Here is a 241,472-nt window from a genome sequence, read left to right on the forward strand (position 1 = left end):
TGCAAATATACTATATTAACAATATAGTTCACTCTAAGATTTTCCATACATCACGCAGGGGACAGAAGCTTCCTGTTTGACACACCATCTATTGTCAGTAAAAGCAATCAACATGCATTTGATTAGAGTCGAAGGATGAGTGAGTTACAATTATTACGCATGAAAAATATACATAATTTAATTACATTAATTAGAATCAGGAAAAAAAAAGCTGTGCACATTGACCCTTATTACCGATGTCACTTCACGGTGAAAAGGCAACTTCAAGACCAACGATTAAAAAGGCCTCAACTCCATTTTGTAAACAAACAAATGGCCTTACAACATTTACTCGCGAACCGAAGTCCGCCAAGGCAACCAACAGAATGAACAGGTAGGGGAAATTTTCCTCTACCCGATTGGCGAGAAAATGGCCTTACAAGGTTTGTTTACAAAATCGAGTTGATGCCATTTCAATTGTTGGTCTTGACTTATCACTCACGATCAAGTGATTCTCATTTGATTTATACGGCAATAACTTCACCGTGAGTGACAACTGGTCACTTCACTTCGTTTTCACCGTGAAGTAACACTCGTAATAAGGGCCATTGATAAGGCTTGTAGATACCTATTGTAATGCGAGAATAATTGTTTAAACAAGTTATGATTAAAATCTCTGTTGTAGATTTGAAGCATCCCTATAATACACTGACTCAAAGGCGCGCTTGCCAAAAATCGTGTCTCTTGAAAAACAAAAGAGTGAACTATATTGTTAATACAGTATATTTGATGATTGACTTATGACTTGTTAGCCCTAGCAGAGCTGCATTGAAGCTTATTTAATGCTTTTTACTAATGCTCATGGTTGGGTGGGAATAATTCACTCAGCACTCCAACTTTGCACTGAGCAGTTTCTTAGCACTCATTTTATATAGTTTGTACAAATATATCTACTTTGAAAATATCGAACCTTTGCCATTTTTGTAACTTCAATCAGGATTTATTGCGAGTGTTGGTTAAATATAGCCACATCAGTATTTCAGTTGAATGTTATGCTAGCAGAGACTTCCGAATAAATCAAGCGTCCAATGAACAAACGCCCTGCTGAAAATGCGATCCAATCAGACCCAAGACACGAATAACCCCTTTCCCATCAAGTCTCACTACAGTGTCACAAAGAGCGCCAACTGGCTGGGTCTGGGCGAGGAAAACGTGCTGAAAGTCAAGACGGATGACACGTCCCGAATTGAGCCCGCCCAGCTAGAAGCGGCCATCGTGGATGCCATTGCCGGGGGATCGAAGCCACTAGTCGTATCGGTGACGGCCGGGACGACGGTGTTCGGTGCGTTCGATGATTTGAACCGGATCGCTGATATTTGTCAGCGGTACCGAATCTGGCTGCACGTTGATGTAGGTTTACGCGTGACATCACGAACGGGCCATTAGTTTATTAGCTAATACTTTTGCTTTGGATAATTCATCCAAAATCCGAAAACAGGCAGCATGGGGTGGAGCAGCTATCTTCTCCGAGCTTCATAAACCGTTACTGGCCGGGCTGGAGCGTGCGGATTCACTGTCGATGTGTCCCCAGAAGATGCTAGGAACTCCGTTACAGTGTGCATTATTTCTGGTCAAACATGCAGGTCTGCTCACGGGTTGCAACGCGGCTTGTGCGGAATATTTGTTCTCAATCGATAAGTACTACGACGTCTCGTATGACACTGGCGACATGAGTGTTCAATGTGGCAGAAAGGTGATAATGCTTGTTTTTGGTAACTTAATAAGGGGAAACATTATGCGCTTACTATCGGTGTTGTGTTTTCAGATTGACTCATTCAAGCTGTGGTTCATGCTACGGGCACGTGGCTCGGCCTGGTTCGAATCCTCCGTGAATAACGCAATGAGTTGTGCAGCATATTTCCACGCTACAATTGCTGGGAATGTTTATTTCAAACCAGTTCGGTCATCGTATCAATTTACGAACGTTTGTTTTTGGTTCATTCCGAAGCGACTTCAGCTGAACTCCCCGGAAGGCGAAACCGACGAATGGTGGGCTGAGGTGTACAAGGTAAATTGATCAATAAACCCGCCGCCAGGTTGATAGCTGAATGGTTGCTTTGTTTTAGGTTACACTTACACTGAAGGAGAGGATGGTCAAGAAGGGCAGCTTGATGGTTAGCTATTCGTCATACCCCCAAAAAAAGATGGGCTACTTCTTCCGGTTAGTAGTGAAATGCGTGCCGGAGCCAACGGTTGCGCGGATGGACTTCATTGTAGCGGAAATGATCGCCCTAGGTGGAACTCTGTGAACATCAATGATTTCAAGAGTCACATGTGAAAATGGCGTACGAGCTTTTTTTTTAAAAACAGCAATCGTGGAATAAAAAGGACATAGGATCACATCAATCTGACTTAATATGGACCAACAGGTCTGTGCCATAAAAAAGGGTGGAATCAATCTGACTGGTAGTGATTCCGGAATCAATGTTGACATCAATGGCGTTGTTAATTGTTTATATTTGTGAAAGTAGGAAAATAGGGTCCACGGCGTGCTTTAAGCGATGGATATTCTTGTTTGTTTATGGTTGTACAAGGTGCTGAATGGCGGTAGAAACTTTGAATCGAATTCAAATTCAAATAGAAAAATCATTCTGCAATCCTGGCATATTTAGTCAACTCCGTCAAACACCATCCACTAATTTTTGACGGGCATTCATCAAAAACATTAAGAAGAGTGAGAAGCTGGATTGTCAAGTCCCGGAATTTGGTGTGTGTATCTTGGAAGGATTTTTCAAGTAGTTATAGTTGCTTTCTTCTGAGTGAAATCTCAACGCATCTCTAAGTGCACAGTAAAAAATTAATATTGATATCACATCAAAGTGGATGCTGAAATATGGTGTAATATTACTTGCCAAAAAGGACAAAATTATCAATACAATGCAAGAACTGACATCAAACTGCTTTTACTGCATTTGTTTATTTTTGTGGCCATAAAAATAACATGAGATTTTCGGCATGATTGAAGCATAGAGGTAACTCTAAGACCACTGGGTCCCGAAGAAAATCATTATTATTTTTGGCTCACTCAGTACCAGAACAACGGTCCCAAGCAGTCCCAAGCTATTTCACTCACCCCTGCATGTTCTGCATGAATCCACACACCCCTGATGTTATCTGTCAAACTTTCATAGCGAATCAAAACAAACATAGTGTAGTAATAGAATTTCAACTAGGATAGGGTACGTTAATCGTTTGCTTGGGACCAATAGGCTACTAAAGTGGTGAGCCAATTTAAAATCGTTAGTTTCGTTTTGTTTCTGATTGAAGTGCATCATCTTGGATGTAATATTAATTTTTTTTTTGCTGTGTGTACGAGGCCAAGTGGGTCTCGCAGGCCTGCTACAAAAACTTTAAGCCAAGGATCCTGGTAATATTTCTGTTTAGCTGTTTTTACATTAGGATCTTTTTCATTAAGATTGAGTTGATGCATTGGTAAACTGATTATGTAAAGGGTGATACGGTAAAAATTTGGTCAATATCAACTTGACGTATTTCTTTCAATTTTGCATTTAAAAAACCTGAACACCCCTCATTTTGAAGGTGTGTGTGTGTAGAATGTTGCTCCTATTTTGATTTTGGAATTCACTCTTCAGTTGTCAAAATGCCGTCCAAGCAAGAAGAGCAGCGTATCAAAATTTTGCTCGCGCATCGCGAAAATCCGAGCTACTCGCACGCAAAGTTGGCAAAATCGCTAAAAGTTGCCAAATCAACCGTTACAAATGTAATTAAAGTGTTTGGGGAACGTTTGTCGACAGCCAGGAAGTCTGGATCGGGGGGAAATCGAAAACCGGAAGCCGCTGAGACGACAAAGAGAGTTGCCGGTAGTTTCAAGCGAAACCCTAACCTCTCTCTCCGAGATGCCGCAAATAAGCTGGGTGTATCGTCTACAACCGTGCATCGAGCCAAAAAACGAGCCGGACTATCGACTTACAAGAAGGTAGTGACTCCAAATCGCGATGATAAACAAAATACGACGGCCAAAGCGCGATCCCGGAGGCTGTACACGACGATGCTGACGAAGTTTGACTGCGTGGTAATGGACGACGAAACCTACGTCAAAGCCGACTACAAGCAGCTTCCGGGACAGGAGTTTTATACGGCAAAAGGAAGGGGAAAGGTAGCAGATGTTTTCAAGCACATGAAACTGTCAAAGTTCGCAAAGAAATATCTGGTTTGGCAAGCCATCTGTACCTGTGGCTTGAAAAGCAGCATTTTCATAGCACAGTCCCTGTCAACCAAGAAATTTACGTGAAAGAGTGTTTGAATAAACGTCTGCTGCCTTTCCTGAAGAAACACGGTTGTTCCGTACTGTTTTGGCCGGATTTGGCATCTTGCCATTACGGTAAAAAGGCCATGGAGTGGTACGCCGCCAACAACGTGCAGGTGGTTCCCAAGGACAAGAACCCTCCCAACAACCAGAGCTCCGCCCAATTGAGAAATACTGAGCTATTGTCAAGCGGAACCTAAAGAAGACCAAAAAAACTGCTAAGGGCGAGCAGCAGTTCAAGGTAAACTGGCTTTCTGCGGCGAAGAAGGTGGACAAGGTGGCTGTACAAAATCTGATGGCAGGGGTCAAGCGTAAGGCCCGGCAATTCGGATTTGGAAAAGCGGAAGGCTAACTGAATATTTTTCCTGAATTTTATACTTATTGAACTTGAAAAAGAAATTTAATTTGATTTTTTAAATAAACGATTTCACAGATTTACACGTGTTTTCCCTTGACCAAATTTTGACCGTATCACCCTTTAGAAGATGTTTTCATAAAACTCTTCAACTGAACCCTTGTGTTAGCTGGAAAAGGTCTCTAGTGAGAGATACCTCATCTCACCTATCACTGTAATGGGTGATCAAGTTGTTTTTAATCTCGTCCCAGCTCAAGAACTCACGTCTCCAACAATTTTTGATCGGATGGTTTACATCTACACGTCAAACATTGCTATTTTTTGCCTTTAGCAGGATAGACATTAAAGGGTGCTACGATCAAAATTTCGTCAAATATTAGTTTTCGCGTGTGGATAAGTGTAAATTAAGATCTATCACGTTTTAAGAAGTTTTTTTTAGTGATATTGTAATTAACGTGAAAAATCTGGGACAAGAATTTGTTTCGAGTAGCTGTGTGGCTGTGGTGTCGCGTCGGTTGGTTTTTCATTTCGTTTGTTTTTGGTGCTTTGCCTCCCTCCCAAGAAGAGTTTTACCGGGTATTTTTTTTCTTGGTGCTGGCGTTCTGCCCTCCGGAGGATGCACGCGAATGAGATGTCAAGCAAAAATTCGGTGCAAATGAAAAATTTCGAATGTGATTCAAAATGTCGTGTTGGGTTGTAAAAACAACGCGGAAGATTTTTTAGATTACCGCGAGTAAACAAACCGGTCCTTTTTTGGAGGCAGAATTTGGTGAGATCCATCTGATTTATAATCAATCATAAATGCAGGTTTCCATATATTACTAAATACGCGCCAGATTTCGAAACATCACATTTTGAAATCTGGAAGTGTGTTTACAGTACCATTATTCATATGATAACGGTAGTGTTTACATGCGAGGCTTATTGTATGTGAAAGTAACCTCGGAATGGACGTGAATTACCAGGCATTCTGAAATGGGTTGCTGAATCTGCAGTAGAGCTATCGCTTTCTAACTCCCGGATTAAACTTGCTTCAAATTATAACATCAAGGATTGTTGTAAGCAAATTTCTTCCATAATACCACTGCCGGCCAGTGGGGGTTAGATTGAATACACACACACACACACACACGATCAAAATTTCGTCATAAAAGAATGCGTGTGAATTGATTACATTTTTTGTACTATAAAAAATCAAATTACTTTTCTAAAGTTTAATTAGTATAAAGTACAGAAAAAATATTCAGCTAAGCTTCCAGTTGATCGAATCCAAATTTCCGGCCTTTTCGTCGTAGAACGCCAGTGTGCATTAAACTGCTTCTCGCTTCGAACAGTTTTTCGAGTCTTCTTCAGGTTCCGCTTGACAATGGTATTTTTCGATTGGGTGGAGCTCTGGTGTGTTGGGAGGGATCTTGTCCTTGTGCACCACGTGTACGTTGTTGGCGGCATGCAAAATCCGGTCAAAACAGCACGGAACAATCGTGTTGCTTCAGGAAAGGCAGCCACAGGTACAGATAGCCTGTCAAACCAGATATTTGGTAGCGAACTTCGACAGTTTCATATGCTTGAAAATGTCTGCCAGCTTTCCCCTTCCGGTTGCCGTATAAAACTGCTGCCCAGGAAGCTGTTTGAAGTCGATCATCATTCTCTGCTTGACCGTCAAGCAGTTTAGTTCGGTTTTTGCTCGCTCTGTCGAGTTGTTCGATTAGTTTCTAGTTTGTTCCAAACGTTCGCAGATTTACTGCGCGTTGTCAGTAGTGCTGAAGTCGGTGTCAACGTGGCTTCTGCTCCAAGCCTGCGCAAAGGCTACCACCACGGCAACTGAGCGCAGTTTGGACGTGTGGTTGACAGAGCCATTGACGAAGATCCACCGCTTGACACCGTAGATGACATCGTTGGAAGGGCTCTAACAGGCCATATCCGTGGCTGACGAGGAATGTGTTCGACAAGTTCCTTTGAGGGGTTGGTTTGTTGCTATTGGATTCTCACACCAAATTACTGATTCGCTTGAGAAATTTTCGTAGCGCCAGTTTCAAAGGACTGGAGATCTGGACAAAAACATGTAATGGCCGATCTGAACAGGCAGATTGCTTCCAAGATGGACTCACTCCGAAATGAAAGTTCCGGGCGTGTTGTCCAGAATGTGGATGTCCGCTCCAGACAATTCTGGAATGTAGCCAAGGTCCTGAAAACTCATCCCAAACTCGTTCCACCTTCAGAGACGAAAATGATGACGATCAGCTCTTAATCACCCCACAGGAGAAGCCAAGCATGTCGCTTCATCGCATTTACTTGGCTAGATTATCCAAAGTCCGCTCGAAGATTAGGTCGCGCAATGCGTTCAACACCTAGATGTCTCCCCTTGTGTCGTGCTTCCGGAGGATTAGATTTTCTTTTCTTTTATTTAACGTTGGTCTCTGTTCCGCAATCTAGTGCCAATCACCGACGGACATCGATTGCCATCCATTGATGGCAATCGAATGTGCAGGAGGCAGCTTCCACACCTGCGTAGGATATCGCATCCATTCAAATACCCATAGGCCTGGACAAACGGCTTCACTTCCCTTCCGAATGAAGACGTTACCAGAGATGTTTATGCCTCAGAAAAATCCCACCGACCTCGACTGGGATTGAACCCAGACCCATTGGGGTGAGGGGGCAGTCACGCTTACCAGTACACCACCGGCGAAAGCGAGGATAGATTGAAGAACAACAGATTTGCTCTGCGTTGAAATGCACTAAGAACATCAATTCTCCCGGGTTTGACGCCATATTCAACTTGATCTTGAAGAGACTGAGCATGAAAGTGCAGTATCTTTTAACCGCTATCTTAAACATATGCTTGGAACTGCACTACTTTCCAAGTGTCTGGAAGGTAGCAAAAATCATAGCAATCCGCAAAACCTGGTAAGGACCAAACATTGTCTTCAAGCTACATACCAATCAGCCTCCTTTCAGCGCTGAGCAAATTGTTTGAGAAACTCATTCTTAATCATTTGCTCGAGTTTGTCGAGCGAAATAATATTCTCCTTCCGGAACAGTTTGGGTTCAGGAAGGGGCACTCCACCAATCACTAGCTGATGCGGTGATGAATAACATTCGAAGTAACAAAACCGTATACAAGTTCACAGCCATGTCCTTGCTAGACGTTGAAAAGGCGTTTGACAATGGCTGGCATACTCACATACTTATGTACAAGCTTTGTAACTTCAAATTCCCATTACATCTGGTTAAAATCACCCGTAACTACCTCCAGCAAAGGTCGTTCAAGGTATCGTTGAATGGTTGTCTCTCTGATAAATTTTCCATCCCGGCAGGCAGTCCGCAAGGCAGTTTGTTGGGCCCCCGAGTGTGGCGAAAATCAAGCTTCCTCCACTGGTGGTGAAGGTAGTGCCACTCAAGACGCTCATTGGCGATTTCGCATCGCTGGGCATCGCAGCTGAGTACAAGATCAGCAGGATCGGCACTAAGGTGATGCTCCGGACGAAAGCGGAATACGAAATCGCAGTCAAATTCCTGAAGGATTCCAATGCGGAATACTTCACGCACGACATCCCCGGTGAAAAGCCCTTCAAGGTAGTCATCAGGGGTCTACCGGATGTTGATCCCAAGGCGATCGAAGAAGAACTCAAGGACCGGTACAAGCTGGCCCCAATCGCTGTATTTCGGATGACGAGGCGAGACGAAAACGTGAAGACGTACCCGGATTGTCTTTTCCTGGTGCACTTCCAGAAGGGAACGGTGACGCTGAATGCGCTGCAGGCTATCCGCTCAATCTACTCCATAATCGTACGATGGGAGCCATACCGTGGAGGCCATCGCGATGTGACCCAGTGCCAACGATGTCTAAACTTTGGACACGGCACTCGCAACTGCAACATCAAGCCACGCTGTAGCAACTGCGCTCAAGAACACGCCACTTCCAACTGCCCTGCGGATGGAGCCGTGGCGTTAAAATGCGCCAACTGTGGTGGTGCTCATCAAGGTTCCGACAGACAGTGCTCCAAACGCGAGGACTTCAAACGCATCCGAAAACAGGCGGCAACTAACAACCAACCAGGACGCAAGAAGGACAAAGTCCCGGCATTTCGGACGGAGGATTTCCCGCCCCTTCGTGCTCCTCAGCAAAGGCAAGTGAATTCGCGGGTGCATTCCGCTCAAGCAACTTCCGGTGATTTTGCTGGCCAAAGCTCTCCATCCCCCCCTGGATTCTGGAGACAACCAACAGCGCAAAACAACAACCCCGATCTGTTCTCAGCGGATGAACTGATGGAAATCTTCGTCAACATGTCCGGTGCTCTTCGTAAGTGCCGCAATAAGCCCGAACAGATCCAAGTGCTCGGTAAGTTCATCATCCAGTATGGCGTCTAAACCGCTAACTATCGTCACCTGGAATGCTTGCTCTGTAAGAGCAAAAAAGATTGAGCTTGCCGACTTCCTCCGCAAGCACAGCATCGACGTGGGCCTTCTAACCGAGACCCATCTAAAGTCCGGCGACAGCTTCTGGTTGCCTGACCACAACATTATCCGGCTTGATCGCACCAGCTCCAGGGGGGGTGGTGTTGCGGTCGTCGTCAAGAAAGGAATAAAATACCACACTCTGTCCCATATCCGCACCTCTATCATCGAGGCCCTTGGTGTGGAGGTAGAGTCGTCGACTGGATACGTCCAGTTCATTGCCGTCTACTGCCCTCGACAGTGTGCCGCCAGCAGTGGACTAGCGGCTAAATTCAAGAAGGACCTGTCCACCATCACCCGTACCGGTTCCCGCTTCGTAGTTGGAGGAGATCTGAATGCTCGCCATGAGGCCTGGCGGAACTACCAGCAGAACCAGAACGGTCGTCTCCTGTTCGACCACTCACAGCATGGGCTGTACTCCGTTTGGTTTTCGGATGAACCAACATTCATCTCACCAGCGGGCAACCCATCGACGCTAGACCTGTTCCTGACAAATATCGGCTTGTCCAAGCCGGTAGCCTTGAACGAACTCAGCTCCGACCACCAACCGGTGGTGGCTGAACTGGGCTGCAACGTGGCTCCTGCTTCAAGCCTGCGCAAGGACTATCATCGCGTAAACTGGGCCCAGTTTTGACGCGTGGTAGACAGGCACATCATCGACAACCCGCCGCTTGACACCGTGGAGGACATCGACCGAGCGTTGGAGGGACTCCACCAAGCCATAACCGTGGCTGACGAGGCGTGCGTCCGACGAGTTCCTGTGAGGGGTAAGTTTATTGCTATTGATTCCCACACCCAACTCTTAATTCGCCTGAGAAGTGTTCGTAGACGCCAGTTTCAGAGGACTGGAGATCAAGCGATGAAACGTGAAATGGCCGATCTGAACAAGGAGATTGCTTCCAGAATGGTCTCACTCCGGAACGAAAGCTTCGGGCGGCTTGTCCAGAATCTGGACGACCGCTCCAGACCATTCTGGAAAGTTGCCAAGGTCTTAAAGACGCACCCTAAACCCATTTCGCCACTAAAAGATGAAAATGATGACGATCGGCTCATAATCACCCCTCAGGAGAAAGCAAATGCGATTGGTGAGCATATTGCCAAATCGCACTTGCTTGGCTCCAACATCCAAAGTCCGCTCGAAGTTCAGGTTGAGCAATGCGTACTCAACTTTGATTCCTCCCCTTGTGCCATCCCTCCGGACGATAGAATCACAATGGAACAGATTTGCTCAGCGCTGAAATGCACCAAAAACATGAAGGCCCCCGGGTTTGACGGAATATTCAACCTAGTGTTGAAAAATCTCAGCATGAAGGTTCACTCTCTGCTGGCTGCTGTCTTCAACAGATGCTTGGAACTGCACTACTTTCCAAGCATCTGGAAGACAGCGAAAATCATACCTATCCGCAAACCCGGGAAGGACCCAACGCTAGCTTCAAGCTACAGACCCATCAGCCTCCTTTCAGCGCTGAGCAAATTGTTCGAGAAACTCATTCTCAATCGTTTGCTCAAGTTTGTCGAGGAAAATAACATTCTCCTTCCGGAACAGTTTGGGTTCAGAAAGGGGCACTCCACCAATCACCAGCTAGTGCGGGTGATGAATAACATCCGAAGTAACAAAGCTGTATCCAAGTCCACAGCCATGGCCTTGTTAGACGTTGAGAAAGCGTTTGATAATGTTTGGCACAATGGGCTTGTATACAAGCTCTGTAACTTCAACTTTCCATTACATCTGGTTAAAATCACCCGTAGCTACCTCCAGCAAAGGTCGTTTAAGGTATCGTTGAATGGTTGTCTTTCAGACACGTTTTCCATCCCTGCAGGAGTCCCGCAAGGCAGTCTGCTGGGCCCCTTGCTTTACAGCATTTACACTTCCGACATTCCTCCCCTTGGAGACGGTTGCGTGTTTTTCCTGTTCGCAGATGATACCGCAATAGCCGTCAAAGGAAGGATGCCTCGCGAAATAACGAACAAACTTCAACGATGCCTTAACGCCTTTGCTGATTATGCCACCACGTGGAAAATCAAAATCAATGCTTCCAAAACACAAACAATCATGTTCCTCCATCGGCAATCGCCCAAACTAAAACCAGCTCCATCTTGTACTGTAATCATGGATGGCACAAGGGTTGAGTGGTCCGCCGAAGTAACCTATCTCGGGATGTTGTTCGATGAAAAGCTCCTCTTCCGTTCGCATTTAGAGAAAACAGTAGTCAAGTGTTCTGTCTTGGTTAGGTGTCTGTATCCGCTGATTTGCCGCAGATCCCGTCTCTCAAGGGTGAACAAACTGGCCGTCTACAAACAAATCGTAGCACCTGCGATCCTCTACGCAGCTCCGGTGTGGGAATCATGTGCACAGACTCACAGGAACAAAATTCAGGTAGCTCAGAATAGAGTGCTGAGGATGGTTCTTGATCGTCCTTTCGACACTAGAATAACAAATTTACATGAAGAGGCAGGCATTGCCAAAATAGATTCCAAAATTAACGAAATTAAAACTAAATTTGCACAAAAATGTAATTTATCAGAACATGATTTGATAAGCAATTTGTATATAGTAGGTTAGGTGTACATAGTAGTTGTAGGTTAGTTGTAGTTGTAAATAGTAGTTATAAGTAGTCTCCTTTTTCCAATTCAAATCAAACCAATCCCACCAAGGTGGTCATACTTTAAAATAGGCCTGATAGGACTAGGAACTGTAAATAATAATTAAAATCTCAAATGTACTAAAGTTGAAAAGACGCATCTGTGTCACTTAAAAAATTCATACATGTAAACCACACAATCACAAGAAATAAAGATCATTTAAATGGCGCCCCTATAGGTAGTTGTAAATAGTAGTTATAGGCATGCTTGGCATACACAGTTTTGCTCACGAACTGCTCCTTTGCTAATAACTTTGCACAGAGTTGACGAAATATAGTTCTGTTTAAAGCAGTCGATAGAATAGAGTTTAAGCTTTTTATACACTGCCGCTATTTGCATAACAGTCCCATGTCGATTTTTATCGATTTTGTTTTTTTCGCGTGAATAAGCTTAACTTTACCTGCAGTTGAAGAAGAACTGATAAAATAGTAGACTTTGTTCCTGAAATATACAAAAACAAACCCCACTTGTTTTGTCCCATGTTGAAAATATTCGCATAACAGTCACACTTATGTCCGCTCGATATGCTGTGAAAAAATAAGTTGGAATAAAGGCTTTTTTCATCAAATTATCCTATCTTATCACAGTTAGAGACCTCGAACTCGTGTCGTTACGTATTTTGATTTGTTTCATTGAGTGTACAAACGAAATGGATAGTGTGGGAGGAGACATAGTAGGTGACAATTGTCACCTCACCGGTGACTGAGAGACACGACTCGAAAAATAAGTCTGAGTGTGATGCTATTTTTGGAAAGTGAAAATTAATACAAATAGCATTTAAAACAAAGCATGTTAAACTTAAATTTGATTTTATTTCGAAAAATTTCAGCGTTCAGTTATGTTCCCTTCCGTTCAGGGAGATTAATCCAAAATTGCTTTTGTTCATCTTTGATGACGGGCAAAATTGCATTCAGCAGCGCCTGCTTACGATCAGTACATATGCCAACCGGATCAGTTCGACGTGTAAGGATGCTTTCAATAACATTACAACTATCAGTGACCGTCTTCAGCTGTTTCTTGGAAAGGATGCAGCAAGTTCTCATTTCATCGCTGTCATCCACTGAGCTGCTGTAGTTCATCTCGTAACTGCTTTTATTTAGAATGATTTTCCTTATGCTCTCTATATACGGGCGTGGCTTACAGTGATTCAATGTGTACTGAGAAACTGTTAACTTCATCTCGAAGAAATCGTTAGCTGCCATATCCATCGCAAGAACCTTCTTCTTCGCTTTCTGGACCACATCGCTAAACTCTGGGAACGTTGATGTAGGTGGACCGTGACGCATGGCTTTCTCGACAGCCGCGTGAAAACTGTCGGCTGCCATAAACGTATGGCCAGACTCGAAAAAATTGAGCTGAACTTCCTTCACTTTAGTTACTTTCGTATTGAGCAAGAGAATTAAATAAAGGAATAAATTCCAATTCTTGTTCTGGCTGGAGCAGTTGTCCAACCAGAACGTAACCTTTTCCATTCCGTTACACCACATCATAAACAGCTCGTTATGTCACCCGCTGACCTCCCAGAGGTAGACTTGTCCCAGATACACGGAATAACCGGAAATTCCTTGGCATAGCTACCGACTGGTGCGAATGTTTCATTAAAAGCCAGTACACGCTGAGTGAATACAATCGACTTCAAACCTTCCAGACGAGGAAGTTGGATGACCTGTGATAAGAAAACAAATGTTAAAAGATTAAAAATTTGTTTAATTTTCTTTATAAAAAATCACTTTTTGGAGGTCCACAGCAAATACGATCTCTTTAGGCCGGATTTCGTCTCCATCACTTCGATAAACTGAGTGTGTGTCCGTGTTGCAAACCGTAAATGTTCAACATGCGACTTACAAGCAGGACATACAGTGAGGAAACGATCTTCTTCCGCGTGTCCATGTGAACTCTGATGTAATGTCGCATAAACACAAACCTCACATTGCTCCTGACCGAGTTTTACGAGTGAAATGTTCATTCGCGACACTGCTTTAGAATAAAACGAGTACACTGAAGTCGCTTTTTATGCGGGTGATACGTCCCGCGTAAAAAAAAAACGCGTAAAAAAAACCGCGTAAATTCCGGAATCCGCGTGAAAAAAAACCGCGTAAATTCCGAAATCCGCGTAAAAAAAGACCGTGTAAAAAAAACGCGTAAATAGCGACTCTAGTGTATAACGATATACCGCGTTAATTCTGAAATCCACGTAAAAAAAAACCAAAATCCGCGTAAAAAAAACCGCGTAAATTCCGGAATCTAAGTGAAAAAAACCGCGTGAATTCCGAAATCCGCGTAAAAAAAACCGCGTAAAAAAAGACCGTGTAAAAAAAAAACCGCGTAAAAAGCGACTCCAGTGTAGTTAACTTTAAAGGCAGGGTTAACTGAATCTTGGATGCATCGAAACCTGTGTTAGGTCAGATGGAAGGTAGTAACGATTCGGTGCGTGTGCTCGTCGGTAGTTAGACACAGTCAGGTTGTAAGAAAGGATGTGCGATTTCACAGCTTCCCGTTTGGCTTGACATCTTTCATATTTCCCACGCTTAGTAGGTTTCGGATTCCCCTCGTAATCGCTGTCGACACATCGATGCATAATGTTTCTGAAATTAAACAATTTTATTAATATGTATCATTTAAACAGGCCAAAACAATACTATTTTCCCGCAGTTGTCTCCATAGCCAATGGTATTCAAAAATAATTTTCGACAAACACGTACATCAGCTCCATTCATCAAACGGAGGGAGAAAATATAGCCATCTTGTTTTGGATCGTTCGCTGTGGTTCGGTTCTTGTGTCGGAGTGGCACTGGGCTTCGGTGTACATTTTCTCTAATGTAAAGGGTTTGCTTGGTTTTATCCAGCCTCCAGAACTGGTCATGAACATTGAGCCGCTCGTCTTTCGATACAATCTGGTCGCAATTTCTCCGGCATCCACATTTTGCGATAAGCAATTTGTGAGCCAGGCGGCGATTTTTCACATAACTTGCATTCCGTATTTCTTTTTTGGTTCGTTTCAGCTTTCTGTTCTCGATTTCAAAAAAACTTTCGTCGGAATCCTCCAACTCTTCCTCTTCGCTGTTTGAAGTATGCTCTGTGTTCTCCATAGTGTCTTTTCGAGTTTTTGAATTCCGTCTGCGCCATATTTGTCCAAAAGAAACATTTTAAATGATGAACGATCACCAGCTGGTTCAACATCAAATCCGATGAATTCATCGTCAGAAGTTTCCGTCTCACTACCGTATGCTTGCAATAATTGCAATGCAGACATTTTAAAAGTGTTACACTGCTGTAAACGCACGCAAGTATTGCTTTTCAGCATAACATAACAAGTAAGATGATCAACTACAACAACTCACTTGTCAAACTGAAGGCACTAGTGCAATAGACTGGCGGATGCGAATTCTATGCATCCAAATCAACTGTCAAACCGTAAATAAGCGTTGCTGATGTTTATTATACGTACATTGCGTGATGTGTCCATGTGAAGTCCATACATTATGTCACGCAAAATGGTCGTCTCTGATCCTCGGGCGCGTGCGAATAGGGAGGATGGAATTGCGTAACATTTTGCACACTCATCGCCATACTCAGAACCACACGCTCACAACGACCACACCACTGTGTGGTGGTGGTCGGTCGTCGAAATTAGTAGCAGCAGTAGCAGTGCTTTCGGCGTGTGGCGTTGAAAATTGTTCTCCAGTAACAACGAAAGGCTGCCTGCAAGCAGCGAACTGCAGAGCCCACATAAGCAACCATCAAAGGAGGAAGAAGCTGCACCGCTATGCTATGGATCGGAATCAGTAGCTCTTCGTGTCACTGCGGGTCGATCATCTATGCCAAGCGTGTCACCCTTGCTCCAAACGACAAACAGCTCGACAGCCTCATCCGTGTTGAACACTCAGCTCAGAATTACTCAACCATTACTACAAAACGGTCCTTTTCAAGCTAGCCATCAAGGCTCAACCTGGTCTCTATAAAAGATGTGGAATTGTAGGCCCGAATGTATTGGTGAGATTAATCATCGTCCGACCATTTTCCAGAACACGCTGGTAGGAAGTGTTAAAAATCCATATATAATTTGAGAGAAGTGGGAATGATTCGCTTTGGGTGTATATTCAGTCCTCAGAAAGCCAATAAAATCAAATTTGTGAGAAAATTAGCTTTCACGAGTTCAATCTCTCGAAGTCCCTTCTTTTTTACATATTCTGCACAAACGATACTTTTCGCCTCGCCCCATTCATATATTTTGGCAGGAAATCCTGTGATGGGTGAATTGAATACACTTTAATACCAAAATGCACAAAACATAAAAATTCATAAATGTCAAAAAATTCAAAATACACCTTTTAAAGTCGGGGTAGATGAATCAGTCCCTTGGATTCTTTTCATCAACTTTCTCTTTGAGCTTGAGCTTGAGCTTGAGCTTGATTGACCGCCCACGGTTGCTACTCTGTTACTGCCAGATCAGCTGTAATTACACAGAGAACCAATAGACGATGCTTGGGACTAGCAATCATCCTCAATGTGTAAAAACTGGTGATCTTAAATTAGGCAATACCAGCGCTGGCCGCGCCCGAACACAGGTCAAGAAAGGAATGGGAAGGATTGTGTTGACATGACACTCGCTTTGATGGAAGCCGAGAACACCTCTGCACTTCCACGAGGAATCACTGGGATGTTGGATAAGAGGGTTGGGTTTGCAGCAGGGTTCGTTTTGGTAAACGATAAGCTGAATTGATGTCCTAACGATCATATAACGCGAAGGAGCTTGGGACTAAACCCACGGTCTTCTGCTCAGTAAGCAAAAACGTTTGCCACTAGGCAGACGAGCACCTTTTTAATCACCGAGTTGCTGTTATTACCATGTAGTCATATTAACAAATAAAACGATTGACGAATCTTGAATGTGGATGGGCCTGAGATTAGACTCATGATGTTCTGCTCAGTAAGCAAAAACGGTTGCTCTAAGGCCACCGAGCCCCTCATATCACATAATACCGTTGCTCAAATTTTTGTATCCATTCAAACCCGGAACCAACGACAACAACGAGTTTCGCAAAATACACGATACACAAGCGATTTTACCATTAATCTCTTTGATATGTAAGGACCTGGGACCGCGTTTTTCTGCTCAGTAAGCAGGCCACTGTAACCGACGATCTTTCAAATCCGAAAACTAAAAACTACGAAAAAGTACTTAGGCCTTCATTAAGTTCCACTTTCACGCGACGTTCAATGACAGGGTCCTATCCAGGATAACATCTGAAAAATCCAAATCTGGCCAACCCCCACCCTAAACCTAAACCTGTTCTAATCCACCTGAAATGACTAACGAATGGAAGACTTTGACTACCCAGCCATGCAATAGTCTCGTTCCGTGCCTTATGGCAACTTGATGATTCTATTGCGCTCATCTTTTGGCACCACCCAGGGAAGACTTGGTCCTGTACCCAATGCTTAACTTATCTCCATTCCACTCAGCTACTCGCAATTTCTTGTGATATAGTGGGCGGAATATTATTATATGAGACAATTCAATGCAGACGTCTTTCCAAATTTGGCAGATCGACAGGTAATCAGTGAGTTACCACGATAGTTGCTATTCAACAACTCGACAACGTCCCATCGTCAACGCCTGCTATGAGAATTTCCCATTGCAGACGTCAACGAAATGACGTCATCGAGCTATCGATCAACTACCCTGGTTATCGCCTGGTACCTTATAGCACGATGCTAGGAGGCGAACCGGAAGAATCGATGAGCTACCTCTCCCCCCGAGTTTAAGCTTGTAATAGATACATAAAACAAAGTAGATTTTAATTCTAGTAATAAACTGTATTTGTTTTTGCGTTGTAAAAATGAAATGAGAAATGCTTGCTGCAAATCTCGGACTTTAAGAGTAAAAATTCATTAGTGTTGATTCAAATGCTAAGATTTATCTACTTTTTGCATATCTATAGTAAGCTATGATCCTAATCTTCCAATTACTTGAAATAAAAACAAATTTCAACAATTGAATAAAAATTTATTAACAAATGAGCAGTTGGTGTGTACAACTGTGTATGCCAAGTATGCAGCCAGTGTCACTCGGCAGCCAAACGATGACTGCAGTCTAACTTTCTACGTTTCGATTACTTAAGCATTTGGATTATCATTCTATGCACCTCCTTTCTTCTGTATATAGCTGATGTAGGCGAATGAATAGAAAAAATGTTACGATGTCCACGCTGCAGCGAACAAGTTCGAGGTCGACCCGTGCAACGCTGAATGATTATGCGGTTTCGGCTTGTGTTGTTAGGGACCAACTTTCTGATGGCTGTGTTAGAGGTGAGCACCTATTTGTGTGTTTCCATATTTCTTAATTTAAAGCTATTTAAATATTTAACATTTATAATGTGTGACATACCATCACACATCTTATAAAACTGTCAAATCCATCGACATACAAATCATCAAAATTCATTGATTATTGGTCAAGTTATAAGCATTTAAAGTCTGACAAATTTTCGTTGCATTTTCCTGGATTGGCACCCTTTCCGAAAGACGTAGTCCAACGTTAAAACAGCCGTCAAAGTGAAAACGCATTTCCGTTCTTAACTGCCTGGATAACGATAATGTGATAAATAATGCGCGAAATTACACTTCTTGTTACCAGGTGAATCTTTGTCATTGACGAAGAGTTATGTGAGAGTCTATTCGTCTGTTCATGGCCCATAAAGTAACGGGCAATGGCGCAGGGTTTATTTTATTGTATTAATATAGCCCCTTTTAAGTAATTCTTGACTTGTCGGGGATGAGATTTGAACTCGTAACATTTAGCGTGAGATGCATGGTTGCTTACCACTACGCAGGGCCCACCCCTATAATCTTTATACATACTTAATAACTAAATTAACGATTTATTTTTAATCGCGTGCATTGAAAATTCATTAACCAAATGTTATGTTCCGCAAATAGTGGAACACAAATTAAAGTAGAGCTTGAAAGTTTAATGTGTATACTCTTTAATTGTAGAACGAGGTATGAATCATTTACATTTATTAACTCCTATCAAGCTGGTTACTGGGTTGCTGTGTTGCTGAGATCCAACATCTCCCCTTTTAAGTCATCCAATAGGATTTGAACCATGCAGGAAGTTGAATCAGTCGTCTCTCTCTCTCTCTCAGGAACGGGATCCACAACAAGAGGTGTAACCTCGGAATAGAAGTATTCCTCGGAATAGAAGGATTCATCAGATTCAGCAGGATTTTCGATCACATTGAGCATCTTTGGTTGGTCAGCATTCATACTGTGTCTTGGAAGTTCAATACTTGAGAATCCAAATCCATCGATGAACACAGAAAAAGGTGATGGATCTTGAGAGTCTTCAGAAATACTTAGCTTCAACTGGTTTGAATGTGAACGGATAAACTTTTCATCAACTTTCTCTTTGAAATAAATACTACAAATTTGATATGCTAACAAATAAAAAAACAGAAAAAGTTCAGATAATTGATGATTGATCAATTGAAAAACTAAATGTTCACATTTGCTCCGTCCACTAGCGGTCCTACGTCAAGCTTCCGTTCGTGCTCCTAGGCACAGACCCTTCTACTTTTTTTTTATTAGAAGTCGATAGAACTTGTTAATTTTAACAGATATATAGTGAACATACGATTAAAAGTAACATACGGAAGCGAAATAAAGGAAAACTGATTAAATATTTCAATTGTCTTTTTCTCAACTTGCTGTTTTTCGCCATGGGACTGTTATGCGAATAGCGGATGATATGTAAAAAAATGCTGATTTTAATTCTAGTAATAAACTGTATTTGATTTTGTGTTGCAAAAATGAAGTGAGAAATGCCAGCTACACATCTCGGACTTTAATGTAAAAATTCATAGGTGTTGATATAAATGATAAGATTTACCTACTTTTTGCATGTTTACAGTAAACTATGATCCTAATCTATCAATTACTTTAAAGAAAACTAACTTTCAACAACTGAGTGAAAAGTTATTAACAAATGAGCAGTTGATGTGTACAACTGTGCATGCCAAGCATGGTTTCCAAACAAATCAATCCCACCAAGCTGGGCATTCTCTAAAACAGGCTTGATAGGACTAGGAACTTTAAATAATAATCATAAAATTTCAAATTAACTAAAGTAAAGTAAACAAATTCAAGAAATAAAGATCATTTAAAGAAAAAAACTGTTCAAAGTCTGCCTTGACGTACTCGGCGTGCGAGTAGTTCGGATTTTCGCGATGCACGTGCAAAAGTTTGATGCGTTGCTCCTCTTGCTTGAACACCATTTTAATAACTGAAGAGCAAATGTCAAAATCAATTTTTTAAATGCTTTATTAAAAGAAATGCGTTAAGTTTAAGTCGACCAAATTTTGATCGTAACACCTTTACACTGTCCACTGCTTTGAATAATTGGTGTACACTCACGTTTATTTTTACACGGACGATATGTACTGTTTGTACATTTAAAAAAAATGGATTTCGATGCCTTGCAAGCCTTCTATATTTGTTCCTTATCGATAAATTTAGAAACGTATTTTTTACCCCTAAGGTGAACCTTCCTGAGTTGGGGTGGTCCAAAAAATAGATATTTTTGCCTATATACCCGACTTTAAAAATTCATAACCACCGTAGCAGCAATCATATTTTAAAAAAAGTGCTCCATTTGCAAAATAAATGCATTTTAAGATTGCTCTCGTACACCACGCCATGCATAATTTGGAAATCAACGTCACTTTCACAGTTCTTCTATTCTTTACGAGGTCCAACTTTGAATTACCAATTGTATTTTGTATTTCTAACTGAAATCCTCAAATTTCTAATAAAACTGCACTTATTTTACGTTGCATCGTCTTAATGTATGAAAATAACTTATTAATACCAAATTCAGGTGAATTGTTGTACATTCTATTGTGCTGAGAAATGCCAAAGATATAAAAAACCTGTGATGCACAGAAAATGAGACATCCGTCTACTTGTTGTTTATTTCCTTTGCATTCAGCAAATCCTGCATCGGTTCACCTGTGCACGACCAAATGACCTTGAAAGCTCAAAAGAGGATAATAAAGTCTAAAACGGAGTAAACAAAACCACACAGCGAGTTTTTTCGCTTTCAAATTTTAGCAAAAATATTTATTACACACCAAAACGGAAAACCTGATATAAATGTTGTTTTTGCGAACTCTGCCTTTCGTTCGTGTTTGTGCAGTTCAGTTCTAAATGGGTTTACTACTTGTTGCACCTATCTGGGTTTATTTGTTTGTTTTGATTATGCCTCCCACCATGCTACTACAGCTGCCCGTTAATGCACTTACGAGTTACGACTTTCAGTATTCCGCTGTCCCTCTCTACTAGGAGTAAAAGTGCACACGGCCTAGCGGCAGTTTAAGAAAGCGCCGTGTCGCACTAGGGAACACTACTTTCATCATCTACTATGTAACACTCTTGTCTTGTCTATAGATGTGGTTACGTTACCACTATTTGGAGACCCAATGTGGATGAGTTATATTTTACACAGCTATAAAGGCAGAGTTCATACTTCCATCGTTTTTCCATACTTACATCGTGTCTACACGCATGAGTGCCCTTAGCTGGTTAGAGAAGATTATTAGATCAGTATTAAACGGTAACATTTCGAGGTGTGGTTCCCTGAGAGTAGAGTTGAACTGCTCTTTTACGCTTCTTCGAATCCGCTCTCTTGTCGTGTGGACCAAGGTCCTTTTTTGGCGGGTTCGAGTTTATATCGTTCTCTGTTTGTTGATTCATCGTAGACCTACCAACATCGTGAGCGGCAGCTTTCCATCGTTTACCTGAAAAAAAATCTTTCGTTTTTCAATGCGTTATGATACCTCCGTTTATATTCGGAATAGGTATTGTTATCATCATCAGAAAAAAGTTACATTCAAAGTGTTTTTTATGTTACTTCATACGCGAAGTTAACGATTTTCAGAGTTGGTTGGAAATGCTAACATGAAGCTTTAGTGTGATGATTTATTAGCTAGAGAATGATCTTTAGAAGAATGTAGGTGGATAGTTCCGTTAGAGTACGGCAGTATGAAAATTGAATAGAAGTTGAAAATGAGCGAAGGGCCATTAAAGCGACAGTTTTCAAGATGACGCACATTTTTGCCTGTGGACTTGGAGACATACTTCAAGTCCCCGCGTACATCGTACGGGCTAGGCAAAAATGTGCGTCATCTTGAAAACTGTCGCTTTAATGGCCCTTCGCTCATTTTCAACTTCTATTCAATTTTCATACTGCCGTACTCTAACGGAACTATCCACCTACATTCTTCTAAAGATCATTCTCTAGCTAATAAATCATCACACTAAAGCTTCATGTTAGCATTTCCAACCAACTCAGAAAAAAGTTAGTTGCTGTGAATAGACCTAAAAAATTTAGAATAAGATGCCCAAAACTTATCTGAAAAAAAATTATAATAAAAGAAATTGTTTTTCCTAACCCCTCTAACCTTTCTAACTGTGTGGTTACAAGAGACCGAATATACCTCTGCATCTTCCACAATTGCCACGGGAAGGATAGTTGCGTTAGTGTGTTGTGTTATTTTTAGATTAGGATTCACTACCCAAGTAACATTACAAGTTTTATCGAGGTTTTAAAGCATTCTACAAGTCTACAGCATGGTCTACAGAACCCGCATAAAACCAAAATTGTTACTTGGGTATGGCAAGTGATGCGATCAGTAAAAGCAGTAGACTGTTTTTATTTAAATCTAGTGTGAATAGAATAAGGCATAGTGTAAAATTTGCAAGGTAGTGGGATTGAACTCCCTTCCACCTGCTCAGTAAATAGAAACGGTAACCAAATAGTACGTTCATGTTATGACATGTTATAACGGTTCACAGCTAAAAAAGGAGTGTACATTTTCGTTACTATGATGCACATAAATGGAGCGTCATATATCATACATGTTTAGATTATAGATCGTGTAAATTTATGAGACATGTCATGCAATATTCCATATATTGTACGCAACTGTCCACTTTTGTTTACAACATTTCTTGCAAGCTGCTAGTTTACGTGAAAAGGAAGTTTACATGCATGAATGTTTGCATGCATGAATGTTTACATCGCCAGTAAAATTCAGAATTTTTTGGTGTGTTGTCGAATAATTGTAACACAGAAACCACCATCTAGATAGCGCTATAACATGTTATAACTCTGTAGTCTGAACAAGACATAAGCTATCGAGGCTCATAAATCCTAGGATTTCATCAAAATTCTTTCAAAATTTCCTAGATTAATTTTGGGATTGTTTCTGGAGTTGTCCTGACATTTTCTGCAGAAAGATTCTCTCCAAAGATATCTTAATTTTACAATTTTCTTCAATCTTTTCAATATTCGTGCATAAATTTTCTTAAATTGAATTCCATAACTTTCTTTAACGTCTCTATGAATTATTCAACCCAATTTTCTTCAAAATTTTCTTCTGAATTCGCTTCGTTCGTAAATATGGATTAAAAAATAAAAATAAATGAATTGGCATTGATAAGTACTTTGGAGCCGGCGCCGGTGGTGTAGTGGTAAGCGTGACTGCTTTCTAACACCCCAATGGGTCTGGGTTCAATTCCAGCCGAGGTCGGTGGGATTTTTCTGAGGCATCAAAATCTCTGGTCACGTCTTCCTTCGGAAGGGAAGGAAAGCCGTTGGTCCCAGCCCATGGGTGTTGTGAATGGGTGCGATATCCTACGCAGGTGTGAAAGCTGCCTTCCTGCACATTCGGTTGCCATCAATGGATGGCAATCGATGTCCGTCGGTGATTGGCACTAGATTGCGGAACAGAGACCGACGTTAAATAAAGGAAAAAAAGAAGATGATAAGTACTATTTTTTCCTTGATTTGTTTTCCGTGAATCTTGTTTTCCATGCTGAGCACCAATGCTACCGACGCCAAGAAGGCAGCTCCCACATCTGGACCCTACCTATCGACCCATCAGCTCATGAACCGGGGACCAACGGCTTTACTTCCCTAGGCGTGATCAGAGATGTTATGCTTCAAAACAACCCGGCGGCGCAGACTGGGATTGAACCCAGGCCTGCTTGATAAGTACTATGTAAAATGAAAAAAAAAATCATTCAGCAATTTTTAAAAATTAAAATTAGGAGACTTTCATGTAAATTCCTATTAAGAAAATTTTTGGAGTCCTAAATGAAGCACATATCCCCATAATCTTGATATCTTAAAAAGGGCCTATTAGATTTTATGAGCTTCTTCCCTGCCAACACCATCGGGCAGGTGAAATTCTCCCGCCGTAAATTGTCTTTAAATTTTGTTCAAATTTATCTTGGAGCTCTTCTCTAAATTCTTCTGGAAATTACATGAAATCCTCATTAAAAAACTCTATAAATTCCATTCGAAATGTGCTTGAAATTATCCTCGGAATTTCCTTCTAGATCTTCATAGAATTATGTTGGGATTGCACCCTCAAAATTCGCTTCCCTTGGTATTTTTCACGAATCCTGGAATCCTCTTCACTCTTGGGAGTTCTAGATAAAACTCTCTTAGAGATTTTACTAAAGCTGCCTAGAAAATATTCTCTGAAATACCTTGGTATCTAATCTAACACCAACACTGCCAGTTCTTGAAAGCATCCTGGAAAATGATATATATACCAAGGGCCACCTCCCCGGCTGTCAAATACGAACAATCGTCGCCTACCTCGCATAACTCGGATTACCCGGTTCCAAACGTAAACAAGCCATAAGAAACCTACAGCGTTTGTTTACGTTTGAAACCAGTTTCATACAAGAATGATCAGTAGGCTGATTTGACAGCACGTCCCCCCAGATATATACCTACATCATTTCTCTTGCCTATTTGATACATGCTTCACATCGAAGATGCGTCACACATATCAAAACGTCCAGGCCTACTGCGCAGCATTTAAGGGGCAAGATGATTCAGAAAACATCGGACCTGTTTAAATCGAAGATTTAAACACGATGCTTCAGAATCCAATAAATGGATGAAACGTGGACATCTCGTACCGTGCGTTCCGATTTTGGTAATTATATGATTGGTTGGTCGTTGAAGGCATCAAAGCTAGAAAGGTTAAGTGATGCTCCATTTTCTTCCGACGGTTGGGGCATGAGCACTAACTCTTGTCCTAGCCTTTTATGACTTATGGCTATAGCGCCATTACTCGCTTTCTGAAAAGAGAAGAGGGAAAGGAAAAGGCAGGGGGAAAATCACTCTGCCACATTGTGTCTGTGCTCATTGTGGTTTATGTGTATGTTTTGGGTGTCGGAAGGTGTTTTTGGGTGTTTCTTTGTATCGACCGTGCTGACAAAACATCAACCGAAAAAATATGCTTACTAGCAACCATATCCTCAACCATACACGCTAATTTCAGTTTACTCACCGGGTGAGTCGACCGTACTCACTTTCGTCCGATGTATCGAGTTATCAAAAACTGAGTAAACGAGAAATGTCAAACTGAGTAAAAGCCACTCAGTCAGCAAAATCCTGGACTTAGAAAAAAATGTCAACCATGTTGGAGGAAACGTCCTAGAAAACGGGTGAATGTTTCACTCAAAACTGGCAGAAATTCCTTCAGGTAACTAGAAATTGCTTAGGGCAATGGTGTTGAACCATTTTCTGCTCCAGTAGAATGAATCCGGAGCAGACAATTTTCATTTCCATAAATAACATCAAAACAACTCCCCCCCCCCCCCCCTCCCCACGCAACTGAAAATATCGCTGAGTGGATTTGAATCAGTCCACGTGAGAACGTCGTTTACTCAAAAGTGAGTCAACATAAGGCTACTCAATTTTGAGTAGCCCAACTTGCCGCTGAGATGAGTACATTCGACTCAATTTTGAGTTGACCAGAATAAGCGTGTAACAAAACGCTGAAAATGACGGATCCACCAGCGACTTCTTCGCTGTTGTTTGATTAATGCAACAATGTACGTCTGATTCACCGCAGATATTCGAGATAAATGTGGAAGGCAAATTAAAATAGGTAGTTCAATTCATCAAGATGTGCAAAAATCAGCTCTAAAAGGCGACATAGCATAAACGGACTGAACCTGATCTAGACTTCTAAGCACTTTACTGTTACTGTGACACTCCTAACCTACCAAAATAAATTCATCGGAGCATTCTGACGGATCTAGACAGACTTTTCCACTTTTTGAAATTGTAATTTATCTAGTCAAACGTAATCCTGGTGGAGACGTTCACATTTTCACTACGGACAAACAACATACAGTGGTCACATTACGGCCACTCATTCCCATGGATCATCCATCCATTCCTCATCCACAAGTGAGGTTGATTACATTGCGCTAAAGGAAAGAACTCGTATTCACACACACGAAAGTGCCCAGGCCCATCGGATTTCAACGAATCCCGAAACGCTGCATTTCCAACTGCCTACATACCAGCACATACCAGTACCTAGCTATCGTTAACAACCTTAATCCTCACCATCATCCATGCGCTCTCGTAGGCCCGCTCGTATCCAGTCATGGATATTTCAGGTCGCGAAATACGGTGTAGGTGTCACATGTGTTGATATAGAAGTCCAAATTGTGGACGAAGCTTAACGGACATCAACATGAACTAGTCCGGTTTATGGTAGTTGCGCGGAATGTCTTCCTTCACATCCCGTAACCCTATTAGTTTTTTATATCCAGAAATTTGAATCGTTCTAAAAGCTAAACACAACTATCATTTATCTACTTCAACGTTCTTATTCAAATTTCTTAAGGAAAACTATTTGGGAGTGAATAGCTTTCCATTTAGAATTTAGGAAAAGCATGACTTCAAGCCAATTGAATTCAACTGAGTTGATCAATGACTTCCCAGACAACCAGAAGTCGTATAACAATGTACAGACAGTATCGTAAATAACTACAGTTTAAGTCAATATCGCATATAAGTATGACATACATCGCATTATGTTTAAGTTAAATCGTATAGAATGCAAATTTCCGACTTATATGCGATGAATCATTTTTCCATCGTACTGTATCACAAATTAAATCGGATTACATCGTAAGGCTTTTCAAATTGAAATTGTTATTACAGATTTAATCGTATATAATGTCAAATCAACTCGTTTAAAAAGAAATTAAAATTTGCACGTATATGGCCTCCACTTTTGTAGGTATAGGCCTTTTTTTTTGCATTCTATACGGTTTGTTTGTTTGTATATATGTTTGTGTATCACAGAAACAACTTTGAATATACGTGCATTCTGGTTGTCTGGGTTGCCTTTTCCAAACCCTTAAGCTGGGTTTAGACTAGCCAAGTCAAATGATCAACTCAGTTGAATTCAATTGGCTTGAAAAGTTGAGCCTGGTTAAACTTTTTTCAATTCAAGTGAATTGAACGAGTCAGTTGAATGACATGGTTTACACGTTCAATTCGTGTTGAATTCAACTGACTTGATCAATTGACTTGCCCTGTCTAAACTCAGCTTTAAGCTGGGTTTAGACAGGGCTAGTCAATTGATGAAGTCAGTTGAATTCAATTGACTTGATCAACTCACTTGAATTGAAAAAAGTTGAAGCAGGCTCAACTTTTCAAGTCAATTGAATTCAACTGAGTTTACACAGCTTTACACAAACTGTACACCCAGATGCTGACGAAGCCTCATTGTCTCATCATGGATGACTTCCGTCAAGGCGGACTTCCGGCAGCTTTCGGGACTACTGTTCTTCACCGCCCAGCACACGTTTGATGTTCCGGAGGAAGTAAGGAAGCAGAAACTTTCAAAGTTTACCAAGAAATACATGATTTGGCAAGCGATCTGCTCATGTGGCAGACGGAGAGCGCCGTTCGTGACTACCGGGACTGTAAACGGGGAGATCTACCTCAAGGAGTGTCTACAGAAGCGTCTGCTTCCTCTGTTGAAGCAACACGAGGGCTCTACGATCTTCTGGCCGGATCTAGCTTCGTGCGTGCCACTATTCAAATGTTGCCCTGGAGCGGGTCACTTTCGTACCCAAGGACATGAACTGTATCTCGGAACCTGGCCGTATATAAAGTTGCTGTCTTGAGCAAAGTTGTTCAGGTGACCAAGACCTTTCGGATAATGGTCATATTACTTCAGAACTCTCTCACTACACGGTGCTGATGTGCACATGAACTTCCTGAATATGTTATGTCTCGAAAGCGTGTCCATATAAGATGTGCAATGTGAGAACAGAAACCGGAAGAGGGCTGATGTGTAGAAGCCGCAAATCGATTTCGGCATTTTAAAATCCAAGATGGCGGTCGTAGGTTAAAAAAAAACTGTCAAATACCCTACAATATGGGTATTTCTGGTAAGGGGACGACGTATAGAGGGCGGAAATCGATTTATGAGCAAACTACAGTCAGGAATCCTTATTGTCAGATTCCTTAGCCTCCGGCCTCTACACGTCGTCATCCTTCTGGAAATACCTATATTGTAGGATATTTGCCAGTTTTTCTTCAACCAATGGCCACCATCTTATATTCCAAAATGTCGTCTAGCATCGATTTCCGACCTCTACACGTCGTCCCCTTTCCAAAAATACTCATATTTTAGGGTATTTGACAGTTTTTTTTATCCGATTGCCGCCATATTGGATTTTAACATGGCAGCTGGCATCGATTTCCGGCCTCTACACGTCGTCCCCTTTCGAGAAATATCCATATTGTAGGGTATTTGACAGTTTTTTTTAACCGATTTACGCCATATTGGATTTAAAAATGGCTTCTGGCATCGATTTCCGGCCCGGCCTCTACACGTCGTCCCCTTTGCAAAAATACTCATATTTTAGGGTATTTGACAGTTTTTTTTGAACCGATGGCCACCATGTTGGATTTTAAAATGGCGTCCGAAATCGATTTACGGCCTCTACACATCATCCCTCTTCCGATTTCGGTTATCACATTCAGAGTTGCGACCGATCACAATCACGCTCATCAAACAGCTGATGGTAGTAACGCTTTGTACATTCCTATCAATGTGCTCGTTGAAGCTCTCTCCATGACCATCCATCAAGTTGACGAAAGAAGTATAAAGCAACTGGTGAATGTCGTCTTCTGTTGTGATCCATCATCAATCTGGTCATTCCTGACAATCACGACACTCATCTGTGCTCGTTTTGAAGCAGTTGCTGCTTTGCTTGCTTATGTGAGTGAGCCTAACAGCTTCCGTTTAATGTTGCCTGCTTCGTTTGTAACTCACACACTCGCGCCTGCCGAGACGAACTTGGAATGCGTAGGCATTGTTTTCATTTTCTTCTGTCGTTTCGTTTTTTCTCATGATCGTACTGCAGAAGTCTTCACTGTTTTCGTTGTGCTTTTCACTATCAGCAGCGAGTGTAACGTTTTGCTTGTGAGCAGCGACCATTACTGGTGATTGTTGTTTGCCATGGCTCTAACTCTCACTGCGTGACAAAACGATCTGTCACCGATAGTCGGTTGATGCGAAGACGAGTGTCATGTGAGTGTCATGATATTTTGCATCACTGTTCACATTGCACATCTTATATGGACAAGCTTTCGAGACATAACATATGAAGAAAGTTCATGTGCACACTAGCACCGCGTAGTGAGAGAGTTCTGAAATAATATGACCGCCATCCGAAAGGACTTGGTCACTTGAACAATTTTACTCAAGACAGGTTCTCGAGATACAGTTTATATAAGAAGTTCACATGCACACTAGTGCTACGTAGTGAGACAGTTCTGAAATTATATGACCACCATACAAAAGAACATGATCACCTGAACAAGTTTGCTCAAGACAGTAACCTTCTATATGGCACAGGACGTTGAGATACAGCTTATACAGGCAACTTATGTGCACACTAGCGCTGTGTAGTGAGAGATTTATGAACTAATATGGCCACCATCCGAAAAGACTTGGTTCCTTGAACAACTTTGCTCAAGACAGCAACTTTCTGTATGGCCAGGATCACGAAATATTCTATGTTGGACCTAAGATCCATGTATTATAGCGCCAGTCATAAGTAACATAAAAGTGAAGCGCTTCTAGCGGCGTAGTTCCCAAATAAACCTGAATCCAATGACACAGGCTTGTTGGTCTATTCTAGTAGGGTAGGATGGTGCAAAACGCACCGTTTAAGCAAAATCGTCAATTGCTGGCGTATGGAAGCTAAAATCAAGAAGAAAGTAATGGTGTTTGGTTCATTACCATGTTTTCTACGAAGATCAAGTGATTTCGAACTATAGAACGATGCATTTTCATGATTTTCAAGGTATTTTATAAATTGGTTCCAATATGATAGCGGGGCAAAACGCCTGATTCATGGTGATCTGACGCCTGATGATTATTCCTTTATGTTACATCAGAAATAAGGTCGCAATAGAGTGTTAAGCTGTGATTCATTAAGTAAAACATCTAAAAAAATACGAAAAGTGAATTAGTTCAATTTTTTGCGATATATGCTGTTAAAAGCTTAATTTGAAGTCGACGATTTTAACAACTGTATCATATTTTGCACAAAATGCTATTTTCTAAGGGAATCAGTAGGTCAAAATATGATTTTATGATCAAGAATCAATTGTGAAACCTCTAGTTGAAAACAAACACAATCCGTTACCCGGAAAATGCATCTGAGGAAAAGTTATCGCTGTTTTTCTATAAGTGGGCATTTTACCCCAGGGGTGCATTATGGGCTGTTCTCCCTTACACCATATTGTCGAAGACAGTATAGCTTAATATATTGAAACAAATGAGATACCTAATCCACCACAGCCCCCATTAGTGAAAATCCCATAAGCTTTGGGTATCCTTATTCGCGGTTCCTTATTCACGCTCCCGTTACCCCGGCAATAAGGTGTCCTGACTGCAATCTCAAATTTGGGTCGTTCTTATGGGCCTTATGTGTACCTTGATTCCGTCTATTTTGGAGCACAATGAACGAATTCACATTTAAAATTCATCCATTTTGAGCACCAACATTCGTAACAAAATCCTCCCAACCTAGTAATTGGATTAATCATGTGATACTGTGGGGTGATGCATTAATTATGTCACGATATAAAGAGGGAAGGGGGAAGAGGGATGTTGAAATCAACGACAAACAATGCACAGCATAGCAAAATCTGGACGAAGGGGGGGGGGGGTATTTTTACCTCAACTTTGCGTGGCATAATTCAAGTATGGCCCCTCCGTTGCAGTAAGTTCGGTAGTAGTCCTCGTTTTTGGTCCCAAACAAACCATTGGGGGTGATTCACAAGTTTATCGATTGCCCTGTGTTACGCTTTTCCTCATACCTGTCGAAAATACTACGACCCCCCCCCCCCCCCTCCAAAGTGGATGTCATATTTGAATCACCTCTTGCAACGAATCTAAACTCTCAAAACAACAACACGGTCTCTGGATGGATGAGGTGGTGTGCCGGTGAGCGGTGGGGGTTGGTGGAGTTCAACGCTGCTGTCTGCATGCCTGCTATCCACCCTCTTCGTAATACTCTCAGATTTCCTGAGTGCGTTCGTGATTATGCTCTCCCTCGGCTCTTGCTTGCTCCCCATTTTGATCTTCCGTTCGTTGGTTCACTCATTCATGCTTTCGGTTCGGTTGGAGCTGAGTGCTATTGTACCTACCCGCTGCTACCCAGCGCAGGAGAACCGCGGTGTAGTTTCGCAGTTTCGGGGTTTTGTTTAGTTAGCATTGAGAGCTCGTACCGATTGGTCGTCTTCATATCGCCTGTATTGCTGTGGAACCGCAAAATCGCGCGTGCCTTGTCCAGAACGGGGATTGATTCTTACTTTGCACTCAGGACCTACACCTTTTATTCTTTGGGTTCCCAGTGCTCAAGGGTTGTGGCAGCACCGCTACCACACCATCCACGCCGCCCCTTGTCAACGCCGCGTTTGGACGGCAGGGTACGAGGAATTCACAAGTGTATGGAAATTAAATTAAGCCCCAACATTATACATTATGCGGCTTGATGTCGTCGTCGTCGTTTCTGCTACCGCTGGTGTGCTCCGTCGGGGTTCTACTGTTGCGAAAGTGATGATACCGAATGAAAACAAAATTGATCAGCTCCGACTTGTCGGTGTGGAGTAATACTGGAGTGCTGTTACATCAAGGATTCGTAAATACCTAGTCAAATTATTAAAAAAAAAGACTAGTTGAGGAAAATTCTGGGGGCTTAAGTTTGATGAATCATTTGATTTTCCCTTCAAAGCAGACGATCGTGGCCGTCTTTATCGTCGTCGTCGTGGTGATTGGCTTCGTGGCGAATTTACACTCGACATTGCGATGTTGATATAAAAATATATTAAAATTGTCTGTGACCAAAAGTTATCTCAGGAGTGGAGTACGAGAAGAAAAGAAAAGAAAAAAAGTTCGACGGAGAAGTATACACTGGTTGAAAAGAAATTCAACGAAAAAAAGTGTTCTGTGTAGAAAAATGCCACGCGGGTGATGATCATATGCACAGCAAAAAAAAATGTAATATCGATCAACGTAATTCAAGCTGATGTATGAAATAATGATGTAATAGCAAAAAGCAGATGCAATATTACATCAATGGATGTAATTTTGTTCGCAAAATCGATGTACATCGTACAATGTGATATTACACAACCGATGGATTGACCTGGTTGCAGCAGTTTCGATGTAATATTCAACAACTTTTTTTGCTGTGTGCGCGTTGGTGCTGAAGAATCCTGTGTCTAGAATTAATAAAATTGTTTGTTTCGGAGATGCTGCTGTAGGGTGAAAAGAAGAAATCTTGTTGCTCGGATACGTGTGGGATAAGAGCGAGGGCGAAATTGATTGCTGCCTAGTGAAGAAAGTGTACACAGTTTGTGCGAGTCTTGAATTGAGCAGAGTAACGTGGTTAAGTAAAGTTTTGAGTAGATAACTCTGCAAAAGGTATCTTCAGTGTCATGGAAATTGAATTGGAATAATTGGAATTCTGCGATTGAATAGGAATCGGTGAGTAGTTCGAGTGTATTATGTATTCGTGTTTTCAAAATTATCAATCAGCTTTACGGGTGAAGGTCGATGAGTGACAACTTATTTGTCCGCGTTCGTAAACACAATGGCAAAAAGATTGCTTGATTTAAGTATGAAAACGTAAACAAAAATATCACGTGAAGAATTTAATTCCGAAGCAGAATGTCTGCTTAAGCGTTTAAATGACTATAATAATAATGAGAATAATAAATAAACAACAGTATGGCTGTTACGACTTCTTCAATTTAAGTACCTGTGTGTGTCTTTTCCATAAATATACACTGAAGAATTTTTTATACGTTCTTTTTACGCGGTTTGCTCCTCTCGGTTGCAATTCACACGGTACTTTTCAACGATTTCTCGAAATCGGCACAACTTAACGGCAAAAAGTTTTTACCCATCCTAAAAAAAAGGAAATTCTAATTAAAAACAAAAACGCACCCATAAAAGATGTGCCTAATAAGAAATAACACTTTTACCCCTAGAAAATAGAAAATGTACCCATAACAATTGGAAACTTCACTGCAAACGAACAACAATTTTCTTAAAAAATGATAACTGTACCATAAATAAAGGAATTTGAACTCATAAACTCAATTTAACATAAGTTAACGCACTAATTCCAACCATATTATCCATTTTGAGTAGTAGGTAATCAAATGCCTTACTTAAAAACACACAATTTTTTGTGTAATTTCTGAAATTTCAATGTGATTTTTTCAGCCCCGTGGTGCCTGGTTGTACATATATGGTTTATTCATTGAAGTGACGACGCACAATAGGGCATTTATTAATTCTAGCTGGTCAAAAATATTTAACCAGTCTAACTTGTCACATATACCAACCGGTGAACACTCGTGTTTATTTCAGTTACCGTGGGGACGTAATTTGTGATCAGCCCCGGTCCCTTTCAAATTGTATAATTATTCATGTACGGTCCTTATATTTGAAATGACGTTTCACATTCATCTAGGAATGTCCGATTTTCATTCGAATAATTGATTAATCGATTAACGAACCGAAAAGTAAAATATATGTAATCGGTTATATCGTGCCGATATAAGCATTAACATCTCCATAGGATCATCACCACCGATCGTTTCAAAAATGTGCTGCCATGTCATTGGTTGAAAATGGCAGCACAGCGAACAATAATCGATTAGTTGTTAATCGAGTAATTAAAAAATGGGACACCTCTGATTTTGGTGTGTTTGTTTTGATTAAAATGAGCGCAAAATTTCATCTATACCAAGGGGGCAGCAAAACCACAAAATTACCTTGAATACGGGGGGTATTCATTCTTCATTCCTTTATTTAACGTCGGTCTCTGTTGCGCAATCTAGTGCCAATCACCGACGGACATCGATTGCCATCCATTGACGGCAATCGAATGTGCAGGAAGGCAGCTTCCACACCTGCGTAGGATACCGCACCCATTCAACACACATGGGCCGGGACCAACGGCTTTACTTCCCTTCCGAAGGAAGACGTGACCAGAGATTTTTATGCCTCAGAAAAATCCCACTGACCTCGGCTGGGATTGAACCCAGACCCATTGGGGTGTGAGAAAGCAGTCACGCTTACCACTACACCACCTGCGCCGGCTGGAGGGGGGGGGGGGGTTATAATGTTGTTTTTTTGTTTTTTTTTTTTAAATTTGTAAGTCGTTAAGTATTCTTCGGATTGAGTTACCGTCAAAGGATGAAGTGTTGGGAACTAATAATACGTTAATTAAAAAAAAACACTTACACCTGGGGCCAATAAAAAAGCACCAAAGGCCGAATTTAGGCAGCGCATTTGCTGGATGTCCTTGACTGCCCCACCGCTTCGGCGAAGTCGCTGCTTTCAATTCGGAGGATTCATTAGCTTTGGGACAAAATCGACCTTGTTGGCAGCATAAAGGGTGATACGGTCAAAATTTGGTCAAGGGAAAACGCGTGTAAATCGGTGAAATCGTTTATTTAAAAAATCAAATTAAATTTCTTTTTCAAGTTCAATTAGTATAAAATTCAGGAAAAATATTCAGTTAGGCTTCCGCTTTTCCAAATCCGAATTGCCGGGCCTTACGCTTGACCCCTGCCATCAGATTTTGTACAGCCACCTTGTCCACCTTCTTCGCCGCAGAAAGCCAGTTTGCCTTGAACTGCTGCTCGCCCTTAGCAGTTTTTTTGGTCTTCTTTAGGTTCCGCTTGACAATAGCCCAGTATTTCTCAATTGGGCGGAGCTCTGGCGTGTTGGGAGGGTTCTTGTCCTTGGGAACCACCTGCACGTTGTTGGCGGCGTACCACTCCATGGCCTTTTTACCGTAATGGCTAGATGCCAAATCCGGCCAAAACAGTACGGAACAACCGTGTTTCTTCAGGAAAGGCAGCAGACGTTTATTCAAACACTCTTTCACGTAAATTTCTTGGTTGACAGTCCCGGAAGCTATGAAAATGCTGCTTTTCAAGCCACAGGTACAGATGGCTTGCCAAACCAGATATTTCTTTGCGAACTTTGACAGTTTCATGTGCTTGAAAACATCTGCTACCTTTCCCCTTCCTTTTGCCGTATAAAACTCCTGTCCCGGAAGCTGCTTGTAGTCGGCTTTGACGTAGGTTTCGTCGTCCATTACCACGCAGTCAAACTTCGTCAGCATCGTCGTGTACAGCCTCCGGGATCGCGCTTTGGCCGTCGTATTTTGTTTATCATCGCGATTTGGAGTCACTACCTTCTTGTAAGTCGATAGTCCGGCTCGTTTTTTGGCTCGATGCACGGTTGTAGACGATACACCCAGCTTATTTGCGGCATCTCGGAGAGAGAGGTTAGGGTTTCGCTTGAAACTACCGGCAACTCTCTTTGTCGTCTCAGCGGCTTCCGGTTTTCGATTTCCCCCCGATCCAGACTTCCTGGCTGTCGACAAACGTTCCCCAAACACTTTAATTACATTTGTAACGGTTGATTTGGCAACTTTTAGCGATTTTGCCAACTTTGCGTGCGAGTAGCTCGGATTTTCGCGATGCGCGAGCAAAATTTTGATACGCTGCTCTTCTTGCTTGGACGGCATTTTGACAACTGAAGAGTGAATCCCAAAATCAAAATAGGAGCAACATTCTACACACACACACCTTCAAAATGAGGGGTGTTCAGGTTTTTTAAATGCAAAATTGAAAGAAATACGTCAAGTTGATATTGACCAAATTTTGACCGTATAACCCTTTACCACTCCAGAACCACCTTGGAGTAGTGCCTACTAGCACAGGCAGCTGGCCAAACCGCGCCAAAAAATGACTTTGTCCCTATGCTTGCGGATGAACGGCAATACACGCTTTTTCAGGCATTCTTCGATGTAAACTTAGGATGTGAACCATTTGCCGAGTTAAATTTAACTCGTGGTTAAAAGTGACATTTCGAAAGTTATTTTCTATGTTCGAAAATCCCTGTGCTGTCGATCGACCGGTTTTCGAGAAGAACTTAGCCAAGGTTGTCAAAATTTAACTTCTTGTCTGTCAGAAGTAACCACGCTCGGATAGCAGGGTTAATCGATAACTTTCCATCTATCAAATTTTAACCAAAAGTTAAAATAATCCACCAAATGGTGCAGAGCCTTAGGATGTCATCATCGAGGATGTGACGAATGGTTCCGTTTTCGGGCCAAAACTTCAAATCGCTTGCCAAATCATGGCCGTCTTCGCGAACTTGTCGGTAAACACGAACTTGAATCTTCCCGGCACATCCCTACGTCCAGTCGCGATGTAAAACTTTTGACCGGGAAGCTGCTTAAAATCGAGTTTGAAGTATGTTTCATCATCGATCAAAGTTCAGGCCTTGTGTTTCGTCAAAACACGGTCGTACAAGAGCTTTCCATGCTTTTTGGCCACGGAATTCTGCTTCATGTGCCGATTCGGAAGTTTAATGGGCTTTGTACGACTTGTATCCTTCCCTGGCAAGGATGTTCCGCACCGTTTGAAAGTTGGCGTTGTACTTTCTGGCCACATCTCGGATCGAAAGACAGGGGTTGGCTCTAACGCACCTCAACACCTTGCTGCGCAGCAGACGATCTCTGGTTCCAGTTTTTTCGTAGGGCCGCTGATTCCTTTCTACACTCAGTGTTTCCTTGTTAGTTTTGAGCACATGACAAACTGTTGTTTTCGGCATCTTCAGCACTTTAGCCAGCTTGGAACCGGACCACTCCGGATTTTCCAGGTGTTTGTGCACAATATTTTTGCGTTATTTCTGAACGCGATCGACTACTTTGATCAAACTTGCACCAGTTCAGTGCCAACATTTCAAAGAGACGTAATTGCATTGGTAAACAATGCTTTTAGCTTTCGATTTAGCTCACTCATGAAAATTAATTGCACCAGCGAATAAAGGAATGTTTTCTCTACCAGATATCATTGTTAATTAGGAGGAGTCAGCTTTTATTTGCGAGAAATCGATGGCTAAAGCCATTTTTTACAAAAGGAATTACGCCCCTTTGATATGATGGCATTGAGCTGTTCTATATAGACATGTAAACAAACCACTGTCAAATATTTTCGATTCCCAACACTAGAGGCGTGCTAGCGGCGCGCGAGGGGCGTACCAATTTACTTTTAGTCAGTTTTTACTGTTCGAAACGCTTGTCAGTACCTCAAGAACTACGCAAAGTTACCTTTAGGGTAGCCTCTTAGGTTTCATTTTATTAAATGCTGAATGGTGATGGCACTATATAATCGTACTATGAGGCAAAATGTCCTAGGTTTTGGGGATTTAAAGTCTGACTTAACGCTTTGCTTCACTATTAAGCTCTCGTACAATTTAATTTGAGAGGGTCTACACACTTGGTACTTTAAACTTGTAGTATACCCGGAAAAAATAACCATACAATTACCATAAAATAAAATACAATTACATCCAAATCTATTCCCAACAATCGATCTTATTGTGCGTATATTGTACAAGAAATTTTAACATACTGTTATAACAATAAATGTACAATACGTTCCACATAGTAAGAGTTTTCAACAATAGAACAGCAATACAATTAATGGTAATTGGCTCAAGTTTGTTCGGGAAATAGTGATTTTTTTTGTATAGTTAAGATACATAACAACCCCCTTGTTCTATTGTATATTTTCCCATTTACTATAGATTCTATTGTGGAAACAATACATTCTATTGTTATTTTATCGTTGTAGGGAATACGATTTATTGTAAATACAATAAACTCTATTGTATGGTTACAATACATTTCATTGTACCTCAATGGTTCTTTTTTTTTTACGGGTACCGTGTTCACTATTTGCCACAAACTTACTGTTTGATTTGATCCTAACGCTTGAACAGGTCAGTAAAGATCCAACTGGAACCAACCTTTTCCACTTCGTGGATACGAAGCCCGAAGGCAAATCCAAGTGTGTCCTGCTCTAATTGGGAAAACTATCATCATACGATGTTGCGCTTCACAAATTTAAATTGTGAAGCAGTTAATTATTGAAGACAACAACCTTAAAAAAAATAGCACGATCCGAGTTCTCATTTCAGCTATATTTTTGTTTTCATGTTTTCAGTATCAATACCCACCATGTCCTTGGGTACGAAAGTCACCCCGTTGGCTTCGTACCACTCCAGGACAACATTTGAATAATGGCACGAAACTAGATCTGGCCAAAAGATCGTAGGGCCCTCGTGTTGCTTCAACAGAGGAAGCAGACGCTTCTGTAGACACTCCTTGAGGTAGATCTCCCCGTTTACAGTTCCTGCAGTCACGAACGGCGCACTCCGTCTGCCACATGAGCAGATCGCTTGCCAAATCATGTATTTCTTGGCAAACTTTGAAAGTTTCTGCTTCCTGACGTCCTCCGGAACATCAAACTTGTGCTGGGCGGTTGAAAACAGTAGTCCCGGAAGCTGCCGGAAGTCCGCCTTGACGTAAGTCTCATCATCCATGATGAGACAATGAGGCTTCGTCAGCATCTGGGTGTACAGTTTCCGGGCCCGTGACTTTCCCATCGTATTTTGCCGTTCGTCACGATATGGAGCCTTCTGTAGTTTGTACGTATGGAGTCTTCACCGGTCCTTGGCTCTCTGAACGAAAGACTTGGACAGATTCAACTTTTTGGCCACATCCCTGACGGAAGCATTGGGATTCCGCTTGAACGCTTTCACGACACGCTTGTGATCCTGATCACTAATAGAACATCCATTCTAACTGCATTTCTCCTTCCGTTCGATGCTCAGAGTTTCGTAGTAACGTATACGTAACACGACTCACCGTTGACTGCACGATTCCGAGTTATTTTCCGATGTCCCGTGTAACCGTTGGTTTCTTAAATCGATTTGCATTAGCTTCGCCAAGTGCACCACCTCCTTTAAAAACACCTTGCCTTATGCAAAGTAGTGCTGCCACCTATGTGTCAGTAGACGGTGTTCATTCAGTAGTCGACCTAATTAGACTTTCATTATTCTTACACTGTAAATGCAGCATATAAAAGGAATATGATTCACGAATGAATAATATTGGTTTTGTCAAAAAAAAAAGGGAAGCCTCAAGAACCTTCTAGATACCGCCGTCCAACCAATTCTTTCTTTCTGGCTCAAGACTTCGAGATAGTTAGTAGTGCGCGGCGTGTTTTTAAAAATCGAGTTAGTTGTCCGAAGTGAAAAGTGTGATTTTTGAGTAATATTTAATTCTTTTATTTTAGGAAAGCTAGTAGTGTGTAGTAAGGGAGTTAGTGTTTCGTGTAGAAGTAGTGTTAGTAGTGTGTAATAAGGTAAAGAGTTAGTTATTTGTTAGTAGTGTATAAACTAATTGTTAGTGTTACCTTATTTAGGGTTCTGTGTAAAACAAAGCCAACGTGGTCCCTTTCCGTTAAGCGGGTCTTACACGTTGAAGATCGGAAAAAGGTAAAGTTTTATATGGTTAAGATTTCTAATTCGACGCGGAAATTATGGTGTATGTGTGTGGTTGGGACTAATGCCTGTTTTAATAGGCCTGACTAGGCCTTTTTCCGTCCGTTGTGCACAAATCGGACATTTATTTCCAGTTATACTCCCAACTTGGACACACGTGAACGCTATACGATTCCCGGAGCCAGAAATCAACCCTGCGTGTACTCCCTTGGAGACAACGGCAGAAGCGGGAAATTCTCGACGTCCAAGTTGTGGATCCACGTTCGGTATCAAAATGGCGATGCAATAGACAATAAGTCCATTGTAGTCAGATCGACGCATGGTCAGGGAAACCATTGCTGTGGTCATTGTTAGTCGCCATTCAAGGATGCCATCATAACGCCTAAAACCACCGTAAGCCACCATCACCGTAAGCCATCATCACCGTAAGCCACCATCACCGAAAGCCACCATCACCACCGAAACCGTAAGCCACCGTCACCGATAGTCGGTACCACCACCGTAAGTCACCATCATCACTACCACCACAGTCCCACCACCAAAACCGTAAGTCGCGCTGGTCCAATTATTAAAACACAAATGAGCATGCAAGAACAGAATAGTACGAAGACAAAACACATAAGTTAGTTGACATGTATAGTAAAAAGGAAACAGATAAAACACGTGATCACGTAGGATTTTGTATGTTGTAAACCATCAAAATAAATGTTCAAGTATCGAGGCATGATTTCTAAATTACACATTACAGCTTTGTTGATTTATTAAGAAGTAGATATTTCTAGAATTTCACACATTTCTGAGTTATTCGTGTTTCGACGATGAAAATTCACCCAATGCTGGAATTTCCCACCCCTCGCTTTCTGAAATCTTTCCGAGGTTAGATTTGGTGAAACTAATGTATCTAGTTGGATTCAACCCTGATGAACCTTTTAGCGTTCATGTTGTTCATGTTTCTTCTTTATGCTAGAAGGTGCAGTGTCAAAGAGAGTAAACATAAAACGACCCTGTGAGCTTTCCTTTATTCGTTTGAATTGAAGGAGGGTATAGATAGGAGTAACACCCGATGAGAGAGTTGAGGATTTTCCAGGCGTTGCTTTTCGGGTGACGCCATTTTTTCTTCTTCTTCTTTCCTTTATTTAACGTCGGTCTCTGTTCCGCAATCTAGTGCCAATCACCGACGGACATCGATTGCCATCCATTGACGGCAATCGAATGTGCAGGAAGGCAGCTTCCACACCTGCGTAGGATATCGCACCCATTCAACACACACATGGGCCGGGACCAACGGCTTTACTTCCCTTCCGAAGGAAGACGTGACCAGAGATTTTTATGCCTCAGAAAAATCCCACCGACCTCGGCTAGGATTGAACCCAGACCCATTGGGGTGTTAGAAAGCAGTCACGCTGCCGGGAAAGATGAAATATTCCGAGCATTACTTCAACACTCCCCTTTTAACTGAACTATTTACATTACACGCTAACTTGAAAGTACTCATTAATGAGTAAAAAAAGACCCATTTTGAAGAAAAGTGGCTTAACTCATTAATGATTAAACAATTTTACCCATTAATGAGTATCTGTTACCCATTAATGATTAACAATTAATGGGTAACAGATACTCATTTATGGGTAAAAAATTTACTCATTTAATGAGTTAAGCCACTTTTCTTCAAAATGGGTCTTTTTCAACCATTAATGGGTACTTTCAAGTTAGCGTGTACTATTTAGTGTTGCTTTGAGCCACATACCAAAAACATGGAGAAAGGTTCGAGTTGTCTGCATTCCAAAAGCTGGAAAAAGGGATAAAACGACTCCGAAAGCCTTCAGACCCATAAGCCTTTCCTCTGTTCTGTTGAAGACAATGGAAAAAGAAAATTGTGGATGACTTCACTAAATCAACAAATTTAGCAAGGTTACCTCTTATCAAATTTAAATTCGTTTATCAATCAGGTAAATCTACGATAACGGCATTACAATAGCTGGTTATTAAAATCGAGAAATCGCTTGAAGCCAAGGAAATAGCCGTGGTTGCTTTTCTTAATATTGAAGGAGCATTCGATAATGCATCCTACAGCTCAATGCGTTCACCTATGGAAGCAAGGGGCTTGGATAACTGCATTATCGAATGGATAATGGCGATGCTCACAGATCGAGAAATTTCTGCTGATCTTGGAGGTTCGCAACTAACTATAAGATCGATGAAGGGTTGTCTTCAAGGAGGGGTACTATCACCCTTATTGTGGTCTTTAGTAGTGGATGAACTCCTTAAAAGTTTAGCGGAGCAGGGTTTCGAGGTGATTGGTTACGCAGACGATGTGGCCATTATAGTGCGGGGAAAGTTTGAGAACACGATTTCAAATCGGTTACAAACTGCCCTAAACATGACCTTCCATTGGTGAAGGAGAGAGGGCTCAAATGTAAACCCTTCAAAAACTGTCGTAGTTCCTTTCACCAAAAGGAAAAAAATATGTTGACACAGCCTACTCTAGATGGAGTTCGAATTCAGTTCGCGGATGAAGTTAAATACCTAGGTGTAACTTTGGATAGGAAACTGAACTGGAACTCTCATCTTGACAAGGTTATCACTAAGGCTACAAATGCGCTATGGGTATGTAGTAAAGCTGTGGGGAAAACGTGGGGACTACGACCGAATATGGTACACTGGATATATTCGGCAATAGTTTGACCAAAAACTGCCTATGATTCACTGATATGGTGTCCCAAAACAAATGAAATAACCGCTCAAAAGATGAAAAATACAAAGACTTGCTCGTATATCAATGACAGGAGCAATGAGAAGCACATCACAGTTTAACCGTCAACATAAACTTTTAGACGGTGACTTGGTAGGACATCTAAAGATCCTTAAGGATTTCAAGTTAAATTCAGCTGTAAAAACAGTAGAAGATTGGATGGTAACAAAGACAAACTACGATGTTTCCCTTCAAAGTGGTTAAACCAAGCCGCCAAACATACGTCCAGGATCTATTGTATTTTACAACGACGGCTCGAAGATGGGTGAAGATACTGGAGCTGGGGTCTTTGGCCCTGGAGTCAGTAAAATTATACCAATGGGACATAGTCCCACAGTATTTCAAGCAGAAATTCAAGCAATCATAGAATGTGCAAACATCTGTCTAACAAAAAAATACAGGTTTGCCAAGATCTGTATATTCTCGGATAGCCAAGCTGCTCTTAACACTCCGAATACGGTGGGTAAAAAACTTTACGCCGACTACGAAGCCTCCGAAAAACGTGTAACGGCAAGTTTGCAATGGCATAACTTAGCCATTTCTTAATGAATTTCAAAATTTGTGGTACCTTTAGAATTCCTAGGGTTTGTAGATGATTATTGTAAAAAGATTGAAAATAGAGTCGTCTACTTTTTTAAAAAACGAAAAGAGTTGTTACACGTTTTTTTGAAAGGTGTGTTTGTAGGGTTTGGCAAGTGGTGCAAGATCTGTAATTTAGATTAATGGGCACAAATGTTCACAATTAGCCAGAATACAGTCATGGTTCCTATATATGGATCCTTGATACAACGGAGTGGTCCTCGAAAAATCCGGAACATCCGTAAAAGTGGTCAATCCATGAACCTGATCCCAGAGCGCTGCGGTTTTTTTTTTTGAAAACATTAGGACCTGTGATATAAAAAAAACTTTGGGGTCGTGACATAACATGTACCTGGTTGGCCATGGGACCGTCCTCCGGAAGATCCGGATCATCCGTAGAAGTGGACAATCCATGAAACTGATCCTAGAGCTCCGCTTTTTTTAACATAAGGATCTGTGATATAAAAATGAATTTGGGTCATGGACTTCCGTCCAGCGGAAGATCCGGAACATCCGTAAAAGTGGTAAATCCACGATCATGATCCTAAAGCTCCGCGTTTTTTTTATAAACATTAAGAACTGTGATGATAGACAGAATTTGGTGTTGTGACATAAACATGAACCTGGATGTGCATAGGATCGTCCTCCGGAAGATCCGGAACATCCGTAAAAGTGGTCAATCCATGAAATTGATCCTAGAGCTCCGTAGTTTTTTTTTGAAAAAAAGAACACTAAGCACTGAGATGATAGAATGAATTTGGGGTCGTGGCATAAACATGGACCTTGATGACCATGAGACAGTCCTCCGGAAGAACCGGAACATCCGTGAAAGTGGAAAATTCACGAAACTGATCCTAGAGCTCCGTGGTTTTCTTGAAAACGTAAGGAACTGTGATATTACAATGAATTTGGGATCGTGACATAAACATGGACCCAGATGGCCATCGGACCGTCCTCCGGAAGATCCGAAAAATCCGTTAAAGGGTTCAATGTATGGAACTGATCCTGGAGCTCCACTGTTTTTTCGAAAACACTTGGAACTGTCATATATAAACATGTACCTAGAAGGCCATGGGACCATCATCGGCAAGATCTAGAACATCGAAACTGACCCTAGAGTTCTACGGTTTTTTCTAAAGCGATTGGAACTGCGATATAAGAATAATTTGGAGTCATGAAGTAAACGTGGGCCATGGCCATGTAAACGATGGGCCATGGGGCCATCCTCTGGTAAGTCCAGAACATCAGTTAAAGAGGTCAATCAATGAAACTGATCCTAGAGCTCCACAGTTTTTTTCGAAAAACATTAGGAACTGTGATATAAGACAGAATTTGTGGTCGTGACATAAACATGTACCTAGATAGTCATGAGACCGTTGTCCGGAAGATCGACAACATCCGTAAAATGGTCACTCCATAAAATTGAGAGGTGGAAGCATTACTATGACGAGCACCTCAACGGAGATGCAGCAGAAAACGAAGGTGGCACGGCAACAGACCTTGGAGCACGTACAGACGACGACAGGCTACAGGCTTTTGATCTTCAAGAAGTTGAGGAGGAGATCGGTCGGCTGAAGAACATTAAAGCAACTGGTGTAAATCAACAACCAAGTGAGCTATTAAAATACGGTGGTGAAGCACTGGCTAGAGCGCTGCACTGGGTAATTTCCAAGATTTGAGAGGAAGAGATATTACCGGAGGAGTGGATGGAAGGTGTCGTATGCCCAATCTACAAAAAGGGTGACAATTTGGATAGCTGCAGCTACCACGCGATCACAATGCTGAACGCCGCCTACAGAGGTTCGAGGTGGTCGATGAGCTCGTGTATTTAGGCTCCCTGGTGACCGCCGAAAATGATACCAGCAGAGAAATTCAAAGACGCATTATGGCAGGGAATCGTGGTTACTTTGGACTCCGGTGGACCCTCCGGTCGAATAAAATTCGCCACGAAATTGAGTATATAAAAGACGCTGATTAGACCGGTGGTCCTCAACAGCCACGAGACCGTGACTATGCTCGTGGAGGACCAACGCGCCCTTGGTGTTTTTGAACGGAAGGTGTTGCGTACTATCTACGGTGGAGTGCAGATAGATGACGGAACATGAAGGAGGCGAATGAACCACGAATTGCACCAGCTGTTGGAAGAACCATCCATCGTCCACAATGCAAAAATTGGGCGACTACGGTGACCTGGGCATGTCGTAAGAATGCCGCACGACGACCCAGTGAAAATGGTTCTCGAAAGCGCCCCAACAGGAACAAGAAGAAGAGGCGCGCAGCGGGCAAGGTGGATCAACCAAGTAGAAGGCGACCTGCGGACGCTTCGCAGACTACGAGGCTGGCGAAGTCTGGCCATGGATCGAGTAGAGTGGAGACGACTTCTTCGGACAGCAGAGGACAACAAGGCCTTAGCCCAATTAATCATTTTGTTCAACCATTTTCCACAGAGATGGCGCTGTTCCGCTGGTAGGAAGTGATAAAAATCCGCATATAAAAATTGAGAGAAGTGGGAATAATTCGCTTTCGGTACATGTTCAGGTAAAAAAAAAGTGAACGACAACCTAAAGAAATAAATCAGGGACTTTGTCGTCCAGTTTTTTCCCGGAAATTATTGTTAAACAAGCTACAATTAATAAAAAATGATTTTTCCCCACACAATTTTACCTGCTTTACTACCAGTCCCCAGAGAGCCAAAAAATTCAAATTTTAGAGAGAAATTCTCTCTCACGAGCTCAATCTCTCAACATGTCATGTATTTTGTTGACACTCGATTTGTGATTTCCCTTTCACAGATTACAAAATAGAGTACCTGACACTACAAAACATGTCTGGTACCTCTATATATGCATTTGCTTTAACACTTGAAGTCCCTCCTTTTTTACATATTCTGCGCAAAAGATACTTTATGCCCCGCCCCATACATAAAATTCGGCGGGAAATTCTGTGAGGGGTGAGCTATTTTGTTTGCAGAATGTGTAAAAAAGGAGGGACTTCGAATAATAATCTAAATGCATATATAGAGGTACCAGACATGTTTTGCACTGCAGTGTCCTCTGTGAACAGTTATAGGAAAACAGATTGTGTCTAGTTTCCGATAGATGTAACCGCAAACAACAGCTGTGACATCTGATGGAACATGAATGCAGAAGCTTGACAAAATGATCAATTGCAAGCAAGCAAAGCAAGCCAATTTTATATCCAAGAACGAAAAAACCGTGGAACTGTGATATTAGAATTAATTTGGGGTTTTAATGCGCTTAAGGTGTTCACATGTCGATCGAAGCTAGTGTGGGAATGTATTCTTTCCTTAAAACAATTCTACTGGGTGCCCGGCCATTGAAGGAAATGAAAATGCCGACAGTCTAGCAAGACGAGCTTCTGCATCGAACTTCATCGGTCCGGAACCATTTTGTGGAGTCCCTGAGTGTACTATAAGGATGGAACTAAAAAGTTGGGAAACGTCCATAGTAGAATCCAACTGGAACGCGGAACGCCACAGATGTATCCAGACAGGCGAAAAGATTAAAAGCCCGGATTTTGCTTAATCTTAGTAAAAGAGAGCTTCGGGTAATAACTGGTCTGATGACTGGTCACTGCCCTAGCAGATATCACTTATATGAAATAGCTGTGGAGCACTGTTCAATCAACGAATGTCAATATTTGGAAAAGGGATATTAGAACCCTTTGAAGTTTGGCAAAGCAATCCCAAAATGGTATTAGACTTTATAAGACGAGTTGTGCCTGATTGGGACAGCGGGCAATGTCAATAAATGTCTATCACACTCTGTGGCTAGTACCAAAATAAAATGGGTCAGACAACAATATTCTTAAGTAATGGACGCATTTGTAAAAAGGCTCTATACATAAGAAAAAATATATGTATTAGACCCAAGATCCAAACCCTTTTGGAAGCTCACAAAATGTTTGGAAAAAACCTCAAAAGCCTATTTCAGCGCTTAAGATGGTGGTAAAATTTTGATAAAAAATTCAGAAAAAGTTCAGAAACTTGCTAAGCTATTCGAGGATTCCCATCATTTCAGTTTGGGTCTTATTAGTGCTATTGAGAATCCAGTTGCTCTGCATTATCGGAATATTTTCTGTCGGGAAAATATGTTGCGTTGTTTTTCATTTTTATTATAATACTATTGTATCACTTTCACTAATTCACTTTCACTGCCGATGTGTAGCTTTTGTATGGTTGATTAGTTGTTTTATTTGATGTTTCTGCTCGATAATGCGGAAATGAGCGCTTATGCCGAAGTAGTTCTCTACCCTACTAGATGTGTTCGGAAAAGAAAATGGTTTCAACATACAGTTTATGATAAATGACCAGATGAGGAAGTATAGGCATTTGAGCTTTACAACCGAAACATCACTATAACTTTATATGTTTGTAATACATTTGCATTCTTATCCGGCATTCTTCAAGAAAGTTGTAGAAAATGTAATCTTAGGCAGCTTTGCTGGAGACACAATTTTTCTAGATCTCTTAGTATTGATTAAAGTGCAAAATTAATCAGAACTTCAATTTGAGCGAGCATCAGACCGTATTTCTTGTTCCTAGAAGTGTCATTAACTTCAGTCCGTCTGCAAATATTTGCTCTTGGCAATGCTCGTGCAAATTCACTCGATTCTTTCTTTTTATCCTGAGATACAATTGCCGGAAAATGGGATTCTTCGCAATAGCTGGAAAACCGATTAGAAGCACTCGAAGAAGCACATAAAATTGAAGTAGCTACCCGAGCAAAGTCTGAGATCAAATTGAAATCTAAATTTGATGTAGTGATTTCACTGATAATGATTACTCAGGTTGCTGTCGTTTTGGTCGTTTTAACGGTTAAAATATCAAAATTGAGAGCAAAAAATCTTCCTGTGACATCACATTGAAAACTATTTCTGCTATCAGTGAGAGCAAACTGAAAACTCAATTTGATATAAATTTTTCCTGTTGATAACAAAACAAGTATTCAATTTGATGTTATGCTAAGGTAATGAAAACAAACCCGCAACAACATATTTTTGAAAAGCAAATGTACAGCAAAATGAAATCAAAATTTGGTATCAAATTTGTCAATTGCGTAACCTGAAATCAAACTATGTTTTCAGTTTGATGTTGATATCAAAACTTGATTTGAATTTGCTGTCATTTTGATGCTGGACTTTGCTCGGGTACCCAGCACAAGCTCTCAGCATCGTCCTATTTCCATTTACATCCAGCGCTGCTTCCGGTTTCGGCCAAAACAAATTCTCCAATCAGTACAGTACCCTCTAGCTGGCCTTTTCAGTGTATCGGAAACGTAAATAAATACATATCGGGACTAACGACTAGTTTGGCATTCGTTCGCATTTTGCTTATTATACCTACCATGCTTCTCTATTGGTGACGCAGTTGAATGCCCCTCAAAGAAGCAGCCAAAGGACGTAGCCTTCCTACCCATAGCTGCAGCCTGCAGGAAGAAAGTATGGTGGAAATGGAGGAAAATGCCCTCAGCCATCTACTTGGAGAACCATCAACAGCGGAGAAAGTACCTACCCTCCTACCTACTGTGGAAAGCTGGCGTGTATGAAATAAGCAGATAGAAAAGAGAGCAATGGCAGACAGGCAGTAGAAATCGATTTCCCGCGTAACTTTTCCAAAGGTCCTAAGTAATAAATGTAAACAAATCGAGTTAATCGATACAAACTATTGCTCTTCTAGCATTGTATGTGATACGAAAATACCCATCCAAATTTACTTTAATTTATTTAAAATATTCATAGGTCAAAAACTGTAAAATGTACAGTTTGGAATGATGGGTACTTGATTGTTACTTCGGACATTTGGTCTGCCTAACATGATTGGTGCTCATTTTCCCAACACGGAAAACCAATCTAAGATTATAAGTAAGGGTACCAGTAATTTTTCCGAAGTTAGATACTCTATTCTGAAATCTGTGAAAGGGAATCTAGTATCGTGTAGAACAAAACGTCCAATGTAACACTCATTGAGTCTGTCATTGAGATAAATCCTCTAATTTAACATGTCCGAAGTACAACTTGATTAGTCAAAACGTCCTATGCGATGTTTTCTATATTTTAGCATACAATGCATTATGATTCACTGACAATGGTAAAAATAGTATTGCAAAATGTATTGTTTCAAAACAGTTAAAATAATAATCTATCGAACTTCAACTTCAATTTTCTCGAAATGGCGGATATGCTCCTTTTGAAAACTTACACGAGATTTCTCAGCCAAGGTCGTCGTGGCTGCTTCGCTTCCGACAGTAACCAGCTTTTCAACAAATTTCAACTTTATGGAAGGGGTGTGATGTGCCCGTTCAGGCCAATCGTCCAAAAAGCACCCCTATCCGCCTTTACACGATCCAAATAGTAGGTCTGTGTCTAAAACCACCCAGCATGGGTTGTGAGCATTCTCAGAAATGATCTCGACCACCACCACCACCACCATCAGCATCAGCAACACAGTCAGTGGGTCGAAATTGGATACAGCTATCCCTGTTTGCCTTTGCCCACGTCCGGCGTATTTCATTCGGAAGGGTATCCTTTCTGCGACGAAAGCCTGCCTAATTTGCATCTGACTATTTGTAAATTTTCAAAACATCGCTCATACATATTAAATAGCTCAATGACATCGTTCCTGAGCTGCCGCTTGACTTCGAATAAAGCGAAGACGACGACGACGATGACGGCGGCAACCAGCGCATGGCGGATGCCTCTTTCAGCTGATGTCGTTCGGCGGACAATGCTGGTGCTCACGCGACCTTGCTTCTTCGTTTAAGCAGACTGACGAATATCTACTGATACACCAAACGTGAACAACGCAAAGTGACAAGTGTATTCTACGCGCCAAACTGCTTTCTGTCACACTCAGAGCTTTTACTCGCCGTGCCGCAGAAGGTTCCGCACCAATCTGTCCCACCGCAATATGGAAATGCCAGACCTGCATCATATCGCTCCGGGTACCAGTTTGTTAAAGGGCATATTCAAGCGCGCTGAGGTTGGGCAATGTCTCGTGCGAATGAACTGATTAAGGTGGATTTTGTTTACCGAAATTTAAATTAGGCCTAATCGAGTTTGCCACGATCAATGGTGGCCTGCATTGTCTCAAAATGCATCATTCACTGTAGTTTTTGCCACTAACTGGAGGTTTGGATTTTCACTCAGGAATAGAGGAAAATTAAAAGACATGCGACCTCCAGTTAATTGTTATAAAGTTCAGTGAAGTGTGCATTTTAAGCACCACCCAAGTAACCAACAAGCCCGATATTTGCCCATTTTGCAATAACCCAAGTAACAATTTAACAGCCTTTTGGCTTTCACTCTGATTTATTGTGGTTTTATAATGGCAATAAGCAATCTCATAATTTTAAATACAGCATTTAATGGTGCAATACATTCTTGATTATGCTGTTTTAAAACCCCTTTAAAGTCAGAGCATGAGCATTAGACTGATGCAAAATTTGAAATTTTCGCTCCACAGTTTTCAAACGGTTTCGAATCGGGTCTTGATTAGCCTCCGAAAGTTTAAACTCATTTGATAAGAAACTGACTTGGCAAAAACCATTTGAAGTTTATATGGAAATTACTATGGGAAAACAAAACTTTTTGTTCATTGTCTTCTAGCCTTTTTACATATTGTACTGTTAACAAATTCTATTGCTATTCTTATGGGAATTTTTATCAGCTACAACTTTGCAGAAAATCATTTTTCAGCCAAACGTCAAATTAAATAGTTATTAATTGTTTAAGAGATTGATAATCTTATGTCAAGATTAAGCAACTGTATTGTGGGCAACACTGTATTCTGCAGTGTGACATAGTAGCCATGATTTTTGTCCTCTATTCTACGCGCCATAAACACCAATGTTGCCTGCTGAACATAATTATAAGACAGTAACTTGAATCAATAATAATTATAAAAAATTTCTAAAGTAGAGTGAACTGGTGAATTTTGAGATAGATATGAACCGAAATTATGGTTTCTCCATTGTAATTCCCATATAAACTTCAAACGGTTTGTGCCAAGTCAGTTTCAAACTAAATGAGTTCAAATTTTGGGAGGCTAAACAGGGCCCAATTTGAAACAGTTTGAGCACTGTGGAGCGAAAATTTCAAATTTTGCATCAGTCTAATGAGCATGAGCATCATTCATCACGCACACACCTACAAAATGAGGGGTGTTCAGGTTTTTTAAATGCTCGATTAAAATAAATACTTCTAGTTTAAGACGACCAAATTTTGATGAGTCACGCCAAGAGTGAAGCCAAGTCTACCTATTGAACTGTCAAACTGGCTACCTATCGTGCTAAAAAAAAAAACAAACAGCTGGGGCCTTAAAGGACACGTCGTCCACTTTGTCCGGAATTTTCTCACGGACCGTACCTTCCGTGTTGCAATCGGAAACGAAAAATCCAGCTGCTATCGGGAAGAAATAGGGGTCCCCAGGGATCAGTGATCGCTGTCACGCCCTTCCTGATAGCCATGAATGTAATTTACAGCCAGCTGCCCAAGAACAGACACATCTTTGTATATGACGACGATGTTCTCATCGTGGTCACAGGGGCCCACCACAGTGTGGACGAAGAATTTAGCGCAAGCCGCGGTTTCAGCCGTTTCAAAATGGGCAGGATTCCAGTTATCTGCTAATAAGAGCGTGAGATGCCATGTCTGTCCGTCGCAGCACAGAATCAGCGGAACAGCTATCAACATTGGCGTTCAAGCCATCCCCGTCAAGAACTCCGTTCGGGTTCTGGGAGTGCTCATCGACCGCACACTATCATTCGAGCCGTACTTCTACCAGGTTAAGAAGGACTGCAGAAGCCGGATCAATATTATCAAAACCTTTTCGAGACCCCACCGATCAAAATCACAATCGCTGATCGTGTCTCGCAGGCGATTATCGATAGCCGGCTGCTATATGGGACCGACCTAACATGCGTTGCCTCGGACAAGCACGTCGTGATCCTCGCCCCGACCTTCAATAACTGTATCCGTAGCATTTCAGGCCTCCTGCCTTCCACCCCAACTGACTCAGCCTGCGTGGAAGCAGGAATTCTCCCTTTCCGATTCCGCCGTAAGATTTCCACCGTCATTAAAGCCGCATCCTTCACCGCTAAGACCGCAGGTAATATGAGGATATTTCTCCTCGATGAAGGGAATAGAATCCTGCGTACGGTCGCCAACGTTGACCTCCACCGGTACGGAGAGAAGAGTTGGCTCTCTTCCGACTACTCACAACACACATACACACACCGGTACACGGATGGTTCCCGGTCCAGTTCGTTGGAGTTTCAGGAGGTGGCATATTAGCAAGCAACAGCCTATCGCTACAATGATCCGACTTTTCGGTCGAAGCGGCCACAATCTTCCGTGCGGCCACGTCTCCAGCCAACCAACCAGTTCTAATCCTGACCGATTCTTTCAGCGTCATTCAAGAGCTTCGCTCCACAGCTCCAATACACCCGTGGATTCAGGCTACCGTGAAGTATGCCCCGAGTAGCACCGCCTTCCCTTGGGTCCCGGTACACTGTGGAATACCCGACAACGAGACAGCGGATCATCGCGCTGGATCTAGACCATCCGGCCCCAGGTTCACGGATCAACTTCAGGAGCAAGACATCAGACCATGGGTCAAATCAACTGTTCGAAAAGCGTGGCTCAAAACCGGCGGACCTTTCATCCGTAAGGTTAAAGGGAGCACGGAAGCATGGACCGACCTCCGGAATCTGTCGGATCAAAAAGTCCTATCGAGGCTTAGGACTGGACATAGCCGATTGTACTGCAACTTCCGTGGATGATCGTTTCGTAAGAGCTGCATGATCTGCAGAGTTCCGGCGACACGTTCTCTGCGTCTGTCCCGAATTCGAGAACCTCAGGGTAACCTACGGGATTAGACAACTCGTCTGCTGCGGACGCCCTTCTAGTGTTCCTCATAGAAGCCAAGTTATATCACGAAATCTAGTTAGATCCTGTTTGTTTTTGGGTTTGTTTTTGAATTTTTCTTTTTTTTTTTGGCTGTGACGGTGTTGTTTTGTTCAGAGCTATTTTACGCGTTATTAATTTGTAATCTTTATGTTTGATATCACGAGCCAGGAATAGCTGCACTCTACAGCTCTAACAGCCGGAAGGGATGTGTCTTTCGGCCCTCATGATAGTGTCCATCCTTGTTTAATATAGTCGGTGTAAAATCCAATTGAACAATGTAAAGACTGGAACGCGCAAAAATTGGTTTAATATTAATATGAATGGGGCGGGGCAGAACGTATCTTTTGTGCAGAATATGGAAAAATTGATGGACTTTGGATGTTAATCTAATTGCATATATAGAGGTACCAGATATGTTTTACAGTCAGTTGTTAGTAATTTACCAACATAATATCATCGGATGTATGTCTCCTCTTAGGCAATTGTTTTGAAAATTTTGGCTTTTGTTTTTACTTATAATTGTAGTTTGCTTAAAATTTATTTCCCAGAAAAAAAAGTGATCGTCAAATCCATGTCTTTTTTGAGTTGACGTTATAGACGGGGGAGGGGGAGAGCGATATTTTGCATATCCAAGTCGCATTCCTCATTATGTGACAGGTGATCACGCCGTGATCCACCTTTATCCGCTGACTTGGTCCTGCTTGCTGCAGGACCAAGCGCCACGCCGTCCGAAGCGGCAATGAGCAGAGGCAGGAAAGCAGCGCTGTTTTATATCTTATCAGGTTCAAGCAGAATGATGTGCAACCAAGTGGTATTCGTTTATGATGACTGGGTTTGGGGAAATCGTTTAGTTCATGAAAACAGTGAAAAAATTATCATTCGCGCATTTTTCTAAAGTTTTTTCTCCATGCGAGTATCTGATACCTCTGATATTTTCTGTTCTACTATATAAGCGTCCAACAAGGTCGCCCGTTCCATCATTGTCTATCCGATCGTCGACCCAGCAGCAGAGCAGCAGAGCAGCAGTACCAGAGCAGCGGAAGCAGAGCAACGGCAGCAGAGCAGCGGCAGTAGAGCCTGGGGGCGACAGGGCAACTACGCCGAGTGCGTTGGTGCCAGTGCTCAGGTATACTGGGCCGCCGTCATGGAATGCCCAGCTGCTGCAGTTCTCAGTCGGTCGTATTCACAGTCTGCTCCGCAAGAGCAACTACGCCGAGCGCGTTGGAAAAATGGCCACATTATCAAGAAAGAGTTTAACGATTAATTTTCTAATGCCTTTCCGACACTTGAATATCGAAAGTTGAATCTTCGCAGAGCCATAGATTCCATTTTTATTGCATTTCTACAAAACTTATTTCAGAATCGAACTCGTCTTCACAGACTGTGTGAAGAAGAACGATGCATCATCGAGCACAACCCGTTCCGTTCCAAAATCGTCCTCATCACAACCTCCAAAACAACCATCTACCCTCTCGACATCTCGAGTGGATTTCCCGGTTCATCATACCACCTAGCGCTGTTCTACTGATTGGAAATAATATTTACCCGGAAATCACCGCACTCGTGGTTGAAGCAAAGCGCCCGGCATGCAAACCGCTCATCAAAATCGCCATCGCCATGCGGTACCCATGCTCGGCATAACCATCATTCCAAAACCACAACCAAAACAACCACCAATAATTCGACAAAAAGTTAGTTTTGAAGACAATTTCTTTCCAGAATATCACAGTTACACTTAAATTTTGGGACTATACTGGGGTGTGGGAACGCTGGAAGGGGAGATGCTGTCTGTCTTCGAACTACCAACATCATTCCAAAGCTCCTCCAGGGCGACAGAGTAGAACAAACCCAACAACATCAGCCCAAAAAAACGGCCACCAAACTTTCGCAAAAGAGTTATTAAGGAATATTCCTAAAATATAATATACACAATTAAGTACAACACATAACAGACGTTATCCAACGCCAACCCTGCAGTCATATCTAGTATACAACCCTTCCAACTTTTTAAGTAATTTCGAAAAAAAAATCCATAAAATTGATAGAAAAACAACAACAAAAAATGTCCTTGTTTTTGTTACAAAATTTTGAAATATTGAAAACCGTTGACATTTTTATTTTTGTTGTAGTTTGAAGAAAAAAAATGCAAGATTCAAATAGGCGAAATTTTAGCACAAATGTGAATGATTGCCTATAAGAAATGTTTCATGCAAATTGGCGAGGGGGGCGACACATCTAAATCTTAATTATAGATACTCAAAAAATCTCACATTAACGAATCAATCTTCGAAAAATCGTCTTTCATTTCGCGCAACTGTGACGATTGTATGTGGCAAGTTTTGCTATAATCAATCCTCCTCGTGTTTATTCGCGAATTTCACATCAAAGATTGATCACTTGCATAGGAAATCAATCTGACTTCCAGTCGTATAAACAGATCCAAATCCACCCTTATTTTTGTTTTGTTTTGGCACTGTTTATGGTAAAATAATGAAATTTTTATGAGTATTAACGGTAAATAACTCACTCATACTAGCGGACCGTGAGTATTTGACCACCTCGACATCCATCCATCTAGACCGCACTCATTGCCCTCTCTTTTTCGAAAGGAACTCAAATTCATGCATTGGTTGCCATAGAAAGCTTTTGATCAATACATGTGAAGAAGAAGAAGAAGAAGATGGTATAGTTCAATCTAGATTTCACAACACGTCTATCGTCGAGAACATTAACACTAAAACTGTCACAACACGACAGAGTTATGAAACTACACACCCGGATACAGGGCTCTCGTGGCGCTCCCGCTACGTGCTTCGATTAATAAAGCGTTTTATAATGATTTAGGCTAAAAAGGTTGTTTACCTGTTTCCTCCCTCTAATTATTGTTTACGTTGAGTAGATTGTACTAGCTTGAGTAATAGTACGTTCAGACTGGAGAGTTATAACATGTTATAACGGTTGTCAACTAATTGCAACACAGAAACCACCATCAAGATAGCGCTATAACATGTTATAACTCTGTAGTCTGAACAAGGCATAATAGTACGTTCAGACTACAGAGTTATAACAACAATCAATACGAAACTAACGATTTTAAATTGGCTCACCACTTTAGTAGCCTATTGGTCCCAAGCAAACGATTAACGTACCCTATTCTAGTTGAAATTCTATTACTACACTATGTTTGTTTTGATTCGCTATGAAAGTTTGACAGATAACATCAGGGGTGTGTGGATTCATGCAGAACATGCAGGGGTGAGTGAAATAGCTTGGGACTGCTTGGGACCGTTGTTCTGGTACTGAGTGAGCCAAAAATAATAATGATTTTCTTCGGGACCCAGTAGTCTTAGAGTTACCTCTATGGTTATAACATGTTATAGCGCTATCTTGATGGTGGTTTCTGTGTTGCAATTAGTTGACAACCGTTATAACATGTTATAACTCTCCAGTCTGGACAAGGCATAAGCAACGGCTCAGTATCTGAAAACTGTAAATTAATAGTCATGGGCGTAGCCAAATGGGGGCAGAGGGATTCAAATTCAAATTCATTACGTTGTTCAAATTGTACGAGTCCCAGACAAGCGTTTAAGAATAATATCTTCAAGTTAATTTGCTTTTGCTTGCTAAACTATTGAACTGGCATGGACTTGTTAAAATGAAGTAAGTTCACCAACATAGGAAATCAATAATGCTGAAATTAAAGTCGTTTTTAAATCAGTGTTTGGCTGACATTTGTGCTAGGGTGATCCTTCTGGCCTTAGAGTTACCTCTATGGTTGTACCATAGAAGTAACTCTAAGACTGGAAGATCCCGAAGAAACGTGCTCAACTTTTTGGCTCAGCTCTGGTACTATCTTCGGTCCCAAGCTAATCGATGCACCCCTCAAAACATAGGAAAATCCACGAACCTCTAATTTTATCTGTCAAAATTTAATAGCGTATAAAAAAAACATAGTGTAGTACTAGAATTTTAACCGTTAATCGATTTGCTTGGGACCAATAGGCTAGTCAAGTAGTGAGCCAATTTAAAAACGTAAGTTTCCACCGGTTGTTAAGTTTAAGTTTCTTGTCGGTTTGTCGGTGGTATGGCCTTACTCTCCCCATTAAGAAACCTCCAAACTCCTGTGACACTTATGAGAGGTCGTAGAGTTCTCTGCATCTCTCTTAAGCAAGTATCCAAATAAACCCACATAAAATGGTCTAGGGCTTGTACCACCTACGAATTTGAGCAACTTGCTTAGTGCTAATGTTTTTACAGCGTTCAACAGACTACTTACAAAACGGTTATCTTTCGTATGATAATTTAACTTTCTTTCTATTGCAGGAATTGTGGGTTAGCTTATCCTAGTAAATAAGAGTAATTAGGGTTTGCAAAAACATATGAAATAGTTTTTCTTACTTGAACGAACTCTTGATCTTTCATTTAGCTATTCGAGTTTAGAATTAGCCTTCTGATTTTGGATATAATCGCCCAAAATGAATTTCTAACTTGTGAACACGTTTGTTTTCTGTTCTTCGTTTCACCTTACTCTCTTGACGAATGTCAAATCTAAGATTCAAAGATTTATTCGGTATCAATAGATTTAAAATGTTTTTTCAAACATTGCCGATTAGCCGCTACACATTTTACCGGAGGCATCGTGTTCGAAGTGTTAAAGGAGTACAACATTAATGCAGCCATGTCTGTCATAAGTATACGTTTTAGCATATAATGCAACATTTCGATTTATATATGATGAACCACATTGGTGAATATTAGATCGGATGTAATTGGATGGCTTTTCCAACTGCAACAAACGATGTAAAATCAAATAACATAAATAAGTATTTAAAAAAAAAGCTAAGATGTTGTATCCAAGACACAACCGTAGATTTGACGTAGGATTGCGTGCTCGGTATCAAAATTTGGCGACTGTGTTAGGGAAATCACTTTTTTGCAGGCAATCGATGATAATTTTGAACAACATTGCAACAGCTGGACATTTGTGTAATTTTCAATAGTGACCTATTTGAAATTGATAAAGTGTTCATTTTAGCAGATTCGTAGGAAAATGTCCAATCGATTGGTTTGTTTAAAATTGAAACCCATCCTCTATTGACAGAGTTATTAGTGGTCAAAATCTGACCACTTTTCGTGACGCGGTCGATTTTTGTTTTTTTTTTAAATTGGTCCCAAGCTAATCGATGCACCCCTTGAAACATAGGAAAATCCACAAACCCCTCATTTTATCTGTCAAACTCTCATAGCGAATCAAAACAATCGTAGTGTAGTACTAGACTTTCGACTAGAACGGGATACGTTAATCGATTTGCTTGGGACCAATAGGCTAGTCAAGTAGTGAGCCAATTTAAAATCGTTAGTTTCCATCGGTTGCTACAACTGAACAGTGTCGTAATAATTGAGGTTTATTTGAGTTATCTCTGTCATTGTTGCGACAAAACAATTAAGTGTCATTTGGAGCGAAATGCTTGAGAATTCATGCTTAAAAACCAAAAGGTTCAGCAAAATCTTCAGGCTGACAAAATCGGGAAATAATCTGACAAAATCGGGGGTAGACAAAATCGGGAAAGCACTGTATATCGAAATCCTCCTAAGCAACTGTTATCAGCTTCACCTACGGATACTTCAGCAGAAAAGTTTCTAACCATGACTCCACCAGAGCACCACCAGCCGGGAATGTTTGTCACACTACATTAATCTTATCCCACTTGAAAATTCTCCCCATTCCAGCTCTGTATGGATGATTCAACACGGCGTTCAACTTACGACCAGAAAGTCGGCCGACGTCCCGCTTTTTCTCTGCACCCAGATCGGGGGTGAACTTAATCAACTCACTTGAACCGTGTACTTAGGAGTGTTAGGAGTGTACACAAGTATGTTGCGGGAATAGGGCTTGATAAAGAACGAATTCAATTTCCGACCCCACTTCTGGTGCGCATTTTTCCACCTAATTTGAACGGGCAAAAGTCTTCACAAGATTCCGTGTTCCATTCCGAATGGCGGGCGGAGGGCATGAAAATTAATTCCAGTAAATTGGGTATAATGTTAATTAATTCCGAAAGATGTTTTTTTGGGTAACACTGCCACTGCCACATTTACATTTGGCTGGCGGTTAGCTGGAAAAGTTCGAAAGAAGATAGGTAGGTAGTTGCTGCTGTAAATGCCAGCACCGATGGTCACAAATCGAAAAGGGACCGAAGCTGGGTGACGATTTGATGCCTTAGCTGTAGTTTCTCGAGGAATTTTATAGCCTATTTGAATTGGTGAATTGGCTTCTATTTTTGTGCTCCGTACAGCTGCACGGTTGTCTCAATTTTGTCCAGTCGAAGGTCGTACATCAAACTACAATGCTGCGTAATGATGGTAACTGCATAAATATTAGTATTGAAATGCCATGTTTGGGAAAACTCGCTGCTTCCGAGATGTTCGTGGGAAACGGAAAGCATTGGTTATTTACTGCGCATTGCACAGTGGGGCGAAGCCGGTCGTAATTGAAATTAGTTTCATGCATCGTGTTTTTTATAATATTTTTTACAGTTTTGCTGATAGATTTTAGCCTCAAATGCAAAATTTCAGCATACTCCGACAAGAACTGAACTTTGTGCATAGCGGTGATTATAAACATTCGTTGAAAAACTGTAATTTTTTGACCAAGGGCACATTGATCTTCCTAGAAATTCAATAAATATAAATAGTAAACTTCAATGGCTTTGAACAATAAAATGACTTTAAATCCATTATGAGCTTAGTTATTATATTATTATTATTAATTTATTTTATAAGGCTCAACCGCATTAACTTTTACAGAGCCGAGAATTCTTGCTCACTATATGTACAATACATCTTAAAACTATAGTCAAAAGGTACAACACAATAAACATTTTATATTCCGCTATCCAATCTCTACCAGAACGGGAGCCGCTTCCAGTGGTTTACTTGTATGGCAGATTCGCCAACGAGGGTCAGAGCGTTTCCATTGTAGCAATGGACGCAAAACGTGGTTAGCACTCACACATTCATCACGAAACGGTTGCTTTGCTAAGTCGACGACGCATCGACCGTAAGAACTGCTGATGAAGAACAATGAGGAGGACCACACAATGGTTGCTGCTGAGTAAACAGACGATCGCGTGACACACATTGAGAGTGGTCTGCTTCTGTCGACAGCCGAGTTATTATATTACTACATCATTATTTTAAATTGAAAATAATGTTGAGACATTGATAACTAAAATGCAGCAAATTGCGTCAATATAAGGTTTGTACTGTCTGAAAGGGTTATTCATGACTTTTCTAAATATACATTCCACATTTTGCTCAAGTTTGTGCTTCTGTGTTAAAATCATGAAGGTCGGTTTGTACGGTTATACAGTCAACGCTCCACAACTCGACATTTTCTATAACTCGATGGATTCTGCGGTCCCTTAATTTTCCCATGTACCGTACTCTCCATAAGTCGATATTTCTTCAAGTCGAGGCCTCCTTTGGTGTTATATTGATTCTATAACTCGATATGTCAAAGGTAGAGCTTCTGAAATCTGTAATGCTTATTAAAAAACCGAAGGAACTTTAAAAACATGATAACTGGTTATCATATTGAGTACCCAGGACCCATCGACAACATCAGAACATGTTCCCAATGTTTGGGGGAAATAGACCGTGCCTTTAATTTATACCAGGACCCTCGCCAGAACGTATCATGAGATATATCAAACAGGTTATATTGAATCCTCAGAGCGGATGCTGGGTGATTAGGCTGAAGGTCAGTAGGCTGGATGGTCACTAGGGCGAATGTTCATTAAGCGGAAGGGTCATTAGGCCAAATTCTGGAAAATAATTTCTTAACACTTGCGAAGAAAATTTGCTGGTTTGAATATGAGAATAACCAGTAAATGATAGAAGGATAAATGATGCTAATCCATATTGAGCTCAAATCGTCATCAATTATTCCGTCTCATATCAGGAAGAAGAACAAAAAGTAAGAGGTTGTTTACAAGACACGACCGTAGATTTGACGTGCTCGGTATCAATGTTCGGCCACTGTGTTAGGAAACCACTTTTTCCAAGGGGTATTCAACTCTGCACACCTCAATCTGTGCCGAATGTTTTAGCTGTGCCGAAAGCTGTTCCAAACGCTGTGCCGAAGCTTAACAATCAAGTATCCCATAAGTTTGGCAACCCTGAAGTTTTAGTGACTTTTGTGATTGTTTGTTTGTGATTTCGCAAAAAAAAAGAAGCATGCTGAATTGATGTATTTAACATAAAATAAATACAGCAGCACCGGTATTCCACCCAAATAAACAAACTAGGCCTGGTAAACCAAATCTGATCTGAGATTCGGGCCGTTTAACATCAACAAAACCAGGTTCCAAAACTCAACTCCGTCGGATCCACATAAATCCGGTAAAGCGCGTTAAATACGAGTGGTTCTATGGCCATGGCGTTAATAATGAAACGGTACCACAGCGATAACAACTGCGAGGCAGTGGTGAAACTGTTCAATCGGCTGCAAGCGAAGGACGGCTACCTCAAGATTAGTGGAGATTTTGAAAAAAAAAGTTGATCGATTTGCCCGAGATGAACAACTACGAGGTTCCGAATGCTGTTCTGTTGCATGCCAAGAAGAAGGTTTTAAGGGTTTAATTATCGGGCTAAGGTTGTAGAAATATATACTTTTAGGTGTATAAAACTAAACTTAGTTTCTTTTTTTAAGAAAGCCTATTATACCCTACGGAAACGCCTCATTTTTTGATGGCAAAATTACAGATTTTCGTGCACAAAACGCAAAGAATTGTGGGTTTATTCAATAGATAATAAAAAAGCAAAAATTGATTGGAGAAATTTCTTGCTAAAATTTTCAAATCGCGAGATCTTCGCGATGCATTATATAAATTCGAGATTTTTTTTGCTTTTTTCTAGCGTCCTGGAGAAAACCTTACCTTAATTTGAAATGTTTCTGGTTAATTGACAAGGTCATGTGGTATTCGGTCATTGCGAGAATTTGTATGTAGAACTTCAATACTGTTACGTATTTGACAACATACCTTTGGTTGCTGGGTACATTATCAAAGAGCTTTGAGGGGGCAGCAACGCGAGCGAACGTTCAATTAAAATTAACTCTTAAACAACAATAATGTATGGTGGTCCTGAAATGAACCGTTTTGTCGTGATGGTTGAGTAATGCTGAGCTATTGGGTGTTCAACACGGATGAGGCTGGCGAGCTGCATATTGTTTGGAACGAGGGTGACGCACTTGGCATAGATGGCCCACAGCGGCTTACGACGAGCAACTGAATCCGATCAGTAGCGGGCGGCTTCTTCCTCTTTCTTCGGTGAATCGAGGGCTATTGAGGGCAGATTTGATAGCTAGCTGCTTGCGGGGTGGCTTTCGTTGTGTACTAGAGAAAAATGTACAACGCCACGCGCCGAAAGCCCTGCTGCTGCTGTTGCTGATGATGACGACCGGACACCACAACCCACTACACGCGGTGATTGAATGAACACCGTTCGGCGAGACCGGTTGAAATTCAATTTTGAAATCTGTGTTAGTTTTTTCGCAGGGAATCGGTGATACTTTTAACCATCATAGCAACAGTTAAACATTCGAGCAATTGTCAAAAGTGACCTTTTGAGAATTGATAAAGTCTTTATTTTAACAGATCCATAGAAAAATTTCCTATGGATTGGCGTATTAAGAATTAAAATCCATCATCTCTGGATCAAAATCGGACCACTTTCATGCCGCGACCGACTTTGGTTTTTGAAATTGCTTGATGGTGCCTTAAAAATACATGGTATGTTAGATTTAAACTTATGGGAACTGACATCAAGCTGAACATTGCATTAGGTCCAAAGTAACATTGACAGACTCTCTTCATCGACTTTCTCTTTGTATTCCTACGGCCATGTAAAGACATTCGCAGGTATTTTCAGCACACAGATCGCTACAAGAAGCTTTTATCTAGCATCTAATACGACAAACACAACAAGAAACGGTTATGTGGTCAAGTTATTAACGAAAGAGAAAGTCGACGAAGAGAATCAATCAATGTTACTTAGGACCTAATGCAATGTTCAGCTTGAGATCCGATTGATGACCTTGACAAATGTTCAGAAATGACTCTTTAACAAATTTATGGTTTTGTTGTGATGGTTGAATAATGCTGAGCTATTAGGATGTTCAACACAGATGAGGCTGGTGAGCTGTATGTTGTTTGGAACGAGGGTGACGCGCTTGGCATAGATGGCCAACAGCGACTCAAGAAGAGCAACTGAATCCGATATTCGGCTTCTTCCTCCTTCTTCGTTGAATGGAAGCTCATGTGGGATGCAGCTCGCTACTTGCGGGCAACCTTTCGTTGTGTACTGGAGTACATTCTGTGTCACGTTAGGGCGTGTTGCTCAACTCATCTAATTTCGTTACAAATTACGTGAATACACACATGTCGTTAAAGTTATTATACACATGGAGTCGCATTGTTTGCCTTGACGATGACTGTCAGCTGAAATGAGTGACCAAAGTGAAATTTTCAATATCACCTTGTATTGTTAAGGTTTTGAAGCACTGGATTGAATATGCACTAGACCGGTTGGAATTCGATTTTGAAATCTGTGTTAGGGAAAGCGCTTTTTGCAGGAAATTGGTGATAATTTGGACAACAGTTGGACATTTGTGTAATTTTCAATAGTGACCTATTGAAAATTGATAAAGTGTTCATTTGAGCAGATTCGAAGAAAATTTTCCATTCGATTGGCTTGTTAAGAATTAAAATCCAACCGCTATTGCAGAGTTATAACTTTTTGTAACGCGGTCGATTTTGGTTTTTTTTAAACTGCTCCCCAAATATGTTCCCGAAAACTATTATAAAAATTCAGGGTGTCTACTACCTGGAAAACCATGGAAAATCCGAAATCCGCAGAGAATTTTATTTTTCCTGGAAGAACCTGGGATTCTTAGGTAATTTCTTCATTACTTAGGGAATTTTCAAATTCTCTTACAAAGGATTTTTGAAAGAATATAATGCTTTTTATTATGCAAAAATTTAATTTATCTTTTTCGCTCATTGAACTTAATACATCCTAAGCGAATTTATCTACAGTAACCACATAAATCAGAGGCTTGAATTGTTTTGCATGTTTTTCCCAAATTTTAAATTTTATTTTTTTTTTAATTTTGGACCTAAACATAATTGAACTTGGGTAAATTTTCAGTAACCTATTTCCTTTGTATTTTCCATGATCACAAATTTGAAAAACACCAACTTTAAGGACCTTGCATAATGTTCAAATTCCAATTATAATGTTCCAAATGTTGTATGAATTTGGATGATAATTTCAATGGAACTCATTTTAATTGAGTTCGGGGAAGAACTGGGACGAAAGCATCAAGTGTCATTTGCTTTCAAGGTAGTCCTCAGGATCTCCAGATTCTAAGTGAAACCTGAATACCGAAGTAGTTTTGAGTAAAATTTAAGGTAAACCCTGAATAGGATTCAAAAGAAATTTTTATGAAAATTCATACGAATTCCTGAAGTTAATTCATAAGGAATTCTGAAGAGGATTTCAAGGAAATTTAAAGAAAAATTAAAATGGCATTCTAAGATTAATTCAAGGAAGTTTCAGGGAGAAAAAAGGTCCGGGGCTTAATTCTATGGGAATTTTTGCACGTATGCTAAAAGGTGGATTACAATTAAATCTGAAAACAATACCAGGAAAACTTCAAAGGAACTCGGAAAAGAATTCCGGAAGACTGCTGACTTGAATGCCAAATAATTTGTATGAAAATCTATGGAATTTGTTTCTTCACTGCAAGTGAATCCTTTAGAAACTTTCAAAATGAGTGGAATTCCAAGGAATGAACTAAAATTCAAAGGACGTTCGGAAATGAATTTATTGAAAATTCTGAGAATATTCCCGAAGATTTCTTCCTGAGATTCATTCGAATTTCAAGGGAATTACAATCATGTTCCGATGATAATTTTCAGAGAATTCAAAGGGGAGTTCAAAAGGAATTGTGAGGAGTATTTCAAAGAATTTTTGGAAGTTCTGAGCAAAACTAAAAAGGAATTCCTAGAGAACACAAAGCTAAAGAGAACTTCAATTGAATTTTCCGGACAAATTTCCTAGGTAATTCTGCATAAACTATTAACAATTTAAAGAGCATTGCAGATTTGATTCAAAGAGTTTTCTGCAGAACATTTTCAAGAGTATAATGGATCAAATTATAAGAAAATGCCAGCAAGATGTGTATGATGAACTCTGAGAGTATTCTGGGATGATTCAAATAAATTATTGAGAAAACACTGAAAAAATCCTGTAAAATTTTCCAGAAGTCTTAGGATGATTACAACAGAGAATGTTTGTCGACATTTTGGACAAAAAGTAATAATTAAGATTCTGGGCTTAGAAAAATCCACTAAATTAATAAATTTTTAGATTTATTGTTTTGCAAATCTTTTGATCCTGGATTAAAAAAACCCTTTAAGGCTCCGGTGGTTTTATTTTAAAATATTCCGGACATGGAGAAATTTTCAACATTCTGAAACGTCCACATAGTCAGAACAAGTATCTAAGGGTTTAAAATCTTAAAAACAGAACTGTGTAAGGAAGCTCATCAAAATTCATTTAAGTCTAAGCTAATGAACATTCGGTCTAATGGTCGGACACCCTCAGGGCGATAGTAACGCATTCAGAAATGAATTGAACTTTTGATATCTAGACAAATTAAATTTCAAGCGCTGATAGCCCTATTGCGTGTTTTGTGTATATTGGCTTAATGTTATAAATTAACTACTCAGAACTTCCATAAATGGATCCGTGAAATATTTTTTGAAGTCATATGAGTAAAAAAGGCCACATATTCCAGTACACGGCCAAATTTGAGTTTAGTTTACTAATAAATCACATAAAGTGCAGGAACTCAGCAATGAGTAAATTTGAATCATGTTTGGGAAGAAAATCGCGAAGTAATTTATAGTAATAGTATAGATTTGATTCACTCAGTCTATTGGTACTACTCCTAGACTGAGTAAAATTTTCCGGCAGATTTTTTAGGTTTTCCTCAGGAAAACATGAGGCAAATTCGAATTCCCGCACTTTTGGCATTGATGAGTAAACTAATCTCAAATTTGGGTCGTTCTCATTGGCCGTATAAATGGCATATTTAGGAACTGTTCTAGGCGATAAACAATTGTTTGTTTGTTTATTCTACAAGTCGATAATTCTACAACTCGATGGTTCCTTCGATAACGAGTTAGGGAGAGTTGACTGTATTTAGGAGCCACCTGAGCACAAACGAAGTGACAGACGACTAACTGGTGAAGAAATCAATTGAAATAATGTGGTTCACTCATCCACCAGATGGGCTAGTATTTTTTGTTTTGATTTGAACAAACTTGATTTTTTGTGCAATGATCTTTGACAGTGTGCAAAGAGTGTATCATTTTGTCATTTTTTTATGCATGAGTTAAGAGATAGAACCAAAACATTCTAGTGCATTTAGTGTTGCCATGTGGTACAATCCAGTAGTAGTGTTGCCATGTGGTACACTGAAAAAATGCAATAGCAGGTTCGTCACCAAAGTTTTTGAGCCGCTCCGCCTGTCACTTCGTTTGTGACCTGAGGGTGTCGATTTTGTCTATGTCTAGACAAAAATACGCAATAAATATTGCAGCATTTTACGAGCGCTTATGGCCGCCACAATCTGGCTGAGTTTTTGGTAGGGAACATATGATTTGACGTTTGGGTTGTGTAGTTTGACGTATAAACTTTCAAATTTGATCGTTTACACGTCAAACGACACAACGCAAACTTCAAATCTTATGTTCCCTACCAGAAACTCAGCCAGATTGCGGCCATAAACGATCTTAAAATACTGGATTGATACCGATTTAAAAAAAATACAATATTACGACCGGTGTTGGTATGGAGTCGCCCACTGTGCATTGGTCTGTACCCGGCCCTTATCAGCGCAAAATACAAATTTTACGAGCCAAAGGAAAATAAACATGCTGGAGAAAGGACGCACCGAATGAGGTCGGCCTTGGTTATTGAATAATCGATTATGGGGACTTTTTCGGCACGCTTCAAAAGAATTCGCATGCTATTTTCTGGATTTTAGGTAGGGGAAACGCTCCTATAGTTGCGGTACGTTAGAAACCTAGAGTTGTTCATGGAGACTCAATACACACTATGAAATAATAATCCGAAAATTATGATTTTGATTGTTGAAAAGAGGTCACTCAATAAATAAATATCTCACATTTCAACTAAAGCCCCCGGAGCGGAACTTTTCTTGTGTCGCCATTTGCAATGTTAAGATGGTAAGGTGAATGTTTCATATCAACTGCTAACGGCGACTGTTTATGAGCTTTAAATGCTTGCTTTATATCCAACCCACATCAGCTTTAATGTGGATTTATGACGACTGATAAAAGGTAGATGAAATATTAAACGAAACGAAACCAGTAGGAAAATACGTTCTCCTTTGCTGTAAATGTGAACATCAGGTTTAATGGCTTCGATGGCAGTCTTTCCCCGTCAGACGAAAATAGCAACCGATTTTTGTTGTTTAACATTTTGTTGCACGGGCTAGATTAGTTCCATTCCAGTGATGTTTTATTGTTAAACAGCTTCGAATTATATCCGTGATACTTGATTACTATAAATTCGTTGACTCCAATTGGGTGATCAACGTGCAATGGATACGACATAGTTGTTTCCTGGTACGATGGGTAGGGAAAACTGACACGTCACAAGAGAGGAAGAAGCCTAAGTTGGCACTGGACACTGAATTTATAACACCTGGATTGATTTCCAAATTGCTAGAATTGTTGTAATCTTTTTTTAATTTAAAATTGATTTTTTTTTATAAATTTGTCTATAATTTCCAAGTGGTCACCTATTTCCCTGCTGAAATCCGGCTAGAGGCTAGAGCATCAATTCCCACGCTTAACCCCAACCATGAGACTGATCTAGCTTTATCTAGTTTCTTTTGGCGGGCTTTCTATTCAGCTAAGGTTGGAAAATGATGCATTAAAGCAGCGTTTATAAATCATAAATTGTCATTCGCGCACATTTAAACAAACTACTTACTACTAAGTTGTTTTCACCCAACGTCAACTTTAAACTACTCAATAGACTCAAAACCCCCTCCCATTGGGTGGTTTTGTTTTTCCTTTTTTGACAACAAACGTGAGAGCGAATGAAAGGCACAACTCAATAAAAAAGTATGAAGAACTCAACCGTTGGGTGGATTTGTTTTTTCGTGTGCACTCAAAAAACATTCAAATCTAAATAGTATAAAAGTTACGCTAAATCGCAACTCTGCCGACCGACCGTCAGTGCGATTTTCTGCTTGACCATCAAGCTGTACAGTCCGATTTTATTTTCGCTCGCTCTCTCATGTTAATGTAAACTGATTTGCTGTTGAATTTGCACTACTTGCCAAACATTGCAAATCGATGTACAAATCCCTTGGAAGATATAATATCGAAGCACGATGAAATCAACAGCAAATCACTTCATTTTGGATTGTATTTCACATCGTTGTTGATGTGCTGTGCTTTGAACTCGAAATGTCGAGCATACTGATATTAAAAATCTATCATTTTAAATTTAACTAATTTATCCTTGGATTTCATGTTTGCTGAATATGGAATTAAATATTATATTGCATTGTTCATACGGCAAGCCTTGTTATATGTTATTCAGAATATGACCATAGAACATATATCATATATTACTACCCAGATCACATCCCAACAAACAATTGCCTATTGAAGAAACGACTTCTTGACGATTTTATTCCACTTCATGCTTAATAATACTTGTACTATTTTCAATAATAACTTCTGTTCAGGCTTTGTTCACACAAATCTGGAGAATTTATTCAACCACAACATCGAAATATTTGGTATTGAATAAGGTATGTCGAGAAGCTTTTATTCGACTTTGAAAAGTTGTAACTTATTCGATTAAATTTTTGATTATTCAGCGTTTATTAGACATCATTACTTCCTTAAACAGCGATGGTATAAAGGTGTTTATAGACGCTTGATACTTATGTGAAATAATGTTTAATTACACACTATTATACATTTATTAAACGATTATTCAACTACGGGATAATTAATCCGAAAATAAAAACGGGACAGAGCAGGGTTATATAAGGACTCCACCAATGTGGCTGCTCTGCGACAGATTCGCGCGCTGTTCAACATCGTGATTCAGTGGGAGCAGTATCGCCCTCGGCACCGTGACGTGACACAGTGCACTAATTGTCTGGTATTTGGGCACGGTACGAAGAATTGTCACATGAAGGCTCGTTGTGGCAAATGTGCTGGGGCTTACAATACTACCATAGAGGTAACTCTAAGACTAGAAGGTCCCGAAGAAACGTGCTCAACTTTTTTTCTCAGCTCTGGTACTCTCTTCGGTCCCAAGCTAATCGATTCACCCCTCGAAACATAGGAAAATCCACTAACCCCTTATTTTATTTGTCAAATTTTCATAGCAAATCAAAACAAATATTGTGTAGTACTAGAATGATGACTAGAATGGGGTACGTTAATCGTTTGCTTGGGACCAATAGGCTAGTCAAGTAGTGAGCCAATTTAAAATCGTTAGTTTCCACCGGTTGATACTACCGCCTGCAAGAAGGAAGAAGAAGCTGAATCTAAGTGCGTGAACTGTTATTCCAACCATCTGGGCAGCGATATGAGATGTCCCAAACGAGCGGCCTTCATTCAGATCCGACAACAGGCTTCCACGAGGAACCAACCTGGTCGACACTGCAATAATCGTGCTCCTGTTGTCAACATGGACACGTTTCCAGTACTTCAGGCTCGTCGTATGGTACTAAACCTAGCACCGCTTCCATTGAACCAACGCCCCCCGTTGCAAATCCATCAAGCGGGTCCCAGCCACCGTTCAGTTCAGCATCGTTTCACTGCCGCTGCGGCCCAGCCGAGCCATGGCTCTACTGCCCCGGGATTATCGTACGCCCGTGCTGTGTCATGTGAGTCAGAAGAAAATTCTCCACTCACAAGCGTCGAACTAGTGATCCTCGTGACTGAGGTTATCGTAATCTTGCGCACCACCAAGACACTACCTGAACAGCGTCGTGCAGTTATGACCCTCGTGTAACGTGAAGCTATCAAAATAGTCAACTGGAACGCTTGTTCGCTCAAGAGCAAAATCATTGAGGTGGTTGATTTCTTCAATGAACATAGTATAGACATCTCCGTCATCACCGAAACACACCTGAAGCCGGAGATAAATATTCACCTCCCCGATTTTCGGCTCGTAAGGCTAGACCGGACCAGCTCCTGCAGAGGAGGAGTGGCTATTGCATTAAGGAGAAATATTGGTTGTCAACTGCTACCGTGTTTCGAGCTGAAGATGATCGTAGCGGTGAGTGTGGAAGTCTCCACTCCTGTCGTCCCTATTACCATCAAAGCGGCCTACTGTCCCAAACAAGTCACCATCAGGGACGGGTCGGCAGCAGACCTGCGGAGAGACATCATCATACTAACTCGAGGCCGCGAGAAGTACATCATCGCTGGCGACCTGAACGCCAAACACTAGGCTTGGGGCACCAGTCGACGCAACCAAAACGACACAATCCTGAACGACGACCTGCAAGAGGCTCACAACTCACTTGAGCCGGTCTGGCGTACTTTCCACCATCGACATCTTCGTCGGCAACATGGGAGACAACATCTCGCGACCTGTGACCCACCAGGAGCTGAGTTCGGACCACTATCCGGTGTTGGCCGATGTGGGCTCATCCGACAACCGATCCCAAGCTTCCCGACGCAACTACCATCCCGTCAGCAGGGATCAGTTCCAACACTGTGTCGACTCCACTGTCGACTACGGTGTCCTTCCGGAGACGCCCGAAGACGTTGACCGCTGTCTGCATTCCATCGAGGAGGCGATATCCCGGGCCAGGGAACAACACGTGCCAGTATCCAGACAGGTGAGCAATGCTCTGAACCATGACAGATCTACCAAAGACCTTATAAGACTCCGTAACTACATTCGAAGGCAATACCAGCGTTCTGGCTTGCCTGCTTTAAAGACCCACTGTAATCGCCTAACAAAAACCATCCAAGCTAGGATGGTGGACCTAAGAAATCAAAACTTTGCTAACAGGATCCGCTCTCAAGTCGCTCACCAGCTGGCAAAATAAATGGAGTGAAGAAAGTTTGGGACGATGGCTATTCTCGATCATCCCTAAGGTGTCGAAGAGTCCTTGGTTCAAGGGGTTGGATGTGGGTCGAGACTTCATTCGTCTGATGTCTCGCCTCATGTCCAATCACTATTCGTTAAACGCTCACTTGTTTCGTGTTGGGCTGAGAGACAGCAATCTCTGTGAATGTGGACAAGGTTACCAAGACGCCGATCACATTCTTTGGTCTTGTGCTGAGCATCGTGGAGTCAGATCTGAGCTGTGCGATTCCCTTCGGGCTCGAGGTAGACAACCTAATGTTCCAGTTCGGGATATTTTGGCTAGACGTGATCTGGAGTTTATGAAACTCATATATGTTTACTTTAAGAATACTAACCTTAGATTGTAAGTTTGATTAACCTTGTGTTTAGTTTGTGTATTGTGCGTGTAGGTTTTTTTTTAATGTTTGTCTTCAAGATGAATAGAAATAAGTTCATGTTTTAGGATTAATTAAATATTTGTATAATAAATCATATTTCAAACCTCCTTCTCCCTTTCCCCATCCATAAAATTGTAAATCTCCACTAACCTCGAGACGACCGCGAGTAATCGGTTCAATTCCTTTAACTCTAGATTTAAGACATTAATTATGTATAATGAAAATGATAACTCGGCTCTGTAAAGTTTATTCAATTGAGCCTGTACAAATAAATTAATATAAAAAAAAAGGATCCGCTCTCACCCAGATTGTGCAAATCCCTTTTGGAAACTAAAACTAACCAACATTCTTAAAAATAAGCCAAGACCCATTCCACCACGGACCCCACTGGATAGTCCCGGCGACCCAGTGGTTCATCTGATAACTCCTGAAGAGAAGGCTGCCGCGATAGGTCAACACTTCGTCAGCTCTCATAATCTCGGACAAAACATCATCAGCTCTCACGAAGCTGAGGTTGCTGAAAACGCAACCAACCTTCATCAGATTCCCAATATTTTCCGAGGAATCCGAGATTACGACTGACGAACTGTTGGTCTATATCAAATCATCTAAAAACATGAAGGCCCCAGGTTTCGACAACATCCTGAATCTGGAACTCAAACACTGGTGGATTATACAACCATCTGGCACTGATTTTTAATCTGTGCCTCCAACTTGGCTACTTCCTGTCGTGCTGAAAGTCAGTTAAAGTCATATCCATCCGGAAACCTGGGAAGGACCCATCCTCTCCTTCAAGTTATCGTCCTATCAGCCTTCTCTTAGGGTTATCAAAACTGTTCGAAAGCGTAGTCTACCACCGGCTCCTAACATCTGCCGAAGAAAACAACTTGTTACTCGGGGAACAGTTTGGTTTTCGGAAAGGTCGTTCGACCGTCCACCAGCTGCCTCTAGTAACAAACATTCTCAGACGGAACAAGCATGTTTCAAAAACGTCTACCATGGCGTTGTTGGACGTTGAAAAAGCGTTCGACAATGTCTGGCATGATAGCCTGGTGTTCAAATTGCAGCACTACGGTCTTCCAATCTTCCTAGTGAAGATAATTAACAACTATCTATCGGACAGGTCGTTCCGAGTCTCTCTGAATGGCATCTCATCGGATGCTTTCAACATCGGTGCCGGGGTTCCACAAGGAAGCATCCTTGGCCCCATTCTATTCAACCTGTTCACCTCCGATATGCCGGCTCTCCCTGATGGTGGATCGTTGTCTCTGTTCGCAGATGACACATCCATCGTCTACAAGGGTAGGATCATCGGCTTAACACCAACAGTCCATACGAAACTAACGATTTTAAATTGGTTCACTACTTCACTAGCCTATTGATCCCAAGCAAACGATTAACGTACCCCATTCTAGTCGAAATTATAGTACTACGCAATGTTTGTTTTGATTCGCTATGAAAGTTTGACAGATAAAATGAGGGGTTATTGGTTTTTCCTATGTTTCGAGGGGTGAATCGATTAGCTTGGGACCGAAGAGAGTACCAGAGCTGAGCCAAAAAGTTGAGCACGTTATTTCGGGACCTTCTAGTCTTAGAGTCACCTCTATGTTAACACTAGACAGCAAGCTGAATTTCAGGGAGCACGTTGACAAAACCAAAACTAAGTGCAACATTTTGATAAGATCGTTGTATCCACTCATCAACAGGAGGTCTATCCTGTCCCTGAAAATTAGCTTGCTGTCTACAAACAAATCATCCTTCCCGTAATAGAATACGGGATGCCAATCTGGGAGAGTCGCGCCAAATGCCATCACCTCAAACTCCAAAGGATCCGAAACAAGATCCTTAGGATGATCCTTAACAGTCCCCCGCGGACTAGAAATTCTGGGGTCTGTCGCACGGCTGGTCTTCAGACACTGGAGTTACTGCTGTAGGCGATCCGATCAACAGATCGTCAGGGATCTGGCACGTTAGGTTAAGTTAGGTTAGGTAGAATAACAAATTAAAACATTCAAACATCATACTTCACAAGAAGAAAATTGACAAACATTACACAGTAAAACACAACATGTACAACACAAAATCAAAAAGTTCACCAAAGATGAAGAGCCCTTCTGGCTAACCTCTTGCCCTGCATTAGCAATTGTAAACCACATAACAAATCAAAATAAAGAAGAATTTTACTACTACTGACTCTGCTCATTACCGCTTTGGACGGTGTGGTACTAGGTCCTGCAGCAAGCAGGACCAAGTCAGCGGCTAAAGGTGGATCACGGCATGACCATGACCACCACAATGAGGAATGAGACTTGGAAAATTATGTATGTAACCCCTCCACTTAACAACAACCCGAAAAAGACATAGACTTGACATAGAGAGACCCATGATCTCTTTTTTCCGGAAAATAAACTTTAAGCAAACCACAATTAGAGGCTGTTCATTAACTAAGTAGACAGTTTTTTTTTGGATTCTTGACCCCCTCTCCCTCCCCCTGCGTAGACAATTGTCCATACATTTTTTTAATTTGTATAGGTTGTGGCAAATTGCCAACAAGCAAGCAGGACCAAGTCAGCGGTTAAAGGTGGATCACGGCGTGATCACGTGTCACATAATGAGGAATGAGACTTGGATATGCAAAATACCCCTCTCCCCGTCTATAACGTCAACTCAAAAAAGACATGGATTTGACGATCACTATTTTTCCGAGAAATAAATTTTAAGCCAACTACAATTATAAGTAAAAACAAAAGCCAAAATTTTCAAAACAATTGCTTAAGAGGAGACATACATCCGATGATATTATGTTGGTAAATTACCAACAACTGACTGTAAAACATTGACTTTGACGCCTATATTTCTTGTATTTGTTTGGTTTACATGCATGAATTTTCAAGTGACACAGATGCGTCTTTTCAACTTTAGTTATTTTGAAATTTTTAATTATTATTTACTGTTCGTAGTCCTATCTGGCCTGTTAAAGTATGACCACCTTAGTGGGATTGGTTTGTTTTGAATTGGAAAAAAGAGACTACTTAAAACTACTATTTACAGCTACAACTAATCTACAACTGCTATATACACCTAACCTACTATATACAAATTGCTTATCAAAGCATGTTCTGATGTATTGCATTTCTGCACAAATGTGTTCCTAGTTTCGTTAATTTGAAGATCTACTTCCGGAATGTTAGCCTCTTGATGGAGGTCGGAAATGCGGGTATCGAAAGGACGATCTAGGATCATCCTTAATACCCTGTTCTGCGCTACCTGAATTTTGTTCCTGTGAGTTTGTGCACATGATTCCCACACCGGACCTGCGTAGAAGATCGCAGGCGCAATGTTTTGTTTGTAGACAGCCAGTTTGTTCACCCTAGAGAGACGAGATCTGCGGCAAATAAGCGGATACAAGCGAAGCACCTAACTAGATTGGAACACTTAACTACTGCCCTATCTATGTGCGAGCGGAAAAGGAGCTTTTCGTCAAATAACATACCAAGATATGTTACTTCGGTGGACCACTCAACCCTTGTGCCATCCATTATTACAGTACAAGAGGGAGCCGGTTTTAGTTTGAGAGATTGTCGATGGAGGAACATTATTGATTGGGTTTTGGAGGCATTGATTTTGATTTTCCACGTGTTGGCATAAAAAGCAAAGGCGTCAAGGCATCGTTGAAGTTTGTTTGTTATTTCACGAGGCCTCCTTCCCTTGACGGTTATAGCGGTATCATCTGCGAACAGGAAGAACACGCAACCATCTCCAAAGGGAGGAATGTCGGAAGTGTAGATGCTGTATAGCAAAGGGCCCAACAGGCTACCTTGCGGAACACCTGCTGGGATGGAAAAGGTGTTTGATAGTGACTGTAAAACATTTCTGGTAGCTCTATATATGCAATTATATTAACATCCAAAGTCCATCCTTTTTTCCATATTCTGCACAAAAGAAACGTTCTGCCCCACCCCAATCATAATAATAAGTATAATATTAAAAAATGCATGACAAACATCAGTTTTGCGTGGTTCTACGTAATACTGCGGTCGTGTCTAGGACACAACCCTTTAATTTGTTGTTGTTGTAATTTTAATTTTGTAGCTGAATTTACTCCAGGTTGGACTGCCTTGGAAAACGGTCTCTGCACTCACGGGTCAGGATTGGTAGAGGAAATTTGAATGGGAAGTTCCTCCAGTGATGATAAATGTGAGTGGGGTTGTTGTGTTTCGGCAGAACGACGGTAAGCACAAACTTTCGCTTAGGACCGTTTGAAGCGGCCTCCATCTGTGAGGATCCAATCCCTCCTGGGATTTCAGTCTACTGGATTGCCCTAACCTAAATTTCGGTCTCTTTTATGCATAAACCCACCCTGAGGTTGGGTTTCTTGCCGGGCAAACTAAACCTAGACGAGTGGTCCTCTTCGGAGGTTGCGCTTAAGACACTCATTATCGAAACAGGAAGCGCATTCAGTGGTCAAAATCTCACAGGTAGCGAGCGTGCGTTACATTTGACGCCCAACGTGGGACTCAACATTAACCAAAATGAAGTAAAAAGTACTTAAATCTAGGGTGATTTTTTTTCTGTGTAGCAACAACAATCAAATAACATACTATGCCAAAAATAGCCCATTGAATAGAATGATGTCTTGCTATAATACATACAGTGAATCTATTGACATAACAATGAATAAAAGTACGCTTAAAAAAAACTTTCTTCACGAGGTTAGCTAGGCATCAATAATAAAATATAAATGTTATGCAAGTACTTGAAGTAAAATTGATGTTTAATACCATTGACAGACATACAAAGCAGTACCGTTGTACTCCTTTAATCGAGTACATCAAAAGGTACAATTTGAGGTACTAGCTTAAAGAACAACGGTAGAACAACAGTTTACTTTGTATGTCTGTACAAGGTAGGGTAGAGAACTACTTCGGCCAAATCGCCCATTTTGGGCCTATCGAGCAGAAATCTTCAAATAAATCCATGATTTCAGAGTTAACAAGCCAATTTGTGCGTTTGGTACGATACTTTTGTTAATAAGCTACGGAACGAAGTCAATGAGAACGCGTGATATGAAGGTTTGCACCCATTATTCCCAAAAACAAAAGAAGCACTCCGACCGAATCATGTTTTATCTTCATCCGATAGGCCGAAGTGAATTCATTGGCCTTTGAATGGCGTTTCAATGCGTTAGGCCGAGTTTAGAATCCGTAGGCCGATTTTGGCGTCAAGAAGCAGTGTTAGACTTTTGACAAAATCTCAACGATTGGTTTCTCTTTATCAAATCTTACGGTACGTACGGAAAGGTAAATAAATTTGGAAGCCATCAGTAATAATAACATTCTGTTCGGTGCTATGCTGTGCTAGATTAAGAAAGACTAAGTACGGGTTGTGCTTAATAGGCCGGAAATGGGGTAATAAACCCTATAAGTAAAATTATAAAACGGTCTACCAATCAATTGAGGGATAGAAAACTTTCATCTCCGGCAAAGTTTCTTAACCCTCCGTTACTCGCGCCAACTTTTGTAACACGTGTACTCGCGCGTTGTACTTTGTACAACAGTGTGAGTTTTCCATTGTCATTTTGCAGCCAAGCTACCAATCGATATGAAACCAACGGATTAATTGAAAAACTTGTTTTTAGCTAAACAAGCTCAACTTTTATCACAGTTAACCCCCAAAAAATGCGGAAAATAGAGAAAATTTGAATGGAAACCGCGTAAACGGTGTCCGTACTACGTGGGATTTGACTTAATTGATTACAAGATGGAAAATCTCGAAATCCTGACCAGATAGAAAGTTACTGTCTTGGGCAAAGTTGTTCTAGAGATCATAATCTTTTTGCTGGTGGAGAGTAGTTCAGAATTTTCTCACTACGTAGCGCTAGAATACATGTGAAATTCTCGCATGTGATATATCTCGAGATCATGACCAGATAGAGAGTTACTGTCGTGGACAAGGTTGTTCAGAAGGTCAAGGCCTTTTCGTTGGTGGACAGTAGTTCCGAGTTTTCTCCCTTCGCGGCGCTAGTATACATGTAAAATTCTCGTTTATATAAAATATATCTTGATCCTTGAAATATAAAAATTTACATCGGCAAAGTTTTTCAGGAAATCAAGATCTTTTCGTTGGTGGAGTAGTTCAGAAAATTCTCACTACGTGGCGCTAGTATAAACGTGCAATTTTCGCATATACAATAGCTCGAGATCCTGAGTAGATAGAAAGTTACTGTCTTCCGCAAACTTGTTCAGAGGGTCAGGTATTTTTGGCTGGTAGACAGTAGTTCAGAATTTTCTCACTACACGGTGCTAGTATACACGTGAAATTATCATATAAAAAATCGCGAGATCCTGAACAGCTGTTCGGGAGATCATAGCCTTTTTGCTGATTAACACTAGTTCAGAATCTTCTAACTAGACAGTGCTCGTATACATGTTAAGTTCTCGCATGTGATACATCACTAGATCCTGACCAGATAGAGAGTAAATGTCTTTGGCAAAGTTTTTCAGGAAGTCAAGATCTTTTCGTTGGTGGACAGTTGATCAGAATTTTCTCACTACTCGGTGCTAGTATACAGATGCAATTCTCGCATATACAATAGCTCGAGATCCTGCGCAGGTAGAATGTAACTGTTTTTGGCAAACTTGTTCACGGGGTCAAGACTTTTTGGCTAGTGGACAGAAGCCTAGAATTTTCTCACCACATGGCGCTAGTAAACGTGTAAAATTCTCGCGTATGCTAAGCTCGAGTTTCTGAACAGGTAGAAAATTACTGTCTTCGAAAAAGTTGTTCATGATGTCAATGCCTATTGATTGGTGCACAATAGTTCAGCATTTTCACAATACGTGGCGTTAGTATACACGTGAAATTCTCGCATGTAAATATCTCTTGATTCAGATCAGATTAATTTCGCTAGTGGACAGTAGTTCAAAATTTTCTCACTACGTAGCGCTAGAATACACGTGAAATTCTCGCATGTGGTTTGTTTCTAGATCCTGACCAGATAGAAAGCTACTGTCTTCGACAAAGTCGTTCAGGAGGTCAAAGCCTTTTTGGCTGGTAAACATTAGTTAAGAATTTTCTCACCACGTGGTGTTAGTATAGATGTACACTTCTCGCATATGCTATATCTCGAGATCCTAATCAGATAGAAAGTTACTGTCTATAACAAAGTTGTTTAGGAGGTCAAAGTCTTTTGGCTGGTGAACAGTAGTTCAGAATTTTCTCACAAGCTTTAGGCTTTAACCTCCTGAACAACTTTGTTCAATACAGTAACTTTCTATCTGGTCAGGATCTCGAGATATATCACAGGCGAGAATTTCACATTTCACTAAACACTACGTAGTGAGAAAAATTTTGAACAACTGTCCACTAACAAAAATTTTGTAATAACTTTGCCAACGACAGTAATTTTCCATCTGGTCAAGAACGTGAGATATTTTATATGCAAGAATTTCACATGCATACTAGCACCATGAAGTGAGAAAATTCGAAACTACTGTCCACCATCCAAAAAACCTTCACCTCCTGAGCAACTTTGTCGTAGACAGTAACTTTTTATCTGGTCAGGATCTCGAGATATATTTAGCATATGTGAGAAGTGTACATGTATACTAACTCTCGAACAACTATGCCGAAGACAGTACCTTTCTATCTGGTTGGGAACTCGAGATATTTTATATAATAATTTCACGTGTATGGCTTGTAGGCTTTGATCTCCTGAAAAACTTTGTGAAAGACAGTAACTTTCTATCTGGTCAGGATATCTCAAGATATATCACATACGAGAATTACACATGTACACTAGCGCTACGTAGTGAGAAAATTCTGAACTACTGTCCGCCAGCGACAAGGTTATGATCTCCTGAACAACTTTGTCAGAGACAGTAACTTTCTATCTGGTCAGGATCTCGATATATTCCATGTTGTAAACAATTAAATCAAATATCGCGAACTTTTCCAACACTGCCACGTAGTATGGTCACAGTTTTCGCGGTTTCAATTTACTTTTTCCCTATTATCCGCATTTTTTAGGTGTTTACTGTAATCAAAGTTTAGCTTGTTTAGATCAAAACAAGTTTTTTGAGGAATACTCGTTGGTTTTAGATCGATTGGTAACTAAGCAACAAAATGACAATGGAAAACTCATGTGTGTTGTACAAAGTACAACAGCGCGAGTAACGGAGGGTTAAAATGACTTCATATAGGGTAAACGCTCCTATAGTTGCGGTACGTTAGAAGCGTTAGGTTCCTATAGTTGTGTACACAACTATAGGAGCCTAACGCTACTAACGTACCGCAACTATAGACGAGTGCACGGATGGATTTGAGTTCACTCACTCGACAAAAAGTGACACAACAGCGGTGCCCTGTTTACTAAAAATGAACACATGAATAATACTCACGTAACATTTGAAAAGGGTCTATCAACTTATGTACACAAAACTTGTTAAGCCTTTTTCGCGCGGACAGAATACGTTCACGCAAACTAACAACACCATCGGGCAGATGAGATTCTCCCCTTCCCGATAGTGCTCTTGGTTTACGTAAGCATACTTCGGTTCTCGTGAAAAGGACCTTGCAACTTGTTTTGAAAAATTGATAATCCATTTTCAAATGTTATGCGAGCATTATTCATGTGTTCATTTTTAGTAAACAGGGCCCCGCTGTTGAGTCACTTTTTGTCGAGTGAGTGAACTCAAATCCATCCGTGCACTCGTCTATAGGAGCGTCTCCCCTACAATGTTACTTTCCCTGTTTTCCGGCGCTTGCACTGGAAAAAAACCCGATTCGATTTTCATCATAAAAAATCATGAAATCAATAATCTTGCCTTCCCATGAAATCATAACAATGATTCATGATTTCGATATGGAAATTCATGATTTCATAAAGCAGGGGAATCATGACCGCTTCAAGCGTTACCTGGAAAACCGTGTTCACCGCACTACATATGTATCTCTTATACGCCTTTTGCCTTCCATCTTATACAAGTACTGATAATCTTGTGTTCAAAGTATGGGTTTAATGATCGTAAGGTTCTTTGTTCGAATCTGTTGCTTTGTTTTATTTTTTTTTAAATATGTTTTGGTTTAAAAACTAAAAGTTAAACTCATGAATTTAGTTCATGATTTTAACTCGAATGATTCATGATTTCTGGAATCTTGGGTGCGTTACGCAAACATAGCTCATGATATCATTGATATTATTCATGGTGTATTTTCATAACATGAAAGTACGCTATGTTCATGAAATCATGAGTCATTTATCTCATTTCAGATTTTTATTTGTTCCCATGTGCCCTTCACAATCGACCAGAATGTTTCTACTGGGCAACGTTCTGGCGAGTTGGGCGGATTTGCCTCCTTCGGCACGAAAACAACACCGTTGGCTTCGTACCACTCCATCACCGGTTTCGCGTAATGATACGATGTCAGATCCGGCCAAAACAGAGTGTCACCTTCGTGGGACCGGAGGAAAGACAGTAGGACATGTCCGCCCGTTTCATTGCCTGCTGGACGAACCAAACGGAAGAATTGACCTTTTTGGCCACGTCCCGAATCGAAAGGTTCGGATTGCGCTTGAAGTAATCCCTCACCTTCCTTGCGTTCACGGGGTCGGTCGTCTTCACTTTTCTTCCGCTGCCAGCTCGTCACTGGGTCGTCTGGGTCTCCTTGAACGATTTTACCATACGGGACACGGTCGGATTGTCGATTCCAAACTGTTCTGCGATCCACCTGTGGGACTGGCCTGGATTTTCCATGACCGCTCCCATAATTTTTTATGGAAGCACTTCTTGCTTAGAAGCCATCTCGATAACCACTTGACAGATTGTAACGAGATTTTGCCCATGTAAACATTACACTCTCAACTAGTTTTAATCAAAATTTTATCAATTTTTACCCTTGCATAAAAAGTTATACACAAAAGAAAGTGTTGCATTTTTTCGAGTACAATCTTTAGTCCGCTATTTTTGATTTCGTCGTCGTGAAAATATCAAAATTCACTCCTATTAATCATATATCATCTAGGGGAAAAGTTGGCTTCGGCAATACCTTAACCTATTGTCGTCAGGGGGTAAACAGCTTCCTCGAGAGCTGCTCAATTTTCGCATGTGGATACATTGTCTTTCAGAGCAACTATTGGCCAAATTTGAGTGCTCTAGGACTGTGTTTACCCCCTGACGATAATAGGTTAAGGTATTGCCGAAGCCAACATTTCCCCTATCTGAAATGATGCGCTGCACCATACAACAAATTCGTGTGAAAATATGTAGAATTTGGTCCAACTGGTTCAAAAAGTACAAAACACACGGCTATGTTTGCTTCCTACAAGAAAGGGGAGGTGTCTAATGGGGCGGAACCTGCGTTAAAAATTAGTTCAACTATTCCGCCTGTAATAAAAGCTCATGATTATAAAAACCAGTTCTGGCATTGCTGAGAGCGATCAATCTGAAAAAAAAAAAAAATCATTCGTGATGGACCCTTACGGGTTCGGTGGGTTGGTAGTCCAGTGAGTCTAATGAAGATGATGTTTAGTCAAATTGCCAAAACAGACTCTAAACGAGTTGTATCGCAAAGGATAACAAGTGCCTCATTTGAGTGAAATAAAACAGATATGTTCAGCAATTAACGACATATGAAATATGCAAAAACCATGTACTGTGACTGTGAGCTTTATAACGTATGAAGTAAATAAATGTGATGATGACCGAACATAGGTATATTTCAAATAAGAGACAGTTTGTACTGTTTTCAGTATTGACAACTGCTTGGTGGCGTAAGTCGTAAAACCTAAGAACACCGCCATTAGATGTTTAAATAACTACCCGTTCAACCTAGTGAAGGTGCTTCTGCTTGAAGCGCAGCACCCCGGTGACAGCTGACATACTTTTACAGATGTTAACACAGCACGCAAGTTTACACGAACTAAGCGAACGATGGCTACCCGTAAAAAAAAAGAACCATGGAGGTACAATGAAATGTATTGTAACCATACAATAGAGTTTATTATATTTACAATAAATCGTATTCTCCACAACGATAAAATAACAATAGAATGTATTGTTTCCACAATAGAATCCATAGTAAATGGGAAAATATACAATAGCACAAGGGGGTTGCTATGTATCTTGACTATACAAACAAAACCCCATATTTCCCGAACAAACTTGAGCCAATTACCATTAATTGTATTGCTGTTCTATTGGTGAAAACTCTTACTATGTGGAACGTATTGTACATTTATTGTAATAACAATATGTTAAAATTTCTTGTACTATATACGCACAATAAGATCGATTGTTGGGAATAGATTAGGATGTAATTGTATTTTATTTTATGGTAAAGGTATGGTTATTTTTTCCGGGTATCGTGAGCTTTAAAAACACGTACAAACTATGGGTGTCATGGTAGCGATAGTAGAAAGAACTTAGCATACATTTGCCATTTAACACTGGAGCAGTTCCACGCCAACTGATTGTTCGCTAGGAGATATGAGCCAATTTTGTGCCGCAATTCGGCCAATTTGACTCTAGCCTATTTTTTCCATTGTGCTCATTTCAGAATTTTTTATAAGCTTTCAAATAAACATCAGTTTAAAATCTTAAAAATGAGCAGTTCCACGCCAAATGGCGAATCAGCAAAAATTCGACCAACTCTGTTTTGCATGAAACTTTCCTTAATTGATTGTTATGGGCAATGATCAACATTTTTGCTGAAATTCGGTTATTTTGGATCTTGTATAGTTATCAAAATGACGACCTTAAAAATTTTCAAAAAATATGGTACGGAAATGAAAGGAGAGGAGTCAAAATGACAGAATTCCAACACAAACTTGGTTCATTGTTACTAACGAACAATTATGCGAAGTTTTATGGAAATTTTTTTCGCTATTTCGTCTGGAATTGCGTTGTGAAAACACGTGGCTCAACATAAAGGGTGATACGGTCAAAATTTGGTCAAGGGAAAACGCGTGTAAATCGGTGAAATCGTTTATTTAAAAAATCAAATTAAATTTCTTTTTCAAGTTCAATTAGTATAAAATTCAGGAAAAATATTCAGTTAGGTTTCCGCTTTTCCAAATCCGAATTGCCGGGCCTTACGCTTGACCCCTGCCATCAGATTTTGTACAGCCACCTTGTCCACCTTCTTCGCCGCAGAAAGCCAGTTTGCCTTGAACTGCTGCTCGCCCTTAGCAGTTTTTTGGTCTTCTTTAGGTTCCGCTTGACAATAGCCCAGTATTTCTCAATTGGGCGGAGCTCTGGCGTGTTGGGAGGGTTCTTGTCCTTGGGAACCACCTGCACGTTGTTGGCGGCGTACCACTCCATGGCCTTTTTACCGTAATGGCAAGATGCCAAATCCGGCCAAAACAGTACGGAACAACCGTGTTTCTTCAGGAAAGGCAGCAGACGTTTATTCAAACACTCTTTCACGTAAATTTCTTGGTTGACAGTCCCGGAAGCTATGAAAATGCTGCTTTTCAAGCCACAGGTACAGATGGCTTGCCAAACCAGATATTTCTTTGCGAACTTTGACAGTTTCATGTGCTTGAAAACATCTGCTACCTTTCCCCTTCCTTTTGCCGTATAAAACTCCTGTCCCGGAAGCTGCTTGTAGTCGGCTTTGACGTAGGTTTCGTCGTCCATTACCACGCAGTCAAACTTCGTCAGCATCGTCGTGTACAGCCTCCGGGATCGCGCTTTGGCCGTCGTATTTTGTTTATCATCGCGATTTGGAGTCACTACCTTCTTGTAAGTCGATAGTCCGGCTCGTTTTTTGGCTCGATGCACGGTTGTAGACGATACACCCAGCTTATTTGCGGCATCTCGGAGAGAGAGGTTAGGGTTTCGCTTGAAACTACCGGCAACTCTCTTTGTCGTCTCAGCGGCTTCCGGTTTTCGATTTTCCCCCGATCCAGACTTCCTGGCTGTCGACAAACGTTCCCCAAACACTTTAATTACATTTGTAACGGTTGATTTGGCAACTTTTAGCGATTTTGCCAACCTTGCGTGCGAGTAGCTCGGATTTTCGCGATGCGCGAGCAAAATTTTGATACGCTGCTCTTCTTGCTTGGACGGCATTTTGACAACTGAAGAGTGAATTCCAAAATCAAAATAGGAGCAACATTCTACACACACACACCTTCAAAATGAGGGGTGTTCAGGTTTTTTAAATGCAAAATTGAAAGAAAAACGTCAAGTTGATATTGACCAAATTTTGACCGTATCACCCTTTATGGTCAGGTTGAAGAGATCCTTAGTCAAGGATGCTTGCTTTACTGTTTTAAAATGACTCAAAAATCATATTTTATACCCATTGAATTACTATACAAATGCATGAAATTAGCTCAAATCACAATTATAACATCAAACATAACAACAGTCATCCGACGACAACATTACAAAATCTGTACATGCGGTGATTTATTGAAGATTTCGGATAGCTCTCATTCACAACTGTAACCGAATCTTGTGCTATAAATACGCAAACTGAATTTTCTGAAACTTGGAAGTTTTCCACTGTTTTTGGACACTGCGGAATGTGCGTGTGCATCAAAGTGGAACTCATTAAAAATTCATCAACCACCAATTAGGAATTTAGTTTCGCGCTTTCGAAGCTTGTTGAGCAACACCACAGTCCATAAACAACGTAGATAGTTAAGGGGGGAGCGGTTGTCTACGGTCCAAATATTTCTTTCAAAAATTGAGGGAAGGGAGATCTAAAATCCCACAAAAACAGTGTGCGAGTATATGGACAGCCCCAATCTTATTCAACACGAGGCTATCGCTGAGCCAAGTATGTACGCCTTTCAGCAATAGGCTTATGACGGTAAGCTCCAACCCGGATTAACTTTTAAGACTGGCCCTGATTGGGGGGGATCTGCCAAATGTTTATTTAGGATCGTATTCATTAAAACCAAGGTGGACATCAAGGTAGCCCGACATTCGTGGTCGGAATTTCATCCGATTAATAATTCCGGTTGAAGCTTACCACCACAGACAAACAGACGTAACTCTTTGAAAAACTTGTTCTTGAAAACATAGTATCTCAAAACATATAACCTCAGTAACGACATCTATCTGGCTTCTCGCGGAAAACAAGCTTGCTCGCTAACTCGTAAACAATATTGCATAAAATTTCTATAGAATATATAGAAACGTCAAAGTGATCCGATGCCAGCGCTGCGGCGAGTAGTTCGCGGAACTGATAATATTCAAATCAACCGTTGAACGCATGAACAAAGATACACAATGAAGAGTTACGTCTGTTTGTCTGTGTTACCACCATCTAATGGGCTCTTAATTTATATCTGTCGTAATGCCTTGAAAATTGACGTAAGCCAACGTGATAATCCATGTTTGCTTTCTTTTCGATTGACTCTGGGAGGTATCCAAGTAACCATAAGCATTAATAATAAACTGTATATCAAGAGCAAATTTTCATTACGTCGAATGTAACAAAGGTAAACAAAGTCGAGCTATCAGTGTCAATCGATGCTCCTGCTATTACACTATATACTGTCCGAATTTAGGATCACATCTCATTTTTAAATTTATTTACCAGTCGAATTGCTTTTTGACGTAATCACCTTCCGATCAAAATAGTTTTCGATGTTACTTAAGTCACCCGATTTCTATGGAGATGCCGTTTGCCTTAAGTAACAGCACTGAGAAACCCGTGAAAAGTGTACTTTCGTCGTTTCGCTTTCTCATTATTAAAATGAATAAATCGAACTGTTTGTTGCTAAGATGATTTCGGTGGTCCTAAAATGATGAATGGGCTGCACGTAAGGAGACGTAATTGATAATTCTCCCGAATATCCTGGTAAATACACTTTGACTTAAGTAACAATAGGGGCCACCAAACGACGTATAATAACTTTTGACTCAAAAACCAGTATTTCTTAGCATGAAAGCTAGCCATTTGCTTTTGTATGATTAAAACCCTGCTAAATATGTTAAACATTGCTATCACTATGAGATTATATGTGTTTAATTGGAAATAGGAATAACTTTTCGGTCATCAAAACAAAACTTTATTTTTCTCGGATCGGTGCGAATGTTACTTATGACATAATAAAAATTTGCTCTTGATATCTACCTCAATCTAGCATTCATTATTCCAGAAAACCACCGAACAGCAATTATCTGATGTACAAACAATTTGAAGCATGACAAATGTCTCTAATAAAGTACCATCAAGCAGATTTTCTGGCCCCATAATCACATATAATGCAAGTACTTCAAGAGCAAATTTTCATTATGTCGTAAGTAACATTCGCACCGATCCGAGAAAAATAAAGTTTTGTTTTGATGACCGAAAAGTTATTCCTATTTCCAATTAAACACATATAATCTCATAGTGATAGCAATGGAGATCGAAGTGTGCCTTGGCCGCGATTAAACGTGTTTGTTTTCTATTGTCGGGATTTTTTTGCGATAATCTTCTGTCAGCGTTTTGGCTGGTGGCGCTACGCCATCCGGAAGAATTTTCGTTTGAATTATTTCCAAATGTATAGTCCAGTTCAGTTTTTACGTATTCAGTAACCGTGTTGTGCCAGTGTTAGTGATTTAGACCGTGAAATCAGCATGGAAAGAAAAGATTCCCATTGGTTAAACCCTGTTAAGCCGTGCCGTTCTTTTCTGGATACTAATTTGGTGAGCTCGTTCCTTAATTTTTGTGATAATTCTATCGTAAATATTTTTTTTAAATCATTAAATACGCGTCAATCAAATTTTGCGCTACCGTTTTATAGAAAGTTTCAGTACATTATCAGCATCGATACTGTACCGGAGCGGGGCTTATTGTAAGCAAAATCTTCGGAAGCATGCGATCTTGAAATGGGCTATCACCTTCGAACTCCAGAGTTCAAACTTTTTGCAGTCATAAAAAAATGGTTAAAGGTAGATTTTATACATAATACCACTGCCAGATCACTGCCAAACAGGAGTGTGATTGTAGATACATACAGTACATACAATAAATGAACGAATGAAAAATTGCATCAGTCAAATGTGTCAAAATTAGTCTGTTTTTTTTTTATAAAATCTTTATTCTGTCTTCCTAACATATAAACATGTCTTACAAGCTAAGCTATTCTAAACTAATTACAGGCATTTATTTCTAAGAAGCATTTGATGCTAGGCAAGGAGATCATATGTCGTTCTGTTTCCAAAATATATTGACTAAACTGAACAAATTTTCTTAGAATCATAATTTTGTCATCCCTGCTAAACTCTTCTAAGGTTGATCCGGTTTAAGATACATTGTTGACTGCTTTCGGGAACGTGATTTCATTTTAATAACTTGTTTACTTGTTTAACCATTGAAAGTCGCGTGAAAGTGGAACTTAATGAAGGCATCAGTGCTTTTTCGTAACTTTTAGTTTTCGGATTAGAAAAATCATCGGTTGCAGGACAGTGTTACCGATTTATATTGGATAATCCAAAGCTATGTTGATCATTATAACATTAAATTTTGAATAACAAAGGATAAGACAATCTTATTCAAATGTCGTAATAATACCTCTGACCAAGGAAAAATGATTTATATAGTTTTCATAAAAGTAGACGATACAAATACTAATGAGGAAAGGAATTCCGCATTTCATTTTCCCAAGTCCTTTTCCTCTCCTTCCCTTCCCTTCTTCTCTTTTCAGAAAGCGAGTAATGGCGCTATAACCATATGCCATATAGGGCCACGATGGTAAATGACAGGTGAGCAGGAACTCACAGTCTCCCAGTGTTGGTGAGTTCTGTGCCGTTAATGTTCACGAAAAGTTCACTATTTTGCTATACAGAAATTCAAAACAAAAATTTTATCTGCGGATTTGAACAGTTTTTGACCTGTTTCATACTACCGGAAGGTGTATGCTGGTCACAAATGCCGTGCCAAACTGATTTCCTACTCAATTAATCAATCTTTGATGTGAAATTCGCCAATAAAAACGAGGCGCATTTCGTATAGCAAACATGCCATAATAAAATGGGCATGGTTCATTTAAGTAAACAAACTAACACTTCTTCCGACTGTTACACCTATGTATTAGCCGTCTCGATATAGGGCTAGGACAAGAGTTAGTGCTCAGGTCCCAACCGCTAGAAGAAAATGGTAGCGAGCAAGGGCGCTATAACCTAGGCGAATACAGCATTCCCTCCGTATAGGTTACGTCCGCACACCGCTCTCTGTTGTCCTTCGACTGAGGTCGGCTGGATCGATTGAGGGATGGCAGTGGGTTGGCGGTGCCGTCCACGCTTGTACGGAGGGAGGACTGTACGCTCGAACACAAGGGGTAAATACCTGTGTTCCATCCCAGGAGATCGTACAACCAAGGAGTGTACATTAACTTTCTTAGCTCTGTCACTCCCAACGATTTATATAGCCTATTTTCAAATCCTGCATACGGAGCGGTTGGTACGGTATGTCCCCGCTCTTTGATTACCTGTGGATTAAATGTTAACCACTGTCTATACTTATTAAGTAGACATGGTAAACATTCACTTCCACAAAAATTAACTAAACGCTACACAGTAGGCCTGGCCGCTTTATTGTTTGTTTCACATCCTTGATGTGCAGCAGGCATTAATAATGACAAGAAAAATGATAGATGTATCATTTTCCAGGATTCTTTCAAGTACTGGCTGTGTATGTGTAGACTAGACTAGACTAGACTATAATCTCATAGTGATAGCAATGTTTAACATATTTAGCCGGGTTTTAATCATACAAATGCAAATCGCTAGCTTTCATGCTAAGAAATACTGGTTTTTGAGTCAAAAGTTATTATACGTCGTTTGGTGGCCCGTATTGTTACTTAAGTCAAAGTGTATTTACCAGGATATTCGGGAGAATTATCAATTACGTCTCCTTACGTGCAGCCCATTTATCATTTTAGGACCACCGAAATCATCTTAGAAACAAACAGTTCGATTTATTCATTTTAATAATGAGAAAGCGAAACGACGAAAGTACACTTTTCACGGGTTTCTCAGTGCTGTTACTTAAGGCAAACGGCATCTCCATAGAAATCGGGTGACTTAAGTAACATCGAAAACTATTTTGATCGGAAGGTGATTACGTCAAAAAGCAATTCGACTGGTAAATAAATTTAAAAATGAGATGTGATCCTAAATTCGGACAGTATATAGTGTAATAGCAGGAGCATCGATTGACACTGATAGCTCGACTTTGTTTACCTTTGTTACATTCGACGTAATGAAAATTTGCTCTTGACTTGATGCTTAGAAGTCAGAGAACTTTTGTTGCTTGTAAGTTTCTATGGAATGGACGGATAAAAATTTAGCGGTAACGGAACGGGAGGATCTGAATGATATCGATGATTTCTCTTTGGTGTTCAGCATCGTTTGTAAGCAAAGGTTGAATGCGAAAAAATCCGGGCACAAAAATCGTGTTGGAGTATTTGAATAGCAACTCTTTGTTGATTCCAGAACAATCAGGATATCGGCAAGGTCATTATTGTGAAACTGCGATGCATTTGGTGTTAGCAAAGTGGAAAGACAACTTGGAGCGTAGAGATACTACTGTTGTTGTTTTTAGGATCAGAAACGCGCTTTTGAAACAATTTCTAGGTTCTTATTGTTCAATTTGTTCAAGCGCTTTGGAATTATGAGTACTGCATATAAATGGTTTGAAAGCTATTTGTGTGACAGTTGACAGTTTTCAATGATCAATGATTTATGTTTGTGGGGAATAACCTTGGAGTGCCCCAGGGAAGTGTATTAGGGCCACTTTTATTTATTATGTATATTAAGGACTTGCGACGTGTTTTACGCTTTTGCTACATTAATTCTTTTGCAGATGATATTGTATTTTTCATTGCAGCTAAGGATTTAGGTGATGCCGTTTTAAACTTGAATGAAGATTTGCGTTCTCTAAGTAGATGGTTGAAGTATAAGCAGTTGAAATTGAATACAAGTAAAACTAAATTTATGGTAATTTCGCGGAATCAAAAACAAAAAAAAAACTCATCCGTACGTTGGATTGGAGATGACTAAAAATCTGTAATTCTCGGTAGGAAAAGTGAAAAATTTGTATTTTTTTTAACCTTTCGTCTGTCTGTAGGACTGCCGATAAATCGGTAGGTCTAGCCACCCTGCGTGTGACAGTAGATGATGCTAATCAGAAGCAAAGCTCGTCCGGTTAAATTTCGTTAGAGAAGAAAAAACAAAATGAACAAACGTGACAATTAAGATTAAGTGGAAAGTATGGATTTCCGTCGCGTGTGAAAAGTTCGAAACGGAACCATCATAGCCATTGTGCCAAAGGTGGTGATTAACATCAGTTTGCATGCTAGTTAGTAGGATGTCGAAAAAGAAACCATTCAGCTCATGTGTTTTCAATCTACAAATGGGGCTTTAATGACAGGCAATAAATCGTAACTATCCAACGTGACACAGATAATCGCACCGCAAATTCTAGTGCCGTACGAGTTGGCTCGATATTTATTTCCTGATAATATAGATGCGTATGGATATCCTGTTATTTTGAAATTTGAAAAATGTGGAATCAACCGTTTTGGATTCACAACAGTGATAAGGTTTTGCCTTCAAAATGGTAACAAACTCTAACAATTTTACAGCCGATCAGGCTTCGCTTGCCTGATGTTGGTCTGGACCTAACTTTTACAAATATTCGTTAGTTTTCTATTGAGCTCAGTTATCAATTTCGTCAATCAGGAATACAAGCAAATTTATGGGCTAAACTGCTTAGCGAAGGAAAACATAAAAGTCTCATTCAAGTTCATTAGCAGGTTCATTTGTTTTGGTGCTCGAAACTTAAGGGTGATACGGTCAAAATTTGGTCAAGGGAAAACGCGTGTAAATCGGTGAAATCGTTTATTTAAAAAATCAAATTAAATTTTTTTTTCAAGTTCAATTAGTATAAAATTCAGGAAAAATATTCAGTTAGGCTTCCGCTTTTCCAAATCCGAATTGCCGGGCCTTACGCTTGACCCCTGCCATCAGATTTTGTACAGCCACCTTGTCCACCTTCTTCGCCGCAGAAAGCCAGTTTGCCTTGAACTGCTGCTCGCCCTTAGCAGTTTTTTTGGTCTTCTTTAGGTTCCGCTTGACAATAGCCCAGTATTTCTCAATTGGGCGGAGCTCTGGCGTGTTGGGAGGGTTCTTGTCCTTGGGAACCACCTGCACGTTGTTGGCGGCGTACCACTCCATGGCCTTTTTACCGTAATGGCAAGATGCCAAATCCGGCCAAAACAGTACGGAACAACCGTGTTTCTTCAGGAAAGGCATCAGACGTTTATTCAAACACTCTTTCACGTAATTTTCTTGGTTGACAGTCCCGGAAGCTAGGAAAATGCTGCTTTTCAAGCCACAGGTACAGATGGCTTGCCAAACCAGATATTTCTTTGCGAACTTTGACAGTTTCATGTGCTTGAAAACATCTGCTACCTTTCCCCTTCCTTTTGCCGTATAAAACTCCTGTCCCGGAAGCTGCTTGTAGTCGGCTTTGACGTAGGTTTCGTCGTCCATTACCACGCAGTCAAACTTCGTCAGCATCGTCGTGTACAGCCTCCGGGATCGCGCTTTGGCCGTCGTATTTTGTTTATCATCACGATTTGGAGTCACTACCTTCTTGTAAGTCGATAGTCCGGCTCGTTTTTTGGGTCGATGCACGGTTGTAGACGATACACCCAGCTTATTTGCGGCATCTCGGAGAGAGAGGTAAGAGTTTCGCTTGAAACTACCGGCAACTCTCTTTGTCGTCTCAGCGGCTTCCGGTTTTCGATTTCCCCCCGATCCAGACTTCCTGGCTGTCGACAAACGTTCCCCAAACACTTTAATTACATTTGTAACGGTTGATTTGGCAACTTTTAGCGATTTTGCCAACTTTGCGTGCGAGTAGCTCGGATTTTCGCGATGCGCGAGCAAAATTTTGATACGCTGCTCTTCTTGCTTGGACGGCATTTTGACAACTGAAGAGTGAATTCCAAAATCAAAATAGGAGCAACATTCTACACACACACACCTTCAAAATGAGGGGTGTTCAGGTTTTTTAAATGCAAAATTGAAAGAAATACGTCAAGTTGATATTGACCAAATTTTGACCGTATCACCCTTTAGGGTATTGAATGTCTTAAGCAGATAATTAAAAGATCATTTTCCACACAATATTTGGACGTTTTTATAGGCCATCAAAACTGAGCCTTTTGCAGCCATCTTGAAAAAAAGGCTTGATTTTTGTTTTTATTAATTTTATTTATTTGTAAGGCTCAACTGTCGAAATCAACTCTACGGAGCCAATAGTCTAGGGAATAAGTTTACAATTAATTAGAATTAAAAGTTATTCGGGTTTAGGGCCGGAGCGTGTTGGGGCGTAAAGTTTTTCTCGGTGGTGAATTTTCACTGGCGTGCTTCTGTAGTTTTTGTTGTTCTTTGATCAGTTTGGTGTGTATTTTCATGTCCTCTGTCCAATTTCCAACTGTTTGTTTGTGTCGTTGCTGGTAGTGTAGAACCGTCTGTTTCTGCTGATAATTCTGCTGTCGTAGTTGCAGCTACAACTGCATCCTTTTCTTCTTCTGCTTCTTTTTCTTCTTCTTCTAGCATCTCTATTTCTAGTTCTACTGTCTGCTTGTCCGAAGTACTCGTTCCTGCGAGAACTGCAGCAAATGTGCTGTTTTTTTGCCCAGCACCTTCTTCTGTTTCTCGTGTCGATTTGTTCTTCCTCTTTTCGCATGCATTTTTTTTGGTGCCCCTCCTGTCCACAAGCGAAACATTTCAGTTTGTTTCCATTATAAAAAAAATCTCCCCCGTCTATTGTGGAAGTACAGCACCGGTGGGATTTCATTTTCTACATCCATGTAGATTCGACGGACACCAGTAAACAAATCAAGCTGATATTCTGGGGGATACTTCTCTCGAACACAGCGTTTGTTTTTCCGTACTTGATAAGCACCAGCGACAAATCGTGATCGGATACCTCCGGCGATAGGTCAAACACTTGTACATATTAAATGTTCCCACCGGCTACCGACATGTAAACATCCACTTTTTTCCATGAGAATAACCCGAGTGGCACACTTTCATCACAATAAGTTACATCAACTTGTTTATGACTGAAATAAGTCGTATATAAATTTCTACAATTGATTTGTGACAAGCGTGCTACTAGGGAATGGAACGGCGGCTTCTTTTCATTGAGCGCAAGGGCTTCTCTTATGCCCTCCTCAGAGTTGTATTTTATATAAACCATCCTCTCCTCTGCATTTTTGTAGGCAGTATCCATCGTTTCCTGGTTACCCGCAAGTCCTTTTACAAAGCGGACCATCTCAGCCAGTTTTGGCTGCGTGGCATTGTCCGGAAAAAGGAAACCAAGGGTGTTTGTAACCAGAATACCACTCGACATTTTCCTGTGCACAAATTATTACCACTAGCCCGAAACAACAATGCAGCAAGCAAACAAAGCGTCTTTCAACTAGAAGGTCAGATCAGCGTTGCCAGAATGTTTTAAAGCTTATCGGTATTAAAGGTTTTAAAAAATCGGTATTTATCGGTATTTACTATTTTAATTAATTTTATATTTTTGTCGTTTTTGAAAGCGAAAACTTTAACTTTTGGCCTATGATCGGTAAATTCCGAAAGAAAACTCCGGGAAATGTTTGAATAAGCTGTGGAAGCTGAAAACAACATCCAGAGAAAGAAGAAAGTAGCTCTCCTGGAGGAAATTTGAGGAAAGTTCTGAGAGAAGTCGGAAAAACATCTGTAGAGCTTTCAAGGCATAAATTGAGAAACTTCTGGCGAAATTTTAAAGAAGTTCCAGAAACCGGAAGTAAATTCCAGAAGAAGCTCGAAAAAACCTACCAATTGAAGTAAAAAAAAAAACAAATGTACAAAATTCCAGAACTAGAAAGAAAGTTCTGGGAGAAGATTAATCAAACTTCCTGGAGAAAACGGAAGAAACTTCCTGGAGACACTGGCAGAAAATTTTGGAGGAAGTCGGAAGCCAGAGTGCTAACGGAACAGTCGAAAGGAACAAGGACATAATTCCGGGAGAAAGAGCTTTTGGGGGATGTTCTAATGATCCAAAAAAGTTCCAAATGGTCATAAAACATCCCTGAAGACCCCGCAATGCCTCTGAAGTTTTTGGAACATTCCTGAAATGTACTTAGGGCTGTTTTGGAGTACTTTGATCATACTTGGAATACTTGGAACTTCCCTGATTATAATGAGACTACCGGAATATCTCTAATCAACTTTGAAGGTATCAAGACTTTCTTGAAGATAACGAAATTTCGTAAGCGCTTTCATAATTTTCTTGAATTTATTGTAACATCAGTATTGAAGTTCTCTTTTCTAATTTTTAAAAGTTATCGACACTGCCATAAATAAGCACGGAATTTCCCATAAAATGTTCTCACAATGTGCTAATGTTTATGTAACTTCCCTTACGTTTCTTAAATTTGTATGAGCGCCTCGGAACATTGCTGAAGTTTTCAGCGATAACCTTGAAATTTATTAATCTGTCCTGATGTGCTCGGAGCTTCCTAAAGTTCTCTCAATTCTCCTGAAACTAATGGACCTGAAAACCATTAAATTTTCCAGAAGTTTTTGGGACTTGTGAAGTATTGTTTTCCCTTTGGTTTGTTTTCCGTCGATCTTATTTTCCGTGCTGAGCACCACGCCAGGGAGGCAGCTCCCACACCTGAACCGAATGAACCGGGGACCAACGACCAGCTAGTGTGGATCCGCAAGCAAAATCTGTAAGCATCCCTGAAGTTCCGGGAAAGTTGTGAAAACTGGCGGGCGAAGACGGAAGAGTCATTCGAGCGAAGGCTGAAGAAGCTTCCAAGGGAAGTTGAAATAAGTTTCTGAAAGGAATCAACAATTAATTTACGATGTAAGGTCGAAGAAAATTCCAGGAGAAAAATGGTAGAAAATCCAGGAAGTTAAATAATGTTTAAAAAGTATTTCCCGAATCCCCTGGAATTACCAGAAAGAGCCATCGACTGTTTATCGATTCATGGGTAGCCAAAAACGGTGAGGAAATTTAAACATTATTCGAAAGAGTAGACATTTTTGATTTTTTTTTAAAGGCTCAGAAATTTAAGATATTCAAAAAGATACAAGTCTCTCACATTAATTTCCTCCGAAATTCGAGCACGGGCAGGCAAAAATCATTTTTATTATTTAAATAAAAATCGGTTTAAATCGGTATAAAACCTCAACAATCGGTATTCTGAGAAACCTTATCTGTATATTGGTATCTAGTTCGGAAATCGGTATAAATATCGATAAATCGGTATATCTGGCAACGCTGGGTCAGATCGTCAACTGCAAAATTTGGCACAGTGAGCTATGGGATTGAAGTTCCATAATCATTACTGTCATGGTAAATTTAGAGCTTTGTACTCACTGATTTCTCGCCCACCTCAAGCCACCCCATTCAGGAGCCCCCTTTATTAATATAGGAATTTATTATACGCCCAGGCCTGTTTATGATGCTTCTATTTCTAAATAAAAATTCAATCTTTTTTCAACGATTTTACGGGCGATAAAAAGTTTATTAAAAACTCTTAAAATTAGAAAACAAATAATGAATGTGGTTTAAATTGTAGATATTATAGATTCCATGAAAAATAAATGATCCTACTGGCATCCATGAAAAATGTTCATGTCATCATAGAGCTCTTCGTTGTGCAGTTTAGTTTTGTTTTCTTTCGTGCGCAAAAGTTCAAAATGGAGCGCAGAGCAAATCTTTGCAACAATTGATCGCGGAGAGGTTTCCTTCTTCCGCGAACTAAAGCGGAATGAGGAGTGTGGAAAGCGTTTTGTGTTCATAATACTACAATACTTCCCCCGCAAAAATCATCATGACTAAAGACTGGAACGCGCAAAAATTGGTCGAAACAAAAATCGCTTCTTTCAGTCAAAATTCATGTCACATAAATCTTCTTATTTTTCTTTTGGTAGTTGAATTCATATATTTTAAGGAAAAAATGTTCGTTTATTCTTTTGGTTTGCCAAATCCGAACTGCATGCCTTCCGCTTAACCCCTTCCTTTAAATTTTGCACAGTGGTCTCATCGACCTTATTCACCGCCGAACGCCAGTTAGATTTAAACTGCTGTTCGTTTTCCATGGATTTATTAGTTTTTTTTTTGAGATTGCGTTTGACCAAGGCCCAATACCGTCAAAGTACGATTAAGTTCTCTGTTGGTATATAACGAACGATTAATTGCCCAGGAGGCGTGAGGTAGGGACTTGTGAGGACAGGATCTAGGTACCACGCTTCTTCCAGGTTGTCAATTGACCATTTTGTAGCCCTTGGCTACATTCTACTATTGTTCCCCACAATAACAATTGAGTTGAGTTGAGTTGAGTACTTTTACGCCATTCGAAAAATATAAGCGTTTTAAAACATTTACCTTAAACGCTGGCCAGACTGAGCAGTTATAACATGTTATAAGGGTTGTCAAATAATTGCAACACAGAGACCACCATCAAGATAGCACTATAACATGTTATAACTCTGTAGTCTGAACGTACTATTATACCTTACAGTACAATTTTTTTTGAAATCATCAAGCCTATTTTGAAGCTGCCTGGTTTTAGCGGCCTATATACCCGAAACAGTCCGTTTGTCACTGGCTGAGATGATAGATTTTCAAACAATGTGTGGACTAATAAGGCAATTAAACGCTCACAAGCAGGTCTGATTCGATTTAATACGGCAGATAAAAGTTTTAGGACGCAAGAATCTGCGGTTATACAACCCATTTTATGTGGCTATGCAAGAACTGGTTTATCGTATCTGTGGTATAAATCAGCATGAGAGTGCAGCAACGTGTGAAATGCGTCTAGGTTATTCAGTGATGAAATCTGCCAACCGGACAACAAATCAATAAGGATGATACACATTTCTTTCGAAAGGTCAGAGTTATGATATTGATTGAGGCTTGATCTGTGAATCTTGATTTGTACCATCGGAGAAAAAGTAATAATAACACATTTTAAATGTTACATCTCTGAATTCCGGGGTCGATCGCATATCAGCAGAGATGCTCAAAGCTGACCCCATGCTATCTGCACAAATGTTGCATCAACTATTCTGCAATATCTGGGACACCGCGACTTTTCCGGCTGACTGGATGCAGGGCGTCTTAGTGAAGGTCCCAAAGAAGGGGGACCCAACTGTATGCGATAACTGGCGTGGCATTATGTTACTGTGTTGTGTTCTCAAAGTTCTATGCAAAGTTATCCTCAACCGGATACAGGAGAAGATCGACGCGACTCTCCGACGGCAGCAGGCGGGATTCCGTGCTGGAAGATCCTGTGTGGACCATATTGTCTCGCTCCGCATAATCTTGGAGCAGGTCAACGAATTCCAAGAGTCCCTTTACTTGGTTTTCATTGACTACGAAAAAGCTTTCGACCGACTCAACCACGAAAACCTGTGGGGCGCCCTAAGGCGCAAGGGAGTTCCGGATAAAATCGTCAACCTCATCGAAGCTCAGTATGAGGCTTTCACGTGCAGGGTGCTGCACAACGGAGCCCTATCTGACCCTATTCGGGTAGTCGCTGGAGTGAGGCAAGGATGTATTCTATCACCGCTACTGTTCCTCATCGTAATCGACGAGATAATGGTTGGTGCGATCGACCGTGTGCCGAACCGTGGGTTGCTCTGGCAGCCTATTACAATGGAGCATCTAAACGACCTAGATTTGGCGGATGACGTTGCTTTAGTATCACAACGGCGTTCTGACATGCAGAGTAAGCTCGACGATCTCGCCGAACGCTCCTCAGCGGCAGGTCTCAACATCAACGTCAGCAAGACTAAATCGTTGGATATCAACACGGGAAATCCATCCAATTTTACGGTAGCTGGTCAGGAAGTGGAGAAGGTTGAAAGTTTCCAATATCTTGGCAGCCAGATAGCGTCGGACGGCGGAACCAAGAGTGACATAGGTGCACGGATCAAGAAGGCAAGGGCTGCTTTTGCGAGTTTACGAAACATCTGGAAGTCAAATCAGATTAGTCTCCGCACGAAGATCCGAATTTTCAACTCTAACGTGAAATCTGTACTGCTGTACGCTAGCGAAACATGGTGCGTATCAGCGGAGATCACACAGAAGCTGCAGGTGTTCATCAACCGATGCCTGCGGTATATAATTCGTGCTTGGTGGCCTCACAACTGGATTTCGAATGCCGAGCTCCATCGACGGTGTCACCAGAAGCCGATATCGACAGAAATTCGGGAACGTAAGTGGAGGTGGGTTGGCCACACTCTACGGAAGAGCGGAAATGAAATCTGCAAACAAGCGCTGGATTGGAATCCAGCCGGACATCGCAGCAGAGGCAGACCCAGGGGCTCATGGCGGTGAAGCCTAAACAAGGAGATTAAGCAAGTCGACCGGAATTTGACCTGGGCCCAGGTCAAGGCGAAAGCAAACAATCGCCCAGGATGGAGATCTTTCACGTTGGCCCTTTGCGCCAGGGATGGCGCTCAGGACACTTAAATAAATAAAAAATCTCTGAATTCCATGAAACTTCGCATAATTGTTCTCTAGTGACAATGAAACAAGTTTGTGCAAAAATTCGACCAGAGAAGTCGGAAAAAACTTCCGGGGAACTTCCAAGACAAATATTGAGAAACTTCAGGTGACAATTTAAAGAAGCGTTCGGAAAAAATCGAGAGATTCAAAAATCTGGAACAAATTCCAGGAGTAGTCATTTCCAGGGAAAGCCAGAAGAAGCTGAGAAGAATCTTCCAATAGAAACCGAAAAAAAAACCTACGGAGAATGGCTTATGAAGAAAGTTCCAGTTTAATTGAACTTCCTGGAGACGAGGGAAGGAACGTCCTACGGTAGATTAGAAGAAATTTCTGAAGAAAGTCGGAAGTCAGAGGGCTTACCGATCAGTCGAAAGAAAATGGGGTGGGGAAAATTCCGGAAGAAAGAGATATTAGCACAACAGTCCCTGAAGTTCCTTACATGTTTTAATGATCCTGAGTAATTTTCCTATTTTTTTATAAAACATCCCTAAAACATTTCCTGAAAATTTCTGAAATTCCCTTCGGAATATCACATAATTCCTCGGAACTCCTTGAAGGATTTTGCAATTTTCCAAAGTTCATGGGGCTGTTTTGAAGTTCTCTGATCATCCTCGAAGTACTCGAAACTTCCTTGATTATAATGAAACTACCAGAAAAGCTCTAGTTTTCTTTGAAGGTATTCGGGCTTACATGAAGATTTCGGAATTTCTTAAGTGCTCTCACAATATTCTAGAAATTATTATTTTTTGTTTATTAATTTATTTGATAAGGCTCAACCGAATAAACTTTACAGAGCCGATGATTCTTGGTCACCATACAATACATCTTAAAACTATAGTCAAAAGGTACAACACAACAATCATTTTTTCTTCCGCTATCCAATAAGCCGCCTCCACCAGAACTAGAGCCGCTTCCAGTGGTTTCATTGTGTGGCAGATTCGCCAACGGGGGTCAGAGCGCTTCCATTGCAGCAATGGACGCAAAACGTGGTCAGCACTCACACATTCATCACGATACGGTTGCTTTGCAAAGTCGACGACGCATCGACTGAAATAACTGCTGATGAAGAACAATGAGGAGGACCACACAATGGTTGCTGCCGAGTAAGCAGACGATCGCGTGACACACATTGAGAGTGGTCTGCTTCTGTCGACAGCCGAGTGAAAACTTCTTCTAGAAATTAATGGAATAGCAACATTAAAGTTCTCGGATTTTATCGATTTTTTTTTTAATTTTTAAAAATTCTCGAAGCTTCTCTTAACATGATCTTACAATTTTCTAATCTTCAAGTTACTACGTTTCCCAACTTTTCATGAACCTCTCGGTTCATTGCTCAAGTTGTCGGAACTTTCCCGAGTTTTCGGAACTCCTTTAAAGAATCCTCGTGGTAAGTAAGAGGGTTACATTGTCGAAAGAAAGGATCAGGATGGAACTTGGGGTGGGGTTTCGTTGTCTAATCAGATCGTTGTCTTTGGTAATAATGGTAGTGCGGTTCTAGATTCGTCTGGAGTGCGGCCGATTATGTTAACCAGTAGGCGACGATGAGACTCATCGAGATGTGGGGACAATACAAACAAAAACTAATAAAGAGAAACAAAAGACAAAGGAATTAAATTCTTATAGGGGAAAAGACGGCTTCGGCATGCCAGACTATTTTCGGCAACCCAAATTGAAACACTATTTTCACTGGATTTTCTTACGAAAACACTTCGCTGAATGCATGCAAACGATTCTTTATGCTTTCAGCTTCAATTTGACTATACTTTTACCACTGAGAAAAAGCAATCTAGCAAGGTTTTCTTGAAACGAAACACACGCACTACAAATTGTAGCTGATTTCGAGTTGCCGATAATAGAACAGCAGATTTACATGCAGTTCAAATGGAACGGTTGCCGAAGAAAAACTGGTTGCCGACAATAGTCGCTCTCACTAGAGAAGATTGGAGCTTTGTAAAAGCGTTTCAAAACAGTTTTTGACAATTCTTTCGACTGAAATTGTTAGAGCAGCTGGCAGCAAAAGATTGTAAACAAAGCAACGGTATGTGTGCGTTCCTTAGAGAAAAGGGCTATAGAAAGAAGGTCGCTGCTTAGGTTGCCGAGAATACTTAAATTCCCCTACTAGACATTTGCAGAAACACATAAATCGACTGCATATAGCAGAGATCGCGGGTTCCCAACAAGTCTCTGATAGGAACATAGGGTTGTCTTCCTTGGGCCTCGAGGGTATTCTGGCTCTCTGGCGGCGTCATTATCCTTACATTACCAAACTGCGTGATCGATGTCATCGTAACCGTTTCTACACCGACAGATGTTGCTGTCCACGAGGTTTATTCTATAAAGATGCGTATCTAGCGAGTAGTGGTTGACAAAGTCTACTCATCACGCGAATTTAGTCACGACTTAAGCCCAAGCCTTTAAACCACGCTCTCGAAGAAACATTAGGAATAATTGAATGTAACCACCGTCCAAGATTTCCAGTGTCCCAATCGGTTTGCCAACTCGAAAAGGTAGTCTGACGCACTAAATGGTAAAATTCATCGTGTGAAATTTGCCTGTCATAAAATTCGCCTTCCTGCTCACCTACCTTTGCGAGTGAGTTCGCTTTCTCATGGCCTGGGCTTAAAGAAGAATATAAGATGAGTGCCTACCTGGTTTCATCGTCCCAATTAGGTTCTGCAGCGTGACGTCACAAATGAACTCAGTGTTAAACGGCTGAACCTTTTTGACAGTTCAGTGGTACTGTTTACAAGCACTTAGTCGTTTTTTCGAAAAAATATATTTTAAAATTTCCGAATTTTAACTTGAAAATTGTTGAGGAAATGCGTGGTGAAAGGATGTTGCTCGTGGACATTGCAAAAGTGTGGTTTACAGCTCACTGCAATCTGAAAAATGATCCAGAAAATCTACCCAAGAAAAAATCGACTAAATCCACGTAAACAGTACCACTGAACTGTCATCAGATTGAGGTTAACCCCGACGGTGCAAAACCTAATAGCCTCGAACCCTCGAACTGAGACTATCCGAGAAAATGAAGTCATGGTCTGCGGGCGAGATGGGAGATGACAGGTGGGCAGGAACTCACGGTCTCCCAGTGTTGGTGAGTTCTTTGCCGTTAATGTTCACGAAAAGTTCACTATTTTGCTATACAGAAATTCAAAACAAAATTTTTTATCTGCGGATTTCGACAGTTTTTGACCTGTTTCATACGACCGGAAGGTGTATGCTGGTCACAAATGCCGTCCCAAACTGATTTCCTACGCAATTAATCAATCTCTGATGTGAATTTCGCTAATAAACACGAGGAGGATTTCTTATAGCAAACTTGCCATAACAAAATGGGCATGGTTCATTTAAGTAAACAAACTAACACTTTTTCCGACTGTGGCACCTCTCTTACTCGCCTGGGTCTGCGGGCATGTTGGAAATCATCCCCAATGCGAAGTTGATTGCTGCCAGCTCAGTAATGGAACAAGGTTCCTAAAGACACTAGAGTTTTCATTGAAGACACCGAAGCCAGTCGATCCACTGAGACGAGAGCCGTCTGTAAAATATCTTGTTGTTACTTTTCAGTAAAAATACGCGGGATAAGTAGTGGTGGTAGATTTTCATAAATCGAGATTGTGTGTGTGCAGCCGTCGAATTTCTTCAAAATTTGCAAATAGAAGTGTGTTCATCACTCCGCATTTGATTAGTATTCTGAGAGAGAGCTTCCAGAAACGGTTCTAGAGCGGTGTTACTCCTGCCAGAGCCTCAAGACTCATGTTATGCGTTATGAGTGCATACAGCCGAGAGCAATACGCAATGCGAATTCGTTCAAATTTTATCAGGTGACTTTGTCTTGCCGAGAGAAAACAGGAAGAGTCGTACTCTAAAACAAAGAGAATTGTAGTTTTATAAAGGGTTATGAGGTCTCCCGGATGAGCACCCCACCATGTGCCACAAATTGAACGGAGAAAGTTGATCCTCTGCTGACATTTTTGTGCTTCAAATACGTAATATGGGTATTCCAAGTACACTTTGAATCAAATCAGACCCGAAGGTACTTGAAAGACAATGATTCAGTAATGGCTTTCTGCCCAAAAGATTGAGCTGCATTTGGGCTGGGTACCGCTTTCGAGTAAACACTACCAGTTCAATTTTCTGCGGCGAGAATTTGATCCGTATATTCCTAACCAAAGAAGACAAGTTATCTAAGGAATTTTGCAATGGTCCTTGGAAGTCCACGGCATGTGGGCCTTTTACGTACACCACTCTGTCATCTCCAAGTTGTCGAAGCGTGCATTGTTCTGCCAAGCAGTTGTCGATATCTTTAACTTAAAAGTTATAAAGTAGGGGGCTGTGACATGAACCTTGTAGTTAATTTGCTTTTCTGACAACGAATTGTATAAGGAATCATTTAAAATTCCAGAAAGTCCACATCTGTGCAGATTGTCTGACAGAATTTCAAAAACTGAATTAAGGGGACTTTAATGTCCAAGAATACTGAAGCCAATTGCTCCTTGTGCACAAAGGCCAGTTGAATATCTGTGGAAAGCATGACAATCGTTTGTTCCTTTGCATTTGTGGAACCCAAATCGCGATTGGAGTCATATTTACGGAGATAAATCGAGTTAAAGGTTTGGGAAATCCACCGGCCGATAAATAAAGGATTTTGAAATATTTTATATCGCGATAAAGTTTGTTTACTAAAATGAACTATGCCCATTTTGTTTTGCTATAAGCGAAATTCACATCAAAGGTTGATTAATTGCGTAGGAAATCAGTTTAGCACGGCATTTGTGACCAGCGTACACCTTCCGGTCATATAAAACAGGTTAAAAACCGTCAAAATTCGCCAAAAAAAAAAAAAAAATGGTTTTGAATACCTGTATGGCAAAATAGTGAACTTTTCGTGAACATTAACGGCAAAGAACTCCCTAACACTGGGAGACAGTGAGTTCCTGCCCACCTGTCATAAGAACATCTCGTACCAGGCCGAGATGGGAGATGACAGGTGGGCAGGAACTCACGGTCTCCCAGTGTTGGTGAGTTCTTTGCCGTTAATGTTCACGAAAAGTTCACTATTTTGCTATACAGAAATTCAAAACAAAAATTTTTATCTGCGGATTTCGACAGTTTTTGACCTGTTTCATACGACCGGAAGGTGTATGCTGGTCACAAATGCCGTCCCAAACTGATTTCCTACGCAATTAATCAATCTTTGATGTGAATTTCGCTAATAAACACGAGGAGGATTTCTTATAGCAAACTTGCCATAACAAAATGGGCATGGTTCATTTAAGTAAACAAACTAACACTTTTTCCGACTGTGGCACCTCTCTTACTCGCCTGGGTACCAGGCCAGCTAATTAAAGAGGAAACATCAACCGAAGTAGGCCGAAGTGACGTAATCCAATAGTTAAAGTAAATAGTGCAGAAGGAACATTTTTTTTCGCAGTTCTCGGGTTTTCAACTTGCCTCACGGAATTTGAATTCATCTGGGTTTTGGCACATGGTGGCAACCCCGGAACTCAAGCAGCTCTGGGAAATTGCATTTGATGTTGTAGAGGATCCTGATAGCTTTGTGTTCCTGCAGTATCGAACATCCAACACAAGCTTGAGCATCGGAGCCGGTCCCTTCGGGGTGTTTTCTTCCGGTACCCGATGAGATCCTACGAGATGGAAACAGGGGTGTAAAGCCGTTTTTTCGACAGAAATTTGTTGTGGCTTACAAAATCATCACCAAGGATGACACATTTGAGGGTAAGAGGTAACAATCCGTTAGCTTTTTAAACCGGTGATTTAATTGTTGTTGCATTTTCCATTACATTTAATGTGGTTATCATGAACTTTATCTGACCGCAGATGTATAGGTTTCATTAGTAAAGTTTGAAAATTGATGTATATTGACAATGAAAACTTGTTTATTTAATTCATCGATTATGATGACGTCACACAAAACATGACAAGAGCGGAGTAAAGCTCGATTCAAAGTAATACGGTTTAATACACCACCGCGCCTCTGGTGGTTGGAACAAAAAATGTTTGACAGGCATTTGTTGATGTTTCATTGACGAAGAAATTGGTGAAAAGTTTTTCTCGATTGATCGACGCATCCTGAAATTACGGATCATGGAACTTGAGAAAAGAAAATTAATTGTGCACAAACATCTAGAGAACCCTTCGTGGTCTGCCTCAAAAATAGAAAAAGTGTTAAAATTCCCAAAGTCAACGGTGAGTCTTGTAATCAAACGTTACAAGGATACTCTGAGTGTGGATAGAGCACAGCGCATCTATCATAGAAGTGGCACTAGGGACAAAGAGCTGAGGAGAAAGGTGTTGAGGTACGTGAAAAGCAACCCAGGTGTCTCCATGCGTGATTTGGCAAAGAAATACGATTCCAACTTTTCCACCGTGCGTAACATCCTTCCAAAAGAAGGATATAAGCATAGAGGTAACTCTAAGACTAGAAGGTCCCGAAATAACGTGCTCAACTTTTTGGCTCAGTTCTGGTACTCTCTTCGGTCCCAAGCTAATCGATGCACCCCTCGAAACATAGGAAAATCCGATAGCCTCTCATTTTATCTGTCAATCTTTCATAGAGAATTAAAACAAACATTGTGTAGTAGTAGAATTTAGACTAGAATGGGGTACGTTAATCGTTTGCTTGGGACCAATAGGCTAGTCAAGTAGTGAGCCAATTTAAAATCGTTAGTTTCGTATCGATTGTTGATATAAGTCTTTTTGTGCCAGAAAACATCCGAATCGCTCCCTGAAACAACATTTAGTGGCCAAAAAGCGAGCACGATTACTATACACACTTAAACAGAGACCCTGAGTTCGGTAAAAAAATTACCGTCTTAGATCGGTAATGCTAAAAATTACAGATGTTTCGGTATTTTCTCGCTTTATTGCTGAAAACTGTAAATGAAATGACCGAATTTCGGTAATTTCATTTTAATTTACCGAAAACGGTAAACATTTTTACCGGTAGGTCCTAGGGGAAGGACAGGTCCAAGTATCAGCATCAATATCGATGGTGGAAATATTAAATATTTTAATATGTGTGATATTTGCGTATCTCATACTTAGTCTGACAGTTGTTTTTTTTTGTTTTTGACTATTTTTGGTTTGAAGTGTACATTTGACATTCGTTTAATAAAAAATGGATTTCACACCAAATGCAAGTCATTGTTTGATGATCTTGCCGGTGGCCACCAAAATCCGCTAATTGTTCTAAAAAATTCGGCATTATTTGTTAGCTGATCTCAGTGCAAATAATCGGTCGCACTTCTGTCCCAGAAAATAGTCATTAATTTCCACGAATTCTTCATCGTCTGCGAACCAATGTGCTGTCCTCCGATGGAACGGGAATCGACTGACTACGCCTCCCCTGTAAACGGAGTCCCATAGTGATGGTTCCGTGGTCGTATTACACTCGATTTGCCATGAGCCTGCAACTGGCAAAATTTGCTGCTGGGGGAACGTCCAGTACCGTTTTTATCATGAAAAGTCGGAGTCGAAATCGATCAGAGCTATCGAAAACAAAAATCTAGGCAATGAAAGCTGCAGTAAACATAAACAACAGCGGTGAAACGTCATTGAGTGTATGCGTTAAAGTTACACTGTTATTTTTTTACTTTGAAGCTGTCCGCTTGACAGTTAATATCATTAATATTTATACTAAAAAATATAATAATTGAGCAATTTTTACACCAAATATTACTTCAGATCAAGTTGTACTTCCCCTAGGGTAGGTCTGTAAATAAGCCTCATCACTGACTTCGGTGAAATATTTTACTGAAGTTTCGGTAAACAAAGCGTTCCATTACTGAGTTCGGTAATGGTCTAGGTAAACGTCAAATCCACCATATTGTTATTTTCGATCGACTTTAAAAGCGTTCTTGCTTGTGAAAAATAAAAAGGTGAAATTATGGAGTCTGTTATTCAACACCAAAATGAGTGAATCGTAGATATTTTCCGTAAATAATTAATTTTCGTTATCTAAATAAATACTGATTACAGATGGCCGATGTTGTTGCTTGTTTTTTTCTGTCGGTCCAATTTCCATTCCCGTTGGCGACGATCTGAAAACAGCATATAGAATATTCTTTCAAAGCTTCCTTGTTTTCAGTGTAGCGCCGAATCATTCCGACAAAAACTTGGTTTTGTTCATTGGTGGTGCAATTTGCAACACTAACTTATTGATCACGACAACAGCTAGCTTTTTGCATGGGTTGCAGTGATCGCCACCTTGAAACAATATTAAAGAAAATTACAGTTGAGTCGGTTACCTTTTTAAAAAATTACAAATCTCTCGGTAATTTTCGATTTGCATGTCGTCCTCAAAATTACAGTTCTCCGGTAAAGTCGACTACAAATCAAGCAATGCACATCGGTAAACGTTACCGATCGTCCGGTAAATTTGACAGCTAATTTTGCTGATCGAGTTTACAGATTTTTCGGTAATGTTCTCGATTACCGAAAACATTACCGACCGTTCAGCTGTTGAGAATTCGGTAAATGAATTACCGAAGTCGGTGATTTTTTCTAAGTGTGTACGAACGAGTTTTGACGAAATTTGATGGCTGTATTTTAATGGATGACGAAATATATGTCAAAATGGATTATAAACAAATCCCCGGACGAAAATTTTACCTGGCAACTGGTCGTGGGGATGTCCCTTCCAGGTATAAATTTGTTTTTGCTGATAAGTTTGCTCGGAAACTAATGATTTGTCAAGGAATCTGCAGTTGTGGCCTTAACGTCAAAGGTTTACATTAAAGAGTGTCTGAAAAAGCGGATTTTACCCTTCATTCGGCAACACAAGACCAACGTTATGTTTTGGCCGGATCTAGCCAACTGTCACTACTCTAAGGAGGTAGTAGAATGGTATGCTGCAAACAATGTTAATTTCGTCGCCAAAGAGATTAATCCTCCGAATTGCCTTGAGCTCAGACCGATCGAAAAATATTGGCAATTGTCAAGCGAAAGCTTCGAGAATGCGGTAAAAAAGTGAAAAATGCACAACAAATGCGTTTAAAGTGGAATAAGTTCGCCGGTACAGTGTAACCAGCGACTGTACAGATCATGATGTCATCGATCACAAGTAAAGTGCGACAGTTCGTTCGAAACAGTAAAATGTAATAACTTGTTATGTATCGTTTGAAAGCTGAATAAATACCCTTTTGTTTGACGTTTTTGATCAACCGTGTATGTTGTTAAATTCTTGAGTTATGATCACTTGAATGCGTCCAAATTTACTTTGAATTGGGCTTTAGCTAGCCTGGTTATGTAAGCCGTGATTTTCTTCAACAATTTTTAGTTATGGTCAGACGCTGGTTCGCCAGGTTTTCGAATGGTTATTACTTTTAACCTCTCTCCATTGAGGCGGTATATTGTTGTGCTTTGCACTTGTAAAGTTTCGAAAATATTTGTGATGTTTTCTTAGTTCTCTGGACTTACCTGAAGTTCCCGGGTTCTCAAATTTTAACAAAATTTAATAAAACTTTTTTCAATCGATTAGAACTTACCCTGACTGAATAAAAGTATTTTCCGATTTCCTCGAATTACCGGGACGATTCATCAGTTTCTCGATTCCTGGGTAGCCAAAAACGACGAAGAACATTAGTCAATCTAACAATCAAATTTCATTACTGCATTATGATAGCTACCGAGCCTTTGGAGATTTTCCTTATTAAAGAGTTGTATAGATTTTTCTCCTTTACTTCACTTAAAACATTGGTTATTAGTTATGTGGCTCCAATTCCGCACATTGTAGTTTTATTTTTATAACTGTGATCTTGACAACATTGTATTCAATTGAGAAAAGTTAGCAGTCTTGATAAGCTTAAATGTTTCAGTTTAAAAATCTTAAAAATGTCCTCTTTCTGTTATTGAAGTTTAAACAGTTCTTTTCATTTTTGACGATAATTTGTGATCGTCTTAATTTTTCTTCTAAAGAGGCAGTCCAGTTTCCTACAACTTTGTCCTAGACGTCATTTCGATTAGATAAGCCGTTTTCGTGCTATGATTTATTGAAAAATATTGTACACCATTAGGTTTTGCACCGTCGGGGTTAACCTCAATCTGATGATAGTTTAGTGGTACTGTTTACGTGGACTTAGCCGATTTTTTCTTGGGTGGATTTTCTCGATAATTTTTCAGACTGCAGTGAGATGTAAACAGCATTTCTGCAATGTTCACGAGCAACATCCTTGCAACGCGCTGTTCCTCGACAATTTTCAAGTTAAAAATCAGAAACTTTAGAAATTTTTTTTCGAAAAAACGACTAAGTGCTTGTAAACAGTACCACTGAACTGTCAAAAAGGTTCAGCCGTTTAACACTGAGTTCATTTGTGACGTCACGCTGCAGAACCTAATTTTGAAAAATTAGCCGAATTACGGTACATACTTGGTTCATTCCCCTTAGTGAACAATTATGCGAAGTTTCATGTAGTTTGTATAGAGAATAATAACATCGATTCGTCAGTTAACGTAGAACTGCTCATTGGTGATTTGAAAACTTTAGTTGCGGAAGGTTTTTTTTCAGAATCGGAATTATGGAAAGTATAATTTCAGAACTAAAAGTAAAGTACCAAATCATCAAGAATCGATCAAACGTAATCCCTGCGCGTGACTATCAAATGACATTGCAGAGAGACTTATCAGCTTAGCGCACATGTGTGGTATTAGACTGATAACAACAGATAGAAAGTGAACGTAGCAAGGCAAATTCGTTGACCCATCGACTTGCTGGTACGTTGAGCAAGCATTCCACTGTACTGCGAATCATGTCTTCTCCGCGGTACTAGTTCAAGTGGACTCTGAAACAATGCCGGAGCGGATGACTAAATCGATGCCTTATCGCGCAAATCTGAACAAAACAACACCCACCGAAGCTTGATCTTGTAAACAACACACGAGCGCCAAGTGACATGGCAGAAGTTGATAACATTCGCGCAGCTTCGTAGAACTCGAATTTACTCACACAACTACGAGATGATTTATAGTGTTGCTTGCCACGATTCATTCATGTAGAAATAGCAAAACAATTTCTAGCTTATTTTGATTTCGCTTTTATTGGTAGAATAAATCGGCGAAGAATTCTCGCAAACTGTATAGTCAAACTGTTATAACGTCAAGGAAGGCGCTTTCGCAATCATTAGCCGTTAAGTAATTGCTGATAGCAATGACTGGAATTTCCTCACCAATCTCTCCGGTCGGCTGGTGATCTTCCTGTTTAACAACACAGACCAGCCCCGGAACATACGAGCAGATACGAACCATGAATGGCAAGCATGAAAACGACACGAAATACTCAGAAGGACTTGGCAAAAATCCGGCTGGACGCAGCTAATAGTGGCCGGCTGACACGCTATTTCAAAACAACCCAAATTTGATCCACCAAAATTGGTCAATAATGATAAATGGGTAAACTAAGTAGGGAATGACAAATGAATCCGATCGATGTTGTTCTTTTGTCAACTTGTCACTACTCACTCAAATTTGGGTAATTTTGAAATAGCGTGCAGTATATAAATTTATAGTAGCTGTTCCTGTTCGCCATTAGGGGGGCCTACGCACACTGTAATGTGGCTGTGCAACCGCTATGGTTTTACCATACAAGGTATGATAAAGCCATAGCGGTTGTTGCCGTGTGTGTTGGCACGCATAAGCAAGGGGGAAACCGGTGCCGTGGTGTTTCCTAGCATATCATAGCATAACCATCTATGAATTAATTTCGCACGCATTTTTTTTTTGATTCTCTTGTGGGAACAGTATGGGCAACACATTCAAATGAGCGTGGATTGTTGTGTCTGCTTGGCACATTTGCTTCGAATCAAGTGTGGTGAATCGGCATCGTTGACATTTTTGTTTGTCGAATTCATGTTTTCTTCTCGTGTTCGGTTTATTTTTAGAAAATGTTAGCGTCTTAGTGTCTTTTCCTTCCATTATTTGTTTGCATTTATTTTGTCAGCCCATTTGTCAAATTTCTATTGAATAGTTTGAAGCTCTTCTTAGACTATTATCCTTTCCTTAATATTCAAAACAGGTATGCTACATAAATATGTTTGAAGATTTGTTTTGATAAATGACGCAAAATGTATTAACAGTTCAATATGGATGAAACAATGTAACGCCCTTCGTCCATGATCAACTTTATGAATTTTACGTAATTGGTCAGAAATGTGTAGAAGAAAAAAGTACATTGGGTTGAGCTAGTGCGGAGCTCGCGTAGCTGACAGGTTCGTGCATTGTAGCTGATACGGATGCCTTTGGTTGCACGCCGGACGTAGAAGCGATTGGTGGCCCGGATTGAGAAGATTCGTTAGTCTTGGAGTTCTCAGCAACTGAATTTTCCCCGGCCTCGACACTTGCGGCATGATCTAGGCGAAGGACAGTCCCGAGCATGGTGACCTTTCGAAGGCAGTTGCGACGGAGCTGATTTCGGTGAACTTCCTTTTCTTTCTCCTCCAAGTCGAGTTTGGCGAACGACGAACACAAGTAGAGCGGTTGATGATCGGAACAGTAGATGCATTTCCGACCAACGTTGCATTGACTGGACCGGGACCGGTAACTGGACGTTGATCAGTCTTTCGGATCTGCTGAGTGGACACTGGAGCTTCTACGGGTGTATCTTGGATCGTTTGAAGAACTGATACCTTCCGCTGGAGAAACGAAGTGAGGTTCTTGAAGGCAATGGCATCCTTGGATATAAAATACTTAGCCCAGTCTCGTGTGGTTGGATCCAAGCGGATAATCAGCATTAGAATGATATCCCAGTGCTCAGTCTTCTCACAAAACTGCTCCACCAGCGAATGTAGGCCAACTGCAGCCTCGCGTTTCAACGTAGGGAAGTCGAAAAGGATGTCTAGATACGTCTGCTTCAGGCGATCAGTATTCTGAAAGAGGTCCACCAGCAAATTCCATGCGACGGGGTAGACGTTCGCACTAAGTGAAATCGTTTGAGGCAGCTTCAGGGCTTCTCCAGCCTAAGATGAACGAAGGTGATAAAATTTCTGTATATTAAAGGGTGATACGGTCAAAATTTGGTCAAGGGAAAACGCGTGTAAATCGGTGAAATCGTTTATTTAAAAAATCAAATTAAATTTCTTTTCAAGTTCAATTAGTATAAAATTCAGGAAAAATATTCAGTTAGGCTTCCGCTTTTCCAAATCCGAATTGCCGGGCCTTACGCTTGACCCCTGCCATCAGATTTTGTACAGCCACCTTGTCCACCTTCTTCGCCGCAGAAAGCCAGTTTGCCTTGAACTGCTGCTCGCCTTTAGCAGTTTTTTTGGTCTTCTTTAGGTTCCGCTTGACAATAGCCCAGTATTTCTCAATTGGGCGGAGCTCTGGCGTGTTGGGAGGGTTCTTGTCCTTGGGAACCACCTGCACGTTGTTGGCGGCGTACCACTCCATGGCCTTTTTACCGTAATGGCAAGATGCCAAATCCGGCCAAAACAGTACGGAACAACCGTGTTTCTTCAGGAAAGGCAGCAGACGTTTATTCAAACACTCTTTCACGTAAATTTCTTGGTTGACAGTCCCGGAAGCTATGAAAATGCTGCTTTTCAAGCCACAGGTACAGATGGCTTGCTAAACCAGATATTTCTTTGCGAACTTTGACAGTTTCATGTGCTTGAAAACATCTGCTACCTTTCCCCTTCCTTTTGCCGTATAAAACTCCTGTCCCGGAAGCTGCTTGTAGTCGGCTTTGACGTAGGTTTCGTCGTCCATTACCACGGAGTCAAACTTCGTCAGCATCGTCGTGTACAGCCTCCGGGATCGCGCTTTGGCCGTCGTATTTTGTTTATCATCGCGATTTGGAGTCACTACCTTCTTGTAAGTCGATAGTCCGGCTCGTTTTTTGGCTCGATGCACGGTTGTAGACGATGCACCCAGCTTATTTGCGGCATCTCGGAGAGAGAGGTTAGGGTTTCGCTTGAAACTACCGGCAACTCTCTTTGTCGTCTCAGCGGCTTCCGGTTTTCGATTTCCCCCCGATCCAGACTTCCTGGCTGTCGACAAACGTTCCCCAAACACTTTAATTACATTTGTAACGGTTGATTTGGCAACTTTTAGCGATTTTGCCAACTTTGCGTGCGAGTAGCTCGGATTTTCGCGAAGCGAAAGCAAAATTTTGATACGCTGCTCTTCTTGCTTGGACGGCATTTTGACAACTGAAGAGTGAATTCCAAAATCAAAATAGGAGCAACATTCTACACACACACACCTTCAAAATGAGGGGTGTTCAGGTTTTTTAAATGCAAAATTGAAAGAAATACGTCAAGTTGATATTGACCAAATTTTGACCGTATCACCCTTTAGACAACTCGCGCGATGAGTAAACCAGCGAAACGAAGAGGTCGTGGAAATTAAGCCAGTCGTTGAGATTTTCACTGAAGATGGGCAGCTGTACAAGAAGAAGAAAAAGAAGCAGAGATTTGCGAGCTTTATTGTGTGACAGCAAAAATCCCTTAACTCGATAGTAGGCGGTCTCAAATTCAGTCCGCTGTTTCAGCTGATGGTCAATTGTGGCCCCGCCGAGGGATTTGAGCTTTGAAATCAGTTTGAAATCGGTCCAAAGAGTGCTAAAATTTTCCAGCCGAACCGGAATTTTGCAGGCTCCGGTTTTCTCTTCGGCGCTTCATCTTTGTTTAATTTGTTATTCTAATTAACGTGTTTACGTTTTTACGTTTTTCAACTAGTTTACAGGATACCCCTTTGGAGTAAGTTTTGATTGAATTTAAAAAGGAATTTGATATCCTACCTAACTACTAATAACTTAACCTAATTAGCAAGATCGCGTATGATCTGGTGATTTGATCTGAGACAGGCGTCTCTGAACCTTTCGAGACTGAACGTATACTCCGCTCCTCTAGTGTCTGAAGACCAGCCAGGCGGTGGATATCAGAATTTCGAGTCCGCGGGGGACTGCTGAGGATCATCCTAAGGATCTGGTTCTGGATCCTTTGGAGTTTAAGGTGGTGGCACTTTGCACAGATCTACCAGATTTGCGTTCCGTACTCAATGGTGGGGAGGATGATTTGTTTGTGGACTGCAAGCTTGTTTTTAAGGGAAAGTGTGGACTTTATGTTGATAAGTGGGTAGAGCGACCATGCGGGACAAGAGGTGAATTGGAGTGTGGAAATAGTATGGTATGTGTTTTAGCTGCATTGATACAAATCTTCCAGTTTTGAAAAAGTCGGACAGAACATCCAGGCCTGATTGGAGTTTTCTCGTCAGAGCACGGATAACTCGATAACCCTTATGATATGTGCTTACCTCTAAGTATGTTCTAACTTTCTCTAAAAGTTTCTTCAGACTTGCCCCGAAAGCTCATTCAGACTTCCTCCGGAAGTTTCTTCCGACTTTTCCTGGATGTTTATCTCTCGAAAAATTCGGTCAGCTTTCTTCTGAAATTCCTTCCGACTTCTTGGAAACTTCTTACAAACCTCTCCAAATAAATTTCATAAGCTTCCACTGAAAAATAAAACAGAGTAACTAGCAATCCCAGAATTAGGATTTTTGATTAAATTAGCGGAAGCTACTTGCAGGTTTTTTTGCCAACAGATTTTTTTCTCCATTATATCACTGTCGGACAGTGGAAGTTAGATTGAATACATACTTATACATTCACACAATTAGCGAAACTTGTTTCCCAAGGCGTCACTGGTATTTCAATAAAAATAAGGCCGACACGAATGTTGCAAACGTGATAAAAAAATCAGTTCGTTTATTTTATAGACTCAAATGTCGTAAAAACAGCTCAACGGAGCCGAGTAACAATAAATACTAAAATATTCAAAATAGAAATTATTATGAGTTCTTCTTCCTGGCCGGAGCTGACGTGATTGCAGTTTTCGCCCGTGCTTGTAATTTCCTCCTTTCCTGCATGCTCTGTTCCTCTGTTGGGTCGTCGCGTCCATTTCAGCTACGTTTTCCTCAAGCACCTCTAAATCTTCCTCCATTTCTTGGCAGTTATTGTCCAAAGATGCACCTTCAGTTACTACATCCGCGTACGTACTGCTGCTGTTTTACTTTCCATTGTGCTGCAGCTTTCCCTCGTCCTGATGTTACTTTTCTGGTTCCTCCCGGGTCTTCCGCTTGGGGCAGGAATTCATCCGATGCCCCTCTAACTTAAACTCCTGCGCGCTTAGTGGCAGGAATAAGCACTAACCGACGATGATAGGTCTTTGACAGCCTTTGAACATTTCATTGATTGGTTTGCAAAATTGTAAAATTTCAATGTAATTTCATGCAAATTTTCTTGTTAGAATACATGAACCTTGTACAAAATGCATAACACTATTTTGTTATGCATTGTTTCATAATAAAAAAGCTACTTCAACACGGTAAGAAAAAAAGTACCCAAAATTGAGTTCCATTCACTCAACACGTGGCTTCCGTGGGGCTAGTTAAAATTAAATTAAAGAAGAAAACTAAATTTTGTGTAACCCTGTTTAAGAATCCATTGAGTGACAATTACCTAACGATCAATCGAATGGCATAGGTTAAATTTACCCAACGTAAATTGGCAACCAAAGTTACCAGCGTCCAACCGGCTTTCGTTACCATTTTTCTTGTCATTTGTGCCAAGCACTAAAGGCCCAAACGCAATGTGGACGGAAGCGGAACGTAAAAGGAAAGTTTGACAGTTGTCATTAATGATGCCTAACCGAACTCGACTTAATACTAATTTGTTTTAAATTCGACAAGTAGACTTACTCAGAACGGGCTTTTCTGCTACCACTGTCATTGCGCTTGGGCCTTAGCGAAGACTAATGAAGCACAAACAGAGCGAAGAAGCCCAAACAGCATCGACGGCAGCGCAGGTTGCTATGATTTTCATCCAAAAATAAGTTAAAAGTACCCAACGGTGAAAACATGACGGTAGAGTACAGTCAACTTTCGCTCGTTGGGCTAAACCTGTAGCCCACTTAGTGAAAGACTTTCGTTAGTTGGGCTGAGCTGTCAAGCTGAAAATTGGTTGAGGGATACACAGATTGTTTATTATCATCACAATCCTTTAGCAACTATCCAAATTGTTCATACATGAGCCCCTCGAAAAAGAAATAGCACTGTCAAAAATGACGTTTGACTTCGATTTAGGTGGGCTACAGCTCAACTAACGGGAGCCCAATTAAAACGTAGCCCACCTAAACATAGCCCAACGAGTGAAATTTGACTGTACTTTCAACTGAAAATTGAGTTCTTGTTAACTGTGATTCGCAGCGTGTGTTATTTAAATGAAACATATTTCAAGATATTCTTCGTTTGTTATTTTAGTCAACACAATTTACAAACATGTAAATTTTAAACAACTATGGAAAGTACTATATCTATCGATAGTGAAAAATAAAATGTTTTGAGCTTAACAGCAACTAAACTTAAATTTGAGTTCATGTATTATTACTCAATAGATGAGCAAATTTGAACCAACGCCACTTTTCTTATTCAGTCAATGGCGGACCACAAATGATAGAACCCAACGTTAAGTTTTTTTTTAAACTTAATGTTGAGTATTTTGACGAAGAACTACGTCTGTGATTTCTATATGGGGGTACACTTTGTGAAAACCGAAAATGGAACATGTATCCAAATTATGAAAGATTTTGAACGTTAATGACTCAGCTTTCCCTGGACCAATTTCAATAATTTTAACACCAATCGATCAGAAATACTCCTACGCAATTTAAGATTTTATCATTTTTCAAAATGTCACTATTGATAATTGCACCAATGCTTTGATAATTAAAATTATCACCGATTACTGGCAAAATACGATTTCCCTAACACAGATTTCAAAGTTGAATTGCATCACCGCGTGGTGAGTGGTGGTGTTCTCCAGTACAAAATGAAAGGCTGTCTTTAAACAGCGAGTTGCAGTCCACATAAGCATCCATAGAAAGAGAAAGAAGCTGCACCACTATTGATCGGAATCAGTAGCTCTTCGTGAGTCGCTGTGGGCCATCTATATCAAGCGCGTCATATTAAAGAGTATAAACAGAGAGAACCCCGTTCAAATTCCTATTCCTACACAAAACACAAGCTCCTGCTGCAGTTAACAAATAAGATTTTTATATAAGACCACGTAGTCCTACGTCATCATTGCGTACAACCCCATAGGGCTGTCCCTTGAAGTTTTTTTTCTTACCGTGTAAATTCTGCTTTACATACCATTATAAAGAGTACCACCAACCGGTGGAAACTAACGATTTTAAATTGGCTCACTACTTGACTAGCTTATTGGCTCAAGCAAATCGATAAAAGTACCCCATTCTAGTCGAAATTCCAGTACTACACTATGTTTGTTTTGTATCCGTTCTGTTACAAAGATCCAATACAATATTGTTTAAATATGCACCATGTGATCGAGCGTTCAAGTTAATTTCTATAACACTTGCGGTGCAACCCACTGGGCACTGGGCAGACAGTCCGTCTCGAATGAACTAAATTCTCCTATACCAGGGGAACAGTTTAAAGAGACGTTAATAAACTTAGTAACAGCTTAGCCACTGGGCAGACGATACGGCAAATCGATTAACTTACCCCATTCTAGTATAAATTCTAGTACTACACTATGTTTGTTTTGATTCGCTATGAAAGTTTGACACATAGAATGAGGGGTTCGATTTTCCTAAGTTTGGAGGGGTGCATCGATTAGCTTGGGACCGAAGAGAGTACCAGAGCTGAGCCAAAAAGTTGAGCACGTTTCTTCGGGGCCTTCTGGTCTTAGAGTTACCTCTATGATGATACCTTGAATATATACAAATAAATCATAATGTTTTCTAATGTTCGGTAATGTACTAGGGGAATTTACGTATTCTCGGCAACCTAAGCAGCGACCTTCTTTCTATAGCCTTTTTCTCTAAGGAACGCACACATATGCAGTATTGGTTTGTTTACAATCTTTTGCTGCCAGCTGCTCTAACAATTTCAGTCGAAAGAATTGTCAAAAACTATTTTGAAACGCTTTTACAAAGCTCCAATCTTCTCTAGTGAGAGCGAGTATTGTCGGCAACCAGTTTTTCTTCGGCAATCGTTCCATTTGAAATGCATGTAAATCTCTTGTTCTATTATCGGCAACTCGAAATCAGCTACAATTTGTGTTGCATTTCAAGAAAACCTTGCTAGATTGCTTTTTCTAAGTGGTAAAAATAAAGTCAAATTGAAGCTGAAAGCATAAAGAATCGTTTGCATGCATTCAGCGAAGTGTTTTCGTAAGAAAATCCAGTGAAAATAGTGTTTCAATTTGGGTTGCCGAAAATAGTCTGTCATGCCGAAGCCGTCATTTCCCCTACCTTTTTTGCTCGGATCATGTTTTAACTTACACAGAAACTCGCTAGAATGAATAGAAAATAATATTTTTTTGGTCGCATTAGATCAATGAAAATGATTAGGTTTTGACAGAACTATGCTGTGGCTACCACAGTATTTTAAATTTGGTCGTTCATATACAGTAATGCCCAAAGCATGCTGTGGTGGGTTCAAATAGATGGTCGTATTTGATCAATTTCAAAAATGTATTCAGTTTGACAGAAGATTTCGGACTTTTGACCAATGGTGACCGATTCCAACTTGGATTTGTCAATTGATCATTTTAGATGGTCAAGTTTTGAAACCACCACAGCATGTTTTTGGCGCTACTGTATATGGACGATCAAATGTAAAATACTGTGGTAGCCACAGCATAGTTCTGTCAAAAACTCAGCATTTTCATTGATCCATTCAAGAGAAAGACATTGTAAACAAATTTCTGTCAACATATTCCAGAACAGATTACTAGGAGTGCTGTACCGGAATAATAAAAAAGCGTACCGATAGTGAAATCCAACCAGCCACCGGCCACCCGTGACGCTGTTGTCGTAGCGGTGATAACAAATATAAACAGCTGTCAATCGCGACTCGCTTCAAAAAATTTACCTTTGAATTCTAAAATTTGCCTACAGATTTTGATGATCAAAAAGCTTATCAAATTATAGGAAAAGAGGTTTTCTTCAGAATAGTAAGTGTCTTCAATAATATAATTGCATGCAATCAGGAAAAATGCTGATTTTTAGACTACGTAAACGCAACCTCCACCGCTTAAGATTTTCTTTGTTGCTCAAGGATCGTTGCATTATCCCGGGATGCAACGAGGACAAATTTCCACTGTTTCGGGTTCCGAACTTGGGGAGCAACAAATTTGCGCAGTGGAGAAAGGTTGCCACTGTTTATGGAAAAGGGCAGAGCGAATATGCTCCCATCATTTTGTTGAAGCAGACTTTTTAGAATATAAGTCCCAAAGTTTGTTGTCGTGGGGAAATTTGAGATTAATTTCATGTGGCCGCTCCTGGGATGGGAACTTTGCAGCACAAACCCATTCTCCTCAATTCTTGCTTTACTGATAGTGTAGCCCAGGTACACAATATACTAGGTCTCTAAATCCGCTAGCACGGAGTCTCCAACATACTCCATTATATCCAGCTGACTGACTTGGAAGTCGATTTCGGGATAGGAATATGCAATCATACAAAACATAACCTAAATAATATCGATGCATTTAAAATCGCATTTTTATTATCTTTCAATGATATTGCAATAAAAATTAACATAACATTACATTTTTCGACAAATTTCCTACAAATATCATCCATAAAAATGATCGTATCTCACTATTTTGAACTTTTTTTTTTCAATAATTTATCATTCAAACTCTGGAATTTGAACCGACTGTCATAAATTTATCACCATCGATGTCTAGTACTATTTCCCGCCACTAGTGACGCATAAATTTCACTTGAATTCTATTATTCTAAATGGATCAATGGAAATTCTGAGGTTTTGACAGAACTGTGCTGTGGCTACCACAGTATTTTACATTTGATCGTCGTATTTTACGTGATCGTATATGGACGATCAAATGTAAAATACTGTGGTAGCCACAGCACAGTTCTGTCAAAACCTTAGCATTTTCATTGATCCATTGTAGACGGTTCTCCCGACGGTTCCGAATGTAGTCTTGAAATACTTTTTGGCCGTCTGATACATTCCGGATACTGTGGAATTACATTCAGGAAATTCAAGTCTCTATAGGCAAATCCAGTAGAAACTAAGCGATCGTTTCAGCCTCTGGTGGGGAATAGGAGAACCATCAAAAGATTGATGAGGGCTGAAATTTTCGCCATGAAGCATAGGAAGAGGAAAATATTTTTACCTTTTCTGATTAATTTATCCATCGCAGGTGCTTGAAACCATCATCCACATGGAATATTTTGTTTTCTGTATCAATTTTGCAGTGATCCGGCTGGTGCTTCCACATATTTTTGTTAAGAAAAGTGAAGGTTTATAAAACTGCTCCAGCGGTTATGATCTTCCGGATTTTTAATGTGGTGTTATTTGAGCTGTACATCTGTTGAAATATGTAAAAAAAATAATAAAATAAGACCCCTCTCGATGGAAATATGTAAGATATGCATAAAAATATGCATTAATTTGAGATGTCACTATACAATACATCTTAAAACTATAGTCAAAAAGTACAACACAATAAACACTTTATCTTCCGCTATCCAAAAAGCCTCCTCCATCAGAACTGGAGCCGCTTCCACTGGTTTCATTATATGGCAGTTACGCCAACGGGAGTCAGAGCGCTTCCATTGCAGCAATGGACGCAAAACGTGGTTAGCACTCACACACTCATCACTAAACGGTTGCTTTCCAAAGTCGACGACGCATCGACCGAAAGAACTGCTGATGAAGAACAATGAGGAGGACCATACAATGGTTGCTGCCGAGAAAACGGACGATCGCGTGGCACACATCGAGAGTGGCCTGCTGTTGTCGACAGCCGAGTGAACACTGAAATTTGAGATGTAAAAAATGTAATTTTGATGTAAACAAACGGTTTGGTTGACGTTTCCTCTCATAATCGCCTAGCGTTTCTAAATTGGTGGTGCATAGAAATAGCCTATTCTTCACCAGTATCACTTTAATTTATATCCGGAAAACCGCATAATCCAATAATTTGACGGGAGGAAAATTGTTCGCTTTCACCTACAAGCACAGCACTCTTCGATCTCTCAACTCATCAAATGCATAGTTTCTATGAAGAAATATTGTATCTAGCATTTAGTTTTATTTTGTGCTATTTTCCCTAGTTTTTGCAGCATTCAAGATTATAAATCGCCAATTTTCGGTAAATCCAAGGAATTCCGCAAAAATTCAGTGACACCAACTGGTCCAGCTATTACTGCAGCATGATAGGTATTTACTAGATCCATCTTGGCTTCTTCGGGTTGATCACCTACGGGTGTAACCTGAGCCAAAAATTTAACCATTTTCAAACAAAGGATAATCTAGAAACGTAGCCCAGAGAGCGGAATCAAAACATCCCCGTATAAACAAAACAGGTCCATAAATCCACGATATATTTTGGCATTTTTTCGTTATCATATAGGGTTACGGTATGTAATGTGGGTCTAGTCCTTTCATTCGGCCTATCACGCAAATAAATAATTAATTAAGGAATATTACACAAAAAATAAGGAAAATATTGATCACTGATGATTGATAAATGTGTACCACACACAAATCAATTTATATCACAACATTTCAATACATTTTCAGCTCTCGTAAGTAATAAAACTGGTTGAGAATATCACTCTGTTCGGAGTTTTTAGCCGCCATGACTTCTAAGGTTAAGATGGGAAGGTTGCACTGACGATCATCAAATGGCCTGATTATGGCATTTATTGAATGGAATTACCTGATAATACACACTAGACGTAAAACTCACAGTTACTGTTTGAATATTTTATGTTTATTTTAATTGTTTAACAACGTTTTCACAAGTAAATCATGGACCCAACTTTAGGGACACATTTCTTTTCTATGTTCCTAACTATGGCCCATGAAATTCATTTGACAGCATATAGCAATAAGAGTAACGTCAACAATGTTGTTTTGCATTTGGATGATAAGGAACGAACAGGAAGGGAGATTTTTTCTGCCAAATCTGTATAATGAACATCACAATGTTTTGATTTAGATATTCTGCGGTCGAAAGACGATAAGCGAAATTTTTAATTTTTAATTTTTAACTTGAGTGATTTAATGTAGTTTTCGTAAAATTTTCTCTAAGAAATGTTTTGAGGAATGAAGAGTATTAAGTTAACAGTGATAGTGATAAAAAAAAATACATAAGAAAACGTTACCAAGAGCGTTTTTTTTGAGAATCCAACAGGATAGGACGAAGTTGCATCCATAAATAGACCCAATTTGGGGACAATAGACCGATATTACATACATTTCCCTGGTGAGATTTTGTCTTAAAAAAAGTAAGTTTTTCAACTTTTTGCGATTCCTGATAGCAAACGACATGATAAGCATATCTAAGCATACCATTTAGCAGTAGAATATCGTTTGCAGGTAAATTAATTGATGAGTTATGATTAAAAACGTAATCTATGGCTGCATATTAGACCGAGGTTAGGGACGTATACCCTATTTTGCGAGTGGACGCTTGCTTACCAAGCTACCTACCAGCAGCGCTAGGTTTCATCTACCTACTCTGTTGGCCATGGCATGTAGATGACACTACCCTCTTCGACGCAAATATCAACAATTTTTGACTGAGGACAATTTTCTGATGAGCGCGCTCATCCGTAAAGCAGATTTGTTGTGTAGCATACCATTCAGTAGAACTTTATTATGTGATATAGAACCGTTTGATTAGCTAGAAATCAATAAAAGAAGCCACGGATTTTTGTAGAAAAGGTTGAGTTTAAAAAAAAAATCGCATAAAATTGCCACAACTAATAACAGTATAGATAGAACCACATACAACTTTGGAACCGTTTGTTAACTTCGATAACCTCTTTTCTAATTCAATCAAGCTAAACTTGTTTTGCTTACGTCGTCGGCGTTGTAGCCGTTGCGAAAGATGGTGGAATTCAACCGATCGCCACAAGAAAGTGAAAGATCGGCTGCTTTACGCAAAACGCCACCGGCCGGCCGCGGTTGGACTTGGTTTTTTTTTTGCTCCCCCGAGAAGAATTTGAATTTTTATTAATTTTATTGCACGCTCTGTCACATAAAGTCGCCTTGCCGATTCACCTGATAAAGAGCGTTGAGCATATAGGCCATCATCATCAATACGATAGTAGTCGGTCGGGTCATTCATTGTTCGGTGGTTGAACATTCCGAACATACCGAATTGTTATTAGATTTAAATTCGGTTCGGCGATTGGCGGAATGTGCGATTGGAACAATGTGGCCCAATTTCCTGTTTGTTTCAGTTTGACGACTTGAGGAAATCTAAAGAAGTGTGATACAGTAGCTAATGAAATTATCATATTGAAGGCATGGTGGCGTCTGTGTGTGGGAAAAATGTGTTGGCCTTGGTCATCTGCGTGAAAACAAATGTGTGTTGACCAAAGTTCAACAGTAATTTTCATTGTAAAACAATTTCCATTGATCATATAAATTTCAATTTGATGGCAGTAAATTCAAATTAAACGTATCGGGACGAACCAGTCACAATGCCACAGGAAGTATCACAATATTGCGAGCTGTTAACAACCATCAGTTTAAACCTAATTTCAATGCATTGCAACTCTTCTAAAATTTCCCATTTTTCCTATCTTCCTTTTCAGATATCAAGAAAATTTAATCATAAGTAACTCAAAATGAAACCACCGCTGTTGACATTTTCTTCCCTCCTGCTACTACTATCAACGACGGTAGGCCGGATTCAGTCCTATCTTCCCGATACGACCAACCTGATGACGGAACAGTACGAGTACAAATGCTTCCCAGCGCACATGAAAGGTAAGAGAGACGTGTGCTGCATCATCGCTTACTAATTGTTTTGCTCCTGTTCGTGCCGAACATTGTCATTCATATCGATGCATTCCCAGTGCATTTCGCGTGCAGTCAGCTGGAAGTGTTACATCAGGTCAACTTTCCCTTTCAGCATCGTGGCGTAATCTGAGCGGGGAATCAGGAAACGTGTCAGTTCGGTTTTGCATCGCAATTTCAGGGGAATTGTATTTCGCAAACGTAATCAGTGATTTCTGTTGCATCGTTGCATAATGTATGAAGTATTGAGTCCGGGAGTTCCTTTCAAAGGAAAACCGATGAATATTCTCATCGTTCAAGGTGACTTAGAATTTCTAAATACTCCAAGAACTTAGAAAGCTGTCGAGGTTGTAACATGTTGCAAAGCTACACACTTAGAGTGACATATAAGAGCGTCGATTTCGACATAAACTTGAGTCATAACAGACTTGAAATTTAGCTCAATCAGACGTACTTTTGGTCGAGCAACTTAATATTACATGACACGTTTATAAACGTCTCATCTTTTATGTCAAAGACGGATTCCGTCACGTGTAAAATTAGTTATTTCTAAGTGTGTAGGTACAATATCACCATTGCAATGATTAATGACCAGTTAAATTGTTTCGAAGCATTATCATAATTATCATCATGTTCACTGTGTTCCTCCTTCCCCTACGCAGGAAGGAAAGAATGAGCTCAAATGTTTTCCCACCGCTCGCAATATTCACGTTCGTATTCGTTCAAGGTGATGATCTTTCTCCAAATAACTTGCTACTTGGTTGACATATATTTTCCTTTCTGAACCTGATTCAACCGCCACGCTGCGTGCGGTGGCGTGCAACAATTCACTGGTGTCCCACGCAGCTCTGATTCCACACCCACTAATTCTACACACAGTCAGTGTGGCACATATGCGAATTCGAATAAAGTTTAATGGCACTCGAGTAATGAACATCAACACTCGTGGTGACGTCTCTTTTGAAGATTCGGACCACACTTTATATCGAGGACGATGCACCAATACAATGTGTGTAGTTTATTCACGTTATTCGATGCAGTTCCGCTATGAACTGAGGCTAGGTTAGGATCGGTAGGTGTTACTGAAATCGATAATATTTTCTTTACGAGAATTGAGATAAATGACTGAAACGTGCCGTTTGAGAGCTATATGAGTTGGAAAGTTGAAAATGTGTCGAAAATTACAAAAAGTACATTCGATAGAGACGGATGCATTTTCAAATGCTCCTTCAATATGTAGAAACTCAGCTAACATAATCTCTTTGGTTTCAAATGTTTTTTTTTTCTCATGATGCTTTTTAGAAATGCAATTTTATGCATATAAGCACTTAGTAATCTGTATGAACATCTCAAAATTTCCTCATGAACATGTAGATCGAAATGTCTACGCCCCTTTAGTATTGATTAGAAAAAATCAGCTTTAAGAGCTGGTTACTCATACAGTAGCCATGAGCAACCACTATGACATGAATGCACTTTGAAGAAGCAATTTAATAAAATACATATTATATGCATTGTAGAATGGATGCATTTGAACTATCCTATAGCACTTTGAATGGTATGAACAATCGAGGTTCTAGTATAAGAGTGGAGCGGACTTGTAAGTTGCGGCTTACCTACCAGCCTATAGCTGGCCGATTTACCCCGGCGAGCAGAGTACTTCCCCCAAAGACGTTCGGATTTGGATGGATTTATAAGAAAAAGAGAAAGCAATATGAAATTAAGACGTCTATTGACTAATCTGACCTTTCCCTATTTCTCCTCGTTGTCCTCGGTGGGGCCCTTCGACGATAGTGGCGGCGGTTGCTGTTCGTACTGCTTCACGTCTGCTCCAGACACGGTCTGTGCCGAGCGTTTTCTCCTTCAGTTTAGCTGCGTAGCAGCAGTCCTTGGCGTTTAGCGGGGGGATGAGCAAGGCTTCTTTATCGGAACCCCCCCCCCCCCTCGACCGGCAGCCCATGACAGTTTCAATCAATCTGGCAATCCACATATCCACGTACTCCTGCTGGTGTACACACAAAAAATAATCATTGATAAAATTAAAAATAACATTGGTAGAATTGAAAGTTTGCGTTGGTTCTTTTTGGTAGAAAGCGGATAGCTTTCAAATGGAAAGCCTGCCAACTGTCAATTCAAAAGTTGCCCGCGCCCTACTTTTAAAAGCTGATACTTTCAAAATAAATTGTAGAACAGTCAGATGAAAAACGGGGCAGTGTTAAAATTGAAAGCGGATTATTTTAAATTCAAAATTAATATTTTCAAAACAACATCGTAGTTTTATTTTAAATTTAAAAAAAAATATTAAATTTAAAGTTTCCATTTTTAAATAAAAAAGTTCAAAAATATGTTTAATATTATTATTATATTTTTTTACTATAATGATCGAACTGAAAATGAAAATAAGCAGTCAAGTTGCGCGCAGTTCACCGTTTAACGTTGCAACTGAATAATCTTGGAGTTTAGTTCGAAGTTGACCTGGTGCCGTCTTCTCCTGTGACCAGATTCTTGCAGTAGTTCTCTGCTCCAAACAGGGGAAGCAACACCCCAAGAAATCGACTTCCAGGGACATCATTCACGGATAATCTCGCAGTTTCCGAGGACAAATCGTTCATTCCTAATCGGAGCTCACTTTTCTCGTGTACTATTCGCCAGTGGAATTTTCCTTTCTCGTTACCTCGACGTGAAAGGTTGAAGCATTTTGTGTGACAATTCTACCGAAATCTCCTTGTTTCCCGTGGTTACCATCACCCTACTTCCGTAATTTTGTATATTGAACAGCATAATCGTAGTCGATGAAGTGGTAGGTACATAACATCAGTGATTCCGGCAGGGGATCATCTTCGATGTGAATGCCAGAGTATCACCCATAATCACCTGTCCGCTGGTGTATGATCTACTGGAATGAAATGAAAGTTAGTTATGATATTTATTGTCGAAGTGAGATAAGAAAGCACATACCAATGTAAAGATGAGCGCCAAATTTTTTTTAACAGAACGGTGCTTTCTTGCATTGAAGAATTCATAGTTTTGTTTTTTTTTTTGCCAGCAAGGCTAAGGTGATAGCTATGGTATCCTGTGAGTAATGACGGCCGCTCAAACGGGTAACTGAAAATGGATTTGTATAGAAGCATTCCTTGCCGGTCAGTGTACGGCCCCCACTTACCTATCTGTGACTGTATTTATCTTTGTGAGGATGGTGAGTTATTTACGGGCGTGGGAATATCATCTCTTCCTCCGGAAGTTTGCTCATGCATTCAGCGCAAATTGCCGGTAATCGAAGCCACTGGAATGATGGACGGGTGTTATAGCTTATCTAATTCATTTGTTATTTTCAATACTTACATCGATTTCTCAATCATCTGGACACAAAGATTTTCCACTGCTATTGAGATTATTCAACTTGATTTATTTTTTTCAAAAAAAAGCGGCAAAAGAGGGTTCCGTGCTGCCAGTAAAAACATCGATATTTTGACAGTTGTACAACTTTTCAGTTAAAAGAAACACTTTTAAATTTACGAATCGAAAGTGAAAGAAACACTTTCAATTAAAAAAAAATAATTTAATTTTGAATGTTTTCGTAGTTGAAACCATGAGTTTTGGGAAACTTTTAATTTAAAAATGCTTTATTTTTGTTAATACAATTTTAGTTTTTTGTGTGTACATATGAGGTCAAAACATCCTTCATCGTTCTGGCGAGAATAGGGCCCGCAATGGTACCGCCTGGTTGCAAACGGTGGACCATCGTATGGAAAGAAATGGTTTAAGAAATCGATGGCTCACAAGCAACGATGCAAAGCCGCAGAAAATTGCATAAGACAACAACATCCACGACTATTGAATTTTCCAACTAGGGGAAATGGATGTAATGTCGGCCTAAATGCCCCTAATTTGGACCTATACATAAATTCAGCAATCGACTAAATTTTCAATAGTGACCAAAAATGTCCATTAGTACCGGCCCAATGACGCGTTCATCTAGATAAAATTGATAAATAGCAGATTTTTAGCGATGGGCCCAATCTTAGATCCATAGGGCAACATTAGAGCCATTTCCCCTTTGTAAATTTTCGAGTTTAAAAAAAACAAAGATCTGACTTTGGCTTCCCTTAATAGATTCCATCAAACAGTTTTCCACCTCGTTCGAAAGCTGATAATCTCCAACAACCAGCACAAATCATCCACAATAATGCTGTTGATCTTCAATCGATAGTTGGTATGTCACATCCGCGCTAAGTAAAACTGGTTTTCAATTCGTGAATGTTATGCCTTTCGATCACTTTTGCCTTATATTTCCAGAAAATTGCACTTTGTATAAACTATGCACTTTGTATGTATGAAAATTTACACCATCACGTTTCGACAGAAAACTGACCCGTTTTTACTTTTTTATACATGAAATGTTTGCTCACCAGCTGTATCTACTATAGATTACATATTAATCTATGCGCTGCGTATAAATTAGAATTGAATTTATTTTAGATTTACTAATATTTTTGAGTGGCTCGATCAAACTAAAACATTCAATCTGTCTGAAAATCCGGGTTGCCAACCATGCCTGAATATTCACAAACAAACGCAGCCTGTTTGAAGGCTGGTACTGTCAGCACTGTCGGCACTATCAGCACTACCCACTACCCAGTGTAGAAAAATTCTAGACTAACATTTGAAAAGGGCGTAACTGCAAAATGTTAACAAACCATATTTTGTCACATATAAAGAGAACAGTTCACAAACTACTCGATAAACACGACAAAGTAGAAGAAAATATCACTTCAAATCATCAAAAACGTTTCTTCTTACATGGCGTATTTCCAACTTTCAACTCTATGATGCATCTGGTTGTTACGCCTTGCACCAGAACTACGAATTATATTGTTTTAATATGTCAAACGTACTGATTCTGTAGTAACTAGTCACGCCCGATTCATTTGAAATGCATCCGATTAATATGTCACGTGTAAACAACGAACAAAAAAGAAGACCAATAAATATCCGGACGTAAGTCCACTTTCACAAAATTTGCGAACGAAGAACTAAGGCGGAACAACAAACAAAAAAAATCCGACGGTGTATTTTCACGGCGTATCGCCAGTGTTGGCAGTTCAAAGGATGGAAGATGCGGGGGGTAACAACATGTAAGAAATTATCAGGGCGTATGATGTTTTATTCTCAATTTCACGACAAAAAAAACGTTTTTTGAGTTTTTAGTGATGCATGATAGATTACACTACTAACTATATATCAAGCTTATAAAATCATCCAGAAAATGGAAAGTCGTGAAATAGGATTAATTTTTAGGTCATCAATATTCGGAAGCGATTTTTTCGATATGGTCATTTTGGAGTTACGCCCTTTTCAAATGTTGTCTAGAATTGCGGAAATCTTTGCTGTCAACGTATGAGTGAAATGAAGAAATGAGTTCATTGTCAATCGACGAATACGCGTTTGTTGATATTCATCAACGCTTAAGTTTCCAACCCATAATTGTCAAAATCGGAAACGATCCTCAAAAGCAAAAATATCAAATTCATTTTGCCATGTTGCCATTTTGAATATTACCGATTGCAAAGCCCCAATCTATTATCATCAATTCTGCAAAAGACAATAGCACAAACGAAGTGACAGACGGAGCGGCTCGAAAACTTTGGTGACTAACCTGCTATTGCAATTTTTCAGTGTACCACATGGCAACACCACTACTACTGGATTGTACCACATGGCAACACTACTACCACAAACGAAGTGACAGACGACTAACTGGCGAAGAAATCCATTAAAATAATGTGGTTCACTGTAATAGAATTTTCTTGGAAGCTTGTGCAATTATTCACCAGATGGATTATTTTTTTTGTTTTGATTTGAACAAAGTTGATTTTGTGTACAATGATTCTTTGACAGTGTGCAAAGAGTGTATCATTTTGTCATTTTTTTATGCATTTCAGTTTTGAGTAGAGTGAAAAAGATAGAAACAAAACATTCTAATACATTTGGTGAAAATGCTAGTACAATCCAGTAGTAGGGTTGCCATGTGGTACAATCCAGTAGTAGTGGTGTTGCCATGTGGTACACTGAAAAAATTAAATAGCAGGTTAGTCACAAAAGTTTTCGAGCCGCTCCGTCTGTCACTTCGTTTGTGCTACTACTAGATTGAACTAGCATTTTCACCAAATGTACTAGAATGTTTTGGTTCTATCTCTTTCACTCTACTCAAAACTGAAATGCATAAAAAAAATGACAAAATGATACGCACTCTTTGCACACTGTCAAAGAATCATTATACACAAAATCAACTTTGTTCAAATCAAAATAAAAAAACTAACCCATCTGGTGGATGATGGCACAAGCTTCCAAGAAAATTCTATCACAGTGAACCACATTATTTAAATGGATTTCTTCGCCAGTTAGTCGTCTGTCACTTCGTTTGTGGCAATAGTCTTCAATCGATCTGAGTGAAAAAAGCAACATAACACGTTCCACAACATTTCGCATTTGATACTTAAAATCATCTCCACCAAGATGATTATGAATATTAATATGACAACAGAACAGGCGATAATGAATACGCATCTTTTAATGAACAAAAACAATTGTTGACTTCGAAACTCAGCGGTTGCCTTGATCCAGGGCATGTCATCATGTCAATATTCAAATATATGCTGGTAGTTGGTTTATCCTTGATGGTTGCCTTCATTTTCAGCTTATTTGAGTGTAGAAGAAATGGCCAAGTCACCCACAAGCAAGCTTCGTTTTTATGGCCTTCACTATTGCTTCGGTGGACCACTTTTTGGGTCTATTAGTCTCGCCAGTATTGTAAGTTTGTCGCTCACCAGCCAGCCTATAGCTGGCCCGATTTACCTCGACGGGGCGGCCTCGAGCAAGGGTACTTCCAACACAACAAAAAGAAACTCCAATTTAAGACGTCTATTCGCTACTTATCTTCTCATCCTCGCTGTTGCTGCTGCTGTTCGATGGGCCCTTCGACCACGGTATGGCGGTGGTTCTACTACAAAGCACGGATTGTGCTGAGCGGTTACACCTACTTCACCTTTGGCTGCCTAACAGCGGTCCTTTACTTTTACCGGGGGGATGAGCGAGGCTCCTTTTTCGGAACCCCCCGGTCACGTTGGTGACGAATCATAGGATTACCTACTCGCCGTAGGTAATCCCGGCAGACACCGCAGTGTTTCTGCCCAGGCGGACTCACCCGAGGACTCACCTCTGGGAATGCCTGCTTCGTCCCGCTTGACGATTAACTGCGGTGGCGAGACTGGCTCTATTGGCTGAACCACCGCAGTTAGTACAACGGGTATTTAACGGATCCTTAATGGTTAGCTGCGAAAGCGAAAGACTCCTTCACGCTTAGCTTCCCAATGGCGGCGATCCCAACACCCCCAGGCCGGCACTTTTCGGGGAACACCACTATCACACACCCGAAGATGCTGGAGATGATACGTCCAGCTGACGCACGCCACGAAACCGCAATCTCACTACTTTTTTTTCCGGAAAACCAACGGACCGGGCAAAAACGCGTCGTACTCCTTTGGTGGATTGTAACTCTCTTGGTTATCACTAACAATAATAAAATCGACATCGTTCTCCTGCAACCGTGCTCGACTGTTAGGCTGATCTATGCTTTCGCCTTATTTTGCAGCGGAAGGAGAAACGGAACCTAACTTCATTACAAACGCGAAACAATTTAAAACGATAATTTTTTCCCTATATTCTAGAACAAATAACATAACTATTTGAATAAAATTAAAGACAAAAACTACGATTAAAAATATATATTAAAACAACAGTGGTTATTATGTTTCATAAGCGTGTGACCAAAATAAAAACAAATCATGACAGACAAGAGACACGCTCACGGTAAACACGTTAAAAGGGTGGTTAATAATTGTCACCCTTGACAAGGGTTACAGTATTTATTTTAATTTCGTCTTCGTCAAACATACGTTTGAAAATATCAAGCATAACTTGTCAAAAGGACGTAAATTTTGAAATTTTAATGAATTATGGAAAATATATTTCATGAACGCCCTATGTGATCTTCCTTCATTGTTTTTAAAATGGGTTTGATTCACCCTTTTATCACAAACGAAGTGACAGACGACTTTCTCCGAAGAAATTAATTAAAATAATGTGGTTCTCTGTAATAGAATTTTAGTCCACCTTCCGCCCCTCACCGCCAGGTTCGCTAGTAGTTTTGCTTTAAATTAATTCAAGTTGGTTTTGTGTGCAATGATCTGGCAACCCGCGTTCTCGCTCGCGTTGACGAGGTGCTGTTTTCTCACTCATCGAAGGAAATTTTGATTAGAGTGAGAAAGTAAGGAACAGTCAGCGCGGGAACCGTGTGCGTTACTATAGGTGCGGCAGAAGGAATGAAGACAACTCTTTCGTTCTCACGGTGTTCTTACGCATGATCCAACGTTACGTCACACTAGATTATGCATAAGAACGTCGTGATAATGAAAGAGCTGACTTGTTTCCTTCTGCCTCACCAATCACATTTAGATTTTCTTTTTTGATTCCGAGAAAAGTTGACCTGAGTAGCCACTTTGGGAAGCAATGTTTTGATTTCATTCATAATGTAGAGGGATGGCGGTTTCGCTGAAACAGTGAGCAAAAAATAGACGTTTGCTTGTATGGAAAAAACGTGGCATACATAGTGGTCCCATTCTACTAGCGGTTGAAGAATATTTCGCTGCTGTGACGATCCGACAGGGAACGTTGATAACGTATTCCGGCCTTACTTTTGGACATTGCTGTGCGGACCATTTATTGGTATCATGCTGCCCGGCCTAGTGCCCGGCATTCTTTGTTGCTGAGCAAACATGTTACTGTTATTCTTCCAGCGACCCTGGTGTATCCCTATTGCTCGGAATGATTAAGCTAATACTTTTCAGTATCTAACAAGTGGTGTATAAACCAATTTTGCAGTACCTACATATAGAATTTCTGAAATGTTTGCGTTGTCCTATTTTTCCGTAAATTTTTCTTCTTTCGACAACATTTGTGGGCTTCGTGGTCCAGTGATTATCAGCGTCACGCGTCGCTCACCAGGGTGTCCATTCAAACCCATTTTTTTATTCCCGGTATTTTCCCGGTTATTTAAAAAAAAATCTGCCTTAAACAAAAAAAGGCGTTCAAAATTAACCCTTTAAAGATAGTGATATAGTTTTGTCAGCAGAATTGCTTTACAATACGTCTACTTTGCGGGGCTGGTAGTGGGTATTTTATACAATAAGACAGGTCGGGCTCGATTATCCGGAGACTCGATTATCCGGGGTTCGATTATCCGGAATTTTAGACTCGATTATCCGGAGTTTTCTTTTGCGTTTTTTTTTTCTATAAGTTTTTATGCATCAGACATTTGAAATAATTTAGTATTATATTATACAATATGATTATTTTAACAAGATTTGATTATCGGGAGTGAAAAAAAAAATCGATACTCCGGATAATCGAGTCCGACCTGTAGTGGCTGTAGAGTCTAAAATAACGAAAAAAAAGTGACCAAATAGTGAGATTAAAACAGACAAAAATTACCAATAGTGGCATGTATTGATCGGAAAGAAATGAAAGATGTGGTTCCGATCTGTCGTTGAATGCGACCCACTTTGAGAAATATTATAAACTCACAAACCAGCATTTTTCAATAGGTTAATTACTAACCTCCATTTCCTCACTCAGTGCTCATTTTCCTGTCTCTATTTTTGGGAAACCAACCATTTAAGTTGTTTTTAGATTCCGAACGCGAATTGGTTATGAATGAATTTCGGGATGTGAACGATTGAACATAGTCATTAATTAGGAAATCTTGAAATTGAGAAAAATTGAGGTGCAGAGAGAAAAGCTCAAAGTCTAGTACACATTTGTCAATTTTAAGACAAGCCATTTTAAAGATCTCGAATATAGAAACTTCTGTAAATCTTCGAACATAGACAAATGTTCATATCTCTGGAACCTAGATAACTGTTCTAGATCCAATCAACCAATTCGACAGGGACATCCACTCCGATACGAACGTTAGCTGCACTACCCGCACCCGTACCGGAAAATGTTTTGCCTCTCCGGAACCGGTTTGAGTTGCCAAACGAAAACGCCGTACACAGCAGTAATTGGAAGCCGATCGATGTCGAAGTAGGGTTAATTACCCCATTTCCGGCCTATTAAGCACAACCCGCACTTAGTCTTCCTTAATTTAGCGCAGTTTAGCACCAAACGGAATGTTATTATTACTGATGGCTTCCAAATTTATTTACCTTTCCGTATGTACCGTAATATTTGATAAAGAGAAACCAATCGTTGAGATATTATCAAAAGTCTAACACTGCTTCTTGACGCCAAACTCGGCCGACGGATTCTAAACTCGGCCTAACGCATTGAAACGCCATTGAAACGTCAATGAATTCACTTCGGCCTATCGGATGAAGATAAAAAGTGATTCGGTCGAAGCGCTTCTTTTGTTTTTGGGAATAATGGGTGCAAACCTTCATATCACGCGTTCTCATTGACTTCGTTCCGTAGCTTATAAACTAAAGTATGGTATCAAACGCGCAATTGACTTGTTAACTCTGAAATCAAGGATTTATTTGAAGTTTTCTGCTCGATAGGCCCAAAATGGGCGATTAGGCCGAAGTAGTTCTCTACCCTAATAGAAAAAAAGATGAATAAGAATAGGCTGAGCAGACGAGGCAGCAAGAGATAAAAACGTGACATTAAATCCTATGTCCCGATCGATTCGTATACAGAAGTTTCAATGCGCCGCCTGTTTGGAAAGGATTCCCCGCGACATGAGGGAGCGCCACTACGCGAAGCATGCCGGCCTTACCTATCGGGTTGATATCGATCCAGTGGTCGATCTGTATGACGAAACTACTGCAACGGCGATTGTAACCATGAAAGTGCACCGGCAAGTGACGATCTACTGCGACAAATGCAACGTGTCTAAGAAATCGTCTCTCGGATTAGTATTCCACCGGTTGGTTTAGCATGATAAAACACAACCAGTACTCGCACTGTCTGGTTCTACAGAAGAAAAGAAGAAGCTGGAGCAGACAAAACTGATATCGCAACAGGCAGCTTGGGTGGATCCTTCCAGTTCCGCTACGGAGGAGCAAATGCGTACCGAGTATGGCCGGGTTCTGTTTGTTGGCGTCCAACAATGATGTCTTCTCGGTCGCGGATGACTCTGACTTTAGTTAGAAGCATGGACTGAAGAAATCTGTAGCAGCAATTGCAACAAGCGCGAATCATTGACTGCTCAACATCGTTTACTTGTACGCAAATGTTAACCCTATGTGTTCATCCCTAATCATTTTGGCCTCTGGCCTTTCATTATACAAAAGAAGTGCAGTCGACATAATGACATGCTGTTTGACAACAGGCTCTCCCTTTCAATTTTCGTTAGAGAAAAAGAGATAACAGGTGGTTCCCCCTACTTTAAGCTAGTACATATGAGTAGATAGTATTGTCGTGAGGTACACTCGAAAATTTTAAATGTAAGTGCGTCAAATCAAATTTCGAGCCGCTCCGTCTGTCACTTCGTTTGTGCTTTTATTGTCAACATGACTTAACTGTCAAAATTTGATAATAACACAAAAACTGCATATATGCACAGATTTGATAAGTAACAAATCTGCAAGGTTTGAGCGAAATCGGTGTAAATAATTTTTTTCGGCCGTGCTTTTTTTTCTTCATGGAATTGCTGATTGTAATATGCAAATTTTGCAAAATGTCGCTGTAATTTCTTCCTACTGGTTTTTGCATTAGATAGTAGCACTTTCACATTTTAGGGTAAATAAAATAAAATTTATAAGCCAACGGTCCCACGTACCCCAGTGTTCCTTATAAGGCCTTCGCATCTATTCCTAAATTGGCGCCATAGCCTGTCACTAAAACTTTCGGCCCATTTTTCATAATGATATAAAATAGTATTCTTGTGTGTTCTGAATAAATATCAACTCTAAGAATAGGATATTTCAGTTCTACATGAACTATAAATATTGAGAAATCCCATAAATCTCGTTCAGAGCTACAACCATCGTTCGGCGGCAAATTTTCCCCTTATCTGGAATCAACCAATTTAGAATTGTTTATACAAATGGTCGCCTAATATTAATATGATTATCAAGCGCGTGTTCCTCGCTCCACCCCCTGGAGAGAATACAACCTAAAAAACAAAACATCTCCTGTTGGATTCGTCGACATAGGCACAATAACAACGTTACATAGATACCACGAAAGTCTGTCACCTGAGAAGACGGTAAACCGGTTCCTTCCCATGCGGCTCAGTGCGTTGTGTCGCTGTCGTGCCTGCGAGCGGTCAATGAATCTTAGACTAACATTAGAAAGGGGCGGAAGAGCCAAAATGTGAAAAACCATATTTTGCCACCTATAGGCTGTGTTCCATTTGGTGAATTATCACTTAAATTTTCGTAAATAAATTATAATAAATTATAATGTTCAAAATTCCATCTGAAAGAGTCTGTCAGAAATAAGTTTAATTAAGGCTGTGAACTATTTGCCGAGTTAAATTTAATTCGTGGCTAAATTGACATCTCGAAAGTTATTTTCTAAGTTTGAAAATCCCTGTGCTGTCGATCGACCGGTTTTCGAGAAGAAATAAGCCAAAGTTGTCAAAATTTAACTTCTTGTCTGTCAGAAGTAACCACGCTTGGATAGCAGGGTATATCGATAACTTTTCATCTGTCAAATTTTTACCAAAAGCTAAAATAATCCATAGTTGAAGATGCTTATTTCAAATAACAGACTAAAGTGTCCTTGCTCGCTTTCTACTCGCTATATGCAATTTTCACAGTGCCGTACTCTAACGGAGCTATCAATTCTATACTCTCATCTCTTCATCTATCGTATAAAAAAAATTACCACTTTAGTCTGTTATTTGAAATTAGCATCGTCAACTATGTAAATCGTTGACTTCACGCAGAAGTAAAACTAAACATATACATTCAAAGTGTTTTTATGTTACTTCATACGCGAAGTTAGCGATTTTCAGAGTTGGTTGGAAATGCTAACATGAAGCTTTAGTGTGATAATTTATTAGCTAGGGAATGATCTTTAGAAGAGGGTAAGTGGATAGTTCCGTTAGAGAACGGCAGTATGAAAATTGAATAGAAGTTGAAAATGAGCGAAGGGCCATTAATGCGACAGTTTTTAAAGTCAGACGCACATCTTTTGCCTAACCCGTACGATGTACGCGGAGACTTGAAGTATGTCTTCAAGTCTACAGGCCCTGATAGACCATAGGCCATAGTCTACAGCCTCCGCTACCTTAAGATATGGAAAATTTTCCCCCACCTGATAGTATGCGTGGGCGAGCTACCAGCTACGCCACATCGACGACCACATGCATTATTAACAAAAGCTGATAGGCACGTCCCTTCGAGAAAGTAATCTAGAAAACCGTTTCGTTTTACATGGCGTATTTCTAATTCTAATTCTAATTCTATGATGCATCTAGGTGCTACGCTTTGCACCTACATTACGAATAATATTATGTTAAGCTGCAAAACGTACTGATTCTGTAGTGTCTAATCACACCTGATTCATTTGAAATACACCCGATTTCTATTTCCCTTGTAAACAACGAACAAGAAGAAGACCAAAAAATCTCCACTCTCACAAAATTTGCAACGAAGAACCAAGGCGGAACAACAATCAAAACATGCCGAGGTTGTATTTCCACCTATTTTTTAGCAGTTCAAAGGGCTGAAGATCCGGGAAGTAACAACAAGTAAGAAATTCACTGCCAACATTTCAAAGGGGCGTAATTGCTTTTCTTAAACATTGTGCTTTAGCCGTCGGTTTCTCACTAATAAAAGCTCCCCTTCTTATTAAAAATGCTAGCAGTTAGGTGAAACATTCCTCTACCTGCTCTGCCGTTCATCGCAAGTCGGTCCCATTTACGTTTTCGCCAAAACTGATTTTTTCAATGGACACGATAGCTATAGCTTATAATCACCCATATTTGCATAATACTAGATGAACTCAACAACTTTGTTCTGGAAAGTTTTGTAAAAATATCCTAACGACTTATCACATAACATAAGAAGCAATAATGAGAAGCAAACTTTAAACGCGTTTTTCTCGGCTTGCTGATTTGTGATATGGGACGGACTTGCCATGAGTGGCAGTCAGTTGATGTCATTAATGTTCATGAGTGAGTTTTTATTCGCGAGAAACAAACGGCTATAGCAATTGTTTACATATGTGAATTTGTTATATTAGTGCCAAACAGTGTAGTTAATCTTGATTTAAAAATCGATTCGAAAGTCTATGGTTCCGAAAAAGAAAATATCGTTGTGCTTAGAAAACGAATATCTTTCTGATAATGATAATGACAAGGGGTATTCAACTCTGCGCAGCTTAATTCGTACCGAGTGATTGACTTGCGCCGAAAGCTGTGCCAAGCATTGTGACGAACGTTCCTGTCAAGGACAATCAAAGTATGCCTATCAAGGTGTCAATATTCCATAAGTTTGGCAACCCCGAAAGTTTTGACTTTTATGATTATGTTTACAATCTCAATTTCTCTTATGGATCATGGCAGGAACTGGAAACCATCATGCAAATTCAACCCGTCCACAATATTCTGCGAGATATTCTGACTCTTTTTGAATTCTTGTTGCCTTGCAGGTGTACAGAAACAAAGGAGAAATCCGATCGATGATGTATGAAATCCCTCCCCGACTAAATTAAACCAATAACTCGAACGGGCGATAGTTCAATCCCATGCTAGGAGCAATAACATCGAACCAGTTTTAAATTATCTGATAGACTCAGAAGTGCATGTCCTCCAAGATATAGGTAATCCAAGCCGATCGTAGCGCCTACCTTTCAAGCCTACCAAACTACGATCTGATTAAGTTGTGGTACCTTCCCACCACCGATGAAAACTAGCAAACATCTCCCCCTGAAGATCTGTCATGCTTTGGAAATAGGATTCTCGTCCACCACAGACTTCTGCAATAGCGGTGCCTGTACCCAAGTAACCACCAAGCCCGCTAACTACCGGATAATCGCCCTTTTTGCGATATAAGGTAAATATAAGGTTTCCGAATTTTATATCAGTCGTACATCAGCCTTATATTGTAAAAAGGGCAATTAGGGAGCTTGTTGCTTACTTGAGTAGGTAGTAGAGAAGTTTCTACCCAATCCATTTAGCTCCTCACAGATAACAAACGTGGGCGATGCACGATTCAAGAGCTTGTAGCAGTACTTATAAATCTTTCCAAATTTTATGGACATCCCCATAAAGTCCTGTGGTTATCCCATCGAAGTCCTTACCAAATTATTGGGAAGAAATTCCGAAGGAAAAGGCAGGAGAAAACGTGTGAATTTCCGTTCCGAAGATAATCCGCAAGACCGGGATTCAAATCTGGTATGATAAGCTTGTTTTCTTCTTTATTGATCATTCTGCATAACAAAATTGTTAAAGTACCTCAACTCTCGCAGAAGATCCTGTTGTGATCCTCGTTGTACGCTTCGAGATAGAATACCCACGACAGTATAAAATATTAAGTTAAAAAATTAGAGCATTTTCGCAGCGTTGGAAATGTTTGCGATATTGCACATAGTTTATCTGAAATTCTGATATGTAGTGGAAAAGTTGGCTTCGGCTATACCTTAACCTATTATCGTCAGGGTGGTAAACAACGTCCTTGAGAGCTCAATTTTGGAATGTGGATACATTGTGTTTCAGAGCAACTATTGGCCAAATTTGAGTGCTCTAGGACTTTGTTTACCCCCTGACGATAATAGGTTAAGCTATTGCCGAAGCCAACATTTCCCCTACTAAATGTGAGTATTCATCAAGCTATAGATGCTCGATGCTCATCGTTCCAAAATTAGATCCGATCTTCGTAGGATGCATGGTACTCTTCTTTTCGTACGAATAACTTAACGAATCATATTGTAAGTGTTCCGCCATCCCTGTCGTATAGTTGGGATACATTTGCTTGATGTTGATGAAAGTGGTGGTGTGACCTTCCGAATTTATCATCAAAGGCAATCGTCTCTAGAGGTAACCCGTTTTAGCCGTCTTGACTACCATATCGACAAAACGGTGGGCAGCCGTTTGTTGTTATTAAATTCTTGATTGAATCCTTGTATCACCAGTTTTATGTATGACACTCTCTCACTTGCTTTATTTAGGAGTAAACAAAGTATTGAACCTTAACAACGATTGGCAAAATATCAACACTCTACAGTGATGTCGTTTTATATTATATTGTCTGTGTCCTACTTGTCAAAGTGTGCCTTAATGTGCCGAACAGTGTATCATGCTGTGTTTCGGCACAGTGTGCAGAGTTCCTTGCCCCTTGGAAAATGATCCAGATCATCCAGAAAACTGGGAAGTCGTGAAATAGGATTAATTTTTAGGTCATCAACATTCGGAAGCGCCCTTCTCGGGTGATTTTGAAATTCCACCCTTTTCAAACGTTAGTCTTGAATTGCCAAATATCAACAAACAACAAACCACGCTCTCTCCATAATAAAGAAACAGCAACAACAACAACTAAAGCCCTATAGTAAAAGTATGAAAATGCACCGCTTTGCTCGATTGGAACAAAAAATGCACCGCTTTGCACGATCGAAACAGCTTTTTTTCAGTTTTGTGGTGACAGTCGTCCACACTTTAACTATAGAGGGCTTGAGTCTGAACGAGTTTCCAGGTACACTTACAGCCTCAATCAAAGCACGGCACCAGAGCAAAATCCGCATGGGAGGCAGAAATGTGATAACACGGCGGCGGCGGTGTGCATAAACTCGATAAGGACTTTGCGAACGCAGTTGAGGCAAAGGTGAGTGGCACATCAATTTAAATAATTAGACATGACAGAAAGTTGATGTCTGAAACCAGCGTTGATTGACTGCAGTTAGTGAATTGACTGCCAGTTTGGGGGAACTATTAATTAAACTGCTTCAACGGTTAACTTTTCATTAATTTTTTAGTAATTCAGTAATTAGCTGCCCCACACGTTCCATGACCCAATGGACGCACGGAGGGAAAATGATTGTTCGTTTATAACGTCAAGCTTCACCAACAAACGATGAATTTACTACAGTACAGGCTTCACTCTTATCACACTTCTGAGTTTAATCACAGAGAACAGACGTTGAGGCTCGTAAAAACTAGTGTAAAGATTCCTATTCGACTTAAGCACTGCTAACGGCGACTTCCCCACTTAAAAACCCTCTTTGACAACCTGATGACGCTGGCGTTGCACAACTTACACTAGACACTAAGTGCCGGTAGCGCCGAGTGATAATTTTCAACAAAAAAAATATCGATACTAGCGCCAAATAGGTCGAAAGTGGAAAATTTATTGAGGAAATCAGGAGATGCTAGCGCCACGTAACGGTGACGTTCCCACTTATCTTTACACAAGTTTCTGCTGAAAGTTGGACGTCCGTTCTCTGTGCTATTATGTAGTCTGTGAGAGGGAAATCACAAATTGAGTGTCATCAAAATACATGGCATGTTGAGAATGTACCTCTCAAATTTGATTTTTTTTTTTGGCTCTCTGGGGACTGGTAGTAAAGCAGGTAAAACTGTATGGGGAAAAATAAGTTTTATTTTATTGTAGCTTGTTTAACAATAATTTCCGGGAAAAAAAACTGTACGATAAAGCCCCTGACTAATTTATTTAGGTTGTCGTGCACTTTTGTTTGAGCTGAATATACACCGAAAGCGAATTAATCCCATTTCTTTCAATTTCTATATGGGAATTTTTATCACTTCCTACCAGCGGAACAGCGCCATCTCTGTGGAAAATAGCCAGACGATACGATTAATTGTCGGAAAAACGGTAACCAATCAGTGTCATGTTTCTTCATGTTGGTGTGTGTGTGTGTGTGTGTGTGTGTTTTTTTTAGGAAATACATCTCGATCAAGGAAGCACGCTGACTTTTGATTCGATTTATTATTGTTGTCTGTAAAATTATTCGTGTCAGCACATTAAGTTATTTATAAGCAGATCGGACGGTTGAGATATGAGAGCTAATAGAATGTTTACGTTTGTTTTTGGGATTTTATTATCGCCTCGTGAGGGGCAAACGAGATCTTATTTTGAGATAATACACCATCACCGTCCCGGCACTCTGCAAAGTGGTGGAGTTCATTGTAATTTGGACGATGATTGAAATCGCAGGAAAAGATTAATTCAATATATCTCTTACGCTAGCTAAATGAGGCGTGGTAAGTTTTTGGATTTCGAAATTTTGATTTAGAAGGATAGTAGCCGGATTTAGCGGTAGGGGTGTCTGCATGACACTGGACAGTATATAAAAAGAGAGTAAGGCAAACTCTCCTGTGCTTTTATTATGGGGAAAGTAAAGTATACTCTTTTATTCATACAGTCCACTGTCCAGGTGGTTTTACTGATCAACACTTCGATTCAGACCATTTTGCGATAAAATTTAGTGAATACTTCAATTGGAAAGTTTCTTCATATAAGGGTCATTGCAATATCCCCATGGCAATGGAGCCCTGACAAAGAAATCAACAAATCAAGAAGACTGGCAACTTTGCCAGAATACAAGCGACAGATACAGTGGCGCTGCGCTTGAGTGAAGGTGGAAGCAACGCATAGAAAAATGAGCAAATACACAAACCCTTCTTCTGAGGATGTAATCTTTGCTATCAAATTCGTTCGAAGCATTTACCTTTGAGCGGCAGATGACGCGATTGTACCTGTCTCATAGATGTCAAGACAAAAACAGGCTACCCCAAAGAATGAAAAATTTTCATGTTGACCCCATGAGCCACTGCACTATGGGCAAAAATGGGTCCAAAATTACCCAAAATTCAATATCTCAACAGCACGCTGAATTCCGGCCATGAAAAACAACTTTTCCGAAGGGAAATCGTCCGGGGAATCGATTGCACGTGGTCTCATAGACCGGAGAGCCTTGTAGGTATGTGTTTTGGACCATTTTACCCCATTTTCCCCTACTTTTTGGAGGAAATGTTTTTTCACAGCTCTATTTTTCGTAAAACATAAGCACTTTATGCATGGTTTTAGAATACTATGTCTTTAAACAACAGTTCATGAGATATAAGGGGAATACGGGGTACACTCTATAGGGGAGTAAAGGGTCAAAGTGAAAATACAATCAATGTTTTTTAATACAAAATCAATTTTTTTAATATCATTATTTTTTTCTGAAAAATACTTTTAATGAACTTTCATTTGGTATTTTGAGTTCCGTCATCGGCCAAACAGATCAAAAGTTATAAATTTTTGAAAAAAATTGAAAAAAAAAATTTTTACCGCCCTAATATATAAATAGTCACCCTAATGACAAAATACAAAATATGGGTCTAATATGTAGCGATAAGGAACAAAACTACCAATTTTTACAAAATTCTGAGAACCACTATATCGTTTTGCTGTATACAGACAAAAAAAGTAAAAATTCTTTTAAAACAGATAGCAGTAAATTAAAACTTATTTAACCCCAAGTAACCTTAAAATTTCGAAAAAAATCTTATTATTGCAGGCAACCTTTGGGGTCATTCAAACAATCGCATCGTTCAACATTTTTATGAATTAAAATAAATTTAGCGAGGGTTCACTTTTACCCCTTACTCCCCTATAAAGTGTACCACGTATTCCCCTAATATCTCATGAACTGTTGTTTAAAGACATAGTATTCTAAAAGCATGCATAAAGTGCTTATGTTTTACGAAAAATAGAGCTGTGAAAAAACATTTCCTCCAAAAAGTAGGTGAAAATGGGGTAAAATGGTCCAAAACACATACCTACAAGGCTCTCCGGTCTATGGGAACACGTGCAATCGATTCCCCGGACGATTTCCCTTCGGAAAAGTCGTTTTTCATGGCCGGAATTCAGCGTGCTGTTGAGATATTGAATTTTGGGTAATTTTGGATTCATTTTTGCCCATAGTGCACTGGAGGAGCGCAGGATACGTGAGTGACTGAGTGAGCGCTAGGCTGGGTCAAGTTTATATGGTACATACATGTGCCAAATTTGAACGAATTAGGTTATGATCTGGATTTGCGGGAGAGCTTTATAGTTTGTGTATGGGAAAATGCACGGGAAATGGAACAAAACTATTCATTTGCATTAGACTGATGCACAATTTGAAATTTTCGCTCCATAGTGCTCAAACGGTTTCAAATCAGGTCCTGATTAGCCTTCCAAAATTTAAACTCATTTGGTAAGAAACTGACTTGGCACAAACTATTCGAAGTTTATATGGGAATAACTATGGGAAAACCAAACTTTTTGTTCATTATCTTCTACCCATTTTCCATATTGGTTTTTCGAAAATTTCTATAACTTACGAAAAATTTTCTAAGCTACAACTTTGCGGATTATCATTCTTCAACCAAACATCAAATTAAATTGTTATTAATTACTTTACTTTAATATCTTTTGATTAAGACGCCCACATTCATCAGGATTTGTTATTAATTGTTTAAGAGATTGATAATCTTATGGCATGATCGAGCAGCTGTTCTGTGGGCAACACTGTATTCTGCAGTATGACATAGTAGCCAGAATATTTGTGCTCTATTCTTCGCACCAGAAACACCAATATTGCCTGCTGAACAGTTGAATGAGCATAATCATAAGACATCAGTGACTTGAATCATTTATAACTTTTGTTCCTTACATTTGATTGAAAAGTAGTTTTCAACAAAGTTGTAGTTGAAAAAATTTGCAACAATCACTGCTATCATTTTTAAAAGCATAGTGATGTGGTGAATTGTTAGATAGATATGAACAAAAACATAAGTTTTCCCATAGTAATTCCCATAGAAACTTGAAATGGTTTGTGCCAAGTCAGTTTCTGACTAAAATAGTTCAAATTTTGGGAGGCTAAGCAGGACCCAATTTGGAACCGTTTAAGCACTGTGGAGCGAAAATTTCAAATTTTGCATCAGTCTAATTTGCATGTCTAAATTTAAACAATTGTTCAATTTTTAACAAACATGGGACTTAGACTCTTTTGATTCGTATTGAGGTCCCCAATAACTGTGCTAAATTTGAACGAAAAATTTCCATCTGGATTTACGGGAGAGCTGTAAAAAATCACTAAATGTCATTTCGCAAATCGATTCGACTTCTGCTTTAAAAAATAAAATTTCTTCTACTGTCGGACTTTTTCGTTACTTTTCAATATAGAATGCTTACGTTAAATCCAATTGAATTTTCAGCTAACCCATCTTAAAATAGATAGTTTAGTGCTATTAATCTCCCTATCAAAATTCAAAATATTCGCAGCGTAGAGCCACACTCTGTGTTTTCACTAAAGGTACACTTGAGAGCGCTCTCGAGTGTAGCTTCAGTGAAAACACAGAGTGTGGCTCTACGGTGTGGATATTTTGAATATTAATAGGGATATTACTACCCATAATCGCATATCAGTCCCATATGGATAGGAAATCAAGCAAAGATGGGACTGATATGCGATTATGGGCAGATTAATAGCACTAAACTATCTATTTTAAGATGGGTTAAGTGATGTCTGTCTGTCTGTCTGTCTGTCTGTCTGTCTGTCTGTCTGTCTGTCTGTCTGTCTGTCTGTCTGTCTGTCTGTCTGTCTGTCTGTCTGTCTGTCTGTCTGTCTGTCTGTCTGTCTGTCTGTCTGTCTGTCTGTCTGTCTGTCTGTCTGTCTGTCTGTCTGTCTGTCTGTCTGTCTGTCTGTCTGTCTGTCTGTCTGTCTGTCTGTCTGTCTGTCTGTCTGTCTGTCTGTCTGTCTGTCTGTCTGTCTGTCTGTCTGTCTGTCTGTCTGTCTGTCTGTCTGTCTGTCTGTCTGTCTGTCTGTCTGTCTGTCTGTCTGTCTGTCTGTCTGTCTGTCTGTCTGTCTGTCTGTCTGTCTGTCTGTCTGTCTGTCTGTCTGTCTGTCTGTCTGTCTGTCTGTCTGTCTGTCTGTCTGTCTGTCTGTCTGTCTGTCTGTCTGTCTGTCTGTCTGTCTGTCTGTCTGTCTGTCTGTCTGTCTGTCTGTCTGTCTGTCTGTCTGTCTGTCTGTCTGTCTGTCTGTCTGTCTGTCTGTCTGTCTGTCTGTCTGTCTGTCTGTCTGTCTGTCTGTCTGTCTGTCTGTCTGTCTGTCTGTCTGTCTGTCTGTCTGTCTGTCTGTCTGTCTGTCTGTCTGTCTGTCTGTCTGTCTGTCTGTCTGTCTGTCTGTCTGTCTGTCTGTCTGTCTGTCTGTCTGTCTGTCTGTCTGTCTGTCTGTCTGTCTGTCTGTCTGTCTGTCTGTCTGTCTGTCTGTCTGTCTGTCTGTCTGTCTGTCTGTCTGTCTGTCTGTCTGTCTGTCTGTCTGTCTGTCTGTCTGTCTGTCTGTCTGTCTGTCTGTCTGTCTGTCTGTCTGTCTGTCTGTCTGTCTGTCTGTCTGTCTGTCTGTCTGTCTGTCTGTCTGTCTGTCTGTCTGTCTGTCTGTCTGTCTGTCTGTCTGTCTTTTTTTTTTTTTTTTTTTTTTTTTTTGGCAAGGAGGAAACCTTCAAAAAGGCCATCGTGCCACCGCTTAACGACTGGGCGCACAGTCGCGGTGACACGGTGTGTGGGATTCTTACCGCACTAAAACCTCCTTAGACGCCTTGCCCTTTTCCCCCGGAACCACTTGTCGTATTACTTCGGAGGGGGCCGTGCATTACGCACCTCACTTTACCTCAGCTAATTGGCGCTTCCAGTTCGCTGATCGTCTCTCCAATTTGTGAGCCATTTATCTCCCAGCGTCACGTTCTACTCGGTTATCCCTGGTGGTGGATACAGCCTACTCTGACGGAGAGTTCTCCCGGCTTCGGCTTTCAGTTCGCACTTGTGTGAGCACATTACTACTTTCTAGTTGGTCTTCCCGCCATTTTCGCTGCAGCGCTGACATGATCTGCGTTACTGCTCTGCTGACGGCGTTAAAGGTGCCCTCCTCTCGACACATTTCTTCGACGATATTCTCCGTGCTAAGGGCGAGCATATCCTCTCGCACATCATCAAATCTAGGACATTCGAAGACCACGTGCTCTGGTGATTCTTCCACATTCCCACACTCCGGACAGAAGGGTGACGTTGTGTGTCCTAACCGATGCAGGTACTTCCTGAAGCAGCCATGACCAGACAGGAACTGCGTCAAGTGGAAGTTGACTTCTCCATGCTTCCTGTTCACCCAGGTCGAAAGAGTCGGTATTAGCCTGTGTGTCCATCTACCGTTCTCTGCTGCATCCCACTCCTGCTGCCACTTAGCCATCGACTCCGTTCTCACCATTTTTCGTACTCCTCTGGTTTCTCTCGTCATATAGCACTCGTAGTCCTCCGCCAAGGTGATGCCGATTGGGATCATACCGGCGATAACGCATACTGCCTCCATCGAAATGGTTCTGTACGCACTCACGACTCGCATGGCCATGAGCCGGAACGTACTGCTCAATTTCCTTTGGTTCTGCTTCGTTTTCAGCGCTTCAATCCAGGCTGGACCTCCGTACCTTAGTATTGATGAGGAAACACTAGCCAGAAGACGTCTCTTGCTGCTGCTTGGACCAGAATTGTTCGGCATGATTCTGGCTATTGCGTTGATGACCTTCGTCGCCTTCTCGCAAGCATATTCGATGTGGCTATTAAAGTTTAGCCGGTCGTCGATCATCACTCCCAGATACTTAAGCATGCGCTTCGAAGCAATGGTGTGCTCTCCAACGGTAATTTCTGCCCGCTGCACTGCTTTGCAGTTACTGACCAACATCACTTCTGTTTTGTGGTGGGCTATCTGCAGCTTCGCTCCTTGCATCCAGTTACCAATCGTATCTATCGCCTCAGCCGCCAACATTTCCACTTCTTCCAGCGTCTCACCGGTTACCGTCAATACGACATCGTCCGCAAAGCCAACGATCTCAACTCCTTTGGGCAGCTTGAGCGTCAGCACGCCATTGTACATTCCGTTCCACAGCGTGGGACCTAGAATGGAGCCTTGGGGAACCCCCGCCGTGATTCTAAGCGATTTCTGCCCCGTGTCTGTCACGTAGACAAGGACCCGGTTCTGGAAATAACTACTTAGAATCCTGCAGAGGTAGCCTGGAACCCTCATTCTATGGAGCGCCTTGGCGATGGCCTCCCAGCTGGCGCTATTGAATGCATTCTTGACATCGATCGTAATCACGGCGCAGTATCGATTTCCTCTCCGCTTCTGTTTGGAAGCTTTCTCGGCTCTGTCAATCACTGTCCGAATTGCATCCACCGTCGATCTCCCTTTCCGGAATCCAAACTGTCTCTCCGACAATCCGTGTTCACTCTCCGTGCATTTCGTCAGCCTGTTGAGGATGATCCTCTCTAAGAGCTTTCCTACAGTATCCAGCAAGCATATTGGCCTATACGATGCAGGATCCCCCGGCGGTTTTCCGGGCTTCGGCAACAGCACAAGCTTTTGTACCTTCCACCTATCAGGGAACTGACCATCGTCCAGACATTTCTGCAGCACCATCCTGAACATGTCCGGGAACGTCTGGATCGCCGCCTTCAACGCCACGTTGGGAATTCCATCCGGGCCGGGAGCTTTATTCGCTTTCAACCCTTTCGCTGCTGCTATGAGTTCCTCGTTGGAGACTTGTTCAACGTTGTCTTCATCTACCTCGCCATATGGTGTAGGTGGCCAGTTCGTTGGGTCATGCTGTGGGAAAAGTCCCTCCACGATGACTTTCAGCTTGTTGTGACACATTTCAACCGGCATCGTTGGGCCTCTGATCTTCGCCATCGCAACTCGGTATGCGTTGCCCCAGGGGTTGGCATCGGCATCGCGGCACAACTCCTTGAAACTATTTGACTTGCTCAGCTTTATCTTTCGTTTCAGTGCAGCCCTGGCCTCTCGGAACACCACCCTGCGCTCCTCTCTGTCTGCTTCTGTTCTTGCTCTCTGAGCACGCCTTCTGGCTAGAAGACAAGTAGCACGGAGGGTGCTAATTTCCTCGTTCCACCAGTAGGCTGGACGCCGCCTGTTCGTTGGCTCCAGTTTTCTCGGCATAGTTGTGTCACATGCCCTTGCTAATAATTCGGTCAACTCATTCGCGCTTAGGCCCGGGACGCTGTTGTCTACCCTTAGAGCTTCGATGAAGAGATCCTTATTGAATGCCTTCGTCTTCCACTTCCGCTCGCTTACTTTCGTCCTCCGCATTTCCACCGGTGTTCGTTCGCCGATACTGTACCGGATCGCCTGATGGTCACTATGGGTGTACTCCTCGCACACTGTCCAGTTCATATTTGCCATTAGCGACGTACTGCAGAAAGTAACGTCGATAATGGATTCCCTACCATCTTTGCGGAAGGTGCTGATGGTTCCTTCGCCAGACTGACGTTCAACTTTGCCAGAGCTTCCAGCAGGCTATACCCTCTTGCGTTGGTACATCTGCTCCCCCAATCCACTGCCCAAGCATTGAAGTCTCCTGCGATGACGACTGGTCTCCGTCCAATGAGCTCTTCGGTGAGCCCATCTAGCATCTGGTGGAACTGCTCAATTGTCCATCTCGGGGGTGCGTAGCAACTACATACAAAGATTCCATTGATTTTGGCGATCACGAAACCTTCATATGAGCTTGCCACCACTTGTTGTATGGGATACCTGCCCATGACTTGTATGGCCGCCATTCCTGCTCTATCCGCCACCCAGTTACCATTATCGAGAGGGACTCGGTATGGCTCTGCAATGATTGCAACGTCGCACTTTGTTTCCGTTGTTGACTGCCACAACAGTTGCTGTGCTGTGTTACAATGATTGAGATTTATTTGGGTTTGTCTGTCTGTCTGTCTGTCTGTCTGTCTGTCTGTCTGTCTGTCTGTCTGTCTGTCTGTCTGTCTGTCTGTCTGTCTGTCTGTCTGTCTGTCTGTCTGTCTGTCTGTCTGTCTGTCTGTCTGTCTGTCTGTCTGTCTGTCTGTCTGTCTGTCTGTCTGTCTGTCTGTCTGTCTGTCTGTCTGTCTGTCTGTCTGTCTGTCTGTCTGTCTGTCTGTCTGTCTGTCTGTCTGTCTGTCTGTCTGTCTGTCTGTCTGTCTGTCTGTCTGTCTGTCTGTCTGTCTGTCTGTCTGTCTGTCTGTCTGTCTGTCTGTCTGTCTGTCTGTCTGTCTGTCTGTCTGTCTGTCTGTCTGTCTGTCTGTCTGTCTGTCTGTCTGTCTGTCTGTCTGTCTGTCTGTCTGTCTGTCTGTCTGTCTGTCTGTCTGTCTGTCTGTCTGTCTGTCTGTCTGTCTGTCTGTCTGTCTGTCTGTCTGTCTGTCTGTCTGTCTGTCTGTCTGTCTGTCTGTCTGTCTGTCTGTCTGTCTGTCTGTCTGTCTGTCTGTCTGTCTGTCTGTCTGTCTGTCTGTCTGTCTGTCTGTCTGTCTGTCTGTCTGTCTGTCTGTCTGTCTGTCTGTCTGTCTGTCTGTCTGTCTGTCTGTCTGTCTCTCTGTCTGTCTGTCTGTCTGTCTGTCTGTCTGTCTGTCTGTCTGTCTGTCTGTCTGTCTGTCTGTCTGTCTGTCTGTCTGTCTGTCTGTCTGTCTGTCTGTCTGTCTGTCTGTCTGTCTGTCTGTCTGTCTGTCTGTCTGTCTGTCTGTCTGTCTGTCTGTCTGTCTGTCTGTCTGTCTGTCTGTCTGTCTGTCTGTCTGTCTGTCTGTCTGTCTGTCTGTCTGTCTGTCTGTCTGTCTGTCTGTCTGTCTGTCTGTCTGTCTGTCTGTCTGTCTGTCTGTCTGTCTGTCTGTCTGTCTGTCTGTCTGTCTGTCTGTCTGTCTGTCTGTCTGTCTGTCTGTCTGTCTGTCTGTCTGTCTGTCTGTCTGTCTGTCTGTCTGTCTGTCTGTCTGTCTGTCTGTCTGTCTGTCTGTCTGTCTGTCTGTCTGTCTGTCTGTCTGTCTGTCTGTCTGTCTGTCTGTCTGTCTGTCTGTCTGTCTGTCTGTCTGTCTGTCTGTCTGTCTGTCTGTCTGTCTGTCTGTCTGTCTGTCTGTCTGTCTGTCTGTCTGTCTGTCTGTCTGTCTGTCTGTCTGTCTGTCTGTCTGTCTGTCTGTCTGTCTGTCTGTCTGTCTGTCTGTCTGTCTGTCTGTCTGTCTGTCTGTCTGTCTGTCTGTCTGTCTGTCTGTCTGTCTGTCTGTCTGTCTGTCTGTCTGTCTGTCTGTCTGTCTGTCTGTCTGTCTGTCTGTCTGTCTGTCTGTCTGTCTGTCTGTCTGTCTGTCTGTCTGTCTGTCTGTCTGTCTGTCTGTCTGTCTGTCTGTCTGTCTGTCTGTCTGTCTGTCTGTCTGTCTGTCTGTCTGTCTGTCTGTCTGTCTGTCTGTCTGTCTGTCTGTCTGTCTGTCTGTCTGTCTGTCTGTCTGTCTGTCTGTCTGTCTGTCTGTCTGTCTGTCTGTCTGTCTGTCTGTCTGTCTGTCTGTCTGTCTGTCTGTCTGTCTGTCTGTCTGTCTGTCTGTCTGTCTGTCTGTCTGTCTGTCTGTCTGTCTGTCTGTCTGTCTGTCTGTCTGTCTGTCTGTCTGTCTGTCTGTCTGTCTGTCTGTCTGTCTGTCTGTCTGTCTGTCTGTCTGTCTGTCTGTCTGTCTGTCTGTCTGTCTGTCTGTCTGTCTGTCTGTCTGTCTGTCTGTCTGTCTGTCTGTCTGTCTGTCTGTCTGTCTGTCTGTCTGTCTGTCTGTCTGTCTGTCTGTCTGTCTGTCTGTCTGTCTGTCTGTCTGTCTGTCTGTCTGTCTGTCTGTCTGTCTGTCTGTCTGTCTGTCTGTCTGTCTGTCTGTCTGTCTGTCTGTCTGTCTGTCTGTCTGTCTGTCTGTCTGTCTGTCTGTCTGTCTGTCTGTCTGTCTGTCTGTCTGTCTGTCTGTCTGTCTGTCTGTCTGTCTGTCTGTCTGTCTGTCTGTCTGTCTGTCTGTCTGTCTGTCTGTCTGTCTGTCTGTCTGTCTGTCTGTCTGTCGGAAGCTGCTTGAAATCCACCTTCACATAAGTTTCGTCGCCCATGACGACACAGTCGAACTTTGTGAGCAGATTCGTATACAGCTTTCGAGACCGCTGCTTTGCCGACGTGCTTTGTTTGTAATCTCGGTTCGCCACCTTCACCTTCTTAAACGTCGACAACCCGGCTCGTTTCTTGGCCCGCTGCACAGTAGTTTGGGAGACATTGAGCTTGCCAGCGACGTCCCGGATGGAGAGGTTTAGATTCCGCTTATATTTCACCGCGTCCACGTTGCCACGTCCGGATTACGATTGCCGACGCTTCCAGGCTTCCTGGCGGTTGAGAGACGCTCCCCGAACACTTTTAAAACGTTTAACACGGTCGATTTGGCCACATCCAGCAATTTTGCCAACTTGGCGTGTGAGATTTTGACAAACTGCTCCTCTTGCTTGGACGTCATTTTGAAAACTGGAGAACAAACGGTGAAAACTCATCATAGCAACCATTGTATATACACTCAACTTCCAAATGCAGCATTTCAGGTTTTTTTATGCAGAAATACACCAATTTGAAGGTGACCAACTTTTGCGCGTTCCAGACTTTCAAGTTGATAAAATATATGAACACGATTGCAAATAGAGATATACAGATGAAACCAGCCCGAAGTTTATCACAAAAAATACTGAGTACACTTAGGTATATAGGTTCGAGCAACAGTTAGCGAATTTGACCGCAGCTCGATATATCGCATCCTCGGTTAATGCGGTCTCCACTGACACCCTCTGATGATAAATTCCACATAATTTTACGCGAATCTTACATCCCACTGATGGGTGTAGTGGTAAGCGTGATTGCCTCTCACCCCAAAAGGCCTTGGGTCAATCCCAGTCGGCGCCGCCGGGATTTTCTGAGGCATAAGATCTCTGAAAGCCATTGGAGCCCGGGTCATGAGTTGATGGGTCTATAGGTAGGGTCCAGGTATGGGAGCTGCCTCCCTGGCGTTGGTAGCATTGGAGCTCAGCACGGAAAACAAGATCGACGGAAAACACATTAAGGAAAAAAAAATGCACTAACAACGCTTAAACTTAAAAGGTTTGATTTTAAATCTCTCTTTGTTTAGTAATATTGTTGAGTGTTGTTGTCTCCAACACTGACGTTCAATCCAGATGCGATATTGGGCAAAGTTGCAGTTGATAAAATTCTACATTAGTACAGATAGTAAACTTTTCCGCAGATCATTACAGCGAGGGGCTAGAATGATGAGAACAAAATGTTTTCTTTTACCACAGTAATTCCCTTCTAAACATCAAAGGGCTAGCGCAGTATGAGTTCGCATCCAAATGAGCTCAAATTTGGTGAGCATTACCAGCCATTGAGCTTGGTGGAGCAAAATCGATATTTGAACCACTTCAATAGTTATCATACTCTAAGGGATTCCCCTCTGGAGCTCCCATCTTTTGGGAGAACCCCTTTTGAGCTCTAAACAAAATCTAAATCTTCATAACTTGGGATTCCCCTTTCAGGGGTCTACGGCGATAAACCAGCCTCGGGCTAAAAGTCTCTTTGATAAAGTAAACTTTCTTAAATAATAAAGTAATGCTTCCTTTAGAAGCTTGCCCGTTGCTACGCTACTCCTGCAATACTAATACATAAACAGACGAACAAGATAGTAAAGCGGAGTAGCTACGCACCAGTCCCACGTTTTAACAGAATAAGATGATTGTGCTATGCACCTCTACCCGTGTAGGGAGCAATTATCGCGTCACTTTTCAAATAGACCAATGTCCAAATCCGCCATTTTGAGAAAATAGAAGTTGAAGTTCAACTGATTATTATTTTAACTGTTTAGAAACAATACATTTTGCAATACCATTTTAAATGTAGTCAGTGAATTATAACCTTACGTTAACCACATAGGACTTTTTAACTAGCCAAGTTGTACATCGGACATGTCACATTGGACGATTTTTCTCAATGACATAATCAAAGAGTGATACATTGGGTGTTTTGTTCTACATGATACTAGATTCCCTTTTATAGATTTCAGAGTAGAGTACCTAACTTTAGATTGGCCCCGACTTTAGAAAATGAGCACCAATCATGCTAGGCAGTCCAAATGACCGAAGTAACAATCATGTACCCATCATTTCAAACTGTTCATTGGACAATTTTTGAGCTAAAATTTTCTTAAATAAATTAAAGTAAATTTGGATGGGTGTTTTTGTATCACATAGAAGAGCAATAATTTGTATCGCTGAGCTCGATTTGTTTATAATCGTTACTTAGGACCTTTAGAAAAGTGACGCAAGAATTGGGCTTTTGAAATAATACAAAACATAGCTGCTGTAAATCATTCACCTTCTATCACCAAACATCACTCGCCCTTGAAATTCCTGCGTCCCCGTCCCCCTTTCCCTCAACAAACAACGGAAACATGAAAAAGCTGTGTGCCACATGCGGGAAAGAGGAAATTCTTATCAAAGGGCAGCAGACCGCATGCTTTCGTTAAAAGAAAAAATCCAAACTTCAATCTGGTCACAACAATATAATGTGCGGCAAAAGAGGCGCGAAAACGATGTCTTCCTACGGTAAACACAGTGAACATAAAATCGTTAAAATGCGCAACGACCGATGCGTAGAGGGGAAAATTCTTGAACTTGCTCCAGTTGTTCCTACCCGAGATGGGAGATGACAGGTGGGCAGGAACTCACGGTCTCCCAGTGTTGGTGAGTTCTTTGCCGTTAATGTTCACGAAAAGTTCACTATTTTGCTATACAGAAATTCAAAACAAAAATTTTTATCTGCGGATTTCGACAGTTTTTGACCTGTTTCATACGACCGGAAGGTGTATGCTGGTCACAAATGCCGTCCCAAACTGATTTCCTACGCAATTAATCAATCTTTGATGTGAATTTCGCTAATAAACACGAGGAGGATTTCTTATAGCAAACTTGCCATAACAAAATGGGCATGGTTCATTTAAGTAAACAAACTAACACTTTTTCCGACTGTGGCACCTCTCTTACTCGCCTGGGTTCCTACCGTACCTACTGAATGAGAGTGTAGCAAAGCAGCATATACATATATATATATATATATGGACTTTCAGCTGTGCGATACACACTATACTGATAACATGGAATTAACTTTCGACGCTTCAGGTCTCTTTGGGGACGGACGGAACGAACTCTTAAATATATTCACTCCTAAATGAAACCAATGACCGGATATAGCATATTTCGACAGTTTATTTTCATAAAATTTATTATTTGCTTTTAAAACAGTGTGGAGCTGTAGGGGAGACTGAGCATGCTGGAGTGCTAGCAATTATTTCAGAACAATCAACTTTTTGAATAGGGAGGGAATGGTTCGAGAAAAATGTCCATTAGCTCGACTGAAGTTAATTGATGTGCATTTGTATCTGAAAAATAAGTTATTTATTTATTTATTAAGTACATTATCATCATCTGACTATCAGTCTTATTGAAGTTGGAGATCGAATAGAAAGGAAAGAGAATGAGATGAATAATAATGTAATTACTTTGAAAATCAATTTAAACGGTATTATTTCTCCTCTTTTTATTAAGCTGTTTTACACTACAATGCTACAATCGTTCAACATTGGAAATTATGTTGAATTCAATTGCAATTCTCGTTGCAGTTACACGTTACCTCCCGTTTCGGTATTAATGTTAATATATATTGAGCTATTCTTACTGAAATCAGACCACGGTTTGCACGAGGTGTATTTTTTTTTCAAAATCGGTGGGAGGTAAGCTCACGAAAAACGCATTTGAAAGAAAAAATCCAATATGGCGGCCAAAGTATGGCCGCCAAAAGACTTGAACAGTTTTAAAATATATATTGTATTGACAATTTTGAAAGATACAATGATTTGAATGAATCAAGAAAACGCAAAAATTGTGCAGTTTTGAAAATTGCTTAAGCCCCTTGTTACCAAGGGGTCCATCAATTTGATCTTTACCGACCGTTTCTTCTAGTTTCATAACTAGAGCTACTGAACGAGTACCTACTGAGAACCTCGTGCAAAAAGTGGTCTGGTTTCAGCGCGAACTGTTAATTCATTGTTGTTTTTTTTTTCTAGTATTCTGTCGAGTAAGAATAAAATACTAGATTGTATTTGTAAGCAAAATACATAGAAATCATGAATAACCCCGTTTCCCCTTAAGTGACGCAATATCAGCAGCAGTGCTACTGGGGAATGTAACCGACAAAATTCGCATTATTTCCGTTCACTAACCACAACAGTTCTCATCTCGCTTGTATACGTCGACCTACGGGAGGGTTGGCGGCAAACTTGGATGGTTCTCTCATCATGAACCGTTCCCATGACTGTTTCACAGTGCATCAGTTTCACATGAATTCGTGGTCAAAACTTAAGGTGCCACTTCTTGCTTGAATGTTGTGACTCGTGTGTGTGTTGTGACGACCACTGTTTCTATCAGCAAAATTCGGTATTCATACACAGAAGTCGTAATTCTAAAAACAACATCATCCAATAAATCTAAAACGTAAGCTCCCGGTCGTTAAAAACAACTTTAAAACCATGTCACTACTAGCCGAAACAGAATATCATTGATCACTCATTTTGGCTGTGATCAACCGATGCCTCACACACATTGTTCCACCTCTGCGCCTGGGTCAATCGAGTATAGGAAATTCCGGCCAATATACTCCGACATGATTGACCAACGATTCTCGAGACATTCTCTGCCAAAATATATTAATTGCCATTTTTTTCTATGTCACCGCCAGCCAACCCCAATACCCCCCCCCCCCCCCTTCTCGATCTGCGTCGGACGTTGTTTCGACGATTGCGCACATACATAAAAGGGGACACACGTCCATACTGCTACTTATATATTTTAGCGTGCCACAAAATGTCAACATTAATAACATCAATTAGCCAAACGGACGAAAACGGAATTCGCCAACTGCCCCCGGTCAGCGATGGGAAAATGCATGAACCCCATACTAATCTAATGTCGGATGCGTGGTAGGTTACAGGCAACTGCGGACGGAATGAAAGTCAAACTCAACAGCCAAAACAACAAAAGAAAAAAAAAAAACTGATTGATTCAGCCGGTGTGCCGGGGCTGACAACCGTGAGGGGAATAATGAATCATAATCTGACGGGCCGGAGCTGCCAAAGAGTTACAGTGTTGGAGCCAATAATGGACGCACAGTCAAAGGCAAGTGCTAATTGAGTCTGGCGTGATCTTAACGATACATGTTTGCGATCGGTGTGCTTATTATCGGTGTCATTAAAGCTGAACGATTGTTTAAGGGAAATTAATGTAAATGTAAAGTGGTTGACACTTAGGACACCATTTTTTTCTAATCGATTTTACGTAATGGTGAATATGGGAACGGAGTTTTTTCGAGCACAAGGTGGCCTCCATAGTTGGAAACAGTACGCTTGCATCCTCTTTTATGAACCGGAAAAACGAATGAGTTTTCCCAGCAGCTAGGCAAAACACCAAAATCTAACGAAGAATCAAATATTGATGCTAACGAAGATGCATGGATGCAATTTTTAAGGATAATGGCTGGAATGCCATCGGGGCCAAAACTGGTGGAACTTTTCAATCGTTTTGCTGCGGCTAGGAGAACATCGGTTGTTATCGAATGGAGAGGAGCAATGGCCGGGACAGTGGCATCGACGATATCTTGTAGTTATGTAGTGAACTCGAGAGATTGCTAAATGGATGTGTCTATCCCACCAAAAGGGAACTTCTAAGTCTTGTGATGAGCATATTCGATCCTTTGGGACTGGTGGCGAATTTCGTAATCCATGGCAAAGTCTTGGTGCAAGATGTTTGGAGATCGGGCATAGGATGGGAAGCAAAAATACCAGAGATAATATTTCCACTGTGGCACCGTTGGGTTCTAGCTCTCCAAGACCTGGGACAAGTACGAATTGAACGCTGCTATTTTCCCGGGTATAATCTACAAGCACTCGAAACTCTGGAATTGCATATTTTTGTAGACGCGAGTATGGCTGCCTATGCCGCAGCTACTTATTTTCGGATTGTCGATCGTGGAACTGTCCACTGCACTCTAGTAGCATCCAAAACCAAGGTGGCACCACTCAAGCAACTATCTGTACCAAGACTAGAATTGCAAGCTGCTGTAATCGGTACAAGGTTGATGAAGACCATCATTGCCAGCCACACTCTTCCGATTAGAAGGAAAGTATTCTGGAGCGATTCGAACACCGTCCTAGCGTGGCTTCAATCAGATCAACGGAGATTTCGTCAATTTGTGGCCTTCAGAATCGGTGAGATTCTGGAAGAATCCGATGTATCCGAATGGAGAAAGGTGCCAACGAGGTGGAATGTATCAGATGAAGCTACAAAATGGGGAAACGGCCCGATTGCTTCAGAAAAAAGTAGGTGGTTGCGAGTTCCAGAATTCCTTTACAAGGATGAGGAAGATTGGCCGGAACAGGAGGCGGAATGGACCACCTCTGAGGAGATACGGACCGTCAATGTCCTTCACATTGCAGTAGCAGGTGAAACGGTTCAGTTTGAGCGATTCTCGAAATGTTGAGGACTGTAGCGTATGTGCGACGATTTCGAGATAACTGCCTGAAGAAAAAGAATAAACTGCCGCTTCCAGATCCTGAAATTATAAGCACAGAAGAACTCCAGGAAGCAGAACTGACGATGCTGCGCCTGATACAACGTGAAGGATTTGCAGGTGAATACGCTACACTGGAGTCTAACCAACAATTACCCATCAACCAGCGGAAGGTAATTGAGAAGAGCAGCAGAATTTATAAGCTGTGTCCTTTCTTCGGAGTCGATGGCGTAATCCGGAAGGACGGTAGGATCGGTGCCGCTCCCTGGCTGTCAGATGAAGCAAAGTTTCCTGCGATTCTGCCCAAAAACCTCTACGTGACTACACTTATCATAGACAGCTATCATCGTAAGTTTGGTCATGCGAACAACGAGACGATCGTGAACGAGTTCAGGCAACGGTTCCATGTGTCCGAGTTGAGAGCTGCTGTGGGAAAGGTGGCAAAGAAGTGTTGGGGATGCAAGGTTCGTAAGTCGATTCCGCAGCCTCCTCGAATGAATCCACTTCCGGAGGCACGTCTAACTCCATACGTCAGGCCTTTCACCTTTACTGGTCTAGATTATTTTGGACCAATGTCTATCAGATTCGGACGGGGTTGTGTGAAACGTTGGGTGGCATTATTTACCTGTCTCACGACGAGGGCAGTTCATTTGGAGGTTGCATTCACGTTGACTACGGAATCCTGCAAGTTAGCTGTGCGCAGATTAATTGCCCGCCGTGGAGCGCCTCTGGAGATATACTCAGATCAGGGGACAAATTTTCAGGGAGCCCGGAAAGAACTGCAGGAAGAAGTGAATCAGATCAACCATGACTTGGCCGCCACGTTCACAAATGCAGCAACGCAGTGGAAGCTGAATCCTCCCTATGCTCCGCACATGGGGGGCATCTGGGAACGATTAGTGCGGTCGGTGAAGACAGCTTTGGCCGCCATGGAAATTTCGAGGAATCCTGATGAAGAAACGCTCTTAACTGCCTTAGCAGAAGTGGAGTCAATGGTGAACACTCGTCCGCTTACGTATCTTCCTTTGGATTCAGCAGAGAGTGAAGCGCTCACTCCGGACCACTTCCTGCTTCTAATTTCTAACGGAGTATGCCAGCCATTCACTGCTTCGCTGCATGATGCATCGGTTATGCGTTCGAATTGGAAGCACGTGCAGGTCATGTTGGACCGTTTCTGGAATCGATGGATCACGGAATACTTACCAGTCATATCGCGACAGTCGATGTGGTTCGGGGAAGTGAAACCGATACAGATTGGAGACTTGGTTATGATCGTGAACGAAACAAGGAGGAATAGCTGGGAAAGAGGAATCGTCGTAAAGGTGTATACAGGAAAAGACGGAAGAATACGCAGCGCGGATGTGAGGTCTGCTACGGGCATACATCAGCGTCCGTTAACTAATAGCGAATTCGTTTATTATCGGGGTTGGAACCAGTTCCAACCCAGTGCGAAACCGAACTTTTTGTCAGTGCGAACCTCAACCTGAGCTGGGTTTTAAAAACAAACGATCAAACTGACGTTTGTCTGAAAACAAGCAGACCCAATCTTGATACCCGATCCAGGTTGGAACTGAATAATAAACGAATTCGCTATAAGTTGGCTGTCTTGGACGTGCTGGAACAGGATGGTATGGCTGAAGGAACTTCATGCAATACGGGGTGGGGTATGAGCGCGACGATCCAAGACCCCCCGTCATCGGCAAACGCTGCCGACCCAGTCGACCTAACGGTTGACTGACAACGTCAAGCTCGGAAACGTCAACCGGAATTGTCAGTAATGCAAATTTCACTATCATTATCTATTCCAATTGTTATAACTCAGTACAAAGAACACAGAAGAATACGTTAAAATTTGGAGTTTATATTTAGTGCTACAATATTAAAAGTTGTATCTAATAAAACCTACTGGTTATAAAACCATCTTGTGAGTAATATTTTTTGCCTAAAATAAACACAAACACTGATTGAATTCATATAGACTAGGTTACAACAATCAAGCAAAGCAACTGTTACACACAGACGGATTAAAAAACGAAGAAGACTAATAATTGTAAGTAACACTCAAAATTTGTAAAAACGTGCATAAAACTAATTAAAATAAATTGCAGCTAAAAGCTTACCCCGAAAGATAACTTGACGAGTTTGTCTTAAAGAAGTCCGAACGACACCGTCTCCGTAACATGTAGGCTAGCTGGTTCATCCGAGAAAACGCCGGTAAATTGTTCACGATAAAGGGATTCAATTCCATCAGTAGTTGAAACTTCTAAATCACCGTTTTACATGATTGAAGGAAGTCCGGACTCTTTTAGACTCCGTTGCAAACGTATTTGATGTGCCTTGAAATAGCTGCTTATTCAGTATTTTATATACCCTTTCGACGACGCAGTCCAGTTGGTCCAGACTAGAAATACTCAGAGGGAGAGATAGGCGGAGAGAACAAAATACAATTCGGCAGCAGGGATTTGTACCTAAATTATCTTACGACCCTTGCTAGAAGCTAGCATTTCACATGACTTTTATTTTTGATTCGATTGAAACGAAGATCAATTTATCAAGAGAGTTAGAATATTGTTTTTGATTCCAGAAACTAGTTGAATTTGAGAAGTACACAAAACATAAAGGTGATTGAATTTCTGTTCGATTGCAATACTCTCAAATTTATTCTAGTAAGAATAAGAAATCATCGGAAAAATTCTAGTGGGAATGTTCGAGTGGCTCTGATTTAGACAGTTCATTTGGCTCAAAACATTCTCTCCGCCCATCTCTCCGAGTATTTCTAGTCCAGACAGGGTAAACTTGTTCTGTTTTGTAACTTCTTTGGAACAAACTGATCGATTGCGTACGGTAAAGGGTGTTCACAGTTAAATGGAATCACTTTCAAAAAGCTGTAAAGCTTGAGTCATTTAATATCTGGACGCACTGTTTCAAGCAGAAGCACACCGTGTCTATGTCGGTTTCTTTCGATGGTCGTTCGATGACTCCGAAATCGGTCTAAGTGTTGAGAACAACGATCAACTTTAACTTTCGACGCGTGTGGTGATCGGTTTCATTACAGTGAAAACGGCTAAGTCTCCGTCCTTCGCAAAACGAGACTTAGGATTATTTGTGGGCCAGCCAAGTAAGTCCTTCGACTAACGGCATGGCGAGTATCGCCAACTAGCGGTCGGATCTGAAATGTTTTGAAATGTTTTCTCTTTCCGTGCTGAAAAGTTCGCCACGATTCATTTTGTTTAGAAGAAGTTATACTTGGAAGCCACGAACCGAACATTAAATTTGGAAAGCGGCAGCGGTGGTGTAGTGGTAAGCGTGATTGCCTCTTACCCCAAAAGGCCTGGGTTTAATCCCAGTCGGCACCGCCGGGATTTTCTGAGGCATAAAATCTCTGATCACGCCTTCCTTCGGAAGAGAAGTAAAGCCGTTGGTCCCCGGTTCATGAGTTGATAGGTACGGTCCAGGTGTGGGAGCTGCCTTCCTGCCGTCGGTAGCATTGGTACTCAGTACGGAAAACGAGATCTTTGGAAAACAAATTAAAGAAAAAAAAATTTAAGCACCCACTTGGAAAATCCAACGTGGTCAGGTTCAAAAATCGCGAAGTCGTTGAAATTGACTAAATCGTGTTCTCAAACGTTTCTGTCGACGACATACTATCGATCGGCAGGATCATAGCAAGCGTCGTAGTGGAACTAAGGATCGGAATCGGATGTTGAGAACGGTTAGAGCAAACCGAAGGGCTGTCCGATTATGATATTGGCAAGAAATTCAATGCCAGCCAAAGAACCGTCAGAAGGATTCGTCAGCGAGAAGAATTTCGACACTGAAGCAGAATCTAGTGGCCAAAAGACGTGCCCGAAAGTTGGACAATGAGGTTATTACAAAGTACGAAGGATGCATCCTCATGGACGACGAAACGCACGTGAAGATGGATTATGGGCAGCTTCGCGGACAAAGGTCACTGGTCGAGGTGATGTCCCCCTAGCAAGTTCAAATCCGTTTTTAGCGATAAATTTGAAAGAAAGCACATGATCTGGCAAAGTATTTGCAGCTGCGGACAAAAAACCGAGCTTTTTCGTGACAAACAAGACTATGGATTCTAAAATGTACAAGCAGCAGTGTCTGAAAAAACGTATTTTTCCGTACATTAAAGCTCACAATGGACCTTTCAAGTTTTGGCTGGATTTGGCAAGCTGCTAGTACAGCGGAGAAGTTTTACAGTGGTATCGAGACAACGGGGTGGATTTCTTCGAAAGGGACATCAATCCACCCAACTGCCCTCAATTCCGCCCAATTGAGAAATATTGGGCAACTGTCAAACAGAAGTTGAAGAAGAGTGGAAAGGTGACTTGGGATGTGACAGGGATGAAGAGATGGTGGAACAAAACGACCGCTCAGGTTAGCCAACAGAGTGTCCAAAATATGATGAGTACTATTTTCGCTATTTTTCCTTTAAAGTGCAATAAATGACCTTCATTTTGAGTACTCAATATTTTTAGTTCATTAAGATGGCGTCGTTTGGTTGCCTTTTGGGTTAGTTTTAATGAAATGTTGAATGAGATGGCCTCAGCGTATATTGTTTACTGTTTAGTTTCTGCTGCTGCTGATCCGTCTCCTACAATATTCTTTTGACGATTTTTGGAGGAGCCGGACCAGCAGAAGGACAGCAACAACAAAAGCAGCAGCAGCCGCGAGAACATCAGCAGCATGGGAAGCAGCCGCATCCATCAGAGCTGCATCGCTAATTCGTGTTGCCGTGGCTGAGACTGGAAATCTTGGTCCAGTCACAACAAGTGGTGCTTGAGATTTAATCGGAAAGTCAACAACCAAACAAAAACTATAAAGTGTGACCTCGCCTCCTGGAACTGCTCGAAGACATCTATGCTGCTACTACTGTTGCTGCTACACCAACCAGGACCGCATAGTCCGTATCTCGGAATAGAAACGTCGTAACTACTGCATCTCAGGTTTCGAAAAACAAAACAAAAACAAGAGCTGTCAAAATACCGGGTTGCCATACAAGTAATAATTCAAGCAAAAAAAAGTCAGTTCAAAAACATTTCGGCACTGCCAGCACAGCTGCGGCACACTGAGGCACACTGAGAAAAAAGTTGGCTCAAAATAAGTGTGTAGAGTGAACACTCCTTGTTGGGAACCCAACAATCTCTACGTTTCGGAGAACGTTTAACCAACCGTTGGAAACTAACAATTTTAAATTGGCTCACTATTTGACTAGCCTATTGGTCCCAAGCAAATCGATTAACGTACATTCTAGAAGAAATTCTAGTTCTAAACTTACACTATGTTTGTTTTGATTCGCTATGAAAGTTTAGCAGATAAAATGAGGGGTTCGTGGATTTTCGTATGTTTCTAGAAGTGCATCAATTAGCTTTTTTTTAATTTGTTGTCTTTATTTAAATAGTTAATATTTACATTCAATTCGAACAATACTTAAGTATGCTAGTAGCTACCTATCTACATTCCTCAAGGAACAATCAACATTACTCGTTTGTTCCAGCTAATCTCTCTTAACTCGCTCTTGAAAATAAACAAAGAAACCTCGTGAACCCTCAAGTTGAAAGAAACCACTCTTATCATCAGCCACAAAGCAGCTTTTAGCTGCTTTAAAGAGTTTTGAATCTTCAATTGAAGAATATCTTCGATATCCTTTACCTTAACTTTCATCCGCTCTATAATGATTTGGCTGCACCAATCTCAGATTATTGTTGACTTCGTGCATTGCTTGATCCGATGCTCATTAGTATCAGATAAACCACATTTTTCACAATTAGTTGATGCAATATGGCCAATATTGTAAAGCTTGAGCTTTTCCTTATTTGGAACATGATCGTTTACAAAAACGAACAATTTCGCACGGTCTTGAAGAGGCAGAAAGTTAAAACTTAAGTTCTTTCATACGGTTACCCAATCAAATGGGATTTTGTTTTCTACTGCAAGCACATGATTATTCCTATCAATAAAGCTATGTTGTTTCAAGATTATAATTGCTCGTTATCAAGACTCCCTCCTCTATCCACTCCCCAGCATTTCTAGTAAGTTTTCCTCTTATTCGATCATTTATGCGGTAACTTTCTTCGAAATAATCCCCATTACTATCAAGGTTGTAAGAAATATTTCTCAAGAATAATGCCTTTGATTTAGCTTCTGTATCCACAAGGCAGAGTCCTCCTCTTAAATAATTCATGTACAATTGATTCCTGTTCAGTTTAAAAATAAAGCTGTTTCAAATAAACTGGCCTAGATGTCGATTTGAAGGCGGAATAATCTGTGCAACATTTTAATAACACAAAGACATTCAAAACTATACTACGCTCAAAAATATTCAATAGACATTGTGGATTTGTAGAATTGCTTTAATACTTGAAACCAACCTCCCATAAAGCCAAAGATAGTACCAGAGCTGAGCCAAAAAGTTGAGCACGATTCTTTGGGACCTTCTGGTATTAGAGTTACCTCTATGGTTTAACCAACAATCAATACGAAACTAACGATTTTAAATTGGCTCACTACTTGACTAGGCTATTGGTCCCAAGCAAATCGTTTAACGTACCCCATTCTAGTATAAATTCCAGTACTACACTATGTTTGTTTTGATTCGCTATGAAAATTCGACAGATAAAATAAGGTTCGTGGATTTTCGAATGGTGCATCGATTACCTTGGGACCGATGATAGTACCAGAGCTGAGCCAAAAAATTGAGCTCGTTTCTTCGGGACTTTCTGGTCTTAAAGTTACCTCTATGGTTTAACCAAAGATGAATACTAAGATGAAACTGTCGGAAGAAAAACTTTCTATTTTAGTGTCCTCTTTCACGGTCCCTTTCATCCAATGAATACCCCCCGTATTGAAGGTAATTTAGTGGTTTTACTGCCCCCTCGGAAGAGATGAAATTTTGTGCTCATTTTTATCAAAACAATCACACCAAAATCAGAGATGTCCCATTATTTAATTAGTCGATTAACAACTACAGGGTGCGTGATGAATTTTTGCAGTAAATGGCATATTTGAGAAAAAATACACCAGTTAGTTATTCTAGCAATGAATTTGGTGCGATTTATTTTCTTTCGCAACATATGGAAGTTGTAAGTAAATTTATTCATAAAAATTGCCTTCCCTTTCGACGACTGTAGTAAGACGCTTCCGGAAACTGCAGTATGCACGTTTTAAAATGTTTCTATCCATAGATGTCATCACTGCCTTGATTTTAGCTTTTAGCGACTTATGTGTGGTGTGAGGGGTTCTATTGGTATCCCGTTGGACGACGCCCTATAAAAAATAATCCAACGGATTGATATCGGGACAGCTTGGGGGCCAAATTTCTTCCTCCCAAATTTACGAAATATTTTCCGTAAGCCATTTCTGTGCTTTATTAGCAGTATGAGCAGGTGCTCCGTCTTATCACTTTCCCAAGCCTTTTTTAATATTATACACTGTTCTTTCAGACACATTTACAGACCGAATTATTTCTTTCATGCATACTCCGGCGCGCAACAAAGCGACAACGGCTGACAGATTGCTCTCTTGTTTTGACATCTTTACGTTTACTCAACATTGTTTGTTTAAATCTTACACCTAACAGTATAAGCTATCCAGTGCTGCCAAATATATCTAAATCATGATGCACAAGCATGAGAAATTACTATTTGAAATTTACTGCAAAAATTCGTCACGCACCCTGTAATTGATTATTTTTTGTTCGCTGTGCTGCCATTTTTCCACCAATGAGAGTGCAGCACATGTTTGAAACGATCGGTGATGATCCTGTGGAGATATTAATGCTTATATCGGCATGATCTAACCGATTACAAATAGTTTACTTTTCGGTTCGTTAATCGATTAAACGATTATTCGAATGAAAATCGGCCATCACTAGACGAATGTGATATCGCAGCTCGGAATATCAAGCTAACAAAACTCACCAACTGCAAATCAAACTGTGGTGAGATTGAGTTTAATGATTTTTGCTTTACACCCGAATGCAACCGAAACTTCCATAACGGCTTACAGCAGTCCCTTCGCGTCTGCCATCGGTGAAGATTAAAAAGAGATAGCGAACTATGCTTTCTCTTTCTAAGAAAACGATGTGCAATGGAATCATTTTTGTGTCGAGTCAACTCTCAGCTTGATTTTTGCACGTTGTGAATAGTCTCGCAATATCAAAGGAGCTTGTAAAATCAATATCAAGCATGACATTTTGTTCCAATATCCAATATCATGCGAGCGCATGAGAGCGGAAAAATATCAATTGATATCTGATTTTGCCAACACTGATTGCTAGCAATGAATTTTCAATGTGAATCATAAAAATAATCCTTGAGGCCACCGAGTTCCTGTCTAATCTAGATCTAATAAAACTAATCTACACTTCCTCGTTCGACATAAGCGACGTAAGTCAGAAAAAAATTAATATCCAAATTTATTTGGGTCTACTGCTCTTAGCTGAGGCTGTTAGATTTCAGTTCATTCAACACACTGAAACGCACCCAGTAGACCTCCCAGTGCGGTTTCCAATTCGTATGCCCCAGGTGCACCATAATAAAACTTCCGATAACGAAAGTCTCTACAAGCATCCATCATCATCGTCGTCATCGTCGTCGTCGTCGTCGTCGCCGCGGTTTGAGAATGAAAATCTACACGACGCACATCGGCACAGCTGCGGGCAAATAGTGGCAAAGTTTGTGTGTATAAATAACAAAGTGTTTCTGACTTTCTCAGGAGCAGCGTTGCCAGATATACCGATTTATCGGTATCCGTACCGATTTTTGAACTTGATACCGATACACAGATAAGTTTCATCAAAAAAACCCAAAATATTGTGTGTTTCCATTTTTTCTTTGTTTTGGCTATCTAGGAATCGAGAAACAGCTGATGGCTCATTTCGGTAATTCTTGGGAATCGGGAAATATTTTTATCTTTTATGTGACCAAAAATGTCCATCAGAAGTTTCCTCTAACTCTCCACTGGAATTTTTATACACCTTACCCGTAAGTTATTTTCCGGTTTCTCCCGAAAAGTTATTTCGACTTCCCTCGGAAGCTTCTTCTGGCTTCGCTTGAAAGGTCCATTCGTCTTCTCACGCCACTTTTTTCCAACTTCCCCGGAAAATTGCGCCAAATTACCCTAGAAGCTTCAATCAATTTCTACCGGAAATTTATTTCAACATCGCCCTGAAATCTCTTTATTCCTGATTTTGTTTTGCAACTTCTCCTAGAAGTTTCTTTAAACTGTCCTGAAATTCCTCTAGCTTCCGCCAGAAGAAGCTTTCGACTTGCTTCCAAAACTATATCATGAAGTTTCTTCCAGTGTCTCCAGGAACTTTATTCTGTCTTCTCCAAGAAGTTCATTAAAACTTCTACCGGAATTATCTATCAAATTCTCCCAGAAGTTTCTTTCGTCTTCTTCTGGAAGTTTCTCCATGAGCTTCTTCCAGAGCTTTTATCCGACTTCTATTGAATGGTTTCCCCTTGATTCTTCTAGCATTCTCTGGAAACGGCCTGACATTTTAATCCGATTTCCGAAACCTTTTTGGCTTCCCTTGGATGTGTCATGCGTTTTTCTTTTCTGGAAGTTTCTTTAAATTTTCCCCAGAAGCTTCTCAACATTTTTCTTGGAAGCTCTCCGAATGTTTTTCGACTATTCTAGGAACTTTTTTTTTTTAATCCGCCAGAAGAGCTTGTTTTTTCTTGCCCTAGAAGTTTTTTTTCCGCTTCAAAGCTCAAGAAATTAGTCGAAAAGTCAATAGTATAAAATAAATTAAAATTAGTATACCGATTTTTTAAAACCTTTAATACCGATAAGATTGAAAACAATCTGGCAACGCTGCTCTGGAGGCTGTCTGGTTTCCGGAGAACTAAAATTGGTGGCGTTCAAACCTGTACCCCGCCGTAGGTGGTGGATGAAAATTATGTATCTAGTTTGGGAGATCCATGTCGCGCAGGTGAGTTGCCCGGTAAGGTGGTTTGTTTTCGTCTTGATTCGCACAGTATGAATATGGATGCCGAAACTGGACTAATTGAGAATTCAGTAAATTTATGGCTTCCGCAGGATAGGAAAACAAAAGTAGACGTTGTTATTATTATTAGTGATTTTCGGGGCGTTTTGCGGCAATTAAAGGTTATCTAGGGGCTCAGCTTTGAGCATGAAGCAGAACAGGTCGGTGACTGTAAATTCTACGTATCTTGACGAATTTCGTCGGTGGTTAAATGCGTGTTAAAAGCTACGCGGATTGCTGTTACCTATGCCTCAACCAAGCTTTTAATTGAGTGCAAAAGCATGGTAATGTGAAATTACAATTCAAGATCGTTTGTTAGATTTTGAGCGCACGTTTACGTTAATGAATCTTTCTCTAGTTCTACTGTGTGACATCCAAACATTCATAAGCGGTAAATCTGGAAGTCATCCATGCGGTTCTCCGCTCCAAATTTCTCTTGTAGACGGTTCAATTTGTAACGCAGCCGTCTGAGTGCAATGAACCAATTTACGTGATTAGTTACTGTCAGTACACACGGTGCTAACTGAATGCTCTTATTCGTCCTTTTTATAACCATAACCTAATTTCTCTTTATTTTTATTCTACATCCTTTGCAGTAAACCTACTACCACGCTTTGCCTCACGCAACCAAAACGACTCGATAGCGATTCAAGTCAGCCGGCGCTACACCCATCAGATCATCTCGCGGATTTACAGCATCTTTCTGCGGGAGATTCTCGGCTACCGAAACGTGAAACTGGTGGGTCTATACGAACGTCCACACGACATCGAACGGGAACGGTTGTTTGTCACGCTGGAGAATCTTGTGTCGTGAGTATAGTGCCACATATATGCCTACATACATTCCTATATCTATTCCTATAAAATGCTTTCTACCAGCTGTCGTCATTGTGCAGTCAAAGCATGTTGTTAGCACAAATCAAGCCATGACTCACGACTTTGTCAGGCTTACTCGCTTGTGGAACGAGGTTTGTTTTTTTTTTATTCCGTGTTGAATATATTCAGCGCTGTGACCATTACTTTGATATATTGTAATATGTTACCCGTTTTAATATTGCTTTATCAATATGTCGTATCACTATTACGTTTATTTTTATAATTATTATTACTATTATTTTTTTACGTGATGCTTCTCTCATTTCAAATGGTCAAATATTCACACTTAGAAATAACTAATTTTACACGTGACGAAATCCGTCTTCGACATAAAAGATGAGACGTTTACAAACACGTCATGTAATATTAAGTGCTCCGAGACTGAAAATTTCGTTGCTCAACGTAAAGTACGTCTGATTAAGCTATATTTCACGTCTGTTATGAATCAAATTTATGTCGAAATTGACGCTCTTATATGTCACTCTCAGAGGATCTAAATTTACATGAACTTTTCTAAGTGTGTAATTTGAGCTATAATTGTGTATTCGAAATTTTTCATCTAATCATAACTCAAAAACCTTACTACCAATCGAAATGACGCATGAGACAATATTGTGGGAAAAAATATTTCCTTTTCAGGAAAAAATATACACAGTAAGAAATTTTACACAAAAAACGATTAATCTTCGTTTATGTTCCCGATTTTCAAGAAAATGGACAAGCGAAATGTGGAGAATTACCGAGGAACTACTTCACTTTGTGCCTGCTCAAACGTATTCGAGATAATCATCAACTACGCTTTATTTGCCAGCTGTAGAAACTACATTTCTTCTGACCAAAACGGTTTCCACCCCAAACGTTCGGTCCCAGCAAACCTCGTTCATTTCTGATGTGTTCTAATTTAGAGTGCAAACGATAAATGTCATTCAACTGATGTGTTCTGATTTGTCAAATGTCGTTAAACGAAAACACCATAAAATGTTACGCATGACAGTTCCACCAGGTCGACAAGGTCTGATCGTATGCCAAACAAAGAGGATGATCATTCCAGTCTGAAACATCGTACGAAGAAGTGCCGTAAAGTCCCGGTTTTCTCTCAGGGTATAGGATAACCACAGACAAACAAAGATAACACTCACAATCACATTCTTCGCAAATAAGGTTTTAGTTGGGAATGTGCTCGCAAGTGTCATGGTGGCGCCACTGAAGCATTAAGCAAGTCACTACATTTCGAACTTATCAGTTATGCCAGTTCTTTTTCAGGTCAAATTAGTAGATGTCAGCTCTTGAGAATGATAAGGGGACCAACACATCCCAGTGAAGACATATACAGTAATGATCCGATTTTGTCAGGCCTCATTTTGCAAATCTTTTCTAATGTTCTACGAAACTCATGCGCTTTCTTCAGTGGTCTTATTGCACCAAAGTATACCTGAAACACACATCTTGAAGATGCAATTATCTTTTTGGAATTACGATATTATGAAATTATTTAATGATAAAAGTCCGATGCCACATACTAATCTGACGAATACAGTAAAAAAAGTTGTTGAATACTACAGCCATAAAGTTGGTTGGTCATTCCGTTTGATGTGTAATATTACGCTATATGATGAACACAGAATTTGTGACCAAATCATTTTAATGAGTGTAACATTGTATCCACATGTTAGACGGTGCTAGCAACAATCAATACGAAACTAACGATTTTAAATTGGCTCACTACTTGACTAGCCTATTGGTCCCAAGCAAACGACTAACGTACCCCATTCTAGTCGAAATTCTAGTACTACTACTATGTTTGTTTTGATTCGCTATGAAAGTTTGACAGATAAAATGAGGGGTTCGTGGATTTTCCTATGTTTCGAGGGGTGATTCGATTAGCTTGGGACCGAAGAGAGTACCAGAGCTGAGCCAAAAAGTTGAGCACGTTATTTCAGAACCTTCTAGTCTTAGAGTTACCTCTATGGTGCTAGTGTGCATGCAAAATACGCTTGACGACATTTTTTGAGGAATTTTCTTCTAAGAGTTATCTCTGTTTGTCTGTGGGATAACTTTCATTTCCCTATGTCTATGGAATATGGAGGCAGGAGCACAGGTGGACGTCGTACGAGTAAGAGAGGTGACACAGTCGGAAGAAGTGTTAGTTTATTTATTTATTGTGTTATGGCAAGTTTGCTATAAGAAATGCTCCTCGTGTTTATTAGCGAAATTCACATCAAAGATTGATTAATTGCGTAGGAAATCAGTTTGTCACGGCATTTGTACCAGCATACACCTTCCGGTCGTATTTCCTTTGGTTTGTTTTTTCCGTCGATCTTGTTTTCCGTGCTGAGCACCAATGCTACCGACGTGCCAGGAAGGCAGCTCCCACACCTGGACCCTACCTATCGACCCATCAACTCATGAACCGGGGACCAACGGCTTTACTTCCCATCCGAAGGAAGGCGTGATCAGAGATGTTATGCCGACTGGTATTGAACCCAGGCCTGCTGGGGTGAGAGGTAATCGCGCTTACCACTACAGCACCGGCGCCGTTAACTTCCGGTCGTATGAAACAGGTCAAAAACTGTCCTAAATCTCAGATAAAAATTTTTGTTTTGAATTCCTGTATGGCAAAATAGTGAACTTTTCGTGAACATTAACGGCAAAGAACTCACCAACACTGGGAGACCGTGAGTTCCTGCCCACCTGTCATCTCGCATCTCGGACGTCGTATACCTACACGGATATCAAGGCTGCTTTCGACCGGGTTGATCATGCCCCAGGCGAGTAAGAGAGGTGCCACAGTCGGAAGAAGTTTGTTTACTTAAATGAACCATGCCCATTTTATTATGGCAAGTTTGCTATAAGAAATGCTCCTCGTGTTTATTAGCGAAATTCACATCAAAGATTGATTAATTGAGTAGGAAATCAGTTTGGCACGGCATTTGTGACCAGCATACACCTTCCGATCGTACGAAACAGGTCAAAAACTGTCCAAATCCGCAAATAAAAATTTTTGTTTTGAATTTCTGTATGGCAAAATAGTGAACTTTTCGTGAACATTAATGGCAAAGAACTCACCAACACTGGGAGACCGTGAGTTCCTGCCCACCTGTCATTTCCCATCTTGGATCATGCCATTCTATTTGCCAAACTCGAGAAGCTCGGTGTCTCTCAAGGACTCACTCGTTGGTTTGCATCGTCTCTTACCAATCGAGAGCTTAAGCTTGCTTGCCAAGTCTAAAACACTGTTGCATACAAGCTTGAAAGAAAGTATAGAATCGTCAAAGTGATCCGATGGGTGGTGTAGTGAGGGATTCGTGAAACTAATAATATCTAAATTGAACGTTAAATGCGTAGACGACGATTGAGGAGAAAGAGTTACGTATGTTTGTCTATGGTTATAGGGCTAAATGGACCGAATGGACAATTTCTCTACTATAACCCAGGGTATCGTATTCGATCGATGCGCATTTTTGGTTGAATAAGTTAAGTGCCGTATGCGTGATAATGTTAGCACCATTACCCGAGCAAGGTCGGTTAACAAAATGAAAGCAAATTGACATTAAAGTATGCAGTTCCTATCATAATGAAAACTAATTTTTATTTCAATTGTCGCGACAGAAGTCTGATATCATATTGTGCTTTCATTATGCAGTCAAAACTTTTTAAATCAAAGCAACTTAGCTTGAAGTTCTGCTGTAGATTTCTTCTTTAAAATTTGATCTAAGTTCATCTGCCGTTGAGCTAACGATTATTGTTTATTTGTTTTGTTTAACACATTTTAGGTTATTCGTTACTAGCCCGAGGTGACATTTGAGCTCAAATCTTTCAGCGTGAGAAGCATGGATGCTAACCATTTACGACAGGCCCGGATTCAGTCAAACATTATGAATGCAAAATCAGTTATCAAATTGATTTAATTGAAAGCAGAATTAGTTTTCCGTTTGATTCAACAGTGTAAAATTTTGCTCTTATTTTTGCTGTGTTAACCGTTAAGTCAACCAAAATGAGATCAAATGGAGTATTCAAAATAAGTTACATCATAACAGAAAATTCTGATTACAATTTGATCTCTAACTTTGCTCGGGTAAGCAATGTTAAAATTTAAAAAATTCTCAAAAATTTCGTTTCAGAGTTTTTTTTTATTTATTCAAAGGGGGATGTTTCTCAGAGTCTTAAACTATGTTAATCGTCGATCGAGTTTCCACTTGCTGCAATTACGGCCTCCACACGTTTCCGGAATGCACGGCAGGTTCTAATAATGTAGTCTGGATCCATTTCTCTCCAGGTACGGGTCAATGTTTGTCTGAGGCTTGCTGTACTCGGGTGGCGTTTAGAACAGGCCATCATGACGCGCCATATTGAGTAATCCAGCGGATTAAGATCGGGGCTGGATCGCGGCCACATTTCCTTCGCCCAGAACGGAAGATGTTCCTACAACCACTTCTGAGTTCGGTTCGAGGTGTGGCACGGAGCCCCATCTAGTTGAAATACAACATTTGGCTTCGGACCGTACTGTTCTTTGATCCACGGAAAAACATACTTACTTAAAATCCCTATTTAGACCTCCGTGTTGACCTTGTCGCCTTCTGGAATGAACACCGGGTCCATTTTTTGCCATCGGAAGCCACCAATCCAAACACCATAACGCTAGCAGGATGCTTGGTCAGATACATGTTCTTGTGCTCGTCGGCCACGTCTTTTGCCTTTTCCGTGCCCTCGACTTCGCCCCGCAATCTTCCTTTACGATCTTCCGTGCCGTAAAGTCACTGATCCCGTGTTCCTTTGCCATTTTCCTTATAGAACGCACTGGATTCACCCTAATCTTCCTTTTGATAGCAGCGATAACCCTCGGAACCCGAGCTGACCTCGGACGACCTGTGGCCACCTTCGCGGATAGTTGTCCTTTCTTTTCTCGGTCTCAAACCCTTTTGACGGTTCACCGGGACACTCCCACGGCGATTGAAATGTCTTTTTGCGACATTTGCGCGTGCGACAAATCACGAACACGCTGCCACTTCGTGATGGTGCAAATGTCAAACTAAGTAAATCATTTTCTTTTATACACAGTCTACTACGGTATGAGCTATAGGCTACGTGCATGCAAAAAAAAAAACCAAGGCATGGACGAGTGCACCGATGGATTTGAGTGCACTCACTCGAGAAAAAGTGACACAAGCTGCGGGCAATGTTTACTAATCATGAACACTACACTAATAAAATTCCACACATTTTTATTGACGAATTTCCATGTAAAATTCCACATGATTTTCATGTGACCACACATAAAAGAATCCACCCAGAAGCACACATGAAGTTTATGAGTCAAATTAATAGTATGTGTGGTTACACATGGCTTTTGTGTGTACACATATTAAGTATGTGTCCGACACATAAATATCATTTGTTGATCACATTGCAAAAATGCATGTGTGGGACACATAAAAACAATCTTTGAAATTTTATCAGTGCAAATGTTCATGAATAATGAATAATGAACATTTAGTGTTCATGATTAGTAAACATTGCCCGCAGCTTGTGTCACTTGTTCTCTAGTGAGTGAACTCAAATCGATCGGTGTACTCGTCCATTGTATGCACAGCTGAGTACTGCGAACTAACTCAAAATGCTTGTCATCTGGGAGCCGAGTCAAACTGTCAAACGGGAGCCAAACATTCAAAAGAGCTCAGAACTCACGTAGGTAGTTAATGTTTGAACCACAAGTAAAGGTGTTGCCACCTACTGAAAACAAATTAAGAATTATAATTATGAAACTGTCGAAACATCAACCTTAGTAGGCGGATAATGTAAATCATCGAGCGTGATGCTCGAAAAAGTGTTTTTATTTGATATTAATAATGCCAAAACTGGGTTGCTGAAACAAGAATGAATAATACTTTATAAGAGTCATGTGAGCTTTGTGGGCAGGTGCACTCCCATCACCATGTATACGTTATTTCTGGAGCAGAGGAGGAGGAGCCAAGAGTTCATTTGACAGCATGTATATACAATTTCGTGAGCTGTTTCAGCAAAACAATTTGAAACTTCGGAAGATTTTCAAGATGTTTTCTAGCTCACTTGAAAAATAAAATCCGCTGAGTTCACAGTACTCAGATGCACAGGTGAAACGGGAACCTTATTTGTACGATGGTGCTTACATTATCACGCATACAGTATTTGCAAATAAAATTGATAACTTCCCTAATAAACAAATACCAAAAGACGAACGGTAACCTGAATGATAAAACTATCAGATAATTGGTTTGGATGATACCCCGAACACGTCGTTAATCTTCTTTTTATGGTTATTTTTATTGGGGTTGAAAGTGTCAATCATTAAGTGGACCCCACACGATTGCTTTTATTGACAATAATCGTATTGTCAATACATTCAATATTGACGTCAATACATAGGTATTGACAAAATTTCTGTATTCACATCATCAATATTAATGTAAATAATTCTCCTTCGCGTCAATATATTGATACGTGTGGCGTTCACTTTATACCCTAGACAGACTATGGCTTATATCATGTAATATAAGCTGTCTTGCAATGAGCACTCATACATCTAGTTTTCACTGGAAATCCTATGTATGAGTGCTCATTGCAAGACAGCCTATATTACATGATATAAGCCATAGTCTGTCCAGGGTATTAGACTGCATTATCAGCTCCTTTTTGGCAAGCTTTGGTAATTGGGTTTAACTTGTTCACTAGCGACATCTGGCAAATTTCTGTTGCTGATTATTCATAAAATCATAAGTCAACTAATAATCGGATGCCTTGCAAAAAGTCAATGAAGCCTTGCAAAAAGTTAATGAAGATAAATATCATATGAAGTTAATGTCAAATGAAATGTAAAAATGGTCACACATACCGTTTATGCATTCTTATAGGACCTATGTGGTTTGTATTATGGAATATATAAGGCTGATTCTTTGGCAAAAATGTATAAGTGAAACACATGAATAAAATAATAAATATTCGTTTCGTGTATAGTGAGCGCCTACCATTACCGAAAATTAAGTTCACCATTCAACTCTACTCAAAAAGAAATGAAACGATCTTTTTATGATTACATGATATAATTTGTTAAGAGCTATGCTCTATTTATATCTAAAGGGTGTCCACGATGAAATTGCCACACACAAAATTGATTCGCAAAATTCGAGTTTTCATCCGATTGCCATCAAATTTTCAGGGATTGAGAAATAACTATTAAACTTCATTGTACCATTTTACTCGTATTTTATTTACAGTCCATACGCAAATTCCCGCACCTTGGTCTTAACCCCGGCCATAAGATTCTGCACAACCTGTGAATCAACAGTTTTTTGCATGTAAACCCATACTTTCTTCAGTTCCTCGACTGTCTTCACTACCTTAGGTCGTTTAAGAAGGTGCTGCTTCATAATCGCCCAGTACTTCTCGATGGGGCGGAGCTCCGGAGTGTTGGGAGGGTTGAACATTTTCGGCACGAAATTGACCTTATTGTCCGCATACCACTTCAGCACGTCCTTGGAGTAGTGGCATGAGGCCAAATCCGGCCAGAAGATTGTTGGGACGTTGTGGGCCTTCAGGAGAGGAAGCAGCCGCTTCTGGAGGCACTCTTTTATGTACACCTGTCCGTTCATCGTGTCCTGGGTCACGAAAGGTGCACTCCGCTTCCCGCACGTGCAGATGGCTTGCCAAACCAGGAATTTCTTCGCAAATTTGGACATCTTCTGAGTGCGGACATGCTCCGGAACGCTGAACTCATCCTTGGCCGTGAAAAACAGGTTGCCGGGGATCTGTTTGAAGTCGGCCTTCACATATGTTTCGTCGTCCATGATGCAGCATTCAACTTTCGTCAGCATGTTGAGGTACAACTTCCTGGCACGGGTTTTGGCGGACTTGTTCTGCTTCTCGTCGCGATTAGGGGCCTTTTGTACCTTGAACGTTCGAAGCCCAGCCTTAGTTTTGGCCTTCTGGACAAAACTTCGGCTTAGGTGCAGCTTCTTAGCCACATCCCTAACGGAGGCGTTCGGATTTCGGTTGAAGGCCCCAACTACGCGGTTGTGATTTTTGGTGTTGTATGGAATACTTTTTCCTTCACTTCTGGGCTTCCGATCGGTGGTCAACCGTTCCTCGAACCGCTTAATCACTCGCGACACCGTGGAATTCGCGATTCCCAACGTTTTAGCGATGGAACGATGCGAGAGATCCTTGTTCTCGTGATGACTTTAAAACTTGCAGGATGTAAATAATGCACTATGAACTAAATCCACCCAAATTTTCATTAAATTCTACCAAACGGTTAAAAAGTTAGAGCAATTTCATAGTGTGGCAATTTCATCGTGGACACCCTTTACGCTAGGCGGATATCAGTTGAATCAATCAGCTAGTAAAATTTGATACTTTTCCAGACAAACCAACCTTAATTGAACTAGACATTATACTTTTCTAACTAAAAGCTATCAAGCTATCAACGAACAAAACCTCCCAACCCAGCACCATGACATTAGATTCAATCAATAATCAAGAGGGACTGTCCACAATCAACGTGTACAGATTTTGAGAGGTTTTAGATACCCGCGGACAATCTGCGTTCGTTCCTCCAACCCTAAACTGCCCACGTGGTATATGGGCAGCCTCGAACGGGGTCTGGCGTAAAATAACTATAAAAACCTGGCAATTTCGATGTATGCACCCATATTTTTTATTTGATTTCCATTGTACACATCTTGCTGGGAGCTAGGAGGATGCTCGTCGCTCGCGCTAATTAACCAATTCAGTGCCAACAACTTAAAAGGGCGAAATTGATTTTGTCAATTTCACGCTAATAAAAGCTGACTCATGCATACTAAAGGCCCAAGTGCGATGATAGCGGAAGCGAAACGGCAGTGACAGTGGAAAAGCCCGATCTGAGTAAGCCTACTTGTCGGACTGAAAACTAGTTAGAACCAAATCGACTTCGGTTAGGCATCTTGATGTCATTAGTGACAACTGTCAAACTTGCCGTTTCCGTTCCGTTTCCACCCACATTGCGTTTGAGTCATAAGGCTGCGTTCCATTTGGCGAGTTTTTACTTAAATTTGACAGATGGAAAATTTTCAAATAAACCTGCTATTATACCAGACTTATTTCTGACATACAGGGAATCTATTTTGACACACAGCTTCTCGAAAATAGGTCGATCAACAAACAGAGGGATTTTCGAACATCTTAATTTATTTTCGAAGTGTCAAATTTAAGTGAAAATTCACCAAATGGAACACAGCCTATAGGGACCCCATCAGGTAGATGAATGTTACCTCTACCAGCTGGCATCGCAGGGGAATGAGCTATTATTTGCGAGAAATCGGCGGTTGAAGCAAGGGTTGAAGTCATTGTTTGCAAAAGCAGTTTCGACCTAATGAAATTTTCGCACTGAATTTTACTGGTTTTTATGTCCTCTCAGCGTGATGGTGAAAAGCACGAAACTTGCATACATAAGGTAAGATGGGGTAAGATGCACCCCCGGGGCAAGATGACTTTCTGCTAATCTACATTTTCATTATAATTTTGTGAATTTATCATGCATCATTGCTAGTTCAGTCATTGAACTAGCAATCTAATCGAATCTTATCTTATTCAAACGCAGCCGGTCCGAGAAATGATTAGGTTAGATGACGCCTTAAAATTTGTTTTGTCCATATTGATGTTTGCAGAATATCTGAGACATGACACAAACACCTAGTGAAAACTTGTTGTTAGTCGTAGATTTATTGTTTTTTGATTACCGATTGCTTGAGTTTAAGTGGCCGTTCTTCTGTTTTTACGCGTAACATACTCGCTTCAAAGGTCAATAAATGCACTGACACTCAATTTATTTTCGATATCTCCATTTTATACCAAAGAACACAGTTTATTTCATAGCCTCTTTGTGTCAAATAACAAATAAACTGTCCATCTGCAAACAGTGCACAACGCTAATTGCCAGAGGAGTTGGCTGTTGACCCTAATAAAAAAACTATACTCGAACGATAACTCAAATGGTTTGGATGATACCCTAAACACGTCGTTAAGAAAAATAATCATACCAATTTCATTAGGGGGGCTTGCGAAGGGTATTGTGGGAATGCTTTTCTGAATGTGTTAAGCTTAGTGTTGATCCACTAGAACGTTGTCGGATATGCGATCCATGTACCCATTTGATGCGAGACATTAAAGATAATCGCTTATTAGGCGGAGGAGGACACTTGTTGTTGATAATCTAAAAAATTAACTTGGATCAGCTGAGTCAACTAAGTCTGCTGATTGTATGATCCAGCAGAAACGGATGGATACAACTGTACAAGATATAATGGAGGAAATTTTGTGTGGTCAAACAACAAATTACTGCTATTAGTGAATTAGTCTGAATGGTATGTTTTCTCATCGAGGTAAACCGTTTGAGTCTGTTAGTGCTCGTCTTCACCGTTATGTTCAACAAAATTGTTTTATGGAACAAAACACGAGGAAAACACTAATTAGAGCTATGAAACTGAAGCTGGATGTTTTTTTACCCAAGCAAAGCAATTCCTCGAAATGGCTTCAAGTTCACTAGATGAAAGATTTGATATGATTGGTGAGTCAGTGATTATGAAAAAAGGAAGGACGTCTCATCAATAAAATACGTTTCGTTCATAGTTGGTAATGTGACGCATGATGTGCTATTACCGGTAACTTGGCCTGTGGGTGTTTGCTATCGTCAATTCGTCAATACCGTTTGGGAGCCTCGTCGATAGTGACAATAAATTACCTGATTGGTTCTGTTTTGTTATTGTATTGTTGAAAATGTTATCTATGTTGTCTATTAACTTGTTTCCAATAACAAGTTATCTATGTGTAATCATTGCTTTTCTTCCTTTGATTTGTTTTCCGTCGATCTAGTTTTCCGTGCTGAGCACCAATGCTACCGACGCCAGGGAGGCAACGCCCACACCTGAACCCTACCTATCGACCCATCAAACTCATGAACCGGGAGCCAACGGCTTTACTTCCGTGATCAGAAATGTTATGCTTCGGAACATTCCGGCGACGCCGACTGGGATTGAACTCAGGCCTGCTGGGGTGAGAGGTAATCACACTTACCATTACACCACCGGCGCCGCTATTCGTGACTTCTTCGGAGATGAGATTTTAGCTGATTCATGTTTTAGCAGTTCTGTATTCTATCTGTTGAACGAAGCATTCTAGAGACTTGATTTTTCGACAATGTTGGCCTTGACATTACGCTAGATGAAGATACTGAAGACGTCAACAACTACCAGAGCAATGAATTGTCGAGCCTTAGATGATTTAAAAAATCAATCATGTTACCATTCTTCTGCGTTAATTTTCCTTCAGATGCCGCTGCTGTTCTCAATAGATTTCAAGGAATTACCCGACCAACCATTTTGTTAATTTTCTTTAATTTTCTATGCATCGATCTTCAAAGCCATCCATAAGAAAAATCGATAGCGATCGTCACCATTTCATGAATAATTGTAAAGATGCTAAACGTCTAATCGTGAATCGTTTATAAAGATCTTTCTCAAAATATTGCTACCAATCGTTACCAATGTTAAAATATCGATTGTGTTGCCAGATCAAAATATCGATTTCTGTTGTAAAATCAAAATATCGATACTCAACTGCTGATTTTATTCGTGATTTTTTATCTGCATAATTTCTAGTTTCGATCCCTTGCCATCTGGGGTGTACTGATTTCGTTGTTGGTTGCGAGGTTGGTTGCTGTGAAGGATTGGGCTTCGGGCTGAAATTGCAGAAATGTGACATTCAGTCCGTTTGTGGAGTGTGCTGTGAAGGAAAGATGAGCCGTATATCATTTCCAAAAGAATCCAGCAGCAAGTCTGAAGCTGTGGGCGATTTAGTGCATTCAGATCTTGGGGGTCCAATGGAGAAGGCCACACCCAGTGGGTACAGGTACTACATGACGATGATGGACGACTATAGTTGCTACACGGTAGTTTATTTGTTGAAAGCAAAGTCGGACACTGAACAGAAGATCAGGGAATACTGTGCGTTGGTGAAGAACCAGTTTGGGCGTGCTCCGAAAGTTATTCGAACCGATGCATCTAGTGCATCTTTAAGGAGCTACCTGGCTGAGAACGGTATTATTCTGCAGCAAACGGCACCCTATTCACCGCAGCAGAATGGGAAGGCGGAACGTAAGAACCGGTATGAAGTAGAGATGGTGAGGTGTTTGTTGGCGGAGTCGGGTCTCGACAAGAAATACTGGGGCGAAGCGATTTGTACTGCAAACTATCTGCAGAATCGTTGCCAACGCCAGCTGTTGAGAAGACGCCATACGAACTATGGCATGGAAAGAAGCCATCTTACGCACATTTGAGAACACTCGGATCGGAAGCCTACGTTCATGTGCCCAAGGAGAAGCGGCGGCAGCTGGTCAAGAAGGCAACGAAGATGGTCTTCGTTACCCGAGCAAAGCTGGAGATCAAATTGAAATCAAAATTTGCTGTTATGATGTAACTTATTTTGAATACTCCAGTTGATCTCATTTTGGTTGACTTAACGGTTAACACAGCAAAAATGAGAGCAAAATTTTACACTGTTGAAGCAAACGGAAAACTAATCCTGCTTTCAATGAAATCAATTTGATTACTGATTTTGCATTCATAATGTTTAACTGAATACGGGCCTGGAGTAAATGGTTAGCATTCATGCTTCTTACGCTGAAAGACTTGGGCTCAAATCTCACCCCGGGCAAGTCACAAATGACCTAAAATGGGTTAAACAAAACAAATAAACAATAATCATTAGTTCAACGACAGATGAACTTCAATTAAATTTTAAACAAGACGTTAACAGCAGAACTTCAAGTTAAGTTGCTTTCATTTACAAAGTCTTGACTGCATAATGAAAGCACAATATGATGTCAGACTTATGTCGCGACATTTGAAATCAAAATGAGTTTTCATCATGATAGGAACTGCACACTTTAATATCGATTTGCTTTCATTTTGTTAACCGACTTTGCTCGGGTAGATACGCGGAAGCCGAAAAGCATACCGATTCCTGGATACGGAAAATGACTGGATCGCTATCAGCAGGGATGTAAAATTTTTGGAGTTTGGTAGCTTGAGCGACTCAACGCGGGTCGAAGAATGTACAGGTTAACAACCAGTGATCCTGCAGCCGTCAGGAAAAAAATCGAAGTCGCTCAAGAAGAAATCGTCTGCAGAAGGTGCGGACGATCGAATGGTGTTAGTATCACTGGGATCGAGCGGCGATCAGATTCCACCAATGGATACACACACCGAAACGGATTCAAAATCAGATCCTGGCGATGATGAAGTAGCGGATTCAAACTTGGATACGAGCTTGGATACCACGTTGTTCGAGAATGCATCTGAAGGAGAATCGTCCTTTACAGGTTTTCCTTTGGACGAGATTCCCAAGTAACAATTTCCAGTTGAAGAAACGCTTTCGTTTTGATTTTGTTCAGCTGCATGTTGAATAATAATTGCACAATGTGTTAACCACAACTTTTATAAAAACCCTTGTTTACACTGGTTTGGAGAACCTATACAACTGCAACACAAAGGTGTTGTCTAACGTATTCAGTAAAACGTTTACCCAAAATCAATTTCTTGTTGAAGAAACGCTTCCATTGTGATTTTATTCAACTGCATGCTGAATAATAACTGTACAATTTGTTTATTACAACTTCTGTAAAACTCTTGTTTACACTGGTTTGGAGAACCTGTTCAACTACAGCATTATATGTATACGCGGTATAGGAGTAGAAGCAACTTTTATACAACGGTTATAGATACATATTAAACTCAAGCTTTATTATTTTGGTGAAAGCTCTTATACAACGTTTGTAGACACTTCTTGACAGCTGCTTTGAAATTTAGTAGAGAGTAAACCTGAGAGGCGTTTGTTGCACTCTTTTATGACTCCTAAATAATCATTGTACAGCAAGCGGTAAAAAGCGTTTATAGCACTTTTCAATGACTCCTTAACAACCGGATAGAAGCAACTTTTATACAACGTTTATAGATACATATTTAAAGTCAAGCTTTATTGTTTTGGTGAAAACTCTTATACAACGTTTGTAGACACCTCCTAACAGCTGCTTTGAAATTTAGTAGAGAGGAAACCGGAGAGGCGTTTGTTGCACTCTTTTATGACTCCTAAATAATCATTGTACAGCAAGCGGTGAAAAGCGTTTAAAGCACTTTTCAATGACTCCTTAATAACCGGATAGAAGCAACTTTTATACAACGTTTATAGATGCATATTTAAACTCAAGCTTTATTATTTTGGTGAAAGCTCTTATACAACGTTTGTAGACACTTCTTGGCAGCTGCTTCGAAATGTATTAGAGATTGAACCTGAGAGGCGTTTGTTACACTCTTTTATGACTCCTAAATATTAATTGAACAGCAAGCGGTGAAAAGCGTTTATAGCACTTTTTAATGACTCCTTAATAACCGTTGTGTAAGTATTCACAATATTCACAGATTAAAATTAGTTTAACAATTGTCGTAGTACGCCAAAATAATTGCTTGTACAGTTTTTATTAATTTAATTTATTTGTGCACATTGAAAAAATATGTAATTATGCCATAATTCACATTCTGTGATCATGGAGGAAGTAGTAACAAGCATCTGTTTAATCTTTGATTGATATTCTTTCAATTAATCTCTCTAATCATTAATTGAGAGAATTTATCTAGAAATGTTATCGTTGATTATATGATATATGTCTTAAATTAATGTTTGCATTTATTAATAACACCTATATATAATTTACCTCTACTCCACCAAAGGTTTCTCGAAGCAAGATTCGAACTCATGATCCCGGATTGCCAGCCGCTTCTGTTTCCATCTGCTCTATTCTTGAATACATATTTTGATCATATGAGAGAAGTATATCAAGCTCATCTTGAGTAACTTCTCTTGCAGTCGAATAATCATTGCCTTATGATTATATAAACATGCCTATCACTTGTGCTATTTTTAGCAACAAAATTGTGGTTGGTCGAACGTAAACAATCATTTAAGAGTGCTCCAAGCAGTTTTTGAAGCTTTTAACCAAATGGCAATACAACTACATTCTTGTACAACTCTGGAAGCTATTATTCAACGTTTGATCAACTCAGGTGTTGTATAAGAGCTCCCAATGGTTTGTTTTGATGCGTTTATTTCACGTTCTATATAGCTCTTGTCAATCAGTTTAACTAAGGTGCTATAAAAGTTATCGTAGGTCTTATAAAGCATATAGTTAAACCGAACGTAAACAATCATTTAAGAGTGCTCCAACAGCTTTTAAAACTTTTAATCAAATGGCAATACAACTACATTCTTGTTCAACTCTGGAAGCTATTATTCAACGTTTGATCAACTCAGGTGTTTTATAAGAGCTCTCAATTGTTTGTTGGGTTGCTAGGCGTTGCACCGAAAAGACTGATCGAAGAGATCTTTGCAGTCGGTGATCTTATATCCAAGGAACTGAAGGAACCAAGCACTTTTAAGGAAGCGGTCACCTGCAAGCAACGGACCGAGTGGAAAAGTGCTATGGAAGCTGAAATCGAATCACATGCTGTTAATAGAACGTGGGATCTTGTGAAGTTACCTGAAGGTCGTAAGCCTGTCGGATGCCGATGGGTGTTTAAGCTAAAGCGGAATGCAACTGGCGAGGTGATGAAGTACAAGGCGCGGTTGGTAGCTCAGCAGTTCAGTCAAAAGTTCGGACAGGACTACGATGAGGTGTTTGCCCCTGTGACAATGCAAACTACGCTGAGGACTTTGCTGGCCGTTGCGAGTAAGCGAAACCTGACCCTGAAGCATTTCGACGTACGGAGAACTTGAAGAGGAGCTGTACATGAAGCAGCCAACTGGGTTCGAAGTCCAAGGCAAAGAGACGTTGGTCTGTCGCTTGAAGAGGAGCATCTACGGGTTGAAGCAGTCGGCCCGCTGTTGGAACCACCGGCTACATTCCGTTCTTCTAGGACTAGGCTTCGAGCAAGGTACGGCTGATCCAGGTTTATGTGGACGATATTCTGGTTGGCAGTGAAAGCGATGCTTAAATAGAGAAAATCTATAATGCACTGAGACAGGAATTTGAGATGACTGATCTCGGTGATTTGAACTACTTTCTGGGTCTGGAGGTTACCATCTCTCTTGAAGGCTACATCAACCGTGTGGCTGAGCGATTTGGACTTCGGGACGCAAAAGTTGCGAAGACTCCAATGGAAGAAGGATTCACGAAGTCTGACAACAAGAGTCCGCTTCTGGAGGATGTGACGAAATACAGAAGCCTAGTTGGAGCTCTACTGTATATTGCAGTCTGTGCAAGGCCGGACATTGCAGTAAGTGCTTCAGTATTAGGAATAAGTGTTAGTGCACCGCGGGAAGAGGATTGGGTAGCAGCCAAGCGTGTGGTCCAATATTTGAAGGCGACGAAACATTGGTGTCTGCAGTACGGAGATCCAGAAGGAAAATTGATGAGGTATTCCGACGCAGCTTGGCCGGTGATTTCAAGACTCGGAAGTAAACGACAGGCATCGTTTTTCTGTATGCTGGTGCAGCAGTGTCTTGGGCAAGTCGTTTGCAGGGCTGCGTGACTTAGTCATCGATGGAGTCCGAGTACGTTGCTCTAAGTGAAGGAAGTCAGGAGGCAGTATGGCTTCGAAAACTGATGGAGGAATTCGGCGAACCTGTGATGGAACCGGTGAAAATAATAGAAGATAACCAGTGGGCAAATAACATGCTAGGCTTTATCAAGCGCTTTTGCTATAATTTTCAAGACCCATACACAATTAAAACACTATATATCGCCTATGTGAGGTCAATACTGGAATATTGCAGCATTGTATGGTCTCCTTTTTCAATCACGCACGAAGAAAGATTAGAATCCGTACAAAAACAATTTCTATTATACGCTCTTCGTAAATTAGGTTGGACATCATTTCCTCTTCCATCATATGAAGCACGCTGCATGCTTATAAACATACAAACATTAAAAGAGCGTCGTGAATATGCAATGGTTTCATTTGTAAACGATATCGTTTCGCAACGCATTGACTCCACAGAACTTTTATCAAAATTAAATTTCCATGCACCTACTCGGCAACTCCGAAATCGAAATTTATTTGCCATAAAACATCATCGTACAAATTATGCAAAATATGGGTCATTAAACCGCATGATGGCCTCTTACAATCAATACTGCGAAACGATTGACTTTACAATGTCTCGGCATAAACTAAAACAATATTTTTACTCCATAAGGCATTATAACGCATAAAAAATAGGAAAGCTGACACTGCTTAATTTTTATTAAAGAAAAAATTATACTTTTAACCTTTTGTCCAAAGTTCACCCCAGCAGGCCTGGGTTCAATCCCAGTCGGCACCGCCGGGATGTTCTGAGGCATAACATCTCTGATCACGCCTTCCTTCGGATGGGAAGTAAAGCCGTTGGTCCCCGGTTCATGAGTTGATGGGTCGATAGGTAGGGTCCAGGTGTGGGAGCTGCCTTCCTGGCACGTCGGTAGCATTGGTGCTCAGCACGGAAAACAAGATCGACGGAAAAAAACAAACCAAAGGAAAAAAAAAAACCTTTTGTCCAAAGTTGACGAAATAAATAAATTTAAGAAAACAAAACTGTATTCTAATATGTACTAGTCTACGTTGGTTGACGAAATAAATGAATAAATAAATAAATAAATAATTAAATAAATAAATAAATAAATAAATAAATAAATAAATAAATAAATAAATAAATAAATAAATAAATAAATAAATAAAGTTTGTCGGATCGAGACTAGGGAATGCTACGTCAAAGAACTTTGTGATGGAAAGATTCTTGAGTTGGTCTACTGTCCGATCGAAGAGATGGTGGCGAACGTACTCACCAAACCGTTGGGCAGGATCAAGCTATTGAAATTTTCTTCGATGCTTGGTTTTGATGCTGACAATCGTTGAGGAAGAGTATTGGGATGGGAGGCAACAATTGCCGAACCCCCAAACGGCCGAACCCAGCAGCGCAAAGCTTGTTTGCGTGCTGTCATAGCGAAAGCACAACTTAAAATGAGAGACGCTTTTCTATGCGATCGCACCGTCTACTGCGATCGCCCATTTTGCTGATTATCGTTTCTTCTCTCGAACTGTACACATGTGTTTAATAAATCAGTTTACTTTTATTATCAAACCAATAAATTCCGGTGTTATTATTTAACCTGCTAGCTCAACCCAATAAAGCCCCATACTATACAAAAGGTTCTCATAGCCTCTTTAAGAGTAATATTGTATCCAAGCAGTTTTATTACGCTTTGGTGAAAATCAGTTATAAATCCAATTTAATTTATATTGCAACAAAGCAACCGCCATAAATTAGCTTGTTGTTGTTCTGTTCTGCTGAAACTTTTTTTTCCAATATGGTAATCTTTAGCTGTAAAAATAGATTTGAGTGTTGGTGTCAAGATCACCATGCAATCAATTTTGTTTCATGGCGACATTAGTGAAAATCTTAAAGAAAATATACGCCTTTTTAGAAGTTCCAAAACATGTGCGCTTGAAATTTTATCGTGTATATAATATGAGCGTTAAATAAATGCGCCTCAAAAATAATTCAAGTTAACAAAAAAGATTGTTTTAGAAATCAAATTAATTTGATGGAATCATCTTGATTTTACAGAAAATAGATCTCAATAAATAAATTCATACCAATGCACACTGAAAATCAGTTCGGATCTCTAATTTAGCCATTATTTTATTGAAATTTCTTGGATTTTATTCCAAGGCTAATGGCATTTTCATAATGACAATCTTGAGGACAGCAGGCAAGAAAACACCAAGCGAAATTTCTTAAAATGTCTAATGCTTACTTTTTTTTGCTTTATTAGCAAGATTTTCCCTAATGCTTACATTGGATGGAAGCAGAACAGAAAAGCATAATGCATGATTTTATTTCGAGGACTATTTTCTTTTTACAAGAGCTTTTCATTTTTTTTTTGTTATTTGACGTATATTCCTATTCTACGAGTGCAACCGATGAATTTTACAAACATTTGGAAAAGTTTTGAATGGTACATTAAACTTTATGAAAAGTTATGCGTGATTTCAATTTGTTTGTATATCGACCAAGATTCGCAGGCGTCACCTCTTGAAAAAAAAAATGGAAAGAAAATTTTCAATGCTGATTGTTGAATTGTTGTGACCATCCACGACTGTAAATCTGATAAGAGACGCAAGTTGGCATAGGTATCATCCTGCGACTCCAGATAATTATATATTTCCTCTTCATGAGTCATTTTTGGTGTAGCTATGTGTCCATTCGAAGTGAAGATGGTTCAGAATGGTGAGGAGACACACTCTTTACAGCTTCCTTTGTGACATCCGCAGAAAATGCAGCGGCATTTTTTTTCTTGGTTGGAGTTATTCACGAAGGTTTGCGGCTGACTGTAGCAAATAAACGGGCTCATGCTAAAAATTTTGTTGATTTTCTTTGCGCTCCGCTTGGAAGTACCGGAAAGTTTTAATTCTTTCTATGTTGTAAAAACAAACCGCACTTCTGACAAGTTGCAACTGAATGCTTCTAATTGTTTTTAAATAACTGTAACATGGCCAACTAGTTTTATTGCGCTTACTTATATAGCAATAAAAGGATTTATTTTTGGGTTTTATAAGGGCAATTCATATTGCTTTTTTTATACTTCAAGGCAATCATAAAATCTTTCATAAGTGAAAATAGCATAAGCATCAGTTGGTTTTTTATAAGCTTCTTATAAAATTCTTCATCGTTTCAGATGCTGCTAAAATTAACATAGATCGTTATGTTAGCCATATCGAGAAGCCTTCTTTGGATAATTTCAAGTTAACTCCTAGATGTAGGGGTAAGAGGGGCATAGTGACCATCCCACACTTTGGCTCTGGATCTCTAGCTGCATGAAACAAATCAACTGGTAGTAGGTCCAATATCATTGATATTGATCCTACCACCGATCAATTTGTTCCAAACGGCTGGAAGTCCAAGCTGGTGCACGGGATGCTCACTATGCCCCACCTGTTTACTATGCCCCTCTTACCCCTAATGTTTATGTAGCAACCCTATAACCTCGCCTATAACAAGAACACATGATTAAATAAAAGAGCAGAATAAAATATACTTTGTAACTGTAATATATGCTTTATTCTCCCTTATGAATTACAGAGTGAATGACAACTATCAAGCGTATTAGATATTACGTATCAGCATAGAACTCGGGTTTTACAGTATAAGCGAATGAACTTTCGTGCAAATCTACTTCAGAATCGTTGATCGTCTGTTCTTGATCTAAATATTCTTCGTAATATTCACATGCCATCTTTTTTTTATATCTTTATTAAAGAGATTTTTAGCCTTCGGCTTGTTCGTCTCTGACACATGCCATCTGACTTGCTGGATTATCTTCGTGATTTTCAACGGAACCACTTCCCTTCTCTTGAGAGGAGATGTTGGCTCCTTGGACAGCCTCGTTTGTGTCATGCTCGATTTCACGTTCCAATGATAGTCCTGGCTCGTTAGCATTATGCTCGATTCCACGTTCTAATGATGGTCCAGGAAACTTAAAATAGGACGCGATTGTCACATTTGGTCGCGATTGCAGATGGTCTAATATATGTTGCGTAAAGTTTGAAATTATCCAATACCATGTACCGTTCTTGTTAGTACGGCTGCTCAAAACAACTGCTTTCGAGCAGTACCAACATGTTACGGTAGTCCGACGGTATCCGCTAACCTTAACTTCTGCATGCGAACTGGGCATTCGTAATTTCTTAGCCGTAATCTAACGCTGAATTTTCATATCGATTGTCTTTACGTGAGCATCAGCATTTTTCGGTTTCCCGATATGATTATCCCCACGGATGTCATTCATGATCCCGGATCCATTAACAATGGTAGAGTTGGTAGAAGGTGAGGTAGAAGACGCCTGTACAACGTGATCCTGGCGTGTTTCCTGCCTTGCTTCGCATCGCAAAATAGTTTCAGTGTGGTGTTTTTGATGAATCTTAAAAAGGTAAACATAAAGGAATAAACATTAATAGGTTAGAAGTAAAGAAATACATGCGTTGTTGAGCAACACGAGCTGGTTTTGCTGTACGCAAACACAAATTGATCCATTACTTACTTTCTCGAACTGTTTGGGTTTCTCAGGTAGCTTTAGAGCAAAGCCTTTAAGGAGTTGAATATGACTTGGAACCAGTTTGAACTGCTCCGAATTTCGGATATAGACCAAACTGGCATTTTCATCCGGTTAATATAAAACTCGGATATTTTCTCTGGCAAAACGCTCCAATTCCAGCTTCACATCCCCGAAAAACTTTTTAAAGCTGCATAGGGTAAACGCTCCTATAGTTGCGGTACGTTAGAAGCGTTAGGTTCCTATAGTTGTGTATGGAGACTCCATACACAACTATAGGAACCTAACGCTTCTAACGTACCGCAACTATAGGAGCGTTTGCATTATCGATCATATCCGACTGCAAATAAGACATGTTTTGCACTGCAGTGTCCTTTGTGAACAATTATGGGAAAACAGATTGTGTGTAGTTTCCGATATATGTCACCGCAAACAACAGCAGTGACATCTGATTGAACATGAATGCAGAAGCTTGACAAAATAATTAATTGGGCAAAGTTTCATGGAATTCAGAGAGGGAAAAATAAAATCGATTCGTCTGTTGGCGTCTGCTATTATTCAAATATATCCTGAGCATTGCTGAGCCTGATTTTATTATGTTTTAAATCAATCTGTCTTAGTATCATTTTTTTTTTTTCGTAATTGCCGGATAGTGATCCATTTTATCCATTTTACAGTCCAAGATTTGTGCATTTCACTTTATACAAGATGTTTAACAATTGTCTGTATCGAAGATTACAAAAATTCTTAAATTAAAGAATTTTTAAGTATTTGTTTGTCTGGTTTTGAATTTACCAAGCCCGAGATCTTGAAAACAATAAATAATAAAGCGTAATAGGTACATGGTAATTGTTATTTGGAAATGTTCTTTTCTATATCTCAGCATCTAATATTTTCCTGAATTAATAAAAAATTTCCTCAGGTTTCAATTTTTTCCATTTGAAAATCATTTATGACTGGAATCTTGATGTTTCATAGGTCCGCTTTCGTTAAATGTTTTCCAAATCTGATATTTCGAAAATCATTCATATGTCCCAGAATCTTAAAAATTTATAATCTTGAAATTGTAATTTTTTCCATGTTCAAGATCTGATTTTTTTTATCAAATCTAAGGTTTTCACTTCACTTTTTCACATTCAGAGTTTGACCCATTCCAACAAAGATCCAACATCTTCAATGAAATATTAGTTAAATATACAATGCTTGCCATTCATTGATGAGTACATATAACATCATCCTTGACATCTGCCCTAGTAAATCGAACGGAAAATAAAAGTATGAAAAATTCCCCCAAAAAGATAGAACCAATAAAAAATTAGCCATCCATATTGCGACTTTAACCTCAGTCTACTACTCCACCACATGAGTGCCCCCATTTTTTTTATCGATCCGATTTTATGTCCCCAAAGCATACTAAATCAAGTTGGTGAAGTACATTGGCATTAATTTCTTGCTTTCCAACTTTGTTACTTCTCTCCTTCACGCAACGACGGCGATGATGACGCAGAGACGGCACCAACTGGCCGGAGCCGACCATCGATTTGGAAGTGTGGATGCTCTCCGATTATCACATAATTCCGCCGGAAATCGAAGAAGCCGGCTCCATAACCAACCCGGGTCGATTCGGATTGTTCATTCCGAAGCCATTGATCCGGAAGGAGGATGTCTTCCCGAAGCTGTACCCGTACACGATGTTCCAGGAGGACCTGAACGACCGACAGTATTATGAGCTGATAAAGAAATTCGACGTGGCGGATGGGGTGCTGGATGTGCTGAAGGGTTGGGCGGAGAAGAGGTGCGAAAATAATTGCAACCAGGATGGGATGTACGTGCCGGAACAGTGCGCCGAAGGGAAGAAGTGTGCCCTTGTGGTGGCTCCTCATTACGAGGATACGAAATTTATCGTCAAACACATTACGGAGCTAAAGTTTCAGCTAAAGGTCATATGGTTGGGTGGAAAAATTAAGCTCGGCATCAGACATCTGATGGGCGTCTACGGGAACGATAGGAAGGGTTCGAAAAAGTTTCTCGTGTTACACTGGACACCGTCGGAGGTAATCGATAGTAAAACGATGGAATACGTCTCGGTGACAATGCCGAGATGTGAAGACATCGTCGTTAGTAACAACACCGGCTGCAAGTATGAGCTAACACCGCTGCTGAAGTACCACGCTCACGAGTTCGAGTCGTCCCAGCATGCTCTCCAGTCACTGCTGCGGGTTTATTTTGATACGACAGGCATACAGGCACTAATCGATTTGTATGACAAATACGAAACCGAGATCCTGCAGGCACGCGATGAAACAAATTTGGACTACGACGAACATGCGGTGTCGAGATATTACAACCAAATAGCATGCGAATGGCTGGAGGCGAATGAACCCGCCTGGCACAAGTGGAAACCTATGGGAGAGGAGAAGGAGGAAATTTATATTGGCGGAATTTTCCCCCTGTCGGGACTGGGACGAGCCTATCTGGGGATAATGCCCGCAGCAATCATGGCTCAAGATGCGATTAATAACAACGACACCATACTACCAAATCATAAACTCATCATTCTGAAGAGCGACGGTCAGTGCCGTGCTGACAAGGTTATGAAAAACTTCATCAATTACTACATTATGCAAGAGCGAATGATTGGTGTCCTGGGACCGGCGTGCAGTGACACAGTCGAACCGATTGCAGGTGAGTTAAGAGTGATGAGAGGAAAGGTCCATGATCTAATTGCTATATTTTTTTTACGATTATCCTCAACAGGTGTCTCCAAGCACTTTCGGATGGCCGTGATTTCCTACTCCGCCGAGGGAGCATTCCTATCGGATCGGGAAACGTATCCGTACTTTTTCCGTACAATCGGCGAGAACCGGGAGTACGAACATGTGTACGTACGGCTGTTGCATCAGCTCAACTGGAATCGCGTTGCTGCCCTGACCGAGGATGGACAAAAATCCACCGAGTACATTTCGCACATGGAGACGTTGCTGAAGGAGAACCACATCGAACTGATATCGAATAAAAAGTTCCCCCGCGACCGAGGGGAAACCGAAATGAAACGGGTAGGATCAAAAATGCATTTGTATGAAAATCGAATTTACCGCGAATTCCTTATTCTATTCCACAGTACCTGTTGGCTTTGAAAGCAAAGAACGCCCGGATCATCATTGCTGACGTCGACGACAAGGTGGCACAAGTGATCATGTGCGAAGCCTATAAGCTCGAGGTAGGTTTCATTTTCTTCTTCTTCTTCTTCTTCTTCTTCTTCTTCTTCTTCTTCTTCTTCATCTCGTCGATCGATACTCATCTAACGGTTTAGGAGCGATTTGGGAAAAAAATCCGCATCCGAAACGAGGTTCACTCCGGTCTTAGTCCCCGCAGACCGGTTGTGGTTAATGCATATTCATTTTTCTTACGCATACCATCGGCTTATAAATAGCAGCAGCGGCTATTCATATGTCGATCCGTAAGGAACGCCAACGGCAAAGAAGATGAATGGGACGAAAGCTGATTTTATATTACGACCTTACCACCGTCATAAAATGCCAATAAATGTCGGGCGGGTTCCTGAATTCTTCCATTTAAACGACATTCGGTACGAGTGACAAAAGGCAGGAACCACGCTCTGACCTCAGGCTGGGGTTAACCTATATAGGGTACGACACCATTTCGGTATACTTCACGTCACTTCGACATCATTTTTTACAACATTCATAATTTAACTCGTAAGCAACTCGTAGCTGATTGTCTCGTCATTGTTTTGATGCGTATGACGGAAATGGGTCCCATATGCCGAAATAGTGCTCCACCCTCTAGCTCTGAGGCCGCGAGGAACCTCTGATTGCTGGACACTGACTGGGTAGAAATACAGGCACTATTACTTAACAAGACGTGCAGTAAATCCTCTTGATCTTTACATATGATTGCTTCATGGTGCCGTTTTGGCTAGCATTCATGCATTCATGATACGCTCAATTGTCATATCGACTAAAGGCGGAAAGAAGTCATACGACTTGCTGTATGGAAATGTCCCTATCTCGTCCGGCTTAAATCACGCTAATTTTGGAGTTGAGTAGTCACAAAAGGCTTGCCGCCTGCAAAACCAAAAGTGGTAAAGATTAATGAAGGTTTAGAGGTCGCGTAAATGACGAGGCAAATGATTTAAAGTTTGTGTGAAGATTTTGGCGAATTGCTATAGGAAATTGAATTTATTCAATTTGACCTTAACATCGCCCTAACTTTGGTTCTAATATTGCCAATTCAGAGAAAAATTAGCATTAGCAAAATTAACAATAGCGTTAGATTATCAGCTTTAATAGCATGCTGTGGCTGTCAGTTGCGTCGAATTATTTTTCCTGAGACGGCAATAGTTCTAAACGTTGAAATAAATTAATATGTTGTTGCCATAACAATGATCAACAAACCTGTTGTTGTGATGAAATGGGTGTTGTTATCTAGCACATATTCAACTATCAATAGACCTTTTTAATGCACCACCAACGTAGAGGGCACCACCCGAGTTCGAGAGTAAACGTCAACCAAACCGTTTGTTTACATCAGAAGAAGGATTTTTCACAACGCAACTTAAAGCATTTTTCATTGAACATCTTGCCAGTTTCCATCAGTAATTCTTATATTTTACGATTTTCAAAAAATCTGAACTGATTTGCACCTAAACTATTCACACACAAGATCATAACCACTAAGGCACTATTGGAATTTTGCATTTTTCTCAACAAAAATACAACAAATGAACACTAGCAGAATCCTTGCAAAAATTATACAGAATTAAGTTTTTCAATTGTAGATCAAGCAACGACAAACCGACATGAATGACCATAGCAAAACAATAAAATTTCTGACCAAAGCACACTACTGACATCTGGCTCCGTGTTCGCGAAAAATATTTAACTAAGCCATGAGTCCGCATGCAAAAGTTATGAATTGGTTCGTGTCTGATCCATACTGGACAAATTATTTTTATCTAGAACAATAAATCCTATGGTTTTGACAGTTCGGACCACTGCACATATAAATCGGCCGTTTGCGATTTTCGGGCATAAGTCAGAATTAAGTGTCCTGTTGGTTTGTCGGTGGATCAAGTTTTCGAGCATCTCAGATGAATCAATTAACCACTTCATTCGAGCAGTTAAAATGACGTCTACTACCACTCGAACTTTGAAATAAAACATTGTTTTGAGATTTTTTCTTCTAGAACCTCGAGAAAAGTAACCAAAATTTGTGCGTTTCATAAAAAAAATAGAAATTAGATGGTCCAGTTTTGTGAAATCACTGGTAGAAAGTCACGCCAAAACTGCTTGACAAAGTAGTCAATTTATCAGGAAAAGTAAAAAAGTGTTCCGCTTCCAATGTCTCAAGGCAAAAATTTCAGCTCACAACACTCTTTTTGACATTCTCATATTCACCACCAGAGGTTGAATCGATTGCTTAGTTTCTATTAAAAAGGCGTATTTACCCGAGGTAGAGTCGGTGTATAATGAGTCACGCCAAGAGAAAAACAGTTGAACTCGCATCACGGTTTCCGAAGGATTCTCTTTCTTTTCACTTGGCAACAGAGGACTTCTACATCAACTTTAAATGACTTCTAGCGAGAACCAAAAATAACGGCTGTAGTGAATCATAATATCAGTGATTTTGTCAAATTATCTTATCAAAAAATAGTAGAAATTCTCATTACTGATCAAAACCAAACGCATCCCATGACCATTTAATGCTCGCTGCGTGTTTATGATGATTTCTTCAATTTTATTTTATATTTCATTGCAATACCTTTCGTAGACCTTTCATAGCATCGTAATGTTTATTTACTTTGCACGATAGGTAGCCGATTTGACAGTTCAATAGGTAGACTTGGCTTCACTCTTGGCGTGACTCATTATACACCGACTCTAACCCGAGGGGGGCGACTCTATCTACAATGCAGGAAAAAATGTGTTTTGCTGTGGTTAGCTACGCAGACGCTGCGTAGATAGAAAGAAGATTGATGACGATTCTGAAGATTTCCTGCAAAAAGATGATGCGCGATGCAAGAAGATGCGAGAAATTAATAAAGATTTTTCGAAGAATGATTCGATTGTGTGAGATTTGTTGAGCATCTAGAATTGAGATTTGGATGTGTCGCCCCCATCGTATTTACCCTAGTTTGTTATTTTGATGCCAACATCAGTATTAGAGTGATGCAAATTTTGAAATTTTCGCTCCACAATACTTAAACGATTTCAAATCGGATCCTGACTAACCTCTCAAAATTTGAACCCATTTGGTGAGAAACTGAGATGGCACAAACCATTTGAAGTTTGTATGGGAATTACTATGGTAAAACCAAGATTTTTGTTCATGTCTATCTAATAATTCACCATATTAGTCTGCTTCAAAAATTTTCAATTGTACATGAAGGAAATTTTCCCAGCTACAACTTTGCTGAAGACCACATTTTGAATAAATGCAAGGATCGAAAGTTATCAATGGTTCAATGCGCTGATGTCTTATGATCATGCCCAATCAACTGCTCAGCAGGCAACATTGGTGTTTCTGGGGCGTTGAGTAGGACACAAAAATCATGGCTACTATGTCACACTGTAAAATACAGTGTTGCCTACAGAGCAGCTGCTTGATCATGTCATAAGTTTACCAATCACTTAAATAATTAATAACTTTTTCCTGTCTCGTTTTACATAGAAACGATCTTCAGCAAAGTTGTAGCTGAGAAAATTTTCTATAAGAATGGCTATCGAACTGTTTCGCAGCTATATATGGAAAAAGACTAGAAGGCGATGAACAAAAAGTTGAGATTTCCCATAGTAATTTACATGTAAACTTCAAATGGCTTGTGCGAAGTCTGTTTCTAACCAAATGAGTTGTAACTTTGGGAGGCTAATCAGGACCCGATTTGAAACCATTTAAGCACTGTGGAGCGAAAAAGTCAAATTTTGCATCAGTCTACTGCACATTTAAATCGGCCGTTTGCGATTTTCGGGCATAAGTCAGAATTAAGTGTCCTGTCGGTTTGTCGGTGGATCAAGTTTTCGAGCATCTCAGATGAATCAATTAACCACTTCATTCGAGCAGTTAAAATGACGTCTACTACCACTCAAACTTTGAAATAAAACATTATTTTGAGATTTTTTCTTCTAGAACCTCACGAAAAGTAACCGACATTTGTGCGTTTCATAAAAAAAAAATTAGATGGTACAGTTTTGTGAAATCGGTTTTGTGGTCAATTTATCAGGAAAAGTGAAAATGTGTTCCGCTTCCAATGTCTCAAGGCAAAAATTTCAGCTCACAACACTCTTTTTGACGTTCTCATATTCACCACCAGAGGTTGAATCGATCGCTTAGTTTCTATTAAAAAGGCGTATTTACCCGAGGGGGGCGACTCTATCTACAATGCAGGAAAAAATGTGTTTTGCTGTGATTAGCTACGCAAACACTGCGTAGATAGAGAGAAGATTGATGACGATTCTGAAGATTTCCTGCAAAAACATGATGCGCGATGCAAGAAGATGCGAGAAATTAATGAAGATTTTTCGAAGATTGATTCGATAGTGTGAGATTTGTTGCGCATCTAGAATTGAGATTTGGATGTGTCGCCCCCAAAATAACCCTAGTTTGTTATTTTGACGCCAACATCAGTATTTTTTTTTTGAATTTCCTTACTGACCGTAACAGTAATAGCAACAATCAATACGAAACTAACGATTTAAAATAGGCTCACTACTTGACTAGCCTATTGGTCCCAAGCAAATCGATTAACGTACCCCATTCTAGTCGAAATTCTAGTACTACGCAATGTTTGTTTTGATTCGCTATGAAAGTTTGACAGATAAAATGTGGGTTTATCGGATTTTCCTATGTTTCGAGGGGTGATTCGACTAGCTTGGGACCGAAGATAGAACCAAAGATAAATACTAAGATGAAACTGTCAGAAGAAAAACTTTCTATTTGAGTGTCCTCTTTCACGGTCCCTTTCATCCAGTGAATACCCCCCGTATTCAATGTAATTTTGTCGTTTTGCTGCCCCCTCTTTAGAGATGAAATTTTGTGCTCATTTTGATCAAAACAAACATACCAAAATCAGAGGTGTCCCATTTTTTAATTACTCAATTAACAACTTATCGATTAATTTTTGTTTGCTGTGCTGCCATTTTTCCACCAATGAGAGTGCAGCACATGTTTTAAACGATCGGTGATGATCCTGTGGAGATATTGATGCTTAGATCGGCATGATCTAACCGACTATAAGTAGTTAACTTTTCGGTTCGTTAATCGATTAAACGATTATTCGAATGAAAATCGGACATCACTAGATAAATGTGAAACGTCATTTCAAATATAAGGCCGTTCATAAATAATGATACAATTTGAAAGGGACCGGGACTAATCACAAATTACGTCTCCATGGTAACTGAAATAAACACGAGTGTTCACCGGTTGATAGAACCAGAGCTGAGCCAAAAAGTTAAGCACGTTTCTTCGGGACCTTCTGGTCTTAGAGTTACCTCTATGGTAGTACCACAAACGAAGTGACAGACGACTAACTGGCGAAGAAATCCATTAAAATAATGTGATGTAATAGAATTTTCTTGGAAGCTTGTGCCATCATCCACCAGATGGGTTAGTTTTTTTGTTTTGATTTGAACAAAGTTGATTTTGTGTACAATGATTCTTTGAGTGTATCATTTTGTCATTTTTTTTATGCATTTCAGTTTTGAGTAGAGTGAAAGAGATAGAACCAAAACATTCTAATACATTTGGTGAAAATGCTAGTACAACTCAGTAGTAGTGTTGCCATGTGGTACAATCTAGTAGTAGTGGTGTTGCCATGTGGTACACTGAAAAATTGAAATAGCAGGTTAGTCACCAAAGTTTTCGAGCCGCTCCGTCTGTCACTTCGTTTGTGGTAGTACTTCGATTTTTCAAAATAATACATAAATGCGATCTACTCAATCTACTCCGTTGCTTCAAAGCTCTTCGCTGAGTGATACTGGTAAAACCACAGACAAACAAACGTAACTCTTCGAATAAGTTTATCTTGAAATCATTGTTCCTAAAAAAAATAAGACCTCAGGAACGACATCTCTCGAGTTTCTCCGAGGGGGGCGATTCTATCTACGATGCAGGAAATATTGTGTTTTGCTGTGGCTAGCTGCGCTGTGCGATGCAAGTAGATGCGAGAAATGAAAGAAGATTTTTCGAAGATTTATTCGCTAGTGTGAGATTTTTTGAGCATCTACAATTGAGATTTAGATGTTTCGCCCCCCTCGAGTTTCTCGCGGAAAACAAGCTTGCTCGCTATGTCGCAAACAATGTTGCATGCAAGGTAAACAGAATATAGAGAGAGTTTGGGGGCGACCCCGGCGTAGTGGTTAGCATCCATACCTCTCACGCCGAAGTCACGAGTTCTAATCTCACCCCCGGCAAGTCACGAATGACCCAAGAGCGTTAAAGTGACTATAATTAAAAAAAAAAGAATATAGAGAAATGTCAAAGTGATCCGATGCCAGTGCTGCGGTGAGCAGTTCGTGGAATTGATAATATGCAAATCAATCGTTAAATGCGTGAACGATGGTTCAGAATGAAGTGTTACCTGTTTGTATGTGATAAGACATTGAATTCATAACAGAATTCAATTTAAAAACAACTGTTTCACCAGCACTGCTCTCGGAAAGCCGTTGGCCATGTTGTTGTGTTCTAAAACTAATTCCGTAAGTTATATTTAACACGAAATAGGGGAAATGGATGTAATGTCGGCCTAAATGCCCATAATTTGGGCCCATACATAAATTCAGCAATCGTCTAAATTTTTAAATGCGCCAAAAATTATCCCAATGGTGCGTTTATTTAGATAAAATTGATAAATAGCAGATTTTTAGCGATGGGCCCAATCTTAGATACATAGGCCAACATTAGAGCCATTTCCCCTATAAAAAACAAACTTATGTTTTTATTATTTCAAATGCTGTGAGATTGAAAGCATTGCCTTGTGATTTTATGATTGGTGTCTCAAAAAAAAACTTATATGCCGGTATTGGAGCACAGAGTTGATTGAAAAACACATGGCGTGTCTATTTTTCGATTCGCATTGAAAGCCATATAATTAAAACTAAAAGCAAAGCACACACAAAATATCAAAACAGCTCGCAACTCGATCCCCGCCGGCACCTACGGGCATCAAATGGTGTCGCGTGAAATGGGAAACCAAGTTGAATACAATCCTAGCCGTGTTGTAGAACCGGCTGCAACACTCCAAAATTGTTGCAATCAGATCCCGATCGAATCGATCATTTCACGTGAGAAAGAGGAAAACCAGTTGGTTTCCGCTTTTGGGACACTTTTTCTGCACTCTCAACAACCCGCTGGCGTCGGCCACTGTCAAGCTAGATGGCTGGTAGGTCGGATTATGCGCGTGCATCGGCAGAAATTATATATGCACCTTGGAATACGTGACAAATTCGCCTTACTGCGTTTTTTTGTATTGTCCAGCAGTGGATAAACAAAGGAAATGTATTCGGAAAAATGCAACCATAAACAAACGACGTGTCTAATTGTGCAAACCAAAGGGCTGTGAGTGTTTTGCAATGCAGTATCGCTGATTGAGCAGTGTATACAACGAGCGGGAGCAAAGGTAGCTTCAGACATTCCTTTGAATTGAGGATATGACAGCAAAGTTGCTGCCGGTTGGAGTTTACCGAGGTGATGACAGATTGGTGGGATCGTGTATAAAATTTTCTGCTTGTTGAACAATGTTGGAGTTTGTAATTGTTCACAATTCTATAGAATCGCGCTGCTTGGCATAAACATGGAATGTTGGGAAATATGAAAAGTTGTTCAAGTCAAATTGTTTTGAGTACACTGGGTGTTACTTATATTCCCAAAGTTGTTGCTCATTTTAAGAAGGAACCTACGCTCATATGTTATGCAAGATATGGCAATAAATGTACGATAAATACTGCCCCACCCATCTCCGCTGCTGCTGTAGCCATGCGGTTGTAAATTTTACTCTTCAAAACGACAAAGACCCTAGCCCAGTTTCCACAAAGTGTCCATTGCAGCGAACCAGTTAAATGGGCTGAGCTCGACCTTGCGGTTACATCACATGCATCCTTTCCAATCGTAAAAAATATAAATTTTCTGGTTGGAAAATCATATGACTCCTTTCCGTTTTGCGTCAAGTGTAGCTATTAGGTCATAACTCCTCTCAACAGCGAGTTTCTGCAGTGAAGCAGATTTTCATCCAGGTTGAATATAACCCAGGAAAGTAAAACAGCAATATTAATATGACCTGAATTGGGATCGCATATGACGTCGCCGACTGTGATCAGTTTAGACGTTGCCACCGTGTGAGACCGCATGGACTCATGTCTGTCAAGTTTGTTTTCTACCTGGTGACGCGTCCCACCACTCCACAGATTGGAAAGGATTACGTAGACATACCATTTTTTTTGTTCTTCCTTTTTTTATCATCGCAGGCAGTTGCGCGCTATAAAATTGATCGCATGGAGAAAAGGTTTACGTTCAAAACAATATTTCCAAGATTGGTTTAATGGTGAGAAAATCTTATATTTAATTGGCAAGTGGGCTTTTAACGTTCAAGCATGGGATAAAAAGGCGAACAACATCATTTAAATATCGTAAATTCCTTTGGTATTACTCCAATAGAAATTCTTAAGAGGCAACTTTATTTTTTTAGCTCTTTATTTGTTCCAAATTCAAAATAAATTACATTTCATTTTAACCTAGGTGCTCCAGCTACTACAGTAACTTACCAGCCTTAATTGTTATGATGTACATCTAAGTGTTTTAACATTGTTCCTGCCTTGGCAATTCAGTGTTTTATTACTTACTTACTTAGAGCAACCGTACCAATGAGTAAATAAGGCACATTTACCAACCTCTACTATAACGCTACTTGCGTACCGGGGGTTGCTATTCAGGTGGGGGAAATAGCAATCCGTACCTTGGGAAGTAGTGAGTTCATAAATTTAGCAACCCGATAGCAACGCATCAGACGGTTGCTATTTTGAATAAACGTCAAAAGTTTGTTTTGCCGGTGTGGAAAATGGTAACTTAATTTATGACTCTGATAGCAACGACCGGTGTGGAGAGGAGTGATAAAGCCAAAATGGAAACGCTGTGCGTAAGTAAAATAGTGCCGCAAATGGCAACGACTGGTACGGTTGCTCTAAGAGCAACCGTACCAATGAGTAAATAAGGCACATTTACCAACCTCTACCATAACGCTACTTGTGTACCGGGGGTTGCTATTTAGGTGGGGGAAATAGCAATCCGCACTTTGGGAAGTAGTGAGTTCATAAATTTAGCAACCCGGTAGCAACGCATCAGACGGTTGCTATATTGAATAAACGTCAAAAGTTTGTTTTGCCGGTGTGGAAAACGGTAACTTAAATTATGACTCTGATAGCAACGACCGGTGTGGAGGGGAGTGATTAAGCCAAAATGGAAACGCTGTGCGTAAGTAAAATAGTGCCGCAAATGGCAACGACTGGTACGGTTGCTCTTAAGGGTCCTGTGCACCACCAGCGGTGCAAAGGGTCAACGCGAAAGACTTCCATCCTGGGTGGCAGCTCGCTTTTGTCTTGACGTGGGCCCAGGTCAGATTCCTATCGACTTGCTTAATTTTCTTATTGAGGCTCCGCCGCCATGAGCACCTGGGTCTGCCTCTGCTGCGATGTCTTGCCGGATTCCAATCCATCGCTTGCTTGCAGATTTCGTTTCCGCCCCGTCGAAGTGTGTGGCCGACCCACTTCCACTTTCGCTCTCGAAATTCTGTTGCTATCAACTTCTGATGACATCGACAATGGAGCTCGGCATTCGAGATCCAGTTGTGAGACCACCAGGCACGAATTATAAACCGCAGGCATCGGTTGATGAACACCTGCAGCTTTTGAGTGTTCTCCGATGATACACACCACGTCTCGCTGGCGTATAACAACACAGATTTCACCCCTAATAAACGGGTACCATACTCTAACGATATCATAGATGGTACGACCATCCCACATAAAGTTGGGATGATATCCCGAATTGGTGGTTAGGCGCTTCTTATGGTTATTTTTTATTCGGGACGTTCGAGTTGAAAATTAGGACTTATCTGGTTTGATCTCCATACGTTTCGTAAACTCGCAAAGGCAGCCCTAGCCTTCTTGATTCGTGCACCTATGTCGCTCTTGGTCCCGCCGTCCGACGCTATTTGGCTGCCAAGATATTGGAAACTTTCGACCTTCTCCACTGCTTGCCCCGCTACCGTAAAGTTGGAAGGGTTGCCCGTGTTGATATCCAACGATTTGGTCTTGTAGACGTTGATGGTGAGACCCGCCGCAGAGGAGCGTTCGGCTAGGTCATTGAGCTTACTCTGCATATCAGAGCGCCGTTGTGCTAGTAGAGCAACATCATCAGCCAAATCGAAGTCGTTGAGATGCTCCATGGTGATAGGCTACCAAAGCAGGCCACGGTTCGGTACACGGTAAATTGCACCTACCATGATCTCGTCGATTTCGATGAGAAACAGTACAGCAGTTCCATTTCAAATGACGATTTTTTTTTTTTAATTTTTTGATCGACCTTCTACGATTATGTAGAAACTTTGCACTGTTCTTTGTTATTGTCCAATATGCCATTTTACATATCTGGTTCCCTAGTTTGTACACGACTAACACTTGAAAAGGGCTTATGCAAAAATGATACGCATCAATAGAAAAACATATATCTTGCGAACGATTTGTTTGATTGAGATGGTGTATTCGAAGAAGTTGCGGACAAGTATTTTGCCTTACACTGTAAAAAAATATATTTGGCCCATATACGGCTAGCTAGTTAGGCTAATTAATGCGTATGATTAAAAAACTGTGAACAGCAAAGATTAAGGAAATTAATTTGGCTTTTTGAAAATATTTTTTCAAGATTAAAAACTCACGAATAACATCTCAAAAAAGCGAAATTTGCTCAAATTATGCGATAAGTGAATTTTAACCTACGAGTATCTCGAAAATAACAAACTTTGGGCAATTTAGGCATTATGAGCTTTTTTGTTTTAAATTTAATGTGTTTTAATATTAACACTATTTCAAAGATATTCGATAACTATCGGTAGTATTTTGGAAAATACTTATTTTTTTCAATAATTCATAACTTTTTTAATTATGATTTGCCCAGCAAATGCACAGTTTCAGTAGGTATTACTTTATCTAAACTACAAAATAAGTATAGAAAAATAATTTTAAAAAAAATATGCAATTTGAGTAATTTTAATGTTTTTTTATAATTTTGTTTTTTTTTTTGTAATTTTTTACAGTGTATATTTTTTCTTGAAAGGCACAATACTTGTCCGCAACTTCTTCTAAGACACTATCTCGATCAAACAAATCGTTCACGAGATATATATTTTTTCTATTGATGTGTATCATTTTTGCATAAGCCCTTTTCAAGTGTTAGTCGTGTGCAAAACTAGGGAAACATATATGTAAAATGGCATGTTGGGCAATAACAAACAACTGTGCAAAGTTTCATCATAATCGGTAAAGGTCGATCCGAAACGATTTGCGAATCTGTGTGGAACTGCTGAGTAGTCGAGGGGGGCGACACATCTAAATCTCAAGTCTAGATGCTCAACAAATCTCACTTTCATTTCACGCATCTACTTGCATCGCGCATCATCTTTTTGCAGGAAATCGTCTGAATCATCATCAATCTTCTTTCTATCTACTCAGCGTGCGCGCAGCTAGCCACAGCAAAACACAATCTTTTCTGCATCGTAGATAGAGTCGTCCCCCTCGTGAGTAGCGGTGATGGTATACATCCTTGTCTCACACCAGCGACTACCCGGATAGGGTCGGACAAGGCTCCGTTATGCAGAACTCTGCACATGAAAGCCTCATACTGCGCTGCGATGAGGTTGACGATTTTATCCGGGACTCACTTGCAGGGCTGGTAGTGGATATGTGATGTAATAGTAGTGACTTTAGTGACTAAAATTACAAAAATAGTGCCCAAATAGTGACTTGTAAACAAAAATTAAGTGACCAATAGTGACATTTATTGATTATTCCTCCCATGAATATAATCTTCTGTAACACCTCAAACATAGAAAAGAATCATAACTCTGCGACAGCTTTTCTAGATCGCAGTTTAAGAAAAAATCTCATTATTATAGCATGAGAAAAATTTTCCCAGATGGAATGATCACGGGCATAAAACACAATTGAACGCGTCTAGGACTTAAAATATCTATCGTGAAATATTAGAGATTTAGGAATACATTTTAGAGTTTAAAAAAAATTCTAAGACCTGGACTTGGAATTTTTAGTTTTGTATTACCGGAACATTAATAATGAAAAAAAATACAATACAATTTAATAAATTTAAAAGGGAACTCAAAGATCTGTGACATGATTTTTTTCTCGAAGTTTGAACGGATACTAAAGCTACCGAGGGTCAAAGATTATTCAAATTTCTGGCCTTTGAACAAATGTTGCGAGCTTGAAAATTTTCCTAGATCATTTTTTGACATTGAACCAACGAGAAAGGTAATTTTTGCCTGAAAATTCAGGTTCCTGCACTTTTGGCGATTATGAGTGAACTAAACTCAATTTTGGGTTGTTCTCATTCGCCGTGCACATAGGCTGGTTCGCGTTTGACAGATAAGTTGCATTTTCGGAGACGTATTGAGGATCAATGATCGTATCAATGCGATTGCGAAGAAGAACGAGAAAACGATTATATGCAGAAAACATAAGAAGCCAGTTTACAAGACTCATCTTTGACTAGAGAATCTCCATAGGGGAAACGATCTTCAAACTTCCAGTCAATGCAAAAGAACTGTCAAAACAAGGGGCTCCAATCGAACCAATGGTGTTTTTATATGCTTAGATCGGTAAATTATATGGGGATTATTGTCACTTTTATTAATGTTCTATGGCTTTTTTCCTTAAAATTGCCAATTTTCTAATTCAAATATCTCGAGTTACAAAAAATGCTACCTCTGCCATTTTTTCAGCAAATATAGAACCAAATTTCTTCTTTTCGTTACTTTCAATAGATTTTAAATTGCGATTCTTCAGAAACAATGCAAGGTCTTCAGGAAATTTTATAAATATAATTCAAAACTCCACGGAAGTTCAAATAAAACTAGGATTTTTACGCAAATTGTCTTCTTTTGTGGATGGAAATGTTCCAGAAAATCACACCGCTACCTGTTTGGATATGCTAGTCCTAGATCCTAATTCATACATGTAGCTTCATAATAAGTGAATCGTGAAGCTCTTGAACCATTTTTATCACTTTTACGCATGGTCCGGACCACCCGAAAGACCAGGTTGTTGCCAGCAGAGTTCGCATGCTGGTCCCAGATCCAAATTCATTAATGTAGCACCAAAATAGGTAATTTAAAATAATACGGAGCTCTAGGATCTTTTCTACGAATTGGTCCCCTTTACGGGTGTTCCGGATATTTTGAAGGACCGTTCCATGGCCACCAGAGTGCACATATTGGTTTCAAATCCAAATTCATTCATGCAACATAACAACAAGTTGATTAAAAAAATCTAGATCCTTTTTTACTAATTTTCCACATTTACGGATGTTCCGGGTCTTCCAGAGGAATGCTCTGCTGTCCCTTGGGTCCAAATTTTTGTCTCAAATCCAAATTTATTCATATATCACAATGTTCAAATGAAAAACAAAACAAACATTTCATAGATAGCAACGCTTGGGCCGGTTGCTATCGCGCTGCTATATTTGTCAACCCGCTGTTCACCGAGAGGCAGATCGTTATTTCCCGCACTTGAATAGCAACCCCCCAGTGCGGTTACTGCGTTATGGTGAAGGTTGCTAAAAGAGCTTTAGCAACGCATTGGTGCGGGTGCCCTTACACTTGAGTATACCCTGTACACTCAAAAAATTTCACACGTTTGATCGAAGTGTTTAAACACTTGATTTTTTAAATGTAGAATCACATTTACTTTAAGTGTATTTCACCTTGGTTCAATGTGTTATACACGTTAATTTATAGTGTTTCAAACTTTGAAATGTTGAAAATCTTTCACTATCTATTCAAGTGTATTGCACATTGAATCACGCTACTGTTCAAAACAGATGGATTTAAAGTGTTTTGCATTTCAATACGATGTGAATGGCTTGCTCAGAAAGGTAAACATCGAAAACAAGAGTTGTGACTTTATCCTATCAACCCGCCTCATATATGAGAACAACCGTGGCACAGTGAGATCGAACCTCGGATCGAACGAAGACTCTGGCAGCAGCACACCCCAACAGTTCATGATCGAATCCCAAATCAGACCCATTTAAAAGATATGTGAAAGCTCTGGCCTCTGTCAGTTTTGTTTATATATTTGTCGATTCATTTTTAGAGTCGGTAAAGTAGAACTCGATAAAGTAGAATGTTTGTAAGTTGCGGCTTACTTGCCAGCCTATAGCTGGCCCGATTTACCCCGGCGGGGCGGCTACGAGCAGAGTACTTCCATAGAGGAAACTCTAAGACCAGAAAGTCCCGAAATAACGTGCTCAACTTTTTGGCTCAGCTCTGGTACTCTCTTCGGTCCCAAGCTAATCGATTCACCCCTCGAAACATAGGAAAAACCAATAACCCCTCATTTTATCTGTCAAACTTTCATAGCGAATTGGCGTTGACGGCGACTCTGTAGCTCTTTACTCCTATGAGAAAATCCATAAGCAAACGTCAGACTGTGCGTGAAACATGGCGGACTTTGTACTATCCTTTCACTCCACTGAAAATTCCCATAACAAACTGTCTAAATTTGCTGGAAGAGCAAATTTTTCGACGGTGCCGTCAACGCCAATCAAAACAAACATTGCGTAGTACTAGAATTTTGACTAGAATAGGGTACGTTAATCGTTTGCTTGGGACCAATAGGCTACTAAAGTGGTGAGCCAATTTAAAATCGTTAGTTTCGTATTGATTGTTGGTACTTCCCCCAAAGACGTTCGGATTTGGATGGATTGTTAAGAAAAGAGAAAGAAAAAATGCACTTTAAGACGTCTATTATTCTCTAACCTTTCCCTATTTCTCCTCGTTGTCCTCGGTGTCACTCGGTGGGGCCCTTCGACGATAGCAGCGGCGGTTGCTGTTTGTTCACGTCGGTTCCAGACACGGTCTGTGCCGAGCGTCTCCTACTTCACTTTAGCTGCGTAGCAGCGGTCCTTGGCTTTTAGCGGGGGGGATGAGCAAGGCTCCTTTATTGGAACCCCCCCCCCCCCCCGGCGACGATGGTGACGAATCACCGGACCAACTACTCGCCGTAGATGGTCCCGGTAGTCACCGCAGTGCACTACCCAGGCGAACGCTCCTTCGGTTCGGCCTGCTTCGTCCCTCCTTGGCTCCTAACTGCGGTGGCGACACTGGTTCTACTGGCTGAGCCACCGCAGTGAGGACGGTGGGTGTTCGGGGATCCTTGGGGTTTAGCCGGGAAGCGGAAAAATCCTCTAAATTTAGCTTCCCTTGGCGGCGATCCGACACCCTTCACTTCAGCTCACGAACCACGGCACTTTTCGGGGAAACGACGTCACTTCCACGCGACGGTGCTGGGAATTATCCCTCCAGCGGACACACGCCACGAAAACGGCACTCCAACTTCACGTTTTCACTAAAACGGACGGGGCAAAAACGCGTCGATTTCCTACCGTGGCTCGCAACTTTCTCCTTCTTGCTTTCCGTACTATCTGACAATCACCGACAATACAACAAAAAGGAAATCAATTTTAGACGTCTATTATCCACTTATCTTCTCCTCGCTGTTGCTGCTGCTGTTCGGTGGGGCCCTTCGACGACGGTATTTCGGCGGTTCTGCTGCTACAAAGCACGGACTGTGCTGAGCGGTTTGCTTCTTCGCTGCTTAGCAGCTGTCCTTGACACTTAGCGGGGGGATGAGCGGGGCTCGTCTGTTGGAACCCCCCCGGCGACGTTGGTGACGAATCACCGGATGGCCTACTCGCCGTAGGCAACCCCGGCAAACACCGCAGTGTTTCTGCCCAGGCGAACTCACTTCTGGTATCGCCTGCTTCGTCCTGCTTGACGATTAACTGCGGTGGCGAGACTGGCTCTATTGGCTGAGCCACCGCAGTCAGGACGGCGGGTGTTTACCGGATCCTTTTTTGTTGTTAACAAAACCTACAAAAGCTTCATACACCATTTTGCAGAATTCTGTTGATGAAAAAAGTTAGGGGCAAATGAATGTAAATGAATGCACGAAATGAATGCAAATGATTTTTCATGCCTGGAACTGCCCAGAAGATTTTTAAACTTCCCTTTAAACATGGATCATGTGTAGCTTTCTTAATGTTTTTCTGTTCATTCCCTGAAGTTTTTTTTACTCTCCATAAATTTTCGGAACTTCTTGATGGTTTCCTTTATTTTACTGAAACGACTCGAAACGAACCTAAAGTTTTAAGAACGTCCCTCAAGTTCTCACAGTTTTCCTGATATTCATTGAACTGCCCTAACATTTTCAGAACTAACCCAAAGTTCATGCAACTCACTCATAGGTCTTTAAGTTTAAATTTTCCTTAATTTAATGGAATTGCCCTGAAGCTCTTGATCTTCGCTGAAGTAAATTTTCCTGAAATCTATAAGATTGCCTTGCTTAAAGATCTTTTAACTTCCTCACATTTCTATCAATCAGAACTTCTTAAAGGTTTCAACATTTTTTGATCAATTCACAAGCTAAAATATGTAATCTAGTAATCCAGATGGGCATCCGAAAATGCCTTTATGCCTTTTGAAGAGTAACTTTTATAAGATGAGCATACGAAGATCGATATTTGGATCATTTTTACCAATTGACCACTTTTATGGATGTTCCGGATCTCCCAGATGACAGTTTCTTGACCACTAGTGTGCGCATGTTGGTCACAGATTCAAATTCAATCATGTAACATCACAACAAGTGATTAAAAAAAATCACTGGGCTATTCGGATCTGAGTACCTGGGTCTGTAGTTGGATCTTAACCTTCAATCTTCAGTCTTCAATATTGCCGAAAAAACAATCACGAATCTCTGTGATCAATTTTAGTTCGAAGTTCGACGATAAGTTTAGCAACTATCGGTGCGAAAGCCGAAAACGTAAATTCACAATCGTGATAGCAACGATCGGTGCGTAAACAAGGTGCTAACTAAAAAAGCAATGGCTAAAGTTGGCAAACTAGCAGCTCGAATAGCAACTTAGATGCTCTTAGACCATCCGCACCGGGGGTTGCTATTCAAGTGTGGGAAATAACAACCTGCCTCTCGGTGAACAACGAGTTGACAAATATAGCAGCGCGATAGCAACCGACCCAAGCGCTGCTATTTGTGAAATATCATTTTTGTTTTTAATTTGAAAATTGTTAAAAATTACTTGCAATGATGATATCTAGATAGAGTTGGAATCAGGGCGTAACAGCTTTGGTAAACAATGACTTCTCTCGATGATTTCTAGGTATTCAAGACACGTTCACGTAAACCAACCTAGCCATCTGGTAGGTTGCTGCTTCCCCTACCCGATTGTGATGTTGCTTTGCGTGGGAAAGTCTTGATTTTCACAATTTTTCGAATGTTCATGGAACTGCCCTGAAGTTATCAGAACTTTCTCGATGCTCTCCGATCTTTTTCAAAGATCTTTAAACGTATCAGAAGTTTTCTTGAATTTCCTGAAATATTCTTGGAGTTATTGGAACTGTCATGATGTTCTGCAATTGCCGCATTAGATTTACGCTGAGTTCAATGTAATCCTTTCAATCACCGATAAACGATTAATGAAAGATTCCTTTTAACTACTATCTTTAGTATTCTCAATATGCCCAGTACACTCACGCACATCCTACTCTTGTTTATTTTTGTTTTCAGATGACGGCAGAGAACGGCTACGTCTGGTTCCTGCCGGTGTGGCTGACCAATCTGTGGAATCTCAGCAACGACAGTCCCATCCGGTCGATGGTCCAATGTACCCGGCAGGAGATGCTCAAAGCCATCAACGGTCACTTTTCGCTGGCCCATTCCCCCTTTGCCGATAGCCACAGGGGTCTGGATACGGCCGCCAATGGCACCGTTGGCAAGTGGATGTCGCAGTACCGGGAAACTCTCCGCCAGCATGATCTGATCGAATCGGATTACGCCGGGTATGCTTACGATGCCGTTTGGGTTTACGCACTGGCATTGAACCGGTTGATTCGAGAGGATCCTTCCTATCTGAGTGATCTACATTCGATTAAAACTACGAAGCGGTTGATGGAGGTAATACGAGCAACGGACTTCCAAGGGGTATCCGGGAGAATTAGGTTCGGCGATGAAGGATCAAGATACACCATCATCAATGTGCTTCAGTGGATCAACGGGACGCCGAACATGGTGGGGCAGTTTACTCCGAACATTTCCGAAAGTGAGTACCAGCTGGTCGGAGGGACGCTCTCTTTGAACCAGTCGGCAATCGTTTGGATGACCAGGGATGGTAAAATTCCGGAAGATGGAGCACTGGATTGTACTCTGAGTGGGCTGGCAAGGTTTTTCGGAATGGATTGTGACGGTGCAGTGTACGTCTTCATCGGGTGCATGTGCGTAGTTACGATTGCAATCATTTCGCTGGCTTCGTTCTGCTATTTCCAAGTTCGATATGATCGGAAGATGAAACATTCGGCGAAATATTTGCAAAAGTTCGGAATCGATTTGCTGTCGCCATCGTCGATTCCGGTGAATACGTTGGACAAGTGGGAGGTAGCGAAGGATCGGGTGGTGATCAACCGAAGGCTAGGCGAAGGAGCATTCGGAACTGTCTATGGTGGTGAGGCACAGATCGGAGACGAAGGTTGGACCGCTGTGGCTGTTAAGACGCTGAAGATTGGATCAACTACGGAAGACAAGGTAGATTTCCTTTCGGAAGCGGAAGCCATGAAACGATTCGATCATAACAACATCGTGAAGCTGTTGGGAGTCTGCCTGCAGACGGAGCCAGTGTATACGATCATGGAATTCATGCTGTACGGTGATCTGAAAACGTATCTGCTTGCCCGTCGTCATTTGGTGAATAATAAGCCTTCGGAGGACTCGGATGTATCTCCCAAACGGTTAACCATGATGGCCCTGGATGTCTCACGAGCTCTGTCGTATCTTGCTGAACAAAAATACGTACATCGGGACCTGGCCTGTCGCAATTGTATGGTAAACGCTCAAAGGGTAGTCAAACTGGGCGATTTCGGTATGGCACGTCCAACTTTTGAAAACGATTACTACCGCTTCAATCGGAAAGGTATGCTCCCAGTTCGGTGGATGTCTCCTGAATCGCTGGCACTGGGAATATTCACTCCAGCATCGGATGTTTGGTCCTATGGAGTATTGCTGTATGAAATAATCACATTTGGATCATTCCCGTACCAAGGAATGACCAACAACCAGGTTCTCGATCATGTAAAGGACGGAAATTGTTTAACGATTCCGACAGGTGTCAAACCGCAGTTGGAAGGACTTATGAAAGCATGTTGGAATCAAGATTACAAGAAACGACCCATGGCATCAGAAGTGTCGGAATTTATCTCGAACTACCCGAGACTTTTGAGCCCTTGCTTGGATGTCCCGCTGGCTTCGGTTCAGATGGCCGAAACTGACAGTGATCAATTTGAACTGCTACCAGGATTACGAAAACGAAAAGATGAACCAACTGCGGACCTGCTGATGGGCACCTCCCAAATGAATGACCTCAATCAAACGACTACCGGATACACCAAAATGAACATGCGACGTGGAATTAACCTAAACGACCTCAACGTCGATACTGATTTTCGAAGTAATACACTGCCAAATGGTGAAACCTCAGGCATCACCAACGGGGGCATAACCCTGAATGTCTACAATCCCATTGAACCGCTGCTACAACGTGAACCGGACATATCCCGAAGCAGCAACAATCTTCTACGCTATGTGCCCATGTTCGGTCTCGGACGGAACAAGGCTCCTGTACTGATAACTCACACCAACGGATCCGTCACCATCGGCAACCGAAGCACTAGTACTAGTGTGTTATAGCATATGGAAATAGCGGAAAGCACTGCCGGGATGCCACCTGTCGTCAAACCAAAGGAGACTCCACAGGAGTCTGAATCAAAGTAATGTTATTTTCATTCGGTAAGCGAAGTGGAAAGAACTTTATTAACTTTTGTATTAGAAAAAAAAACTAATCGACTTTTATCGAACAGATCATTGAATTTTGCCGAAAATTATTGAATAATTTTTAAACTAAGTGAACTCTGTATAAAACACAAATCGAATACTGCAGTACAAATATCATGCCGTCCAAGAGGATTGGAAAACCGTGCGACAGCAGACAGTACGGATCACTCAAAGTATTTCTTACCTCTAGATCAAAAAATGCAACAATGCAACTGTCTGATGATGCGGTTTTCCAAACTCTGCATGCCAAAATAGCAAATTAACAGTTTTCCATAGACAAATGCAGTTTGAAACTGAAGCCAAATAGAGCATACATTATTGTAGACACATTTGCATACACAAAAATCTATCATCAAAACTTAATATTCTAACTAAAAGACATTTCATCTTGATTGCATTAGTTTTAATTGTAGCAACAACAACAACAACTACAACAACGGAAATGATCTGATGAAACCGAGATTATAAATATCTATTCGAAACAATAAATTATACATAGCATAATTAGCAAAAGATTTAACTAACTAGTCGGCTACAGCAAACGTAGCAATGCAAAGATAGCTCTCATGCGTATCTTCCAATTAGGTACCTTTGTAATGCAATAAGACAACTCTTAACAATAGTCAATCAGCCTAGGTAGAAAAAAAACAGCACCAAGCAAAGCCAATACCTCGATCGCAGCGGGTTACTAGAGATGATTGTATGAACTTTATACCACGAAGCCTCAGAGAAGCATTTTTCTTCATCGCACCATTAAATCGATAATAAATCTAAGACCAACACAAGACTGATTAGCACCTAAGAGAAGTAGGACGCCTGAAAATCTTGGAGGTGATTTGAAACAGTTAGTTCTCGTCACACCGTACACATTGTTGACTATATGATACAAGCATAATTGCAATTTATCGAGTGTGGTACTGTTGCACATGTTATCCATGGCCTCTCCGGCTGTGAGAAAATTCTCTACATATTTAATAGTATGATAGTAAATTTCGCTAACTCAAATTATTCGTATTTTATTTCTATTGTAGTAGTTTTAACAAATTTGTATCAATCATCCGTTTGCAACTAGTTCTATTCGCAAATAAAGAAATATCAAAGTTGGATTATAGATTTCGTGTCATATATTCTAGTTTCCGAAAGCAGTTAGTGGAGGGAAGGGAAGAATACGTGAATCGAACTTCGTCAGCATCGTCGTGTACAGCTTCCGGGATCGTGTTTTGGCCGTCTTGTTTTGTTTATCGTCGCGATTTGAAGTCAGGGTTTTCCTACAATTGGGAGTATGCGAATTCCATCTAACGGGTTAAATTTTACGTTGGGTGAGGTGAATCTCCGTTCCGCTGACACACCAAAGTTCACCACCTTCACGCGCGACACTCATCAGCACGGTCCGTCCACTTGAACCGTACTTTTTTAGGTTTTTACACCGGGCCACAGTGGTGCAAAAGGCCAAATCCATGAACTTTTTGCATTAGCATCTTTCACAGAGGTTTTTTCAATAGGGTGTCTTCAGAAGAGTTTTTATAAATGACAAGACAAGACCCATTGAATGAAGTTAAGTTTTAGTTCGGAATTTCACCGCTGGTGCCGCTGCAGAATCTAAATTTTTAGTTTGTCTAGATAGAGATATGAAGACTTAAGCTAAGTTGTAGGTTGCTTCATAACTAAAAACTTAGTAGAAGACGCCATGTCTCTATCTGCTTGCGATTTTGAGTTATGAAGCTTTTTTTTACAGAAGAGCCTCACAAATCCGTTTTTTGTAAATATTTCCGAAATCATTTGTTTTAGATGACTATAATGTACTAATGTACTATAAATACACAACTTTACTGAAGACAAAAAGGTTCTATCTGCAAAACAGAAAATGTTATAGGCAATATCAGCTCAAAAATAGCCAAATTTCAAGCATCCACAAACTTCAAAGAGGCAAAAAGGGGCAGACGACTCATCAATATAATGAAACTATAGTGAAAATACTATCATTTCATCTAGTATAGTCATTTGTATCCCGTGGTATCCATGTGAGCTGACCAATGTTTTATTAACAGCATTCTAACCACCCACCATTGTTTGTTAGTTTTTGACATGCCAAAGCAACCCATGATTACCAGTTTTTAACTGTCATTCGAGCGTTATGGTACAAAACATTCGTTGCATTTGCGTTCATCAGAGTAAAATTCGTTTGCAAATAACATTCTGAAAATTGTGATAATATGTCCAACTGCACAGGACTAGGGGCAAGTCAGCTTTTAATCATGAGTAATATTGGAGTTTATTTGTAGTAACTCTGAGTAACTCGAGTTGCTCATTATTGAATGCACGGTAACACAGCAGCCTGTTTTTGTGCGTGTTTATTTCCCATAGACGAGTGCACGGATGGATTTGAGTTCACTCACTCGACAAAAAGTGACACAACAGCGGGGCCCTGTTTACTAAAAATGAACACATATGTGTTCATTTTTAGTAAACAGGGCCCCGCTGTTGTGTCACTTTTTGTCGAGTGAGTGAACTCAAATCCATCCGTGCACTCGTCTATATGTCAAGGCTAGATATTTGACGAAGCAAGCATTCCAGAAGTTTACAACCCACCATCATCCATCGACGGATAATACTGGATCACTATCATCAAATCCCATAATCTTCGTACCTTTTCTGCTAAACCTTACGAAACAGATTTCACCTGAATTGAATGCAGACAATCAACATTCAAGGCTGACATCAACATAAAGAGAAATTGCATTCGTAAAAAATCCAAGTGTTTTAGCGTCTCTGAGAAGAGTCAATTTATTTTTCATAAGAACTTTAATAGAGTAATATTAACAATCAATACGAAACTACCGAATTTAAATTGGCTCACTACTTGACTAGTCGAAATTCTAGTACTACGCAATGTTTGTTTTGATTCGCTATGAAAGTTTGGCAGATAAAATGATGGGTTATTGGTTTTTCCTATGTTTCGAGGGGTGAATCGATTAGCTTGGGACCGAAGAGAGTACCAGAGCTGAGCCAAAAAGTTGAGCGCCTTTTTTCGGGACCTTCTAGCAACAATCAATACGAAACTAACGATTTTAAATTGGCTCACCACTTTAGTAGCCTATTGGTCCCAAGCAAACGATTAACGTACCCTATTCTAGTTGAAATTCTATTACTACACTATGTTTGTTTTGATTCGCTATGAAAGTTTGACAGATAACATCAGGGGTGTGTGGATTCATGCAGAACATGCAGGGGTGAGTGAAATAGCTTGGGACTGCTTGGGACCGTTGTTCTGGTACTGAGTGAGCCAAAAATAATAATGATTTTCTTCGGGACCCAGTGGTCTTAGAGTTACCTCTATGGTAATATCATAGAGCTAACTCTAAGACTAGAAGGTCCCGAAATAACGTGCTCAACTTTTTGGCTCAGCTCTGGTACCCTCTTCGGTCCCAAGCTAATCGATTCACCCCTCGAAACATAGGAAAATCCACTAACCCCTCATTTTATCTGTCAAACTTTCATAGCGGATCAAAACAAACATTGTGTAGTAGTAGAATGTCCACTAGAATGGGGTACGTTGTGTAACCCCATTCTAGTATAAATTCCAGTACTACGCAATGTTTGTTTTGATTCGGTATGAAAGTTTGACAGATAAAATGAGGGGTTAAAGGTTTTTCCTATGTTTTGAGGGGTGAAGTTGAGCACGTTATTGCGGGACCTTCTAGCAACAATCAATACGAAACTAACGATTTTAAATTGGCTCACCACTTTAGTAGCCTATTGGTCCCAAGCAAACGATTAACGTACCCTATTCTAGTTGAAACTCTATTACTACACTATGTTTGTTTTGATTCGCTATGAAAGTTTGACAGATAACATCAGGGGTGTGTGGATTCATGCAGGGGTGAGTGAAATAGCTTGGGACTGCTTGGGACCGTTGTTCTGGTACTGAGTGAGCCAAAAATAATAATGATTTTCTTCGGGACCCAGTGGTCTTAGAGTTACCTCTATGCTTCTAATCTTAGAGTTACCTCTATGATTCTACTATCTATATGCAATTTTCACACTGCCGTACACTGAACGAATTTGACATATTCCTGTTATGTGGAAGTCTAATAAATTTGCGCTATAAGATAATCCATTGAAAATGATATGATTGAAAATGTGTCAGGTATATTCTATATGAATATCTGATACATTTACAATGCTGATAATTTGGTAACTTTTATATGATCGTCATATGATAAATGAAAATCGATCAAATTATAATAATTAACTGAAATGGATTTGAAACCCATAAGCATAAGCTATACTTTTCACCACAATATAATATATGTGTCATAAATCAATCGAAGTAAAGTTTATGTGAAAATAACATGAAATTTACTTCTTCTTTTGACATATATATTTAATCGATTTCTAAAAATAAATTCGAAAAATAAACATCAGGCAGTGGAAGCTTTCACAGTTGTGCCTTTTTTATTGTAGCTGATTTGGGATTCGATCAAGATCTGTTGAGGTGTGATGCTTTCGGTGTCTGTGCTCGATTCCACTGGGCCACGGCTGACTTCAAGATTGAGCTCGTTCAAATAGCATGAAGTAAGAACAGCTCTCCCGACATGGAATGTAGTGCAACTTTATGCTCGTTTTGCTAGAGTGAAGACAAATAGCACTGACAAATTTATGTTCCGTTTCGGTGGTGTGGTTTGTTCAAATCTTTCTTAATGCACCTGTGTGCAATAAATCAACGACTAAATTATATGATTTGATAGAACTGGCTCATGAAGTTCGAATACTACTTAAGGCTGGAATCTGAATTAGCCGTGTAGAAGGCTTACAATTAGAATTATAGCAAAGTAAATATTACAGTAGAATCATTTTTTTTTTCAATCTCAATACATTCTTTTCTGGAACCAATTATCATATGAAACAATAACAAACAAAGATTATTCAATACAGTATCATTGTTGTTAGTAGTATTTAGTTCAACTAATCATTTTAATGAGTGTACGTTAACATCGTTGAAAATTGTTTCAATAATTTATAAAGAACAATCATGTAAGATGTATTTTATTGGGAGCGATATTCATCCCAGAAAAACATGCAAAAACAAATGCTTGCTGTTGGATTTCTTAAAAGGCATTTCTATATGACTATTTAAGATTGGGATAGATCTGTTTACAATCTTTAAATGTCAAAAATCAAAGCAAGCTATTACAATGAGATATACATGTTTTCCTATACTGCAAAGTTAAATGACAGTCCAATAGTTTCTACATGTCTATTTACACGCGACATATCAACAAACGTCAAAAATCAGTAAAAGCAACTCCAATAAAATATACATGATTATCTTATAAGATATATATTTTAGTGAGCAATATTCATCATGAAAACAGGTATATTTTACTGAATTTTCTCGTAGTGCAAACTTATATGATTTTCCATTAGTTTCTAGATGTCTGTTCCCACCCATGACATATCAACAGTTTTTCACCATGAAATATATCAGACAATATTCATATACTTCTTACCTTCGCTAACCACGTTCGAAGCAAAGTATTATCAAGTACTAAGTATGTGAAATTACGATAGAAATCATTCCATATCGCAGTCATAGTTTTTAAGTGATAATCCAATGGAATCTATCAATCATCACATAGAATGAATAAATCTGCTGACATTGCTATGTTATAAGATGGATCCAATAAACGGTACATGTCGATTTGTTTCAGTGTATACTCTAACGGAACTATCAACTCTACACGCTTAGAAAATATTACCGAACTCGGTTTGATTTCAACCGAGTTTTTATCTGCTGAACGCTCGGTAGTCTGTTCGGTTCAAAGAGGAATAAGCGAGCTGTCGTTAGTTCTTATTGTTACCCACAATCTGTCAAAGTTACCGAAAATCTCGGTTGATGAAAAATAAATTTAAGCAGAAATAACCGAAAACTGGTTTACTCAAGAATTACCGAGCGCTGTCAAACAAACCGACCCACCTGTTGTAATTACGGAATTCGGTTCTCTTAGGCAGCGCTCGGTTTTCACTTCAAATCCCGCTTTAAATTTTGATTAAGGATGCGTTGCTTCGAATTTTTATAAAAATTAAACCAGTTTTGTCAAAGGAATGTAGGAAATATATTTATTTAATTTGTTTTGGAGAATAAAATCTCCCGTAATGCGAGTTACAGCGTGGAAAAGTACAGTAAAAAAAAAATATCACTGACTTTGATGTGATATTTTGCAAGCCAGAGACATAATCTTGTACATTTTCACGGCAGTAGAGACAAACTATAGCACAAGATGCCTGCAAATAAAATCATACAGTTAGTTTCAAATATTTACAAAAGATTTCAATCAAACGTGCATCCTCCTGTTACAGCTACTCCAGAACTTTTTCCATTTTTACTAAAGTTTTGCACACGTCCGATGAGCACACGCGAGAAAAAATGGCTGACCGATTTTAGACTCAGCTTAGAGAACCGAGTTTTCGGTCAAAATTTCCGTCGCGAAGATGAGCGCAAGTGGAACGTTTGACGTTTAACACGTTTTAGCGAATATTCGGTTCAGTTTACCGAGTTTCTCGGTTTTCACGTAGCGAATTCGTAAATGGTGATACTTTACCGTACTTTTCGGTTCAGTCTTCATTTCTATCTGTCAAATTTATACTTTTTTACTGAAATTCGGGTCAGCTTCGATAAACGATGGTTTTAAACCATTTATTCGGTTTCTCGTTGGTAACCGAAGAGGTTCGGTAGAAAATTAAACTGAGTTCGGTATTATTTTCTGAGTGTGTATACTTTCATCTACTCCATCTATCGTATAAAAACTACCACTACAGTCTGTTATTTGAAATTAGCATCTTCAACTATGTAAATCGTTGACTTCACTCAGAAGTAATACCAACATGCCCCGTAACGTGGGTAGATCACCTTTTCGTGGTACGTTACGGGATGTAAGATCTACCACCGAATCTTAGTCTTGACTACTTCAAACTAGAGGTACAGGATTTTTCAGTAATCAAAGGAACACATCTTAGTCCTTGTTACTTTTTATGCCTTGTTGATAGTGATAAGTCCTCGGGTTGCCTGTACCGAGGATGATTTTGAAACAAGGAAAAAATGAGTTAGTTAGTCTTCATCTATGTGATTCCTAATCTTCTATTCATTGTTCTCTAGTTTGAAGTGGTTAAGACTAGGGTTCTGATGCATGGTCATTATCGGTGTCATTGCTTATTTTTATTGCTAAGGAATCCCATTTCGACTGACAAAGGGGCGCGCCTTTGGAGGTATTCCAACACTCCGAAGGGTATAAATAGCGGGACCTTTCATTTAGAATCGATTCCTTGCGATGAAGGCAAGAATGACAACTGTATCAACACCGAATACTTCATCATTTCTCAATAGTGAAGGAGTAATACCAACAATCAATACGAAACTAACGATTTTAAATTGGCTCACCACTTTAGTAGCCTATTGGTCCCAAGCAAACGATTAACGTACCCTATTCTAGTTGAAATTCTATTACTACACTATGTTTGTTTTGATTCGCTATGAAAGTTTGACAGATAACATCAGGGGTGTGTGGATTCATGCAGAACATGCAGGGGTGAGTGAAATAGCTTGGGACTGCTTGGGACCGTTGTTCTGGTACTGAGTGAGCCAAAAATAATAATGATTTTCTTCGGGACCCAGTGGTCTTAGAGTTACCTCTATGGTAAAAGTATGGACGACTGTCACCACAAAACTGAAAAAAAAGCTGTTCCAATCGAGCAAAGCGGTGCATTTTGACGGTTCGATTGGAACAACTTTTGACAGACGTCCATACTTTTACCATAGAGGTTTTTTTTTTTTAATTCTTTATTTAAGAGATTTTTAGCCTTAGGCTAGTTCATCTCTAACAGTTTTACCATAGAGGTAACTCTAAGACCACTGGGTCCCGAAGAAAAACATTATTATTTTTGGCTCACTTAGTACCAGAACAACGGTCCCAAGCAGTCCCAAGCTATTTCACTCACCCCTGCATGTTCTGCATGAATCCACACACCCCTGATGTTATCTGTCAAACTTTCATAGCGAATCAAAACAAACATAGTGTAGTAATAGAATTTCAACTAGAATAGGGTACGATAATCGTTTGCTTGGGACCAATAGGCTACTAAAGTGGTGAGCCAATTTAAAATCGTTAGTTTCGTATTGATTGTTGGTAACTCTAAGACTAGAAGGTCCCGAAAAAACGTGCTCAACTTTTTGGCTCAGCTCTGGTACTATCTTCGGTCCCAAGCTAATCGATTCACCCCTCGAAACATAGGAAAATCCAATAACCCCTCATTTTATCTGTCAAAAATTTCATAACGGATCAAAACAAACATTGTGTAGTACACAGCAAAAAAAAATGTAATATCGATCAACGTAATTCAAGCTGATGTATGAAATAATGATGTAATAGCAAAAAGCAGATACAATATTACATCAATGGATGTAATTTTGTTCGCAAAATCGATGTACATCATACAATGTGATATTACACAACCGATGGATCGACCTGGTTGCAGCAGTTTCGATGTAATATTCAACAACTTTTTTTGCTGTGTACTAGAATTTTGACTAGAATGGGGTACGTTAATCGATTTGCTTGGGACCAATCCAGTATTTTACGTTCGCATATGGCCGCCACAATCTCGCTGATTTTCTGGCAGGGAACATAAGATTTCAGGCGTACCATTTGATAACGGCACAAAAGCATTAGTAAACAAACTTTCTAAGACCCTTTACACGCAAACCAAAGTACGCCCACGCAAACCAATACCACTTTCGGAAAGGCGAGAGTTGCCCCTATCCGATGATAATGTTGGTTTGCGTAAACGTACTTTGGTTCGCGTGTGAAGGGCCTTAAAAAGTTTGATTACAAAAGCATTTGTGCCGTTATCAAATGTTATGCCTGATTTGAAGTTTGGGTTGTGTCGTTTGACGTATAAACGATCAAATTTGAACGTTTACATGTCAAACGACACAACCCAAATGTCAAATCATATGTTCCCTACCAAAAACTCAGCCAGATTGTGGCGGCCATACACACCAAATTTCATAAATCTAGTTCGGTACTTTTTTTGCTGGATTGGTTCTGTAAAATACAATTTTAACCGAAAGCTTTGTAAAAAATATTGTTTTACCAATTTTCCGCAATCAAAATTGCTGAATTTCCGTAATTTACTGAAATTTACAATAAACTGTAATTAAAAATTACTGATTAAAACTGTAAATGGCTGAAATTCCGCAATACTGTAAAAATTGTGACGAATGAACTGTAAACCCAATATTTTACAAAAACAAACAGTAACTGCTGTACGAGATTTTTGTAAAAATTACTGAACATTTGTAAACTTCATAATATCAAACCCAACTTTTGCTGCCATTTTTAAGATGAGTTTTCCTCTGTGCTCCGTTGTTAAACGTAAGTACTTTATTTTTTACTACAATCCATTTGCTGAAAATATAATTCTTTCTCATTACTGGGCTTTCAAGTGCCATGGACTTTAGGCTCGACATTAAGCAACCTAATGTCCTCCTCAACAGGCAACAAGCGAGTTTGTGTGTGGTATACTGAGAGAGAATATTATTTTTGAGCGGACTCACGATGAAAATACAAAAACAAAAATAAATGTTTATGAGCCAAATGAATCTTTTCGTTTATTTAAAGAAAGAAATAATGCAGTGAGATATAAACCACACTTTTGCAATGTCTACGAGCCACATCCTTTCACCACGCATTTCCTCGACAATTTGCAAGTTAAAATTCGGAAATTTCAAAATATATTTTTTTCGAAAAGTGCTTTCGACTAAGGCTGTGAACCGTTTGCCGAGTTAAATTTAACTCGTGGTTAAAAGTGACATTTCGAAAGTTATTTTCTATGTTCGAAAATCCCTGTGCTGTCGATCGACCGGTTTTCGAGAAGAACTTAGCCAAGGTTGTCAAAATTTAACTTCTTGTATGTCAGAAGTAACCACGCTCGGTTAATCGATAACTTTCCATCTGTCAAATTTTAACCAAAAGTTAAAATAATCCACCAAATGGTTCAGAGCCTAAGTGCTTGTAAACAGTACCACTGAACTGTCAAAAAGGTTCAGCCGATTAACACTGAATTCATTTGTGACGTCACGCTGCAGTACCTTGCTATATTCATAGTCTGGCGGATAGAATCTCGGGAACCAATTGAGCTGTCAAATGACGGAATCAATCGAGCAAATCACGACCAACAACAGAAAAGAGCACATCAGCTATTGCGAACAAATTTTCGGAAACCCTTTTCTCGGGACTCAAGGCTCATTACGCAAACTAACACCAAACTTAGGTTGAGGAAAGTTTCCCCTATCCGATGATGCCGGTAATTTGCGTTCGATTGGCGAGGAAACAATAATCAACGTTTTGTTTATAAAAGTTGATAGTACCTTTTCAATTGTTGGTCTAAAATATATTGAGTTGGTTCCGCTTTTTGATAGATTGAAATTCTATGCGCCAGACTATGAATATAGCGACTATACGTCGAACCATCCCCTTGGCATGCAACACTGTTGTAACAACAGAAACACATTCGACAGCTCAAACTTGTTCACCTCGAGGAAATCGAAAAACTTTTTTTTTCTTCAAAATCCCCGCTATTCTTCATGTAACCGTCCTCCGCTTGCAGACGATTGAACAGTTCCACCTCCACTTCGCAGTTGTATTGTTCCACAGTCAACGCCACGGATGAAGAACCACATCCAGCTTTCCGGAAACCATCCGACGGAGTAAAGCTAATGTACCGGCATGCACCAGTCTTCTTGGAACCGATTTGGTTTGGTTTGCTTATTTTGGGGAAATTTCCATACAGCATTAGTTATGTTAGGCTGCATACATAAATTTATTTTTATCACGCTTCGTTTTCTTGCACAATCACAAATAAAAAATCACAAAAGTCATTAAATCTTCAGGGTTGCCAAACTCAGGGATACTTGTTTGACACGCTTTGGCAGAGCGACTGGCATAGCTTTCGGCACAGCGAAAACTATCGGCACAGATTGAGGTGTGCAGAGTTGATTTCCCCTAAGGTGTAAAGGAATTCTAGGCTTTAATCGAAGACTACACATCAAGAAGACTGGCAACTCTGCCAAAAATCAGGAGACAGTAACGGCAACGCCTTTTCTGAGCAAAAGTGGAACCTGTGTATGATGGTGTGTTAATTCACGAGTGCATTCACACACATAGGTAGAAATAAATAGCTGTCAACTATTGGTTTTGTTATGATTGTCGTAAAAAGTGAAACGTCTCTATCTTTGCTTTATGCTGACAACGGATAAAATGCCAGCTGAAATAGAACAGCTGCGTGAGTATAATTGTTTTGAAAATTAAAACTATGGCAATGATGCCATTCACAATGATGGTGGGACCTTCCTCGATCATTAATTTGCTATCTCAGAATTATCTTCCACTTTTCCTAAGCCCTTTAGTAATCCATTTATGGCCATTCGTATGGTAAAATGCATGCCCGTTCCACACGGCGGGGGAGTTAAGTTGTGACGCTCGGCAACTTGGCACAGTACTCGCTGACAATTTGAATGTCACTGGCCAATCCGACATTGTTGTTATCATTCTCTGGAAGGGGTCGGTCGATTCCAAACATTGTTAAAGCATACAGAGGATCACGGTGGTTTCATGTTCTGACAGCATCTAAAATGGAAATATATTCTTTGTAGTCCTTCAACCTTTCATTTTCATTTTCTCCAACATTAAATCCTACTACGTCTTCCGTTGGATCGTGATGTAGGTATCGGATTATTCTTCTTTATGACCTTGCATTTCCAGCAGCTTCCGAATGACGGTAGTGCACTCAATGGTGGTGGAAGCTGTCAATTCCTTATTATTGATTGCTTCCAACAGGCAAAATAAATAATATTTCGGTTCACAAGTAAAAATTACTTTCATTAGGTATCGAACCGAGTTTCAATCCTCTACTTGATCCACCATGACAAGTTTTTCGGTTTGGAGTTGGAAAAACACCGGCTTCTTCTTCTTCTTCATTCCTTTATTTAACGTCGGATTCTGTTCCGCAATCTAGTGCCAATCACCGACGGACATCGATTGCCATCCATTGACGGCAATCGAATGTGCAGGAAGGCAGCTTCCACACCTGCGTAGGATATCGCACCCATTCAATGGGCCGGGACCAACGGCTTTACTTCCCTTCCGAAGGAAGACGTGACCAGAGATTTTTATGCCTCAGAAAAATCCCAAAATGGGTGTTAGAGAGCAGTCACGCTTACCACTACACCACCGGTGCCGGCAAACACCGGCTTGCTGGGATTAGGATACAAATTGTCGTGAAATTTTGCAGAGCAAAACAAAAACAACAACGAGTACCGTGTTATCATTATTCGTTTCGGTGGCATTAGGTCACACACACAGTCACTGTTAATGAGCAGTCTCACTAACACTTATGCTTCAAAGTTCCATCTTTGTTTGATAGAGGCGCTGTTTTCAGTGATGTTTGCCATTTGTATGGGAGAAGGGAAAAGTTGCCAGTCTTCCTGATTTGTAGTCTTCGCTTTAACTTAAGGGACCACAATAAAGCCCAATATGGTTAGATTTTTCTGTCCTAGAAAAAAAAATGTTAAAGTGTGTCACACAATGTTGTTATAAACGCAAAGGCACAATGCAAACAGCGATCAGTGTTTGGTTTCTAATAAAACTTTATTTCAATATTCCACAGTAAATTGCAATTCGCTTATTATGAAGGATCATCATCAACAGGTTTTGTTGTAGTATTTTGTGTTTTAATTTACAATAATTTCACAAATATTGTTGATTTAGGCAAATGTAATACATAAATCCGGTATGACATAGAGCCACACAATCTCAATCACAGACTGTGGCAACTTTTTTTTTTTTTGTTTTCTTCTTTACGAATAATTTACAATCATATGAACATAAATTAACATATTATCGCATAGTAAAAATCCTTGTTTGAGAACTAACATACATTCCTGCAAAACACTACTTCGGTTTAGGTTTTTCTCCATTTGATGCACTTTCCTCGTAGGTAACGTGTTTCTTATCCTAAACGGGTTCGTTCGTTGAAGCGTAGCGGCAAATGTAGGCATTTTAGTTTGTTTTCTGCGGGTACAAGCGAATTTTTAAATCATAGACAAATCTCCTGACGGAACTAATATCACATTCGAACATGACTATGGATTTTTACGGAATTGCGTCCCGAAAGCTACTACATTCAGAGATTGGGGGAAAAAAGTTTCAATTATGACAAACTACTCTTTAGTATGAATTGCTTGCTTTTCAAAATATAGTTGCACATCAATCGCATAATCGGGGCTTCGAGGGCTCTAATTTCCTAACTTGTCTTTTACTTTTACATTGACATCCTCTGTATCACGTGACGTTGTCACCAACAATCCAACGCACCAATAATTCTAGTTTAAATTTGTTCCATACTGACCGTCCCGTACCACGTGCTCCGGACTAACATTTTACTGTTCCGCTTTCATTCCCTAGGTTCCGCAATCAAATGGTGAAAAGTTGTTTTTTTTTTGGTTTTAATTGTTTGTTATTGTGTAAGTGCGTGCTTGCATCTTCTATTCGAAATTTAACATAAATAAATCATTTAGCTGGAGGATGACCTCAGCTTTCAGTTAACGATATCCTCCAAATTTTGAATATCGATAACCGAAATGTGATTACCGCCGAATTCGGCAAACTTGGCGTGCTGGTGCAGATCGGCCGATCGTTTGAAAACTGCGGATGGGAGAATAAGAAGAACCGAATTAGTTGACGTTTAAAAGGGTAAAATTTACACAACTCACCTCCAGAAACTAGTTTCTCCAACCGGTAGATCTTCATATCCGCGCACTCGCTGGTGATTCTCGGCGACACGTCGTTCAAATCCTTCAGTTCCGGCGTGATGACACGCATGTTCTTGCGAACCGTGCTGGTGTTGATGTTGTAGTATCCGTTCCACATCTTCTCGATCAAATCCCGCAGCGACTTGGGTGGCAGCACGGTTTCCCGATCCAGTGGCATCAAGAAGCACCGACCGTTGTCCTTGTCGATGATGCCGGACTGGTTGTACTTGAAATCGTGCAGGAAGCGACCCTGGCGCTGACCATGGAAAACTGGAACGTTGATCTTCGAGTAGTTTTCGTCGTCGGACAGGCCCAGTTCGAATTCCTCCTTGAAGAATTGATCGGTCACGTCCATATCGGTGTCATCCAAGCGTTGTTTTATTTCCTGGAACTCCCTCTGCATCGGCTGGACCAAGTCTTCAATTTGATCGAGTTGCGAATTGACATCATCGTGGCGAAGCATCGCGTTCATGTAGAACATATTGTTGTCGTTGACGTTGGTGGAATCGTACGGGATCTGACAGAAACCGTGGAATCGCAGGTGGTTGCTAGAGTGGGCATACTGCCGATAGTAGAACACACCGGCAATGATTCCCAGCGACGTCACCAGCAGGGCAATCAGAAACAAGATGTAGGTGGTAGCCGTAGAGAAACGACGGGCACGGCGGATCAGAATAATGCTGGACGCAGCCGATTCGTCATCGCGGGAGACCTGTCGGCAAAAATGGAAACGGTAAAATGACACTTAATTAGTGAGAGGTGACTGGGGCGCTGACTCTAAATAGGAAGTTTCGGTGGTTTCGGTTCACCGGTTACAAATATGACCTTGAAATTTTATGGTTTTTTCATGGTTCAACGCGTAAGAATGTTGTTTTTGGCAGAAACTGAACATATAGTGTATCAATGTCGATCAACATTGAAAGTAGGGGATCCAGAGGCAAGCGTGTCACCCTACCGGTTGTGCGCTCTACATATAGTTATACATCAAGTGTATTGCCGTTGATTAGGTCCCACCGGAGCCCCGTGAAGTTTTTGCCAGATTTGGCGAGTTGCCACTACAGTAAGAATGCTATGTCGCGATAATGGAGTAGACGTCAATGTATTGAGGTATCATCATAGCTAAACTTAAGAAGAGTGGAAAGGTGCTAAGTATGCTATTTCAATGGCCAGATACCAGTTCACCAGCAGCTTGTGCAGAAGTTGATGGCACGTATCAAGCCCAAACTACGAATTTCCATTCGAGAGGAATAAAAATCACGAAACGATTTTTTTTTGTGGTGATCACAGTGGCAGCTTAAACTCTACACTTGACCCCTTTTATTGATAAATTTTGCTTCTATGAGCCTCTATTTTAAATCAACACACAGACGTTCCTAGGCTATGGTGCCCGTTTGGTCACTGTTGTTTTTGTGTTGATCCAAATAGTTTTGATAATACAATTGCGCATTCTTTTTTTTTTAAGGTTGATTTTTGTCCCAGTCTTGTCTTCTGTCGTCACTTATTTTGTCATTTTGTCTTGTGTATTGTGTCAACTTGTGTTTATTGTCCTTCCCCATCTGTTTAAACTCGTTCTGTTACTCTGTCATGACTAATTTCATTGATATATAAAAATAGTAATATCAATTATACGATAATATGGTTATTTCTCGATTACTTTTTCAAAGGGACGCATCAGCTCCTGCAAACAATGCAAACGGCGCAACTGGTAGCTCGCACACGCCTACCAACACCACCAGCAGGTAGAGGAAAATATCCCCTATCTGATGATAGTGCCAGCACGCGCGGGTGAGCCACCAGCCACACCAAATCGACGATCAAACGCACCGCCCACAAAAGCCGACACGTCCCTCTGAAAAAGTTATCGAGATTTCTACTAATAATGAATTATTGACAACTACCTCTCATGATCCTTGGCTCCACTATGATTTTAACTTGCCACTTTTTGATTATTTATCAAATACCTCTCCGAGTATATAACACCCCGATGCCTTGTTGGTTTCTGGTCTTATTTGGATTGGTCCTGAATTTGTTTGATATCCTGTTCGAAGTAATTCTATTCCTTCTCGTTAGTCAATTGAAATCCCGTTATTTCTTTGAGTTCCAGCTTGTACGTGTCTCACGACATTTGATTCGCCATTCATAAAGATAATGGGTTAAAACATACATAAATGTAGATTGGTATTAGTATTAGAAGCATAGATAACTTAGTAGAAAAATAAAACTAATAGGTATATAACTAAAAGTGCAATGGATAAGTGTTAGTTCCGGGATCATTTTAGTGTTATTAGTTATGTTAGTTTTGATCCGTATTCAGCCCTGCCGGCCCCTCCAGCACTATTTGCAGCAATTGTGATAAGATTATGCGACACTGCTACTACTACTATGTTAGATGTATGACTTGTCAATTTTCGCAACGCAATGTCTTTCAATAAATCACTCAATCAATTTGATGTTTGAAAATTTGCTCAAAAGGGTTTTGTTGAAACATCATACCTTACCGAAAACTAAAGCACAACAATCCTAATTCTTATTTCAAACCTATCAACATATTTAACACATCTTTCATAAAACTTCACTTGTTCGTAAGCGCCTGGTTGAAGATATGACTTTCGCTATTGACATTGTATGTAATTAACAAATACACTAAATAGGAAGATTTATTATACAACTTAAAAGGCTAGTCGCCTCCCTAAGCGGACCCCCCGCGCCCTATCTCTTATGTTAATTAACTTTATGAATTCTCTAATTGAAGTTTATTTAATAAATAACTGAAATCTCTAATCTACCTACACAATCATAACCCATGCTTTTAAACTAAAATTTAACGTGTTTCAAGTAAAGAGATGAACTAGCCTATGGCTAAAAATCTCTCTAATAAAGGAAATAAAAAAAAAAAAGTGTTTCAAGTACTTCTGGCTTTGACATATATTAATTATATCCTTGTTCGTCCCAGGTGACACCTTCAAGTGACTAAAATGCTTCACTTTGAAGTTAGTTTCCAAGCTAATTTTAAATTGTATATTGTATAGGGTAAATGTTCCAACTACGCTCTCACGTTTCCATTATGTCGCACCACAAAAATACATATGGGTATGTCACAATAGCAGCACACCATAGTGGAAATCCCGAGTCATAGTTCAAACATGAAGCACATATAAGATTAGTTACAATACCATGTACAAAAATGGTGTTTAGCATTGTTCCCTAAGTAATACCAACCGGTGAACACTCGTGTTTATTTCAGTTACCGTGGAGACGTAATTTGTGATTAGTCTCGGTCCCTTTCAAACTGTATCATTATTTATGATTGGTTCTTATATTTGAAATGACGTTTCACCACAGACAAACAGACATAACACTCGTAAGTTGTTCATCGAACAAGCATTTAACGAACAATTTAAAAGTATCGTAGTTGGTAGTACCGCCACCTGTGGCGCGCATAGTCAATTCCCTTGCGTATGACGTTTACACACTACCGCCATCTGTTCAACGTAGTGCCCACCACTGTGTACTCAATAGATAGTGGTAATGTTTTAGTGACGATGTTTTACAGTGAGAAATATTCAATGTGTTATGTCTGTTTGTCTGTGGTTTCACATTCATCTAGTGATGGCGAGAGTGATGGTCGATTTTCATTCGAATAATCGATTAATCGATTATCGAACCGAAAAGTAAAATATTTGTAATCGGTTATATTATGCCGATATAAGCATTAACATCTCCAGAGGATCATCACCGATCGTTTCAAACATGTGATGCACTCTCTTTGGTGGAAAAATGACAGCACAACTAACAAAAAATAATCGATTAGTTGTTAATCGAGTAATTAAAATATGGGACATTTCTGATTTTTGTGTGATTGTTTTGATCAAAATGAGCGCAAAATTTCATCTCTACGAGGGGGCAGCAAAACCACAAAATTACCTTGAATACGGGGGGTATTCATTGGATAAAAGGGACCGTGAAAGAGTGTCCTAGTTATTCTTCCGACAGTTTCATCTTAGTATTCATCTTTGGTAATACCTCAATGAAAACAACAATGAAAACTTGTCACGCAAGTAGAAGGAGCACTGTTGGGCACTTTCTGAAATATTTCAATAGTATAATTCCCTTGCAAACCCAAATAAATCTATCTGCGTAAAAATAAATAAATTAAGAGTGATTTGCGGCAAAACCCGCCAGTATCGCACCCAACGTCAGTGCCTATACGTAAGCGTACTACGACGCGGCTCTCAATCAAAGGAGTAACAAGTGTGATACTATCACTGCTAGACTAGATCTTTGGTTCTCTCATGCAGTGGTTTATCAGAGCGGGGAAGCTTAGTAATCCCCATTGCCTGCCCATGGCGCCATTTTATCGCGGCATGAGCCAACAACGCCGGCCATAAACTTACCGTCTCCAACACTCCACTAAAAAGCATGAAATTAAGCCCGCCCACCAGCAACAAGGTGCAAAAACTAGCCAAGGGGAGGGGAATAAAAATCACGAAACCCATATTGTATCTTTAAACTTTAACAAATACATCAATGCTTGGGAATGTGGATGATAGATGGTGCTAGTGCGCATGCAAAATAAGCTTGACGATATTTTTTGAAGAATTTTCTTCTAAGAGTTATGTCTGTTTGTCTGTGTTATAGCTGTTGTACTGAGCCTTATGCCCCGTACAGACTATGACCTATATCATGTCAAGAGCAAATTTTCATTACGTCGAATGTAAAAGATAAACAAAGTCGAGCTATCAGTGTCAATCGATGCTCCTGCTATTACACTATATACTGTCCGAATATAGGATCATATCCCATTTTTAAATTTATTTACCAGTCGAATTGCTTTTTGACGTAATCACCTTCCGATCAAAATAGTTTTCGATGTTACTTAAGTCATCCGATTTCTATGGAGATGCCGTTTGCCTTAAGTAACAGCACTGAGAAACCCGTGAAAAGTGTACTTTCGTCGTTTCGCTTTCTCATTATTAAAGTGAATAAATCGAACTGTTTGTTGCTAAGATGATTTCGGTGGTCCTAAAATGATGAATGGGCTGCACGTAAGGAGACGTAATTGATAATTCTCCCGAATATCCTGGTAAATACACTTTGACTTAAGTAACAATAGGAGCCAACAAAAGACGTATAATAACTTTTGACTCAAAAACCAGTATTTCTTAGCATGAAAGCTAGCGATTTGCCTTTGTATGATTAAAACCCGGCTGAATATGTTAAACATTGCTATCACTATGAGATTATATGTGTTTAATTGGAAATAGGAATAACTTTTCGGTCATCAAAACAAAACTTTATTTTTCTCGGATCGGTGCGAATGTTACTTACGACATAATGAAAATTTGCTCTTGATGTAATATAGGCTGTCTTGCAAAGAGCACTGACTAGTTTTCACTGGCCATAGTCTGTACGGGGTATTATGCGGTTTCACATCTGCACTTAGACACGCATGGATGAACCTTTTAGACAAGCGTATATTACTGGTAGAATCAATGTAGTGTATGTGATATGGTTGTTATAATATACAGAATAATTTACTTTAATTTGTGTGAAGTCGACAAAGTGCATTTGACAACACTGGAAGGATTTATACGCGCCAAGAGCAGTTGAGCATGAGCTTAGGAAAGCTCCGAATTGGCGTTGACGGCACCGTCGAAAACTTTGCTCTTCCAGCAAATTTAGACAGTTTCTTATTGGAATTTTCGGTGGAGTGAAAAGGTAGTACAAAGTCCGCCATGTTTCACGCACAGTCTGACGTTTGCTTATGGATTTTCTCATAGGAGTAAAGAGCTACAGAGTCGCCGTCAACGCCAATACACGACTGTGATTCATGTAATGAAAAACGAAGATCGGCTTCGAGACGACCAAAGCATCAGGTGAGAGAGATAGATGCTTTGGGATAGAAGAGTGCAAAATGATGGATGAATGGTTCATCGCGTTCGTTCAGGTTGGCTAGTCGCTCGTCTGAGGATTCTGGTGACTAAGGCTGTGAACCATTTGCCGAGTTAAATTTAACTCGTGGTTAAAAGTGACATTTCGAAAGTTATTTTCTATGTTCGAAAATCCCCGTGCTGTCGATCGACCGGTTTTCGAGCCATGGTCGTCAAAATTTAACTTCTTGTCTGTCAGAAATAACCATGCTCGGATAGCAGGGTTAATCGATAACTTTTCATCTGTCAAATTTTAACCAAAAGTTAAAATAATCCACCAAATGGTTCAGAGCCTAATTAAAGCGGACGGACGTTGCAGATCAACGCAGGCTGGCGTCGTTCCAGTGGCAGTGCAACCTCGATTTGAGTTCACGACACAGTCGTGTTCAGCATGCCGTCAAAACAGGAAGAACTGTGCGCGCGCATTGTACAATGTGGTACAATTCTTTCAAGCGACCGAAGATCGTGGAAATAAGTGAACGGTGGATTATCCATGGCTGTAGCTCGGAAGAGAGATAGCGTTCGTCCATCGAAGATAATGAATAAGAAGACGCTCCGTCCGCTGCACAACATGTTCAACAATATATTTCGAAAAGTCTGTTGTTCGAAATCACACATCTTCAAGACTCTAAGGAAGGAGGGAATAGTGTAGAAAGAAACCCATGTCCCCAGAGTACACTGACGAGCAAATCCAAACCGTGAGATCACAATGCCGCTGGATGACCCGGAAGTAGGGCGGAAAGCCAACATCTACCATATGTGCCAAAAAAAACCGGAATCCGACAAATTTACCACAGTGCCGTCCTATCGAAGATTTTTTCGGTCTATTGAGCTCCATGGGATAATTGGAAGGCCAGGACATCAGGCAACACACCGAAAGGATCAAAAGCTGTAGCCGGAAAATTGATGTGGCAGCCATCCAACGGTCATGCTCCAAAGTCATTATTAAGCTGTGCCGCACGGCGGACCACGGACCGTATGCCAAACTAAGCTCAGTTTGAAGACTTAAGTTAACCCGTATTCGTGGAAGACGAAGCCGTTAACGTGAGAATCCATGATCTCCCTCCGAAAACACCTAGCACGGTTATTATAGAAAGTATGCGACCATACGGTACTATCAACAATCAATATGAAACAATTGATTTTAAATTGGCTCACTACTTGACTAAAGGGTATCCACGATGAAATTGCCACACTATGAAATTGCTCTAACTTTTTAACCGTTGGGTAGAATTTAATGAAAATTTGGGTGGATTTAGTTAATAGTGCATTATTTACATCCTGCAAGTTTTAAAGTCCTGTGATCAAAACTCGCGGAGTCGAAAGAACAGCTCGTGCGTGATAAAATCTTGCGCATTCATCACGAGAACAAGGATCTCTCGCATCGTTCCATCACTAAAACGTTGGGAATCGCGAATTCCACGGTGTCGCGAGTGATTAAGCGGTTCGAGGACCGGTTGACCACCGATCGGAAGCCCAGAAGTGAAGGAAAAAGTATTCCGTACAACACCAAAAATCACAACCGCGTAGTTGGGGCCTTCAACCGAAATCCGAACGCCTCCGTTAGGGATGTGGCTAAGAAGCTGCACCTAAGCCGAAGTTTTGTTCAGAAGGCCAAAACTAAGGCTGGGCTTCGAACGTTCAAGGTACAAAAGGCCCCTAATCGCGACGAGAAGCAGAACAAGTCCGCCAAAACCCGTGCCAGGAAGTTGTACCTCCTGACGAAAGTTGAATGCTGCATCATGGACGACGAAACATATGTGAAGGCCGACTTCAAACAGATCCCCGGCAACCTGTTTTTCACGGCCAAGGATAAGTTCAGCGTTCCGGACCATGTCCGCACTCAGAAGATGTCCAAATTTGCGAAGAAATTCCTGGTTTGGCAAGCCATCTGCACGTGCGGGAAGCGGAGTGCACCTTTCGTGACCCAGGACACGATGAACGGACAGGTGTACATAAAAGAGTGCCTCCAGAAGCAGCTGCTTCCTCTCCAGAAGGCCCACAACGTCCCAACAATCTTCTGGCCGGATTTGGCCTCATGCCACTACTCCAAGGACGTGCTGAAGTGGTATGCGGACAATAAGGTCAATTTCGTGCCGAAAATGTTCAACCCTCCCAACACTCCGGAGCTCCGCCCCATCGAGAAGTACTGGGCGATTATGAAGCAGCACCTTCTTAAACGACCTAAGGTAGTGAAGACAGTCGAGGAACTGAAGAAAGTATGGGTTTACATGCAAAAAACGGTTGATTCACAGGTTGTACAGAATCTTATGGCCGGGGTTAAGGCCAAGGTGCGGGCATTTGCGTATGGACTGTAAATAAAATACGAGTAAAATGGTAAAATGAAGTTTAATAGTTATTTCTCAATCCCTGAAAATTTGATGGCAATCGGATGAAAACTCGAATTTTGCGAATCAATTTTGTGTGTGGCAATTTCATCGTGGACACCCTTTAAACCTTACGAAACAGATTTCACCTGAATTGAATGCAGACAATCAACATTCAAGGCTGACATCAACATAAAGAGAAATTGCATTCGTAAAAAATCCAAGTGTTTTAGCGTCTCTGAGAAGAGTCAATTTATTTTTCATAACAACTTTAATAGAGTAATATCAACAATCAATACGAAACTACCGATTTTAAATTGGCTCACTACTTGACTAGTCGAAATTCTAGTACTACGCAATGTTTGTTTTGATTCGCTATGAAAGTTTGGCAGATAAAATGAGGGGTTATTGGTTTTTCCTATGTTTCGATGGGTGAATCGATTAGCTTGGGACCGAAGAGAGTACCAGAGCTGAGCCAAAAAGTTGAGCGCCTTTTTTCGGGACCTTCTAGTCTTAGAGTTACCTCTATGGTAATATCATAGAGCTAACTCTAAGACTAGAAGGTCCCGAAATAACGTGCTCAACTTTTTGGCTCAGCTCTGGTACCCTCTTCGGTCCCAAGCTAATCGATTCACCCCTCGAAACATAGGAAAATCCACTAACCCCTCATTTTATCTGTCAAACTTTCATAGCGGATCAAAACAAACATTGTGTAGTAGTAGAATTTCCACTAGAATGAGGTACGTTGTGTAACCCCATTCTAGTATAAATTCCAGTAGTACGCAATGTTTGTTTTGATTCGGTATGAAAGTTTGACAGATAAAATGAGGGGTTAAAGGTTTTTCCTATGTTTTGAGGGGTGAAGTTGAGCACGTTATTGCGGGACCTTCTAGTCTTAGAGTTACCTCTATGATTCTACTATCCACAAACGAAGTGACAGACGGCTAACTGGCGAAGAAATCCATTAAAATAATGTGGTTCACTGTAATAGAATTTTCTTGGAAGCTTGTGACATCATCCACCAGATGGGTTAGTTTTTTTGTTTTGATTTGAACAAAGTTGATTTTGTGTACAATGATTCTTTGACAGTGTGCAAAGAGTGCGTATCATTTTGTCATTTTTTTATTTATATTTTATTTTCACTGAAGTCTGAATACATTAAGGTTACAGCAATACACGTTAAAATATAATGTATTGAAGATGTCTGCTGATGTTTCCTACATTACAATTTCTATTCGGGTTTCAGTTTTGAGTAGAGTGAAAGAGATAGAACCAAAACATTCTAATACATTTGGTGAAAATGCTAGTACAATCCAGTAGTAGTGTTGCCATGTGGTACAATCCAGTAGTAGCGGTGTTGCCATGTGGTACACTGAAAAATTGAAATAGCAGGTTAGTCACCAAAGTTTTCGAGCCGCTCCGTCTGTCACTTCGTTTGTGCTACTATCTATATGCAATTTTCACACTGCCGTACCACAAACGAAGTGACAGACGGAGCGGCTCGAAATTTGATTTGACGCACTTACATTTACAATTTTCGAGTGTACCTCACGGCAACACTATCTACTCATATGTACTAGATTAAACTAGGGGGTACCGCCTGTTATCCCTTTTTCTCTAACGAAAATTGAAAGGGAGAGCCTGTTGTCAAACAGCATGTCATTATATCGCTTCTTTTGTATAATGAAAGACCATAGGCCAAAATGATTAGGGATGAACACATCGGGTTAACATTTGCTTACAAGTAAACGATGTTGAGCTGTCAATGACTCGCGCTTGTTGCAATTGTTGCTACAGATTTCTTCAGTCCGTGCTAGAAGCCTAAGTCACAGTCATTCGCGACCGAGAAGACATAGACATCGTTGTTGGACGCCAAACAGAACCCGGCCATACTCGGTATGCTGGTATACATTCACTCCTCCGTAGCGGAACTGGAACGATCCACCCAAGCTGCCGGATATCAGTTTTGTCTGCTCCAGCTTCTTCTTATTATTCTGCAGAACCAGACAGTGCGAGTACTGGTCGTGTTTGCCAAACCAACCGGTGGAATACTAATCTGAAAGCCGATTTCTTAGGCACGTTGCATTTGTCGCAGTAGATCGTCACTTGCCGCTGCACTTTCATGGAGCGGATTACAATCGTCGTGGCAGTAGTTTCGTCGTACAGATCGATCACTGGATCGATATCAACCCGATAGGTATGGCCGGCATGCTTCGCGTAGTGACGCTCGCTCATGTCACGGGGAATCCTTTCCGAACAGGCGGCGCATTGAAACTTCTGTACGAATCGATCGGGACATAGGATTTGATGTCACGTTTTGTCTCTTGTTTTTGAATTGCGGACTGTTCGAAAAAAGTTTAAAACTCTGCAGGAAATTCAAAAATATGAAGCTTTTTTTGAACTTGTACAGATAAAGTTCTGTTAATCTCATTTCTTTTTTTTTTTCCTTTGATTTGTTTTTCGTCGATCTGGTTTTCCGTACTGAGCACCAATGCTACCGATGCCAGCACTGATAAAAATCCCCTTATACCTTTTGGCAAATTTCCATTGCTGATTATTCATAAAATGTATAAGGCTACCACCAACCAAAACATTGATAATTGTATCGTTAAAAACGAAATTTATTATTTCTCCTTTCCAATATTAATAACAAATTCATTGTAATTTCGTTATTTTATTATAATTTTTTTGCGGCCATCCTCGGTATGCATTCGTTACTCCGTAGCGGAACCGGAAGCTCTCGACGAGGGCGATCTAAAGGAGGAAAATTTACTCCAAAATCATGCCGAGATCCATCGAATCAAAAAGGCGATCGACGTGCTGGAGGTGAGAATGAAGGAGGATCGGATGAAACCGATTTTTTTTAAATTTATTACGGCTAGAGATGCTGTATGTCAAGCGTTTGAGCATGATTGCGGTACGATGCACTATTCTGGACTGGTCTACTATACGTGGCAAAACTAGTCATTATACCTGCTACGTGTACCTTGTTACCTGAAGACGAGGAGGGAATCTTCGGATTCATGGAGGAGGACATCAGAAATGAGGAAGCTCGTATGCGAGGACAAAAGTGTTACATCTGCAAGGGTTGATGCATATATTATGTCACGCTCTAGGGGGGGGGGGGGGGGGTCTAAGATTTTGTGACAAGCAATACATTAGGTATAGGAAAAACGTCACGATAGGGGTTTCTCTTCGATTTAGCGTGACATAATTAATGCATGGGCCCCAAGGAACGGTATGCGAACGTTTTGTGTTGCACGAAGAAGTGCTTCCGTTCATTTCAGACGCTTTGTGGGATGCAGAATGAGTGCCTGTCGCATTACGTGGATACGTTCCAGTCGTGGTGCGATAAGCACGTAGCGCTGGTGGGTAAGATGAAATAATCCGGGACCGAAGCCTGTGGGATTTGCTACGATGAGATGGGACCGTACAGGAAGCTGGAATCGATTCGTGCTGTCAGAATGTCTTGTTCCATCGGAGCTGCATGGCACAGTTTGCCCAATCGTCGGGGTACTTTTTCAAGTGCCCTTTGTGCAACAACAAGGACGACTTTAGTCAGCAGATGCAGCAGCGTGGCATTTATATTCCGGAAAGTAAGTGAAGCAGAGGTTTGTATTTGAATACTGAATATTTTATTTTATTTGTTCCAGGGATGCCTCGTGGGAGCCTGAACCGAATGCATTCAACGATCAGTTGGAACGTCCTTCGGAGTGTGACGCTGAAGCGTGTCGCTGTCGGTATGGGCGAGATTACGATTGCAAGCGTTGGGATATGATCCTGTGTGCAACGTGCGGTTGGACTTGTCGCTACGATCAGTGCATGGAGGTTCCCTCGAAGAACTATGTTTGCACCTTTTGTCTTCCGATTGTTTGAAGCTAGCCGAGGCTTCTCGAAGAGCGGAAGCAGCTTGACGTGCGGAAGCCAGTAGCAGAGAGGGGAGTTCTAGGGGCTGATCTCGTGGCAGACGTCATATTAAATCGGATGATTCAGATTCTGAAGAGTCAGTTGCATCGACGACCAAACGCAAATCTCAGAAAAGACGAACCACAAAAGACAGTGACGACAGTGATTCCAATCTGGTTTCTAAACGAAAGAAACCAACGTCGAAGCGACGGCTGTCCACGTCTTCGTCTAGTTCTTCCTCGTTCGTTTCTTCGAATGGCGAAGAAATCAGTCTTTAGGAACTGATCAAGAAGATTCCACTGCCACGAGGAACTTCCGTCGAAAAATTGCTTCGAGCCAAACCGGTCGTATCAAATCGTTGACTTCTTCGGACAATGAAGACGAAGCATCCTCCGCCGGATCGTCGACCGTGTTCGATTTCAACTATCGTGTGAATTTAACCAAAAAAGCAGTGCCGAAAATCGATGGTAGAATTGCAGTCGATCAAAGAGTTCATCCATTCCGACACGGACACACTAACGGATGCCTCGGTGGGACAGGAGATCGTGCGTCCCAAGACGCCTGCCAGAAATCTTTTGAAAAACTGTTCAAATTGTAGCTTTTCGGGTCGAAAACCGTCCCACGAAAACGGTCCACCAGCGAGTCTGATCCGGAGTACGTTACAGCGAAGAAAATTAGGTTGATTTAATTTTAATGGTGACGTTCCTTAGACGGTGAATTTTCCAGCACTAGTCAGGTCTTTCCCACGGCGCAGTGGATTACTGCCAACGGTGCCACCTCAAGTGGGAATGCGATTCGAAACCGGGTTGACGTTGATGCTCAAAAGTGAGAAAATGTTCCGGATTTCACTACCCACATTAAGCGAATGTCAGCTGATATCACGCTGCTTTCAGGTACTGAGGGAGAACCTTCCAAAACTTCTAGTGTTTGGACTGGTGGAGATTGCTAAAGTATGATCCCGATGAAAACATTTTGCGTATACGTATACGTGACGTAGTGTGCGTAAGATAAACGTCAGCAATCTCTATGACACAAAGAATGCACCTGAAACCGACGGAGAATCGCAAGTGCTGTGGTGAGGCAGAAGGAAACAAGTTAGCACTTTCATTATCACGACGTTCTTATGCATAATCTAGTGTGATGTAACGTTGGATCATGCGTAAGAACACCGTGAGAACGAAAGAGTTGTCAACATTCCTTCTGTCGCACCTACAGTAACGCACACGGTTCCCGCGCTGATTGTTCCTTACTTTCTCACTCTAATCAAAATTTCCTTCGATGAGTGAGAAAACAGCACCACGTTAACGCGAGCGAGAACGAGGGTTGCCAGATCATTGCACACAAAACCAACTTGAATTAATTCAAAGCAAAAATACTAGCGAACCTGGCGGTGAGGGGCGGAAGGTGGACTAAAATTCTATTACAGAGAACCACATTATTTTAATTAATTTCTTCGGAGAAAGTCGTCTGTCACTTCGTTTGTGGCCGTACTCTAACGGAACTATCAACTCTATGCTTTCATCTACTCCATCTATCGTATAAAAATTACCATTACAGTCTAGCATCTTCAACTATGTAAATCACAAACGAAGTGACAGACGGAGCGGCTCGAAAACTTTGGTGACGCACCTGCTAATGCAATTTTTCAGTGTACCACATGGCAACACCACTACTACTGGATTGTACCACATGGCAACACTACTAATGGATTGCACCACATGGCAACACTAAATGTACTAGAATGTTTTGGTTCTATCTCTTTCACTCTACTCTAAACTGAAATGTATAAAAAAATGACAAAATGATACACTCTTTGCACACTGTCAAAGATCATATTGCACAAAAAATCAACTATGTTCGAATCAAAACAAAAATACTAGCCCATCTAGTGGCTGATGGCACAAGCTTCTAAGAAAATTCTATTACAACGAACCACATTATTTTAATTGATTTCTTCGCCAGTTA

The 241,472-nt window shown here is 40.6% G+C and overlaps 3 protein-coding genes across 3 annotated transcripts in view; 2 read left to right on the forward strand and 1 right to left on the reverse strand.

Moving 5' to 3' along the window:
* LOC135699014 (acidic amino acid decarboxylase GADL1-like) overlaps positions 1-2,295 on the forward strand; it is an 11,594-nt gene extending 9,299 nt beyond the window's left edge. The window contains exons 5-8 of the mRNA XM_065219193.1: positions 1,138-1,389; positions 1,478-1,732; positions 1,805-2,047; positions 2,106-2,295. Coding sequence (XP_065075265.1) covers positions 1,138-1,389; positions 1,478-1,732; positions 1,805-2,047; positions 2,106-2,288 — 933 coding nt within the window. The 3' untranslated portion in view covers positions 2,289-2,295. The remainder of the gene's footprint in view (positions 1-1,137; positions 1,390-1,477; positions 1,733-1,804; positions 2,048-2,105) is intronic.
* A 30,086-nt stretch (positions 2,296-32,381) lies between these two features.
* Positions 32,382-214,560, forward strand: LOC135699007 (uncharacterized). The gene is made up of 7 exons (XM_065219183.1): positions 32,382-32,668; positions 123,577-123,751; positions 168,843-169,056; positions 191,781-192,958; positions 193,031-193,329; positions 193,395-193,493; positions 211,165-214,560. Exons 2-7 carry the CDS (start codon positions 123,610-123,612, stop codon positions 213,331-213,333), a joined length of 4,101 nt encoding a protein of 1,366 aa, XP_065075255.1. The 5' UTR covers positions 32,382-32,668; positions 123,577-123,609; the 3' UTR covers positions 213,334-214,560.
* Positions 214,561-226,162: 11,602 nt separating this feature from the next.
* On the reverse strand, positions 226,163-237,836 carry LOC135699003 (uncharacterized). The gene is made up of 4 exons (XM_065219178.1): positions 237,681-237,836; positions 237,512-237,619; positions 227,306-228,056; positions 226,163-227,237 (listed from the first exon to the last, which is right to left on the reverse strand). The coding sequence occupies exons 1-4, from the start codon at positions 237,834-237,836 to the stop codon at positions 227,131-227,133; spliced, it is 1,122 nt and encodes a 373-aa protein (XP_065075250.1). The 3' UTR covers positions 226,163-227,130.
* Between the last annotated feature and the right edge of the window lie 3,636 nt (positions 237,837-241,472).

Source organism: Ochlerotatus camptorhynchus, unplaced genomic scaffold, assembly GCF_037179485.1.
Source record: "Ochlerotatus camptorhynchus isolate MF236.1 unplaced genomic scaffold, CSIRO-AGI_Acam_v1.1 ptg000101l, whole genome shotgun sequence".
NCBI classification, from domain to species: domain Eukaryota; kingdom Metazoa; phylum Arthropoda; class Insecta; order Diptera; family Culicidae; genus Ochlerotatus; species Ochlerotatus camptorhynchus.

What these genes read in the sequence shown, in the direction of transcription:
- LOC135699003 (XM_065219178.1), bottom strand. Translation starts at nt 237,836, where the DNA reads ATGAGCGAGCGTCACTACGCGAAGCATGCCGGCCATACCTATCGGGTT. An exon ending in TCCGCTACGGAGGAGTGAAT is followed by an intron (nt 228,057 to 237,511) that starts GTATACCAGCAT and finishes TTTTGCCGACAG; the next exon opens with GTCTCCCGCGATGACGAATC. An exon ending in GGAGAAACTAGTTTCTGGAG is followed by an intron (nt 227,238 to 227,305) that starts GTGAGTTGTGTA and finishes TCCCATCCGCAG; the next exon opens with TTTTCAAACGATCGGCCGAT.
- LOC135699007 (XM_065219183.1), top strand. Translation starts at nt 123,610, where the DNA reads ATGAAACCACCGCTGTTGACATTTTCTTCCCTCCTGCTACTACTATCA. An exon ending in ACGCTGGAGAATCTTGTGTC is followed by an intron (nt 169,057 to 191,780) that starts GTGAGTATAGTG and finishes ATGATGACGCAG; the next exon opens with AGACGGCACCAACTGGCCGG. An exon ending in GGGAAACCGAAATGAAACGG is followed by an intron (nt 193,330 to 193,394) that starts GTAGGATCAAAA and finishes TCTATTCCACAG; the next exon opens with TACCTGTTGGCTTTGAAAGC.